Genomic DNA, 264,002 nt, shown 5'->3' with positions numbered 1-264,002 from the left:
ACCAAAAGGAAGGGGAGACCACTGGGGTCTTTTCCTCTTATAAGGACACCAGTCCTATTGGATTAGGGCCCCACTCTTATGATCTCATTTAGCCTAAATTACCTCCTTATGGTCCTGCCTTCAAATGCAGCCACATTGGGCTTTAGGGCTTCAATATATGATAACAGAGGGAGAAGGGAAGGAGGGCACTCAATTCAGTCCACTACACACACTGTCTGGATTTCGTTCATTGCATCCCCATGACGTCATTTAACATATTCTTCTGTCCTCTGTACTTTTGGTAGCTTTGTAACTAGGTCTAGATGCTTGATCAGATGAAGATGTCGTTTTTGATAAAAGATAATTTCATAATAGAACTTTGTATCTCCATCTATAATATTACTTTATATACACGAATCTCACATTTATTGGAAGTCTTATAGTTTAATTATCCAAACACAGAACTCAATTCCTCAAAGTAGCCAAAACACAGAGTATATTTTCTTGTATAACCCTGTCACATTTTTCAACAGTAAAATCACAAAATATGATACTGAGAGCTCGTGTTTAATGAGCATCATGCACCAGACACTTTGTCTTCAGAACAAGCCTGTCACGAAGGACTGTTGTTTCCTAATTTTGTCAATGGAGAAAATAAGATGTTCGGAAATCTTATTAAGCTGACTTTTAAAAACATCTCAATATTTCGTCAAACGCTAAGTGAAGTCAATTCTCTTTGGGAAGAGCTTTCGATGGGAATTGGGTGGGGCATTAAATCAGGAGATAATCTCCCTAGGAGAGAGAGAGCAGTTCCTCAATAAAGATTCACCCAACTTAGTGACATGAAGTTTCACCACAGCAGTTTGACTCCTGGTGAGACTGAAATACAAAATACATGCGGAGAGATACATTCCCCAAACCCTTTTATATGTTGAGTTCCTACTGCCTGCCTATGCCTCCTTTTACTTTTAAGTATTTCCACCAATTTTTGATAAAAATTCGTATTTGATTGGACACTAGCCCTTCATGGTTATTTAGTTTTAAATGGTGATTACTGTACATGGGATTCTAAAATCCACTTTGTGGATTAACCCCACTAATTCTCACAATAACCCTCACAGGTGGGTACCATTATTCTCCCCATTTTGTAGATGAGGAAAACGAGGTCAGAGAAGAGGACGAACTTGCCCAAGGTCAGCCAGCCAGAGAGTGCCGGCGTCTAGATTTGGATTCAAGCCGTGTGGCCCCCGAGTCTGCTCTCACAACCTCAGGGGCTTCACGAGCCGTTCGCACCCAGGGGCCTGGGGTGCGAAGCCCGAAGCCCACTGCTCTCAGGAGGCCCTGCAGCCATGAGGCCGCATCCGGCGTCCACAGCCCCCTCAGTCTGTAACTTCTCAGGCTCCATCACCCAGGGTGGTTCCCGGCCGGCTCCACACCAGAGCCACACACATTCTGGAAAGCCAGCTCACACACCCAGACGGTTGGCATCTCAGACATCCCGGGACCCTGCCATTGGCCAGTCTTCCGTATTCCTCATAGCAGGGAAGCCTCTTTGGAAAAAGTCCTTTGGGTCAGAAAACTCAGCCAAGGACATGAACGCAGGATCGGAGAATGCAGCCCGGGCGGGTGGACTGGAAGGCGGGGAGGGCGGGGGCGGGAGAACCAGCTAGAGATCCGCGCCGCCGGTGCCTCGGTGTCCGGCCCTCCTCTCCTGCACACGCTCCCCGCCTCCTCAGGCCCGCTCTGCGCTCAGGAGGCTGATCCCAGGGCACCGCATCAGCCGGCTCCCTGGCCAGCTGGCTTCTGAGCAGACCCAGCCATGAGAGGCGCAGACGGGAAACCGCAGGGCGGGAGGAGAGCGGAAACAGCGGTTCTTCCCCTCTCTCTTCCTCGCTGCTCCTTCACACCACAGTCCCTCCACGCCTGCCGCTCATAGCCTCTGCTCAGCCTCCCTTCCCCTGCCCCTTACTAGCCTAGAAGGGTGGGGACAGCTTCCTGCTGGCCTCCGGGTGCCTTAAGCCCTCACCTGTTCCCTTGACCCGATTCATCCTTCGACAAGCAATTCCTTCATTAAAGTCTTTTCGTTGTACCTTCTGATGCACGTGGGCTGAGTAAGGGGGAGTCAAAAGACCTAGGGAGGGGCCGACTGGGGTGGGTTGCTTTGGCAGCTGGCCCTGAATCGAAGTGTCAGCCTCAGATACCCTCCAGACGTGGAGCTGGCTGGGCTCCACAGATGATTTTAAGAGGCTTTATTTACCATCTACCCATTTGGGTAGCCTGGCAAATCCTTCCTCCTGTTTGAGAGTAATGTTTCCAAGCCTCTAAAGGTCTTCCCTGTGGCTGGCCAGGCCGCCGTTTACTCTAGGACAGGGGTGGAGAGTGCCTCACACACGGGTTTTGCTTCTGCCATGGCCCCAAACATTGCAATAGGTCCTTTCTGGTGTAGAAGTTAGAAGCCCCAATGCCTCATTTCTGACCCTGGTTCTTCCTCTTGCTAGCCATGTAACCTTGAATAAATAGGTAATACCGTGAGGCCTCAGTTGTTCTTAACTGTAAAATGGGGGAAATACTGGAGTTAGAGCAAGAACTAAGTGACCTACTACATACAAGGTTTAGATCAGTGCCTGACAGCAGCAAATATTCAAAACATGTTAGTGTCTCTACCCTTATGTAGCCACAGGACCTTAATGGCTTACTTCACCTTTCTGTACCTCCATTCATTTCTCCATAAACTGGGAAAACAATAGTGACATCCTGGGTCAGTGATCTCCTGTGTGGAGATAAGGAAGAAAATATCAAAGCATTCTAAAAACTGTAGCACATCATACGAATGCAAGGTCTTTTAAAAAATACATAACGATAATTATCACAACTTAAAAACTAGCAGAAGGTCCTAAGTAATGTTTCAAAAAGCTTTTGTACCAATATTCAGAATGATACAGAGGAGGAAATTTAATAATAAGGCCCACGAGAAGGTCTTAGATAAAGAAGAAACCATTTTTTCAAAGAAGATCAAGAGAACTTCTGAGAAGTGGATTCTGTTTCCTTCTGAAGCTAGCAACTTGAAACTTGCCCCTGAAAAGTAATTTCTACCATATTATCTTATCCAAATTAACTGACCATTAAACCAGCCATGAGCAGTGACTAAAGGACACCGGATCAGATGCACTGAAATGAGTAAGTCACCTCCGAGAACTGTCAGGAACCCCCCTCCAAGCATCCAGAGTAGGCCACTTCCCTCTTCAGGTCAGCACACCTCCCTGCCCACTCCTGTTCACACCCAGGAGGGCAGACAGCCACAGTCCAGAGTCCATGGCCATGACTCTGTTTGGAAGACTAGCCTCTCAAACTAGAATGCTTTTGTTTTCCTGCCATTCATTCCTTCCCTTCCCTTCATAATAATAAACGCATGGACTTTGTGGTGATGGTGTTAACCTCATGAAACTCAAAGGATGGGCGGTGGGCCAGCAAGATAAGCATTACCTGGAGCTGGTTAGAAATGCAGAACCTTGGGTCCACCCCAGACGCACTGAACCAGAGTCTGTATTTTAGCACAATCCCAGGTGATTCTTATGCTCGTTGAAATTTGAGAAGCACTGTTTTCATCTTTCTGAACCTCAATTGGCTTGGCCTAAAAGTTTGTCTGGGTTTTCCCAATAACATCTTATGGAAAAATCCAAATGAACTTTTTGGCCAACCCATGCCTGTCCTGCAAGGTTATTGTGAGGATTAAACGTATTCAAAGTGCTTGGCAAGTAGTAGGTGCTAAATATGTTATCGTCATCTTCCTTCACCCAGCGCCTGGCCCTGCCATGCCCCTGTGCTGACTGCCTCTCCTTGGCCCAGGCTTCTGAACACTGACCTTAACTTGCTTCCTCAGACACTGGCACTTGGCTAATGCCCCACACAGACCTCAGTTCTTTCCTTGGAATCCCTGGCAGGCTCACTGGGGGCTATTGCTATACTTCTCAGTGCTCCCCACTGACCCAGACTCTCCGCAAGTCCCACCTCTCTTGGCCTGTCCTTGCTTGAGGACACCAAATACCCTACAGCAGCACTTATTTTTAGTCACGTTGCCATTGCTCAAAATGGCCTTGGAACTGCTCCTTGGTATTTGCCTTCACAGACGCACACGGTGCTGGGCCCAGCATAAGCACTTAACTAAATCTGCCTTAGGAGAGTGAAGGAAGAACAGGGCTTTGCTTCACACTAAGCCACAGTATCAGGGTTTATATCTTTGGGTGGATTTGGTCTCTTTGCTTTTCCTTTTTCTCACTTTTCTTAATCATCCAAAAGTGTGATGCAGAAAGCTGAGATTGCATGTCGACCCAGGAAGAAAGGGCCAGAGAGAATGCCCGAACTATTAGGATTCTAGACACCAAGCCTCTTTGCATGGGAGCCCCTGTGGCTTCTCAGGGTCCAGCCCTGCTCACTGTGATTCCACATTGATGCTTGAGGCCAAAATACCAGATGGTATTTGGTATTGGCTGGTATTGATGGTATTGGTCCTGGCCTGGTCTTCTCTACTTAGGTCTTCATAGGTCTGTCCAACCTTCTCCACTAGGCAGTACTTCCTGCCTGCTGCAAGTCCTATGGATAAAAGCATCTGCCTATGACCTTCTCTGGATACCCTCTTTGGACAATTGCTGTTGGATGAGCTGTACCACCCAGATAATTTTGAGATGCATCACCCCCAATTCTCACCCCAAGCAGCCAATGACTGATGGATGCAGGGCCATAAACCCTGGTCCCCTAGTTTCAAGGTAGAACAACTCTGTAGTGCAACTTACATTTTAGAGTGCCTGTGGATCAGGCCAAGGCTCGAAGTTACCTGAGGTCATGTCTAGCTTCCCTTACTCCCTTACAGGCTTCTTTCCAGGGAATCCCTCAATAAACTATATGCATCTAAAACTGTTTCAGGTTCTGCTTCCAGGAAACTTGACCTAAGACAATGTTCTTGGGAAGCCCAATATATAAAACAAATAAAAGAACTGTTTCATTTGTACCTGGGTGGAGGGCAAGGAATGGTTACTGGCTGGTTCTCCTGAATTTATGGTGACCAGCGATGAAACTCTCCAGAGAACAGTCTAGAAATCATACAACAAATTGAAAGTGAAAGTCGCTCAGTCATGTCCGACTCTTTGTGACGCCATGGACTATACCATCCATGGAATTCTCCAGGTCAGAATACTGGAGTGGGTAGCCTTTCCCTTCTCCAGGGGATCTTCCCAACCCAGGGATCAAACCCAGGTCTCCTGCACTGCAAGCAGATTCTTGACCAACTGACCTATTGGGGAAGCCCACAACAAATTGAGGAGAGAACATAAGATTACTGGTCCAGATACACTCCTCAGGGAAGATTTATGTCATATTTTAGATTCCACATATAAGTGATATCATATGCTATGACTTATCTTATTCAGTATGATAATCTCTAGGCCCATACACGTTCTCTCAAATGGCATTACCTCATTTTTTTTTTAATGACTGAGTAATATATACATATATACACCACATCCTATTTATTCATTCATTCATCTGTCAATGGCCATTTAAGTTGCTTCCATGTCATGGCTATTGTAAATGGTATCCCTATTGGCAGATTGGGCTGCATGAAACTTTTTAAATTATAGTTTTCTCAAAGTATATGCCCAGAAATGAGACTGGTGGATCATATGGCAACTCCACTTTTAGTTTTTTGAGGAACCTTCAAACTGTTTTCCATAATGGCTGCACCAATTTATATTCCCATCAACAGTGTAGGAAGGTTCCATACTCTCTATGCTCTCACCAGCATTTGTTATTTGTAGACTTCTTAATAATGGTCATACTGACCAGTGTGAGGTAGGAGCTCATTGTAGTTTTGATTTGCATTTCTCTCATAATTAGCAATGTTGAACATCTTTTCATGTGCCTATTGGCCATCTGTATGCCTTCTTTGCAGAAATATATATTTAGGTATTCTACCCATTTTTTGATTGGCTTGTGTGTTTTTTTGTTATTGGTTGTATGAGCTGTTTGAATATTTTGTAAATTCAGCCCTTGTCAGTTGCATCATTTGCAAATATTTTCCCCCATTCTGTAAGCTGTCCTTTTTCTTTGTTATGGATTTCTTTGCAATAGAAAAGCTCATAAGTATGATTAGGTCCCATTGTTTATTTTTGCTTTTATTTCTATTGCCTTGGGAGACTGGCCTAAGAAAACATTGTTGTTGCTATTTAGTTGCTAAGTCATGTCTGACTCTGCAGCTTCATGGACCGCAGCAAGACAAGCTTCTCTGCCCTTCACTATCTCCCTGAGCTTGTTCAAACTCATGCCCATTGAGTCAGTGATGTCATCCAACCATCTCATCCTCTGTCGTCCCCTTCTCCTCTTGCCTTCAGTCTTCCGCAGCATCAGGGTCTTTTCCAATGAATTAGCTCTTCTCATCAGGTGGCCAAAGTATCATCAATATTGCTTCAGCATCAGTCCTTCCAATGAATGTTCAGGGTTGATTTCCTTTAGGATCAACTGGTTTGATCTCCCTGCAGTCCAAGGAACTCTCAAGAGTCTTCTCCAACATAACAGTTTGAAAGCATCAATTCTTTGGCACTCAGACTTCATTATGGTCCAACTCTTACATCCATACATGGCTACTGGAAAAACCATAGCTTTGACTATACTTGCCTTTGTTGGCAAACTGATGTCTCTGCTTTTTAATATGCTGTCCAGGTTTGTCATAGCTTTTCTTCTAAGGAGCAAGTATCTTTTAATTTTGTGGTTATAGTCACCATCCCCATTGATTTTGGAGCCCAAGAATATGAAATCTGACAGTTTCCACTTTTTCCTCATCTATTTGCCGTGAAGTGATAGGATTGGAGGCCATGATCTTCATTTTTTGAATGTGGAGTTTTAAGCCAGCTTTTTCATTCTCCTCTTTCACCTTCATCAAGAGGCTCTTTAGTTCCTCTTCACTTTCTGCCATTAAAGTGGTATCATCTGTATATCTGAGATTGTTGATATTTCTCCTGGCAATCTGATCCCTTTGTGAGTCACCCAACCCAGCATTTCATATGATGTACTCTGCATATGAGACATTACTTTGCCAGCAAAGGTTCGTCTAGTCAAGGCTATGGTTTTTCCAGTAGTCATGTATGGATGTGAGAGTTGGACTATAAAGAAAGCTAAGCGCCAAAGAATTGATGCTTTTGAACTGTCGTATTGGAGAAGACTCTTGAGAGTCCCTAGAACTGCAAGGAGGTCCAAACAGTCCATCCTAAAGGAAATTAGTCCTGAATATTCATTGGAAGGGCTGATGCTAAAGCTGAAACACCAATACTTTGGCCACCTGATGCAAAGAGCTGACTCATTTAAAAAGATCCTAGTGCTGGGAAAGATTGAAGGCAGGAGGAAAAGGAGATGACAGAGGATGAGATGGTTGGATGGCATCACAGACTCAATGGACATGAGTTTGAGTAAGCTATGGGAGTTGTTGATGGACAGGGAGGCCTGGCATGCTGCAGTCCATAGGGTTGCAAAGAGTCGGACATGACTGAGTGACTGAACTGAACTCTGCATATAAGTTAAGTAAGCAGGGTGACAATATACAGCCTTGATGTACTCCCTTCCCAATTTTGAACCAGTCAGTTGTTCTATGTCTGGCTCTAACTGTGGCTTCTTGTCCTGCATACAGGTTTCTCAGGGGGCAGGCAATGTGGCCTGGTATTCCCATCTGTTTAAGAACAGTCTACAGTTTGTTGTCAACTCCTGGGTGGCAGATCAGCTCCAGGGTGGCCAGCAGCACCAGTGAGGCCAGGGTGCCCTCCACTCTTGGGCACCTCCAATATTAACTCCAGCCTTCCTTGGACCCCCTTCCCAGCCAGTCAGGCCAGGCCTTTGCCTCGACCCCCAGCCACAGGTCAACCAACATCCGATGGTCAGTGAAGGTTTACATGCTCAAAGAGGATCAGCAGTGAGACAACCAGGGCACCAGGCATGCCATCCAGCTACAGTGAGTGGCTGAAGGGCATGTCCCTGCTAGTTAGGGCCTGACAAAACATGGCCCACTGGAGAAAGAATGGCAAATCACTTCAGTATTCTTGCTTTGAAAGCCCCATGAACAGTATGAAAGGCAAGAAATATGACACTGAAAGATGAACCCCCCTAGGTAGGAAGGTGTCCAAAATACAACTGGGGAAGAATAGAGAAATAGCTACAGAAAGAAGGAAGAGGATGAACCAGAGTGGAAATGATGCTCAGTTTTGGTTGTATCTAGCACTGAAAGTAAAGTTCAATGCAGAAGGAAATGGCAACCCACTCCAGTATTCTTCCCTGGAGAATCCCATGAGCGGAGGAGCCTGGTAGACTACAGTCTGTGGGGTCACAAGAGTTGGACATGACTGAGCGGGAAAAAAGAGAAAAAAAGAAAGTAAAGTTTAAGGTTATAAAGAACAATATTGAATAGGAGCCTGGAATGCAAGGTCCCTGAATCGAGGTAAATTGGGTGCAGTCAAACACGAAATGGCAAGAGTGAACATTGACATTTTAGGAATCAGTGAACTAAAATGGACAGGAGTGGGCGAATTTAATTCAAATGACCATTATATCTACTACTGTGGGCAAGAATCCCTTAGAAGGAATGGAGTAGCCTTCACATACAACAAAAGAAAACATTGGTACGATCTGTATCAGAGAATGTTTTGCCTATGTCCTTCTAGGAGTTTTATGTTGTCATGTCTTATATTTAAGTCTTTAAGCTGTTTTGAGTTTCTTTTTGAGTATGGTGTGAGGTTGTGTTCTGACTTCATTGGTTTACAGGTTGCTGTTCAACTTTCCCAACACCGCTTGCTGAAGAGATTGTCTTTTCTCCATTGTATGCTCTTGTCTCCTTTGTTGAAGATTAATTGTTCATAGTTGTGTGGGTTTATTTCTGGGCTCGCTGTTTTGTTCCATTGATCTATATGTCTGTGTTTGTGCCAAGACCATACTGTTTTGATTACTGTAGCTTTGCCGTATTGTCTAAAGTCTGAGAGGGTTATGCCTTCTGCTTTGTTCTTTTTCCAAAGGATTGCTTTGGCAGTTCTGGTTTTTTAAAAATTGTTTTTTAATATATAAACTTTAGGATTATTTATCCTAATTCTATGAAAAATGTCATGGGTAATTTGATAGGGATCACATTAAATCTGTTGACTGCTTTGGGTAGTATGGTCATTTTAATGATATTAATTATTGCAATCCAAGAGCATAGGATATCTTTCCATTTCTTTGAATCATCTTCAGTTTGCTTTAGTAATGTTTTATAGTTTTCAGCATATAAGTCTTTCACCTCTTTGGTGAGGTTTACTCCTAAGTATTTTATTTATTTATTTATTTATTGCTGCAATTTTAAAAGGGATTGTTTGTTTACATTCTCTTTCTGATATTTCATTGTTAGTATAAAGAAATGCAACTCATTTCTGTATGTTAATCTTATATCCTGCTACCTAGATAAATTTGCTTACCAGTTCTAGAAGCTTTTGTGTGGCATCTTTAAAGTTTTATATTTACAGCATAATGCCATCTCCATCTAATGACAATTTTACCTCTTTTCTTCCAATTTGGATACCTTTTATTTCCTTTTCTTGTGTGATGGCTGTAGCTAGGTCTTCCAATACTATGTTGAATAGAAGTGATGAGAGTGAGTATCCTTAGATTGTTCCAGATTTTAGCATGAAGGCTTTCAGTTTTTCACCATTGAATATTATATTGGCTGTGGGTTTGTCCCATATTATGCTGAGATATGGCCCCTCTATACCCACTTTGGTAAGAGACTTTTATCATGAAAGGATGCTGAATTTTAACAAATGCTTTCTCTGCATCTATTGAGATGATCTTGTGGTTTTTGTCTTTTGTTAATACGGTGTATCATATCGATTAATTTACATATGTTGAACCATCCTTATGACCCTGGAATGAATCCTACTTGATTGTGGTGTGTAATCTTTTTTATATGTTGTTGGATTCAGTTTGCTAATACTTTGTTGAGAACTTTCAGATCTAAATTCATCAAAGACATTGGCCTGTAATTTCCTTTTTGGTAGTGTCTTTGTCTGGTTTTGGTATCAGAGTGATGGTGGCTTCATAGTGTGACTTAAAAAAAACATAAGATACAAGTTTTAGGGAATTTGACTGGCATTGCTAAAAATTCAATCAGTTCAGTCACTCAGTTGTGTCTGACTCTTTGCGATCCCATGGACAGCAGCATGCCCACTTCCCTGTCCCTCACTATCTCCTGGAGCTTGCTCAGACTCATGTCTATTGAGTTGGTGAAGCCATCCAACCACCTCATCCTCTGTTGTTCCCTTCTCCTCCTGCCTTCAATCTTGCCCATCATCAGGGTCTTTTCCAACGAGCTGGCTCTTCTAATCAGGTGGCCAAAGTGTTGGAGCTTCAGCTTCAGCATCAGTCCTTCCAATGAATAATCAGCATTTATTTCCTCTAGGATCAACTGGTTTGATCTCCTTAGGGGACTGTCAAGAGTCTCCTCCAATAACACAGTTTGAAAGCATCAATTCTTCAGTGCTCAGCCTTCTTCATGGTTCAATTCTCACATCCATACATGACTACTAGAAAAGCCATAGCTTTCACTATACGGACCTTTGTTGGCAAAGTAATGTCTCTGCTTTTTAATACACAAACCTTTTTAAAGCTTTGTAATAGCTTCTTGTTTGTCTAGGTTTGCCTTCGCTTTTCTTCCAGGGAGCAAGTGTCTTTTAATTTCATGGCTGCAGTTATCATCTGCTGTGATTTTGGAGCCCCCAAAAATAAAATCTTTCACTGTTTCCATTGTTTTCCCATCTATTTGTCATGAAGTGATGGGACTGGATGCCATGATCTTAGTTTTTTGAATGTTGAGTTTTAAACCAAATTTTTCACTCCCTCTTTCACTTTCATCAAGAGGCTCTTTAGTTGTTCTTTGCTTTCTGCCATAAGGGTGGTGTCATCTGTGTACCTGAGGTTATTGGTATTTCTCCTAGCAATCTTGATTCCAGCATGTGTTTCATCCAGCATTTCGCATGATGTACTCGCAGAAGTTAAATAAGCAGGGTGACAATACACAGCCTTGACGTACTCCTTTCCCAATTTTGAACCAGTCTGTTGTTCCATGTCTGGTTCTAACTGTTGCTTGTTGACCTGAATATAGGTTTCTCAGGAGGCAGGTAAGGTGGTCTGGTATTCCCATCTCTTTAAGAATGTTCCACAATTTGTTGTGATCCACACAGTCTAAGGCTTTAGCATAGTCAATGAAGCAGATGTTTTTCTAAATCCAATAAAAGTTTGCTAACATTTTATTGGATTTAGAGCTCACATTTTATGTAAAGCTTGGAGACCTTGATGCTTAATAGCTCCAATTTATTATTTCTCTAAGGTTTTAAAGTGTCATTAAACTTTATTTCACCAATGGCAATAGTTAATAGTAACCATTAGGGTGTGAAGCAAAAATATGCTGTTCATCCAGCGTTATCAGAAGAAAAATCCATAAGTATTCACCAGAGAAACAAAAAGAATTTGAGAACTGAAGAGCTTTCCAGAAATTAGCTAATCAGAGTTGGCAAATATTTAGCACAGATGCTTCCGCTTCCCCAATCCGTACCCATAGCAGACATCGTCAATCAATCACTACATTCTTCTGTTGTGTCTGAATAGAGCTTTAGAGTTCTTCACAATTCTCAGAAACAACTCGTGATTTAGATAATAGATTCTTCAGTTACAGGTAATGGAAATCAACTTGAGCCAACCTGGAGCCAAATAGGGAGAAATTTTGTACAAAGATACAAAGATACCTCCCCAAACTCAAGTGCAAGAATGCAGCTGGGCCTGAGCAACCAGGAACTTGAAAGTCCTTGATCTCTGGGTTTTTGCATGCTTCCCTGTTTTCTGTCTGCAGTCAGGCTTTCTCTGCATTTCTAGCTGCTTGAGATCTTGTACTCAGACTCAATGTACTCATGAGATTATATCTGAATCTTAGCACCAAATTCCCAAGAGAGAGGATCTGAGTAACCGTGCTTGGGTCAGGTGACCACTGCTGGCCCAGTCAGCCATATTCTAAAAGAAGTGACAGCTTTCAAAGCATCTATGCTGTGCCCAGTCCTGTGGACCAGGGAGCAGTTCTCAGAGAGAGCCAGGATGGCTCACAACCTCAGCAGATAGCCTGGGACATTTTCCATTAATCATTATCCACCAACAGGCAGGGGCACAAGATATGAAACATAATTTACTTTCAGGATCTAAAGCAGGCAGACCAATAGAATTTTCAGTGATGATGGAAATGTTCTATATCTGCACTCTCCAATATGATGGCCACCCAACTCATGTAATAGGAAAGAAAACTAAAGAGGAGTCCCAGCTTTTATTTCCAGTTGTGCTATTAACTAGCTATGTGGTCTGGGAGCTCGGTTTTCATACCTTTAAACTAGAAAGTCCCTTAGACTGCAAGAAGATCACACCGGTCCATGCTAAAGGAGATCAGTTCTGAATATTCATTGGAAGGACTGATGCTGAAGCTGAAACTCCAATACTTTGACCACCTCATGTGAAGAGCTGACTCATTTGAAAAGACCCTGATGCTGGGAAAGATTGAAGGCAGGAGAAAAAGGGGATGACAGAGAATGAGATGGTTGGATGGCATCACTGACTTGATGGACATGAGTTTGAGTAAACTATGGGAGTTGGTAATGGACAGGGAGGCCTGGCGTGCTGCAGTCCATTGGGTTTCAAAGAGTCAGACATGACTGAGTGACTGAACTGAACTGAAACTGGAAAGGCCTAGATTTACACTGTCTAGTATGGTACACTTTTAATGTGTCTGGGGTACTCAATCTTTTTTTTAACGTTTTATTTATTTGGTTGCACTGGGTCTTAGTTGTAACCTGTGGAATCTTTAGTTGTGGCATGTGGGATCTTTCAGTTTCGGCATGCAAACTCTTAATTATGGCATATAAACTCTTAGTTGTGGCATGTGGGATCTAGTTTCTTGACTAAGGATCGAACCTGGGCCCTCTGCATTGGGAGCACAGAGTCTTCACCACTGGACCACCAGGGAAGTCCCAAAGGGAACTGAATTTTTCATCTTATTTTTAATTAACTTAAATTTAAATAATTGTATGTAGCACTATACTAGACAGTGTAAATCTAGGCCTTTCCAGTTTAAAGATATGAAAACCAGGCTCCTAGACCACAAAGCTAGTTAATAACACAACTGGAAATAAAAGCTGGGACTCTTTTTAATTTTCTATCCTATTAGTTGGAATTGGGAAACCTAGATTAGTGGTCTTACCAGATAATTCAAATTTGTCATTTTAAATGTCTAGACCTAACCATTCTTTGATGTAAGGTTTTCTGAAATGGATTAAGCACTTTCCTGCCTTGGGAGAAAAAAAAAGCCATGTGGCCATAATTGTAGACTTTTCTGAATGACACAAAACTGTAATTGTGAAGTGCATGTATCAGTCTGGTAATATAATGGGGCCCTGAAAACAGGGCCCAGTGAGGCTGCCAGGGCTGGCGTCTTCCCCACATGGCACATCTCTGCCGCCGGGAGTGAGTGGCAGCTTCTTCCCTCCTTGTCACATCCTGATGTGACGGCTTCTGACAGCATCCCACCTCCCTTCACTAACTCAACAATGAACCGAGTGTAGGCACTTAATCCATCAGTGGGTTTAATTTCACCCACAATTCTAAACCATGAGGCCTGGGGGAGCTTCACAATTGAGTCAGGTACACAGAGTTTTGTACAAAATTTTCCACAACACACATTTTTTTTCCCCTTAAAGGTCTATGACAATGCAAGTCTCATAAAAGCTGATTGTGGGATAAATGGTATGATGCTTTATTTTACTTTAGCTGTACAACAATAACGTCAATGCTGTCATGGCTAGGGTCCCGAGGCAGAGTAAGACTGTGCACAAAATAGTTTGAGAAATGAGCCTGAAGTTGGGTATGGATTATTTTAGATCCCTTTCCTGAGCTGTTTCTCCATTGTGTATGCTTAAGTCATGGGATAGGAACAGCTTTATGAGTCTTGTGAAGATGTTAAAAAAAACCAAAGTAAATGTTAAGAACATTAAAGGAAATAACAGTACATTCATCTCAGTATTCTGTATTTATACAAAGACCAGATTTGCAGTCATTGTATCTATTCAAAACATACCTGAGTGTTTGGAAGCCAGAAAGGGCTCAAAACAAGGAGAATAATTGTCATAAAGCCCGTGCACTAGAGTCCCTGGCTGGCACCCAGGGGAAACGAGCCACTCTGATGGCCTTCAGCCTGGGTTCCATGCTCCACTCCTGGGCCCCAGCATGAGACCACGTGAAAAGGGTGATTGTAGGGAAATCTGGGTTCTGCTTCCCGGATCCCAAGCCAGTGCATGACTATGCACTCTGTTCATCTCCTCTCGGGAGAAGATAATCCCTTTGAGAAAAAGTCCCCTTACACAATTAAAAGTTCAGGTTTCTTGGCATCAAGTGAGGGTAGCTTTCAGTTGTCTGGAAAAATTGTTCATATAGGCACCATCAGCAGATAGGCATTCTGGATTTTCCCTTGGCCTTCTGGAACAGGGTGAGGTTTTGCTCATGAGAAGCTCTCGTTTTGCCTATGCACTGCTTTAGAAATAACTTCACCAACATGTTCATCGTTCCATTATTATTTATAGGCAAGTTTTGATTATCCACCAGGCAGGTTCCTGGCACGGTTTTCAGTCCTCTATTTGTCGTTCTCACCTCCCACTGACACACGCTTGCTGCAGCTTGTAGCAACTTAGAATTTCCCCTGAGTCACGGCTCAGCCGTCCCCCACTCTGAAGAGGGCTACAAACCAAAACAGGCTACAAACCAAAACAACCCCGATCTACCTCTCCCCAGCCTTCCCCAAGAGAGTTAGGAGGTCCCCAGGGAGACCTGTGGTGCTGGGGAGGAGCTGTGATCAGGGACTGTAGTCACCAGGTAGCAGGAAGAGCCCCAAGTGCTCACATCCCCGCGGCGTGGAGGCTGGAGAGTGGGGCACTGACTTGGGCATCGTTTTGTTGTTTCAAGTATGCCGTGTGCCTGAGACACGGGACACTCCCTCCCTGCCTCAGATTCTAGAGGTGTACAAATTGCTAATTCCCATCGTAAGTCCTTCCTTCCTGTCTGACCATGAGCCTCCAGGGAAAAAGCAGCACTACAAGCGTTTCACAGTAAAGGGCCTCTTAAGGATATCTGACTGCAAGGGCAAAGGATAAAATATTGGAAGCTGAGCTAAACTTAGAAAGGTTTTGGCTGAGGGGTGTCTTCTGGGTCCCCCAGTCCCTGAGCCAGAGCAGCCTCCACGCCCTCCTGGAGCCACGGTTCTCACTGTCTGGGTTCCGATGCCTCGGTCTCGGCTCTGGAGAGTTCTGATTTCGGCTGGTCTAAGGTTCGAGTGTGAGCACTGGGATCTCCAAACATTACCAAGTGAGGCTCATGTGCAGCCTAGATGGAGAGTCGCTGGCTTAGAGCCTCCTCGTTTGGCTGGCTGTGTTTGCGAGTGAGGCTCTTCAATGGCACAGCTGTGGCTCCGCTGAGTTAGAATAAACGTTTCGCTAGGAAGGGAAGGAGTGCACACACACACAGAGGACAGTTCAGGAGCCACAGCGTGTCCTTAGGTCAACACTTCATCCGCTCATTCCCTCCACAAACATTTATGGAAGACTGCCGCGTGTGTGCTTGCTCAGTCTTGCCAACTCCCTGTGACCCTGCGGACGGTAACCCACCGGGCTGCCCAGGCGGTGGAATTTTCCAGGCCAGGCAAGAATACTGGAGCAGGCTGCTACTAGGATGCAAAAATTCACGATGACTTCACTGACCTCAAGGCCAAACCAGCTCTCTGGAAGAAGCATTTGGACACAGTCTGCAGGCCCCCCAGGGCCCCCCACAGGAGTGCTTCCTCTTCCTTGTTCATGCCCAGTTTGTGACTCATAAGGCGCCTATACTTGCACACGGTTTGACAGAACATACATTATCCTGCTGCCTAGAGTCTCCGGTTGCTATACAGAGTGCAGTTGCTTGAATTATGACAGTTATCTCTGCTAATAAAGTTCACTTTTTCACTGCAGAGTTATAAATACATATGCAGCTTGCATACCCAAGGAGGCCCGTGGGAGGAAACGCTGAGGCCCTTCTAGAACAGAAACCACTCCCTAGCACCTGCACATATATAACTTTCCTGATTCCTCTACCAAAAAGGTTCATTTTCCGGGCTTACTGATGGCAAGGATTTACTGTAAAGAGCCCTGGTAAGAAAATCAGCATCCTTGCCACACGCATTTTTTTTTCCCTCGGGCCCCGAGATAGACTCACAGCCATCCACTTTCCTTCTCCCAGGGGAAAACTGGTCCCACAGTCTCTGAGGAAACTGGGATGGCATTAACTGGGATGTTAAAAAAAAAAACAGCCAAATGTTGATCAGGAAGAGGCGCACAGGAAGGGGCATGGCCAATCTTGTAAATTTCAGCCACACAAATAAGTTCATTAAATCAAGGATGTGCTCAGGGTGCTGGCAAGGCATATAAAGCAGCAGCAGACAAATAAATCTGGCTGGTGATCTGAAGAAGAAAAGCTAGTGGAGGAATTTTCTAAGAGGAACTTTAACTTTTTACTGAATGCAGTAATACTATAAATTACCAGTCAGCTGGCTATAATTTTACCATTTAGCACAGGATTTGAGCGACTTGCAAGCGAGTGTACCATGTGGGTAATAACAGGTAAGGTGGTGAATGTTACAGAGCACATTTCTTTAAAATATATAGCTAGCTACTTTGGTAATAAATATGCTTATTTGCAAAGAAAATTACGATTATGGTGTGAACAGCATGTAGCAGGCCTGGCTGGTTGTCTCACCAACAGCTTTTTCCTCCCGGTTTCCTTTTTAGTCGAGCACTGGTTCAGGAGGGGGATGGGTGTCTAGCCTCCCCCATATGACACAGTGGAGAGTGACTTTTCCCTACTCCTGGGATCAAAGGGAAATCCTGCCTTCCTAAGCCAATCTCAGGGACCATTCCCTCGTGCTGGGGCTGGTGCAGGGACGGGTATGCTGGATGGTCTGTGGCCAGTGGCCATCACATTCCCTTCTAAGTCTAGGAAGCAAGCTTCCCTGGAGTCACTGTCTCTGCCTGTTCCAGAGGATTGCTCACAAGAGGAATTCAGGGCAAAAGGATGGTGTCAATCCTCTAGGGTTGGCTGCTTTATGCATGTGAGCAGGTGAGAGATTGTCAGCAGCTTCCTGGCACAGACTTGAGGAATCACACACTCAGGTGGTGCTTCAGGCTAAGATCATGCAGGCTCAAACTCCCTGATCATCAAGGATGGTTCCCAGCTCTCTCAGCAGTCATGTGCACCCCTAACTCTGTATCAAGCTTTTCTATCCAGAATGCAGAGAATGGCCTTCATTGTCCAACTGAACCCTGACTGACACAGCAGCTGTGTGGTCCAGTTCTGCCCAATAGGCTGGACGGCTTCTCCTCACTCCTGAGAAGGAGACGCTGGAAGAGACATCCTCTCTCTGCCTCTGTGATGATGTGGTGCCTGGGACAGCTGTCCTGACTTGCCGCCAGCCTGAAACAGAGCCAGTGTGCAACAAGTAGAAGGCAGAAATGCCCAGCAAGAGGAGCTGGAGCCCTGAGATTTTGCAGCCAGTGGCCTTGTAATTAATTGGTGCAAACTCATTCCTTAGAAAGCAAATGTAAAGATGGCTTGACGTGGACCACCATGTTTTCTGGGTGGTCCACGTTACACCCAGACATTACACAGACATTACACAGTGATTCACGCTTGCTCCCCATCTTTTCCTTTCCATATTCCCATCCTTTTGGCAAGGAATATCCAGGTCACCTGTGTCTCAGATACATCACACACCTCTGAAATAGCTATGTGAGTTATAGGCTTGCACTGGCAGATGTGACTACAATATTACTGCATTTTATCTTTTTTCTAACTCCAATTAGACTTTAAAATACACTTACATTGCCAAAGCATTAGCAGCACGATTCTATGATTTTGAATTTCTTCTTGTTTTATCAACATACGGCAGTGCTCACATTGCATGGTAGTTCAGGAGCATAAAAATGACCATGCAAGCTGAAACAGAGCAAAGTAATCTTAATAATAAATAGGACAAACGACAATTGTTTCATTAAATTTTTTTGCCAAAATATTAAAACCTTTTACTTTCATTTGTAGATGGACAGGAATAGTTTAAAAACAGCAACACTGTAAATCAACGAAGTTAGAACACACCGTCACACCATTCACAAAAATAAACTCAAGACAGCTTAAAGACTTAAATATAAGACATGACAACATAAAACTTCTAGAAGAGAACATAAGCAAAACATTTTCCGACATAACTCATACCAATGCTTTCCTAGGTCAGTCTCCCAAGGCAATAGGGGGAAAAAAAGTAAAAATAAATAAATGAGACCTAATTAAACTTAAAACCTTTTGCATGGCAAAGGGAACCATAAACAAATTAAAGACAACTTACGGACTGGGAAAAAATATTGCAAATGATGCAACTGACAAGGGTTGAATTTATAAAATGTACAAACAGCTCATACAACCAACAACAAAAAAACAAACACCACCATCAAAAAATAGGCAGAATACCTATATAGACATTTCTTCAAAGAAGACAGATGGCCAATAGCTCACGAAAAGATGTTCAATGTTGGTAAATATTAGAGAAATGCATATCAAAGCTACAATGAGGTAGCACCTCACCCCGGTCAGACATTAAAATGTCTACAAATAACAAGTGCTGGGGAGGGTGTGGAGAAAAGGAAACCCTCTTATACTTTTGATGGGAATGTAAATTGGTGCAGTCATTATGCAAAACAGTATGGAGTTTCCTCAAAAAAACTAAAAATAGAGTTGCCATATGATCCCGAAATCCCCCATGGAGGGCAAGGTGGGGGGAAAGGAGGTGTGGACTGGGAGTGGGCTTATATCCAAACAAAACTACAATTCAAAAATACACACGCTAAAATAATAAAAAATTTTAAGAATAGTATAAAATAAAAACGTTAAATTTTGAAAATTTTTAAAAAATAAATAAGAAAATTCACATCACCTTTATGTTCATAGCAGCACTATTTACAACAGCCAAGACATCTCTTAAATGTCCATCAACAAATGAGTAGACACAACAGAATATTACTCAGTCATAAAGAAGAATGAAATAATGCCATTTGCAGCTGCATGGATGGACCTGGAGATGATCATGCTCAGTAAAGCAAGTCAGAAAGAGAAAGACAAACACCATATGATATCACTTACATGGAGAATCTAAAATATAAAACAAATTAATATATCTTACGAAACAGATATGACTCACAGATATAGAGGGGAGGAGGGGTGGGGGGGGATGGATTGGGAGTTTGGGATTAGCAGATGCAACTTTATTGAGCTGGCCAAAACGTTCATCTTATGTAAAACCTTATGGAAAAACCCGAATGAACACTTAGGCCAACCCAATATTTTACACAGAATGGACAAATAACAAGGTCCTACTGTATAATGCAAGGAACTATTCAATATACGGTAATAAACCATGATGGAAAAGAATATAAGAAAGAGTGTATATAAAATTGAATCACTTTGCCGCACAGCAGAAATTGACACAACATTGTAAATCAATTATACTTCAATAAAATAAAAGTTTTTTAAAAATGGCAAAACTAACATTGAATAGATTATTATTTAAAACAGAAACACTGATAAAATGTTTTATCTCTTCGCAAAAAACTGCATCAAGTAGTTTGAATAGTGCTCCCCTTCAAGGCATCTTTCCTATGCCTTAGCAAATGTCACACCCTTTCTAACTTTAGATCAACTTTCAATATTTTATCCTCTGCACTTTCAGTCGAATATCCTTGAGAGTTCCTTTAACGTGAAATTTTTACAGTGTACTTCTTTTGGAACACCACCTTTGGCCACACCCTTTATTTACATTTATAAATTTGCCTTCTAGCTGTGTACACTTTCTTCCATTCTTTTTATTGGCTGCACCACATGGGATGTGAGATCTTCGTATACTTTCTTGAATAGCAGCAATGTCAACATTCTGAATATAGAAATATATTAGATATATTTCAGATATATAAAACATTAGATAATATCAGAACAATCCTGATACAGTAACAACTGTTACTATCATTGTTGTAAATTCCATTCCAAAACTACCTGCTGCTGCTGCTAAGTCGCTTCAGTCCTGTCTGACTCTGTGCGACTCCATAGACAGCAGCCCACCAGGCTCCGCCGTCCCTGGGATTCTTCAGGCAAGAACACTGGAGTGGGTTGCCATTTCCTTCTCCAAAGCATGAAGGTGAAAAGTGAAAGTGAAGTTGCTCAGTCGTGGCCGACTCTTCCCGACCCCATGGACTGCAGCCCACAGGCTCCTCTGTCCACGGGATTTTCCAGGCAAGGATACTGGAGTGGGGTGCCATTGCCTTCTCTGCCAAAACTACCTGGTAGGTTCTAAACCAGACACAGCAGGACTTCCCTGGTGGTCAGTGGTTAAGACTGAGCTTCCAATGCAGGGGGCTTGGGTTTGATCCCTGGTCAGGGAACTAAGATCCCAAACGCTGTAGCCAAAAAGTAAAAAACAGTAGCTTCATGGAGCACAGCGCTGAAGAGGACTTTGAGGCTATTGTCTAGTGCTGCAGTTGATGGGCAAGCTCTGTCAGACTTCAGGGAAAAGAGAGAAGAGAGGATACATGCTCTGTACTGGCCATTCCTGGTCTAGAACCTGGCTCTTAGTTGCCAGCACATTAAAAGATATTTGATCTCTCAAGGGTGGACTTGTGCCAACCAACCAAATTTATAAGACATTGATTTATTGACTTTAACTAGAAATACAAGTGTGCACCAGTTATGAAGTGGGACTCTGTATGGCATAAAGAAGAAATTCAGTCTTCGAAGTCAGCTTGACCTAACTTTGTACCATGGATGCACCTCTCACCAGCTGCAGAGCTCCTCAGACCACTCAGTTGATACAGACATTGACACTGTGTTTGAGATTGGAAGGGAAAAAAATGTCCTGATTAATGACCGATGTCTGAAGCAGTCAAGGGGGAGGAGTAGGGTGGCTATTTTGGTATATATTGCTGTATGTTCTAGTTTTTACAGATCGATGCATTATCTTCCAATGAGAAGTCCATTTTCTAGAATTTAAAAACTGCTTTTGAGTATGGATATAAAAGATGTTTGCTGCAGGATTTTTATGGCTGGTATCATCAAGCTATCTTCATGATACCAACACAAATGACACATGAATAAGAAATGATCATTTGTGGTTCTGGACAGCCACTCTCCTGCCCAGAGCCAGAGAAAAAAATAGTCAAATTTTGTATCCTGTCTACCCTCCATTTCATATATACCTTACATATCACATGTGCTAAGAGGAATATTATGCAAGCCATAAAGGAGAGCTACACAGGCTATTTAACATTTTCTAGTAGTCATGTGAAAAAAGTAAAACGTTTCTACATGTTTTCACAAAAAATTTATCATACAATTTTATTACTCATTGTACCAGAAACTCTCCCTCTCAGAGAATAACCTTCTAGTCTAGCATTGGGCCTCAGGACTGTTATCTCAGAGGAGGAGACTGGCAGTCTGGTCCCCTGGAGTCCCTGACCTCCCGAGTGTGCAGCTGCTCCTGGGGGGCTGACAGCGGCTGCCCAGTCCGGCACTCAGGGCTCTCTCTGTAGAACACTGGGGACTCCACAAGCACTGCTTGGGCAGGCTCTCAGCCACGCTAAATTATTTTCCATTTTTGGATTCACTCAAAATTTACCCTATAATCATGTATTTTTAAAAACTTGGACAAAAGGACAGGTTTCTTTCTTCTTCTTCAAGCTGCATTTATGGAAGTGAATCTATGGTTCTCAGACTCAGTAGGTCTGGGATGGAGCTCAAAGTCTGTACAGCTCAAAGTTCCCAATGGATGGCAATGCTGCTGGTCCAGGGACCACACTTTGAGGAAGACTGGTACATACTGGGCTGACCAAAAAGTTCATTTGGATCCTGGACAGATCTTTTGGCCAACCAATGTCATTTATTTAATTGGAAGAAGGAGATGAGGACACTTTGGTAATTGAAAGTAAAAGAATTTTGTAAAGTGGAAAGTTTCAGGTTACACCTTGCCTCCAAAAGAAGCTAATTCCAATTCTTATTCTTCTCCAGTGAAGCGAAGTGAAAGTCGCTCAGTCGTGTCCAACTCTTTGCGACCCAGGTCAGAATACTGGAGTGGATAGCCTTTCCCTTCTCCAGGGGATCTTCCCAACCCAGGGGTCGAACCCAGGTCTCCCTCATTGCAGGCGGATTCTTTACCAGCTGAGCCACCAGGGAAGCCCATTCTTCTCCAGAACCATGTCCCAGACACCGCCTCTTTGGAACTCCTCCCCCACTCCTACGAGAGCACCCAGGGTCTTCCTCTGTGCTTGCCCAGACCTCCGTCACAGCCCTGTTCTGTCCCACGGTGCAGTAAGCACTGGGCACATATGCTGACAGCCTTTTGGGTGGCAGCGCCCTGCCCCCAGCACCAGAGCCTCTCACACAGTCACTCGGCCAAGGAGCGCCGAATGACCGAGTGAATGAGAGACACGTGTCTGGAAGAGAAGAAGGGGGCTGTTTACATGTTAAACCTTCTCCTAAGTGTAAGAAATGACATGACACAGGAAATTCTTTTTCTAATTAAATTAAAAATTGTTTACTGTAGTTGATTTAAAATGTCACGCTACTTTCAGGTGTACCGCAAAGTTATTCACATATATGAATATGTACACACCACTTTTTCAGATTCTTTTCCCTTATAGGTTATTACAAAACATTGACTATAGTTCCCTGTCCTATATAGTAGGTCCCTGTTGCACAGGAAATTCTTAAAAAAAACAAACACACCTGGACTGCCTGAGAATTCATTATAACTTTATTTTTTTATTTATTTTTTTTCATTTATTTTTATTAGTTGGAGGCTAATTATTTTACAATATTGTAGTGGTTTTTGTCATACATTGACATGAATCAGCATGGATTTACATGTATTCCCCATCCCGATCCCCCCCTCTCACCTCCCTCTCTACCTGATCCCTCTGGGACTTCCCAGTGCACCAGGCCCGAGCACTTGTCTCATGCATCCAACCTGGGCTGGTGATCTGTTTCACCCTAGATAATATACATGTTTCAATTCATTGTAACTTTAAAATTACTGACATGGTGTCAGTCACTTACAGTTCTAAATACCCATTATGGTTCACAGACATGATTTCCATTTGATGTAGGTGCTGTGACTTGGGGATGATGGGTGTAAGCTGTGCTATTATGAAGAGAATGGATTCAGCACCCTTAAAACACCGGGGCTCAGGGCCTTTCTTTTTCTTAACTTTCTATTTTGGAAAATTTCAAATATACACAAAAGTAAAGATGACAACATAATGAACCTTCATGAACCAACTGTCCAGATTCACTAATTTTCAACTCACAACCAATTTGGTTTAATGTATAATTTCACTCACCTAACCAATCCATGTAATTCTTTTGAAGTGACTCCCAGTGTCACATGATTTCAACTATACAAAATATCGATGTGTATCTCAAATATAAGATGACTCTTTTAAGAAGATAACCACACTTTCATTATCACACTTACATAACAAATTCTTAATATTGTTGAATATTCAACCCATGTTTTCATTTTCCCATTGTTCCATAAACTTTTAGTTTAATTATTCAAATCAGAATACAAATAGGTTCATAAATTATAATTGGTTCATATGCTCTTAAGTTCCTCTTTTTAATCACCAGGTTCCCATTCTATCACCCTTTAAAAAAATCTTCAATTATTGACAATTGAAATGTTGTGAAGTGATTGGCCTCCAACTAATAAAATAATATTAAAAAAAAAAATCTTCAATTATTGAAGAAACTGGGTTGGCTATTTCATAATGTTTCCCACAATCTGGAGTTTGCAGATTATATTCCTGTGGTATCATTTACCCTATCTCCTCTCTCCCCTTATAGGCAATAATTTATTTGGAAAATGTTATTTTTTACCCTTCCATTAAAAAAATAATTAAACAGTAGCATAACATACCACACGCACATTTCTGCACAGTAGTTCAGAGGTGGTTCAGTGTCCTTTTTGACAGTTGCCTAGTACTCCATCACGTGGATGCTACATAGCTTATTCATTCAGTCCCCTACTGATAGATATTTGAGGTGTTTGAAGTTTGATGCTATTGCAAATAGTGCTGAAATTAATAGCAAATATATCTCTTTGTGTTTTTGCTAGGATATCTTTGGAACTGACTCCTAGAAGGGACACAGCTGAGACAAGAGATAATTGCATCTGTAGTTTTTCGAGAAATTGAAGGCACTCTGCTTTTAAATACAATGTGTTTCTAGAAGTTGTGCCATAAAATGGATCCTGGAACAGATTCTAGTTTAGCTATCTGTTGCTAAATAACAAATAACTCCCAAAAGCAGTGGCCTAAAACAGCCCCATTTATTATTTCTCATGATTGTGCAATTTGAGTGGGGTTCCTTTGCTGCATTTGGTTGGCTGGGACAGCTTGGCTGGACTGGAGAATCCAAGATGGCTTGATTCATGTTTCACACCTCAGCTGCAGAGGCTGGGATGGCTGGACGCTGGCTGGGCTTCTCTCTCTCCATGTGGTTTCACATCATTCAGCATTACAAGCTTCTTAAACCTTGTGTCTAGATCCCAAGGCATTAAAACTGGAAGTTGCAAGGGCTCTTAAGTCCCAGGCCCCAAAGTGATAGGATGTTATTTTGACTTCTATTGAGCATGTCTCAAGGCCACCAGATTCAAGGGGAAGGGGAACAAACTCTGTCTGTTGTTGGGCAGGGCAACATATGCACAGAGAAGAAAGAAAACTGTTTTTCGGATGAACTGATTTGGCTGGGTTGGATCTCGATTGTAGCACGCAGAAACTTCGTTATGTCGTGTAGGACCTTTCATCGCGGCGCACAGTCTCTCCAGTTGTGGCTCGTGGGCTTAGATGCTCCCCAGCATGTGGGATCTTAGTTCCCTGACCAGGGATCAAACCTGCTTCCTTTGCATTGCAAAGCAGATTCTTACCCACTGGACTACCAGGGATGTCCCAGCCATTTTGCAGACAGTTTACCACAGATCGTAACAGGATTATATGCTTTATACAGACCACAGACACATGCCCTGTTCTGGCCTACTTCAGCATCAGCTGACTCTGTGGAAAGGGTCCATTTAGGGCAGTGAAAAGTGAAACACCGTTTTATGCTGCAGTTCAGTGCGGATAGTGGTAAAATCCCAGCGGGCCCCACGTGGAGATAACATCTGTCAGGTAAAAGGGAGAAAGCCTTCTTTTGAGGCAGGGCACTTGACCTAGGCCTAGACCCTAACCCTATCAACAGCTACGGTATTCATTCATTCAATCTGTGCTTATTCAAGAACACAGTTTCAGGCTCCAAGAGCACGGTGGTGGGGTCCAGTGCAGGGGCTTTTGTCTTTCGACTCCTCTCTTTGTAACACCCCATATGCCATCAGTCAGCTTGCCCTGTTGTCCTGCCTTCAGAACAGATCTCAAATTCAACTTCTCCACACTCCTCCCGCGCACAGGGCCTCCATAACCTCTCAGCTTCTAACAGAGCTCCCGCTTCCCCTCACGCATCCCTGGGTCTACTCCGTATACAACTGCCAGAGTAAACTTCTAAAACGAAAAGTAAGGTCACAGAATGTCCCTCCTTAAAACCCTCCAATAGCTTACCACAGTAAAGAAATAAGAAGTCAAACTTTCACCCTCTGATCTGACTTACAAGGCCCGGATTATTCTAAGCCCCTGACTCAGGCTTCAGCCTCACCTTCTGTTACACTCTCCTGTCCTTGCAAAATTCCAGCCACAGTAGGCTTCTTTATATGTCTTGAACATGCTGCCTCCTTGGAACATTGCTCTTTCCCCTCCATCTCTGCGTGACTGAAATTTCATTTTTGAGGTCTCACTTTCCAGACAACCCCAGCTAAAGGAGCCCATGGTTAAAATTCACTAACTAGGGGAAGAGGCTTTTGTTCGTCATTGTACCCTTTTGCTCCGTTACCAGAACCTAGCAAGGCATGAGGAGAAGGCAATGGCACCCCACTCCAGTACTCTTGCCTGGAAACTCCCATGGACGGAGGAGCCTGGTGGACTGCAGTCCATGGGGTCGCTAAGAGTCGGACACGACTGAACGACTTCACTTTCACTTTTCACTTTCATGCATTGGAGAAGGAAATGGCAACCCACTCCAGTGTTCTTGCCTGGAGAATCCCCAGGGACGGGGGAGCCTGGTGGGCTTCCATCTGCGGGGTCACACAGAGTCGGACACGACTGAAGTGACTTAGCAGCAGCAGCAGCAGCAACAAGGCATGAACATAGGCTTACAGGCTTCACAGTATTGATCATTCCCTGAAAAATACCTTATTCATTTTTCTCTTATGTCCCTCTCCCCCATTCAGTATATACTGGCAAAGCGAGAAAGGACAGGGCTCTTAGCTATTTTGCTCTCTACAATACTTCTCGCCCTTACAATGGGGCCTAGCATACAACTGGATCTCAATGAACATCTGTTAACTGTATGAGTAAATGTGCTTACATGCATTAAAAAATATAGGAGTCACATTGAAGTTACACAGGAAGAATCTGTTTCAGAAGAAAAGCTGTTTCTATCCCCCTCACCTCAATTATATCCTTCTAAACCTTAACCTCCGATCCCACCTCAACGTTATCCTGATGTCAAGGGTTATCGAACCCGTTCATTACGTTTTCCATTAGGGAAGTGCATGTCAGCCTAATCACCCTAAAGTGACATACAGTTCCTAGAGGGCAACATACCTCTTTGCTTCCTATAAAAATGTATCCCTTCACGGTTGTGTGAAATGCAGATGTTCCAGTGATGGGTTCTAATGGTATTTTCTTTGGTCTTTGACATAAGCAATCATGACCTAGCCAGAACCGAATAGACGTAATGGGAAGAAAAACACAGCTCTGTGTAAATGGAGGGAAACAAGTGCAGATGAGGGTACCTTCTCTGCACCGTGTGTGTGTGTGTGTGTGTGTGTGTGTGTGCGCGCGCGCCCTTAGCCCCTCAGTCGTGTCTGACTCTTTGTGACCTCACAGACTGCAGCCCCCAGGCTACTCTGTCCACTGGATTTTCTGGGCAAGAATACTGGAGTGGGTGGCCATTGCTTCCTCCAAGGGATCTTCCCGACCCAGGAACTGAATCTGAATCTTCTGTGTCTCCTGCACTGCAGGTGGATTCTTTACCCGCTGAGCCATCCAGGAAGCCCCCTCTGCACTCCAAACGGACTAACAAACAATGAACCTGATTTAGCCTGCTGCCGGGCAATTTCTTCATGTTTCTACTTCCTCTTCCTGTGACATCTAAACAATCACACTTATTCCTCTAACTTCCTTAGGAAAGATGTATTACTTTATATCACAGAATGTTAGACCCTGAGGTCTCTTGGGAATAATTTAATCCATATCCAAGTGTAGAAACCAAGGCCAGGTTGAGCTCAAGTGATTGACACCTGTTCACAGCTAATTGGGCTTCCCTGGTGGCTCAGACAATAAAGAATCTGCCTGCAATACAGGAGACCCCGGTTCGATCCCTGGATCAGAAAGATCCCCTGGAGAAGGGAATGGCTACCCACTCCAGTATTCTTGTCTGGAGAATTGTATGGACAGAGGAGCCTGGCGGGCTACAGTTCACAAGGCCACAAAGAGTCGGACATGACTGAGTGACAAACACTTTCACTTTCACAGCTCATTATTGGCAGGGCTGGAACGAGAGCTCCAATCTCCAGAGCCTTGAGTCACTGTTCTTTCTACTTCCACATACTGCAACGCTTACCCTGTTGTTTAGCTTCTTATAGGTGTATGCATTATCATCGTGTTAGCTCATACACTTCTTGAGAACAGTGAAATAGTTTCTCTTCCACAATGTTAGTTAGTCATATACAAAGAAATACTTACTAAATGAAGGAATAGTCTGCCACCAGTCCAGAGCAGCTGCCACCCTCCCTGTCCTAATCCTCGGTAACTTCCCAGTTACCCTTCCCCCATCATTCCTTGAACAGTTTAGCACCTGCCTGTCTTTCTCTCCACCTGACTCCAGCTTCTCTTGGTGACTCCGACAAGCTCATAAATGATCCACCTGACACTCTGGTCACTCAGTTTCCTGAACACCTCTCCTCCAGTGATCTTTTCCTCCACCCTCAGCTACCCATTCCCATGTTTGCATAGCTCTAAAGCTTGACTTTCCTTTTAGAACTAACACCCAATAAAGACGTCCTTTTCATTATAGGGGACTGGAATGCAAAAGGAAGAAGTCAAGAAACACCTGGAGTAACAAGCAAATTTGGCCTTGGAGTATGGAATGAAGCAGGGCAAAGGCTAATAGAGTTTTGCCAGGAGAACACACTGGTCATAGCAAACACCCTCTTCCAACAACACAAGAGAAGACTCTACACATGAACATCACCAGATGGTCAACACTGAAATCAGATTGATTATATTCTTTGCAGACAGAGATGAAGAAGGTCTACATAGTCAGCAAAAGCAAGGCCAGGAGCTGACTGGGGTTCAGATCATGAACTGATCTGAATAAGGATATTGCCAAATTCAGACTTAAATTGAAGAAAGTAGAGAAAACCATTAGACCATTCAGGTATGACCTAAATCAAATCCCTTATGACTATACAGTGAAAGTGAGAAATAGATTTAAGGGACTAGATCTGATAGGTAGAGAGCCTGATGAACTATGGATGGAGGTTCATGACATTGTACAGGAGACAGGGATCAAGACCATCCCCATGGAAAAGAAATGCAAAAAGGCAAAATGGCTGTCTAAGGAGGCCTTACAAATAGCTGTGAAAAGAAGAGAAGCAAAAAGCAAAGGAGAAAAGGAAAGATATTCCCATTTGAATGCAGAGTTCCAAAGAATATCAAGGAAAGATCAAAAAGCCTTCTTCAGCAATCAATGCAAAGAAATAGAGGAAAACAACAGAATGGGAAAGACTAGAGATCTCTTCAAGAAAATTAGAGATACCAAGGGAACATTTCATGCAAAGATGGGTTTGATAAAGGACAGAAATGGTATGGACCTAACAGAAGAAGTAGATATTAAGAAGAGGTGGCAAGAATACACAGAAGGACTGTACAAAAAAGATCTTCATGACCCAGATAATCATGATGGTGTGATCACTCACCTAGAGCCAGACATCCTGGAATGTGAAGTCAGGTGGGCCTTAGGAAGCATCACTACAAACAAAGCTAGTGGAGGTGATGGTATCCCAGTTGAGATATTTCAAATCCTGAAAGATGATGCTGTGAAAGTGCTGCACTCAATATGCCAGCAAGTTTGGAAAACTGAGCAGTGGCCACAGAACTGGAAAAGGTCAGCTTTCATTCCAATCCCAAAGAAAGGAAATGCCAAAGAATGCTCAAACTGCTGCACAATTGCACTCATCTCACACACTAGAAAAGTAATGCTCAAAATTCTCCAAGCCAAGCTTCGAAAATACATGAACCGTGAACTTCCACATGTTCAAGCTGGTTTTAGAAAAGGCAGAGGAACCAGAGATCAAATTGCCAACATCTGCTGGATCATCGAAAAAGCAAGAGAGTTCCAGAAAAACATCTATTATTGACTATGCCAAAGTCTTTGACTGTGTGGATTACAATAAACTGTGGAAAATTCTGAAAGAGATGGGAATACCAGACCACCTGACCCACCTCTTGAGAAACCTATATGCAGGTCAGGAAGCAACAGTTAGAACTGGACATGGAACAACAGACTGGTTCCAAATAGGAAAAGGAGCATGGCAAGACTGTATATTGTCACCCTGCTTATTTAACTTATATGCAGAGTACATCATGAGAAACGCTGGGCTAGAAGAAGTACAAGCTGCAATCAAGATTGCCAGGAGAAATATCAATAACCTCAGATATGCAGAGGACACCACCTTATGGCACAAAGTGAAGAAGAACTAAAGAACCTCTTGATGAAAGTGAAAGAGGAGAGTGAAAAATTGGCTTAAAGCTCAACATTCAGGAAACTAAGATCATGGCATCTGGTCCCATTACTTCATGGGAAATAGATGGGGAAACCGTGAAAGTAGTGTCAGACTTTATTTTTGGGGGCTCCAAAATCACTGCAGATGGTGATTGCAGCCATGAAATTAAAAGATGCTTACTCCTTGAAAGGAAAGTTATGACCAACCTAGACAGCATATTAAAATGCAGAGACATTACTTTGCCAACAAATGTCCGTCTAGTCAAGGCTATGGTTTTTCCAGTGGTCATGTATGGATGTGAGAGTTGGACTGTGAAGAAAGCTGAGTGCCAAAGAATTGATGCTTTTGAACTGTGATGTTGGAGAAGACTCTTGAGAGTCCCTTGGACTGTAAGGAGATTCAACCAGTCCATCCTAAAGGAGATCAGTCCTGGGTGTTCCTTGGAATGACTGATGCTGAAGCTGAAACTCCAATACTTTGGCCACCTCATGCAAAGAATTGACTCATTGGAAAAGACCCTGATGCTGGGAGGGATTGGGGGCAGGAGAAGAAGGGGACAACAGAGGATGAGATGGCTGGATGGCATCACCGACTCTATGGACATGAGTTTGAGTAAACTCCAGGAGTTTGTGACGGACAGGGAGGCCTGGCATGCTGTGATTCAAGGGTTCGCAAAGCATCGGACACAACTGAGAGGTTGAACTGAACTGAAACCTCGACTTTAAGCACTTCATTACTTGACCATCACCTCCTGTCTCCTAGTTCACGTATTCTAATACCTGCACTCCAACCACCGTCCAGCCACATCAGCAGCTCTGGTCCTTTAGCCCCATTCATTTTCCACTGTCCTTCCTTTCCTCACTCTCTTCATTCAGCCTCCACCCCCTGGGCCACCACTGTCTTCTCTTCTCTGGGTGCATCTACTTTTTGTCTTCTCTTCTCTGGGTGCATCTATCAAGCTTGCCCAGAAAAACTATAATCCTGGTTAACACCAGTCCTCTGCCTACTTTGTCCTTACACCCAAGAAGTGGAACAGTTCAGTTTAGTTCAGTCACTCAGTCATGTCTGACTCTTTGCCACACCATGAACAGCAGCACACCAGGCCTCCCTGTCCATCACCAACTCCCAGAGTCTACCCAAACCCATGTCTATTGAGTCGGTGATGCCATCCAACCATCTCATCCTCTGTCATCCTCTTCTTCTCCTGCCTTCAATCTTTCCCAGCATCAGGGTCTTTTTAAATGAGTCAGCTCTTTGCATCAGGTGACCAAAGTATTGGAGTTTCAGCTTCAGCATCAGTCCTTCCAATCAACACTCAGGACTGATCTCCTTTAGGATGGACTGGTTGAATCTCCTTGCAGTCCAAGGGACTCTCAAGAGTCTTCTCCAACATCACAGTTCAAAAGCATCCATTCTTTGGCGCTCAGCTTTCTTTATAGTCCAACTCTCACATCCATACATGACTACTGAAAAAACCATAGCCTTGACTAGATGGACCTTTGCTGACAAAGTCATGTCTCTGCTTTTTAATATGCTGTCTAGATTGGTCATAACTTTCCTTTCAAGGAGTAAGTGTCTTTTAATTTCATGGCTGCAATCACCACCTGCAGTGATTTTGGAGTCCCCCCAAAAATAAAGTCTCTCACTGTTTCCCCATCTATTTGCCATGAAATGATGGGACCAGATGCCATGATTTTAGAAATGGATCAAATCTGGTTAAAACAGTCATAACTGTGAGTTTATTTAAATTTATGACCATCAATTACAGGAGGGCCCTGAGCAGTACCCAGTAACTCTATTTCCTTTGTCTACCCTCTCTCAGTCTTCCAGACTCCCTATGCCCAGTCCTCCCTCTTATCTGATACTCTCATCTACTGAGACACTGTGAAGAAAAAAAACTAAAAAGAGAGCTAACAACATCTTGTTCAATTATCTCATCTTCTCTACTCTCCCAACCTCCATGCTGCAAGATGGATGAAGTATCTGTGCTCTTAATTATGGTTACATTTTCTGTTTAGACCATTTTCCATGTGTCTCACATTGCCTTTGTTCCAGGCTATCTTATTAAGGATGTTTTGTAGAGTGGAAAGCTTTGGGGATAGGAACAGTGTCTTCCTTTGGAACCAGCATCAGGGAAGCTTCCTGGTCACTGTAATAAAGGTAAAGTCCCTCTCTGGAGCAAAGGACAGGCATGTTTGTGCGTGCGTGCTCAGTCACTTCAGCCATGACCTACTCTCCGAGACCTTGTGGACTGTAGCCTGTCAGGGTCCTCTGTCCATGGGATCCTCCAGGAAGAAATACTGGAGTGAGTTGCCATGGCCTCCTCCAGGGGATCTTCTTGACCCAGGGATAGAACCTGGGTCTCCTGCATTGCAGGCAGATTCTTTACTGCTGACCCATCAAGAAAGCTCACAGGCATGTTTACTGTCCCATAGAAAAGATTCAGGTTCACTGAGTTCATATTTCCTTACTTGCAGTGCATGTGCATGTGATTTTTGTCCTGTATTCTATTAATACAGTATATTACATTAATTGATTTTCAGATGTTAAACTAACTGGATTCCTGAAATAAGTCCAACTGACTCATGGTGTGTGTGTGTGTATGAGTGTGTGTGTGTGTATATATATATATGTGTGTGTGTGTGTGTGTGTGTGTGTGTGTATATATATATATATATATAAAGTATATTTTAATGTTGATGTTAAACTCTATTTGATATTATCAAAATAATTTTATATTTTCAGATGTTAAACTATTTGGTAATTTGATATTTCCAGATGTTAAGCTAACCTTGTATTCCTGAAGTAAATCCAACTTGGTCATGGTATATATCCCCTTCATGGATCACTGAGGCCCTGCTCTGCAGGGCCACCCAAGATGGATGGGTCATAGCAGAGAGTTCTGATGAAACATGATCCATTGCAGGAGGGAATGGCACATCACCCCAGTATACTTGCTGTGAGAACACTGTGAACTACATAAAAGGTGAAAAAGATAACACACTCAAAGACGAGTCCCCCAGGTCTAAAGGTATCCTGTATGCTACTGGGGAAGAGCGGAGGAGAGTTCACGTAAGAATAAACACTGACATCATAGGAATCAGCAAACGAAAACGGATGGGAATGGGTGAATTTAATTCAGAAAACCATTACATCTACTACTGCAGGCAAGAATCCCTTAGAAGAAATGGAGTAGCCCTCATAACCAACAGTCTGAAATACAAGACTTGGGTACAACCTCAAAAAGGACAGAATGATCTTGGTTCATTGACAAGGCAAGTCATTCAACATTACAGTAATCCGAGTCTAGGACCCTACCACCAGTGCTGAAGAAACTGAACTTGATCAATTCTATGAAGACCTAGAAGACCTCCTAGAACTAACACCAAAAAAGAGATGTTCTATTCATCATCCAGGACTGGAATGCAAAAGTAGGCAATCAAGACATCTCTGGAGTAACAGGCAAGTCTGGCCTTGGCTAACAAAATGAAGCAGGGCAAAGACTAACTGAATTCTGCCAAGAGAATGCACTAGTCATAGCAAATACTATTTTTAACAACACAAGAGACAATTTTACACATGGACATCACTAAATGGTCAATACCAAAATCAGATAGATTATATTCTTTGTAGCTGAAGATGGAGAAGTTGTATACACTCAGCAAAAACAAGACCTGGAGCTGACTGTGGCCCAGATCATCAGCTTCTTATAGCAAAATTCAGGCTTAAACTAAAGAGATCTGGGAAAAACACTAGGCTAGCCAGGTATGACTTAAATCAAATCCTGTATGAATTCATAGTAGGGGTAATGAATAGATTCAAGGGACTAGATCTAGATAACAGTGTGCCTAAAGAACTATGGACAGATGCCTGTAATACTTGTATAGGAGGTGGTGAACAAAACCATACCAAAGGAAAAGAAAAGCAAGAAGGCAAGATGGTTATCTGAGGAGGTTTTATGAATAGTGGAAGAGCAAAGAGAAGCAAAAAGCAAGGGAGAGAGGGAATTCAACTAAAGAGTTTCAAGGAATAGCTAGAAGAAATAAGAAGGCCTTCTTCAATGAAGTGTTTAATATGAGAAGAAAACGACAAAGGGGGAAATACCAGAGATCTCTTCAGGAAAATCGGAAACATCAAGGGAGCATTCTGCCCAAAGATGGCACAATAAAGGATAAATACGGTAGAGACCTAGTAGATGCTGAAGAGATCAAGAAGAGATGGAAAGAATACAATGAAGGACTGGATAAAAAAAGACTGTAATGAACTGGATTGCTCCAATGGTGTGGTTAGTCACCCAGAGCCAAATATTCTGGAGTGCGAAGTCAAGTGGGCCTTAGAAAGCACTGTTGTTAATAAAGCTAGTGGATGCAATGAAATTCCAGCAGAACTATTCAAATTCCTAAAGGATGATGCCATCAAGGTTTTGCATTCATTATGTCAGCAAATCTGGAAGACCCAGCAGTGGCCACAGGACTGGAAAAGGTCAATCCTCATCCCAATTCCCAAGAAGGGTAGTACCAAAGAATGTGCTAACCATCGGACAATTGCACTCATTTCCCATACTAGTAAGGTCATGCTTAAAATCTTGCATGCTAGGCTTCAGCATTATGTGAATGAAGAACTTCCAGATATCCAAGTTAGGTTCAGAAAAGTAATAGGAACTAGAGATCAAATTGCCAACATTTGCTAGATGATAGAGAAAGCAAGAGAATCACAGAAAGACATCTACTTCTGTTTCATCGACTATGGTAAAGCTTTAGAGTGAGATCATGACAAACTGTGGAAAGCTCTTAGAGAGATGGGAATATCAGACCATCTTACCTGTCTCCTGAGAAACCTGTATGCCAGTCTAGAAGCAACAGTTAGAACCCTGTATGGAACAACTGATTGGTTTGAGATCAAGAAAGGAGTATGGCAGGGCTGTCTGCTGTCACGCTGTTTGTTTAATCTATATGCTGAGCACATCATGAGGAACCCCAGACTGGATGAGTTACAAGCCGGAATCAAGACAGGGGGACAAACATCAATAACCTCAGATACGCAGATGATACCACTCTAATGGCAGAAAGCGAAGAGGATTTGAAGAGGCTATTGCTGAGGGTGGAGGAGGAGAGTTAAAGAGCCAGCTTAAGACTAAATAATAAAAAAACCAAGATCATGGCATCCAGCCCCATTACTACATGGCAAATGGAAGGGGAAAATGTGGAGGTAGTGACAGATTTCCTTTTCTTGGGCTCCAAAATCACTGTGGCTAGTGACTGCAGCCATGACATCAGAGGATGATTGCTTCTTGGCAGGAAAGCAATGACAAACCTAGACAGTGTTGAAAAGCAGAGACATTTCTCTGCTGACAAAGGTCTGTATAGTTAAGGCTACGGTCTTCCCAGTGGTCATGTATGGTTGTGAGAGCTGGGCAGTAAAGAAGGTAGAACGCCAAAGAATTGATGCCTTCTAACTGAGGTGCTGGAGAAGACTCCTAAAAGTCCCCTGGACAGCAAGGAGATCAAACCAGTCAATCTTAAGGGAGATCAACCCTGAATATTCAATGGAAGGACTGATACTGAAGCAGCAGCTCAGTATTTCGGTCATCTGATGTGAACAGACGACTCATTGGAAAAGTCCCTGATGCTGGGAAATATCTCCTGCTTCTGTTAGGTCGATAGCATTTCTATCCTTTATTGTGTCCATCTTTGCATGAAATATTTCCTTGTATCTCTAATTTTCCTGAAGAGATCTCTAGTCTTTCCCATTCTATCGTTTTTCTCTATTTCTTTGCATTGATCACTGAGGAAGGCTTTCTTATCTCTCTTAGCTATTCTTTGGAACTCTGCATTCACATGTGTATATCTTTCCTTTTCTCCTTTGCCTTTTGCCTCTCTTCTTTTCTCAGCTATTAGTAAGTCCTCCTCAGACAACCATTTTGCCTTTTTGCATTTCTTTTTCTTGGGAATGGTCTTGATCACTGCCTCCTGTATAATGTCATGAACCACTGTACGTAGTTCTTCAGGCATCTGTCTATCAGATCTAATCCCTTGAATCTACTTGTCTCTTCCATTGAATAATCATAAGGGATTTGATTTAGGTCAGACCTGAAAGGTCTAGTGGTTTTCCCTAGTTTCTTAAATTTAAGTCTGAATTTGGCAATGAGTTCATGATCTGAGCCACAGCCAGCTCCCGGTCTTGTTTTTGCTGACTGTATAGAGCTTCTTCATCTTTGGCTGCAAAGAATATAATCAATCTGATTTTGGTGTTGGCCATCTGGTGATATCCATGTGTAGAGTCTTCTCTTGTGTTGTTGGAAAAGGGTGTTTGCTATGACCAGTGAGTTCTCTTGACAAAACTCTGTTAGCCTTTGCCCTGCTTCATTCTGTACTCCAAGGCCAAATTTGCCTGTTACTCCTGGTATCTCTTCCTACTTTTGCCTTCCAGTCCCCTATGATGAAAAGGACATCTTTTTTGAGTGTTAGTTCTAGAATGTCTTGTAGGTCTTCATAGAACTGTTCAGCTTCTTCAGCATTGCTGGTTGGGGCATAGACTTGGATTACTGTAATATTGAACGTTTGCCTTGGAAACAAACATCATTCTGTCATTTTTGAGATTGCACCCAAGTACTGCATTTCAGACTGTTTTGTTGACTATGAGGGCTACTCCATTTCTTCTAATGGATTCTTGCCCACAATAGTAGATATAATGGTCATCTGAATTAAATTCACCGATTCCAGTTCATTTTTGTTCACTGATTCCTAAAATGTCAATGTTCACTCTTGCCATCTCCTGTTTGACCACATCCAATTTGTCTTGATTCATGGACCTAATATTCTGGGTTCCTATGCAATACTGTTCTTTACAGCATTGAACTTTAGTTCCATCACCAGTCACATCCACAATTGACATTGTTTCTGCTTTGACTTAGCCTCTTCATTCCTTCTGGAGCTATTTCTCCACTCTTCTGCAGTAGCATATTGGGCACTTATTGGCCTGGGGAGTTTATCTTTCAGTGTCCTATCTTTTTGCATTTTCATATTGTTCATGGGGTTCCCAAGGCAGGAATACTGAAGTCATTTGCCATTCCCTTCTCCAGGGGACCACATTTTTGTCAGAACTCTCCACCATGACCCGTCCATGACTCCACCCATCTTGGGTGGTTCATGGTCCACAGGGTTGCTAAGAGCTGGACACAGTTGGGTGAATGAATATAGATATATCGTGCTTAGTCGCCCAGTCATGTCTGACTGTTTGGGACCCTTTGGACTGTAGCCCACCAGGCTTCCCTGTCCCTAGGATTTTCCAGGCAAGAATACTACAGTGGGTTGCCATTTCCTCCTCCAAGGGATCTTCCTGACTCAGGGATCGAACCTGCATCTCCTGTGTCTCCTGAATTGCAGGTGGATTTTTTACCCTCTGAGCCATTAGGGAAACCATATACATATACATATATACATACATATATATATATATATACACACACACACATATATGGAATTATATATTATATATATAATTTTTATGTATTACACATACATATATATTTTTTAATGAACTTGATTTGATATTTTGTTAAGAATTTTTAAATATTTGTCCATGAAGAATTGTTCTGTAGCTTTTTTTTTCTTCTTGTGATGTCTTTGTCTGGCTATGGTATTGGGAGTAACACTGGTCTCATAAATTGGAAAGTGTTCTCTTTTTTGTCTTCTGAAAGAGTTTATGAAAGGCTGGAGTAAACTCTGGGAGTTGGTGATGGACAGGGAGGCCTGGCGTGCTGTGATTCATGGGGTCACAAAGAGTTGGACACGACTGAGCGACTGAACTGAACTGAACTGAACTAAGTACTATTCCTTCTTTAAACATTTGATAAAATTCATTGGCAAAGCCATCTAGGGGAGAGATTCTCTTTGTGAGATTTTAAATCACTAATTCAATATATTTCTGTTTTTGTTCAGTTGATTAGTCTTGTCTGATTCTGTAACCCCAAGGACTGCATCATGCCAGTCCTCCTTATCCTTCACTATCTCTCAAAGTTCACTTAAACCCACGTCCACTGGGTCGGTGATGCCATCCAACCATTTCATCCTCTGTTTCCCCCTACTCCTCCTGCCTCAATCTTTCCCAGCATCAGGGTCTTTTCCAGTGAGTTGGCTCTTCGCATCAGGTGGGCAAAGTATTGCAACTTCAGCATCAGCCCTTCCAATGAATAGTCAGGTCTGATTTCCCTTAGGATTGACTGGTTTGACCTCCTTGCTGTCCAAGGGACTTCAAAAGTCTTCTCTAGCACCACATTCAAAAGCAATTAAAATTTTTTACCTGTATGTTTAGTCAAATATTCTATTTCTTCTTGAGTTGGTTTTGTGTACTTCTAGAAATTTGTTCACTTAATCCAAGTTTTTTAATTTGTTGGTGTCAAGTTGTCAATAATATTCCCTTGTTTAATTGCTCAGTCAGGTCTGACTCTTTTGTGACCCCATGAACTGTAACTCTCTAGGCTCTTCTGTCCATGGGATTTCCCAGGTAAGAATACTAGAGTGAGTTGCCATTTCGTTTTCCAGATAATATGCCCTTGTAATACTTTTAATTTCTGTAGGGTTGGTAGCAATACCCTTTGTTATTCCTGATGTTGATAATTAGTGCCTTTTCTCTTGTTTCCTTAGTCAGTCTAGTTAAGGATTTGCCAATTTTGTTGATCTTTTCAAAGGACCAAATTAAAATTTTTTTGTCTGTTGTTTTTTCTTTTATAACAGTTATCATTTCACTCCCTCTCCTTGCTTTGGGTCTCTTTTTCTCTTTGTTTCCTAGTTTTTTTAGGGGGAAGTTTAGATTTTTAAGACTTTTTTTCTTTTCTGATATAGGTATCTAAAACTATATATTTCACTCTAAGGACTATTATAGATCCATCCCATAACTTTTGATATTTTGTGTTTTTGTTTTCATTTAGTCCAACTTATTCAATTTCCCTTGCAATTTCTTCTTTAACTCATTGGTTTTCTAGCAGGGTGTTGCTTCCAAATTTGTGGTGTTTTCTCAGATTCATTTGTTATGGATCTCTAACTTCATTGTGATCAGAGGATATGCTTTGTATAAGTTCAATATTCTTTACTTTATTGGAACTTATTTTGGACTCCAGTATATGGTCTATCCTATAATGTTCCATGTGCACTTGAAAAAAAATGTGTTTGTTGCGATTATTGAGTGGAGTATTCTATAAATACTAGTTAATACAAGTTGGTTGACAGTGTTGCTAAAATCTTCTAAAGTTGTACTATCAATTATTTAAAGTAGGTTGTTGAAATTTCTGTTATTGATTGTCTATTTCTCCTTTCATTTCTTCTGGGTTTTGTTTCATACATTTTGGGAGTTGGTTCTCAGATGTATATATATTTACAATTGCTACATCTTCTAGATATTTCAACCTTTTATCAAAATGTCTTCAGTCAGATCATACTGTTTATCCATTCCATAAATAATAGCTTACCTAGCTAAACTCAACCTCCCACTCCAACCATCCTCCAAAACCCTCCTCTGAGCAACCATAAGTCAGTTTTCCATGTCTATGAGTCTGTTTTTGTTCTGTAAAAAGGTTCATTTGTGTTATATATTAGATTCCACATATAAGTGATATCACATGGTATTTGTCTCTTTCTGACTCTCTAGGTCTATCCATGTTACTGCAGATGGCATTATTCGTTCTTTTTTATGCCTGAGTAGTATTCCATTGTATATATGTATCACAACTTCTTTATCCATTCATCTCTCGATGGACATTTAGATTGCTTCCATGTCTTGGCTATTGTGAAGAGTGCTTCTATGAACATAGGGGTGCATGTATCTTTTTGAATTACCATTTTGTCTGAATATATGCGCAGGAGTGGGGTTGCTGATCATACCGTAATTCTCTCTTCAGCTTTCTAAGGAACCTCCGTACTGTTTTCTGTAGTGGCTGTACCCATTACATTCTCTTGTGTCTGTTTCTTACACGCTGTATCTTTTCCATCCTTTACTTTATATCTACTTATATTTTTGAATTTCAGTGTGTCTCTTGCTGACCTTTGACACGGAGTCAGATCTTGCTTTTTTATTTACCCTGATAAAATCTGCCTTTTCGGTAGGGTGTTCAGTCCAATCACATTTAATGTGCTTATTGATACAGTCACACTTTCTGTTGCCATTTTCTACATCTCATGCCTTTTTTACTCCAATGAAGTAATGAAATCATGAAGCGCCAAAATATCTGTAAACTACTCAAACAATTCTCATCAAATAAAATATGCACAATACAGAAAAATAGAAGAAATGATTCATATTTCTGTCACTCAAATTTTATTTAATGTTGCAGTCTACTTTCCTCTAAGGTCTTCCCTGGTGGCTCAGTGGTAAAGAAACCCCCTGACAATGCAGGAGATGCAGGCTTGATCCCTGGGTCAGGAAGATCCCCTGGAGAAGAAATGGCAACACATTCCAGTATTCTTGCCTGGGAAATCCAATGGACAGAAGAGCCTGGCAGGCTACAGTTCATGGGGTCACAAAAGAGTCAGATATGACGAAGTGACTAAACAACAACAAATATTTCCTTTGAGAGTTAAAACATTTTTTGGGGGGGTCCAGATATTTGCTTACTTGGTTTTTAAGAGTTTATATCAAACTCTGTGGGCTCCAGGAGTTGGTGTTGGACAGGGAGGCCTGGTGTGCTGCAGTCCATGGGGTCGCAAAGAGCTGGACACGACTGAGTGACTGAACTGTATACAACTGTATATTTTTACCTCAGGCAGTCTATTATATGCATTTTCCATGTATTTCAACCATAGTGGAGCAATTACCAGCAGAGAGATAATTAAAGCAGTTAAGCAGAGACCCCCTCAGAAGAGCTTTTGATGCAATGAAATGGCTCCCAGGGCCCTGTTGTTGAAATAATTGTCCTTGTCAAAGAACTGGACAGGTCCAAGGTTGGTTTGGAAGACAAGATGACTGAGCAAGGACTTGGTCATCACTAATCTTGGTTATACTTGGTTCTCAGTTTCTTTCTTTGTGAAACATAACAAACAAAAGGCATTTTTTCCCCTGTATGTTGGTAAAGTCTACATGTAAAATGGCAATATTTAGTGTCTTGGAGCAGTAGCATGAACTATTTTTTTCCTGTAGATTATGTTATCTCACATGGTATGAAGCTTATTGATTTTATGATATTTTAATGCTTTGCCTGATTGTTAGTTTTTAAATGGTACATCTGCCAATTTCTCTATGAAGTCCCATTAAATTTTGCTTTATGTGGTTAACTGCACATGAGTTTATGAATATATCATGGGGGGTAGTTCCTTTTATGATTCCTATAAATCACCTCTTTATCTCAATTAACCCTCTTGCTTAAATTATAACTGGTATTAATGTTATTAGAAGAACAATTTTTTGGTTAGTACTTTCTTGGTATATAGGTTTCTTTAATTGCCTTTCCTCAAACTTCTTCTATGTTCTAACAATGTATCTTGCAAATAGCATATAGTTGGGTTTCTTTATTTAAAAATCCAGTCTGAATGATTTGTTGTGTTGTTGTTGCTTTTGGGGATCCAATTGGCACAGACAGTAAAGAAACTGCCTGCAATGCAGAAGACCTGGGTTTGATTCCTGGGTCGGGAAGATGCCCTGGAGAAGGGAATAGCAACCCACTTTAGTATTCCTGTCTGGAAAATCCCATGGACAGAGGAGCCTGGTGAGCTATAGTCCATGGGATCACAGAGTCGGACATGACTGAGCAACTTTTTCTTTTTGGTGTTGTTACTTTTTAAAAGACAGGCCTCAACCATATATATTTTTTGTGATTAATAATATACTTGGAGTTTCCTATTTATCATTAATTTTAGTTTGCTTTTTTTTCTTTCTTGTCTGCTAACCTGGACTTTTCTCTAGGTCATTTTATTTTCCTCTCTCTATAGGTTTAGAAGGTACACATTCTATTTCTCTTATTTTGGTGAATCTCCTCCTAGGTTTAGTAAGTATATCACTAGTGGATCCTGTCATATTCAAGGCTGCCATAACCTTTTAAATAGCCTTTTATATTTGGGATGATTCCCTGGTTATAGATACCTATTCCCCAGTATAAAATTGAGAACTCAAATTCCCTACCTCCCTTGCAGCTAGGATGCACTATGACACTGGACCTGCTAACCGGAAGCACCAGTGGAAATGGTAGGTTGTAAGGTTATAAGCTCTGCATGTGGCTCCCACTGTCCTGGTGTAGGAAGAGGCCAACATCCAGCTTGTGGAGGTGGCAGTGACTGCAAGACTAAGTTTCTGACACAGATCTGGCATTGATGCTGATGGCAGGAGCAGGTGAAGAGAAATTGAGCTCCTAGTATTTGGTGCTTGTTGGGAACAGCAGCAGTATTTTATCACACCAGCTCTATTACATGATTTAGAGCACTTTTCTAGAAGCTCAGCCCAAGCTTGTTTTTTCAGCTATCCCAGTGAGTCGGAGCTGCTGAAGGTCAATTTAAGAAATTCTTGCTTGGATTTCATTGTTTGAAACAAAAAACTTTTACTAATGTAGTAGCTTCTCAAAGTCTAAAATTTAAGACTACTTTACTCCTTCTGAATAAAAAAAAGTCATGTTTAACTCAGAAGTCCTTTCTGCCATCATCTACCACATTTTGGCTTCTCTAGTGGTTCAGCTGGGAAAGAATCTGCTTGCAGCACAGGAGACCCAGGTTTGATCCCTGGGTTGGGAAGATCTCCTGGAGAAGGGAATGGCAGCCCACTCCAGTGTTCCTGCTTGGAGAATTCCATGTACAAAGGAGCCAGGCTGGTTATAGCACATGGGATCACAAAGAGTTAGACAGTGGCACAGTGCGACTAACTTTTTTCACCACATTTTGAAGGGCTAATAACTTAATTTCATAGGGTTTTAAAATTCTCAAATACTAGTCTTTTAAAAAAATACTGTTGATTTAGATTAACCAAGATATTAGCTGATTTATTTGCTTCTTCTTTCTTCTCCCACTCACTTACTTATTCCTTTGGGTTCAGCTTTTTTCACGTTGGAGTGTATTCTTTTGTATTTTTTTCAATGACCATCTGTGAGTCCTAAATTTTAAAAATGTGTTTATTCTGTTCTTTCTCTTGAGAAAGATGGTTTAGCTAGGAATAGAGTTCTAGCTACTCAGTAATGGACTCTCAATACACTGAAGACACTTTCAATGTCTTCTGTAGCCAATTGTTGCTAATAAATTTGCTAACAGGATGGCTGTCATTCCTTTTAAATAAGTTCACTTTTCTCAGTGGTATCATTGCACATTTCTTACTTGGTAAGAAAGACCAAGTCTTTGGTATTCTCTAATTTCACTATTATGTATGGGTCTCAATTAAAAAAAAATTATGCCACTTGAGCCTAAGCATCTTCCTTTGATCATGCTTTATTTCTCCATCTCCAGAAATTCTTTCATATGTATATGAGGTCTTCCAATTCTATGCTCCAGGTCCCTGGACATACCTTTGCTGCTTTGGCAGTTTCTTTTATGCATTTTCCATATATTGCAGGTTCATCATAAAAATCCTTTTATAATATAAGGATTATCTGCTCAAAAGTTATCAGTAGTTGTCTATCTCCTACAACATAAACTAGGAAGCTTTTGGCTTTCCAGGTCCTTGTATATCCAGGCCTTGCTAAGGGCACACCCTATCTTTGGGCCCCAGTTTCCTAACCCTAAAAGGTTACTGAAAAATTTAAAGGACATAAGCCATGTAAAGTGCTGGTAAATACCCACCACACTATAGCACAGCAAGTAAACTTGGGTGTGGTTGCCTAGCTCACAGCCATTACCCAGGTGGTCACATCTATATGATATCTTTCCTTCCATCATTTTAGAGATGACTTCTGGATGTGGTCCACTGGAGAAGGGAATGGCAAACCACTTCAGCATTCTTGCCTTGAGAATTCCATAAACAATACGAAAATGCAAAAAGATATGACACTGAAAGATAAACTCCCTAGGCTGGTAGGTGCCCAATATGCTACTGCAGAAGAGTGGAGAACTAGCTCCAGGAGGAAGGAAGAGTTTAAGCCAAAGCAGAAACAATGCCCAGTTGTGGATGTGACTGGTAATGGAAGTAAAGTCTGATGCTATAAAGAACAATACTGCATATGAACCCAGAATGTTAGGTTCAAGAATAAATGCAAATTGGAAGTGGTCAAATAGGTGACCAAGACTGAACAATGACATATTAGGAATCTGAACAAAAATGGAACAGAATGAGTGAATTTAATTTAGATGACCATTACATCTACTACTGTGGGAAATAATCCATTAGAAGGAATGGAGTAGCCCTCACAGTCAACAAGAGAGTCTGAAATGCAGTACTTGGGTGCAGTCTCAAAAATGACAGAATCATCTGTTTGTTTCCAAGGCAAACCATTCAGTACTACAACAATCCAAGTCTATGCCCTGACCAGTAATGCTGAAGAAGCTGCAATTGAACAGTTCTATAAAGACGTAGAAGACCTTCTAGAACTAACACTCAAAAAAGATGTCCTTTTCATCATAGGGGACCGGAATGCAAAAGTTGGAAGTCAAACACAGGCAAGTTTGGCCTTGGAGTACAAAATGAAGCAGGGTACAGGCTAACAGTTGTGCCAAGAGAACATACTGGTCATAGCAAACACCCTCCTCCAAGAACAAAAGAAACAACTCTACACATGGACGCCACCAGATGGTCAATACCGAAATCAGATTGTTCATATTCTTTGCAGCCAAAGATGGAGAAGCTCTATACAGTCAGCATAAACAAGACTAGGAGCTGACTGTGGCACAGATCACGAACTCCTCATTGCCAAATTCAGACTTATATTTAAGAAAGTAGGGAAAACCACTAGACCTTTCAGGTATGACCTAAATCAAATCCCTTATTCAGTGAAGGTGACAAATGGATTCAAGGGATTAGATCTGGTAGACAAGAGTGCCTGAAAAACTATGGATAGAGGTTTGTAGCATTGTAAAAGAGGCAGTGATCAAGACCATCCCCAAGAAAAAGAAATGCAAAAAGGCAAAATGGCTGTCTGAGGAGGCCTTACAAATAGCTGAGAAAAGAAAAGAAGCTAAACGAAAAGGAGAAAAGGGAAGATATAACCATCTGAAGGCGGAGTTCCAAAGAATAGCAAGGAGAGATAAGAAAGCCTTCCTCAGTGATCAACGCAAAGAAATAGAGAAAAACAATAGAACGGGAGGGGCTTCTCTCATAGCTCAGTCAGTAAAGAATCTGCCTGCCAAGCAGGAGAGCTCGGTTCGATTCCTGAGTCAGGAAGATCCCCTGGAGAAGGAAATGGCAACCCACTCCAGTATTCTTGCCCGGATGATCCCATGGACAGAGGAGCCTGGGGCTACAGTCCATGGGGTCGCAAGAGTCGGACACGACTGAGCGACTAAAGAGAGAGAGAAAGAGAGAATACAATGGGAAGACTAGAGATCTCTTCAAGAAAATTAGAGATACCAAGGGAACATTTCATGCAAAGATGGACACAATAAAAGACAGAAATGGCATGGACCTAACAGAAGCAGAAGATAGTAAGAAAAGGTGGCAAGAATACACAGAAGAACTATACAAACAAAATCTTCACAACCCAGATAACCATGATGGTATGATCACTCACCTAGAGCCAGACATCCTGGAATGTGAAGTCAGGTGGGACTTAGCAAGCATCACTATGAACAAAGCCAGTAGAGATGATGGAATTCCAGTTGAGCTATTTCAAATCCTAAAAGATGATGTTGTGAAAGTACTGCAGTCAATATGCCAGCAAATTTGGAAAACTCAGCAGTGGCCATAGGATTGGAAAAGGTCAGTTTTCATTCCAATCCCAAAGAAAGGCAATGCCAAAGAATGTTCAAACTACCAGACAATTGCACTCATCTCACACGCTAGCAAAGTAATGCTCAAAATTCTCCAAGCCAGGCTTCAACAGTACGTGAACCATGAACTTCCAGATGTACAAGCTGGATTTAGAAAAGGCAGAGGAACCAGAGATCAAATTGCCAACATCCATTGGATCATCGACAAAGCAAGAGAGTTCCAGAAAACCATCTACCTCTACTTCATTGACTACGCCAAAGCCTTTCATTGTGTGGATCACAACAAACTGTGGGAAATCCTTAAAGAGATGGGAATATCAGACTATCTTACATGCCTCCTGAGAAATCTGTATGCAGGTCAAGAAGCAACAGTTAGAACTGGACATGGAATAACAGACTGGTTCCAAATTGGGAAAGGAGTCCATCAAGGCTGTATATTGTTACCTTGCTTATTTAACTTATATGCAGATTACATTATGTGAAATGCTGGGCTGGATGAAACACAAACTAGAACCAAGATTTCCTGGAGAAATATCAATAACCTCAGATATGCAGATGATACCACAGAAAGCGAAGAGGAACTAAAGAGCCTCTAGATGAAAGTGAAAGAGAATACTGAAAAAGCTGGCTTAAAACTCAACATTCAAAAACCTAAAATCATGGCATCTGGTCCCATCACTTCATGGCAAATAGATGGGGAAACATTGGAAACAGTGACAGACTTGATTTTCTTGGGCTCCAAGCCGTGACTGCAGCCATGAAATTAGGAGACACGTGCTTCTTGGAAGAAAAGCTATGACAAATTTAGACAGCATATTAAAAAAGAAAAGTTACTTTGCTAAGAAAGGTCCATACAGTCAAAACTATGGTTTTTCCAGTGGTCATGTATAGATGTCAGAGTTGGACCATAAAATAAAGAAGGCTGAGCACCAAAGAAATGATGCTTTTGAACTGTGGTGTTGGAGAAAACTCTTGAGTCCCTTGGACTGCAAGGAGATCCAACCAGTCAATACTAAAGGAGATCAGTCCTGAATATTCATTGGAAGGACTGATGCTGAAGCTGAAGCGCCAATACTTTGGCCACCTGACAGGAAGAGCCAACTCACTGGAAAAGATCCTTATGCTGGGAAAGATTGAACGCAGGAGGAGAAGGGGATGACAGAGGATGAGATGGTTCGGTGGCATTACCGACTCAATGAACATGAATTTGAGCAAACTCCGGGAGACTGTGAAGGACAGGGAAGCCTGGTATGCTGCAGTCCACGGGGTTGCAAAGAGTTGGTCACAACTGAGCAACTAAACAACTGTACGGAAGCTATCATCAATTCTCAGATCCTGCTGTTGTAGTAACTGGCTGAAGCATAGGCACAGGAGTCTAGCCTAACTTATTAGTTATTTCTTGATACTTTTAAAATTTGAGGTTTCCTTTATGACTGCAGAGTACTTAAGATGTGAGTTCAGAGGCTAGCTGCAGTAAAGGAGAATGAAAGTGACAGCTAGAAAAGGATGGGGAAATACGAGTTGGAGAGAGGTTACTGATACCATTCCAGCTCTTGGCCTCATCAGCTTTGATTACAGAAGACTTTTCAATAGTATACATACCTTTAATACACAAATATTTTATAAATATAGGCTGGAATAACCTTATAATAAAGATATAAAAATTAGTCAGAATTTGAATATAACCCTTATTTAATCCTATTGCTAAATTACATAATTTCTTATTCCTATTTTTCAGAATGACTGTTACTCTTTGTCCTGATAATGGAAATGCAGTTGCTACAATAACATTAAATTTGAATGGTTCTGCAGAGTTCCCACAGCCTTTCATATCATTATCTTATTTGATTGTATGAGATGTGTAGGCCAGATAATGTTATGCTTAGTTTTTACAAATGGTGAAATTAAGACACAAATTAAATGGTGGTTAGGGTGGAGGAGGGTTAGACCTGACGTGGATATTAAACATTATCTATAAGGAGAGTTTGGATCCTTCTATTTGCAAGGCCGTCAGGGATGGTGACTTATAAAATACTTTCATTAACTATTATTAATTAGAAAACTTCAGAAGAGCCTTGAAAAGTTTCATTAGCTCAAGCCTAAAATCTATTAAAATGCATTTTTGACCCATGATTTTTGTTCACCTTCCAAATGCATTTGTTTTCCCAAAACTGAATCTTTGCCTTGCTCCTAATCAAGTTCCTGTTGTGCTTTTAAATTCTAGAACTTAAACTTAGAAGAGAGATTATTGGGAGTGGGTTGCTGGGAGAGGGTGATGTATTAATTCTTGGCTAGACAGCCACAGGTCCTAATAGGCTTGTGTGTGAATGAGAGTAAATTCTTAACACTCCTGGACAAAGAACTCTGTAGTGGACACAGCACATGGGTAATTGTTTATAAAGGCATCTTGTGATCAAAAGTACTACAGTAATATTACCACAGCATATCTGTTTCGGAGAACTCAAGTGCTTTCACAATATTAACTCCTTCACCTTCACTGAACTGAAAGGAGAGACTGGGTGGCAAACAGTATCCCTATTTAATGTGCAGGAGTTGATGAAGGGGGGAGAGGTACTGAGGGTGCAAAGCAAGAGCTGTTTGGTTTCATCATGTTACCTCGCAGTTGTGCAAATCCCTCCATTTTAAGTAGGAAATATAATTTATGATGAGAAATGTCATTAGATAAGAAATTGTTTGTATAGAATCGAAGCTTTGGTATGTCAAAGAATACTGGAAGGATCAGGCTATTAATCAGCGGCGCTTTTCGTTTTGCACTCTGGTATTTTCCGTTTTTTATGGAGCTAAAAGAAGCTTTCTGTAACAAGACACTGACATTCCTGGCATAGGTTCCCTTTTCTCCTGATTGCCATTAGACCAAAATCGATCCTCTAAATAAGTCCGTCCCAAGAGACACAATTGATGCAGGGAAGCGAGAACTTTCAAAAACCAAGCCTGACGTCACACATTTGTGTTCTAACCATCTGTACCTTTCATTAACCGAGGGCTGGAGTCGCCCGGGAGGACAGACACAGGCGCACAGCAGTCTTCTCCCACACAAGCCTAGAATGGCAACAGAGTGCGGCTGCCGAAGAAAGAAAAGCCGTTTCAGAGCTGTGGGGTGGCGTGGGGGCGTGTGTGGCAGGGTGAGGGAGTCATTCCTCTCCTCCTCCATCCAAGGATGTATCCAGCACATCTTTCCTTTCCTTTTTTTTTTTTTTTAATTGATTTCTCTCGAGTGGGAGGCAAAACCCTTCAGATGAGAAAGAAGAAAGAGGGCGGAAAAAAAAAAAAAAAAAAAAGCAAGCCAGGCAGGATGCTTTGGGGGGAGAGAACCATCATCGCCTTGCTTCGGATTGGAACTGTGGGGTACAGAGAAAGACTCGGGCGACCACAGCCAGCGTGGCTGCAGAGATGCTGCCGTTCCGCCCAGAAGGCCGGCGGCGTCGTTCCCTCCCCCGCCCACGGGTGCTGCGCCCCCCGGGGAGGGCAGCCATCCCCGGACGCCCCCTTTTCTAACCTCCTCAGGTGCGGAGGGCCGGGGGTCGGAGAGAAGAGAGCTCCTTCTCCTTCGACGTGTCAGACTCGGCCAGTTCGCTCGGCCCCTTCCCTCCGGCCTCTGCCCTCCTCCGCGGGCCCCCGAGGAGGGACAGCCGCCTCCCGGGGACCACCTCTCAGCTCGCTCCATCGGGTTGTGCATCCTGAGGAAGCCCAGACGCAGAGACCTAAGAGCCGGCTTGGCCCCCGTGCCCTCGCCGCTCCCGGGAAGGCGGCAGTACCCGGGGGCCCCTCCACCCCTCACGCCCTTTCCGGCCCCTCACCCCGTCCCCGCCGCCTGCTCAGGCTTTGTGAGGGGGCGGGCGTCTGCCCGGCTCCCCTCACGCGCGAGCCCGGGGGCAGTCACTGAGGGATCCGGGACCCGCACCCCAGGCCGGGCTCCGCCCCCCGAGCCCCCAGGCGCGCGCCCCGGGCACCTGGCCGCCCCTCCCCCGGCTCCGCGCGGCTCTCTCACACCCGCCCCCCTCCCGGCGCTCGCGGCTCCGCGCCCACCCTCGCTGCTTCCTTCCCGGCCCCGCCCCGTCCGGGAGGCGGGGCCCCGGGCGAGCGCGGCGGCGTGGCCAATGGGCGCCCGGCTTACTCTGGCCTCTCCCCCGCGCGGCCGCCAATCGCGGCGGGCGGTGGTGGTAATATTGTGGAGTGGAGTTTGGATGCCGCGGCGGCCGCGGGCTGGAGCGGCGGGGCCGCGGGGGCCGCTCCGCTGTATCGGGAGAAGAGGGCGTGAGGCGGCGGCGGCTGCGGAGGCGGCGGACGGGGGAGAGGAAGAAAGGAAGCAAGAGGGCGGGGAGTCCTCGCGGAGGAGGCGGGACCCTCCGGTTCCTCACCTCTCGGCGGCGGCGGCGGCTGGAGGCGGGGAGGCGGCGCCGCCCCCCTGCCCGCGGACTCCTCAGCGCACGGCCGCCGACCTGCCGGCTCCGGGCGCTGGAGAGGCTCCTGAGGCGGCAGCGCCGGCCGGGCGGCGGCGACCGCCATGGCGTTCCTCAAACTCCGCGACCAGGTAGGCGAGGAGCGGCGGGCCCCGGGCGTATGAGGGAAAGGCTGCGGGGCGGGGGCGCCGGCAGGGCGGGCTGCGGGGCGCCCGCTGGGCTGGGCGGCGCGAGGCCGGCGGGGACGCCACGGGGGTCGCGGAGGCCCGCCTGTCAGAGCCGCCCGGCCCGGGGGAGCCCACGTGCCGCCGCCTCCGACCGCCACCGCCGCCGCCTGAGGGGCGGGTCCGCGCTCGCGCCGGGCGCCCGCGTCCGGGTCCGCGCCTTCGCTCCTCCAGGTGAGTGAGGCCGGGGCCTAACAGGTGGCTTCCCGCCGCCCGGCCCGGGCGCCGCCCGCGGCCGGGACCGTGGGTCACGACCTTGCTCGCCTGTTGGCGTCGCCGGGTAAGTTGGAGGCCGCCTCTCCGGGTCAAAGGAGGTTGATTTTTTTTTTCGCTCAAGGACTAAGTTATTCAGTGTGCAAGTTCCCAGACTCGTTTTCTTCTGACGTTTTGTGCACCATCTTGGTTACTTTTCTTGACTCAGGAAGAGCGGGTTCACGAACACCTGAAGTGCGGGAAAGAGTCGTGACACTCTTTGATGGGGGAGATACTTTTGTGTCTAGGGACGAAATAGCCACGATATCGGAATGGTTTGTCTACCTTAAAACGTTGAACGATGGGTAGCAAGACTCTAGGCAATGCAAGCATTTGAAATCTCCTCTGAAAGAAAGGGGAAATGAACGTGTGAAATACACCGAGTCGCAGTAGGCTTATTCGTGCTATTTGTTTTTTTCCCATTTGTTTTTCTGAACAGAAGCTATTGAGCAGGTTTAAAGGGAAGGTAGTTGAATGCATTGGGAAACTGTTTCAGAAGTGAATTCCCCTTTTGAGAAACGGTGGGGGAAAACTTGAGATGTATTTTTTAATATTGTCTCTTAGCAAATATTGTACCTTAAAAATTTGAATCTAAGTAGTGTCATGTCATTAGTGACTTTTCTCTGGAGGCCGATGGTTGAACTTGTGTATGTATCATTTGGTATCAGGAAGGTTTTAGTCGGTGTTAAGGTCGTCAGGACTTGATACTTTAAAAAACTTTAGCGTTTAGTCAAGTTTCTACATTGTATTTCAAATCGTTGAACCGAATTGTCCAACATGATAGCCAGTAGCCCATGTAGCAACAAATTTAAATTAACTTTGATTTTAAATAAAATAAATTCAGTTCTTCATTCCTGCTAGCCACATTTCAAGTGTCCCATACCTTGTGTGGTACTTGACTGGTGTTGCACAGCACGGATGTGGAGCATCTATATCATCACAAAGTTCTATGGGGCAGCACTATATAAGAATAACAGGTAAAGCATAAACCAATTCCTGCTAATAACTGTACAGTTAATTCACCTTATGCTTTTCACGGTGTGAAATCTAGGTACTCCACTAATCTTTACCGATCCAATGGTGCCTTGTGTTTCCATAACTTATAGTTGAGGTAACAGTTTTTGTTTCTGGCCCTACACTTTTGAAGAAAGTTATTTGGATCATTGTGTGCATAGAAATTTGTGAACTTTTAGTAAAGAGAGCACCTCATTTTACAGAAACGGTTGTATTTTCAGTTGCACATAAAAACCAGGTGCACTTCTGTTTTTGTGTATTTAGGAATTGCAGTTATGAAGCATTTGTGATGCTACTCCAGTTTTAGATAATATCCATGAGTACTCCATGGTAAGGATGATAAAGATTTTTCATTTGAACAGACCCTGATGCTGGGAAAGATTGAAGGCGGGAGGAGAAGGGGAAGACAGAGGATGAGATGGTTGGATGATATCACTGACTCGATGGACGTGAGTTTGAGATGGACGTGAGTTTGAGCTAGCTCCGGGAGTTGGTGATGGACTGGGAGGCCTGGCCTGCTGCAGTCCATGGGGTTGCAAAGGGTCGGACATGACTGAGTGACTGAACTGAACTAAGGATGATATGTAAAATGTCACCTGTAAACTTGATATTTGGGCAAGTTAATGAAGTGGCATGGTTCAGATGGGGGAAAGAGCATTAGGGTTTACCTCTAAACTACTAGTAGTTGGCTCATTTGGTCTGTCTTTTGGAAGACTTCTACAAGTGAGTTTGTTTTTGCCTGGTTTAAAGGGATTAACCACTTTTAGAAGTCATCTTGTATGTTGATATTTTATTAGCTATTGAAAGTGATGGTAAAAGTGAAGTGGAATGCAAATATATTTTTAAAAAATAATTTTATTTATTTTTGGCTGTGCTGGGTGTCTTTGTTGCCGCGCTGGCTTTAAGTGAGCGGGTGCATGCTTAGTCATGTCCAACTCTTTGCAACCCCCATGTACTGTAGCCCACCAGGTTCCTCTGTCCATGGAATTTTTCAGGCAAGAATACCTGAGTGAGTTGCCATTTCCTTCTCCCAAGGATCTTTCCCACCCAGGAGTCTAACCCCATCTTGAGTCCCCTGCATTGGCTTGCAAATTCTTGACCACTGAGCCCTGATACTCTATTTGTGGTGCACAGACTTTTCATTGCAGTGGTTTCTCTTGCTGTGGAGCACAGACTCTAGGGCCCGCAGGATTCAGTAATTGCAGCTCCCAAACTCGAGACCTCAGGCTCAGTAATTGTGGCCCACGGGCCTAGTTGATCCTCCGCATTTTGATCTTCCGGGATCAGAGATTGAACCACTGTCTCCTGCATTGGCAGGTGAATTCTTAACAACTGAGCCCCCAGGGAAGCCCGAAAATACCATTTTAACCTTTTCCATTTACGAACAGGCCATTCAGTTGGATGAATTATTTTACTTGGAGGAAAGGAGATCTGTTTAAGTACACAGAATTTTATAGCTGGAAGGTGTTTGACAGCATTTTACTCAGTCTTCATTTTCATTTGAGCTTTTCTCTGCTATTTCCATATTTACACTGTATTTTGCTTTTTTCCATTGTTAATACAGTCTGTTACATAGAAACTAAACATGGGTAGGGGTTATTTTTCTTTGTACACATAAGCATCAGGGGGGTTCTAGTTGATTTAAACATAGAATCCATGAATAAACACAGTAATCTGCTTTCCTCTCCAGTCAGTGAATGAGACAGTTCTCCCTCATTTTGTGCCAACCCCAGTATGGGGATAAGAAGTTATTATTGTATTATTTTGTATTAGTATGTGAAATAACTAAATGAAATACAAGGAATGTCTGCTGTTTATAGGAGTGGAAACATGAATTTTTTCTCTTGACTTTTTTCCCACTTTGATGTGTTTATACAGCATGAATCTGTAACAGTTGCAGGATTTTATTCAACAGGTGTCACTGTCAAGTTTTTTTCTCCTTGCATGGTTGCATTTAAAATTTATTAATTTTCCAACTTTTCAGTTCAGTTCAGTCGCTCAGTCGTGTCCGACTCTTTCCGACCCGATGAACCGCAGCACCCCAGGCCTCCTTATCCATCACCAACTGCCGGAGTCAACCCACAGCCATATCCATCCAGTTGGTGATGCCATCCAGCCACCTCATCCTCTGTTGTCCCCTTCTCCTCCTGCCCTCAATCCCTCCCAGTATCAGGGTCTTTTCCAATGAGTCAACTCTGCATCAGGTGGCCAAAATATTGGAGTTTCTGCTTCAACATCAGTCCTTCCAGTGAACACCCAGGACTGATCTCCTTTAGGATGGACTGGTTGGATCTCCTTGCAGTCCAAGGGACTCTCAGGAGTCTTCTCCAACACCACAGTTCAAAAGCATCAATTCTCCAGCGCTCAGCTTTCTTTATAGTCCAACTCTCACATCCATACATAACTACTGGAAAAACCATAGCCTTGACTGGGTGGACCTTTGTTGGCAAAGTAATGTCTCTGCTTTTTAATATGCTGTCTAGGTTGGTCATAACTTTCCTTCCGAGGAGTAAGCGTCTTTTAATTTCATGGCTGCATTCAAAATCAGTGATTTTGGAGCCCCCAAAAATAAAGTCAGCCACCGTTTTCCACTGTTTCCCCATCTGTTTGCCATGAAGTGATGGGACCAAAGGCCATGATCTTAGTTTTCTGAATGTTGAGCTTTAAGCCAACTTTTTCACTCTCCTCTTTCACTTTCATCAAGAGGCTCTTTAGTTCTTCACTTTCTGCCATAAGGGTGGTGTCATCTGCATATCTGAGGTTATTGATATTTTTCCTTGCAGTCTTAATTCCAGCTTGTGATTCTTCCAGCCCAGTGTTTCTCATGATCTACTCTGCATATAAGTTAAATAAGCAGGGTGACAATATACAGTCTTGACATGCTCCTTTTCCTATTTGGAACCAGATTGTTGTTCTATGTCCAGTTCTAACTGTTGCTTCCTGACCTGCATACAGGTTTCTCAAGAGGCAGGTCAGGTGGTCTGATATTCCCATCTCTTTCAGAACTTTCCACAGTTTGTTGTGATTCACACAGTCAAAGGCTTTGGCATAGTCAATAAAGCAGAAATAGATGTTTTTCTGGAACTCTCGTGCTTTTTTGATGATCCAAAGGAAGTTGGCAATTTGATCTCTGGTTCCTCTGCCTTTTCTAAAACCAGCTTGAACATCTGGAAGTCACGGTTCATGTATTGTTCACGGTTCACGTATTGCTGAAGCCTGGCTTGGAGAATTTTGAGCATTACTTTGCTAGCGTGTGAGATGAGTGAAATTATGTGGTGGTTTGCACATTCTTTGGCATTTCCTTTCTTTGGGATTGGAATTAAAACTGACCTTTTCCAATCCTGTGGCCACTGCTGAATTTTCCAAATTTGCTGACTTATTGAGTGCAGCACTTTCACAGCATCTTCTTTTAGAATTTGAAATAGCTCAACTGGAATTCCATCACCTCCACTAGCTTTGTTCGTAGTGATGCTTCCTAGGGCCCATTTGACTTCACATTCCAGGATGTTTGGCTCTACGTGAGTGTGAGTGGTCATACCATTGTGATTATCTGGGTAGTGAAGATCTTTTTTGTACATTTTCCAACTTTATTGAGACATTATTCATCCATAACATATGTGACTTTGAGGTGTACAACACTGCTCTGATACATGAATATATTGTGAAATGGGTTACTATGGTAAGTTAGTCAACACTTCCATGTTGTTGTTCAGTTGCTAAGTTGTGTCTCACTCTTTGCAACCCCACGGACTGCAGTATGCCAGGCTCCTTTGTCTTTCACTATCTTCTGGAGTTTGCTCAGTTTTGCATCCACTGAGTTGGTGATGCTATCTAACCATCTTATCCTCTGCCACCCACTTCTCCTTTTGCCCTCGATCTTTCCCAGCATCAGGGTCTTTTCCAGTGAATCAGCTCTTTGCATCTGGTGGCCAAAGTATGGAAGCTTTAGCTTTGGCATTAATCCTTTCAGTGAATATTCAGGGTTGATTTCCTTTAGGACTGACTGGTTAGATCTCCTTGCAATCCAAGGGACTCTCAAGAGTCTTTTTCAGCACCACAAATTCGAAAGCCTTCACCACCATAATTCGAAAGCATCCATTCTTCTGTGCTCAGCCTTCTTTATGGTCCAACTCTCACATCCATACATAACTACTGGAAAAACCATACTTTTGACTATCAGGACCTTTGTCGGCAAAGTGATGTCTCTGCTTTTTAATACGCTAAGTTTGTCATAACTCTCCTCTCAAGGAGCAAGCATCTTTTAATTTCATGGCTACAGTCACATCTGTCCCTTCATATAACTATCATTTTGTGTGTAAATAATATTTAAGATCTATGTCTTGTAACAACTTTCAGTATTTAAGGTCTATGTCTTATAGCAGCTTTCAATTATGTATATACAACAGAGCATTGTAAATTATACTCACTGCACTGTTCACTAGATCTCCAGAACTTTCTCATCTTATAGCTGGAAATTTGTACCCTTATGCCAATGACAGGGTTATATTTTATCAGCAGTGATTCGTAGTATATGTTAATAAGAAAGGTAGATGGTATTTGTTTGGATAAGGGATAAAAACTCACAAACAGGGAGCTGAATGACAGCTGATACTTGGCTTCAGTATCTAGGAGACAATAGGGAATGATGGAGATCATGGCAGATAACAGGTATGTTAGCTGCTAATCAGCTCCAGTCCATTGTTGCTGGGCAGGTGTGCCTAGTATTTGGAAAATTTCAATTTTTTTGTAGGAAGCCAGAAATACAGATTCTTATGAAAAATTTCTATTTATAAATGTTGGCAAGTTTGTAGTTACCACTGAGGAAATCTTAAAGCTGTGGTTTTAAAAGGGGGTTAGTAGGGAATGCAGAGTTCCAGAGAATAGCAAGGAGAGATAAGAATGCCTTCTCTGTGATCAGTGCAAAAAAATAGAGGAAAACAATAGAATGGGAAAGACTAGAGATCTCTTTAAGAAAATTAGAGATACCAAGGGAACATTTCATGCAAAGATGAGCACAATAAAGGACAAAAAAGGTATGGACCTAAAAGAAGCAGATGATATTAAGAAGAGGTGGCAAGAATATGCAGAACTATACAAAAAAGATCTTGTCCCAGATAACCACAATGGTATGATCACTCGCTTAGAGCCAGACATTCTGGAATGCAAAGTCAAGTGGGCCTTAGGAAGCATCACTACGAACAAAGTTAGTAGAGGTGGTGGAATTCCAACCGAGCTATTTTAAATTAAGTCCTAAAAGATGATGCTGTTAAAGTGCTGCATTCAATATGCCAGCAAATTTGGAAAACTCAGCAGTGGCCACAGGACTGGAAAAGGTCAGTTTTCATTCCAATCCCAAAGAAAGGCAATGCCAAGGAATGTTCAAACTACCGCACAGTTGCACTCATTTCACATGCTAACAAAATAATGCTCAAAGGTCTCCAAGCCAGACTTCAACAGTATGTGAACCAAGAACTTCCAGATGTTCAAGCTGTTCAACAGCAGAGAAACCAGAGATCAGATTGCCAATATTGCTCAGATCATCAAAAAAGCAAGAGAGTTCCAGAAAAGCATCTACTTCTGCTTTATTGACCATACCAAAGCCTTTGACTGTGTGGATCACAACAAACTGTGGAAAATTCTTCAAGAGATGGGATTACACCACCACCTGACCTGCCTCCTGAGCAATCTCTATGCAGGTCAGGAAGCAACAGTTAGAACTGGACATGGAACAACAGACTGGTTCCAAATTGGGAAAGGAGTACATCAAGGCTGTATATTGTCACCCTGCTTATTTAACTTGTATGCAGAACTTCTATGCAGAGTAAATCATGCTATATGCTGGGCTGGATGACACACAAGCTGCAATCAAGATTGCCGGGAGAAATATCAGTAACCTCAGTTATGGAGATGACACCATCCTTATGGCAGAAAGCAAAGAGAAATTAAAGAGCCTGTTGATGAAAGTGAAAGGAGTGAAAAACCTGGCTTAAAACTCAATATTCAAAAAACGAAGATGATGGCATCCAGTTCCATCACTTTATGGCAAATAGATGGGGAAACAATGGAAACAGTGAGTGGCTTTATTTTCTTGGGCTCCCAAATCACTGCAGTGGTGACTGCAACCATGAAACTTAAAGATGCTTGCTCCTTGGAAGAAAAGCTATGACCAGACTAGGCAGCATATTAGAAAGCAGAGACATTACTTTACAACAAAGGTTTGTCCAGTCAAAGCTATGGTTTTTCTGGTAGTCATGTATGGATGTGAGAGTTGGACCATTAAAGAAAGCTGAGCGCTGAAGAAGTGATGTTTTTGAACTGTGTGGTGTTGGAGAAGACTCTTGAGAGTCCCTTGGACTGCAAGATCAAACCTGTCAATCCTAAAGGTAATCAGTCCTGAATATTCATTGGAAGGACTGATGCTGAAGCTTCGATATTTTGGCCATCTACAAAGAGATGCAGAGAAACAACTCATTTGAAAAGACCCTAATGCTGGGAAAGATTGAAGGCAGGATGAGAAGGGGACGACAGAGGATGAGATGGTTGGATGGTATCACCGACTGCTGGACATGAGTTTCAGCAAGCTCCGGGAGTTGGTGAGGCACAAGGAAGCCTGGTGTGCTGCAGTTCATGGGATCATAAAAAGTTGGTCACAACTGAGTGATGAAGTGAACTGAGACGACCAGTTTATAGCCTCTAGTGTAGATCAGCTTGAAGAAGCAAACTATTATACAATAAGATTCCTATTAAGAAACAGTTTTCTTTGAGATAAAATAGCGAAAGTGGTCATAAATATTAAAAAATTGAGATATAATTTGCATACCATGAAATTCATCCTTTCAAAGTGTTCAGTGGTTTTTTATTCACAGAATTGTACAGCCATGACCTAATTCTAGAACATTTCATCACTCCAAAAAGCTGTTAGCAGTCACTCTTTGTTTTCCCCACCTCCTAACCCCTAGCAGTCACTAATCTACTTTCTGTCTCTATAAATTTGTCTATATTTCATATAAATGGAATCATACAGCATGTGTCCTTTTATGTCTGACTTCTGTCACTTAACATAGTATTTTTATGGTTCATCCATGTAGTAGCATGAATCATTTGGTCATAAACTTTTATAATATGTTTAAGAATTTTTTTTAAAAGTATATACTTTATGCTGTTTTACTGCCTCTGTGTACATATTTATAATTTGGATTGGATGTTTTTGTTTCCGTTTTCTGAGTTTGTTTCATATTGAATTAAATTTTGTTTGCAGTAATACTAAAGGATAATAGCTTTCACTTTGGGATTTGTGTGTGTGTGTAGGCACCATCTTTGTCTGCCTCCTTGGTTAATGTTCATTAGATAAGAATTCTTGATATATTATTTAGCTTATATGCAGAGTACATCATGAAAAATGCTGGGCTGGAAGAAACACAAGCTGGAATCAAGATTGCCGGGAAAAATATCAGTAACTTAGATATGTAGATGGCACCACCCTTGTGGCAGAAAGTGAAGAAGAACTAAAGAGCCTCTTGATGAAAGTGAAAGAGGAGAGTGAAAAAGTTGGCTTAAAGCTCAACATTCAGAGAACTAAGATCCGGTCTTGTCCCTTCATGGCAAATAGATGGGGAAACAGTGGAAACGGTGGCTGACTTTATTTTTGGGGGCTCCAGAATTACTGCAGATGGTGATTACAGCCATGAAATTAAAAGACGCTTACTCCTCGGAAGGAAAGTTATGACCAACCTAGACAGCATATTAAAAAGCAGAGACATTACTTTGCCAACAAAGGTCCGTCTAGTCAAGGCTATGGTTTTTCCAGTAGTCATGTATGGGTGTGAGAGTTGGACTATAAAGAAAGCTGAGCGCTGGAGAATTGATGCTTTTGAACTGTGGTGTTGGAGAAGACTCCTGAGAGTCCCTTGAACTGCAAGGAGATCCAACCAGTCCATCCTAAAGGAGATCAGTCCTGGGTGTTCATTGGAAGGACTGATGTTGAAGCTGAAACTCCAATACTTTGGCCACCTGATGTGAAGTGCTGACTCATTGGAAAAGACCCTGATGCTGGGAGGGATTGAAGGCAGGAGGAGAAGTGGATGACAGAGGATGAGATGGTTGGATGACATCACCGACTGAATGGACATGGGTTTGGGTTGACCCCGGCAGTTGGTGATGGACAGGGAGGCCTGGCGTGCTGCGGTTCATGGGGTCACAAAGAGTCAGACACAACTGAGTGAACTGAACTGAACTGAACTGAACCTAGTAAACTCTAAAGACATGAAATAAAAATTAACTATTATGTTAAGCCATCTGGATCAGATGGTAAAGAATCCATCTGCAATGCAGAGACCTGGGTTCAATCCCCAGGTCAGGAAGATACCCTGGAGGAGGGCATGGCAACCCACTCCAGGATTTTTGCCTGGAGAATCCCCATGGACAGAGGTGCCTGGCGGACTGCAGTCCATGGGGTTGCAGAGAGTCTGACGTGCCTGAACGACTAAGCACGCATATTATGATGCCACAGTTTGGGGATTTATTTATTAAAACACACACTGTAACTTTAATTGATATAACTCCTTAGATTATTATCCAAGTTATAATTTAGAAGCAGTTGCCCTGGTTTGTATTATTTGTATTTTTAAATTCATGTATCTGGTAGGTTGGGCTTTCCTGGCGGCTCAGTAGTAAAGAATCTGCCTGCCAGTGCAGGAGATGTGGGTTCTATCCCTGGGTCAGGAAGATCCCCTGGAGAAGGAAATGGCAACCCATTCCAGAATTCTTGTCTGGGAAATTCCATTGACAGAGGAACCTGGTGGGCTGCAGTCCATGGGGTCGCCGAAGAGTGATATGACTTAGCAACTAAAAGAACAGCAACAATAATTTGATAGGTTAGTCTTCAGTTGTTAACTTCCAGACCACCATATATGTGTGTGTGTGTGTGTGTATATATATATATATATATATATATACATACAAATATATATATATATGCTGTTTTCCTTGTAATTATTTTCATGGAAATCGTTATAATTAGCATTCTGGTTATATTATTAGATAACAAACTTCTGTATGCCTGCTACCTACTGGTCCTTGAAAATGGAGATATGTCTATGTATAAAACAGGGGCTCTGTTTTCTAGTATGGGAAAATCTGGAATTAGATAAGAAGAGTTATGCTACTTGTGCTTTGACACCATCAAAGGGACAAATGGCTAACTGAACTCAATTGTGGAGTTGGGGATCCTTAAAGTGTATTTTAATGAGATTTTGTTTACTCATGTTCCTCTTGTAATATTGTTTCTCTCATTCGTGGTGGACAAGAGCCATACATAGCCTGAGTAAAATATCCTTTTAGAGGAGCAAAAACTACAAGTATATTTTTGGTGAATTGGTGTTATATGGGGATATTTCATTTGAACATGTTTTTCCTTAATCTTTGCCACCAAAAAAGGGTCAAATATTTTATTTAGGAGAACTGCAAATCTTAGTGTTGATGCAGATTAAATCGTGAAACTTTTCCTGCAGTTAACTAAAGTTTTTTTTGTTTGTTTTTTAAGAAATAGCTTATTGATTGCATTTCCTCCTCTTTTTCGTTTGAGGAAACTCTCAGATTAGGAAGGATGAAAGTCAGAAAGGACCTACTTAGCTATCTTTAGTATTATGTTTTTATTAGTGTAGATTAATTAGGGTAAAATCTGATCATTCAAACAGCTTTTAAAGATTTTATATATGTATGTGGTGTGTGTGTAGATGGTAAACAAGAGCTTCTCTGTTAGTTCTCTGAGTGGTGGGTGGTTCCCCCCTTTTCGAAAGCTTGTATGCTAGGCCGTGTGTAGTTCCAGGGTGTCAGATTGGGTCACGCCAGGAGTGAGAAGAGAGTCTCTGGGAGAACTTCAGACAGCAAGGGAAGGCACAGTCACGTCCTGAAGAAATGGAGTTAGTTGGACTTCAGAGTTAGCAACAGCTGGCTGTTAAGGGATGTAGGAGCAAACTGCCGCCTGAAGGGTGGGCAGTGGCGTTGAAGCCAGCTGAGCAAATTGGAATAGCAAGTGTGGAATTACTCGTGTAGAGCCAGTAAGTAGCCTAATCCAAGGTATAGGCAGGTAAGTTAAAAACCAGCATGTCTGTTGGTTAAATGATTCAAACAGAGATGTCTGGAATCCAGAGACCTCAGTTGAGGAGACTGGGGGACTGTAGCCTGCAGACATTCTCAGCTGATACTGTAGCGGGTCAGAGAGGGAACCTAAAAGGAGTCTTTCCCAACTCAGAAACTGGTTAAAAGTTCTAAATGAAACACTGTATAGGTGTACTGTAGAAATGCTCTGGAAATTTGTGTATATGGTTAAACCACTTATTTAACAGTGAGTGACCTTGCTATTTTAAAGAAACTTATTTTAAATAGTCCCTTAATGAAACAAATCATCCTTCACTTTATCTTTTATTATAAAGCTGCATTTCTGTAAATCATCTTCACTTAAATTTAGATGTACTGACTCGATTGTTTAACTGTTAGAGATGGTCAGTAATATCCGGATTGTTTTGAATGTCCTGGTGCATTACTGGTTTAGAACCTCCTGTGTTTTGGCTACCGAATTATTGCTTTTGAGATGCTGCTTAATTAACTTTGATGTGTTTTCTTTCCTTACTAACAATGTTCCACCTACAAGATTCAGGTTCTGTTTATAAAGTCAAAAAACTCCCTACCCTTCACCTAGTTTCTAGGTGCTACATCCTAGCACCTAGGAGCCTCAGTTTTGAGCTTGGGATTCCTTTTCTCTGACCATAATGTCTTTCATCATCGGGTATCCTGTTTCTTCACCCACACCTGTGCTTTGTTGTGTTAGGACCTACTTCACCTAGTTGGCTAGGTTCAGTTTGGCCATACACATACCTCTTGAGAAACTTGACCTGCTGACTTGAGCAGTACTGGCTAGGGTTGTGTTTTCTGAGTCATGGGACAGCTTTTCCTATGGCGTCTGAGGGTCTCCCGGCTCTTCCATTGTACCCTTTTGTTCTAGTCATGCCTGGTCAGCTTTCGTCTCTGGTTTTCTACCTCAGTCTCCTTTCTGAGTCCTTTGGCACCTCGGGCCTCAACTCCTGACTTACGCCTCAGTCTCATCCCGTTCATCTTGGTCTGCTGCCTCTTGCAGTCTGTCCGTCAGGCTGTGCCCCCTTCTCAGCAGGCCTTGTCTCTCAGTGGGCACTTCATGTGCAGTTCCTCCCCTGGGTGCCAGTATGTCAGTCTTAAGTTCTCGTCAGCTACCTTTTCTACTCCTGTTTGTAGCCTCGGTTTTACCCTCTCAGGTTATAGCTTCATTCTTTTCCGTGGCTTTCTCAGGCAAGAGGAGCAAATCACTTAAATGCTAAGTAAATAATAATAGATGTCATTCATGGATATGGAGAACAAGTATGATGTCTTAACTGACTGGAATGCTGGAACATACACTTCTAGCTCATTAATTTATCTGCTCTGTGACTTGGGGCAAGTTATTTCACTTAAGTTTGTGTTTCCTCACCTAGAAATGGAAGGTAGTTGTGTCTTCCTCCCAGAATTATTGAATTAAGTGAGAGTGTGTAAAACCCCTACACATAGTTGGCACTTGGTAAATGGCAACTGCTACTGTATTAAAAGATGAGTTTGGAACTTAGCTCTGCCGCTTTCTGACTGTATGATCTTGGGCCAACAGACTAAAACTGGAGTTTGTTTTTAATATCTTTTTGAGCTCTAATTCAGAAAATCTACCTATTAAATAAAATCTACCTATTAAATAATTAATAGTTCAGTGTGTTGTTTTGTTTGTGTTTTTAGTAAATTCATAGGATTTTGCAACTATCAGTCTAATTTTGGAGCATTTTTATCACCTCAGAAAGAAACCTTGTGCCAGCGAGCAGTTACCTGCGTTTCTCCTGGCCTCCTCTCCTCTCTCAGCCTTTGCGCTGTGTGGGTGCTCAGTCATGTCTGAGTCTTTGTGACCCACATGGACTTTTTAGCCTGCCAGGCTCCTCTGTCCATGGGATTTTTCCAGCAAGAATACTAGAGTGGATTGCCGTTTCTTTCTCCAGGGGATCTTTCTGACCCAGGAATCAAGCTCCTGTCTCTTGCGTCTCCTGCATTGACAGGTAGTTCTTTAGCCCTGAGCCATGTGGGAAGCCCTCTCAGCCTTAGGCAACCGCTATAATTTGCAAGTATGGGGCTTGCTTGGTGACTCACTGGTAAAGAATCTGCCTGCCACTACAGGAGATGTGGGTTCAACCCCTGGATCAGGAATATTCCCTGGAGAAGGAAATGGCAACCCATTCCAGTATCCTTGCCTGGGAAATCCCATGGACAGAGGAGCTTGGCAGGCTACAGTCTATGGGGTCGCAAGAGAGTTGGACATGACCTGGTGACTAAACAAAAAACAACAAAAACAATTTGTAGGTACATCTTGAAGATATTGCAGGTTTGACTCCAGACCACTGCAGTAAAGCTAGTATTTCAAAAAAACAAGTCACACAATTGGTTGGTTTCCCAGTGCATGTATAAGTTATGTTTATACCATGCTGTAATGTATTAAGTGCGCAACAGCATTATGCCTGAAAAAACAATATACATATCTTAATTTAAAAATACTTTATTGCTAAAAAATGTGAACCATCATTTTACAGTGCAGGGTTGCCACAAACCTTCAATGTGTGTAGATGTGTGTTTTAATTTCTCTTGAGAAGATTCATATGAGTCAAGTTGCTGAATTACATGATTGTTGTTTGGTCACTAAGTGGTGTCTGCCTCTTTAAAACCCCATGGACAAAAAAAGTAAATAAAACCCATGGACTGCAGCACACCAGTCTCCCCTGTCCTTCACTATCTCCCTGAGTTTGCTCAGATTCACGTCTGTTGAGTTGGTGATGCTATCTAACCATCTCATCCTTTGCCTCCCTCTTCTTTTGCCTTCAGTCTTTCCGAGCATCAGGGTCTTTTCCAGTGAGTTGGCTCTTCGCATCTGGTGGCCAAATTATTGGCGCTTCAACTTCATTATCAGTCCTTCCAATCTATTCAGGGTTGATTTCCTTTAGGATTGGCTGGCTTTATTTCCTTGCTGTCCAAGGGACTCTCAAGAGTCCAGCACCACAATTTGATAGCATCAATTCTTCAGCGCTCAGCCTTTTTTATAGTCCAGTTCTCACATCCATACGTGACTACTGGAAAATACATAGCTAGGACTATCAGAGCTTTGTCAGCAAAGGGTTGTCTCTGCTTTTTAATACACTGTATTCATGATAATGTTATGTTTAATGTTTTAAGAACAACCAAACACATATAACCCCTTTTGTGTGCTGCTGGGTTTAGCTTGCTAATATTTTGTTTCTCTTTCTCTTGTGATGTCTTTTTCTTTGGTATAAGGGTGATGCTGGCCTCATAGAATGAACTGTGAAGTGTTCTCTGCTCTCTTCTAGAAGAGTTTGTGAAGGATTAAATGTTTGGTAGAATTCACCAGTGAAGCTATATGGGCCAGACCTTCTCTTTGTGGTAGTCTTTTAAGTTACTGATTCTATTTCTTCACTTGCTATAGGTCTGTTTAGACTTTCTGTTTCCTCTTGAGTCAGTTTTTGTTGGTTTGTGTCTTTGAGGGAATTTTTTTCATTTTATCTGTAATGTCTAACTTGTTGGCTTGACATTGTTAAAATATTCCCTCATAATCCTTTTAATTTCTCCAAAGTCAGTGATGTACACCTTTTCATTCCTGGATAATTTGTCTTCTTTTTTTTTTCTTGGTCAGTCTAGCTATAGATTTGTTAATATTATTGGTCTTTTCAGAGAACAAACTTTTGATTTTATTTTTTTCTGTTTTTTCCCTTTTCCATCATACTGATTTTCCTTCCTACATTTATAATTTCTTTTCTTCTGCTTGCTCTGGGTTTAGTTGGTTTCCATCGTAAGCAATCAGAAAAAAGCATACTTTTTTCCTTTTCTCATATTGGTGTGTACAGCTTTAAAGTTCCGTTTAAATACTTCTGTGTCTACTATCCTATGTTTTGATTCTGTTTCCAGTTAGTTGAAAATACATTCTAACTAAATTCCCTCATGATTTTGTGTTTGACCCAAGTGTTCTTTATAAATGTCTTGTTTAGTATCCAAACATTTGTCCAACCAACCCTTTGAGACCCCATGGACTGTAGTCTACCAGGATCCTCCATCCATGGGATTTTCTAGGCGAGAATACTGGAGTGGGTTGCCATTTTCTTCTCCAAGAGATCTTCCCAACTCAGGGATTGAACCCGGGTCTCCCACATTATAGGCAGACGCCTTACCGTCTGAGCCACCAGGTGGATTTCCCCAATTTTTTGTTTGTTTTCTAATTTAATTGCATTGTGATTGGGGAATATTATTTATATTCTTTGTCTCATTTCAGTTCTTTTAAATTTGAGACTTGTTATTTTGTCTGGGCTTCCCTGGTGGCTTAGACAGTAAAGAATCTACCTGCAATGCAGGAGACCTGGGTTGTATCCCTGGGACTGAAAGATCCCCTGGAGAAGAAAATGGCAATTCACTTCAGTACCCTTGCCTGGGAAATTCCCATGGACAGAGGAGCCTGATGGGCTGCAGTCCATGGGGTTGCAGAGAGTCTTAACATGGCTGAGTGACTAACATTTTGACTTTATTGTCTGTCATAGTCTGTCCTGGAGTTTACTCCATGCGTACTTGAGAAGAATGTGAATTCTGTTACTGGGTGGAGTCTTGAGTATGTGTCACGTAGATCACATTAGTTAGCAGTATTGTTCAGGTTATTCTTACTGATTTCCTGTTTACTTGTTCTATACGTTTAAGAGGGTAGGGTATTGAAGTCTGTTGCTGTTACTCATTGCCTATTTTTCCTTTCATTTCTCTCATTTTCTTGCTTCCCCTATTTTGGGCCTGCTTTTTAGGTGCATATGTTTATGTTCATTAATATCTTCTATTGAATTGGTACTTTTAATATTATAAAATATCTTTTTATTTCAAGTAACTTTTTTATGTAGTCATATTTTGTCAGATATTAATAGAGCTACTTCAGTTCTCTGATAGTTGTTTGCATGTTGTATCTTTTTTCCATCCTTTCAACCTGTTTGTAAGTTTCTCTTGTAGATGGCATATAGGTGGGCATTGCTTTTTTAAATCTAGTCTAGCCATCTGCCTTTTTAATGGAGTGTTTTTTAATCCTTTCCTACCTAATGCTATTTTTGAAATGGATTTGCATCTCCCATTTACTTTTCATTTTTTATATATGTCATGTCTTTTTTGTTCCTCTGTTCCTCTTTTTTTTACCTTTTGTATTTTCTTTTTACCATTTAAAATGTTTGATTTTTAAGAACTATATTTTTCTTAGTGTTTAGGGATTACACTGTGCATCTGAGTTTATCACAGCCTACTTCAAGTTTAATACTAATAATACTCCAGAACAGCTCCATTTCCTGCTCTGTTCTTTGGGTCATCATTATCATAGTATGTAAGGGCTAATTCCTGGATTATCTCGTGTTCTCAACAGTGGAATTTGAAACTGGGGAGCAGCCATTGGAAGATTTTATAGAGTTCTTGCCTCACATTAGAGCTTTGAGGAAAAAACAAAGCTTGTTCTGAATGTTTTAGAGGTGGCAGGGACAAACCTCAGGCTCTTAAGAGGAAGATGAATCTGCCTTTTTCTCTGCAGTTCCTTCTTTGTTTCTTTGAGCGATTAAAAGCTATTAAATGTAGCTCCTTCCTTGCAGGCATGAAATACTTACAAATTCATGAGTTACACACTTGTGGAATAGGATCCACGGGAGCTGTCTGTGAAGTTTGTGAAACATCCATTTGAGAATCACTGTTAGAGGGTGAACAGGTTGCTGCTGTTTGTGTGTATGGAATGGAGTGTGTATTGAAACATTAGATTAACATTTTCTGGCATCTGATCTTTTTTTCTGATTCCTAAAGGCTGAGTGTATTTAAGTGGTATCTTTAAGTAGTTTTGATATAACAGAGAAGTGTTTGATCTTTTTCTTATTTGATACTCACAACATTTATTTATTTATTTTTGACGTGTAGTTGACTTACAATGTGTTACTTTCTGGTATATAGCAAAGTGATACATATTTGTGCATGTATGTATACACACACACATATATTCTTTTTCATATTTTTCCATTATAGCTTATTATAGTATATTGAGTGCAGTTCCCTGTGCTATGCAGTAGGACCTTCTTGTTTATTTTATGTACAATAATGTGTGTGTGTTAATCCGAAACTCCTAATATATCCTTCTGCCATCTTCTTTTTCCTTTGGTAGCCATAGATTTGTTTTCTTTTTTTAAATTTATTTTATTGAAGTCAACTTGATTTACAATGTTAATTTCTGCTGTACAGCATATTAAGTTATGCCTAAATATACTTTCTTTTTCATATTCTTTTCTATTGTGTTTTATTATAGGATATTGTTCCCTGTTGTCTGTCTGCTTTATATATACGTATATAAGATAGCTGGCATCCATAAGTTTATTTTCTGTGTCTCTGACTCTTTCTGTTTCAGTGTTGTCATTGCTTAGTCACTAAGTTGTGTTCAACTCTCTGTGGCCCCGTGGACTGTATCCCGCCAGACTCCTCTGTCCATGGGATTTCCCAGGCAAGAGCACTGGAGTGGGTTGCCATTTCTTTCTCCAGGGGATCTTCCCAACTCAGGCATTGAACCCACATTTCCTGCTTGGCAAGCAGATTCTTTACCACTGAGCCACCTGGGAAGCCCTTCTGTTTCATAAATAAGTTCATTTGTGTCATATTTTAGATTCTACATGTACATGTAAGTAATATCATGTGGTGTTTGTTTTTCTGACTGCTTAGTCTGATAATATCTGGATCCATCCAGGTTGCTATAGATGGCATTATTTCATTCATTTTTATGACTGAGTAATATTTCATATCTTCTTTATCTGTTCATCTGTTGATTAACATTTGAGTTGCTTCCATGTCTTGGCTATTGTAAGTAGTGCTGCTATGAACTTAGGAGTGCATGTACCTTTTTGATTTATAGTTTTCTCCAGATAATATGCCCAGGAGAGGGATTCCTGGATCATATGGCAGCACTAGCTTTATTAGTTTTTTAAGGAGAACTTAAAGTTCTTTCCAGAACTTCCATAGTGTTCTCCATAGTGGCTGTACCAATTTACATTCCCACCAACAGTGTAGGAGGGCTCCCTTTTCTCCACACTCACAACTGTTTTTTAACCATAGAAAGGATATGCAAAAGTTTGTTGTTGTGTTTTCATTTTGGCGGGTGGGGGAGGGGTGTGTGTGATTTGTTTTGTTTTGCTTCTTAGGAAAATTTGAAGAGCAGAAAACTTATTTATTTCAGGTTTTTGGTACCAGTTTTTCACAGAAGTATAAAATGAAAGAGAAAAAAGTCCTCTTCCTCACTCTTACCAGATTTGTTGTGAACAATCCTTGACTGTCAGCTTGTCAGCAGATGTTTTTTCTTTTGAATAACTTCTGCAGGAGACAGCCTTGTTTCTGGACTACTCCCTCTTACAGCCTACAGTTGCCTTTAGAAGTGCAGGAACTCCCCCCTCTCCCCATTTATAAAATTGTTAAACTTTACCATTTTCAAGGGTTTAATGTAGTGTTTTCATTGAACTCATGGAAGTTAGAATTGAAACTATGAGAGAATGTAACTATTTAGTCTTGAGTTTATAATTTCCTGGAGAGTTTTTGCCCAGTATCAAATACCACAGTTTTGCCCAATACCAAACTCTTAACAAGAAATTCATTCAGTACTTTGATATTATCTACTGAATATTATTGGTGAGAATGCAAAAAATGGTCCCATAAACTTTTATTTCCCTGTAGTTCTATCTGAAATAATACTCTTTATCTGACTATATTTGTGGTCTATCTCTCTCTTTTGGAATGTGAATTCTAAGAGGGCCAGGACCAGGTCTGTTATTACTGCTGTATCCCCATCACCTACAATAATGTTTTGCATAGAGTGGACATTCAGATATTTCTGGATGAGTAAAGGTGTATCTGAGACAGGACCCTGGTGTGTGTGTGTGTGTGTGTGTGTGTGTGTGTGTGTGTGTGTGTGTGTGTGTGTGTGTGTGTGTGTATTTATATATATATATGTTTTTCTTTTTTTTGAAAAGGTTATTTTGATATGCACTCCCACGGTCGAGAAAAACTGGCCTGTCTTCTCCTTATGCAGTAATGTGCTCATGGTACAGAAAATACACACATACATGTGTGTGGACTCAGAATGGACAGTTGCTTTCCACCATCAAATAATTAAATTTAGAAGTGGTGAGAAGAAAGAGCTAGAATAGGATTTATTGCCCCCTTCCTCTTTTTAAAACAACAATAACAACAAAAGGTGAGGTCAGGCTTCCTAGATGAATTTTCTCCAAAATAGTGGTTCTCGGTGGGGGATAGGATTTCTCCAATGACAATTTTATTTGTTTGTGGCCCCTTTATTTATTTTTTTTTTTAACTGAAGGATAATTGCTCTACAGAGTTTGTGGTTTTCTGTGAAACCTCAACAAGAATCAGCCATGCCCCCTCCCGTCTCCCTCCCCATCCCGCCCCACAGAGCCCCTGAGTCATACAATGAATTCCCGTTGGCTGTCTATTTACAGGTGGTAATGAAGTTTCCATGTCGCTCTCCCCACACATCAACCCCTCTCCTCCCGCTCCCCGTGTCTGTAGGTCTGTTCTCTGTGTCTGTTTCTCCACTGCTGCCCTGAAAGTAAATCCATCAGTGCCATCTTTCCAGATTCCATATATATGCATTAGTATACGATATCATTTTTCTCTTTCTGACTTACTTCACTCTGTGTAACAGGTTCTAGGTTCATCCACCTCATTAGAACTGACTCAAACACATTCCTTTTTATGGCTGAGTAATATTCCATTGTGTATATGTACCACAGCTTCTTTATCCATTCACCTGTTGATGGACATCTAGGTTGCTTCCATGTTCTAGCTATTGTAAATAGTGCTGCAGTAAACATTGGGGTACATGTGTCTTTTTTCAATTCTGGTTTGCTCAGGGTATATGCTTAGTAGTGGGATTGCTGGGTCATATGGCGGTTTTATTCCTCATTTTTTAAGGAATCTCCATATCGTCTTCCATAGTGGCTGTATCAGTTTACATTCCCACCAGCAGTGCAAGAGGGTTCCCTTTTCTACACACCTTCTCCAGCATTTATTATTTGTTTGATGATGGCCGTTCTGACTGGTGTGAGGTGGTAGCTCTTCAGTGACATTTTTGATTGTCATAACTGAGGAAGGGGAAGGATGCTCCCGGCATCTATTGGATAGAGTCCAGGAGTGAAGCTGAAACATTGTACGGTAAACAGGACATCCACCCTCAGCAAAGAATCACCTGCTCTACAGTGTCATTATTGCAGAGGTTGAGAAAACCTGCTTTAAACAAGTCACTTGGAGAAAGCAGTAGTAGTTACTGTGAGTTTGGCACTTATAATCCATGGAGCCTGTGTGTGTGTGTGTGTGTGCGCGCGTGTGTGTAACCCTTGGCAAAACTGAACGTCTCATGTAGAGAAACCTGTATGTATGTACAGGCAAGCCTTGTTTTATTATCCTTTTCTTTGCTTCACACTCTGTTTTTTACAACTTGAAGATTTGTGGTAACCCTATGTCAGATAAGTCTGTTGGTGCCATTTTTCCAACGTCATTTGGTGTCTCTGAGTCATGTTTTGATAATTCTTGAAATATTTCAAGCTTTTTCATTATTTGTGACGGTGATCTGTCATCGGTGGTCTTTGATGTTATTATTGTAGTTGTTTTTGGGCATCATGAACTATGCCCCATGTCAGGTGGCAGACTTAATCCTGATCTATAAATGTGTGTTTTGACATCTCTCTCTCTCTCTCTCTCTCTCCCTCCCCTTGGGCCCCCTTATTCCCTGAGGCATGTTGAAATTTGGCCTGTTCATAAATAACCCTATTTATGGTCTTTAAGTACCTGTTGAAATGAAGAGTTATACATCTGTCACTTTAAGTCAGAAGTTAGAAACGATGAAGCCTAGTGAGGAAGGCATGTTAACAGCCCAGATAGGCCAAAAACTAAACCCTTTAAACCAAACAGTTAGCCAAGTTTTGAACGAATGCAAAGGAGCAGTTCTTAAAGGAAATTAAGAGTACTGCTCCAGTGAACACACGAAAGATAAAGAAAGTAAAACAGCCTTATTGCTGATATGGAGAAAAAAGTTTTTTTAATTGTGGTGTAACTGATAATATTATGTAAGTTTCAGGTGGTACAGGCTCTCGGGAACATGGGCTTCAGTCGTGATTCACAGTTTTTCAGGTTTCTACTCCATTTTATAGTTATTAAAGGGGCTTTTCCCTGGGGGCTCCTGGAAAGTGGGAGACCTGGGCTCGATCCCTAGGTCGGGAAGATCCCCTGGAGGAGGGCATGGCAACCCATTGCAGTCCTCTTGCCTGGAGAGCCCTATGGACAGAGGAGCCTGGCGGGCTACAGTCCATGGGGTCACAAAGAGTGGGATACGACTGAGCGACTAAGCACAGCTCATAGTTGTTATAAAGTATGGTTATAATCTCTGTGTTGTGTAATGTATCCTTGTAGCCTATTTATTTTATTTATAGTGGTTTGTTTGTCTTGATACAGAGAATGTTTTAGTTATCTGGATAGATTCAGCCAGCCACCACATTTCCTTAAACCAAAGCCTAGTCAAGAGCAAGACCCTAATTCTGTTCAATTTGGTTAAGGCTGAGAGAGGTGAGGAAGCTGCAGAAGAAAAGTTTGAAGCTTGCAGAGTTGGTTCATGAGGTTTAAGGCAGGAAGCCATCTCTGAAACCTAAAACTGCAAGGTGAAGCCATGAGTGCTCATATAGAAGCTGCAACAAATTATCCAGAAGATTTAGCTAAGATAATGAAAGTGGCTACACTAAATAGTAGATTTCTGACTTAGATGAGCAGCATTCTGTTGGAAGAAGATGCCATCTAGGACTTTCGTAACTGAAAGTGAAAAGTTGATGCCTGGCTTCAAAGGACAGGCTGGCTGTTGTTCGAGGCTAATGCAGCTAGTAACTAAGTTGAAACCAGTGCTCTGATCCTGAAAATCCTGGGAGCCTTAAGAATTGCACTGTGTCTGTGCTGCCTGTCTTCCATAAATGGAACAGCAAAGTCTGGATTTTAAATCTTGGCTTAATGAGTATTTTAAGCCTGCTGTTGAGACCTTTTACTCAGAAGTAAAGATTCCTTTCAGGATGACAGTGCAGCTGGTCATCCAAGAGCTGAGGGAAGTGTACACACAGATTCACATTTGGTTGTTTTCAAACTTGTTAACACAACATCCATTTTATAGCTCAAGGAGTAGTTTTGACTTCAAGTTATGTATTTATTTTTTTGCTGCGCTGAGTCTTCATTGCTCAGCAGACTTTTCTCCAGTTGGGGTGAGCGGGGGCCACTGTCTGTCTGTGGTGCGGGCTCCTCGTTGCGGTGGCCGCCCTGTGGGGCCCGGGCTCTCGGCACATGGCGTTGGCAGTTGTGGCTCCCCGGCTCCAGCGCACGGAGTCAGCAGTGGTGGAGCACAGACTTAGTTGCTCCATGGCATGTAGGATCTTCCCGGACCAGGGATCGAACCTGTGTCTCCTGCATTGGCAGGTGGATTCTTAATCACCGAGCTGCCAGGGAAACCTTCAAGTTTTATTTTTTAAGAAATACATTTTGTTAAGCTGTAGCTGACATAGGTAAGGATCCTTCTGGAAAGGATTCACTATTCTAGATGACATTAAGAACATTCATGATTCATGGGAAAAAGTCAAAACATTAACATAAATAGGAGTTTGGAAGAAGTTAATTCCAACCCTCATGGAGACTTTGAGGGGGTTCAAGACTTCAGTGGAGGAAACAACTGTAGATGTGGTGGAAACAGCAAGAGAACTAGAATTAGAAGTGGAGTCTGAAGATGTGACTGAACTGCTGCAGTCTCATGGTAAAACTTTAACAGATGAGGAGTTTCTTTTTATAGGTGAGCAGAGAAAAGTGGTTTTTGGAGATGAAATCTACTGGTGAAGAAGCGTGAAGCTTAAAATTTTGAAACTACATAAACAGTTTTTCATTTTGAATAATTAGATACCATCATAAATACCTGCCACTCCCCCCCCCCCCCCAATAAATAAAACTCTTTGGAGTCTTCAATAATTTAAGGTGTGAAGGGGTCTTGAGACCAAAATTTTTTTGAACAGATAGTATCCTGATATTGGTCCCTCAGATACTTTTAAACCTATATTTCTGTCTCTGGCTGGGTTAGGCTTCCATAGACAAGAAGGTTTAATTCCTTGGGCTTTGATGTAAAGTTTTGGCTTTTTATCTTGATTTGAGTATGTTTTTAATATATAAAATACATAGCAACATTTTTGAAAATTAAATTTTGACTTTATAGAACTACAAAAGCGTTATTTGTAGATTAGGTAAGTGGAGAATTGTATCTAGAAGAATGACGAAAAGAATCACAGGAAATGGTAAACTATTTTGTAAAGGTTACATCGGACAAATGATTGTGGAAAAAATGTTATGAGAATCTTACAGAAAAATTATGAATATGTTTAGCAAGCACCTTTGTAAGAGACTGCATACCCATAAAAAAAGAAATATGGTAGGAGCATTTAAATTATTGATTAGAGCTTTATCTAATCATAAAGAAATGATAGGCTTCCTGTTTCCTTAAACACTGAAAATAAACTGTAGGTTTGAGTGAATTGCTACTGCGTTACTATGTTTAAGGCAGCATTTAGGAGAACCATAGTGAAAGTGATTTAGAGGAAAAGAGACTCCGCAGATATTTTCTTATCTATATAAAATTCATTAGCATTACCCTGATTTGGAGTCCTAGTCTTGATCAAGCCTTTGTAAAAGTTGTTTGGCCTGTGACCTAAACACAGTATCTGTGGGTCAATAAGTAAGTGTTGTGTGCTGGGCAAAGCTGTGGAAGATCCAGAAGAAACCAGGGAGGAATGTCAAGAGTTGAGTTAAAAACTTAAAGGCCTTGATCTTTCCTCCTAGATATTAGTATCTTGGGTAAGCTGATTTTGTAAATGTAGTTTTTATGTATACCATTTTAATCACTAGGAGGCTTGGAACCTTTTGAAGTAACCCACAGTCATTTCATAGTGGGGGTTAGGAACTAAATTATTAAAAAAGACCACAATTTGTTTTTTCTCAAGTTCGAATACAAATAATATTTAGCATTGATACTTATATACTTGGATGTTTTTCACTAGTTTAATGTGAGGAACCTCTGTCTTTAAAACCTTGCCTTGAAAGATTTTTTTTCCTGATTACCAATTTTTTTTGGAAACATTTAAGTAGATACAGTTATCTTTTTAATTTTCATGTTAATTTTTTTCTCATTATATTGTTTTCCTTTTTATTTTCATTGTACAACGTGACTTGTGGGATCCCATGCACTCCGCAGTGGAAATGCAGAGTTTGAACCACTGGACTGCCAAGGAAGTCCCTATTTTCCTTTTTATTTAGATCAAATGATTTGAACATATCCCTCTGCTATCTGAACAATGACAGGAGATATTTAGGGGCATTGGTCATAATAAATATTTCTTGTGTGTGTGATAGAATTCATCAGAATATTATTTTACCTCTGATGTTAAAAAATTCTCATTCTAAAATGAATTAAAAAATACAAATTAGTCTAAACTATTCATTTATATAAAAGCAAAAAATTATTTTTCTATTTGTTTTTTGTTGTAAAATGAACATAATATTTATCACTTTAATCATCTTAAGATGTGCAATTAAGTGACATTAAATACATTCACATTGTTGTGCAACCATCACCACCAACCATCTCTATGACTTTTTTTATCTTCACAGTGAAACTATCCATTAAACATTAACTTCCTGTACCCTTCACCCCCCAGCCTCTGACAAACACCCTTCTGCTTTGTTTAAGGGTATCATACAATATTTATCCTTTTGCAGTTGACTTATTTCACCTAGCATAATGTCTTCAAGGCTCATCCATGTTGAAGCATGTGTCAAAATATTTTTTTTAAGGTTGACTAACATTCCATTGTATGTATATGCCACATTAAAAAATTTTGTTAATCCATCCATGGACAGTTGGATTGCTTTCTAAGTGTCCTTTAGGCTCTTGTTTGTAATGATGCTATGAATGTTGGTGTATACATACCTGTTCGAGTCACTACATTCATTCCTTCTGGATATATCACCAGAAGTGAAATCGTTGGATCATATGGTAATTCTGTGTTTAATTTTTTGAGGAAATGGCATATTGTAATTGTGTTCTACCATTGGCTGTACTATTTTCCATTCTCACCAGCAGTGCTTAAGAGTTTTAATTTCTATGCACTGCACCTACATTTATTATTTTCTGTTTCTTTATAATAGCCATTCTGATATTTGTTAAGTGGTATTTTGTGGTTTGGATTTGTATTTTCCCAGTGATTAATGATATTGAGTATCTTTTCATTTGTGTATTGCTATTTGTATGTCTTTGGGGGAAATAGTCATCTTTTAATTGAGCTGTTTTCATTTGTTACTGTTTTGTTGTCCTTTATATATTCTGGATATTAATCCCTCATCATGATTTGGAAGTACTTTCTCCCATTCTGTAGGTTGCCTTTTTATGCACAAAAGCTTTTAATTTTGATAAAGTTCACTTTATCTTTTTGTTGTTGTTGTTGCTGGTGATTTGGTCATATCCAAGAAGTCCTTGCCAAATTCAGTGCCATGAAGCTTTCCCCATTTTCTTCTGAGAGTTTTATAAATTTCAGCTTTTGCATTTAGGTCTTTAGTTCATTTTGAGCTGATTTTTGTATATGGTATATGGTAAGGGTCCAACTTTGTTTTTTGCACATGGATGTCCAGTTTTTCCAACACCATTTGTTGAAAAGACTGTCCTTTCTCCCGCTGAATGACCTTGGTGCCCTTGTTGAGGTCTGTGAACCGTGTGTACGCAAGGCTTTGTTTCTGGGCTTGGTTCTTTTGCAGTGGTCTGTGTGTCTGTCTTTACATGAGTTCCACACAGTTTTGATTTCTGTAACTTTGTAGTTTGAAATCAAGAAATGTGAAATCTCCAAGTTTCTTTTCCTGAAAGATTGTTTTGGTTATTCAGAATTCCATATGAATTTTAGGATGAATTTTTAACCTGTAAAAAGCCATTGGGATTTTGATAGGAGTTATGTTGAATCTGTAGATTACCCTATGTAGTATGAATGTTTTAATATTATTAAGTCTTCCATATCTTTCCATTTGTTTGTCTTTTTAAATTTCTTTCAGCAGTGTTTTATAGTTTTCAGTGTACAAGTCTTTTGCCTCCTTGGTTGAGTTTATTCCCAGGTATTTTATTCTTTATGCTACTGTAAATGGAATTGTCTTCTTAATTTCCTTTTCTGTTTCTTGTTAACTATTAAAAAAAAAAAAAAAACCTGATTTTTGTGTGTTGATTTTGTATCCTGCAACTTTGAATTCATTTATTAGTTCTAATATTCATTTTTGTTTGTGGACTTCTTAGGGTTTTCTACATATAAGATTATGTTGTCTGTGAACAAGGATATTTTTATTTCTTCCTTTCCAGTTTGGATGTGTTTTCTTTTTCTTGTCTATTAGTTTTAATATTAATAGATGGAAGAATGGTATTAGATGATTTGGAAATTTCTGAAGCTTCACTGTGGAAAGCTTATCTTGAAAGTTTTTAATGGTATTCCTTGAATTGGGAAATTTAAGTGATAGAGACAGTCTGCATACAAAGAAAATCTAACTCACAGTTTCTAGATTTATAATAGGTGGTTTTTTGGTGTTTTTTTTCTTTTTTCTTTTCCCTTTCTGAAAAAGTCTAATCACAGATACAGTTTTTTTCTAGCTCTTGACATGGTGCATGCTTTCTGTTTTTTCTGCTTGCTTTTGAAGGCGATTGTTAGCATTTAATTATGCTTTAGAGTTTTGGGGTTTTTGCTACAGATACTTGTATAAGAGATGCCTGTTACTGACATTATAGATATATAAACTATAAAAGTTGGAAAAACAGGTGAAAGTGTTTTGTGTCTCTTTGTGACCCCATGCACTATAGCCCACTAGGTTCCTCTGTCCATGAAATTCTCTAGGCAAGAAAACTGGAGTGGGTTGCCATGCCCTTCTCCAGGAGATCTTCCTGACCCAGGGTTCGAACCTGGGTCTCCACATTGCAGGCAGATTCTTTACTATCTGATCCACGAGGGAAATTTTTAGAGGGAAGTAAAAACAGGTAGTACTCTGGAAATAAACTTTGATCGTATAGGTTAAATCTATTGATGAGAGAACCGAGGCCTTGTGCAAGATTACGTAGTTATTATCAGAGCCAAGACTAAATGATAGTCTTGGCTGATGATAGTTATTATCAGCCAAAAATCTTTGCTGAGTTTTCTCTTGTTCTTTCTTTCTAACTGCACTGTCGATTAATGCAACAGCCTTTTAACCCTCTTAAAATCCCATGGACATAGCATAGTAGGCTGTAGTCCATGGGATTGCAAAGTCAGACACAGCAGAGCATGCATTCACACACCTCACCTGGACTTTAGACTTACTCTTTAGTCTATTCTTGCTACTGGGTCCAAAGCATAATACTCTAGAATATGATTATGATTAGTCATATCAGTGTGTCAGTTTTTTCAATTATTAACCATTCAGTTCAGTTCAGTCGCTCAGTCGTGTCTGACACTATGCGACCCCATGGACTGCAGCACGCCAGGCCTCCCTGTCCATCACCAACTCCCAGAGTTTACTCACACTCATGTCCATTGAGTCAGTGATGCCATCCAACCATCTCATCCGCTATCATCCCCTTCTCCTCCCGCCTTCAATCTTTCCCAGCATCAGGGCCTTTTTAAATGAGTCAGTTCTTTGCATCAGGTGGCTCAAGTATTGGAGTTTCAGCTTCAGCGTTAGTTCTTCCAATGAATATTCAGGCTTGATCTCCTTTAGGATGGACTGTTGGATCTCCTTGCAGTCCAAGGGACTCTCAAGAGTCTTCTCCAACACCACAGTTCAAAAACATCAGCTCTTCGGTGCTCAGCTTTCTTTATGGTCCAACACTCACATCCGTATATGACTACTGGAAAAACCATAGCTTTGACTAGATGGACCTTTGTTGGCAAAGTAATGTCTCTGCTTTTTAATATGCTGTCTAGATTGATCATAACTTTTCCTCCAAGGAGCAAACGTCTTTTAATTTCATGACTGCAGTCACCATTTGCAGTGATTTTGGAGCCCCCCAAAATAAAGTTTCTCACTGTTTCCATTGTTTCCTCATCTATTTGCCATGAAATGATGGAACTGGATGCCATGATCTTAGTTTTCTGAATGTTGAGTTTTATGTCAGCTTTTTCACTCTCCTCTTTCACTTTCATCAAGAGGCTCTTCAGTTCCTCTTTGCTTTTTGACATAAGGGTGGTGGTATCTGCATATCTGAGGTTATTGATATTTCTCCCGGCAATCTTGATTCCAGCTTGTGTTTCATCCAGCCCGGCATTTCTCAAGATATATATACAACCTTGGCGGACTCCTTTCTTGATTTGTAACCAGTCTGTTTTTTCATATCTGGTTCTAACTGTTGCTTTCTGACCTGCATACAGGTTCCTCAGGAGGCAGGTCAGGTGGTCTGACATTCCCATCTCTTGAAGAATTTTCCACAGTCTGTTGTGATCCACACAGTCAAAGGCTTTGACATAGTCAATAAAGCAGAAATAGATGTTTTTCTGGAACTCTCTTGCTTTTTCGGTGATCCAACGGATGTTTGCAATTTGATATTTGGTTCCTCTGCCTTTTCTAAATCCAGCTTGTACATCTGAAAGTTCTTGGTTCACATACTGTTGAAGCCTGGCTTGGAGAATTTTGAGCATTACTTTGCTAGCGTGTGAGATGAGTGCAATTGTATGGTAATTTGAACATTCTTTGGCATTGCCTTTCTTTGGGATTGGAATGAAAACTGACCTTTTTCCAGTCCTGTGGCCACTGCTGAGTTTTCCAAATTTGCTGGCATATTGAGTGCAGCACTTTCACAGCATTGTCTTCCAGGATTTGAAATAGCTCAACTGGAATTCCATCACCTCCACTAGCTTTGTTGGTAGTGATGCTTCCTAAGGCCCACTTGACTTTGCGTTCCAGGATATCTGCCTCTAGGTGTGTGATCACACCATCGTGATTATCTGGGAGTGAAGATCTTTTTTGTATAGTTTTTCTGTGTATTTTTGCCACCTTTTCTTAATATCTTTTGCTTCTGTTAGATTCATACCTTTCCTGTCCTTTATTGTGCCCGTCTTTGCATGAAATGTTCCCTTGGTATCTCTAGTTTTCTTGAAGAGATCTCTAGTCTTTCCCATTCTGTTGTTTTCCTCTATTTATTTGCACTGATCACTGAGGAAGTCTTTCTCATCGCTCCTTGATATTCTTTGGAACTCTGCATTCAGATGGGTATTTCTTTGCTTTTCTCCTCTGCCTTTCACTTCAGGGTAACATTAGCATTAAATATAGCTAAGCCCCTTACTTGTGTTGTCTGATTTAATTCTTTGAACAGTTCTTTGCTGTTAATTACCTCTGTCTTACAGGTGAGGAAATTGAGACCGGGACTGTCTGCTTTCAAAGTTTGTGTTCCTAGGCACTGTATTACACTACCTAAGTAAGGCATTCAAAATTCCTTGTGTTGTTGCTCTTACCCACTTCTGTTGTGTTCAGTTGACATTTTTAACCATAAATTCTTTGAAGACAGATATGTCCCAGACCAAGCTGTTGCCTAATACATAGTAAATATTTGGTAAATGTTGAATACATTTTAAGTAATGAGCTTATGAATAGTACAGGATAGTGAGACTAGCTGAATGTAGGAAGACATGAATATTATATCTGAAAAATAAGATTCCTCTGACTGGCCATGCTCAGAAAAGGTCAGTCTTTGGGTTAAAGCAGAGCGGCGAGAGGTTAACAGAATGAGGGAAATGAAGTCCAGAGAGATGACTAAAGATAGCAACTATTTGTTCTTGACTTAAATTAATTGTATCTTTGAATTGTAAGAACTTGAAAAGTGAAATTTTTAAATAGCTTTTTATATTTTCAGGTCTGGTGGGGTTCAGGAGAGTGTCACCTGATGATTTCAGACAGAAAAGATTTACCCACTTTTTAGAAAGGGAAAGAAGCAAGATTATAGAGTTTGATGTGGCCCTCAGGTGAGATTCTAGAGTAGATTATTTAAAAGAATTACTTGTTTCCAGGGGAGGTGAAGTACTTAGCATTAAGAATTAGCCTGAATTCATTAAGAACAAACTAAAACAGTCTAACTTCTCTTTTTGTGGGGGCAGCCTCCTGTCTTCAATGAGTTGCATGAGGTATACAGATCACTCAGCACATTCGCAGCTGGTGCAGATACAGGAGGGGTGGTGTGATGGGTGGAATGGGTTAGGTTTTGCTGTAGCGATAGTTTTCAAATCTTGGTGACTGACAAGGAGAGGAGATTTATTTGTTGCTTATATCGCGTGTCTGTTCTCAGGTAGCAGGGTTCTCTGCTTTGGGTTGTCCTCACAGAGGAACCTCTGGAGTTTCTGCCTTCTGGAATATTGATTTTACTTGTGGTACAGGAGATAGAACATGATGGATGGCACATCAACCTCCAGAGGCTCCATCCATCATTTCAGCTCACAGTTAACTGATCAAGGCAGGTTTTGTGACCACACCCAGCGGGGGTTTTTGTGGGGTAGGGAGGTATAATCCTTCCATAATTTGGAAGGAGGAGACCCAGAAATGTTACTGCACATCAGTGTTGACTCTGAGATAGTGAGGACTTTGTTTGACAAGTTAAAGGACCCAAGAGGTTTGAGCTTGATAGACGGATGTGATCCGCTGAATCCAACAAAGGGAAAATGAACAGAGAGGAGTGGAAAATCCTGTCCTTTCTTCCCAAAACTAATCCTTGATGAAAAAGGCTGAGGGGTGCAGCTTGCTAGCTTCATCAGTACATGTGACGCAAAGAAGTGTCTGGTTGGTGCGCGGAGATGACACGGGGGCCTCGACCCTGTCTTACTCCTCACCTGAAATTACCACGTTTCTGGCTATAGGTGCATTCTCAGGTGGGAGGTACATTTGAAATCGTGTGGTGTGGATGGCTGAGGCAAATAAGAATGTGTAGCTGGGAAACTAACCTGGGCAGGGGGGTGGGAGGCATCGTGGCTGCCTCTTATTTGGATGCCTGCCATCGGGGAGCAGGAGTGGACTTTCACCATATGTCACACTAATGGCTGGTGGATGAAAGCTTACAGGAAGTGACTTAAGCTCAGTGAAAGCAAGCTGCTAGTTTAGAGGTGGTGTGGTATACTTCCTGGAAATAATCAAGCATTGGGTTTATTCCCTTGAAATTCTGTGACTTTGAATGACGGAAAAGGCCTGTTACATGTTAACTTTCAGAAACAATCAAGTATTCAAACATTTATGTGATTATTTCTAACTTCACTGGTGAAAAAAGTGAGATGTAATGAATTAGTGATTTAATAAAACATTTCTGTCTTTATGCCTATTAGGTACTAGAATTTTGGGTAACTTTATGATTTTTTTTAAACCTTACTTTAATATCATTTTATACACGAGTAGACTGATTCAGAGATGATATATGACTTGCCCAAGGTTTATTCTGATTATCTGATGAAGTAGATTATAACCAAGGTCTGTTCAATTCCAGAAGCTGCTCTTTCTGCTTTCTCACTGCAGTAGTACCCTGCATTGCCTGCCTTCCGTGTTTTGTCTCCTGGGGGCAGTACCCTCTTATTTTGGGGTTCTGTCTGTCCGTCTCAGTCTCTCTTATCGCGTGGTTCTTTTGGGGCTTCCCAGAGGCCTCACTGCTTCGTCACTTGCCTGCCTTGCTTTACATGGGCCAGTCAGAGTTCCCTGGATGTTTTAAGGTGAAACCAGGAAGGAGACTCACCCCTCTGTGGATGTGGGTGTGGTCGAATGCAGCATGTAAGCTCAGCCTGTGTTTGGCACTCCTTGAAGGGAGCGGTCCGCTTTGACAGGAGTGATGCTGACTGTGAGTGCCTGGTTCCAGGGGCTCCTGGTGCTCAGCTCCACTCCTGCCGTTGCTGCGATTTGGCTAGTCTGCCCTTTCCTATGTGAGACTGCCTCCCCCATCCTGCTCCAGTATTTCACTTAATTCCCCTTTTTTTGGCAGAAGCTTGAAGTGATGGACTTTGAATGGTACTGGTCATTTTTGAGAGAGGAGATATAGGCTGGGCAAACCCCCTGACAGGGAAGAAATGAATCCCTAAAGAAGACAGTCACTTCACTGGCTTGGAAAGGTACAGTTTTTGTGTGTATATATTTGTACTGAGGGAAGATGGGACTGTCAACTCTGGTGATTTTTCAGAATTCGTTTTTTAAAAACCATTGGATCCATTTTACAGAATTGGCCTGTGGCATGTCTTATCTTATGACAAAGGCAGAGTAGTGTTTGGAGCTCTGACCCCTTCTTTGTACCCCCTTTCTGTCTCCTTCTTAGTTACTGTCTGAGGCACCCTGATGTGATGCAGACTTTTTTTCCCCTCCTCTCCTATATGAGGGCTTCCCTTGTGGCTCAGCTGGTAAAGAATCCACCTGCAGTGCAGGAGACCTGGGTTTGATCCCTGGGTTGGGAAGATCCCCTGAAGAAGGGCAAGGCTACCCACTCAGTATTCTGGCCTGGAGAGTTCCATGGACTGTATGGTCCATGGGGTCGCAAAGAGTCGGACACGACTGAGCGACTTTCATGTCAAATTATCTCCTATATGGGTCTGTAAAGACCAGAGACAGGACGGCTGCTCTGGGGGTGGATGGAGGGAAGGAGGAGAAAAATGGGCACGTGGCTTACATTCACTGCATCACTGAAGAACCCGGAGTACTTTTTTGAGTTTAAGGTAAGCAGCGTTGTTCTTATTAAAGTCAGGGAGGTTTAGACTCAGAGAAGTTAAGTGACTTTATTCAAGGTAACAGGTCTAACTCTAGAACATCATTTCATGTAACCGCTAGAGAGTGTGCAGTAGTTCATGTGTGTCGGTCAAAGATCAGAGCTAGTTGCATCTGACTTCATCTAATAAAAGAGGCAGGACAAAGGTTCAAAGAAGGAACAAAAGAAGAAAATGATTCAATAAAGGACTAAAAGGAGAAGAAACACAGAAACAATGACAGGTCATTAGTAATGGCCAAGTGAACTGTGTCGTGGTCCCAGTGCCCAGGAGGGTACCTTGGTCACACCACTGCATAGTGCTGCATCAAACAGCCCAAGTTACAGCACTTCTATCTTTGCCTCTAAAAATGAGTCTGAAAAGACAGGAGCATTTTGGTCTACTTCTGAGTTAACAGAAACAAATTATTTTTCCTTTTTGAAAGAGTAATAAGAATACCCCTGTGGAGTGCCTGAAGGGTGTTATGACCTTGGTGTTATAAGCTGAGAAACAGCTGTGTGAAAGGGAAAGAGTGCATCTCCCGTCCTGTCTCTCTTAGCAGGTCATGCTGATACGCAGACAGCCATGAAAGAAACTAGCGTTCAGTTCTAAAAGTTGCATTACCTCAATATTTAAACAAGAAAAACGACACACGATTGTTTCCAGGGCTTAGCATATTTTTTGGGAGTTGTCTGATAACAGTACCTTTCATAAGGGTCCTAGGGTCCTGCTGCAGTGGTTTGTGATAGGAGTGGTGACCTGGGGAACCTCTGGGCCTGCATTCTTCTTCACTGGAGCTGGGCCATTTGGGTCACCGTGTCACTGTCATGAATGTGTGAAAGTGCATACACACTCTGATGAGGTTATCTGAAATAGTAGTGTTGATCAAAGCGTGCTCTTAGTTTCAAACTGTACTTTTGAAGTAAAACATCAGTGGGGGCTGACTCATTATCTAGGTGTTCTTATGTGTCTTTTTGGAATTTTCAATGTCTTTGCCAATAATTCTGTTGGGATCTGATCTTAATGACTCTTGAGGCCTATATCTGTAGAATTATTTACAGGTGATGATTACAGATGATGAGTTTTAGATTTACTTTATAAGCTGTCATCTTTTATGTGATAAACAAATAGTGAAAGTGAAAAGTTTTGGTGCAGATTGACAGGGATGTGTCTTTGACATTGTGCTAGTAATACAGACGTGATGATAATACTGTGAATCAGATTAATAATAGTAGTGTAGAGTTTATGGATCCTCAAGCTTTGATTTTTGCTAAGTGATTCTGTGGAAAGGCAGTCGAAGTTCACTATCTAGAAGGTGATATAATTGAACTTGCATTTTATGACAGCCCCCAAATCAAGCTGACATTGGAGGACCTTTGGTTTTTTGAATTATCACGTATGCACAAATGTTTCAGCCATACAGGAGAGCCTAAAAGGAAATAGCTGACAGGTATCCAAGGCTCGTGTGAGTGTGGAGAGCTCTGTAGTCCTGACCAGTGTGTGGAAGCAGCAGATCTCCCCCTGGCCACGTGTGTACGCATCTTTATGCTGCTCTGTCTCCTGCTGGGGTCGGTGCAGCCTTTCCCCAGGCTTGCCCATTTCAGTTTGTCTTCTGTGCTGAAGTGAAGCAGAAGGATCTATTTTGAAAATATTTTAAAATCAGATTGAGATTTTCAGACACAGAGGATGAAATAAAATTTAATAGAAACCTCCTCACCCGTTACCAGGAGTAAACAGGTATCAGCACTTTGCCCTGTTTGTGCTGTCTCTTAGAAAGGAGTAAAATAGTTACACACAACTAGTGCCCTGTTCCCAGCCTCCCCAGCCTTGAAAGTTGGCTTGTGTCTTTCAGTTTTTTTGCACTGACACTGTGTTTATACATCCATAAATAATACTGTAAACCATACGTGCTATCATTTTTGTGTTTTCTAAACTTTGAAATGATATGTCTTTTGCACCATTGTTTTTAAATTTTATTTATCGTAGCACGTTTGTTACATTGCTATATATCTCATACAAATAAATGCAGTTTATTCCCCTAACATGCTGCACTTAGGTAGTTTCTAGTGTTGACCGATTACAAATAGTACTGTAGTTGATATCCTGACATGTCTCTTCGTGTACATGCACATGTTTCTCTGAGGTTGACATGTAGAAGTAGTCTCTCTGGGTCATAACATATATACACATTCACTTTTACAATGTAATTTTACTTTTCTCCAAAGTGGTTATACCAGCTTTATTGCCTCTTTACTCTCAAACCTGTTGGTAATTGTTTTCATTTGATTTCAGTTTTTACGTTCTGATAGGTATGAAGTAGTGTCTTGTTTTAATTTGTATTTCCCAGACTGTACTGACGTAGAATATATGTTCATGTGCTTTGACCAGTTGGAGCTTCTGGGTGAGTTGCCTGTTGTTTTCATCCTTCTTACAGTGCAGTTTTGAGACAGTTTGTGTGTGTGCATACATGCTATGTTTTCTTGTTGTTGGTTTTGTCATATACATCTCATTGTGTTACAGGTCTTTTCACTTTATTTATGAACATTTTAAATTGTAGTGTAATCAGACTTCCCAATCTTTTCTAGTTTTTTCCCTTCCTTGTCTTAGAAGTGGTCAAGGTCTTAAAAATATCCTGTTTGTTCTAAAAATTTGCAGTTTCTTTGCTTACTTAGTTTTTTGACCCATCTGGAATTTTATTTTTGTATATGCTGAGAAGTTCACACTTTTCTTCAAAATGGACTCTTCCTTGCCCTTTGATTTTTTTTTCTGTGTACATTATAAGTTTCAAATTGCCATGGAAACTTGAAGTTAACAATTATTCCATTGAAATTATGGGTTTAATTTAGAAAATTGACATTGTACAATATTGAGTCTGGGAAAAAACAGATGATTGTTGTGCAGTGGTCCTTTCAGATCTCATGCTTGTTGCCTGCCCATGTGTTTACTTACAGTTGCCTTCAGACAATAATAGCTCCTCCTTCTCTTAAAATCATGTTATCACCCTCATTGACAGAGAAATGCTATCTTTGAATCATTTGAGGAAAAGATTATGGGAAATGTACTTCCAGACTTCTGCCTATGAGGCAGAGGAAACTATAGAAGTGGGTATCAGTGATGCAGATTTTACAGTAGACAAGCCACGTCGATGCATATCTGTTCTTGTTTTCCTCCCTTTTAACGCACAAGATGGCTTACTTAAAAAAAAAAAAAAAAAGGCCTACTAGATTGTTGTGTACATTTTTCTCCCAGCTGATATAGTTTGGTAGTTTTTTCCAGTGGGATATACATGTATAATTTTGCTAGGTATCGTCAGTTGCCCTCCACAGAGGATACATTAATTTATGTTTCTACCTGTAGTATGTTGCTTTCTATTTTTGCATGCTGCCCTCTTTATTATAAATGCCTTTTTACCTTTATTTGGTCATCTTGTTTACAGTCCGAGTCATTCTGGCAGAAGTGATACCTGACACATGCGTGCACACACTCAGTTCTCCTGCTTCTCACAGTTGGGTTAGTTGCACCATCTGTGTGACTGTATAATGTATGTCATTAATTCAGTACATAACAAGCATTTTTTCCCGCCCCCTTTAGGCCTGGGCTCTCTTGGTTTTCAGTGTGTGTCCTTCTGTCGTAAGTGCATTGTGTGCGCTTGTCCCCTTTACTAGACTGACTCCTTCAGAACAGTACCGTGCTCTTTGTTACCAGCGCTTAGCACACAGTGACAGCTCAGGAACTGTTGGAATGAGTGAGTGATGCATAATTCTAAACAGGGAATATGCAGTTTTACAGCCTTTTCATTTAAATAAATACATTGCACTACATGCTATGTATATCATGGCAGCTCTGTTTTATTTCATGAAAAATGTTTTGTCAATAACATTAATTATGGGACTTTTATATTTAATTTAGGTTGACACCCAGCTTCATCTCATTTTAGTGTCACACTTCACCTAGTTGCTACATAATCTTCCTAATTATGACTTTTAATGGTTGCATCATATAGCATCAAGTTGATTTATCATTCTGCCCTTTAGATATTTAAATAATCTGAATTTTTCTTCAAAGGATAGATTGCATTTCCAGTATTGAACAAAATATTGTTCTAAATAATTCTTGCCGTTGGTATGCATCTGATTCATCTGCGAAGCTTTTAAAATTTAATTTTATCAGGCAGTTGTATGGTTCATCAGTTTAAAGAAATAGAATATAATGTAAAAATATTTTCTTGTTCAATCTACTCACCCATAAGTTGTCTATTTCCTCTTACTATAGCTAACCAATATTATTTTGTTGTTTATTCCTAGAGATTTTATTGTATAAACAAATACCTGTTACTGCTGCCCTTTACATGGTAGATAGTGTATCACACACTGTGGTACATCTTATCTCCTCTCTCTGCCTCCAGGGTCTTGAGTTCATTCCCTAGCAATACTTATTGCGTTTTATTATTATTATTAATACTCATGGCTGCTTAGTATTTTCTTGTTGTATGCGTGCACGCTCAGTCGCTTCAGCAGTGTCCGACTCTTTGCGATTCTATGGACTGTAGCCTGCCAAACTCCTCTGTCTATGGGATTATCCTGTCCAGAATACTGGAGTGGGTAACGATTGCCTTCTCCCAGGTATCTTCCCAACCCAGGGATCAAACTCAGGTCTCCAGCATTGCAGGTGGATTCTTTACTGTCTGGGCCACCAGGGAAGGCCAATTTTCTTATTACATATCACCATTTTCCTACTGATATCTAGGTTGTTCTTTTGCTAATGCAAACAAGGCTGCAATGAACACCCGCCTGCCACAGTGCAGTTCTGAAGATGTCACTGGTTAAGAATTTGGTCTCAGCAAGACTGCCCTCGGGCTTCCCAGGTGATGCAGTGGTAGAGAATCCACTTGCCAGTGCAGGAGACGAGGAGACGTGAGTTCAGTCCCTGGGTTGTGAAGATCCCCTAGAGAAGGAAATGGCAACCAACTCCAGTATTTTTGTCTGGAAAATCCCATGGACAGAAGAGCCTGGTGGGCTACAGTCCATAGGGCCGCAAAGAGCCAGACATGACCTACAAGACCTTCTAGAGCTAACACCAAGAAAAATGTCCTTTTCATCATAGGGGTGTTTGTGCTAAGTCGCTTCAGCTGTGTCCAACTCGAGTGGGTTGCCTTGCCCTCCAGGGGATCTTCCTGACCCAGGGATAGAACCCTTATCTCTTACGTCTCCTGCGTTGGCAGTCAGGTTCTTTACCACTAGCGCCACCTGGGAAGCCCCATCATAGGGGATTGGAATGCAAAAGTAGGAAGTCAAGACACACCTAGAGTAGCAGGCAAGTTTGGCCTTGGAGTAAACAATGAAGCAGAGAGAAGGCTAACAGTTTTGTCAAGAGAACACACTGGTCAGCAAACCCCCTCTCCCAACAACACAAGGATGACTCTACACGTGGACATCACCAGATGGTCAATACCAAAATCAGATTGATTGTATTCTTTGCAGCCAAAGACGGAGAAGCTCTACACCGTCAGCAGAAACAAGACCTGGAGCTGACTGTGGCTCAGATTATGAGCTCCTTATTGCAAAATTCAGAATTAAATTGAAGAAAGTAGGGAAAAACCACTAGTCCATTCAGTTATGACCTAAATCAAATCCCTTATGATTGATTATACAGTGGAAGTGGCACATAGATTCAAGGGATTAGATTTGGTAGACACAGAACCTGAAGAACTGTGGAAGGAGGCTTGTAACACTGTACAGGAAGCAGTGACCAAAATCATCCACAAGAAAAAGAAATGCAAGAAGGCAGTGTGGCTGTCTGAGGATGCCTTACAAATGGCTGAGGAAAGACGAGAAGCGAAAGACAAGGGAGAGAGGGAAAGATTATACCCAACTGAATGCAGAGTTCCAGAGAATAGCAAGGAGAGATTGGACCTTCTTCAACGAACAATGCAAAAATAGAAAGAAAAAAAAAAAAGAGGAAAACAAAATGGGAAAGAGTAGAAATCTTTTCAATAAAATTGGACATATCAAGGGAATGTTTCATGCAAGGGTGGGCACAATAAAGGATAGAAACAGTGAAGATCTAACAGAAGCAGACGATATTAAGAAGAGGTGGCAAGAATACACAGAACTGTACATGAAATGTCTTAATGACCTGAGATAACCACGATGAATGGTCACTCACCTAGAGCCAGACATTTTGGAGTGTGAAGTCAAGTGGGCCTTAGGAAGCATCACTACAAGCAAATCTAGTGGAGGTTATGGAACTCCAGCTGAGCTATTTCCAATCCTAAAAGATGGTGCTGCGAAAGTGCTGCACTCAATATGCCAGCAAATTTGGAAAACTCAGCAGTGGCCACAGGACTGGAAAAGGTCAGTTTTCATTCCAGTCTCAAAGAAAGGCAACGCCAAAGAATGTTCAGCACGATTCTACTCATCTCACATGTTGCAAAGTAATGCTCAAAATCCTTGCAAGCTAGGCTTCAGCAATATGTGAACCGAGAACTTCCAGATGTTTAAGCTGAATTTAGATAAGGCAGAGGAACCAGAGATCAAATTGCCAACACTCATTGGATCATGCAGAAAGCAAGGGGATTCCAGAAAAACATCTACTTCTGCTTCATTGATTACTCTAAAGCCTTTGGCTGTTGGATCACAGCAAACTGGAAAATCCTTAAAGAGACAGGAGTACCAGACCAGCTTACATGTCCCTTGAGAAACCTGTATGCAGGTTGAGAAGCAACAGTTTCCAGCAGACATGGAACAACTGACTGGTTCACAATTGGGAAAGGAGTACGTACGACAAGACTGTATATTGTCGCTCTGCTTATTTAATGTCTGTGCAGAGTACATCATGTGAAATGTCGGACTGGATGAATCACAAGATGGAATCAAGATTGCTGGAAGATATATCAACAAGCTCAGTTGCTCAGATGGTAACAAGTTTGCCTGCAATGCAAGAGACCCAGGTTCAATCCCAACTCACTCCAGTATTCTTGCCTGGGAAATCCTATGGACAGAGGAGCATGGTGGGCTACAGTCCATGGGTTGCAAAGAGTCAAATATGATTGAAGTAACTGACACTTTCACTTTTCAGATATGTAGATGGTACCATCCTAATGGCGGAAAGTGAAGAGGAACTAAAGAGCCTCTTGACAAGGGTGAAAGAGGAGAGTGAAAAGGCTGGCTTAAACTCAACATTCAAAAAACTAAGATCATGGCATCTAGTCCCGTCACTTCCTGGCAAAATAGAAGGGGAAAAAGTGGAAACAGTAAAACTTTATTTTCATGGGCTCCAGAATCACTGCGGATAGTGACTGTAGCCATGAAATTCAAAGATTCTTGCTCATTGGAAGGAAAGCTCTGACAAACCTGGGCAGCTTATTAAAAAGCAGAGATATTGCTTTGCCGACAAAAGCTGTGGTTTTTCCAGTAATGTACAGATATGAGAGTTGGACCATAAAGAGGGCTGAGCACCAAAAAACTGATGTTTTTGAATGGTGTGCTGGATAAGACTCTTTGAGAGTCCTTTGAACTGCAAGGAGAGCAAACTAGTGAATCCTAAAAGAAATCAACCTCGAGTATTCATTGGCAGGACTAACGATGAAGCCGAAGCCACTTGATGGGAAGATCCAACTCATTGGAAGAGAGCCTGATCCTGGAAAAGATTGAAGGCAAAAGGAGAAGCGTGCAGCTGAGGATGAGATGGTTAGATAGCAACACTGATTCAATGGATGTGAATTTGAGCAAACTCTGGGGGAGTCTGGCGTGCTGCGGCCCCTGAGGTTGCAAAAAGGTGGACAGGACTTAGCGACTGGACACAAACAGTCGGGGCAGGTGGGTAGGTAGGAACAGAGAGGTGATGTAGGTGGTCTGCCCCCCTCTTTGGTGGTGCCATGTACAGGCATCACGCATGCTACCCTGCTTTTTTTATCTGAACACCTCCGAAGTGGCAGTTGGATTTTCTGGTCTTTTTGTTCATAATTTGCCCCAACTGTGCATGCATGCAGTTACTCTAGTCCCTTATAGTTTTCTTTGTATTCTGTTGCCTGAGGAGATGTTTGTCCAAGTATAAGCATTGCAGCAAAGGGTCCCAGGTTCCAGCCTGTCTCAGATCACCCTTCTAGCATATTGATAGCTCAGTGTCAAGATTATTCAGTTTATAGGTATGATGGGTTGAATCATTGACTACATGATTGAATTCAGTCTCAAGCCTCATCCTCTCCCTGGAGTTCAGGAGGTCAAACTAATATCATGTGACTCACACACAGCCTCAGTGCTTTTATCACACAGTATTCCTTCAGCCTGATTAACCCCAGTCTGGAACAATCTAGGGACCTGCCTAGAATCACTTTATTAGCATAAACCAGTGCGTGGTCCTTGGAACTCCCCATGAATAACAAAGACACTTAATATCACTTGGGAAATTGCAAGGGCACCCATGCTCTCAGGTGCCCAGGACAAAGAAAGACCAAATTCTTTTTTTATTTTCAGTGTTAACACCTACATGTATCACTTTGCTTATGTGCAAATATGTCAGCTGTGGAGCAAGTTCCTCTCTCTCCTCTTTTTCCTACCTTCATGTGATACAATCATCAAAATCAGGTAGAGCTACACTTGAGAAGACTTTCTCCCATTTTGTGTCTCGTGTTAAACTTGTACAGCTCATTTTAAATGAATAGCCATGTTTGCTTCCCATGTATCTTTAGTGTTTCTGTATGCAGAGAAAAGCAAATACAGATACATCTTTTCCTCATTGAGTTAAAAACTCACAATGCAGAAACTGTGAGTCAGGTTTATTCAGACTGGGAGACTCCTTCGCAGAGAGCTCTGAGAAACTGTTCCAAGGAGGTGAGGGGAGAGGTCAGCATGTTTGTGGCTTTGGCCAAGTGGGTGTGTGCAGCCAGACACACATCTTGGTAGGAGGCGCTGTTGCCCATGAGGAGCGGGTGTCTTAGTTAATGGATTTAGTGCTTTTCTGTGTGTGGGGAGATGCAAGAGCTTGGGTTCAGAGAGTTTTCTCCTAAAAGACCTAACCATATGAAGGCCTGTTCTTCCAGTTTTTCCCAGAGCACAGAATGTCTCCCTACCCCCGCCCCCATCTCTGCATTGAGCTCCTTTCGGATTGTGTTAAATGTGTGTTAAAGGTCGACGACTGCAGTGATTTGGTCCTTAAAAACAGTCTTCAGTTGGCACTCTGTTACACACAAGGTATCACACTTTATATACCCCAGTGTAACTTGTTCTTTTCGCTTAAAAATGTCCTAGAAAGGTATTTCCATATCAGTTTAGAATGTGTTCAGAGTTTTGCTAGCTATTAATAAATCACTTTCCTACAGAGATTATATTAATACTTTTTTCACTGTAGGACCTCAGTAGTTTTAGGCTTCTTGATCTTTGCCAGTTTGAGAGATTAACAATGATACAGCCATATAATTTAATTTTATTTTCTTCTATGAGGTTGAGCATCTCTTTGTATGTTTGAGACATTTATGTTTCCTTTCCTATGAATTGTTCCTATTTTTTGCCTATTTTAGTAGTGGTTTCTCCCCACCATCCCCACCACCCCCTGCCAGTGTTTGTCATTCATTTCACCTTTTGGTTACATTTTTAAATGCAGAAATGTAATAATTTTAGCTGTTTAAATTTACAAATTTTTATGTCTTCTAAATTTTTTCTTCTCCTATTATGAGATTATTTTTTAAAACTGTTTTGTGACTTCTAGTATTTTTATGGTTTTTTCTATTTTTTACTAAGGTTGAATTTATAGTAAAATTTACCCTTCTAGTATACAATTTCGTGAGTTTCTACAAACACATAGTCATGTAATGACCATTGCAGTCAAGATATAGAACAAGTCCATCACCGCTAAAAATGCCTTTTTGCCTCTTTGTGTTCGTCCCTTCCCTAGGTCCCTAGCTCCTAGCAACTTTATTGTTTATTTGCTAAGTCATGTCCGACTTTCTTGCGACCAGTGGACTGTAGCCTACCAGTCTCCTCTGTCCATGGAATTTCCCAAGCCAGAGTACTTGACTACCAGAAGAGTTTCACAGGCGAGAAGGAAATTCCTTCTCCAGGGAATCTTCCTGACCCAGGGATCGAACACGTATCTCCTGCATTGACAGGCATATTCTTTACCACCAAGCCAACAGGGAAGCCTTTCTGTCGTTAAGGTTTTAGCTTTTGCAGAAGGTCATAAGAAATAGAATCATTCAGTATATAGCCTTTCACTTAGCATAATGCATTTGGTATTATCAGTTTTATACACACACAGAAAAGTCATTTTAGTAGGTGTGTAATAAGATTTCATGTTTTTATTTTGTAGTTTTCTAATTATTAATGTCTATATGTCTTCTTTGGTGAAGTGTCAAAATGTTTACATTTTAAAAATTGAGTTATAGAAGTTCTTCATTTATTTTGGATATAATTTGTTTATTATATATCTAATTTGCAAGTCTGTGACCTGTGTTTTCATTCTTTTAATGGTATCTTTCAAAGAGCAGAGATTCTTTGTTTTGGTGAATTTTAATCATTTTTGTTTATGGGCTGTATTTTTTATATCATCTCTAAGAAATCTCTGCTTTCATCATCATCACAAAGATTTCCTCCTCTGTTTTCTTTTAAAAATTTTGTAATTTCAGATTGTACATTTAGTTCTATGATGCACTGTAAATTAATTATATGTAGTATTAGATAGAAGTCTAAGGTTTTGCTGTTGTTGTTTTGGCAAATGAATTATCTGGTTATTCAAGACCATTTGTTGGAAAGACTTTTTTTTTTTCTGTTGAACTGCATTTTGCACTTTTGTCAAAAGTCAGTTGACCATGTATTGTATGGAATACAATACAAATATAACATTTCCATTCCATCCCATTAGATCTATATGACTGCAATTTCATTCTTCTTAAAAATAGTTTTGGCTCTTCTAGATCCATTGTCTTTACATATAAATTTTTGAATCTGCTTATTTATTTCTACAAATACTACTGGGACTTTGGTTGGGATTGGATTGAATTATAGATTAAATAAGGAAAAAGTGACACCTTAATAATGATGAGTCTTCCTGTATACAAATGTGATATCTTCACTTACTTGGTTTCCTCTATACCTTGTAGCTCAGCTGGTCAAGAATCCGCCTGCCATGCAGGAGACCTGGGTTTGATCCCTGGGTTGGGAAGATCACCTGGAGAAGGGAAAGACTATCCACTCCAGTATTCTGGCCCGGAGAATTCCGTGGACTGTATAGTCCATGGGGTCCAAAGAGTCAGACATGACTGAGCGACTTTCACTTTCATCAGTATTTTATAGTTTTAGCATACAGATTTTGTACATATCTTGTTAAATTATACCTTAGTACTTTAAGTTTGAGGTGCTGTTATAAATGGTACTGTTTAAAGTTTATTTTAAATTTCTAGTTAATTTGTAGTATGCAGAAATATAATTGTATTCTATGACTTTACTACAATTACTCCTTAGTTCTGGAAACTTTTTTGATATGTTCATGGGATTTTCTGCATAGACAGTCAAGTTTGTCTGCTAATATAGACAGTTTTATTCCTTTCTTTTTGAACTGTTTGCCCTTTATTTCTTCTTACAATCCTGTCATAGTGGCTAGGAGTTCTTTTTGATAAATTGAATAGGAGAGGTGAGAGCAGGCATCCCTGACTTGCTTCCCCTCTCAGAGATAAATCAGTCAGTAGTTCCCCAGTACTTTTACATTTCTATAAATATGTACAGCTCAGTATAGTGATCACATAGCAGTGGAGTCCTATTTTATTTTTCAGTTGGTTTCCATTTTTCCTGATAACCTTTCATTGACTAGTATGTCTCGTGATTCCTAATTCATTATATGTATGTATGTCTGTCTCACACACACACATGCACACACACTCACAGAGAAGTTTGAACTATCAAAGCACTTACTGCACTGCTGTGTAGTTTACTTTTTACTTATCTCTTGCCCTTACTAGAAGGTGAGCATTTTGAGGGGCATAAGAAATGGTGCCTACCCTCAAGGAACTTGTTGTGAATAATTGGTTAGCCCATATGAAATTGCCAATATTCATTTTTAACCTGTAAAATCTTGCATCTGCTTGGGACAAAAACAGAAAAATAAAAAAAAGGAATTTCTCTTCTGCTGACAAGACTCAATTGTCCGTATGAGAGATAAATGTCCATACATAGCAAATTGGTCATGGCTGTTGTATGCAGACCCAAAGAGCTGGTCATACTCATGTGAGCAGGGTACGGCCCTGCCTTGGAGGAGCTGCTGTGCTATGAGGGCGGGGGAATGAAACTGTGGTTCCTGTGTCCTTATGAGGCCTTCATGTGAGTCCACTCATGATTCCAGCATCGTGCTTCTCTGTCTTGGATCGTAAGACACTTCGGCAGTGATTTCTCCAAATCAGTTAATGCAAAGTGTGATATACTTTGCTGTGTGAGAATTTTATGTTAAAAGATGCTCTCCATACATTTTTCATTTGTTATGACCAACCTAGATAGCATATTAAAAAGCAGAGACATTACTTTGCCAGCAAAGGTCCATCTGGTCAAGGCTATGGTTTTTCCAATGATCATGTATGGATGTGAGAGTTGGACTGTGAAGAAAGCTGAGCGCTGAAAAATTGATGCTTTTGAACTATGGTGCTGGAGAAGACTCTTGAGAGTCCCTTGGACTGCAAGGAGATCCAACCAGTCCATCCTAAAGGAGATCAGTCCTTAATGTTCATTGGAAGGACTGATGCTGAAGCTGAAACTCCAATACTTTGACCACCTCATGAGAAGAGTTGACTCGTTGGAAAAGACCCTGATGCTGGGAGGGATTGGGGGCAGGAGGAGAAGGGGACGACAGAGGATGAGATGGCTGGATGATTTCACCGACTCGATGGACATGAGTTTGAGTAAACTCCAGGAGTTTCTGATGGACAGGGAGACCTGGCGTGCTGTGATTCATGGGGTTGCAAAGAGTTGGACATGACTGAGTGACTGAACTGAATTGAACTATTTCAATCACTTAGCATCTTGTGAGTTGAGTCCATAGAGTAGTAAATTAAGAGTGCTGTACATTTTGGATATAATTTGATATTTTAGAAGAGGAAACCATTAAGGGAATTGTAATACAAAATGTAAAACTATGTTGCATTTCCTTCCTGTAATTTTTTTGTGTACTGTTAAAATATATGTAGAGGGAGGGGGAGACAGTATTTTCTTATTTTATGTGTATTTGTGGGTTTCCCCGGTAGCTCTCCTGGTAAAGAACCCGCTTGCCGATGCAGGAGACGGACGTAGGAGCTGTGGGCTTGATCCCAGGGTTGGGGAGATTCTCTGGAAGAGGAAATGGCAACCCACTCCAGTATTCTTTCCTAGAGAATCCCATGGACACAGGAGCCTGACATGCTGTGGTCCATGGGGTTGCAAAGAGTCGGACATGCCTGAGGTGACTTAACACAGTCACACATGTGTATTTGTATATGATTTAAACTCTCAAGCTGGCCTTTTGCTACCTCATTTCACACGTCTTGGAGAAGACATATATGAGAGATTTTGTGTAAACTTCATGAAGCCAGAAATAATTTCTCCTTGTACTTAGCACATGTGAAGTTATTAATAAGTGATTATTTGGATGAGTATGATGATAGGAAGCTAACTGGATTTAGTTAGAGTAAAAAATGTAATTTTTACAGGAGATATATAAATATGAGTTAGTACAGATGAAAGTGATTGCAATTACTTGTTGCTTGATAAGCATCAAAAGATTCCCATAGTTTGTGAGGCAATTAAATTGTATTTGTAAGTGCTATAGTAACAGAAGGCTATTAATATTAATCACAGATTCACTTATAATACCGTTTTGAGCTTGACTGTCAACACAAAAGGATTCAAACATAACTATTAAAACCTGTAAAGCACCATCTTTCATTTGAAATTCTTGTTTAAAATTTGAGATTCTGGGAATTGAATTGGTAATAATACAGTAGATAATAGTATTCAGGAAAAGTACTTCCTTTTGTGTTCGCTGTCACCAAATGGCAAGTTAATAATATTACTGTCTGTTACATTAATATAATATGGTTGTTTGGTTGCTAAGCTGTGTCCTACTCTTTGCAACCCCGTGGACTGCAGCACACCAGGCTTCCCTGTCCTTCACTGTCTCCCAGAACTTGCTCAAATCATGTCCATTGAGTTGATAATACTATCTAACCATCGTATCCTCTGCCACCCTCTTCTCCTTTTGCCTTCAGTCTTTCCCAGCATCACGGTCTTTTCCAATGAGTCATCTCTTCCCATCCATTGACCAAAATACTGGAGCTTCAGCTTCAGCACCAGTACTTCTAATGAATTTACAGGGTTGATTTCCTTTAGGATTGATTGGTTTGATCTCTTTGCAGTCCACGGGACTCTTAAGAGTCTTCTCCAGCACAATAGTAAAAGTACTGCTCCTTGAATATTTTTTGACACAGTTAATTTGTTCATAAAAATTTTTGACTAGAGGAGACATAACAAATGTTGATCTGTTTAGAACTGTAGCTAACGTTTTCCTGCCAGGTGGATGGTTTCTGTCTCCTTCTAACATAACATGCTGGAAAGGCATATTAGAACATTAGCAATAATCACTATGACAACAATGATAAACATGGATGATTCAGACTAATAATAAATATGGTTGACAGAATACTTATATACAGAGAATTTAATTTCAACATTTGGTCTTTCTAAGTCATTGCACCTGAGAATTAAGGGTCCAGAATATTTTAGGCCTAATTTTATTTATTTGAAAACAAGCCATTTCACTGTAAATAACTGTTGAGATATGAACCTGGAAAAATTATTATATATGAGTAAAAGAAGAAGAGTAACCCAAATGTTCAATCTTAGGAAATTTGTTAAATACAATAAGATATTACATTTGAATGTAATGTTATATAGTTATTCAAGGTGCTATAGAGGAATATTCAAGAACTTGGGTAATGTTCACATTGTTAAGTGGAAGAAGATGGAGAGAGGCAAGTTCCTAGCCTGTATATTATCACAGATTTTTAATACGTATATAGAAAATAATTATCAGTATTTATCCTTGTTAATATTATTGTTATTTCTTAAGTTGATGTATTTTTTAAATGAACATATTTTCAATATTCAGAAAATATGTAGATTGAGTATTTTACACCTGATAGACAGTTTCTTAGATTAAGATATCCCCATGAAATTATTTGAGAAATGTTAAATACATTGGATAGTTTTAAATTTTTTTATTTAATGAGACTATCCTGTCGCTAGGATCCTAAGAATCTAACCCCACATTTTGAGTCTCTTCAGAGAATCCAGCAAGAATTGGTTCATATGTAAAGGAAACCTTTAAAAGACTCCTGTCTCGTTACACTGATTAATAATTTTCTTTCCCTCTTTTATTAAAAATAATTTTCTTTCTTGATAGAAGGGTAAAACTAAGTTCTGAACTACTTAAGATTTTTTAATATTATCTAACAGTTCAAAGTACTAGTTACTTTATAATGTAGCCCTTCATTTCTAGAGTCAGCATATCCTTGCTTTTGATCTTTGTTTTCTGCTACAGGCCTGGTATTGGAATTGAAACAATACCACTACTGCTTCCACCAGAGGAAATAGTGTGGGAATTCCTATTATGGTAGGTGGTTCTCCCCTAGTCTCTGTGCAGTAATAGAGGCAGCTCTTGTAATTTGTTAATTTGTTGCTGTTTATGCCTCCTACCTTAAATTTTTCTTTTATATATGAGTATATATGAATAAATACTTGGTGTCAGCCCAAATCATGTGTTGTAGGCCTTTTGTTTATAAGTGTGGTTGTCCCTGTATTTGTGGAAAACTAGTATAGCAGATCGATTTTCAGTGCAGGGGGCTTAAGAATCTAGTAAGCTTTTGCTGTTGGAGTTTGGGAAAGAGAATATTAAACATGATGATGCTGCAGTTAGTTTTGTTTTATCCTGAAACACTTAAATGCTGTACTGGAAGTGTTCTTCCTTCTTTTGTCTGACTGGTGTGTCTCCTTGCTCCTAGCACTTTTTCCTCTGTGTTCTGTGTTGTGATGCACCCTGTAGATAAGTCAGCCACTCAGCCATCCCTGGGCAGCCTCACATGCGCGAGACGCCCTTGCTGTTAGTACAGGCTTAGAAGTCTCCAGGTGTCAGACTGAAGGCTCTAGTGCACACAGTGTAAGCTGGTTTGCTATCGATCATTGGTTTGGCACGCTGCTTATTTGAAATTCAAGCATATTTCTGAGAGACTGTAGAAAGGAAGAAACTGAAGCCCAGTTACTGGCTTTACATCACCAAGCTGCAGCCTGCTGTACTTTTTGATAGTTAATGATCCAAACGGTAATACCATTTGATATTAAGTAGGCTTAATGCAACATCGTTTCAAAAACAAATCTGCCTTACTAGCTTTGGGGGTTTTTTTTTGTTGTTGTTACTAATTCTTTGTTAAACTTTATTTATTTATTTATTTAGTTTTTAGAAGAGGGTGATCCAGAGGTCTTAATGGAAGCTGAAAAATTGTATCCATCTGTACCCTGGTAGATGGGGAGCAGATTGTTGGCAAGCATTATTATGTTGTATTCGTCAACTTGAAGTAATTTTGATGACATTAATTATTCATATTCTCTTTAGGAATTCTGAATTCTGTAGGAATTAACCAATTGTGAATCTTTACCTGGCTTTTTAGATTATCACTTTAAAAACAAAAGTGAAACATAGGATGCCTCTCATTTGTTCCGGGAGTGGCCCTTGCTGAGTAAAATTTCATTGGAAATTCATCCCTCACATACCTTATTTCTGTTTTTTATAAATTTTTCTAACCTCTGGCTCAGTAAAGGCCCAGGGAAGTCTTGAAATACTCCTCCTTAATTTAGTCAAGCTTTTGGGTAACGGGTGGGCAAGTCAGAAAAAGGACAAATGTCAAACTTAAGATAGTAAGAATAAGATTTGATTAGGAAAATGGTAACAAATAGCAGACACCATCAATATCATTTAGCCCATTTATCTTTTTGTCTCCTGGTAATGTGTACTGGGGACAGTGTAGAATCACAAAAATGTGATCCCTGTATAAGTTGCAGTTTTCATTTTCTACCACTGGATGGTGCTTTTGCATTGGTTTCTGCAAATTTTCTGAATTTACATGAGGAACCATTTTAAAATTCCTCATAAAGAGCAGTAAAATTAAGATAGTGGTATGGCTGCTCATGGCTTCCCTGGTGGTGCAGATGGTAAAGACTGCCTGCCAATGCAGGAGCCACGGGTTCGATCCCTAGGTTGGGAAGATCCTTGGAGAAGGGAATGGCAACCCACTGCAGTATTCTTGCCTGAGAAATCCATGGACAGAGGAGCCTGGCGGGCTGCAGTCCGTGGGGTCGCAGAGTTGGGCACACCTGAGCACAGCACATGGTTGCTCACGTGGATCGGCAAGTTAAAGCTCGTGAAACAAAACCATCATTTGTGATCTGATATGCAGTTTAGTTTTTTTAAAAAACAGATATAAGTGTATGAACTGGTTAAGAGCTCTACTGGCTAGATTTTTTAACATAATCTTCAGTCTACCATTTAGATGTCGATTTTCCAGGTGGTCCTGTAATTTAAATGACATCTAAGTAAAACACAGTTCTTAATTTGTAATGTTAAAAAAATTCAGATAGCTCAGACTTTGAAAATTGTCCTTGATCATTTTGTCTTTTTCTACTATCCAGTAGCCATCCAAGCTTCTTTCATTGAAGCCTTTTATTTCACAAATATTATATTCAGATTTTTTTGAGAATCAAAGGTTATCAAAGAACTTTTCGATAATTATTTTACTTGAATAAATTGAATACTTGGATCTGTAGAGTTTGTTTGGGATTGTAGTAAGGTTGTGGCAGTCTCAAAGGTTATCAAAGGACTTTTTGATAATTATTTTACTTGAATAAGTTGAATAATTGGGTCTGTAGAGTTTATTTGGGATTGTAGTAAGGTTGTGGAAGTCTCACTTGAAGGAAATAATAGTTTCATGTTAAAAGCATTCCTGTGTTTTAAAAAGCAAAGTAAGTACAGACAATAAAACATCAGTGTCTCCAAACACTTTTCCTTGATGCTTTCGTTTTCCAGTTTAGTTTGTCATTGCCATTTCCTTTATCATTCTTTGAAAAGTTTTTTATATATAAAAGTAAAGTTATAAAAACAAGTATTTAAATTAAACCATCTTATAGTCTCCTTTTCACTAGTGATTTGATGCTTTTGAGGTTGGATTTAGAGGCAAGCTTCAGGCCTCAACAGCCTTGGTCTGTGCCCAGTGGTCCGCTATTGCAGGTTCTCTGGAAGTGCAAGTACGTGGCTCTGCCTTCATGAGTCTGCTGCTTAACAGAGAGCCTTCTAACCACATTCAGGTGTTGGTCCTAACTCTTACTAACATGAATTTTTGTCATTTAACCCCTCTAGGACTTATTTTTCTTTAGTCACTGAGTTTAGCAAATCATGATTAAGGAATAATGTTACTCAGAAAAAATTAAATTTATGAATATTTGAAGGAAAGAGCAAATTATCAATAATCCTACCACTCAACAATGAAAACAGTGACAGACTTTGTTTTCTTGGGTTCCAAAGTCACTGTGGATGGTGACTGCAGCCATGAAATTAAAGAATGCTTGCTCCTTGGAAAAAAAGCTATGAACAACCTAGACAGCATATTAAAAAGCAGAGACATTACTTTGCCAACAAAGGTCCATCTAGTCAAAGCTATGGTTTTTCCTGTAGTCATGTATGGATGTGAGAGTTGGACCAAAAAGAAAGCTGAGTGCTGAAGAATTGATGCTTTCAAACTGTGGTGTTGGAGAACACTGTTGAGAGTCCCTTGGACTGCAAGGAGATCCAACCAGTCCATCCTAAAAGAAATCAGTCCTTAATGTTCATTGGAAAGACTGATGCTAAAGCTGAAACTCCAGTACTTTGGCGACCTGATGTGAAGAACTGACTCACTGGAATAGACCCTGATGTGGGGAAAGATTGAAGGCAGGAAGAGAAGGGGATGACAGAGGATGAGATGGTTGGATGGCATCACTGATTCGATGCACTTGAGTTTGAGCAAGCTCTGGGAGTTGGTGATGGACAGGGAAGCCTGGTGTGCTGCAGTCCATAGGGTCGCAAAGAGTTGGACACAACTGAGTGACTGAATTGAACTGATTGTCCTTTTTCAAAAAATTTAAAAAAAAATTTAAAAACCAAATCAGAAGTTCTTCTGATCTTCATTAATATAATTAGACTCATATTGTGTATAGTGATGTGTTGCACATTTTTATGAGTATTGTCTCATGCTTTAAAGAATTCAGTTTTTAAGACATTTGTACAGAGAAGACATATAGATGATTAATAAACATATGAAAAGATGCTCAACATCGCTCATTATTAGAGAAATGCAAATCAAAACTACAATGAGAATCACCTCACACCAGTCATAATGGCCATCAAAAAAAAAATCTATGATCAATAAATGCTGTATAGGGTGTGGAGAAAAGGGAACCTTTTTGCACTGTTGGTGGCAATGTAAATTGATAGAGCCACTATGGAGATTCCTTAAAAAACTAGGAATAAAACCGTCATATGACCCAGCAGTTCCACTACTAGGCGTATACCTGAAGAACCCAAAACTGAAAAAGACACATGTACCCCAATTTCATTGCAGCACTGTTTGCAATAGCTAGGACCCAGGCAACCAAGATGCCCATCAACAGATGCATGGATAAAGAAGTTGTGGTACATATATACAGTGGAATACTACCAGCCATAAAAAGAAACACATTTGAGTCAGTTCTAATTAGGTGGATGAGCCTGTAGCCTATACAGAATGAAGGAAGGGGCGAGTGGGATGTATGGAGAGAGTAACATCGAAACAGACATTACTATATGTAAAATAGAATTCTTGCCGTGTGACCCAGGGAACTCAGACGGGGCTGTGTAAACCTAGAGGGGTGGGATGGGGCAGGAGGTGGGAGGGAGGGTCAAGAGGGCAGGGACATAGGTTTACCTATGACTGATTCATATTGATGTTTGGCAGAAACCAGCACAATACTATAAAGCAATTATTCTTCAATTAAAAATAAATTTAATTACAGAAGAAAAATTCAACTTCTAAATATCATTCAGTTTCACTGTATGATATCGTCTAAATTTTAAATCACTTTTATTTGTTTAACACTTAGGTTGTTGTTAATGTTTTGTTATCAGTGATCCTTCAGTAGATTCCCGATATGTCAATTTTTATGGACTTCACATTACTTGCTTATGTCTGTGCTGTGTCCCCTGCTCAGTCGCTTCAGCTGTGTCCAACTTTGCCCTGCGCTGTGGGCTGTAGCCCTCCGGGCTCCTCTGTCCATGGGATTCTCCAGGCAAGAATACTGGAGCGGGTTGCCATGCCCTCCTCCAGGAGATCTTCCCAATGTCTACATTCTTGCAACTAGAAATGCTAGTTTAAATACTTTGAAAGATTTATCAATGCTATTTGACAGCAGTTGGCAAAATTTATTTCCCCAGAAATGTCCTAGTTTATTCCTCTTTCCATTCCTGTGGCCCCTGGCTTAGACTATTGCAGTAGCCTGCTATTGTTTTCTTTGTTATTAGTATCACTTCATTTTTAAATTGTCCTCCATGTTACATCCATCCACAGTGAGGCTTCTAACGTGCAAATCCGATTATGTCATTTTTTTGGACTTAAAATTTTTTAGTAGTCTCCCCACCTTTCTGCAGTTAAAATGTATATATGTCAGTGTGGCATATAAGGCCCTATCTTGTTTGACCCCTGCCTAATTTTCCAGCCTTATTGTATGCAACCTTATTGTATATTTTGTGGCTAATTAGGTAGAAAGGGAGCATTCTAGGCAGAGGGAACACAGTATATGGTGGCCCAGCATGAAATGATGTGATATATTGGAATTGTTACAAGCTACGATGGTGGTGGGTATCTTCAGTGATGTGTTTTAGTAAAACTTATTTCACTAAATAAAAGCAGGCAAGTAACATTGTAGTTTAGAGAAGTGACTAGTGGTATAGAAAATTGTTAATCAGGACTGTTGGTTACAAATGTCAGAAATCCCAACTGAAAGTGGCTTAAATGCAAAAGAAAACTGATTAGCCAGACAGTAGGCATGGTCAGACAGAGCTAGTTCCAGGACTTGGAACTCACAGTGTGGAGTTCCCACATCCCTTGCCCTTTTAAAGCTCTATCCTCTTCTCTCCTGTAAGGCAGTTTAGCTTATGTTTCATTACAGTCCCAAAAGAAGAAGGGTGTTTTCCCTCATATCCTTGGCAGGAAACTAAAATCTTGAGGAAATTCCTGTCTGGCTTTGATTGTGTGTTCATCCTTGAGTTAAACTAAGGAATAGGCGGTACTCTAAGCAGTCCTGGGTCTTTTGTTTATCTTTGGATCAGATGCACTCCCTAAAGCAAGATATTCTTGTGAAAGGACCTGTCTGCTATGAGGATGGATAGAACTGGAGAATGGAGAGCCAATAGTTGAGAGACCAGTTAGGAGGTGGGTTTTGAGAGGACAGAAGTGGGTCTGAGCTAGGTCCCTGTGGGTGAAGAGAGTTCAGGGAGATTTTATGTAGAATGCTTAGAACTTGGCAACTAACTGAAAGTGGGGGATAAGTAAGGAAGGTCTTCCAGGTAATTCTTTTTGTGTTCTGGACTGCTGTGTATATGGCAGTGTCAGTACTGCTAACCCACCTGGGAGTTTCAGAAAAGAACCCTTTGAGGGAGTGGACTGGAGATGGTAAGTTGAATTTTGTATGAATTAAGTATGAAATAATATAGAATATGAAGGTAAAAGGGCCCATCGAGCATTAGGAAGTTGTCCTTGGAGATTAGGACAAGAAATAAAGTCTTGGAAGTCTCACATAACTGATGACTCATAGAAGTAGATGAGATTGTCCAAGAAGAGATTGAGGACCAGGAGGAAGCCAAGTGGGCCGAAAGGAAAACCGGTATTTAAGTCTAAAGGGGGGAAAGCCACATGAAAGGGACTTAAGAGGTTTAAAAAATGGATGAACGTCTTACAGAAGTAGCCAGAAGAGAGTTTAATAAGTATTACTGGTGTCCAGTATTGTACAATAAGTTGAGAAAAATAAAGATTTAGCAATTGGTTATCATTGGTGACCTTGGAGCAGTATCACTGGAGCAGTGGTTGGGGACGGAGTCTGGTTGCAGTAGGGAAAAACAAGTGAAAAGTGGTAGCTTGTTAGGGAGCCAGAGTTTTCTGTAGGCTAAGCAGAAGGAAGAGACTGCAGTGAGGAATAAACCAAAGTGATAGAAGAAAGGATTTGGAATTGATAAAGGAAAATCTGCCAAGGAGATGGAAATATTTTTGAAAAAAAAAATGTACCCTTTCCACCTTTGTGCCTACAGTTTCTTGCTTTCAGATGGTGAAGTCATTGAGGTTTGGTACCTGGCGTGTAAGAGGTGTTTAGTGAATGACTACTAACTGAATGAAAGATAAGAGGGGAAAAAGTGGAAAATAGGTATCTTAGGGGTAAACCAGAAGGACGTTGAAGGAATCTAACTTTGTTATCCTCTTCTCCGAGTAGAATGCCAAGAGAGAAAGCCTCCCCGGCTCCCTCAACCTGTGTCTCTGCTGTGAGGGACTCACACGAGAACGGGTGTGAAGTGCTGGTGCGCGTGGAAGGGAGGGGTTCTGGTTGTTTCTGGCATCTCGGTTTCAAAGGGACTTTAGTCAGATGACACTCAGTTCTCACCAACAGAGGAATCCCATTTGCTTCCTCAGCTGCGGATGTAACTTTTCTTAGGTGTGTGATGTGTGGGAAGAGCCAGGCGTTGGAGACAGATGGGCCTGGGTAAGAATCCAGTGTTCTCCACTTCTTAGCTGTATGATTTCCAGTTTTAACTTGTCTAGCTCAGAATTCATCTGAAATGGAGTGTATTTTGCAGGCATGCTGTTACAAATTAAGTACAGATTAAGTGCTTAGAACCATCATAAGGAGGTGTTCGGGTGACCTGGGATGCTCATCCCTGCCCCATGTGAGCAGACAGCCTCTTCCATTCTCAGATAAAATGCTAGATAAAAAAAAGTACAGTCTTATGTTGAACCAGATTTTATCTTCCTGCTTGTTGTTATTCATTGATGCTAGTTCTTATATCAAGACCTGTGCAATTTGGTGTCTCTTCTCAATGACAGAGATGTGTACTCTTCACAAAGATTAAAGCTGTCATATTCTCCGTGACTCCTTTTCAGATGAAACCCCTCAGCTTCACTGACACTTAGGACATGGTTCTTAGACCCATAAGCATCCTGGCTGCCCTTTTTGAATGTTTTCTGGTCTTCTTATTCTAGGTGCAGCTTGACGTGTGTCTGGTAGTTAGACTTACTTTTCCTAGAGGAGAAAAGTAAGAGTAACAGGAAACATTTTTTATATAAAACTTTGATTTTAATTGGTCAGAAGTAAAGTATAATTCTACAGTTCTATACTCTAAAGTATACTATTCTCTTTTCTCAATAGCATTCATAAAATGATCACCTTTAATCTTTCTCAAGATAAATTATTGACAAATGTTATTTTCCCCCTTTAAAAATAAATTTACAGAACTCTCAAAGCATCTCATAAAGGGAAGAAAACTAAACTATTGAAATAAAATGCCAAAATTTAATTTTCTATATAGTAAATAGCATGCTATTAGTTGCCTACTCACCAACCGTTACCCACTTACTTCTCTACAGGCCCCCAGTTTTGTGTGTTTGCCCACCTGTATCCCACACGACTTGGAGAAACCCCTAATCGTGTAAGCTAATCTTGGCAGTCCTGTTCTGCCTACTAGTGAGTCAGGTCTGGTCCCATATCAGGGACTATCTTTGTACCTAAAACAGGAGACAGAGAAGAAAACTCCCCCTCCTGGTGGACAACAATGTATTATTTTGTGGCTGTGAAGGGAATTATTCTGAGGTCCATGCTGAGTCTGGCATAAAAACTGGGAGGAGCCGAGGTGTCCTATGTGATAACATTGAGGAACCAAGTGATTCACCCTGTAGCCCCCTTCTTTGACTTCTCTTTGGTTGTGGTGATAAGACTCTATAGTTTAGTTTGGTGTAAGATGCTGTTTTATTTTAGAATAGCCCCAATATTAAAGAACAAGCATATTTAATAGTCTCTTGTGCAGAAAACTAGATACTTTGTGGAATACCCATTAAGATGTAATGGGCTGCATAATTTTAAGATAATATTACAACTGTATGGGGGTCACAGTTTCATAAATGTTCTTGCATTAATGAGTGTTCTAATTGTGAACAAGACAGACAAAAAGCTTCTATAAATATAATAACTGACAGTACATTTAACTACCAGTTATCCAAGAATGAGCTAGTCAGCAATTCTGATAGGAACGCCATTCTTCTCACTTAAGAAGTTAAAAATTGACTACATCTAAAAGAATTGACACTTATTCTTAAAAAAAAAAAAAAAGACACTTATTCTAAAGTAATACTAAGTTATAAGCATGACTTTTTACAGGTTTACCAAGAGCATGAATGTCTATTTATGAAAAAAAAAAAAATCCATGACTGAAACACATTAGAAACACCCTTTCCTCTTTTCAATAATTGAAGCTGCTTTATGCAATTCTAGATAGCACTCTTTACTAAAGGAAACGAAGGAATATGAAAAATGTCGAAAACTGTCTTGAGTCATCACTTGGATTTTAAAATAGTTCCTTTTAGTGTTTTTGTCTCCACCCTTGTATGGTTTAGAAAGATGTGAATCATCTTTAGCATTTCCCACTGATAGCTGCTTTGAAATGGAAGTGGTGTATGCAGCCCCAATTTGTGTGTGAAGTGATTAGTGTATACTTCAGCTACTGAGTCTCCTACACTAGTGGGAAATCCCTGAATGGCTCACGTAATTATTGCTTATAAAGGCAAACATTGGGTAACCATAGCAACTTCTTTTTAAACTGGGATTTTTTTCTTCCTTCAGACTGTAAAGTACAGTAACTTAGCACTGCATTTACCCCGGTGTCACCACATAGTAGAAACCAAAATGAATTGCAGATAAGTTTTCTTCAGTCTTTTCTTGAGAAAGGCAGAAATTCAGACTATTTAATGTAAAAATTTTATACTCTACTTCTTTGAAATATTGGGCCTCAGTTGTTTTTAGGCCCAGTATTTCTGACCCATATTCTCAACAGAGGATGAGATGATATGACATGAGTTTGAGCAAACTCTGGGAGATGGCAAAGGACAGGGCATGCAGCCTGGCATGCTGCAGTTCGTGGAGCCACAAAGAGTCGGACATGACGAGCAAGTGAACAACAACAAAGTTGTCTTTGACACAGTTGCTGAAAGATTATTAATTGTGCAAATAATGTTAATTATATTTTAGAGGATGTGTTTATCATGAATCTGGTAAACATAAGTCATACACGAGACATGCTGCTCGTTAACATATTCCAGCCAAATCTTGCACAAATAAGAGAAATAATAGGATATTTTTCCAAATAATATAATGTAAAAAACTTTAATTCAGTCTGGCCTTCAATCCAGTCTGAATGATAAGACTTTTGCTTAATTTTAAACTACTGGTTGAGGTCATCAAAATTATGAAGGAAATAATCCAACATTATTATTTTTAAAAAAATGCTACTTAAATACAGTAATATTTCTACTTTCTCCCTTCAGTTCAGTTCAGTTGCTCAGTCATGTCTGACTCTGTGACCCTGACTGCAGCTCACCAGGTCTCCCTGTCCATCACCAACTCCCAGAGTCTGCTCAAACTCATGTCCATTGAGTCGGTGATGCCATCCAACCATCTCATCCTCTGTCGTCCCCTTCTCCTCCTGCTTTCAGTCTTTTCCAGCATGGGGATCTTTTCCAATGAGTCAGTTCTTCGCATCATGTGGCCAAAGTATTGGAGTTTCAGCTTCAGCATCAGTCCTTCTAATGAATATTCGGAACTGATATTCTTTAGGACTGACTGGTTTGATTTCCTTGCAGTCCATGGGACTCTCAAAAGTCTTCTCCAACACCACAGTTCAGAAGCATCAATTCTTCAGCACTCCAAGTTTTTATAGTCCAGCTCTCGCATCCATACATGACTGCTGGAAAAACCATAGCTTTGACTAGATGGTCCTTTGTTGGCAAAGTAATGTCTCTGCTTTTTAATACGCTGTCTAGGTTGGTCATAGCTTTCCTTCCAAGGAGCAAGCGTCTTTTAATTTCATGGCTGCAGTCACTATCTGCAGTGATTTTGGATCCCCCAAAAATAGTCTGTCACTGTTTCCATTATTTCCCTATCTATTTGCCATGAAGTGATGGGACTGGATGCCATGATCTTAGTTTTCTGAATGTTGAGTTTTAAACAAACTTTTTCGCTCTTCTCTTTCACTTTCATCAAGAGGCTCTTTAGTAGTTCTTTGCTTTCTACCATAACGGTGGTGTCATCTGCATATCTGAGGTTATTTATATTTCTCCCAGCAATCTTGATTCCAGCGTGTGCTTCATCCATTTCGCATGATGTACTCTGCATATAAGTTAAAATAAGCAGGGTGACAGTATACAGCCTTGACGGACTCCTTTCCCGACTTGGAACCAGCCTGTTGTTCCATGTTCAGTTCTAACTGTTGCTTCCTGACCTGCATACAGATTTCTCAGGAGGCAGGTCAGGTGGTCCGGTATTCCCATCTCTTGAAGAATTTCCCACTGTTGAGGTGATCCACTCAAAGGCTTTGGCATAGTCAATAAAGCAGAAATAGATGTTTTTCTGGAACTCTTGCTTTTTGGATGACCCAACAGATGCTAGCAATTTGATCTCTGGTTCCTCTGCCTTTTCTAAAGCCAATTTGAACATCTGGAAGTTCATGGTTCATGTACTGTTGAAGCCTTTCTTGGAGAATTTTGAGCATTACTTTGCTAGTGTGTGACATTAATGCAATTGTGCAGTGATTCGAGCATTCTTTGGGATTGGAATGAAAACTGACCTTTTCCAGTCCTGTGGCCACTGTTGAGTTTTCCAGATTTGCTGGCATATTGCATGCATCACTTCCACAGCATCATCTTTCAGGATTTGAAATGGCTCAACTGGAATTCCATCACCTCCACTAGCTATGTTCGTAGTGATGCTTCCTCAGGCTCACTTGACTTTGCATTCCAGGATGTCTGGTTCTAGGTGAGTGATCATGCCATCTTGATTATCTTGGTCGTAAAGATCTTTTTTGTATAGTTCCTCTGTGTATTCTTGCCACCTCTTCTTAATATCGTCTGCTTCTCTTAGGTCCATACCATTTCTTTCCTTTATTGTGCCCATCTTTGCATGAAATACTCCCTTGGTATCTCTGATTTTCTTGAAGAGCTCTCTAGTCTTTCCCATTCTATTGTTTTTCTCTATTTCTTTGCATTTATCACTGAAGAAGCCTTTCTTATCTCTCCTTGCTCTTCTTTGGACCCTGCATTCAAATGGATGTATCTTTCCTTGTCTCCTTTGCCTTTTGCTTCTCTTCTTTTCTCAGCTATTTGTAAGGCCTCCTCAGACAACTATTTTGCCTTTTTTTTTCTTGGGGATGGTCTTGATCCCTGCCTCCTGTACAGTGTCACAAAGCTCCATGCATAATTCTTCGGGCACTCTGTTTATCAGATCTAATCCCTTGAATCTATTTGGCACTTCCACTGAATAATCATAAGGGATTTGATTTAGGTAATACCTGAATGGTCTAGTGTTTTTCCCTACTTTTTTCAATTTAAGTCTAAATTTGGCAATAAGAAGTTCATGATAAGCCACAGTCAGCTCTTGGTCTTGTTTTTGCTGACTCTGTAGAGTTTCTCCACTTTCAGCTGCAAAGAATGTAATCAGTCTGGTTTCCATATTGACCATCTGGTGATGTCCATGTGTAGAGTCGTCTCTTGTGTTTGCTATGACCAGTGCGTTCTCTTGGCAATATTCTGTTAGCCTTTTATCTGCTTCATTTTGTACTCCAAGGCCAAACTTGCCTGTTTTTCCAGGTATCTCTTGACTTCCAACTTTTGCATTCCAGTCCCCTTATAAAGAAAAGGACATTTTTTTTTTTTTTTTGAGTGTTAGTTCTAGAGTAGGTCTTCATAGAACTGTTCAACTTTAGCTTCTTTGGCATTAGTGGTTGGGACATAGACTAAGATTACTGTGAAGTTGAATGGTTTGCCTTGGAAACGAACAGAGACCATTCTGTCGTTTTTGAAATTACACCTAAGTACTGCGCTTTGAACTCCTTTGTTGCATATGAGGGCTACTCTATTTCTTCTAAGGGATTCTTGCCCACAGTAGTAGATTTAATGGTCATCTGAATGAAATTTGCCCATTCTGGTCCATTTTAGTTCACTGATTCCTAAAATGTCAGTGTTTACTCTTGCCATCTCCTGTTTGACCACTTCCAATTTACCTAACATTCCATGGACCAGCTTTCATGGACCTAACATTCCTGGTTCCTATGCAATATTGTTCTTTACGCAGTCAAACTTTAGTTCCATCACCAGTCACATCCACAGTTGGGTGTTGTTTTCACTGCAATTCAGCCCCTTCATTCCCTCTGAGCTATTTCTCCACTCTTCTGCAGTAGGATATTGGGCACCCACTGACCTGGGGAGTTAATGTTTCAGTGTCCTATCTTTTTGTGTTTTCATACTTTTCACGGGATTCTCAAGGCAAAAATATTGAAGTGATTTGCCATTCCCGTCTCCAGTGGACAGCATTTTGCCACAAAGAAGGTACCTGAAGAAATACTGTGCCAACTGATGACTAGCCAGTTTTTGTGAAGTTACACTTACGAACTCTATATGGAATAGTAATGTATGTGAAGAGGCCTCTGAATAAAGAAAATGGCACCTGTAAAGTTCATGTAGTTTGTTTCATAAGAAAGTATGTTATTGCCTTCAAGCCAAGATTTGTACCATGATAAAATTAGATGTTTTTATGTTTTAAGAGAAGAGACAAAGAAAGAACTGGTGAGCCATTCAAATTAAGACAGAAATATTTAGAAAATATCAGCTAAGGCAGTTATCTCCTGAGGTGTTTATTTTACTGTAGAACAGTGCATATTAGTATTACTGACTCTGAACTGCCATAAAAATCTCAACTATGTTCTTCTCCTTCAGACTGTAATGTAGATAGCATACTGAAGTTGGTTCTTACAGATTTAAGTCAGTGTTGTACATGATCGTCACCAGCCAAATGTCTGGCTACTGTAAGTGAGGAACTATATTCTTATTGTGTTTAATTGTCTTAGTTATTAGAAAACTTTTAAGTATGCTTGGAAGAACTTGAGCGCATGTATTGTTAACTTATGTGATCTGAATAGAGAGCAGTTATTTCCGGTGATAATTTACTCTTTTCATTGAGATAGGCTTTAACTCTAAACTCTGCAGGAAATTTTGAAGACAGTTTTAATAGTAAAGTATCTGATAACTATATTGACTACAAGTTAATGCAGTATTTTGGATATATTTGATAACACAGAGTATTATTATAATTAATTTTACCTGCCTCACCATTTTAGAATGTGTTTACTTGAAAATTTTAATTTACCTATGTGGCTCACTTTATATTTCTAGTAGGTGGCACTTATCTACATGTTGGGTAGCTGACTGCTGTTCTTGCATTATAAATAGTTTTAGTGTTTCAACATTTTTCTCCAAAATATGATGAAGAATGAGTTTTGATATTAAATGTTCTAGCTAGAAGACTGTTGGTTTCTTTCAGAAGGCACCTTTCTGGTAAATTAAAGGAGGAAAAATTATCAACAGTGAAATTTATTTAGATTGGTAAAAAAGTAATTGCTGTTTCAGACTGTGAATTTAAATCATCATAACCAGGTTCAAGTACATGTTTATTAATCAAAATAAGAACCACTACAATCAACACATTTTTGTCAATGATTTTTTTTTCCTTTAGCATAAAAATCGGTGCCTCAGGATTCAGCCAGCTCTTGGAAAGAATTACATGTCTCCTGCTGGCTGTGGAAGCATTTTCCCTGCAAAAAGTTGTTGAGATGCTGGAAGAAGTGGTGGTTAGTTGGCGAGAGGTCAGGTGAATATGGCAGATGAGGCAAACTTCGTAGCCCAGTTTGTTCAACTTTTGGAGTATTGGTATGCGACTTGCATCTGGCCGTTGTGGAGAAGAATTGAGCTGTTTCTGTTGACTGGTGTCGGCTGCAGCTGTTGCAGTTTTTGGTGCATCTCATTAATTTGCTGAGCATGCTTTTCAAATGTCATGGTTTTGCTGGGATTCAGAAAGCTGTAGTGGATCTGATGGGTAGCAGACCACCAAACAGTGACTGTGACCTCTTTTTGGTGCAGATTTGGCTTTGCACTGAGCTGGTCATCACAGGTTGTCATAACTGGTCACATGTCACAATCCGATCAAGAAATGGTTCACTGTTGTATAGAATAAGAGGAGGTGACGCTTCAAAACAACAGGTTTTTTTTTTTTTTTTCGTGCCTTGGCTCATGAGGCACGAATCCCACGAGGTGCCTGGTGGGCTAGTGTCCTTTGGATTTCAAAGAGTCAGACGCAACTGAAGTGACTTAGCACACAGCACGTGAGGCATTCACTTTTTGAGCTTTTTCACCTTTCCAGTTTGCTTCAAATACCGAACAACCATAGAATGGTCAGCGTTGAGTTCTTCAGGAGCTTCTCCTGTAGCTATAAGAGGATCAGCTTTGATGATCCTCTCAGCTGGTGGTTGTCAGCTTCTGATGGCTAGCCCCTGCACTGCTCATCTTCAAGGCTCTCATCTCCTTGGCAAAGCTGCTTGAACCACTGCTGCAGTGTACATCTGTTAGCGGTTCCTGGGCCAAATGCATTGTTGTGAGTTGTCTCCACTGCTTTACGACCGATTTTGAACTCCAGTAAGAAAATCGCTTAAACTTGCTTTTTGTGTAACATCATTGCCCTAGTCTAAAATAAATATAAACAGCAAGTAATCGGTCATGAGCAAACAAACGTAAAGTGAGAAATGTGCATTAAAATGACATATAACATAACCACATTTATTTATTTAAGAATGTATTCTGGTATCAAATGGCAAAGTTCAGCAGTGCAACACCAGTCACTTTTGCACTAACCTAATAGATAACTTTATAAAGGACATCAGTTTTTTTAGAAAGTGGGCAGTTAGAATGTATCTTTACATATCAATTACAGTTCATAAGTTCATATACTGTACTCTTACCAGTGACTGCATTAGTGACAGGTATAGTCTGTACCCCTTACTTAAGTCTTCTATATATATTGCTTTTTAGTATCTTGCATTCTTACCTTGTACATGTTAGTTTTTTTCATGTATGATGTAGTACCTCATTTAGGCCACATGAGGTCTTTTTTCCTCCAACTTTATTTAGGTATAATTGACAAGTAAAGATTGTGTTTGTTTAAGGTTTATGACATGACAATAAAATACACATATACATTATGAAATCGTTACTACAGTCAAGCTAAACATGTTAACTAGTAAGTCTATCATTTCATACAGTTATCTTTTTTTTTTTTTTGCTTTTGGGATAAGAACACAAGATCTACTCTCAGCAAATTCAAAGCTTACATGCAGTAGTTAACTATCATCACCGTGCTGTATGTTAGATCCGCAGAATTTATTCACCTTAAAACTGAAGATTTGTACCCTTCGACTACCAGCCTCATTTCCTCCATTCTGCCCTCGCCTCTATGAGTTCAGCTTTTTAAGATTTCACATATAAATGGAATCACAGTATTTTTCTGTGTCTGGCTTATTTCACTTATCATAATATCCTTCAGATTCATCCGTGTTGTTGGAAATGGCACAGTTTGCTTCATTTTTATAACTGAATAATGTTCCATTGCTTGTGCATATGCTACATTTTATTTATCCTTTCATCTGTCAGTACACACTTAGGTTGTTTTCATTTCTTGGCTTTGTGAATAATGGTGCATTGAGTACAGGAATACCATGTACTCTGAATTATATCTGCATTGAGTCCAGATAACTCTTTGAGATACTGGGCTTAATTTCCCTTGAATATATACCTAGAAGTGAGATTGTGGGATCTTGTGGTAGTTTTATATTTAATTTTTTCAGGAACCTCCCTCTGATTTTCATACTAGCTATAGCAGTCTACATTCCCACCAACAGTGTACACGGGTTTCCTTTTCCCCATGTTCTTACCAACACTTGTTGTCTCATCTTTATGGTACTAGCTGTCCTAACCGTGTGAAATGAAATCTCATTTTGGTTTCGCTTGGAATAACCCTAGTGATTAGTGAAGTTGAGAACCTTATGTCATGTACATGACAATACCATGTACCCATTGGTCATGTGTATGTTTTCTTTAGAAACATACCTACTTTAAAAAAAGAGAGAAAAAACCTACATAGGTTTTTTTTGCCCATTTTGAAAATCAGGTTATTTGTTTTTTGGTTTTTTGTTGGGTTTTGTTTGTTTGTTTGTTTGTTTTGCTGTTGAGTTGTATGAGTTCCTTATATATCTTGCATATTAATCCCTTATCAGATATATGAATTGCAAATATTTTCTCCCATTACATAGGTTGTCGTTTCAATTTGTTGGTGGTGTCCTTTGCTGTCTCATAGCTTCTTAGTTTGATGCAGTCCCACTTGTTTATATTTGGTTTTGTTGCCTGTGTTTTTGGTGTCATATCCAAAAAATCACTAGGTGGTTTGAGGTCTTTGAAGGTGGCGATGATATATGACATTTTGTGATCCTTTGATGTGGTATACATAGTGGGGTGGAAATATTAATATTTAGGTATTTGTTGAATTATTTGGTATTGTTATTTTGGTGAATGCATTAGGAATAAAGTATTCTTGCCAAAAGATTTTTAGATTATAATCTTAGCATTCTCTAGGAATATTTTTATACCTACCTAGAATTAGGCAGCTTTGGGATTGTTAACACTTCGTTTTCAAATCATGAAGGTGTATACTAAGATAGAGACTTTGGATTAACATTTGAAACCAACTGAGAGCTTGAAGGAACCATGGATAAGATAAAACAAATCATAGTCCCCATTTTATAAATTTAGAAACTGAAGAAGACCCAAATTGGTTGAACTCTAGTAAGCACCAGTTTCCTAAGTCAAAAACCACCTTATCCCTACTTCCTGCATCCAGTTTGTTAGCATGGCCAGTAAGTCCCATTTCTAAAATGTATCTGTCTCTGGGGCATTCACATGGGCATTCACATGCCCAGCACCCTAGATCAGATCACTCATCTTCTGGATTACTGCAGGGGTCTCCTAACTGGGCCTTTGACTTCCTTTCTTCTGCTTCAGTCCATTCTCTACACTGAAGCCATTTAATCTTTTTCAAGCAAACCATGATGATCTTTTTCAAGCAAACCTTGCTGTAAAAGTTTTAATAACTTTCCAGTCACTTAATCAGAACCACAAACTTCAGTTGTAAAGTGTGATAAAGAGTCCACCTGCTCAGTGATAAAGAATCCACCTGCTAATGCAGGAGGCGTGACTTGATCCCGATCTGGGAAGATCCCACATGCCTCTGAGCCCCTGAGCTGGTGTGCCACAGCTATTGAGCCTGTGCCCTGGGGCCTGGGAGCCACACCTGCTGAGCCCTTGTGCCTCAGCTTCTGAAGCTCGAGCTCCCTGCAGTCCATACTCTGCAACTGGAGAAAAGCCTGAGCAAACAAATAAAATTATTTTTTTTTTAAATACAGACTTTATAACTTGGTTTACAAAGCCCTGGGTAAGCTGAGTTTACTGTTTCTCCAGCTGTGTCTGCCCTTGTCCCTCATGATCGCTGCCCCAACCACATGGACCTTCCTTTAGATCTTTCCTTTCCAGAATTGTTTTCCTTTTACAGTTTGTCACAGTTTCTAGTTTTGTAATATTTATTTGTGGGTAAGCTTCATTAGAACACAGATTGACTTTTTATTCATAATTTTGTTTTCTTGACCTAGCAGAAAGCCCAGCACATAGTAGATGATGAATAAATACAGATGAATGGATGAGTCATTGACTGACTGGATGTTATTGAGCCTCCATTTACAACATATCAATTGTATATACAATTGTATATTCAATATATAAATTGTAAAATAGTACCCACCAATGGTAGTGGAGGATTCAACAAGAATATGTGAGATAAATACTTGTTTCATTTTCCCTCTGTTGATTTTCCTTTGCTTATACAATGTAATATAGTGGGTTGTTCTTCAAGCTATTTTCTGGTCAATTATTGTTTCTGCTCAATTATTTGTGGCTTGTGTTTATAAGTTATTGTATATAAGTGATTGTTTCTATTAAATTTGTTGTGGCTAATGTTTATAATGCATTTCATTTATTGAAAATTTAAGTGGCTATAACATGTACTAGAGTGTGAATGGTAGAAGAACAGGGTTGGACGGGTATGTGCCCACTGATTGATGATCAAAGAAAGAACAAGATTCTCTTTTGGAGTTAGGTTCAGCTCCGTGTGAAAAGAGACTGAGAATCATAGTGACTCAAAACAAGGCAGAACTATTTCTCTCTAACACAAAAGTCAGGAAGCAAGTGGACTTGCCTGGTGACTCAGGCAGTGAAGAATCTGTCTGCAGTGCAGAGCACCCAGGTGTGATCCCGCGTCAGGGAGATTCCCTGGAGAAGAACTGGATACCCACTCCAGTGTTCTTGCCTGGAGAATTTTGTGGAAAGAGGAACCTGGTGGACTACAGTCCATGGGGTTGCAAAGAGTGGGATATGACTGAGCGACTAACACTTCTACTTTTCAGAAAGTAGGCAGTCTCGGACTTTCATGGCAGTTCTGTCCCACGGAGTCCTCAGGGACCCAGAGCCCCTTCAGCCTGCTTTTCCACTCCGCTAGACTCTGGTCCTTATTTGGTTTAAGATGGTGGCCAATCTTTCATGTTCCAGGAAACAGGATGGATATGCCATTTGTTCTTCTAGAAAGTTTTCTGGAAGCCACATGACACCCCTACTTAAAATACTGGTTAGAAGTTTGTCTTGTGGCTGCTTGCTAAAGGGAAACTGGGAAGTATCGTCTTTGTTGTGTGAAAACTTGTATGTTCTAGTTTAATGGAAAATGGCAAAAATGGGTGCAAAATATAGGTCTTTGCAAAGAACACATTGGAAAAGAACCTGATTCAGGGAAAGATTGAAGGTAGGAGAAAAAGGGAACGAGAGAGGATGAGATGGTTGGATGGCATCACCGACTTGATGGACATGAGCTTGAGCAAGCTCCAGGAGTTGGTGATGGACAGGGAAGCATAGTGGGCTACAGTCCATGGGGTCGCAAAGAGTTGGACACAACTGAGCAACTGAACTAAATGTGTTAGCACTATGAAGTATACAGTAATATTAATGATGAAAGGGTTAATAGTTTATTATTTATCATTATACAGTACTGGTAGGTTGAAACCACTTGAGGTCTTCAGATAACATTGGCTATTTTAGAAGTATGATTGGGTAAACATTTAGAAAATTGGTTCAGTTCAGTCGCTCAGTCGTGTCCAACTCTGCAACCCCATGAACCACAGCACGCCAGGCCTCCCTGTCCATCACCAACTCTGGAGTTCACCCAAACCCACGTCCATTGAGTTGGTGATGCCATCCAACCATCTCATCCTCTGTCGTCCCCTTCTTCTCCTGCCCTCAGTGTTTCCTAGCATCAGAGTCTTTTCAAATGAGTCAGCTCTTCACATCAGGTGGCCAAAGTATTGGAGTTTCAGCTTCAGCATCAGTCCTTCCAATGAACACCCAGGACTGATCTCCTTTAGGATGGACTGGTTGGATCTCCTTGCAGTCCAATGGATTCTCAAGAGTCTTCTCCAACACCACTGTTCAAAAGCATCAATTCTTCGGCGCTCAGCTTGCTTTATTGTCCAACTCTCACATCCATACATAACTACTGGGAAAAACCATAGCCTTGACTAGTTAGATGTTTGTTGACAAAGTAATGTCTCTGCTTTTTAATTCGCTGTCTAGGTTGGTCATAACTTTCCTTCCAAGGAGTAAGCATCTTTTAAATTCATGGCTGCAGTCACCATCTGCAGTGATTTTGGAGCCCCAAAAAATAAAGTCAGCCACTGTTTCCACTGTTTCCCCATCTGTTTGCCATGAAGTGATGGGACCAGATGCCATGATTTTAGTTTTCTGAATGTTGAGCTTTAAGCCAACTTTTCACTCTCCTTTTTCACTTTCATCAAGAGGCTCTTTAGTTCCTCTTCACTTTCTGCCATAAGAGTGGTGTCATCTGCATATCTGAGGTTATTGATATTTTTCCTGGCAGTCTTGATTCCAGCTTGTGATTCTTCCAGCCCAGTGTTTCTCATGATCTACTCTGCATATAAGTTAAATAAGCAGGGTAACAACATATAGCCTTGACGTACTCCTTTTCCTATTTGAAACCAGATTGTTGTTCCATGTCCAGTTCTAACTGTTGCTTCCTGACCTGCATACAGGTTTCTCAAGAGGCAGGTCAGGTGGTCTGTTATTCCTATCTCCTTCAGAATTTTCCACAGCTTATTGCGATCCACACAATCAAAGGCTTTGGCATAGTCAATAAAGCAGAAATAGATGTTTTTCTAGAACTCTCTTGCTTTTTCAATGATCCAGCAGATGTTGGCAATTTGATCTCTGGTTCCTTTGCCTTTTCTAAAACCAGCTTGAACATCTGGAAGTTCAAGCCTGGCTTGGAGAATTTTGAGCATTACTTTACTAGCGTGTGAGATGAGTGCAATTGTGTGGTATTGCCTTTGGCAGTTCTTTGGCATTGCCTTTCTTTGATATTGGAATGAAAACTGACCTTTTCCTAGTTGGTAAGTACATTACACATGGAGAATTAAATTTGATCTCTTTCAGGGATTTTGAATTCATCATTAAAAAAATATATATAGTGCCATTTTTGCAGTGTCTGTGCTAATCACATGGAAATCTGACCAGTAGCCTAGAGAGCAATTGTTTCTTGATTCTCTGCACCTCACCCGCCCCCCCCCCCCCCCCCCCCCCCCGCTTCCTCGCACCCTGCTTCCTTTTAAACCTGTTCACAAGACTTTTTCCTAAGTATATGGACTGGGGAGGCATGTAACTCAAGAGGATTGTTCAGGATCCTTGAACTGTGAGAAGTGTTTCTGAAACAGTTTGAACCCACCATTTTTTACCACAAGCTTGTATTTTTTAATACTCAGACTAGTTTGGTGCAGAGTAATCATTTAGCATACCCTCAATAAAATATTTTACTCTGTAATAATCAATCTGGAGTTTATGAATTTGTAAGAGATAAGATGAGCTTTGGGTTGGCTGTTTAGAAAGGAAAAATCATTTGTGTCAAGAAAAGAAATTCTGTTGTAACAAAATGGGGAACCTAAAAATAATCTTCCAGGATGTTAAACTTTTTATCAGTAAAATGAGAATTTTGAGCCAGCTTTTCCATGAATTGACTCTGTGTGAAAAGTAGGAGTAAGCTTTTGAGAGGATATGTTTTAATCTAAAGAATGGAAGGATTATGAAGTTGTCATTGAAATTGTTCGCCTATTAAAAAGTTAATCTGATATGGCCTAAAAATTAAATGCCTCAAGAAAAAAAATACATTTTCTTGCATTATTCAACTGAAAATAGCAGAAAACCCAGTGTTGAGTTAAATTTGCATAGTTATTGTCAATTTTTCATCATAATTTTTTTCTCCATTCCTCATTTCTTCAGTGGCTTCCCTTGGTGGCTCAGTGATAAAGAATCCTCATGCAGGAGACTTGGGTTCAATCCCTGAGTCAGGAAGATGTCCTGGAAAAGGAAATGGCAACTCACTCCAGTATTCTTGTTCAGTACAGACAGAGGAGCCTAGTTGGGGTACAGTCCATGGGGTCGCTAAATGTCGGAACAGGACTTAGCGACTAAACCACGGCAGCTTTTTCAGTACTCACTTACCTGTGTCCTTTTCCTTTAAGATGTGAATTCCTTGAAATTAGGAGGCCTGTCATATTCAGTAGGAGATGTGAGACAGCGCTGTATGGCACTGTTAACATAATGTTTCAGTATTTTTTTAATAACTTAATGTATTATGGGCCAATACTTTTTATTCTTGCTCTTTCCCTAGGCTGTGAAATACAATGAATGTGGAGGAATACAAAAACCTCTTGCCTAAGTTTATTGCTCTCTCCCTCAATAACACTTGGTAAGCACTAGTCTGGTTACTGGAGTGTAAAGAGACGTTTCTAGCAGTCTCTAGAGGCCTGAAAAGGGTGGAAACTTAGTAACAGGATGGAATCTCTGACCCCAGAACGGAGTCACCTCCCTAGTAAGGGAAGGTTGTCAGTATCCAGGGTTTCACAAGGAATATCTTTTACCTATCCTAAGTATCTGTAGTAATACTATTATCTTCATTTTAAACTTTGCTCTTAATAACACCATGAATAGATTCTGTTCAGCTCTTTAATAGATACTGAAATGATTCACAGAAATGTTAAGTAACTTGTTCAAGGTCACACAGTTATGTTTCTTAGTAGGAAGCCAGATTAGATTAGTTTGGTTACAGAGCCTATCTTCTCAATCACTGTTCTGTTACAGTGTGTCTCCAAGGTAAAAATCTCTGGAGATTATCATTCTTAGAAGTCTAAGTCTTAGACTCAAGGACTAAAGCAGCTTGCTCAAAGACACAGCTTTGTCTTTGGAATCTGAGCTCCAGGTAGGCTGACTGCTGAGCCCATAGTTTTAACTGTCATTCACCATCATTGTTTTATATACTGTCAACTTACACGTTTAAGTTGCTCTCCCACTAGAGGCACAAAATTCATTGTGTTGCATTTTAATACCACCATGTTTACTGGTTAAAATACATGAATCCTACCCCCATTGTCTTTTCTATTTTTGCCACTCTATTCCAGAGTCTTATGACATAATAGAATTTATTTCAGTGAAATTATTTACAGATGGAAGATATTGGAGGAAACAATATGTATGTAACATATCCCCTGCCTTCAAGGAGCTTGCTTTCCGTTTGGGAAAAACCAAAGTATGGAATTTGACCTAGAGCAAGAAAACAGGGTGTACCTGCCTAGGTCTAAGTAGGTGAACTTATATACTGGAGACTTTACCAAGCTAAAATTGTCCATATAAAAAGAAATTTTGTTTGGGGGGTGAAGCCCCCTGACGGTGACAGTATATTGTTACTATAGTGGTTTCATGCATGTCAGAATACTTGCATGTCTTTAATTTGACTTAAAATCATTTATATATTTTAAAATAACTAAGTGAAATTTTAGCACATTTTAGTATTTTAATACAGTTATGTTAGGGTTATAGGTTTTTTCATAAATTGATAATGGAGTTTGTTGTTAAATTCTGGCTTTCTTGTTTATATTATGCTGGATTTTTTTTTTTTTTTTTTTTTTAAATGTTGTGATAAGTCAACTGACTTAAGTGTGTGAGGTAACTCTAGCCCTGAAGTACCTATTTAAAAACAACTTGTTTGGGACTGTTATTGCTGTAAATAGTATGCTCCTTTGTTACCTAAACTTTTCACAATCATTTAGATTATTTGTCTTCTAATATCACATTCGTAGTCTGGTATTACAGATTACGTAACTCTTAGATGAGAGTGTATGCGTACAGTCAGTGGAAGCAGAGTAGATTAGAAAGAGCATGTGTTTGCAATTAGGTACAACTTTACTAATTTGCCAACTATGGATATAATAATTTCTAAGCCTTTTTTTTCTCTCTACATATGGGAATGTAGCAAGGCCATTGTAAATATTAAATGAGAATGTAACATCTAGCACATCACAAATGTTCAAGAATAGCTATTATGTTTATTAATAAAAATGCTGGTTGACAGATGAAAGAACAAAGATTGAGGAGGAATCATAGTATTTTCTTTGTCATTTTTCTGTGGGAAAATAACCCCATCCCTTGAGTAAACCAGGAAACGGGGAGGAAACAGAGAAAACCAACTATAAATTGGTTGTTTTTGACACTTATTCGTAGCTTCAGGATAATTACTTTTATAGGGAGGCAGAAGATTCTTTACTTTGTGTTAACCCTTTACCTTTTTGACATGTAGATAATTCACTACCAAGGACTTGAAACAATAGATTTATGTAGCTGTTTAACAGGTTTTAAGGCTTTGTTCCACATCCAGATGGGAAGACAGTATTGTTTCTTTTGTGAAATTCAAGTGATTTAGTAGAATTTTACAATTAGAATTTCTCCAATATGGAATTTTCATTTTTCTCTTTTAAAATATGATTTGATTGACTAAATTTAACAACTCAGAAATTGTTAGTGAATCTTAAATTTCTTTTGTTTAAACTTCACATTCTTGAAAATAACATACATCTAGTAGATTAAAAATAAACTTTACATTCTTGAAAATAACATACATCTAGTAGATTAAAAATGGTCTTGAGAAAATAGGAAGAAAACCTTGGGTGTATGGTATTTATAGTCTTATAAAATACTTCTCCATCTCTAGTTCTCTTTTATGGGTTCACTGCAGACATTCTCACTGCAGCTGTCACTATAGGGTTAAACATTTGCTATATTGTAACATACGAAAGCAGTTAAACTGTTTGGAATTGTTTACTTGCTAAAACCAGTGTTAGTCAGCAGAGGCAGTACACCAGATTTCCTTGTGGCTTTTAGTGGAAAATGTTAAAAGCGCACTCATTTTTCAGTTATAGAATTTTTTGGTTTGATCTGGATTAGTCACAGAACTGGCATGAACCTTCTAATTGTGAAGGCTGTCCAAACGCACTATTTTTTTCTCCTGCTAGAGGAAGTTACATCCGGAGCAGTAGCTCAGCTCTCTGGTAAGTGTAACATGTGAGCATTACTAGGCATTTCATCCTGCGGTTCTGCAGTCCTTGCTCTACAGACTGTTGCTCAGTTGGAATGCTTCTGTGGGGCCGATCCTGAGGTTCTCTGGTTTTTAAGGACCTACTACTCATTTGGAGGTGTCACTGGCGGTTTGCAAGATCATATGAGGAACAGGAAAGCATCTGAAATCGACTGGAAAGGAAGACTGTAGCGGTTTTCACAGTGGAAGGAAACTATATTGGCACAGAGGTAGATGATTGAATAAAGTAGTTGGCTCAGAGAAGATGCACAGTCTGCTGTTTTTTCCTCTGAATGAAGAGTCTTTGATGGAAGCTGCATTCATGTGGAGATCAAAGAAAACACTGGAATGATAAACTACTGGAGTTCTCTCCCTCTCTTTTTTAAAAATGAAAAGCCTGAAGCCGTAATTTGAGCTCAAATGCCTTCTAATTCCTTCGCAGCCTGCCTGTTCCATTAGGATTCTCCGCTAACACCATTTCTGCTTGGTGCCTGTGCCCTTTTGCTGGAGCAGCCACAGACCACTGCCTGATGGAGGAAGAATGAACACTCTGCCTTTCCTGTGCTGTCGATGGGAATTAAGCTAACTGTTTCTTTTCTTATATGGAATATCTGGATTAATCAAGCTGTATTCTAGTACCAAGAGTCCTATTGTCTCTTGCGGTCTGACTCATTGCATGTAAATGTACTGCAGCTTTGCTATTAATGCAGAGTGTTGTTTTTTTTTTTTTTTTTTTCTTTCTCAAACACAGAAAGAATTGTCAACCTCTGAGCAACATTTTGAGAGCTCTAGCTGCATTTTTTTTTTTTTCTTTTTTCTGGATAGTATCTGTATTAAACCAGCGAAGCTGAAGAAGTGAAGACAAATTAGAAGTGGAAACCGAATAGTGAGATTTCATATTTTATTTTCAGTGATAAGCAAGCCAGCTGCTGGTAACTATGACCTTGCAGGCAGGAGTGGGTATAGCTGTGATCATCTGTCTCAGCACTTGTTTCTCATCTTATTCTGTTGTGTGTGGTGCTATCACCCAAACAGTGATCTTTTTATGCAAGTGAATTTCTGTAAAACAGAGTAGTAATATGACTATTTTGGTAGCAAAAAAATATTTTTAAATGAACTTGTTCCGGACTCAGTTTTAGTTCTTGACATGTTGATGTGAAATTTCTTTTAAGTTTTACAGTAACCGGACAGAAAATAATAGAATTTGGGATTTTATTTTATTTTTTTTAGGAAGTTATGTAGTTATAATTTTAAGCTTTAGTTTTTCTGATAGTACTTATTAACTTTTAAAAAAAACCAGTTGTGCTTTTCAAAGAATGATTCTGAGTGCTGTACAGAAGAGGAGGAAAAACTACTTGTGCTCTTCCAACTGTGACTTTTATCACATAGCTTAGAATTCAGTTTTTTAAAAGAACGAATGAGTCGAGTGTGTATTGTTGTTTTGGAGGAGGTAGAAGATGAGTCTCCTGCATTCGTTTCTAAATTGCCACAGGAAAATAAATCCCTACATTCTCCACCTTCGGAAAATGTATTGGTAAGATACAAGAGTTTATATGTTTACTATCTTTTACTGAACTAGCAGGGTAAATTTTATTTTTTAAGAATAAATGCAAGTTAATTTCCACTAGTTTCATTAAAAACCCAGTGAAAGCAATATAGGTGTGTGAGTATGATGCAATATTACTTGTGTATAAATACACACATTTCCTATTTTCACTTTTTCAGATGTTTAGATAACATTTCAGACTTTATCTCTTAATCTCATAAAATGAGTTTAAAAATTAATTTGAGGATAGTAGGCTACAGCACCCATATTTCAGTTTATACTTTGTGGTTTTAGAAACTGATGTAGCAAGTATGAGGAACTGTATGTTTTAGCAAAGTTGACTGTTGCCAGCAACACGGAGGCACAGCCTTCTCTGTAGTGAATTTTGTATATTTACATGCAGGGCTGTTACAGAAAAAGAATCAGACTTCATCTTTAATTTTATGTTTAAAACTTTGTCATTTAACTTTTTCTTAGAGTATAATGTGATACCTTATCAGCAAGGCTATATCGTTGATTAAGAACTTGTTATATTTAGACATGCATGTGTCTGCCTCTTCATGTTACTCAATTTGCAGTAATTTTTAGTCTTTGAATAGCAGTGATTTTCATCAACTGTCAGGTTTCCTTTGGATTTTTATCTTTACACATGTAATGCTAACTCATGCGAGATATTCGGGTGCCCAATACGGAGCCGTTCACAGAGGCCTTCCTCTGGGCTCCTTGTCACACTGCTGGTTTGACGAGTTGTGTCCTGCAAGGATGTGTTGAGATGTCTCACTTGTATTTATTTGGAAGATACTTTCTTTTTACCGTCTGTATAAACAAAAGGTTTCCACTCATGTAAAATCTAATTATGCTTATTATACTACCTAATTTTGGTCATAAGGAATTGATTTTTTTTTTTTTTTTAATTAGGCCTACTCTTTTTTCCAAGGAGGAATCTTGTACTTTCATACGATTTGACTTCATGAAACTTGGTTCATGTCAAAAGCCAAGTGATTATTGTTGTGATAGGGAAGAAAAATTTTAGATTTGAAAGTTATGTGGAAATAGCTTTAGAATCATCCATGTGGTGTGATTAATGTTTTTGTTACTCTCTTGTATTTTAGCCCTCACTGGTGCAAGCTATATTTAATGGAGATCCTGATGAAGTTCGAGCACTAATATTTAAGAAAGAAGATGTTAACTTTCAGGTAAAACAGTTTCACTAATACCAGCCTTGAAGCGTACTTTGCTAGAGTTGATGATTTTTGTTAAAAGACATAACACAATTCTGTAAGTTTTTTTAAGCAAAGGTAGAAAAGTCTTGAGGCAAAAAGGAAAGGACTGGACATGTATATTCAGGGTAATAACTAAAACCTAGGACAACTAGGAGTCAGTGAAGGATTTTTGTTCCCCCCACCTTTTAGTTTGAAATTTTTCACAGAAAAGTTGAAAAACTTCTTTGAATACCCATATAACCTCCAGCATTGATAACATTTGCCATGTTTGCTATCTCTCCAATAATTACACAAGTTATATTTATACTACACATTTATTCCTTTCTTTTTATGAATCCCATTTGAAAGTAAGTTATAGACATCATGACACTTCACTGTTAAATATTCAGATGAGGATTCTTTTTTGTGAACTTAAGAGACATGTCTTAATTTTATAATATATCTAACTTGGTTCTGAGGTCAAATTTGCTTTCTGTAAGTAATCATGGTAAACATTATACACAAAGATGTATCTGTTTGGGTATCACAGGAAATAAAAACATTGCTTGAAAGTTCTTCAGACTTTTAAAGATACAGTGGATTTAATATTCAGGACTGACGTGAGGGACAGTTTTGGAAAGAGTGGGTATGTAGATAATTCGGTGTATGTTTCTCCAGTGGCGAAACTTTTTAATTTACTAAGCTGAGGTGGGTGAAAATATATAATTAACTGTAATACAGTCAAATTTTTTACTGTATATATTTTTACTGGAAGTTAATGTTTTCAGTATCTTTTTCATATGTGATTCAGTTCTCTAAATGATGGAGAGTAGGGAGAAGTCGTGATTCATAAGGTCCCTATAGCAACAGCAAAACAGATGACCTGGAATTGATTGGCCAGTTCTAAGAAAGCCGTGTTCTGCCAGCTCATCTCCAGCTCTCATCTTTCCCCTGTTCTTTTGGACAGTGCTATCGTGACCACTTGATGTTAAGTAGATATAAGAAGTATCTTATTTTTAAAGATTGAGTTAACTGAGTAAATTTGAATCTTTAGCTAAAATGATTCATCCTCACATTCTAAAATGTAACCAAAATGCTGTCATTACATTTTTCCCTTAAACATTGTGTTTAAGTTTATATTTATTGGAAACATTTACCTCATTCAGGATTTATTTTAAATGAAGTGCTGGTTACTTTATATAATTGGGGTGTCCTGGAGAGTATACTCAAGACAAAATAATTGTAGGGGTATAGACTTAGGAGAAGGAGAAAAAGGCATTCTGTTCTATTTAACATACTATTTTTTGTTTGTTTAAAAAAACTAGTTCTGTTTAAGAACTAACAAATCTCATCTTGTTGAGGAAGTTTGGTCTATAATCCTACTAACCATGGTTAATATCTCTATAAAGCCTCGTTATAGCCAACTGCTTTTCTGTTATAGTAATCAAATTATCTTAAATTTGAAAAGTTTTATGCTCAAAAGATTGTTTTTGAGAATCAGTTTATTCCACTGTGAAGTCCTTAGAAACCGTTCTGTGGCTGTAACTAGTGTGTGACCTCTTAACTTTTATGAGTTTTAGTTTCTGCTTTTCTCCTTATAGATTCCTTTCTTTGCTTACTTTTAAAATTTTGTTTCTTAGCATCTGCTAGCTTGATTTCTTGTCTGAAACATAGAACCACGCTTAGAACTAAAAGCTTGGTTAGTGTTTCAAATCAGTAGACCCTTCTTGAGGGGGACTTTGTCTTTAATGATCCATGGGGTTTTGACAATTTTTTTATGGCCTTTTCTCCTGTGACTCTTGCTAGTTGACAGTATTGTCATCATCATATTTAAGTCTTTGGCCATTCTTCTAACTTAGGATGGCAATTTTTTCCCCTTATTTTTATCCTCCATGATAAGGAATTGCATAGGATTTTAAGAGGCGAGTGTGTATGTTTGTAATAAAACTTACACTGTTCTCTAATATAAAACCTACTCATTCTAGATAGGTAATAAAATATTTTTAAGCTTTATGTCAGTGCAACAGTAGTGTTTTCTAAAATAATTTATTCAAATGAGTATTTGGGAATGACATCTTTTTGAAACTTACATCTTTTAAAGTTGTTTTTGTACCTAGAGTGGGTTTAAGAGTTCAGATTTGTCTCTATACTGTTAAATAAACATTGTTATTAATTTAGGTTAGCTTCTTGAGTCATATCCTGAAGTACTGAATACTGTGGACCATTAAATAGCATCTTTCCTAGTAACGTATCTAATTAATTTTTTAAAAACTGATATAAAATATTATTCATTCATATAATTTGGTCTGAAAGGAAGTCTTTTATTGTAGAAGGTACCTGAGATGATTTCACTAGAAAATATGGGAGTTTTCTTTTTGGAGACTTTGGCCCACAAGTGGTTGACTATCTGAGTAAATACAGGTTTGTTGTTTATACAGGAATTTAATCCAGAATAGGGTGTTTGGGCATTGGTTAAGACAGTAATATCATGGCCCTGGGTGAGTTTCTCTGTGAGACTTTTGGCTTTCTCTTCCTGGTAAAGAGATAACTGCTGCATCCTGCACTCAAGACCCAAACAACCAGAGAAACTGGAAAGGAAACTCTCTGTAAATTTCCTTTTTTTCTTCTTGAATCAAGCAAAAGATCTTTTTCAGAATCCCTACAAAACTCCCCAAGATTCCGTGGTTACAAGCCCACTGTAGACTGATCCACCAGCAGAGGTAGAATGGGATTAGCTTTTTGCTTAGATCAGTCATTGTTAATCACCAGGTTCGTCCTGTGGCATGAGAACGGAAGCTCATCATCAGGGATTTATTGAGCTCTATCTGAAGGGAATCAGCCTTTTCAGGAAGGAATAAAGGGAAAGAGTTGTTTGAATAGGTAACCTAGTAGAAGATTTTTGATTGCCTAAAAACAGTTGAAATGGCAAACTTTTAGAAAAATAGGTCACTCAGATGTAGAAGAAGCACTGTCTGCCAAATAGGTGAAACAGTTAAAAAAATTCAAAGGCAGGTTAATAGTCATAATGTAAAGAATTTAAGAAGGCTTTCTTATCTCTCCTTGCTGTTCTTTGGAACTCTGCATTCAGATAGGTGTATCTTTCCTTGCCTCTATTGCCTTTTGCGTCTCTTCTTCAGTGAACATTCTGCAGTGAACAATGCAAAGAAAGAGGAAAACAATAGAATGGCAAAGACTAGAGAACTCTTCAAGAAAATTTGAGATACCAAGGGAACATTTCATGCAAAGATGGGTACACTAAAGGACAAAAGCAGTATGGACCTAACAGAAGCAGAAAATATTAAGAAGAGGTGGCAAGAATACACAGAAGCACTGTACAAAACAGATCTTAATGACCTGGATAACCAACATGGTGTGATCACTTGCCTAGAGCCAAACATCTTGGAGTGTGAAGTCTAGTGGGCCTTAGGAAGCTTATCTACGAACAAAGCTAGTGGAGGTGATGGAATTCCAGCTGAGCCATTTCCAGTCCTAAAAGATGATGCTGTGAAAGTGCTGCACTCAATATGCCAGCAAATTTGGAAAACTCAGCAGTGGCCACAGAACTGGAGAAGGTCAGTTTTCATTCCAGTCCCGAAGAAGGGCAATGCCAAAGAATGTTCAAACTACCACACAGTTGCACTTATCTCACATGCTGGCAAGGTAATGCTCAAAATCCTTCAAGCTAGGTTTCAACAGTATGTGAAAAAAAAAACTTCCAGATGTTCCAGCTGGTTCTAGAAAAGGCAAGGGAACCAGAGATCAAATTGCCGACATCCACTGGATCATAGAAAAAGCAAGAGAATTCTAGAAAAACATCTGTTTCATTGGCTATGCCAAAGCCTTTGACTGTGTGCATCACAACAAACTGTGGAAAAGTTTCTTAAAAGAGGGGAATATCAGACCACCTTACCTGCCTCCTGTGAAATCTGTATGCAGGTCAAGAAACAACAGTTAAAACTGGTCATGGAACAATGAACTGGTTCAAAATTCAGAAAAGAGTACATGAAGGCTGTATATTGTCCCCCTGCTCATTATATGCAAAGTGTGGGGCTGGATGAAATGCAAGCTGGAATCAAGATCACCAGGAGAAATACCAGTAACCTCAGATATGCAGATGACACCACCCTTAAGGCAGAAAGTGAAGAGAAAGTAAAGAGCCTCTTGAAGAAAGTGAAAGAGAAGAGTGAAAAGCGGACTTAAAACTCAGCACTCAAAAAATGAAGATCATTGCATCTGGTCCCATCCCTTCATGGCAAATAGATGAGGAAACAACGGAAGCAGTGACACATTTTATTTTCTTGGGCTCTAAAATCACTGCGGAAGGTGACTGCAGCCATGTAATTAAAAGACGCTTACTGCTTGGAAGAAAAACTGTGGCAAAACTAGACAGCATATTAAAAAGCAGAGTCATCATTTTGCTGACAAAGGTCAGTATAGTCAAGCTATGGTTCTTCCATTAGTGATGTACATATGTGAGAGTTAGACCATAAAGAAGGCTGAGCGCTGAAGAATTGATGCTTTTGAACTGTGGTGCTGGAGGAGACTCTTGAGAGTCCCTTGGACAGCAAGTAGATCCAACCAGTCCATCCTAAAGGAAATCAACCCTGAATATATTTACTGGAAGGACTTATGCTGAAGCTGAAGCTTCAGTACTCTGGCCAGGCCAGCTGATGCATTGGAAAAGACCTTGATGCTGGAAAGATTGAGGGTAGAAGGAGAAAGGGGTGGCAGGGGATGGGACGGTTGGATGGCATATTGACTCAATGGCTGTAAGTTTGAGCAAACTGGGAGACAGTGAAGGACAGGGAAGCCTGGTCTGCTGCCGCCCATGGGATCTCAAAGAGTTGAATAAGACTGAGTGACTGAACAGCAACAATGTAGAGAACAGTTTACAGGATGATCATTTGAACAGGAATGTAATTTGAAAGGCCTAAGTGCTTCCGTCTTCTTAACCTTATTGTGAAAGTGAAAGTCTCTCAGTTGTGTCCGACTCTTTGTGACCCCATGAACATGGAATTCTCCAGGCCAGAACATTGGCGTGTGTAGCCTTTCCTCTTCTCTAGGGGATCGTCCCAACCCAGGAATCGAACCCAGGTCTTCCACATTGCAGGCAGAGTCTTTACCAGCTGAGCCACAAATCCATTTTACTCTTTAGGACTCACTTTTCTTTTGTTGTAAAATGTGTAGGTTTGCATTAATGGCCTTCATGGTTTTTTTAACACCCCAAATTTGTGAGGCTCTAAAAATTCCAGATGAATGATCTCCTGCTTTTGTCCAGAAGTTTTCATTTGTGTTTTCAGATTTATATGGCAATAATAATAATACCTTTCCCTAGTATTAGCAGAATTTAATGCCATATTATGGAGCCCAAATAATTTGAAATATTAATTACACATTTCAGAGAAAAGGTATGGCCTTATTAGAAAATTTTCTACAAGCAGGAATTGTTTTTTCTATTCACAGTGATATATATTGGTGTTAAATATAGTTTGTAATTCAGAGGCAGTGATGTGCCTAAACCATTTTATGGTTACTTGCTGTAACTCACACAGTAATCTTGTCAAGTTGGTAGGTTGATATTTCCATCCCAGCAATAGGTGACCACACAAAAACTCAGGAAGTATTTAGCAGAGCTGGAATTTGGACCTATGTAGATTTGACAGAACCTGGGGAAATTAAAAAGTAAATTGGAGATATTTGTTTCTTTTGCCAAATAGTGCCATAAAACAATGATGGTTAAAAAAAATGGATTTTTTTCCCCTAAAAGTTATGTCATCATTCTGTATACAAATGTGATCCTAAATTTCATAATCAAATACTGTTAGATTTTAGCATTGCAAATGAGTGAATAAACAAGCCTCCCTTAGTGCCATAGTTTTTGGCTAGATAAAAATGTCATTCAAAGTCGTTTCAAACCAGGGGTAGTTAAAATCCAGCCAACAGTGCTTTTAGTGTTTAAATCAGAGGAAGTCTTAGATTATGAATTCTGTGACTGTGACCCTTTCTAAACTCAGAAGAGTTGATTTAAGAACTAGTCAGTAGATCTTGCTTATAAGCTTGATAATTTTGAAAATGCTACCTTGTATATTTTGCATACTGGTTTCTAAATTTAGATGTACTTTTTTATTGAAAATTTTTTGGGATTGATTTTGCCAAAGTAGTCTTAAAAATACTGACATCTGTTAAACTTTCAAAAATACTTTCTGGGATCGTGGAAATGATGTTGCTTTTACTCTTATCAGATGAAGTTGTTCGGCAAATACATACATGTACCTACATGTGTGTATGTACGTCACACAGGCTGATTATTTGTTTTCAGTGTTGTTGTTATAAGATTGCTGGCAGTTCACACAAAGCAGTGAGCATGAGTTTACACAGTTGCTGAACTCCACCCACCCGCATTCTTCAATGTTCTCTAGCCTTTCCTAGAAATTGCCCAGAAGTGCCCTGATCTTTAGTACGTCTTTCTGGTGAGCACCCGTTGCCTCTGCTGGCTGTCAGCCCACCAGACTGTTCGTGTTCTTGAGGCCGTCTTCACAGCCCCCTCTCTCAGTTACTGGAGGTTATCGTGTGTGCTCTCCGTCCCCACAACATGCTTGTGTGCCTAGTTGTTTGCAGCTCTTAACAGTAGTTAGTACTGGAGCCACAGACCCCTAGCCGCATCTCACGTGTGCCCACACGGTTCCCAGCTGGCTTCCACTGAGCGTGGGGTAAAGCGGGGAAGGACTGGAGACAGAACCAGCTTGGCATCCTCCCTGGAGAGGCTTGCCCTATAGTTTCTCCATCCCTGACTAGTGCACCTCTCCTCTCTTCTTGCTAGTGCTTCTAGGTTTCAACCTCAGACTTTCACATTTTCTTTACCAGTGTTCAGCTTTCCTCCAGGATCCATAAATGAGCATGTGTTCCATGTCGTTGTCTGTGAATGTCTTATTATGATAGTCCTAAAACAAAGGAGGTTTTGTCCAATGAAACCAGCTGTTTTCGCAGCTAGAAACTTATGGTGACTTACCTCTATATTCCACTAACTTTTTTATTTAACATATATGTTTCTCCATTTTTCCTTTTTTTTTATCCCCAGTGTATTTGGAGAATTCATCCATACTAGCCTGGAGAGAGCTTCCTTATTCCTTATATTCACATAGTTCTGCACTTATGTGTTTATAAGAATTTATTTAATCAGTCTTCCTCTTAGAGGACATTTGAGTTATTTTTAGTCTTGCTGATTGGTAATAAGATAAATTCACCAAGTAAAGAAAAATTCTGATGAGCAAGCAGAATTTTTATTTAATTAAATTTTTTTTTAAAGTGAAAGGTTTATTTAGGGAGATACATACTCCATAGATGGGGCTTCCCTGATGACTAAGTGGTAAAGAATCTGCCTGCAGTGCAGGAGATGTGGGTTCAGTCCCTGGGTCAGGAAGATCATCTGGAGGAGGAAATGACAACCCACTCCGTATCCTTGCCTAGAAAGTCCCATGGGCAGAGAAGCCTCGTGGACTACAGTCCATGGGGCTGCAGAGTTGGACACGACTGAGCCCACATGCACATACCCTTCATAGACAGATATACTGGCTGACGCAGACGGTGCGAGCGTGCTAACGAAACTTGTATAATGTTGGAGTTTATTATGAGTTATTATAAATATATTATCAGCTTCCCAAATAGACTAAATGTCCTGTAAGTTCTTTATTTGAATCTATTTTAATGGACGTGTTTATGTAAATTGGCGGTAGATAAATAATGATAATTGCATTATATAACAAAAATGTCATAGATTGTGTCCTGAATTTCAGACTGAGCTGAACTTGCTAATTGCTAAGTCTCAATTAGTGCCTCAGTGTATTTTTAAATTTTATTGAGATATTATTGACATGCAGTAAGTTACATATATTTGAAGTGTACAGTTTTATAAGTTTTGATATGGGTGTACGCCTGTGAAACCATCACCACAGTCAAGATAGTTAACATTTCCATCATTCTCAAAAGATTCTATTTGCCCCTGACCTCTGATCTACTTTGTGTCACTATAGATTAACTTGAATTTTCCAGAGCTTTATATGGTAGGTCCTTCTTTTATCTAGCTCTTCTAACTCAGCGTAACTATTCTGAGATTCATCCATCTTGAGGCATATGCTAATAGTTCATTACTTTCTGTTGCCGAATAGTATTGAGTTGTATTGATATACACAATTTGTTTATCCACTCACCTGTTGATAGAGTTTGAGGGATTTTTTTTTTTATTTGTTACAAATAAAGCTGCTTTGAAGGTATGTCTACAAGTCTTTGTATGAACATATGCTTTCCTTTCTCTTGGGTAAATAGCTGGTGGCAGAATGGTTGGACCATATGGTAGGTGTATGTTTCACTTTTTAAGAAACTGCCAACTGTTTCCAAACTGGTTCTACCATTATACGTTCCCACCAACAGGACCTGAGAATTCCAATTTTTTCCACATCCTACCAGTGTTTGATATGATTAGTGTTTTCTCATCTTAAACATTCTAATAGATAGTATCTCACTGTAGCTTTGATTTATGTTTCTGAGATAACTGATGATGTTGAGCATCTTTTCATTGCTCCTAGGGAGTCTTTATATCTTTTGGGAAATGCCTTTTCAAATGTTTTTGGTAGTATTCTTTCTTACTAGATAGTTTCTTACTCTTGAGTTTTGAGAGCTCTTTATATGTTCTGAACACAAATCCTCAATCTGTGGCTTTATTTTCACTCTTATGAGTGTTTTTAGAGAACAGAGGTTTAAAAATTTGATGATACCCAGTTTATCAATTTATTCTTTTATGGATTTTGGTTTTGGTGATATGTCAAAAAAATATATCTCAGTGTCACATAGATTTTCTCCTATCTTCTAAAAGTTTTGTTTTTCATTCACCGAGTCTTGTCCGGCTCTTTGTGATCCATGAACTGTAGCATGCCAGGTTCCTCTGTCCTTCACTGTCTCCCAGAGTTTGCTTAAGTTCCTGTCCACTGAGTAGGTGATACTAGCTAGCCGTCTTATCCTCTGTCTCCCCCTTCTCATTTTGCCTTCAGTCATTCCTAGTGTCAAAGTCTTTTCCAGTGAGTCAGCTCTTCGCATCAGGTGACCAGAGTATTGGATCTCCAGCTTCATCATCAGTCCTTCCAATGAATATTCAGGGTTGATTTCCTTTAAGATTGCCTAGGTTGATCTCCTTGCAGTCCAAGGGACTCTCAAGAGTATACTCCAGCACCAGAGTTTGAAAGCATCAATTCTTCAGCGTTCAGCCTTCTTTATGGGCCAGCTCTCAAACATCTGTACATGACTATTAGAAAAACCATAGCTTGACTTTATGAACCTTTGTTGGCAAAGGAATGTGTCTGCTTTTTCATATGCTGTCTAGTTTTGTCATAGCTTTCCTTCCAAGGAGCAGACATTTTTAATTTTATGGCTGCAGTCACCATCTGCAGTGATTTCGGAGCCCAAGAAAATAAAATCTGTCACTGTTTCCATTTTTTCACCTTCTGTTTGCCATGAAGTGATGGGACTCGATGCCATGATCTTCGTTTTTGAGTGTTGAGTTTTAAGCCAGCTTTTTCATCTCCTCTTTCACTTTCATCAAGAGGCTCTTGAGTTCCTCTTCACTTTCTGCCATGAGAGTGGTATCATGTGCGTATTTGAGGTTATTGATATTTTTCCCAGCAATCTTGATTCCAGTTTGTGCTTCATCCAGCCCAGCATTTTGTGTGATGTACTCTGCATATAAGTTAAATAAGCAGAGTGAAAATATACAGTCTTGTTGTACTCCTTTCCCAGTTTTGAACCAGTCAGTTGTTCTGTGTCTGCTTGTAACTGTTGCTTCTTCACCTGCGTACACGTTTCTCAGGAGACAGGTAAGGTGGTCTGATATTCTCATCTCTGTAAGCATTTTCCACGGTTTGTTGTGATCCACACAGTCAGAGTCTTTAGTGTAGTCAGTGAAGCAGAAGTAGATAAATTTTACTTTTAGATCTATAGTCTGAGTTGCATGTGGTACAGGGTATACGTCAAAGTTCATTTTTTAATATATGGATATATCCAGTTGTTAACATATTTGTTGAAAATGGGAGTTCGCTAGCGGCCTAGTGGTTTTGGATTCTGGACTTTCACTGACATGGCCTAGGTTCATTCAGTCCCTCATCGGGAACCACACAGCATGGGTTCCCTCCTCCCCCAAAAAATCTTGAAAATTCTATGCTCTCTTCACTGAATTGCCTTTGCATTTTTATCAAAAGTCAATTGTACCTATATGTGTGAATCTGGTTATGGACTCTGTTATGTTCCATTGATGTATTTGTCTAGCTTAACACCAATACCACACTGTTTGAAGAGTTATAACTGATAGAAGAATTATATGTCTTGAAATTACCAACTTTTTTCTCCTTCAAAATTATTTTGGCTATTCTAGGTCCATTGCATTTCTATGTGAATTTTAGAATCAGCTTGTCAGTTTCTTGAGGAAGAAAGAAATCAGGCTTTTGTTAATCTATAGAACAACTTCGCAAAAATTAAAATTTTAGCAGTACTGAGTCTCCTTACCTTTGAGCAAGTTATATATTTCTCTATTTAGGTCATTTTTAATTTCCCTCAGAAAATTTTTAAATTCTGCTTTTACTTTTTTTTTTTCAGATTTGTCCATATCTTACACATTTTGTTCCTACTATAAATGTTTAAATTTCAAAACAGGATAATTATTCCCCACTCCTGAGATAATTTTTCCTGAGTACTTTACCCAAGGCTCTGGGAGTGGTAGGTTTTTCCAGCCTGGCTGGTAGGAACAGTGCACAGTTCCCTGTGTGTGAACTGAGTACTGTTACCTCTGATTCATGCATTCGTTGGTGATGATATGCAGTGCTGTGCTAAGTCACCTCATCGTGTCCAACTCTGACCCCATGGACTGTAGCCCGCCAGCCTCCACTGTCCGTGGGGTTAAACCGAGAATACTGGAGTGGGTTGCCATTTCCTTATCACCTCCAAATTGTGTTTTTTGTTGGGATGCATGTGTGTATGTGAAAAATCTTTCGTATTACAATGATTCGTGGCCCTCCCAAGAGCCAAAGAACATAAATTAGGTACACAGTCATTAAAATTTCCTCAAGGCAATTAGGAAAGCGTAGTCTAAAAAGTCTCTTGGGTTCAAGTGATAAAGAAGAAAAGATTGAAAAGCACAGCTTTAATCATTTTGGGTGGTTCTTTTCACAAGTCTCCACTCGTGAAAAGTCCCTTGCACATGTGCTGCTCAGTTCTTAGCACAAAGGGATATTCTGCAGGTCTCTAGGCTTCTCTCTTTGTATCATCACTCCACTCTGACATTCTGCCCTGAGAACTCTTATCCTGGTTTTCTCCCCAGACTGCCAGCTCTGTCTCTTCAGCTCAGGGAAATATGCCTATTAAAATTATACTTAACTTTATAAAAGCCATTAAGAAAAATTTTATTGATTGAAACAGCTAACATTCCAATGAATGTTTTCACACTTGCATCTTACATATTTTGTGAAATGGCAATTTTCTATTATAGTCCAGCAATCTTTTTGAAAAAGAAATTCTCTACATTAGTTTTCAAAACAATTGTGTTGTATCTGATAATTTAAAAATTGCCCATTCATAGATGGCATCACCTTTGCTTCCTCTTACTCTTATTGATATGGAATTTTGGTGTTTTTATTTCTTTTTTTTTTTTTAATGAAAAGCAAGTAAGCTTTAGCCTAGGAATATCTGATTGCTGCTAAATGCGTACACCTGAGGGGAGTCAGTTCAGTGTTTAGGATGCTCTGTGGACTTGTTGTTTTAATATTACTACTAATAGAGCAATATGTAGATTACAACATGAATTAAAACTGGATTCAAAACTTCTTAAATAGAATTTGCTCCAGGGCAAGGATCAAGCCTTCCATTGTGTAAGATAGATAGTGCTGGAAAGGGATTTTGGAGGTATAGTAGTTATGTCATTCAGCTGAGACCCCTGGAGTTTATTTGATGTGGTCACTTCCATTTAGCAGAGATAGCTTAAGAGCCTCATTTTCTTAATGTCCAGTTCTGTTTTCTGTCCGTGTTGTCTCCCCTGGCTTGTCACCCCTGTTTCTGCCCAGTGACTTAGATTAGAGCAAATTTCTTAGTTTTTCTCTTGTAGCTGTAAGTATGTAAGCCCTTAGTAAATATTTGATAGTCTAACTTGATATAATTTGGTATATTGGTTCATTCTCTTAACAAAAACGTGCTATTAACTATGCTGGGCACTGGGGAGACCAGTCATACATACTTTTCCCCATGTCGTTAATGCTCTTTCTTGACTCTGGGTATCAGTTGTGCCCACATTGCTTCCAGCTCTCTTCATCTCGTCTTCCATTTCTGTTCATTCTACAAGTTGCAGTTTATGGCAGTCAGAGCTCTTCCAGTGGTCCACAAAGTCCTCACTTCCTGGTGTACATATCCTGTAGAATCCCCTGTACTGTAAATATGATAGGATGGCACTCCTGTGAGTTTATGACATCTAGCACAGTTCACTTTCCAAAAGTGGGAATAGCTGGAGGGGCCTGACCTGATGACATGAGCTGTTTAAACCTGAATCTAGAGTCAGAAACACAGGGAGTAAGGAATGGAATATGAGGCAGATTATCTGCTGTTAATTTAGAAGATGGAGGGGCCACAGGTCGACAATTGTCTATGGGAGCAAAAGGAAGGAATCTTCCAGTTGATAGTCAGAAAGGAATATTGGAACTTCAGTCTCACAACCACAGGAACCAGATTTTGCCTGCATGAGCCTTGGAAGTGAACTCTTCCTTAGTTGGGCTTCCTTTTGTAAGCACAGCCCACTGACACCTTGGTTCCAGCTTTACGAGCTACCCTGAGCAGAGAACCCAACCAACACCATACCTGGACTTCTACCCTACAGAACTCTAACTAACAGATGATTACTGCTTTAAGCTGCTGTACTTATGGGCATTTCATACACAGCTAAACAAAATTAATACAAAATTTAAGTATCTCTTTTTATGGAGCACCTTTCCTGGTCCCCTAGGTGGTGTTATATCACCCTAATTAGATGGCTATATTACTTCAAACTTCTTTGTAACTCTCATCTTAATTCAGTTGTGTCATGTTCAGTAACTCTCTGGAGATAGACATCCTTTTTGAATTCTCTGTATTTAGACCCATATAGCCATCCCTCATCGGTGGAGTATTGGTTCTAGGAACTCCCCACTGTTACCCTATCTCATCTGCCAGATAGCCAAAATCTGTGGATGCTCAACAAGACACTTGTATGAAACAGTATACCCATATATACAAAAATATACTTTTGTATAACTCATACACATTCTCCCATCCTCCCATATACTTTAAATCATCTCTAGATGACTTACAATATCTAATACAGCATAAATACTATGTAAATAGTTGTAAATACAATGTAAATGCTATATATAGCTGCTGACCTGGGACAAATTCAAATTTTGATTTGGGAAACTTTCTGAAATTTTTTTTCTCAAGTATTTATGATCCATGTATACAAAGGACTTACTATAAGTTCAGTTCTGTTCAGAAGCTCAGTCATGTCCGACTCTTTGTGACCCCATGGACTGCAGCACACCAGGCATCCCTGTCTATCACCAAGTCCTGGAGCTTGCTCAGACTCATGCCCATCGAGTCATTGATGCCATCCAACCATCTCATCCTCTGTCATCCCCTTCTCCCACCTTCAGTTTTTCCCAGCATCAGGGTCTTTTCAATTGAGTCAGTTCTTTGCATCAGGTGGCCAAAGTATTGGAGTTTCAGCTTTAGCATCAGTCCTTCTGATGAAAATTAAGGACTGATTTCCTTTAGGATTGACTGGTTTGAAATCCTTGCAGTCCAAGGGACTCTCAAGAGTCTTCTCCAACACCACAGTTCAAAAGCATCAGTTTTCTGATGCTTTCTTTATGGTCCAACTCTCATATCCATACATGACTACTGGAAAAGCCATAGCTTTGACTAGATGGACCTTTGTCGGCAAAGTAATGTCTCTGCTTTTTAATATGCTGTCTAGGTTGGTCATAGCTTTTCTTCCAAGGAGCAAGCGTCTTTTAATTTCATGGCTGCAGTTACCACCTGCAGTGATTTTGGAGCCCAAGAAAATAAAATCTGTCACTGTTTCCATTTTTTCACCTTCTATTTGTCATGAAGTGATGGGACTAGATGCCATGATCTTTGTTTTTTGAGTGTTGAGTTTTAAGCAAGCTTTTTCACTTTCCTCTTTTACTCTCCTCTTTCATTCTCATCAAGACACTCTTTAGTTCTTGTATTCCCGTCAGTTCTTGCTTAGACAATTCAAATCACTTTAACATAGGAAGGGTGAATTCTTTAAAAAAAAAAAAGGGGGGGAGGTTGGGACCAAGACCAAAAAATATGTGCACTTGAAATGCAAGCAAGCAAAGACTCTTACGAAAAATAATCTTATCGTATGCACCATTCTGCTAAAGGTCTGTCAAGAATACTGACTTTAAAAGGGACGGCTGGAGGTGGACTTGTTCTACCTTGTTCTCTGCCAAAGGTACTTAATCTGCTGTTCCCTCAATGCTGAGGAATGGACGTTGGTTCTTAAGGAAGGCATTTAATTAAGTTTTTAGCATTTGCATTTCCCTGACAATCCTCAAAAGCCAAACTTTACTATTGAATGACAAGTCTACCTCATAATCAGTAAATAAAAATAAAGTTTGCAAGATTGCTGAGCAAAGCTTAAAAGCAGCACAGGAAACAATAGAAAGGCCATAGGTGAAGAGGGGATTCAGGGATGTTATTCTCTGTTAAGAACTGCCTAATAAAGCCAAGAACTGTATGATAAAACCATTTTTTGATAACATGGGGTTCAGTTTTCATTCAAGTCATGCTGCCAGAACAGCACACAAAAACAAGTCTAGCTGCCTAATACATTGGTAATTTTGTATAAACCGAAGAACCTGTACTAGCCAGAGTCAGATTTGGGGTAGGAAACTTCTGATGTCACATCCCATCCCAAATCATGTTCACAAATGAAATATTTTAGCTGATAATTTTAGAATATTTACTGTGAAAGTGAGTGATTTGAGTCAATTAAACAAATACACATTTTCATTAAATTACAATGATAAAACCTTGAGTTTTTTTTCATATCTTAGTATAATTACTTTTTGAGGAAAACATGTAAATTACATAAATATTTTATTAATGTATCATTTTTTCCCTCAGTTTTTCTAGAGACTCAGTGATTTGAATATTTCTTACCCAAGTGATAATGAAGCATGTTCTCTTGTACAAGCTCAAAAAATAATTATTTATTCATTTTAGAATATATTTGTCTTTGTATATAAGAAAACAGTTACAAAATGCTGTATGTCAAGTTTTTATCATTAGTTTGGAAGATATGTACAGTGAGGATTTGGGGATTTTGTTTACATAGAAACTGTATTACATTAATTCGTTTATTTGAGTTTTTTCAGATGGCCTTGCACAAATTTCTGGTAATAAAATTTCTATTTTTATTCTTAATTCCCTTGTAGATCCAAATGATAGTTGGGGGAAAGGCATGGGTGTAAGGGTGAGTAGCTTTCTTTTCCAATACTCAGGTGACTTTCATTTTCATTTCAAACATTAGTTCAGGAGAATGAAACTTGACAAACCAACAAAGGAAGCTACTTTTCTTAAGCTGAAATATCATTTCAGAGTCTGTGTCTTCTGCCAATTTTTTGATGTACGTTTCATCTTAGTTCAAATGTGTTTTAATTGATGTTTTGAAAGAATGTTGAAGCACTCATATCTGAATTTTTCTCCTCCTTTTTATCTTTTTAAAATTATGAAATATAGCTCACTTAAAACATGTAAATAAGTAGAGAATATGATGAATCATTTAAATGTAACCTCTACTCAGATCAAAAAACAGAACATGCTGGCACCTCACAAGGGCCCTTTGTGCCCCCTTTGTGATTAGAACTGTTTCCTCCCACACCACAGTGTAACCAGTAGCCTGACTTTTATTATAGTCACTTTCTTAGTGTTCTTTTATAATTTTGCCACCTAATTATTCTTTCCTAAACAATATAATTTAATTTTGCATGTTTAATTAAATGAGTCATACAACATGTATTCTTCTGGATCTAGGTTCTTTTGCAGAAATTGTCTCATTTTAAAAGTTTGCCTGTAAAAAAAAATAAATAAAAGTTTGCCTGTGTTCTTTGTTACTAAAGATTGTTCATATATCCCACTGAGTGCTTGCCCCACAGTTGATCCGTTTTCTCCTGTTGGGGGATAGTTGGGTTACTTCCAGTTTTTGCCTTTTGTAAACAATGCAGCTTTCATAAGCTTGTCTTCTGTTGCCCATAACCATGCATTTCTATAAGGTATATATGTAGGTGTAGAATTCCTGATATTTAAGGCTATGCATATATTCACCTCAGTAGAGAATGCCATATTCTTAAACAGTCTACACTCCCATCAGCACTGTGTGGAATTCTTGTTGGTCCACATCGTTGAACTACATTCTTGGTTTTTGTCATACTTCCTTATTTAGCCATTCTATGGTATGTGGTAGTATCTTATTATTTACAAAGTTGGAGACGTGTGTTTTTTCTTTCTTTCTTTCTTTTTTTTTTTTTTTTTTTTTTTAGTAATAGTGTCAGGTACCTTTTTATATATGTTCATTGGACATTTGTATAGCCTCTTGGGGCTTCCCAGATGGCTCAGTGGTAAAGAACCCACCTGCCTATTATGCAGGGGATGGCGATTCAATCCCTGGCTCAGGAAGATGGCCTGGAGAAGGAAATGGCAACCCTCTGCAGTATTCCTGCCTGGGAAATCCCATGGACAGAGGAGCACACACACATAGATAAAGTGCCTGTTAAACACTTGGCTGTTCTTTTTACTTCTCTCTTTCCTTACTAATCTGTGGTAGTCCTTTATATATTCTGGATATGAACCCTTCATGAACCATGTGTTTTACAGATACCATCTCCCATTCCAGTGTGCCTTTTCATTCTTTATTGTGTCATTGAACATGAAGTCTTAATTTTAATGTAGTCAAGTTTTTCAGCATTTTCCGTTATTGTTAATGATTTTGAGTTTTTGTTTACTCAAGAAGTCTTTCCTTAACCTAAGTCACAAAGGTAATAATATATTTGTTTCTGATAGCTTTATCATTATACTCTTTAAATTTAGCTTTATGATACACTTGTAGTTAAATTAGGCATGTAACTTAAGTTAGTGGATTTTTTTCTTTTCCAAATGGATACTACATTGTCCCAACACAGTTTAATTACCCCTATTTTGTTGGACTCTTTTCTTATTTTTGAATTTTGAAAGTACTTTATATATTGCAAATGCAGGTTCTCTGTCAGATGTGTGATCTACAGATGTTTTCTGCCAGTGTATGTCTTGTCTTTTATCCTCTTAACTGATATCTTCCTTTAAACAAAAGTTTTTCATTTTGATCAAGTTTAATATGTCGGTGTCATGGACTGTGCTTTTGGTTTCATATCCAAGAACTCTTTGCCTAACCTACATGTTTTCTCATGTCTTTTTTCCTAGAAGTTTTAAAACATTGGATACGGCGGTTAGGTCTATGATGTTTTTGAGTTAATATTTGTGTTACGTATTAAGTATAGATTGATGTTAATGTTTTTGGCACACGAATATCCAGAAGCATTTGTTGAAAAGATTATATATCCATTCAATTGATTTTGTACTTTTGCCAAAAATCAGTTGATAATATTCATGTGAATTGATATCTGAACTCTTTATTCTGCTTATGGCTCTCCCTTTTTATACCATACTGCCTTGATTATTGCAGCTTTGTAGTAATCCTTGAAATCACACAGTGTGAGGCTCCCAGCTATGTTCTGTTCTATCAAAATTGCTTTGACTATTTTAACATCTTTGCCTTTCCTCATAAATTTGAGGTGGTTATATCTACTATAAGTCCTGCTGGGATTTTGATTAGGCTTGCATTGAATATTGATCAATAGATCAAATTAATATGTTAGCAATAATTAGTCTTCCAGTCTATGAACGTGGTTTCTTTCTCTATTTAGGTTGTCTGTATTTCTTTCATGTTTTGTAGTTTTCAGCATACAAATCTTAAAAAATTTTTGTCAGATTCATATCTAAGCATTTGTATTTTCTTTTTCTTTCATTCTTTCATATTGTAAATGTACAGTTTTTTAAAAATATTTTTTACTTGTAGTTGTTAATTGCTGGTATTTAGAAATACAGTTGCTTTTTGTGTGTTAACTTTGCATTCAGCAATTTTTCTAAACTCATTCTAGGATTTTTTTTTTTAAAGATTCCTTGGGATTTTCTCTATAGATAATACTCCCATCTGTGAATAGAGACAGTTTAATTTCTTCTTTCCTAATCTATATGCCTTTTATTTATTTTTCTTGACTTATTTTGCAAACTAGAACTTCAGTATGAGAATGAATGGAAGTGACAAAAGTAGACAAACTTGCCTTTTTCCTGATCTTAGAAGGAAAGCTTTCAGTCTTTTACCATTAAATAGGATATTAGCTGTAATTTTCATCGAAACTCGTTATCAAGTTATAGAAGTTCCTTTTTATTCCTAGTGTGCTGAGGGTTTTTTTAAATCATGAAAAAATACTTTTAAAAAAAATGTGATAATCATGATTTTTTTTTCTTATTTAGTCTAAAATATGTTGAATTATGTTGGTTCTGTTTGAATGAGACATGTGATCCCCAAATAAACCCCGCTTGTTTGTGTTGTAGTATTCCTCTAATGCACTGCAGGATTCAGTCTGCTATATATATTTAGTTGAGGGTACTTATGTCTATGTTGATAAGTGGTGTTAGTCTGTAGTTTTCTTGTAATATCTTTGCCTGTTTTGAGTATCAGGATAATAACATATTGGCTTCATAAATTGGAAAACGTTCCCTCCTCTTCTGCTTACTAGATGATGTTCAAATTTGTGTCATTTCTTCCTTAAATGTTTAGTAGAATTTGCCACTGAAACTGTCTGTGTTTCAAGTTTTCTTTCTTAGAATGTGTTTTTACCTATGAATTCCACTCTTTAAAATAAATGTAAGACTATTTGGGTTACTGTTTTTTTGTTTGTTTGTTTTCCTTTGAGTAATTTGTATGTCTCTTAGGAAGTGGTTCTTTTATTCAGATTGTGGGATTTTTTTTTTTTTAAGTTTATTTCTTTATTATTGGCTGTACTAGGTGTTTGTTGCTGTGTGGGCTTTTCTGTACTTGGGGATTGCCCCCTTACAGCCCGTGGCCTTCTCATTGCTGTGGCTTCTCTTACTGTCAGCCGGGCTTTGGGTGCATGGGCTTCAGCATTGTGGCTCTCTGGCTCTAGAGCTCAGGTCAGCAGCTGTGGCACATGAGCTTCTTTGCTCTGTGACATGTGGGGTCGTCCGCACTCAGGGGTCGAACCCTTGTCTCCTGCATTGGCAGGTGGATTCTTTACCACTGAGCCACCAAGGGCGCTCCCAAATTGTGGGATTTTTGTGCATAAAATTTTTCATAGTTTTCCTTTAATCTTTTTGATGTCTTAAGGTACTGATAATCCCCTCTTTGACTCCTGATGCAAGCTTCTGTCTTCTTTTGTAACTCTTGTTAGAGGATTATCAGTTTTAATGATTTTTTCCAAAGAAGCAGCCTTAGGATTCATTAAATTTCTCTATTTTTCTGTTTGCACCTTCATTAATTTCTATTCTTTATCATTTCTATTCTTCAGCTTGTTTGTGGTTATTTTATTCTTTTTCAGATTTAACTGTAACAGGTTATTACAGAGTCTTGAGTGTAGTACTCTGTGCTCTGTTAAGGGTCCTCGTTAGTTACCTGTTTTATATATGGTAACGTGGACCTGCTCACCCCAGACTCCTGATGTGTCCCTCTCTCCGTTTACCCTTTTGGTAACCATAGGTTGTGAGAACTTCTTTTGTGCAAGAAACATTTAATATTTAAATTGTCCTCTGAATACTGCTTTAATTTCCATATCACAATTTTGGTATATTTTCATTTTCATTCAATTCAAAATACTTTCTAATGTCCTTTGAGATTTCCTCTTTACATGGGATATTTAGAATTAGTTTTCTTCTTTTATTCAATATGCTTTACTATTAGAGAATATACTTTCATTTTCAAATACTTGGGGATTTTCCATGTCTTTCTGTTACTGATTTCTGGTTTAGTTCTGTCATGGCCAGAGTACATCCTTTGTATGATTTCATTTTATTTTATTGTGTTAAGTTACGAGTTTTGGCCCAGAATGTGATCTACATTGCTGAATGTGTTAAGTGCAGTTAAAAGTAATGTATATTCTTTTGTTCTTAGGTAGAATGTTCTGTAACATTCTGAAAATACTGGGTTTAATTGATTAATAGCATTGTTTAGATCATCTGTATTTTTGCTAATTTTTCTATTTACTTGTTCTTTTTGGTGCCTGTCCTTTTTGATACTATGAGAGACATGCTAAAGTTTTTCTCTAATTGTGGATTATCTGTCTTTCCCTTCCTGATAAAATCAGTTTTCACTTCCATGTACTTTGAAGCTGTTATTAGGTATAAATACATTAATGTTGTCAATAGCTTTTTGTTTTTGTTTTGTTTTTTCATGAATTGACCCTATTGTATTCAGATCATTACATTTTAATATATTTATTGATATGGCTGAATTCTGTTAGTTTTGTCCATCCCTTCTAATTTTTGCTCCTTTGTTCCCTCTTTTCTTCTTTTGGATTATTTGGATATACTATTTTTGCATACCTAATGGCATTTTGACCATATCTTTATTATTTTCTTAGTAGTTGTTCTAGGGATTGTAATGTAAATATATATCTTTTCACAGTCAATTTTACCACTTAAAGTTTAAAAAAATCCAAAAGTCCTTACTCTCCACTCTGTGTGTTAGATTTGCCATGTAATATATGTAGTACACTCAGTTCCTTCCCAGGTAACATTAAAATTTTTTGCTTTCAATAAATCCTGCTTCCTTCATATTTGAAGATCTGTTTCCCTTCTGGTAGTATTTCCCTTCAGCCTGAAAAAAACTTCCTTTAGCATTTCTTATAGAGCAAGTCAGCTGGGAATTAATTTCCTTTAGTTCTCTTTTATCTGAGAGTGTTTTTATTTTGCCTTCATTTCTAAAGGACACTTTCATGTCATACAGAATTCTTGTTTGACAGGTTTTTATGTTTTTGTTTTTTTTTCAGCCTTCTGGCCTCCCTGGTTTCTGATAAGAAATCCAAGTATTTGAGTATTTCTTTTATATGTAACTTGTCTTTAAAAGCAGCCTGAGAAAAACAATTTTTCTTTATCATTGGGTTTAACAGTTTGATAATGGTGTGTCTTGGCATGGCTTTCTTTCCATTTATCCTATTTGTTGTTCACTAAACGTATTGAATGTATAAATGTATGTCTTTACCAAAAATTGCAAAATATCCAACTGTTATTTCTTCAGAATTTTTTTCTTTTCTTAGTTTCTTTCTCCTCTCCTTCTAGGACTCCAGTGACACAAATGTTAATTTTTTTATATTGTCCCAAATTGATATTGTACTAAATACAGATAATTTATGCTGAATATCTTACTGAATACAAATATAATTTCTTTAAAGGTATTGACAACTTTGTTATGTAACTGGGGGAAGTCTTCCTTTTGGTTCAGCTGCCGAATGGAAAAAAATATTAATTATATAAATCACTTAAAGAATAACATAAAATCACTTAAAAAGTAAAATGCTGCTGCATAAACTTGACTAAAGTACATTTTCGTAAACCCATTTAATAAAGTTGATCATTTTATTTCCCACACCCAAAAGAGGTTTCTGTGTGTAATATATTTACAGAACCACATTGATTCCTGCCTACCACAGAAAGCCATGTTTGTATTTACTCACTGTGTTAGAGTTCAAGCATAGGATTTTAGAGATAAGATCAAATCTTTCTAGTGTATCTAATGATTTTAACTGGTATATTTCAAATCAGGATGAAGACCCCCCCCCCATAGTAGCTGTGAAATCTGATTCTTACTTGATTTTTTTAGCCCTGTTCTAAATTAATGTTTAAGGTTATATATAATACATGTAATTTGCTGGTGGAGCATATTTAGATTATCTATTAATTGAGAATATATGTGATTTAATAGTTAAATATCCTGACCTTAGGACATATTTGTGACTAGATTTCTTTTTCTCAAGCTGCTGATAATATAAAATGTTATCTTGTGCTGAAGATTAATATTTATAGTTGAGTGAGGGCATATTTGAGTAGCCTTATCTAAAGTATTTGTTTATAAATGGAGACTGTTCAAAATAAGCTTCACCAAGAAATATGAATTGTTGTGTGTAGCTTCCATGTTTGAAAGTGAAAGTCGCTCAGTCGTGTCTGACTCTTTGCCGTGCCATGGACTATACAGTCCGTGAAATTCTCCAGGCCAGGATGCTGGAGTGGGTAGCCATCCCCTTCTCCAGGGGATCTTCCCAACTGAGGGGTCGAATCCAGGTCTCCCACATTGCAGGCGGGTTTTCTACCAGCTGAGCCGCCAGGAGAGCCCCTTCCTTGTTTACTAACCATAAAAACTTAATAATTTTAATGAATGTCTTAATAAATGTTAATGTAACTTTCAGTTACATGTATTTTCTAGTAGGCAATCTGATATTTTGTGTTTAAATTATCTTAGGATTGAGTCTCCTCTTTCGTGTGATTCTTTTCTAAGAACTGAAAACGTCTCTTATTCCTGGACTATGTACTGTGAGTTTCACTTCATAATTGTAATTACCACAGATAGAGGGCTCTAAAAAGAAGGTTAAGGTTGTCATGCTATATGGAAATTTTTTCTAAAGTGGGGCCGTATTTCTACAGTAAATGGGATAGTAATGAGTCCTTTGTTACTGCTTTAAAAAATTATGTATTTATTTATTTTTGGCTCGCTGGGTCTTTGTTGCCATTTGGGCTTTTCTCCACTTGTGGTGAGCAGGGGCTACTCTTGGTTGTGGCGCATGAGCTTCTCATTGCGGTGGCTTCTCTTATTTCAGAGCACAGGCTCTAAGTGTTCACGCTTCAGTACTTGTGGCCCACGGGCTTAAGTTGCTCCATGTCAACTTCCTGGACCAGGAGTCAAGCCCATGTACCCTGCCTTCGCAGGCAGATTCTTTACTGCTGTACCACCAGGGAAGTCCACTGCTTTGATTTTTTAAATATATTATTTTCTAAAATCCAAATATGTGCAGATATTTACAGCTAAACACATGAATATAAAGAATGCTAGCTCCCACATTGGTGCTGTTAACTTATTAAACTGTAGGAAGGTAAAGAGATCCAAAATGTAATAGCGAGAGGAATCTTGGCTTCTAAGTCAGACAAACCAGATTCTAGCCTGTGTGCCCTTCCAAGGTTCAGCTTCTCTGAACCCTGTTTTTCTCATTTGTAAAATAAAGCAATTGAACTAGATGATCTCTGAGGCTATTTTTGTCCACAGTAGTGACAGCTCTGTAAACTATTCTGTTTGCCCTGTGAATTATAATATATCACTTAAGCCTGGATGATTTCACGGTGATTTTAGGGATGATGGGGGATGCTTCATCAGATTTTCTTTCATTACATTTTTCTTTTCAGTGGGTTGTAATAAAATTGCTTTGACTTTCTTCTCTAATAGGTGTCTTGCGTCTTCTGATATTTTCCTCATACCACATTGTCTTGCAAACTCAAAGTAGCAGAAACTTTGGCTTCATTAATTTTCCCCCTTCTTCTGATGGTCAGAGGTCTGATTTTGTGTGGGTGACAGTGATAATAAGGGACAGGACTGAAGAATCAGGGTTATTTTGTTTCTAAAAGAACTGACAGTATCTATGAAAGTAGATAGATCAGCTGTAAATGTGTACAGTAATCTCTAGTCCAACCATTAAATTTTTTTTAAAGTGCAACTGTAGGCTAAGAATGTAGAGAAAATGGATTTTTATTAAGTTTATGCTGAAGTAAAACTGCAAAAGGCAGAAAGAGAGTTGAAGATAAAAATAGGAATAAAGAATGAAGGAAACAAATAGAAAAGCGTAATGAATATAGTAACTATTAATCCAAGTGTATCAGTAGTCAGTGCTCTAAGTGAGCCAGTTGAAAGTTGCTTTCAAACTCTGGTACTGGAGAAGACTCTTAGTTCCTTGGACAGCAAGGAGATCAAACCATTCAATCCTAAAGGAAATCAACCCTGAATACTCGTTGAAAGGACTGATGCTGTAGATGAAGCTCCAATACTTTGGCCACCTGATGAGAAGATCCAGCTCATTCGAAAAGACCCTGATGCTGGGAAGGATTGAAGGCAGGAGGAGAAGGGGGCTACAGAGGATGAGATGGTTGGATGCCCTCACCAATTCATCAGACATGAGTTTGAGCAAACTCTGGGAGATAGTGAAGGACAGGGAAGCCTGGCATGCTGCAGTCTGTGGGGTCGCAAAGAGTTTGACATGACTGAGGATTGAAGAACAGCAAAATGTTGTGTATAGGAAACCCACTTTAAACAGAAAGACACATACAAATAATGGATGAAGAAAAAAAATCATGCTAACACTAATCAAAAGAAAGCAGGAGTATGGGAATGTAAGTTGGTACAGCCACTGTGGAAACATTATGCCGGTACCTCAAAAAACTAAAAACAGTTACCTCATATGATCCAGCAATCCCACTTCTGGGCATATACCCAGACAAAACTACAATTCATAAAGATAGATGCACCCCTATGTTCATAGCAGCATTACTCACAGTAACCAAGACATGGACACAACCTTGTTGTTCATCAGCATATAAATGAATAAAGAAAATGTGGCTCAAATATGCAATTGAATACCACTCAGCCATAAAAAAGAATGAAATAATGCCGTTTACAGCAACATAGTTGGATCTGGATATGATGATAATAAGTGAAGTAAGTCAGACAAATACCATATGATACCACTTATATATGGAATCTGAAACATGACATAAATTAACATATCCACAAAACATAAACAGACTCACAGGCATAGAGAAACAGACTTGTGGTTGTCAGGGAGGAGAGTGGATGGAAGAGGGACAGACTGGAAGTCTGGGGTTAACAGATGCAAACTATTATATAGAATGGATGAACAGCAAGGTCCTCCTGCATAGCACAGGGAGCTATGCTCAGTGTCCTGAGATACACCACAATGGAGAATAATACTGAAAAGAATGTGTGTGTATATATGTGCGTGTGTGTGTATAATATATACGTATGTGTGTGTATATATATATGTGCTGCTGCTGCTGCTGAGTCGCTTCAGTTGTGTCCGACTCTGTGCGACCCCATAGACGGCAGCCCACCAGGCTCCTCCATCCCTGGGATTCTCCAGGCAAGAATACTGGAGTGGATTGCGATTTCCTTCTTCAATGCATGCTTGCATGCTAAGTCGCGTCAGTCCGACTGTGCAACCCCATGGACAGCAGCCCACCAGGCTCCTTTGCCACGGAATTCTCCAGAAAGAGTACTGGAGTGGGTTGCCATTTCCTTCTCCTATATAGATAGAGAGAGAGAGAGGAAACCCTATATATATAGGGTTTCCCCAGTAGCTCAGATGGTAAAGAATCTGCCTACAACACAGGAAACCTGGGTTCAATTCCTGAATTGGGAATATCCCCTGGAGAGGGAAATGGCAACCCACTCCAGTGTTCTCGCGTGAAGAATCCCAGGGATGGAGGAGCCTGGTGGGCTGCCATCTATGGGGTCGCACAGAGTCGGACACGACTGAAGCGACTTAGCAGCAGCAGCAGCACACACACACACACACACACACACACACACACACACATACACGTGTATATTATACGTATTATATATATTATATATATTTTATATATATATAATTGAAATTACTTTGATGTGCAGCAGAAATTAACAGAACATTGTAAATCACTATATTTCAATTTTAAAAAAAAGGACAAAGCAGGAGTAGCCATATAAATTTCAGACACAATATACTTCAAAGCAGGGGAAGTTATCAGGGATAAAGAAGGGTCTTATATAGGGATCAAAGGGTCCTTTCTTTGGGAAGACATAACAATCCTTAATATGTATGCACCTAAGAACAGAGTATCAAACTATGTGAGAGAAAAACTGATTGAACTGCAGGGGAAAATAGATGTATCAACTGTTAGAGATGGAGACTCCAACACTCCTCTATCAGAAATAGATCAAGTAGTAAAAAATGAATAAGGACATAATCAATAGCGCTATCAAACAGCTGGACATAGTTGACATCTGTAGACTGCTAAAACAGCTTCAGAGTATACATTCTAAGTTCACATGAAATATTTACCATGATAGAGCACATTCTAGGCCATAAAACACACTTTAACAAATTCAAAAGAATAGAAATTATGTAATGTCTGCTCTCAGAACAAAATGGAGTTAAACTGGAAGTCACTAACAAAGTTAACTGGAAAATCCCAAATACATGCAGATTAAAGTAACAAACTTCTAAATAACAATGGGCCATGGAATAAATCTCAAGTGAAATATAAAAGATTTTGTACTGAAAATGAAAGCACAGTTTATCAAAATTTGGAGGATGCAGTGAAAGCATTGCTGTTTCTGGAAACGTACACCATTGAATGTATATATTGGAAGAGAAGATTAGTAATCTAAGCTTTTAGGAAACTAGGAAAGGAAGAGCAAGTTAAATCCAAAAAAAGCAGAAGAAGTAGAATTAGAGCAAAAGTCAATTAAATTGATTTTTCTCTATTGATTTTCTGTTTTCAGTGAAACCAAAAGCTAGTTTTTTAAAAAGATTGACAAAATAGATAAGTCTCCACCAGCTAAGAAAAAAGGAGAGGAGGCACAGATTACTATTATCAGAAATGAAAGAAGGGCTGTCACTGTGGAGCCTGTGGACCTGAAAAGGATTATAAAGGAGTAGCGCAAACAACTCCATGCCTGGAAATTGGGCAACCTAGATAAAATAGACAGTTCCTTTAAAAAATTCTTTTGCTGAGAGTCTCACAGGAAACAGACAGTCCAAATAGGCTATATCTATTAAGAAATTGAGTCAACAATTAATAACCTTCTAAAACAGCACCAGGCCCAGACAGATTCACTGATGAATTCTACCAAACACTTAAGAAATTATATCAGTTCTCTACAATCTCTTTCCAAAGGCTAGAAGCAGAGGGAATGTTTTCTAACTCATTCTTTGAGGTTGCTACTGCTGTTGCTAAATCACTTCAGTCGTGTCCGACTCTGTGCGACCCCATAGACGGCAGCCCACCAGGCTCCCCTGTCCCTGGGATTCTCCAGGCAAGAATACTGGAGTGGGTTGCCATTTCCTTCTCAACGCGTGAAAGTGAAGTCGCTCAGTCGTGTCCGACTGCTAGCAACTCCATGGACTGCAGCCCACCAGACCCCTCCGTCCATGGGATTTTCCAGGCTTTGAGGCTGGCGTTACCCTAATATGAAAATGAGACAAAAACAGTATAAGAAAAGAAAACTACAGACCAGTATCTTTCATTAACATAGATGTGAAAGTTTCTCAACAAAGTGTTAACAAATCAAATACAACGATGTGTAAGAAGAATTCTACAACATGGTCAGTTGGGATTTATGCCAGCTATGCAAGTCTGGTTCAACCTTTGAAAGTTAATTCATGTAAACTGTCATATCAACAGGCTAAAAAAGAAAATCACAAAATCATATCTATAGTGCAGAAAAAGTGTTTGACAAAATCCAAGACCTTCATGATAAAGTCTTTCCTTAAGCTTAGGAATAATGGGGGAACTACCTCAACTTGATAAAGCATGTCGACAAAAAAATCTACAACTAATGGTGAGAAACTCAAACCTTTCCCACTAAGATTGGGTGTAAGACAAAGAGTGTTCCCTTTTACAACTTCTTTTCAGCATCATCCTGAAAGTTCCAGCTAATGTGGAAATAACAAGGGAAAGGAACTAAATGGTATACAAATTGAAAAGGAAGATGTAAAACTTGGAAGCAACCAAGCAGGCTGAATGAAGCACAGACTGGAATCAGAATTGCTGGAGAAATATCAATAACCTCAGCTATGCAGATGACACTACCGTTTTGACAGGAAGTGAAGAGAACTAAAGAGCCTCTTGACGAGGGTGAGAGGAGAGTGAAAAGTCTGGCTTAAAACTCAACATTCAGAAATCAGGATCAAGACAGCCAGTCCCATCACTTCAAGGCAAATAGATGGGGAAATAATAGAAATAGTGACAGGCTTTAATTTCTTGGGCTCCAAAATCAATGCTGACAGTGACTGCAGTCATGAAATTAAAAGACGCTCATTCCTTGGAAAAAAAGCTGTGACAAACTCATTGTATTAGAAAGCAGAGACACTACTTTGCCGACGAAGGTACATACATTCAAAGCTATGGTTTTTCCAGTAGTGGTGTACAGATGTGAGAGTTGGACTATAAAGAAGGATGAAGGCCGAAGAATTGATGCTTTTAAACTGTGCTGTTGCAGAGGACTCTTCAGAGTCCCTTGGACAGCAAGGAGATCAAACCAGTCAATCCTAAAGGAAATCAGTCCTGAATATTCATTGGAAGGACTGGTGCCGAAGCTGAAACTCCAATACTTTGGGCACCTGATGTGAAGAGCCAACTCATTGTACAAGACCCTGATGCTGGGAAAGATTGAAGGCAGGAGGAGAAGGGGTGACAGAGGACAGGATGGTTAGATGGCATCACCAACCCAATGGACATGAGTTTGAGCAAACTCTGGGAGGTGGTAAAGGACAGGGAATCCTGGCGTGCTGCAGTTCATGGAATCGCAGTCGGACACGACTGAGCGACTCAACAGCAATGACAACAAAGATGTCCTTCAATAGGTAAATGGATAAATAATAGATTATTATTCAGCACTAAAAACAAATGAGCTATCAAGCCATGAAAAGACATGAAGAAACCTTAAATGCATACTATACTTAGTGGAAGAAACCAGTCTGAAAGGCTACATACTATATGATTCCAACTGTATGACTTTCTTTAAAAGTTAAAACTGTGGAGACAGTATAAACATGAGGGGTTGATAGCGGGTGGGAATGAATACGCAGGGCACATGGGATTTCTAGGGCAATGAAAATGCTCTGATACCATAATGATAGATACATAAGTTTCATTAAGCATTTGTCCAAACCCATAGAATTTGCAGCATCAAGAGTGAACCCTAAGGTTCTGACTTTGAGTGATTGTCATGTATTGATGTGTTTAAAACCTAAAACTGCTTTTGAAATTTCATTAAGTAATTAATTACAGTAGACACACAGGGAGTAAATGACTTCTGCTACTGGATAGTTGTTGGATGTTGTCTGGGGTGAACTAGCTTGAGATGAGCCTTTACACTGTGGTTGGAACGTATAGTTGTGGTTGGCAGCAAAGTGGACAGGTAGGATTTCTGAGAGAGACCTCATTGATGTCATTGAGCTGCTGATTGAACCAGTGTTGTCCCTACTCTTCTGAGAGGAGATCTTTTTATTTTAAAACCATTTTTAATTGGTGCTTTTCTGTACTTGAAAAAATAAGAGGTTACAATTAAAGAACTGTAAACATTTTCTGTCCTAAAAGATGGTGCTATTTTCAAAATCTCCTTAATAACACATTAAACCAAGAGAATAACTTTCACCCTCTTCTTTGCCTTCTTTTCCCCCTTCCCCAACTTCCCTAGAATATTTTTATAACTGCAACCTTTTACAAGGGTGATTGAGGGTCAGGTAAAATCTCCTTGTCTCTGTTATCCAGAATGATTGTTACTGTCAAAAGCTACACATTTCAAATTCCTTTAGGTTTTGAATTATGCTACTCATTGACTTTAATTTTTATCTGTCTTAGGAGATTTGCCTGTGAGTTTGATAAATTCAAGCCAGCAGATATTTATTGAGCATCCCTTTTATTGCTCTGAAGTTTTTAAAGTTTGGCTTGCATTCGTTGTACTGAGATTAGGATTTGTAAAGCATCTGTTGCTGTGTTTAAGGTACATTATTTGAGATGAATTGTTTTTGGTTTTGTGTTTTAGTTTAACCAGCACAACTAGGTCATTATATTAATTTTTAATATAGCTGACTTACTATGTATTCATTGGTGAACTGTTGGATATATACTTTCTTGTTAAGTGTTTTCAGAAGTGTGGAAGTATAGACATTCATACCTAGGTACTATCCCTGGTACTTAAATGCAGTGATCCTTGAACAGCATGGGAATAAAGGGCACCCACCCCTACTCTGCACCCAGCAGGTGCAGCTGAAAATTCATGTATGATTTTTGACTCACCTAAAACTTAATACTACTAGCTTACTGTTGACTAGATGCCTTGCCAATAAACAGTTGATTAACACAGATAAGGTATGTTATTTGTATTATATGGGCTTCCCAGGTGGCTCAGTGTTAAAGAATCCACCTATTAATGCAAGAGACTCAAGAGATGTAGGTTTGATCCCTGGGTCAGGAAGATCCCCTGGAGGAGGAAATGGCAATCCATTCTACTATTCTTGCCTGGAAAATCCCAAGGACAGAGGGCTACTGAGAGTAGGGGTCACGAAGAGTCAGACATGACTGACCATGCACGCACTATATTCTTAGAGTGAACTAGAACAAAGGAATATTATTAAGCAAATTATAGGAAGAGAAAATACATTTATAATACTTGACTGTATTTATCAGTACTGTAAGTTTACAACATCTGTTTATAAGATGAATCATCTCTCTCACCACCCCCATCAATATTGTCTCATAACGATACAAATCACTAGATGTTATATGTATTGCTAACACTAAACATCAAAAAAGAAAATATGAAAAAGAAACTCATGTTTATTTACAAGTACAACAATTCATGCAGTGATATTGAAGCAGCAACAATATGATTGCTCTGTGGTAGCCTGGTGTAATCAGTTGTTTCTCAGAAGCCTAGCCTGTACAAAAACCACTTAGTTATATTATTGATAGGCTGGTAACGCAGTTTCTCCAATTACAAGATGAGGGAGGAGGAGGAGGAGGGGATACCATATAGTAATATAATCCTTTGAAAGCAAAGTTATAAAACAGTAAGAAAACTAACATTAAATTTATTAAATATCACACACTTTATGCCTAAGTAAGGATAGACTAGTATCTACATGTATTTTATGCCTTCATGATATGCCTAACTTTTTCTTAGTTTTTTCAGTATATGTAGACTACATAGTTCACTTGTAAGTTTTCCAAATTGTCGTAGATCTCCAGAATTTTTCCTAATATATTTATTGAAAAAAACCGGCATATATATGGACCCACGCAGTTCAAACCCATGCTGTCCAAGGGTCAAATGTATAGGCAATCCTGGATTTCTGGCTAGTGCACTTTTCTAAAGAAATGGAAGGAGAAGTAGCCTGCCCAATTATTCCTTAGCCATTCCTTTTCCTCCTTGTGTGAATATAGAAAGAGAATGTTAGAGGGACATCGTTTACAGACTAATGATAGTTCTGCTCTGTGCATAGAAGGAATAAGCGAGATTTCACTGTCCCCAAGTGTGGGGAAGTTCCACCTCCAGCCCAAAGAGCTAAGCATTGTATTTGTAGCAATTTTGCTTTTTTCACAATTCCCGGGAGAAGCCACAGCTTGCCACACTTTGATAAATACTTCTAATTGGTCCGTTGTTAACAGTGTTTGGGTGAAGAGCCTGGGTTTAAAAGCAGTTTTCTCATCTCTTAAGAATAATGCATGCTAAACCATACAGTCATTTTGCAAAGTAAAGCAGATATGTGAAATGCCTTATGCAGTGCCTGCCACAAAATAAAGATCCACAGGTTGCACTCCTTTTCTGAGAAGCTTGTTGTCCCACATGGTTATTGCACTCTGTTGGTATACAGGTAAGCAACGTACCAAAGTGGAGTCTATCAGAGTACTGTTCTGAGGTTTAAAATTAAAGACTTCTCTTGGGGCTGCTGAATTTTTAAAAGTAAATCCCAGGATCTGTATTGGTTTTGTTTCCTAATGAGAGGGAACGTGTTGTTGGTAAAGGCAAAGAAAAGAAACTGATGCTGAAAAAACAAAAAGACAAGAGTCCTGAATGTTTCGTGTTCTCTTGTGGCCTTGCTGCGTGCCTTCCTTACCAAAACTGTAGTTGTTTGCTGCTCAGCTCCATGAGGTATTCCAGCATCCTTCTGATAGATTCATTTTACCTAAACAGATTCAATTTAGATTTCTTTCCCTTGCACCCAGTAATGCCATCTAAGGTATGTGTTCAATAAATTGTAGCTCTTAAGAATAGTGAGAGAAACACAGACTATTTACAGTTGAAAATGCTTTTTACTTAAAGTTATATCGTTCTGCTAAATACAGATGATTTTTCATGTTGTAATCTGAAACTTAAAGGTTCCACAGAGGTTCTCCAAGTATTCCTTGGAAAAGAATCATAACAAACATTATAGAGCTAGTTTTTAACTCATGTTTATAGTTGTGTGTTCCCAGAGATCTGGGTAGTTGTCTGTCAGAAGCTCTTCTAGAGCACACTGTGTTCTGGGACCCCCAGATCGACACACACTCCTCTCACACGCTGCGTCACATTAGTGTGTCCTTGATTCATGGTGAATCTTCTTCATTAATGTTTCACTTTGTTTAAACCTCTCTAGTGCTTGTGTGGTATGTAACTTTGAGCCAGGTGCTGTGTGGGTATAAAATTAGATAGTTTGCTTCCTCCAGATACTTATTACCTAATTATGAAACCATGACATAAACCAGAGTTGAACAATAACAAGAATGCCACCTGAATAGTACAAATGATAATGTCATAATAGAAACCTGGGGTAGAGCGATCCCAATGAATTGACATGGTCCTGAAGACTGAACTGGGCCATAAAGAGTAGGAAGGATTTGGGCAGGGAAAGTGCATTCTTGGTAAAGGAAACAAAGGTGAAAGATGAAAATGTGCCACTGTTCATTCTCTTAGTAGAGATTAACTGGTTTCAATAGACAGTGTTAAAAACCAGACACATTACTTTGCTGACAAAGGTCCGTATAGTCAAAGCTGTGGTTTTTCCAGTAGTCACATACGGATGTGAGAGTTGGACCATGAAGAAGGCTGAGTGCTAAAGAATTGATGCTTTTGAACTGTGGTGCTAGAGAAAACTCTTGAGGGTTCCTTGGACTGCAAAGACATCAAACCAGTCAACCCTGAAGGAAATCAATCCTGAATATTCATTGGAAGGACTGATGCTGAAGTTGAAGCTCCAATACTTTGGCCACCTGATGCGAAGAGCTGACTCATTGGACAAGACCTTGACGCTGGGAAAGATTGAAGGCGGGAGGAGAAGGGGATGACAGGATGAGATGGTTGGATGGCATCACCAACTCCATGAATGTGAGTTTGAGCAAGCTCCGGGAGCTGGTGAAGGATGGAAGCCTGGCGTACTGCAGTCCACAGGGTTGCAGAGAGTTGGAGATGACCGAGTGGCTTAACAACAACTGGTTTTAGCGATAGGTTAGTGCTTTCAAACATCAGGTTAAGGAGGGAGAGTGGAGATGATTGGTGCCACTAAAGGTGATTGAGCTTATGATTTAGTGAATGTGAAATTGCCTTCCAACTTTGATCTGCTGTCATGTAAAAATAAAAACTAACAATGCAGTCTGAGGATTTTTCCAGATGGTTCTTAAGTGTACAGAGTGTCACTTCCATATGGAAGAAAACTAGGGTTCTCTTATTTGAAGCATCTCAGACATCTACCAGCACCCTATAGAACGATATCCCCAAGGCAGAGGTTAACCGCAAGGCTTCTCTGAGTGCAGGATCTTGAGGACAACCAGCCATCATAACTTACTTTATGAAGAGGTGAAGACAAAGAGTAGATAAGACTCATTCCTAGGTAATTCCAGCTGAGTTATGTGGACCAGAAGCTGAGCCTTGAAAGATGATACCCAGATATTCAACAGGAAAGTTTCAGACTGATAGTAGTAGAAATAAAAGAAAAGTAAAAATGATAAGTGGCAACCAAGAAAGTGACCATTAGAGGAAAATAAATGAAAAATAGAGAAAAGAAAACTACTTAGAAAATTATGATAAGAAATTGATAAGAAAAAGTGAAGTCAGGCCACAGGTTTTGAGGGAGAGTGATTAGTTTTAAACAAACAATGGTTCAATATAGAATGGAGCCTTATAGAGTCTGTATAGTAAATTGAGATTCTCAGGTGGTGCTAGTGGTAAATCTCCTATCAGTGCAGGAGATGTAAGAGATGCAGGTTCGATCCCTTGGTCGGGAAGATCCCCTGGGAAATGCTGTGGCCAGAGGAGCCTGGCGGGCTAGGGTCCATTGGGTCGAATAAGTTAACAGCATGTACCCTGGAGCCCAGCTGCCGGTGCTTCTGTCCTGATTCTGCCAATTTCAGATGAGTAAATTCTTTAAACTTTTCTGTGACTTGATTTCCTTTTCTGTATGCATTTCCTTAACCTGTTGCTGCAAAGTGCTTAGAGCGGTCCTAGCATGTAAAGCAAGCTCTGTGATGCTAGGGTTATTGTTCTTCCTGGTCACAGCTAACATACATGAAAGCTTCAGCACCTGGAGCAGGGCTTGAGTCATTGCTGTGGGGGATGTGGTTGACTCCATATCAGTAGGTGAATTCTTAGACTCTATTTCTCCTTATACAGATGTTCTGTCTCTCAGTTTATCATTTCTATCTTTCACATACCTATTTTTATATAGTCCATGGGGTCGCAAAGAGTTGGATACAACTGAGTACTCACACAAACATTTCCTCCTATTCCAGCCAGGTCCCAAACTCTGCTTTAAGTTAAAATTCCCACAGAAAATTTTGAGAATGTAGAGGTGTAGTTTGAGTTCCCAGGTTTGACATAAGGCACTTCCTAGTGGATCTCACTCTTTTCCTGGCCTGTGCTTGGATGCACCATGGATTCCCTTCTTTCTCACAAGTTGTTTAACCTTGCTTGCCTGTGTTTGGGTGAGCATTTCAGAGTTCACAATAATACAGCATAAAAACTAAAGTATAATTCAGGATGTTTCTGAACATTTTTTAAAAACCTTATTTTGGAGAAATTATTTATGGACACTCCAGAATTTTAAAAAATGGTACAGAGAGGGTTTTGTGTTTCCATCTACCAGATTCCTCCTACTCCTGTTACTTAAGAGTACATTATCAGAAGCAGGAAGTTTTGTGGTTTTTTTTTTTTTTTGGCTGCACTGCAGCATGTGGGATCTCAGTTCCCCAACCAAGGATCGTACCCGTGCTCCCTGCATTGGAAGCATGGAGTCTTAACCACTGGACCACCAGGGAAACCCCCAAAGCAGGAAGTTGATACTGGCACAATACAACTAAATTAGACAACACACCTTTCTTGGGTTTCACCAGTTTTTGCATGCACTCATTTGGGGGAGGAGAGGCGGAGTAGTAGTAATGTCTTCGTATATAATTCTGGGACATTTTGTCACATGTGTAGATTTGTATAACCACCCACAGGTTCAATATGGAGACCTGTTGTACCAGCACAAAGGAGCTTCCTCATTGTCCAGTCACTGGTGTGTAGTGCACCAGCCCAGCATTTGCCTCTGGGGCTTCCCTGGTGGCTGAGACGCTAAAGACTCCGCCTGCAGTGTGGGGGACCTGGGCTCCATCCCTGGGTCGGGACGATCCCCTGCAGAAGGGAATGGCAGCTCACTCCAGTACTCTTGCCTGGAGAATCCCATGGGCAGAGGAGCTTGCCAGGCTGCAGTTCATGGCGCTGCAGAGAGTCACAGCTGAGCAACTTACACTGTCAGCTCAAAGTGGTTAGCAGTCACTACTCTCCATTAATATCTGTCCTTTTTCATCTTCAGGATAATCACTTATAAGAGCTAAAACTATTTTTTGTTTTGCTTTTATTGGGGGAGGGTAAATAATTTTTGTAATCCTGATCATATGCACAAAATATCTTTCCAGAGCACCACATGAGAACTATAAGAAAAGCATGTTTACCTCAGTGGATATAATCAAAAAGCTTTGTGATCAAATGAGTGAAATTTTTTATTTGAGTCTGTTTTGTGTATTTAATAATTCTAGTTAAATTTGTTTGAAATACAACATGGAGGTATGGTTTCTTTAAAAACTGATTATGAAGAAACATTTTTTTTTAATGGGCACTTGGACTTGTGAAAATGCCTGGTATGAGAAGTTATTGAAATGCTTTTCAGCTGATTGAAATGTTATTTTTAATTTGCTATTTTACTTTTTGAAACATGCACATGGTAGTAACTCCAGACAGTACCAAAGGCCACAGATGGTGTGGAATAACTCTCTCACCCTTCAGACTCTAGTGGGTCAGTGTTCTTCATCTAGAGGCAATCACTGTGTCTTAAATATACAGGATATCCTTGAGTATCCTTGCAGGATGTTTTATGCATATTCAAGTCTAGAAGAGTCTAGAAGTGTGTAGAACCTTTAACACAATTATTGCTAGGCTGCATTTTTCATTTAACACTTTGCTTTAGAGATGTTCCATTGATAAGGAACATTGGAGTCTTAGCATTGGGGTCTGCTTGTTATTTTAAATTGAAAACATAGTGTGATATTATGGTTTATAATAGGAAATATATATATTTAGTCTTAGTCTCTATTTCTAGCACAGAAAAAACCTTGACATTTCCTAGGAGGAAAGCCATGGTGCCTTATGTTAATGAGGTGACTTTTGGAAAGGTTCTAAGTGTGGGGTCCTTGCCTATGGAGCCAACCACGTGATTGGAACTTTTAGTCTCACCCTCTAATCTCTGAGGAGAGAAGGGCTGGAAATTGAGTTCAGTTGCCAGCAGTCAGTGGGAGCTCATAAAAACCCACAAGGTGAGGGGTTCAGAGAGTTTCCAGGCTGGTGAACCAGAAATGCTTACACGTGCCACTGGGCCAGGCCCCAGACTCTGAGGACGGAAGATCCTTTGTTTAGGATCTTGTCCTGTGTTTCTCTTCATCTGACTGTTTTAATTCCTGTCCTCCAGTATCTTGTGTAATAAACTGGTAATCTAGTTAATAAACTGCTTTTCTAAGTCCTATCAGCTGCTCCAGCAATTAATCACACCCAAGGAGGTCAGGGGAACCTGGATTTGTAGCCAGTCAGAGGTCTGATAACAACCTGAACTTGCTGTTGACCTCTCTGGTGGGGTGGGGACCCCCTCTTGTAGGACTGAGTCCTTAACCTGTGGCATCTGATGCTGTCCCCTGGCAGGTAGTGTCAGAATTGTGTTGAGTTGTAGGACAGCTGGCTGGTGTTGGAGCGTTGTGTGGATGTGTGGGGAAAACCCCCTACACTTCGGAATTGGACATAGTATTTCATTCCATGGATATACGGCTCCAAGACTCTCATCTAAAAATGTTCATAACTGGTAGTTGATACGCTAATCAAAGTCTGACAGAAGGAAGCATTTTAAATGATCTTTAATCATTTTACTGTAATAATGTGTAATATTCCAGCCAGTTTTTTAAAAATTGGGGCAAGGCTTTTGGTTGACAACGTGGAGTCCACTAACAGGAGTTCAGTGTTCCTTTCCTTGCACAGACCATTGCCCCAGGGTATTAGCTGTAATTCCTGTTTTGGGTTTCTTTAGGTGATGTAAGAATTGAGATACCGAAGAATCAAGCTCTGTATATGTTAACTGCTTTAGTGTATCAGTTGTCTTGGCTGCACCCAGTTCAACAGTACTTTTTTTAGCTTGCCTGTATTGAGTCTTTGTATGGTATTTCACCTAGTGATCATACAAACAATTTGCTTTTTCTTCACTCCTGTTTCATCAGTTTAAATAATAAATAAATAAATAAATCACATGTATGATTGCAGGTCCAGTTGGTACAAGCAGTTGTGTTAGCAAACCTATCTTACCCTTGGTACTCATACACCCAATGATAGGAATGAGCATGCAGGGTCTTGGTTGTGGTGGTCTGATACTCAAAACACATGCTGTGCCAACGTCACCGTTAGTTTCACTCAGGAAATAGAATGTGGTCTAACGTGAGTCAGTTAAATGAAGGTTGGTTAGGAACTGCTTGTGCTTCATAAATTTTTAATAACCATTTCCTTGTTGATGGTTAGCGTTTTGCTTCCAACTATGGAGCTGAACTGACTGAACTGATGGTCAATAAATATACTTAAAAGTTTTTCTCACACATAGCAGTATCTTTTGGAGAAGGAAATGGCAACCCACTCCAGCATTCTTGCCTGGAGAATCCCAGGGACGGCGGAGCCTGGTGGGCTGCTGTCTATGGGTCGCACAGAGTCGGACACGACTGAAGCAACTTAGCAGCAGCAGCAGCACTTAGCAGCAATATCTTTATCTAAAAAAAGAAAAAATCCTTGAAGTGAAATTCAGTGTGTGTAAGAGTATAGTAATTTTTTCATTCTAATAAATTTTGTTAAAAAGAACTTAAGTGTTTTATTGTATCATTTTCAGTATTTAATTGCAGCTAAATATGATAGGTAAAATTTTTTCTTTTAAAATTAATCAATTTGTTCCTTAGTTTTTCCTCTCTACAGATCAAAGGGAAAAAATGTTCATAGTCATGAAATACTTTAATAGGATTCAAGGCATTGAGTCATAGAATTCCAGACATCTCTCACTCATAAATGTGAGTGTGTGTGTGTGCTGTGAGTGCTGTGTATGTGGTTTATCCTGGGGAGGAGATGTTTTCCTTAGTTTGAGTGGGTTTAGTCATATTTAGATACCATAGGGGAGAGAAGGAAATCGCAGATCACTCCAGTATTCTTGCCTGGAGAATCCCCATGGACAGAGGAGTCTGGCAGATTACAATCCATGGAGTTGGGAGAGTTGTACACGACTTAGCGACTAAACCACTGACCACGAAATACCATAGGGAATTTTGATGTGTTAGTGATTAACACTGAAAAGCCTTCAGCCAAGGATCCTTTTATTAAAGTGACTAAGTTTAGGACTCAGCTTTGAATAAAGCCTTATATTTTAGTGGTTCTGTGTTAGCTTTCTCAATGACTATTTGTCCGATAATTTCTATGCAAACCATTTGTTTAATGGGGTATGTATTGGAATAAAAAATATGATCTTGTGGAAATTAACTGGGCTTTAGACAGACAAGACCTCTTAACTTATTAAAAAAAAACAGTAGCAACTGCTATATCAATCTCCTTTTTCTTTCTTACCTATTACTATTTTAAGGACACAAATATATTAACATTATATGAAGAAATGTATCTAGAGCGAGTTATAATTATGTATTATACACATTTTCTAATAATTTTATATAAATACATCTAAACCTTTTTAGAACTGCCTGTGAATATTTTTAACCCCAGTTTTCTCCCCTGGTTTATTCCCATTGGCCTAACAATCTTTTCTTAGTATAATTGGAGTATTGCCAAACTGGGAAATTACTGTGATGTGAAATTTTTCATTTTTTAAGTCTTGAAAGTTGCAATATTATCTATCATAACATGAGACCCCCCAAAATACTCATTTTATAATTTTTATTTATTTATTTGCGGCTGTACTGGGTCTTTGTTGCTGCCGCGTGGGTTTTCTCTAGCTGCACTCTTAACTGCGGTGCATGGGCTTCTGCATTGCTGTGACTTCTCTTTTTGTGGAGCACAGGCTCAGGAGTTGTGGCACACAGGCTTAGGTGCCCCTTGGCATGTGGAATCTTCCCAGATCAGGGATCAAACCCATGTCCCCTGCACTGGCAGGCAGACTTCCAACCCCTGAACCACCAGGGATCTCCACGATACCTATGTAATAATTTTATTTCTCTTAATCGTCCAGAAGTCAGTGGTTGAACTGTGTGTTTTGGGGGCAGCTTTGTTCCACAAGATCATTCAGTATGTTTTCCTTAAGTCTTGTCGGATATTAGCCTACCCCTGTGTGGTCAAAGTGGGCAGAGTTCACGCATGCTGTCCAGTGAGGGAGGTGGGAAGTGTTGGTCTTGGCTCTGGAGTAGTTTGTCTTCTAGGCTGAAGGTGTCGAAGCTGTGCCGTTCATTCCTCTCGCACATGATCGGTCCACACTAGCTAACAACGCTTCAAGGCATGCTAGGAGTCTGTTCTCTTGCTGGGTGGGTCAATAACCAGGTAAAACTTTATCCTCTGGACAAAGGGAAATGGGTAATGGAAAAAAACTTAATAATCTGGCTCAAAAGCCAGTATCTAAAAATTTGGTTGTAAATTTCAGAATAAATATTTGTAAATGAATAACTTTCTCAGATGCCATGACTTCAGCAACACTGTTGTAACTTTAGATGAGGTATACTTTGAACTGAGTCTCTAAGTGTGACATTAAGACCTTGCTTCTCACACTGCAGGACATTATTGTTTGAGGCAAGAAGTACACACAGCCGTGCACTTAGACACAGCTTCCATTTCTAGAGGAAGGTTTGGAAGACTGTGTATAGGGTAGGAATATATTTTAGAGCCAGAACCGAAATTGGCAGGAACTTTAAGAAAAACCTTAAGATTATTTTAAGATATAATTTCAGATCCCCAGGGATATTTTCTGCTTTTGCCACTGTAGTTTTATGGAAACATTTTGATAAGCAACCTTTTTGGTTTGTTAGGGTTTGTTTTATAAACTGTGTCAGATTGTGGAAATATAATTTGGGGAAGGTGGGCAAGTAGTATGAAGTAAAGGAAATTTTCCTGTAAATATAAGCAATATAGTCATCTTTACTCAAAGAAAGTCTAAGAACCTATTGCTTTGTCATCTTAGATTTATCTTTTATTCTTTGCTATATTTTATACTACTATTTTAAGGCCAAGATATATTTTTTAGGCTTTTCTTCTCCTAGCAAAGAAATACTCTGTTAATGGGACTTGAGTACTAGAGTTGTGGAAGTAGTAAGCTATAGTTTATAGTGGGTTTTCTTCATTTAAAGTATATTAAAATTAACTTTATATTAAAATTTATGTTCCACCTTTCCTTCTTATCACAGGACAATGAAAAGAGAACTCCACTGCATGCTGCTGCCTATCTTGGAGATGCAGAAATCATTGAATTGCTTATTTTATCTGGTATGGTCAGCTCTGTGTAAGAGCACATCATGTATATTTTTGTCATTAACATTTATTAAACCTCACTATTTCTTCATATTTGTTAGACAACCTGAAACTTATTTGTTTATTCTAGAAGTAATGATCTCATAACCTGTCCCAGGTACTCTTCTGGTACTTAGAGTACATTGGAAAACAAGTCACCTCCTTTGTGGAGCATATAACTCTAAAGAAAAACAGGCTACAAATACAAGTAAATTTTTATAGTATGTAGAATAAGGAGATAAATGCTATGGAAAAATGAAAAAAATAGATCAGAATGCAGTCAGCCATCTGTATTCATGAGTTGTGTATTCATGTATTGAACCAACCACAGATCAAAAATAGACTGAAAATATTCCAGAGTGTTCCAGAGGGAAAATTTGAATTTGCCGTTCAGTGGCAGCTATTTACATATCATTGTATTCTATTTACTGCTATGTATATAGTGTATTAGGTATTATAAGTAGTCTAGAGAGAATTTAAAATATTCAGAAGAATATGTATCAGTTATATGCAGATACTGTGACATTTTATATAAGAACTCTGAGCATCTGTGAATTTTGATATCCACAGGAAGTCTTCCAACCAGTTTCCTGCGAATGATGAGGGACAACTATAATGGAGTGGGATAAGCATTATATAGGGTTGGGTGTTACACGAAGTAGTCATACAAGGCCTCATTGACCACAGAATTACTAGAAGATGATTACAGTTCTCCAAGGAGGAGGTGATGGTAGCTTGGAGCTAGTATAGCATTGGAGGGATAAGAAATTATATGATAGTAGGTATATTTTGAAAATGATGGCAGCAAAATTTATGTCTTTAAATAGCGTGTATCTAATTCTTTTTGAGGGCTTGTAAAATTTATTTTAGGAAATTGTACTTTATTTTTAACTTTCTCCTAAACTGTTCAAAACCTTATAAAATGAAGAAATGGTATAACAGTCTCCTGTAAAATAGCTTCTATGGTGGTCAGACTTCTTGCAAACTTAAAATAGGCGATCAAAGAGAGCTTGGAAATATTTTTGTAGTACCAAGATTATTCTACAATAATCTGATATTTATTGAGAAAGGATGCTTATGTTCAAATTCAGCTTGTATTTTCAGATTGCACAGAGATATGCATAAAGCAGTTGGAGAGATAGTATCATTCCTTTGATATTTGGGAGAAGGAGCACTGAATAGAAATTCTGAGTAAAAATCCTGCTAAATAGTAGCCTGAACAGAATTTTTGCCATTATAAATTAGTAAATTTTTTTACTGTGATTTTTATAACAAGTTGCATGAGTGTATAGAGTTATATTAGGTTGGTGCAAACGTAATTGTGGTTTCAGACCATGAATTTTAAATCATTATAACTAGGCTCAAACATATCTTTGTTAATCAAAATATGAACCATTATAATCAGCACATTTTTGCCAATGAGAAATAAGTTTGTGTATTCCTATAGCATAAAAATCTGTGCTTCAGGATTTGACAAACTCTTGGAAAGCATTTTCTGCCTCCAGCTGGTTGTGGAAGCGTTTTCCCTGCAAAAAGTTGTTGAGATGCTTCAGGAAGTGGTAGTCAGTTGGCAGAAGGTGTCAGGTGAATATGGCAGATGTGGCAGGACTTTTTAGCCCAGTTCAATGGCGGTCAGGCGTTGTTGTGGAAAAGAATGCAGGCATTTCAGTTTCCAGTGCATCTCATTGATTTGTTGAGCAGACTTTGCAGATGTAATGGTTTTGTCAGGATTCAGAAAGCTGTAGTGGATGGGCAACAGATAACCGAACAGTGACCATGACCCTTTTTGGTGCAAGTTTGGCTTTGGGAAGTGCTTTGGAGCTTCTTGGTCCAACTATGAACACTGGTTTTCATCGTTTAAAATCCACTTTTTGTTGCACATCACAATCTAATCGAGAGATGGCTCATTGTTGCATAGAGTAAGAGAAGACGACACTTCAAAATGACTATTTTTTTTATTTTTGGTCAGCGCATGAGGCACCCGTTTATCAAGCTTTCTCACCTTTCCAGTTTGCTTCACGTGTCGGATAACCATAAAACGGTCAGCACTGAGTTCTTTGGTAATGCCTTGTGTAGTTTTAAGAGGATCAGAGCTGTAAAAACAGCATAGTATTGGCATAAAAGGAGGCACATTGATCAGTGGAACAAAAAGAGAGCCCAAAAATAAACTTGTGCATATCATGGTCAGTTAATTTATGACAAAGGAGGCAAGGAAAATTAATGGGGAAAGGACCATCTCTTCAGTAAATGGTTTTGGGAAAACTGGACAACTGTCTTACACTATACACAAAAATCCACTTAAAATGGGTTAAAGACTTGAGCATAAGAATCATACTTGTAGAACTCATACTCGTAGAAGAATACATAGATGGTGAGACTGATCCTTGGCGTCAGTCTTGGTGATGATATTCTAGATTTGACACCAGAAACAAAGGAAACCAAAGCAGATGTTACAAGTGAGACTCCATCAAACTGCAAAGTTTCTGCATAGGCAAAGGAAACCAACAAGATGAGAAGGCAACCTACAGGGTAGGTGAAAGTAATTTGCCAGTCACAACTCACTCCAGTATTCTTGTCAGGAAAATCCCATGGACAGTCCATGGGGTTGCAAAGAGTTGGATACCACTGAGCAACTGAACACACACACACAATTTGCAAGTCCTATAATAAAGGATTAATATCTAAAATATGTAAAGTGTAGTCACTCAGTCATGTCTGACTCTTTGCGACCCCATGGACTGTAGCAGCCTACCACGCTCCTCTGTCCATGGGATTTTCCAGGCAAGAGTACTGGAGTGGGCTGCCATTTCCTTCTCCAGATGATCTTCCCGACCCAGGGATCAAACCTGGGTCTCCTGCATTGTAGGCAGATGCTTTACCGTCTGAGCCACCAAAGAGATCATACAATTCAATAGCAAAAAGCAGACAAACCAATCTGGTTAAAAGTCAAGCAGAGGAACTGAAGACACATTTTTCCAAAGACGAAAGAGATATGACTAATAGGTACATGAAATAGTGCTCAACATCACTAATCATCAAGGAAGTGCAAAGCAAAACTACAATGAGATACCTTCTCACACTTTTTAAATGGCTTCCTTTAAAAAAAAAAAACAGGGACAATAACAAGTATTGGTAAGGATATGGAGAAAAGGAAAACCCTTGTTGGCGAGAAAGTAAATTGATAGAACTATGATGGAAAACATTATGAAGGTTCCTCAAAAAATTAAAAATAGAACTGTCATTTCTATGACAGTATATCCAGTAAAGCCACTTCTGTGTGTATATCCAAAGGAAACAAAGTCATCATCTCAAAGACATATACACACACTTGTATGTTCGTTGCAGCATTATTTATAATAGCCAAAACATGGAAACAACCTAGGATGAATACAGATGAGGTAGTAATACACATGATGAAATATTATTTGGCCATAAAAAAGAAGCAAACCCTGCCATTTGCAGCAATATAGATGGGCCTTGAGGGCATTATGCTAAATGAAATAAGTCAGATAGGAAAAGACAAATAATTCATGATCTCACTTATATGTGGAATCTATAAAAATCAAATTGATAGAAACAGAATAGATTGGTTGTTGCCAGAGATGGACTGTATAAGGTAGAAGAAATGAGTAAAAGTGGTCAAGTGATACAAACTTCTAGTTACAAGGTGATTTTAAGATAGTTCTGAGGATGCAATCTTCAAAGTTCTCATCACAAGAAAAAAAGAAATGTCACTGTGTAAGGTGACCCTTATTGTGGTAATCATTTCTATATGTCAGATCATTTTATTCTGTGCTTTAAAATCATGTTCTGTGTCGGTTATGATAAAACTGAAGGACAAATAACTATTACCCAGAATGATGGTCTTCAAACAGTGTATGTAGACTCAAGATTCTCTGGTGGTGCTTCATGAGTTCCACTTAAATTTGTTTTCAATGCACTGATTTACATATCCCTAATTTCAAAACAGCCTTATAATTGTACGGAATGGGTTTTTAAAATACATTATAAATTAGAATTGAAACTAGGTGTTGGGCCCTATCAATTTCTTAGATAAAGAACAATATTAAATACACTAAGGGGAAAGTAGACAACCAGATTAGGCTAATTTGTTTGTAATTGGTAATGAAAATTGTTACTCTAAAGTTTAGGGTAGACTCTTATTGCCCTTCATGTTAATTACCAATGACATATTGCAGTCGTAATTAGGTTCACTGTAACTGATGTAATCTGAAAAAAAAAATTTAGCAATGTGGAATAATCCCCATTTAGCTCATGCATTTTACAAAAATCATGGTATAATTCCATAAGAACACATTATAAAGTAAATTCCTATAATTTCATGTTATAAAAGCTACTTTGGTATCCATAGTAAGGTTATTTGTTCCTAAAATACTTCTCTCAAATGAAAAGTGAAGAATATGAAGAAGTTGATCATCCCTTAGAGACATGGACTCCCATGTTTGTGTTGCAGGTTTTGGTTGTTTTCTGATTTACTATCATGAAAAATTCAGGCTTCCCAGGTGACTCAGTGGTGAAGAATCCACCTGCTAAGCAAGAGACACAGACTGGATCCCTGGGTTGGGAAGATTCTCTGGAGGAGGAAATGGCAACCCACTCCAGTATTCTTTCCTGAAAAAATCCCATGGACAGAGGAGCCTGGTGGGCTACAGTCCATGGGGCCGCATGAGTACTCATGACGAAAAATTAGGAAATAATGTTTTCTAATTTGTTTCTTTTCACTCTTATGTTTTCATTGTCAAGAATTATGACTTTTCATTCTATTTTGTAATCATAATTCCCACTGTTTTATCTCAGCACACACAGTGTCCTTGTTCATAGCTTCTCTATTCCCAAGTTTTAAATTTTGATGTTTCTTGGTTGAACAGCATCATCAAATAATTTTCGTTTTTATATGTTCTGTCCAAGAGCTCACGGACATTGTATTCCCTGGTATCTTATTTATTTTGAACCATTGCCTTTTTTACTTAGCTGATTGGTAGATTAGCTAGTTATAAAATTCTCAGTTTATGCTTTTTCTTTTCAGTGTTATATATGTTATTCCACTGTCTTCTAGTGTTGAATGAAAGTCATGGATCGAGCTCTTTTTGTTTACATTCCATCCCCCCATCACACTTTGCACCACCATAGTCCATTCTCTTCTGCCTGGATGCCTATAGGATTCAGTTCTCTATTACTGAAATTCATGCTAACTTTCCTAGGCTAAATCTGCTGAGTCTTTGTCCTAAGTTACACTTAGTCCTGAAATTCAGATTTTCATTTCATTTATATCTTCCATTGCATCTTTGGATATTTTATTTCCGTGTGTTTTTCTGTCAGTAAATTTTTTTATTGTGTGTTTTGCTACTAAAATAGATATCCTTTATCTGTCTTTATCAGCTTTTCTCTGAGTATAATTTTGTCTTTACGTTTGCATGTGTACAAGCTAAATTGTTCACTTGTGTCCAACTCTTTGCAACCCCTGATGGACTGTAGCCCACCAGGCTCCTCTGTCCATGGAATTTTCCAGGCAAGAGTGCTGGAGTGGGTTGCCATCTCCTACTCCGGAGGATCTTCCTGACCCAGGGATCAAACCCTCATCTCTTGTGTCTCTGTGTTGGCAGGGAAATTCTTTACCACTGTGCCATCTGGGAAGCCCATTTTTACATTTAGTTTTAGATTATTTCATTTTACCTATTCTTCATTCATTCAACTAATAATAAGCATAGCTACATAGCAGGTACTATTCTAAGTGCTGTGGGCAGAACCCTAAATAATATACATGAAGTCCTAGCCTTTATAGAGTTTATGTTTTAATGGAGGACATAATTGCAAATTAATATATATAGTTTGTCATGTGATGATAATTGCTATGGATAAGGTAAAGGAATAGTATATTGGGTGGGAATCAGTTGCTATTTGTGTTGGATTACCAGGAAAGAATTCAGGGACATACAAGGAGATAACTGAAGCAAATAAGGAAGAGAGCCTTGTGTATGGTGCAGTTACCAGGTGGAAATTAAGAGATTAGCACGAACAGATACCACAAAGTGTAGCATGTATGAAGGCAAGTGAAAAAAGCAGTAGGGAATAAAGCAGAGGTGGGAGGATTCCAATTAAAGACTTGCTTTGGCCCTTAAAGTGATGTGGAAAACCAGTGGAGGGACAGAGCCTGACCTGGGTTTTTAAGAGTTCGTTCTAGCTATGGCTTCAGATTCTTGACTATGTTTTAAGACATATCTATTTTGTTTTTTTGTTGTTTCTAGGCTTTCATCTTTAATCGCTTTTATCCTTTTCTCGATCTTGGTCTGCCAGCTCTCATCTTTTTGCATTGTCTTACCTCTTTCTTGGAGCTCTTCTTTGAGCTGTCTGTTCAGAGCTTAATTTCTCTGAAGTGTATAAAGCACTCTGAAGTTGTGTATAAAGTGTGCATGCTAAGTTGCTTCAGTGCTGTCTGACTCTTTGCAACCCTATGGACTGTAACCTGCCAGATTCTCTGTCCATGGGCTTCTCCAGGCATTAATACTGAAGTGGGTTGCCATACTCTCCTGCAGGGGATCTTCCCAACCCAGGGATCGAACACATGTCTCTAGTGTCTCCTGCATTGGGGGGCAGGTCCTTTACTACTGTCACCACCTGGGAAGCCCCTGTGTGTAACAGGTGATTGACAAATTCTTCCTCTCCTTTCCTGGGATTACTTTCAAATGTATTTACCTATTAACTATCTTTTGCTCCGTTTTCTCTGCCTTTGTATATTTTTGCTCTAGTCCCATGCTGAATCCTTTAAGATTTTTGGTTGGTGGAGTTTGGCCTGACCAGGGATTGAACCTGAGCCCTCGACATGAAAGCACAGAGTCCTCACCATTGGACCTCTGTTATATATCACTGAGGAATATGTTTTCCCAGAGCATCTGTTAGTAAAGAACAGAGTAAGGAGGGGAAAAAGTGAGCGTCACTTGTGTGTATTTCTTTACCTAGCTCTCAGACGGAATGTGTTTTCTGTTAGTCCTGGTAGCATAGTTTCCCTTATTCTTGATGTACTACAGATAGTTGGGGTGACTGGCAGCAACTCACATCATAGAGTCTTACTTAGGTTGTGATTGATGATGAATGATTCTTACCCTCCATTTCCAGCAGCTCTGTCAAAAATAATGAGGGTGCTTACTTGGTCTCTCATGCAGTGTCCTTAACTTGTTCTTCTGTGTTATGAAGGGAGATTCTCCTGTGGATGACCTCTAGATCATCTAAAAGGGTGTTAGATAGGGATTCTGGGACACAGACAGTGGAGAGAATGGGGCAGAAGGGCATGCACATCAGTATGATTTAGACGACTTTGTAGCTGTCCCAAGAATTGAAGAAGCTTCACCTGACACCTTCATTTTGGTACATATTTCACTGTATTTGGTAGAAATTCTTCATACTTTTGTCTGTGATTGTAACTGTTTTCTTCTATTGAAGGTGGTGTTTCCTCCCCTTTTCTTTTATATTTTGGCCAGTTAGGTTTGTTTTGCTTTTTCTGAGTAAAACTACTTACTCCCTTTAACCTGCAGTCCAGAATAAATTCACTAGAAATCAAATATTTATACATGATGCATCTTCAAGATTTGTGAATGAGGGGTATAACTTTTGACATGATATATGTAATCAAACAAGTATATTCATCTGTAGAATCTATATTAACACTAGAGGCTAGTAGAATTAATTTTACGATTATTATTGATTGGGGTGAAGTAATAGGAAACAGAGAGTGTACTCTCAAGGACTATGTTAAATTTAGCTTTTTCATGTATGATCTCATTACACTGCTCTTATCTCTTATTATTATCAATAAATGAAACTAAAGCATTTAGCAACAGTTAGAACCAGACATGGGACAAAAGACTGGTTCCAAATTGGGAAAGGAGTATCTCAAGGCTGTATATTGTCACCCTGCTTATTTAACTTATATGCAGAGTACATCATGAGAAACGCTAGGCTGGATGAGCACAAGCTGGAATCAAGATTGCCGGGAGAAATATCAATAACTTCAGATATGCAGATGACACCACCCTTATGGCAGAAAAGGAACAGGAACTAAAGGGCCTTTTGATAAAAGTGAAAGAGGAGAGTGAAAAAGTTGGCTTAAAGCTCAACATTCAGAAAACTAAGATCATGGCATTTGGTCCCATCACTTCATGGCAAATAGATGGGGAAACAGTGGAAACAGTGGCAGACTTAAATATTTCCTTGAGCTCCAAAATCACTGCAGATGGTGACTGCAGCCATGAAATTAAAAGATGCTTCCTCCTTGGAAGAAAAACTATTACCAACCTAGACAGCATATTAAAAGGCAAAGACATTACTTTGCCAACAAGGTCCATGTAGTCAAAGTTATGGTTTTTCCAGTAGTCATGTATGGATGTGAGAGTTGGACCATAAAGAGTTTTGAGTGTCGAAGAATTGATGCTTTTGAACTGTGGTGTTGGAGAAGACTCTTGAGAGTCCCTTGGACTGTGAGGAGATCCAACCAGTCCATCCTAAAGGAAATCATTCCTGAATGTTCATTGTAAGAATTGATGCTGAAGCTGAAACTCCAATACTTTGACCACCTGATGCAAAGAACTGACTCATTTGAAAAGACCCTGATGCTGGGAAAGATTGAAGGCAGCAGGAGAAGGGGATGACAGAGGATGAGATGGTTGGATGGCATCACCGACTCAATGAACATGAGTGTGAGCAAGCTCTGGGAATTGCTGATGGACAGAGAAGCCTGGCGTGCTGCAGTCCATGGGGTCGCAAAGAGTTGGACATGACTGAGCAACTGAATTGAACTGAAAACATTTAGAGATGTAATAACTGGCTGAAAATTATATTGCTAATAAAAGCTAGAGCCAGCTTTCAAACCCAGGCTATGTGACTACGGCATTTATATTCTTAACTCTGCTACAATCTGAACGACTCTTCCTCTTCTCTACACCCTACCCACCCCCATCTACTTAGCATTTAGTAGAATTTGTGTAGGCAGTGACTTGTTGAAGAACTTCTGTTTTAAGAACTTAATTTTCTGGTCTCCTACTATAGATATTTTCTTGGGAGCTATTCATTTAGTGCATGTATTTTTGAAACTGTCCCCAGGAAAAATAAATGCAAAATGGTTGTCTGAAGAGGCCTTACAAATAGCTGAGAAAAGAGAAGTGAAAGGCAAAGGAGAAAAGGAAAGATATACCATCTGAATGTAGAGTTCCAGAGAAAAGCAAGGAGAGATAAGAAAGCCTCCTAAGAAAACAATGTGAAGAAATAGAGGAAAACAATAGAATGGGAAAAGAGATCTCTTCAAGAAAACTAGAGATACCTAGGGAATATCTCATGCAAAGATGGACACCATAAAGGACAGAAAAGGTATGGACCTGACAGAAGCGGAAGGTATTAAGAAGAGGTGGCAAGAATACACAGAAGAACTGTACAAAAAAGATCTTCATGACTTGGATAGCTACCATGGTGTGATCACTCAGCTAGAGCCAGACATCCTGGAGTGTGAAGTCAAGTGGGCCTTAGGAAGCATCACTGTGAACACAGCTAGTGGAGGTGATGGGATTCCAGCTGAGCCATTTCAGTTCCTGAAAGACGATGCTGTGAAAGTGCTGCACTCAGTGTGCGAGCACATTGGGGAAGCTCAGCAGGGGCCACAGGACTGGGAAGTGAAGTTTCCGTTCCAGTCCCAAAGAAAGGCAATGCCAAAGAATGCTCAACTACTGCACAATTGCACTCGTCTCACACACTAGCAGAATAATGCTCAAAATCCTCCAAGCTAGACTTCAACAGTACATGAACTAAGAACTCCCAGATGTTCAAGCTGGATTTAGAAAAGGCAGAAGAAACCAGAGATCAAATTGCCAACATACACTGGATCATCAAAAAAAGCAAGAGAATTCCAAAAAAACATCTATTTCTGCTTCACTGAGTATTCTAAAGCCTTTGATCATGTGGATCACAACAAACTGTGAAAAATTATTAAAAGATGGGAATAACAGACCACTTTACCTGCCTCCTGAGAAACATGTATGCAGGTAAAGAAGCAACAGTTAGAACCGGATATGGAACAAAGGACTGGTTCAAAATTGGAAAAGGAGTCCATCAATGCTGTATATTTTCACCCCGTTTATTTAACTTCTATGCAAAGTACATTGTGTGAAATGCCATGCTGGTTGAAGCTAAAGCTCGAATCAAGAATGTGGGGAGAAATACTGATAACCTCAGATGTGCAGATGACACCACGCTAGTGGCAGAAAGCAAAGAGGAGCTAAAGAGCCTCTTGATGAAGGTGAAAGAGGAGAGTGAAAAAGCTGGCTTAAGACTCAACTTTCAAAACAGGAAGGTCATGGCATCTGGCCCCATCACTTCACCATCACTTCACAGCAAATAGATGGGGAAACAATGGGAACAGTGACAGACTTTATTTTCTTGAAAATCGTTTGGTTATGTCTGACCTCTTGGACTGTACAGTCCATGGAATTCTCCAGGCCAGAATACTGGAGTGGGTAGCTATTCACTTCTCCAGGGTATTCTTTCCAACTCAGGGATTGAACCCAGGTCTCCTACATTGCAGGGGGAGTCTTTACCAGCTGAGCCACAAGGGAAGCCCAAGAATACTGGAGTGGGTAGCCTATCTCTTTTCTAGCAGGTTTTCTGACCCAGGAATCAGGGTCTTCTGCTTTGCAGGCAAATTCTTTACCAACTGAGCTATCAGGGAAGCCCCCTAGTGTCAATAATGCCCTCTTAAATGGTGAAGTGCACCAGCTTGGGGTGGTGGGGTGGTGATGGTCCAGCATCACAGGTGGAAAAGTGGAAATGTACTTGCTTTTTGCTCATTCTACTCCCAACCTCAAAACCTCAAAACCTCCCAATCTGAAGCTTTGACCCTAGCTTTGGTAGTCAGCCAAAGGAAAGCATTATTTCCAGTTTGGGAAGAGTGCTAAAATACTTGGTTCCTGGCCCAGCTCACTGGATATGGACTGTCTCCTCTGTGACTTAGGAGCAAAGAAGAAAACTATGCTCTGCAAACAGGAGTTTTAGAAAATTATTAGTGAGACTGTAATTATTACAGACATGTAGGAAAAGCGAAATAACTTTAATAGTATCGACTCTCAAGTTCTTTGCCTGGATCAGAGGTTGATAACTTCATGTGACGGGCCATCCAGACAGTGGCAGCTACTTATCTGCACTCCTGTAAGGTGGTAAAACTGTTTACAAAATAGGTGGCTGGCAACCTGTGGGCTGAATTTGAAGATCCCTGACATTGATTATAATGATACTTCCTTATTAAAGTAGGGTAGGGTATTTAATAAGCATGAAATAATTTATTATGAATATTTCAAAGTAGAATAGAATATCATCTCTGGAAATGAATCGTAGAGATCATTTGCCATAGCCCTTATTTTACCCATTCCAGTATTCTTGCCTGGAAAATTCCATGGACAGAGGACCCTGGCAGGCTCTAGTCCATATGATCGCAAGGAGTCAGACAAGACTGAGCAATTAAATACTTTCACCTATTTTACCAGTAACAGGTTCAGAAATCAAAGAATTGGCAGGTCTTGGTGAGTGAACAGATCAGGGAGAGAGCATATGAATTGGTCTTGCAGAGAAGCCCTGAGAGACCTAGAGTCAGCTGGGACACTGGTGATTTGAATGTATGAGTTTATAGAACTCAGTTTGCAAAAACAGGTGCTCCCTATGTTGTTTTAACCTGGGGCCTAGCCTCCCTTGAGAGAGACAGAGACGTGTGTGTGCGTGTACATGCACATGTACACACACACACACACACACACATTACTTTTCACAACATGAAGCTCCAGGGGCAATGGGGCATAGCCCCAGGTCACAGCCTGCTTATTACAGAGCCATTATTAGATCACAGGTCTTCCTCCTGGGCCCCTCCAACCACCAACCTGCCTGGCTCCTCATCTATGCAGACCTCTCTTTGGCTGCACTGCTGGCAAGAGCCCGTGATAGACTGATATAGGTGAACCAGAATTTTTATTTTTTAAAATTAATTTCTGCTTTATCTCCAAATAAAGTAGACATTTATCTAATTCTGAAAGGACTCTTACCTTAAGTATCTTTAAAAAGCTGTTGTTTCTGAGTGTATTTTATATATATGAATTAGTAAAAGGAAAGGTTGGTGAAAAGGAAGATTACGTGGGTTTTTCTAATATAACTGTGCTACCAAGTGGATACAGGCAACCTGTTTGCATGACCCTGCAGTTGATTTTTGCTGTCTTGTTTTCTTTTTGCTTTTAACATAAATCTAATCACATCTCTACTCTGAAATGGTAAATCCAAATTCAGATATTTTATGTGGTGTAGGTTCTGGCTGCTTATTTTTCTTAAAGGAAAGCTCAGCTGATCTACTAGGAAAAAGGGGATTCTAGTAAAGACCATCTTTGATTTACGCAGTTGAGCATAACCTTGGGTTTAGGGAGGTATGCTCCTGGTGCTCAGGAGGCTTTCTGTGGGTGTCGGTTTGCAGTGGTCGTTGAAGATGCCTCCTCAGATTGCTGTGTGGTCTTGTTTCTGAGCCTTGCTTCCTACCACATGGCCTCCCAGTAGCCTGATTTCAGCAGTTGAGACGGTGCTACTGTGTTCTGTTCTGTTCTATTTTAGTGGTTGGGAAGTAGTAAGGAAAGGAATGTTTTCTTAATGACTTACAGTCATCCTTTTACATCACAGATACTATGTACTCTGCCAGGTAGAGAGCCTGTGACGGAGCCCCCAGAGCTGTTACCTTTGGTTTCATTGCTCTGTAGGAAGACTGTTCTGTGTTATAAGTGGATAGGATTTCCTTCTCTTTCCCTCCCTTCCCCCTCCCCCTTTCCTGCCTCCCTCCTCCAGTCCCCTCTCTCCTCCTCTCCCTCCCTCCCCCCTCCCCCTGCCCCTCCTCCCCTCTCCCTCCCCATCCTTCCCTCTCCTCCATCCCCCCTTCACCCCTCCTCCTGTTTTCCTTTTCCTGCTCCCTCTCCCTCCTCTCTGCTTCTCTTTTGCCTGTCTTCATCTTCTCTGTGGCTAGTCTTCAGCTGTTGGATTAGTTGCTTTCCTTTGGAAATGTCTTTTCCATTACTGGAATTACTTTGTAATTTGCTGTATGAATATGTAACTAATTTGGGCACTCTGTGTGGAACAGACATCTGGTTACCTTCAGAGAGCTCACAGGAGATGAGCTCTGGTAGCCTGGACGTCTAATGTGCCCTGCCATGTTTATTACTCTTAAGCCATATTTCACTGGGCACCCAGCTGCTGCTCTTATAATGCACATAGCCTTGTTTGTCTGTTAATATATAAAGCGCGTGCTAATTAACCCATGTGGGCAGGGGAATTTGTTGTACTGTGCCCTTAGAGGTAGCCCAACCATTTCTCATATACTTGACCTTATAATTTCCAAGGGATTAAAATATCTAATTAGTGTTATTAAAAGAAATATGATTTAATGGAATATAAGTGTCTTCTGAGAAAGGATATGATCAGATGTCTAAAATGCCACTGTGTTGATCTTCCCTGAAGTATCTTTAGAGTCTCCAAAAAGAGCAAGCCGAATTTTTTATCAGGTTGTCTACTAATTGCTAATGGCAGCATGATGTATCCTCATTAAGCCACTAGTGGATTATTTGTTACAATCACTAATGTTTTGATAAAATTAACTTTGACTTTGTTATTAAAAGAGAAAGATGATTTAATTAATTATTGTAACTTAAAATGGAAGAATGAAGCCAGCAGGATTTTTTACTTTGGGCTGCCAAAGGCACCGTAAAAATTAGATTTTCTTTGTTCACTTGTCTATCTGATAACCCATTTCCAAAAGAAAGACTATTTTTACCTTTTCCTACTTTGCAACTTTTTTCTTTGTACTTGAAGTCAAATTCTTGGAGTGTTTTTTATTCCATCATCAGTACATTTCACTTTCTAAATATGTAGTATTTCTGTTTCATTTCCAAATTAAAATGGGACTCACCTTTAAAGGTACATAGCGTAGGGCAGCTGCTTTTGCTCCCTAGTTTCCCTCACATCATCCAGTTCTCAGCGTCCCTACCACCCATACTGACAGATCGGCAGCCGCCTATCTGTTTTTGATGGCTTAGCTTTCCTCCAGGGTTTCCTTATGTAAATATAGATATTTAAATCTTCCTTTTTCTATGTAAAAGCAAAGAACATTATTTATACAGTTCTTATTGCTGTTTTCACTTTTTGTTTCTCAGATCTTTATCAGCACGTAGAGGTCATCCTCATTTTTTGTGACAGCCACTTTCTGTTTCTTTGTCAGTTAATACCTTGAGTCAGACTTAGGACCCTTCCCATTTGTGGAGACTCATACGTTTTCAGGCCTCTAGAAATTCTCTGCCTCTGTCTTTCCAGGGTATTTGTGTCTTCTGAGTGTCTGTGTCACTACCCTTCGGGCCTAAAATGCCAGGACCTGCCCATCTCCTGTGCACTTAAATATAAAGTCATAGAAAGAGGTGCGGGGATTATAGAGAACCAAGTGGTGAATGGGGAGAAGGAAGGCGCCCCTTCACTGTCTAGACAGGGCTCCGCCTTCGGGTGTTGTGTTCTTACCCAAAGCAAACGCTGGCTTTATTGCTGTCAGGAAAGTCTGTTTTCACCATTTTGGCCTCCAAAGAACCTGGCTGGTAGTTGCTCAGATGTTTATTTCATGGATATACCACTGTCTCTGGCTGTTTTATTTTGCTGACTCCCCTTCTTTCTCCCACAGCCTTAAGCAGTCTTGAAAGCTCTCCTGCTGGTTCAGGATTCTTTTAAGTGTCCTGCCGGTTGGCCCTGCCCACACTGAGTTCAGCTTCAGCTGCTGCATTTGTGGATGACTTCCTACACCTGCTTTTCATTCATTTTCTTTCACATTCAGACTTGTAAAAATCTACCTCTACTGTATTTGTGCCCTGTGTGTACTAGATACAGTGGTCATATGTCAGTTTATTTACTTTTTTGCTGCACTGCACGGCATGTGAGATCTTAGTGCCCCAACCAGGCCTGGAACTGTGCCCTCTGCAGTGGAAGCACAGAGTGCCAACCAGTGGGCCGCCAGGGAACTCCATTTGTTAATCTCTGTAACAGGGTATTAGGAGATCTGTCTTATAGATGAAAATGTAGGTTCAGAGGGATCACAAAACTCATTAGGGCTGTAACTTGGAGTCGCTGCACTTGATTATTACCTAGAAGCTCATACTCAACTAGTTAGGGACCTATAGCTAGAAGTTATTCAGTCTGTAACTTGGAGTCACTGCACTTGATTGTTACCTAGAATTCTCACACTCAAAACATAGAATGTAAACATTAGAACCTTAGGATGTCTGAGTTCTATCCTAGGTTCTGCTGCAGTTGATGGCATTGAGCCACTTCCTTGTACCAGCGTTTCATCATCTGGAAAGTTTGGGGGTTGGACAAGGTACCTAAAGCCTCTTCTCACTAGCTAGTTATGATTCTAGATGTAAATCTAGGATTGCTTGTCGTGCTGGACCTGTTTGCTAGTTCCTCTGCACTCCTGAGAGCCAAGGCTGTCTCTGCTTAGAGTGATCCTGTGCTGTGCTGCTTCTGCTTTGGAGGCATTTAAGCACCAAGTCAGCAGGTTTTACGTAGGTGATAAATCTTCCTCCCCACATATGTAATACACTTACTGTCTTACTCGATGGTATTTCCATTCTATTAAAGAAAATTTGTGTCTGTTGACTTAATAATTTTTAAGCAAAATAATTTTTAAGCAAAAAATACATAGTTGATTTGTTTTAATGATTACTTCTTCAGAACTTCAGGTATAACCTAGAAAGACATGTGGGTTGGTTCATTTATTTCTTAATTTTTTTCCCCTAAGTTTAAAGCCATTGTATCCATTTATAAAATAACTATAGTATTAGAGCATTTTAAATAATCACTGGAGAACTATTTCAATATTACTGTATTGCATTATAACATGATACATTCATTAGTAAAGAAATGAAGACTTTGTATTGAATGGTCGTATGTTTTATATTTATATTAGTAAAGAATATAAGGAATATTTTATGTTTATATTTTATATATTTATAAATTATACATTTGCAAATATTTTGTATTTATATAATTATATACATTATATTTATATATAAATGTATAATAATGTATATAATATACATAATAATGTATATAAATATACATTTATAATTTTTATATATTTATAAATGTATATTAATAAAGAAATATAATGAAGATTTTGTTATGATCTGTATTTTATGTCTGAGTATTCTTATTTATTTATTTAAGTATCAGGCTTTTAACACACACACTGCAGTAGGGTCTGATTTTCACTTTGGATATGCTCTGTATAAAGGTGGCTTTTCTAGCCTACATATAAAATATTTCTTTGATTTTTAATAAAAAGAGCTAATACCTTCCTGGATATCAATTAAAAAGATTTTGTTTTGTAATTTAAGGATAATTTATTAGCAGAAAGTAAAAAATGAACTTCTACATTTTCAATTGTTATCTATCCAGTTTGGACTGTATGTAACTAGTTATTTATTTTAAATTATTTTATGCAAAATATTTCAATTAATTTTTTTCTTCTTGTTGCAGGAGCTAGAGTTAATGCCAAAGACAGCAAATGGTTGACACCTTTACACAGAGCAGTTGCGTCTTGTAGTGAGGTATGAAATTTCTCTTAGTAAATATATTGTGTGTAAAATCTTTAAGTAGGCCTGCCTGTGAGCCCATGTGCAGATCCTGTATTTTCAAAAAAGGAACAAGCAACTGAAACTACCTAGACTGGTCACTTTACTTTGCAATTTGTACAAACCAAGTTAATTGTTCCATTTTCCTTTTGTGACGAAGACCTCTTGGAGAGTCTGAAGTGGCAGAGAATAGAAAACTCTCCTTTTGTACTTCCTACAGGACAGCAGTTATTTTTCTATCTTAGAAATCCCTCATCAGGGCTTTTCTCTCCTGACTGGTTCACAATAGCCTGATAGACTTGTTTCAGAGGTTCTGCTGGTTGTGATCAGGAAGTAATCTCTGCAGTGTATAATGGATAAATGAAATATTGTTTAGGTAAACTGTAAAATTCATTTTGGAAACATTACTAGTTCTCCTGTGTTGCCAGTTCTAAATATAATCTTAAAATATGTTAAGTGTCTTATGAAGAAGAACAATTCCTTTTTAATAATCCTGTGCTTTGTTTGATCTTCAAGATAACTGACATTTTGTGAGAATTCGTTTTTATATTTGTCATCTTCTAGCCCTCATAAAATCCTTGAAGAATAAAATATTTCGAAGAAACTGTGTAGTTAACAACTTGCCAGAAACCAGTCAGCTGTTGGGCAGCAAAGATGACAATAAATACCCGGACCCTCTTTTTTCCTGTCATTTTACTGCCTTTCTAAAATGGATGGGGTGTGTTTTACAAATCCATTGTGCTCAGAGCACACCTTTTACCCATCTTAATATATTTGATTCTGGTTGAAAACATTTTTTAAAATAATTTAAAATATAAAATTAAAATATAAAAGGGTGTGTGACGGTGTAAAGTAGCATTTTCTTCAGTTGCTGAGATTGTGAAAAATGGAGAGGGTCACTCCTGCTCCTTCTGCCCATCATGGGACCAGGTCCTTCTTAAGTCTGTTCATTCTCTGTACTAATCGCGAACTACGTCTTGAACGCAAAACAAGCGCTGGGCAAGTGAAGAGGAGTGGAGGACAGAGTGACTGGAAAGAACTGTGAATGCTGTGGTGTGACAGAGGCGGTCTGTTGGCCTTTGGCCTTTGAGTTGGGAGGAGGAGGTAGGGAACAGTGTCCTTGGCTGCAACTGATGAACTGCGGGGCTGGACTGGGGGAAACTGGCTTCAGGTGTCACCTGCCACATTCTAGCTGGGTAATCTAAGGCAAATCTGGGAATTCTGGAAACTAAGACATATTCACCAAGATACTTTGAACTCTGAAATTCATGGTAATATCTTGTAAAGAAGTTTCTTTCGATAAAGGCAATTAAGGAAGATAAGCGTTACCATCATTGCAACTTTTTGGTAAGTTAATCATATTTACCTATTTTTTTGGCATGACTCTTGGGAATGTGACTTAAATTTAGTGGAGTTTTGCCAGATTAAATTATCAGGAAGAACACTTTGATTATCTGTAGGGATAACAGGCCAGAACTTCTTAAAATAATTAACATTAGAGGCAGATTGCAGGTTCCACCCAGAGACCTAACTGCTGTTTTTTTTAAATTATGTATATAGCTTGAACTTAAGGGCAAGCTGTGGGTTAGAAAGCTAATCCTAATAAGTTTAAACTTTTCAACCTAAAATTAAGTTTAGTCTTTCATAGAAGTTAACTCTTCATGGACAGTGGATGTCTTAAGGGTTAATTTCCTCGCTGAACTTGGGTTGAGAAAGACTGCTTCTGGTGAAGTACCCCCATTCCAACTCCCCCTCCATGACATACCTCCTATTGCCTGGCTGCCTCATCTTTTCTCCACCACTGGTTTGTGACTGTCCTTCTTCAAGTGTCATATACAATTCAGCTCTCTGTAAATGAGGGGTATTCTGAATAGATCGATTTCTGAATGTTAGGGCTGTGTATGTGTATTTATTTATTTATTTATTTTAAAAAAGCCATATCACACTGGATCCTCTGAAGGATATGTGTTTATTGTTTTTTAATATAACCCCAAGAATTATCATTTTAGTTCTGTCAAGATAACTGAGTTTAAAATAGATCACCGTGTGAAGTATTACTGGTTCACCCAAACATTGTATTTATTCGCAAATGTGTTAGCCCTTCTTTTCGCTGTGCCTGACCCCAAGCTATGAATAAATACTCTTCAGATATTATTTAAACTTTTGTTATCACCCCATCCCCATATTTCATAATCATATTTAAATCAGTGTTCTAGGGTTTAACTTGTTTGTTTGAAGTCAAGGCCACCTGCAGTGTTTCTTACACATATGTACATATGTGTACCTCTGGTGGTAGTTTAGTCGCTAAGTCGTGTCCCACTCTTGTGACCCCATGGACTATGTAACCCACCAGGCTCCTCTGTCCATGGAGTTGTCCAGGCAAGAATACTGGAGTAGGTTCCCATTCCCTTCTCCAGGGGATCTTCCTAACCCAGAGATCGAACCCTAGGGTCTTGTGCATTGCAGGCAGATTCTTTACTATCCAAGCCATCAGGGAAGCCAGTTTTCTCTAAATTGTCAAAGGTCACTGCTGTTGTGATATGACACTTGCCTATATTGTTCTGAATTGTAAATGGTGTCAATATTAGCTCACCTGCCATAACAGAATACCACAGGCTGGGTGGCTTATACAACAGAAATGTATTTTCTCACACTCTGGAGGCTAACCGTTCCACAGGAAGGTTCAGCGGGGTCAGTTTCAACGAGGCCTCTCTTCCTGGCCTGCGATGTCTGCCTTCTCTCTGCATCCTCATGTTTGGTGAGACAGAGGGAGAGGGGAGACTCTCTTCCTGGCCTTAAAATGCGGTCAGTCTATCAGTTTAGGGCCTCTCCCTTACCGTCTCATCTTTCTTTCCCTCCTAAATACACTTTGGTGGCGGGAGGCAGGACTTCACTGTGTGAACATGGGGGTACACCGTTAAGTCCCTGGCAGTGGACTCAGGATTCAGACTAGTCTGTCCTGATTCTAGAGTCTGAGCCGTTGTGGTGGATGCCATCTTACCCACCGTCAACTGTAAACTGGGTTTATTCTTGCTTTTCTGTGAAACAGAAGTATAGCTTTGATTGTACTCATGGAACATAAATATTCCACACACTTTTCAGAAACTTAAAGGTATGCATTGTACATTCTAGTTGGAAGTAATTAAGGCAAACCTATCATCTATAGTATGCTGTATTTGCCCAATTTACCCAATTATAAATTATTCACGTTGCTTTTAATTATCTCCCATGAGAATGTTATAGAGAGTCCTGACAGTGCTTGTACCCTCTTCTCCATGATTCTGAGTACATCTTCCTCTATATGTATGTTTTCCCTGTGTTCCCTTTTTTAAATTGAAATATGAGTTACAGTAAAATGCACAGACTTTAAGTGTGTAGTCTTGAGTTTTGGCAGATGTGTACACCTATGCAGCGTTTTTCCGAGACTAGATTTTGACGATTCCGTCACTCCAGCCGGTGCCTTCATGGCCCTTTTCAGTCGGTCCCGCCTGTCCCCAGAGGCGAACACTGTTCTAATTTCTCTCACCATGGAGTAATTTTGCCTGTTCTAGAATTTTGTAAGAATGGAATCATACAGTGTGTACTCTTACATCTTGACTTCTTTTGCAGTTTGTCCTTTTTGTTGTGTACATTGGTGGTTCATTTCTTTTTATTGCGAAGTAGTGTTTCCCTGTATGTATATGCAACAGTTTTATCTATTTTCCTATAGGTGGACATTTACATTTCTTTTTTGACTTATGAGTAAACAAAAGATTGCTATGACATTTTCAGATAGATCTTTTAAATTTTCTCTTGGGTAGAATAGTTGGAGTGGAATTGTGAGGTCACAGGGCAGGCCTCTGCATGCCCTTGATTAACTACTTGGCAGATTGATTGATTGATGGGCATCTCTCCAGCCTTTTGCCGTTTCCCAGATTTCAGACCGTCCCGATTACTTTTTATTTCAAAGGCTATATGCGAATCATGAAAAATAGTATTTTGTTTGGTGTTCCTTGCTGTGTTGCATGGTTATAGTAATTCTAATCTTTTGAGCACTGTGTATGTTAGCTTTTTTTGCCTGATAGCAGTCTTGAAAGGAGTGGTGGGCAGGTGCTACCCCTTTACTGATAAGAAGACCAGGGGTCAGTTTTACTAGACTTGAATAGTTATACCTTGTAAATGACAGAACTGAGATAATTTGCTTCTGGTCTTTTTCATTTTGTATATAGTTTGTTGCTCCTCTGCCAAAAATAGGATTGTCCCTGCAAGGAGAAGATTTTTGCTATGTTTAGTTCTGATTATATTGCTTAATACTGATGGCTTACTGAATTCCTTTTGATTTGGCCTTGAGTCCAGTTTATGGATGTGTTGTGACATTTTCCTTGTGTTCTGGGAGACCAGCCACTTTGAATAGTAAACCGTTAGTTGGCCTTGTTAACACAACTTTCCCACAAGGCAGAATCACAGCAAAGACTTCCTTTCTTCCCTCCCCGCCTCACTCACTCTCTCACTCTAATGAACTAGATCCTAGTGATTTTTCATTTTGTAAAATACAGCGTGTGTAATACCTTGGGAAATCGTATGTTTTAAATTTTTTTGTATTTAATGGCAAAGTGATAAATGTAATTTTTAAAGCTTTGAAATTATAAATTAATTGTATCTCACCATCGAGAAAAGCAAGAGTAGTGATGAATGTTTTTGAAGAATATTCATCAGTATTTCTTCTTGTACATTTTGATGGAGATTGATGGCTATGCCTCAGTTGGAGGATGGACAAAGGGAATATTTTATCTTGCTGTATCTTGCATGGCTCTGAGTACTGCCTTTAGTTCAAGGTATTTTGTTTTCTGGCTTGTTTATAGCAGGTTCTACCAAACTTTTTATTTCCTCAAGAAACTGTTTTTCCATCTTGCATGTACAATTTCTAAAGCCTTTAAGTCATTTGTCTTATGTAACTTATATCTTCATGTGTTTCAGGAAGCAGTTCAGGTACTGTTGAAGCATTCTGCAGATGTTAATGCTCGAGACAAAAACTGGCAAACCCCGTTACACATAGCAGCTGCTAACAAAGCTGTCAAGTGCGCAGAAGCCTTAGTTCCTCTTCTGAGTAATGTAAACGTGTCCGATCGGGCAGGAAGAACTGCACTGCATCATGCAGCTTTCAGTGGCCATGGGGAGGTAGGTGTGCTCCTCCCTCAGTGATTCTCTCTGCGCCCCCAACCCCGTTAATAAATTAATGAACTTGGCTGTCTCACTCCTTTTTATTTATGTTTACCTTCTTCAAACCCTCAGACTTTATTTCATCATAATTCATGATCTACCTTTCTCACATTTAGAAATTTATCAGATACAGCCCCAACCAATGCTACTAACTGTAAAACAATGTGAAAAGTTTTTTCTGTCATTGAAGGAAAAAATATCTAGGGAGTCAGCGCTGTTTCATTGTTCTCTCAGAAAGGTGGTTGCAGAGGGAGTTTAGAGTGTAGAAAACATTTTCTTACAGTTTATTTTGAACATTTGTCAAAATTTCATTAATGAGAGGCCATCAAAAGAAAACAGTTTAAAAAAATAGTAGTTATATTATACAACAAGCATTGACTAATGTTAGGTGTGTTATAGCAGAGAGTGGGGCTCACGTATGTACATGGAAGACGAGACTCGGTTAGAAGACCTTTTGAGGCCAGCTTGTTCAGTCCTTCATTTTTTTTGCAGACGCAGAAACTCAAGTAAATATAAATGGTTCTGCTGTGCAGCAGAGGGAACTACATTTAATATCTTATAATAACCTATAATGGAGAAGAGTTTGAAAAATATATATGTGTATATTTAACTGAATCACTTTGCTGTCTACCTGACGCATTGTAAATCAACTATACCTTGATTTAAAAAGGAAAAGTAAAGTGACATTCCCAGGGTTCACTGGCTGAGAAACAGTTGCTGCAGTGCTCTTTTCACTCTTCTTCCCGGTTTTTGCCACATAAAGAGTTTTTGCCCCCACTGCAGTTCCGGTCACTAGATGAGTCCCTTTTTGACATCTGCAATGCCCTTTCCAGCAGGGAAAGTATTGTAAATATGTTTAGATATAATGGAAATAATTACTCTTGGTATGTTTTGAGATAAGTAGACTGCAGTGGCCTTCAGGTCTAATCATATTATGGACACTTCATTTGTGTTTGAATTAAATTTAAGACATTTCTGGAATCAGAAGCACTTTGAATTTAAAGAATACTTGAACTATAAAAAAAGGAATAAAACATATTGTTAAATACTCTCCCTTTATACTTCCCAGATTTGTGCTTAGTTCATAAAATAAAAGGACACAGAGTGGCATCCTTAAAAGATATTGATGCCTGACTTCAATAACAACCACAGTAAAACCTTTTGTTGTATTTTGTCCTGTTTATTAAATTATGTTAAAGCATTCAGTATATAATCTAGTGTTTCTGCAAGTGCAGAAATTCAGTGCCAGAGAGATTTGAGATGAGTCTTCATGATAGATATTCATAAACAGTTCTCCTTCTCAATTTTGATGAAATTATGTTTATTTTCATTCCAGATGGTCAAATTACTCTTGTCTAGAGGTGCCAATATTAACGCTTTTGACAAGAAAGATAGACGTGCTATCCACTGGGCAGCATATATGGGTATGTGTTTTATTTATTTATTTTTTGATATTAAGTGTTAAGGAAAAGTTGAACGTTGTCATTCTTGCATTTGTATAGTATATCTTTTAGGATAGTGAGAAGTTATATCTCAGTTTGCTGCTCAAGTGAAACCAGCTTTGTGGTGGGGGAGGCTGGCAAGGACAGGGGTACCTTGGGTCCAGTTCTCTTGCCACCGCTGCTGCCGCCAAGTCGTGTGAGTCGTGTCCGACTCTGTGCGACCCCATAGACGGCAGCCCACCAGGCTCCCCCGTCCCTGGGATTCTCGAGACAAGGACACTGGAGTGGGTTGCCATTTCCTTCTCCAATGCATGAAGTGAAAAATGACTGTGAAGTTGTTCAGTCGTGTCCGACTCTTAGCGACCCCATGGACTGCAGCCTACCAGGCTCCTCCATCCATGGGATTTTCCAGGCAAGAGTACTGGAGTGGGTTGCCATTGCCTTCTCCCCAGTTCTCCTGAAAGCTGTTTAAAATTAATTCTGTTTACCTTTGAAGGGAGAGACATCCTAGATAGAAGCCTGGGATACAGAGTTTAGATTGGTGTTTACTGAAAGCTCATTCTTATAGCCATCCTGATCACATCTTTGTATGGGGATATTAAGGTAGAAGTTGTGAAGATGTATTAGAAAGCCTGTTACTGGACTTCCCTGGTGGTGCAGTGGATAAGCGCCTGCCTGCCTGCCAGTGCAGGGGATGTAGATTCCAGCCTTGGTCCAGGAAGATCCCACGTGCTGCAGGGCAACTAAGCCCGTGCACCCCAGCTCCCGAGCCCATGAACTGTGACTCCTGGAGCCCGTGCTCGGCAGCAAGAGAAGCTGCCACAGTGGGAAGCCCAGGCACCGCAGCTCGAGTCGCCCCTGCTCACCGCAGCTAGAAAAAAGCCTGAGCAAGCAGTGAAGACCTAGCGCAGCCAAAATAAACAAATAATTTTTTTTGAAAACCAGTGGGCCAAGCACTGGATTAAGTAGGTGTATCATGTTTGATTTCTGCCACAGTAATTGCACAGAAAGAGACTGAGGTGCAGATACCAGTTTTTCTGCTTTTAACATTCTTGGGGGAATTCCGTGGTGGTCCAGTGGTTAGGACTGCATTTTCACTGCCAAGAGCATATTTTCAGTCCCAGGTCGGGGAACTAGGATCCCACAAACTATGCCACACAGCCAGAAAGGGGCGGGCGGGAGGGGGAGGAATTCTTGAGAAGTCTTAGGATCCCCAAAATCTGCTGTCTGAAACAGAGTTCATGGGGAAATGGTTCTGGGGCAGACCGCTTAAGACCTGGGCCACTCCATGAGCAGAGCACTGCCAAGCATTAATGGATTCTTGAGGTGACTTGGACAGCCAGGGAAGAGATGTGTCAGCCTTCCTCGGATACTTATGAAAGAACAGAAAAGATGCTGGCTTGTGGGTGCCGAAACCACGCAGGCTAAAGTGAACCTCAACGTGCCCCTAACTTTGCAGGTCCTGCAGGGCTCGGCTCTGCCTCAGGAAGGAAGCCGTGGATGGAGACATCTTAAAGTAGAGTTAAGGAACTCCTCTCTTTGCAGCCATTCCCATTACTTCCTGCATTCACTTTTGTCTTTTCTTAGCTCTCTCTTAAAACTAGAAGATTGATGGAAGATTATTGATTTAAAATTACTGTATAAAATTGTAAAATAGAAAAATGTAAGAAACCAAATGAACTCAAAGTAATTTGTCAGTAACCCCAAGTCCAGGAAGATCCTTTGCCTATCATGGAAGTAACTCTGGGGTTGTTGGTGTTTCTCTCACACCAAAGGTTTGTGCCTCTAGTTATGTCATGGGCAGTTTTCTTCTGTTAATTGAAGGTAAAATATCCAGAAGCAAGTCTCCTGCGGTGTCCTCCTGCTGTCTCCTCACAGCCTATAGATTTTCTGTATTAAAGCCTTGAGGATTTTTCTGAATACTCTAGCATAGCTTATTCTTGAAGACAGTTTAGGAACAACTATTCTGATTTTAAACTATATAACTTATAGTAAAAGTTTCACACATTAAGAAGAGAGTATTAGGCTTTTTATCTTCAAAGAGTTAGGCTTGGCTAAACAACAGTTTTCATAAAATCGAAGGCCACAGAATTTTGTGGGTTGTCTCTAATTGGGTGTGTGTGTATCTCAGGGTCCTTGGATGGCTTTGTTTTCCTTGATCTGCTAAATGTCATTTTTTTAGACTGATTGCGGATTGTAGAAGATATTCTGTATTTTTTGTGCCTCACAGTCCATTTAATTTTTGAGCGTAAACATTCAGAGGTTAATATTGTTTCTTTCCTTGTCTCTTCCTTTCTTTAAGCTTGGAGAAAGAAGAGTATTTACACCCAATTTCAAAAGTTGTTCAGTTGTTTTAGGTGTTCAGAATTAAAAGGAGCTAAATATGTGAAAGTACGGAGCTATTTATTACCTAGTCTATTAGACAGGCCTGAAGTCCAGATCACTGTCACCTCTAGAGACTCTGTCAGTATTAGGCCAGGAAACATTAGAATCCCATGTATTCTTGTAGTTTATTTCCTTCTTTGCCTGCTGTTTCCTGGCTGAGACTGCTTTTCCCTTTAGGCTCTACTTCTCATCCTTATGCTGTGACTAAATACTCTTGAGTTCTCAGTTCCATTCTCACCCCAGATGAATTGATCATTTTCCCCTCCCTCCCCTGTATTTGCTCCTACTATGAACCTTCATTAAGATCCCGTTTACTCACTCATCTTTTCTGTTGCACAGTGTTTTTAACAAAATCCAGTCACCTTGCTGTGATGACTCTGAGATAGAGGGTACTAAATAAAGGTTAATAACTTTAGTAAGCAATTCATTACATTATTTCTTCTAAAAGCAGTTCATAATTTGAGTTGATATGAAATGGTGTTTGGTTTTGGTTTTTTTTTTTCTGCTCCTTTTCTTTCCATAAAAATAAGCAGACCTAATGTATAGCACAGGGAACCCCACTCAGTACTCTGTGATGACCTGTGCGGGGAGGGGTCTAAAAAAGAGTGGGTATATGTATGTGTGTAGCTAATTCACTTTGGTGTGTAGTAGAAACTAACACTTTTTAAACCAACTGCACTCCTGTAAAAATTGAAAGAAAAAAAAAGAAACAAACATAGCTTGTTTTATTTATACATTCATGAACAAAAGAAAAATACAGAGAATTTTCCAGATTCTTAAAGGATAATGATTATATTTATCAAGCTTACATTGCTTGGATATAATTATTTTTAAAGAATGTTGTTACTGATTACAGAATTAAGTATGCCGTGCTTATCTACTGAATGCTATCTTCTGAAAATACACTCAGATAAATTGAATGAAATTTAGTCCCCTTGGGTACCATCATTTTATATATTGATAAGGAAAACACATACATATTCTGGCTAGGGTCTGCCTAGCTAAAACAATATATTTATTTCACTCTACAACTCTCTTGCCTTTTTTCTTTTAAATAAGTCACACCAAACTGACTATGGAAAGACCTCTTCTTAATGTTTTCAGTGATCCATTAAAGAAATTTGTGCATATTTCAGAAATGTGCTTAAATAAATATTTGTCAGTTTTAAGATAGTAAATTTGCTTACGCATGGCACCTTTTAAAAATAGGTTTTTTATCAATGTCAGGAAAAGTTCACACTTCCTGGAATCTACACAGTTAATATGATCTGCGTCATTTACTTAGAGTGATATATTAATTTTGAACAGTTTTTCCAGTATGTTTGTGTTATGGCCCTTCTAGTCTTAAAAATCAGAATTTGTTTCTTTTTGGCCTGTTAGTGAATAATGTGCATTTGACTGGTTTAAATAAGCTCCATTTATGTGTGACCCTCCCAGGTATTATAGGTCCTGATTTTTAATACGTTATGACAAACCCAAGTAGTAGTTTTTTCTAGAGCCGTAGGTCAGAGAAGTAACATGTCTGTCTTGAGAGATCTCTGTACCAGCTACTGCTCTTATATGATAGTCACATTTACTTTGACATCTAATGATTTAATAGATATTCTTTTGATTTTTCCTTTCCTAAAAATATAGTAGATATTTTTCATATTAAGATGGGAAAAAGTACCTGAAAGTATACACTTTAATTGATAATTTACATATATTAACAACCAAATATACTTGATTCTTTATACATCTTATAGTATCCTTTTTTCAGGAGAGTGGGGTGCTGTGTTTGAAAATCTCATAGTTACTAACTTTATATATTCCTTTCCTATAAAGGGGTATTAAAAATGACATCATGAACAACTTGTTTAAGGCAACAAATGTTTATTGGGTGTCTGTTTTGTTTGAAGTATACCGTGAAGGAGAACGTTAAGAACCTATGACATTTTCCTTTAAAGATCCGTATTTGGGAACCTAATACATAAAAGTAATTAAAGTGTTAGTTAAATAATGATTCAAGTATAAGAAACATCACAAGGTATTATATGCTTATTAGATCGTATTTGCAGGTAGAGTGTGCTTTTGGCCATGTAATTCTAGGGAACTGGAAGACTTATAAGAAGGCTTATTTATAAGACTTCTAGGGAAGATAGGAACTGACATGGCCTTCTTCACGGATTAATAGCAGTGATTTGAAAGAAACATCCAAGCAGAACATTCTGTACAATGAAGAAATCAGTTTCATGAACAAAGGCACAGTGGTGGGAAAGCTTTGGGGAGGAGGAGAAAGCACTGTATAACCTAGTCTGATAAGATGTGAGGAGAGGAAAGGAGACTAGTGGTTCTCTCACCTTTCAGATACAGGTCCTCCTTCCTGGCCTCCTTGCATGGTTGCAGGGAGCCTGAGACTAGTTCTGACTAATGAAAGCAGCATGGCCTCTGGACCAGAGCATTTGATTGATGGTGTGAAGCTCTGTAGTCCCCTTTCTTGGCACAGTGACCAGCTGCCTTCAAGACTGTGTCAGCTCCATGTGTCTGGATCCTTAAGTGACTGAGCAGAGCCCTCTTGACAAGCTATCATAATGCTAATGAGAAAACACTAATGGTTTAGACCACTGAGATTTGAGAATCAGCATGGGTGAGTAACAAACGAAGGTTGTTAAGGACAGCTGGAAATAGAGAGAAGTTTTTAGCTTAGTGTTCCAAAGACTTGACATTTTTAAGAAATATGCCAAATTCACTCCCAGATTTCTGAATAGAAGATTCCACTAAAGCATGCAAACATAAACTAATGTCTCATATTAGACATAAAAAGCTAGCTTAGTAACTTGAGAGTGTATTTAAAACAACCTTGGAAACATGATCTAGGTGAAAGGAGGATTGCAGGATCATCATCAGATAAGAAAATTAAATGTATTATTTTCAGCTCTTTGTGGCATCTGTCAACATTTATCAAAATTATCCTGAGTTCTTATTTTTTCCTTGTGCCCACTCTCTGGTTATAGTATGATTAAGTGGTGACTTGTTGAGCTTTGTCTTGTATTTCTACCTATCTTTAAAAATTTTCAGAATCGTATTGTATTTCATATTTTCCATATGTTCTCTGCTTGTTTTTTTCTTCATAAACACATTTTCAGGTCACATTGAAGTAGTGAAGTTACTTGTGGCGCACGGAGCTGAGGTGACATGCAAGGACAAGAAGTCTTACACGCCTCTCCACGCAGCAGCCTCCAGCGGGATGATCAGCGTGGTCAAGTACCTTCTCGATCTTGGGGTTGATGTAGGTGTACTAAGCAGGATGAAGAATGGAGCGTTTTGTGTGTTTGTGATTTCATTGTCAGTGGAAGTTTTTTCAAATTTAAAAGATGTTTTCTTACAGTAACATTTTTGTCTTTTAATAGTGTTGTGTTTATACTCCTTTATGTAATATACAGTCTGCTGATGTCTGACCAAGACGTGAAGTTAGTCAAATGTGTTAAGAGGTAGAATACTTTCCAAAGATGAATGATTGACAGAAGTTTCCCTTTTCCATCACATTCTAGCCCCCTGTAGCTTCATTTCAACTGTGGAAACCAGCAGATCAGGCATACTTGGATTATTTTCCTAGGTGGCTTGGTTATTGTCAGTAGTATTTGCCCAGTTTGTCTAACATTTCCTTTAAATGACTGTAACTGTTCATATTACAGTGTATTGGTCAGAAGTAGGCAGGGAAACTAGAGGCTTCTGGCCCATCGGCTGCAAGTGTTCCTTACTATATGAATCTGTTTGGTTAGGGAGGGGTTGCTTGCTTCATCTGAATATATTTGGTAATAGAACTGGGGTAGCTAAGAATACCTGGAGCTCCCACAGTCCATCCTTGAGGCACATGCATGTTACACCCCACCCTTGGTAGATTCAGGGCTTCCCTGTGGCTCAGCTGGTACAGAATCTGCCTGCAGTGCAGGAGACCTGGCTTCAACCCCTGTGTTGGGAAGATCCCCTGGAGAAGGGAATGGTTACCCACTCCAGTATTCTGGCCTGGAGAATTCCATGGACTATATATATAGTCCATAGGGTTGCAAAGAGTTGGACACAACTGAGCAACTTTCAGTTAGCAGATTTACTCTTATTTTAGGTACAGGTCTGACAGACTCATCTGGTTCTTTAAAACACAGATTATTTGTTGTTGTTTAGTTGCTAAGTCGTGTCCGACTCTTTCACGACCCCATAGATTGTAGACCACCAGGGTCCTCTGTCCATGGGATTTCCCCAGGATTACTGAAGTGGGTTGCCATTTCCTTCTCCAGGAGATCATCCCAATCCATGGATTGAACCTATTGTCTCCTGCATTGGCAGGCAGATTCTTTACCCCTGAGCCATTGATTTAAAACAACCAGGAGAAAGGGAGGTAGTTTAGATCAGCTGGAAAGACAGAAAGATAGTTGATGATCTGGTTGAACTATTTACTAATTTAAGGACTGTGTGAAGCACGTAATTTTTGAAAGATGGGGATCAGAAAGGCAAACACAGGTAGAATCTTGTAGAGTGCAAACAGATGAAAGGTTTTGTTTTTTTTTTCAACTCAGCACTTCTATAGCTCTGTTTCAGCACAGAGATTATAATGCCCAAGAGACCCTTGATCTAGATAAATGAGACAGCCTACTTCTGGTCACTGTTTCAAGTCCGTTCTGGGACAATTTTTAAAGCATATTTTATTGGCAGCAAAATAAACTCTGAGAGCGTTCTTCCAAAAAAGTGTCAGACTTGGAGCCACTTAGTGACCCACGGCCTCTGATTGTATGACTCAGCTTCTAAGAGCTGCCATAACAAATGGCCATGAAGTGGGTGACTGAAGGCAGTAAACGTAATCTCTCAAAGTTCTGGGAGCTCCAAGGGAGAATCTATTCTAGGTTGCCAGCTTTTGGTGATGAAATCTAGATGATTTGACTAAAGTTATATGTGGCTTTTTCAGTTCCTCTAATTTCTGTTACTGGAGATCTGAGAAAGGAAAATGTTAAAGTTGTGATAAGTTGGGCCCAACCACAAGGTTAGAGGGCACAGAACTACCTTCAGCTTTGATGATTCACTAGAAGGACTCCAGAAACTCACTAAGCACTCTTATACTCACAGTTATGATTTATTACGCAGAAAATGACAAATTAAGATCAGCCAAAAGAAGAGACGCGCAAGTGTTCTAAACACAAAGCTCCCGCTTGCCTCTCCCTGCAGTTAGTTAGGACTCTGATCTCCCAGCATCAGAGTGTGGTGCACGCACGCAGTATTGCCAGCCTGAGCTTTGTTATCAGTTTTGTTGAGATTCCACTACATAGGCATGGTTGATCAAAATTGCTCATGTGATTGATTTCAGTCCACAGAGACCAAGCGATCCAAAGCCCTTCCCCCAAATCACATGGCTGTTCTTTGTGGCCCTGCCCGCCGCCCCCAAAGACCACCCACTGTGCTAACTCTACTCTGGGGCAGGGTGGCCAGCTCCCAGCCTAGATAAGGACATGTCTATCAGGCGTGCCATGGGTTACCTCCCAGAGCACGGAGGCAAAGGTAAAATTCTTCATTACCTGAAAGCTGTGTAAACTTGAAAATATTAATCCAATATATTTTTTAAGGAATAGAAAGATTACATGAATTATTTCTCAGTATTGATTATGTTGTTTAGAGCATATTCGTTTTGGTAACATATCAGTATATCAGTATATAGGCTGGAAAATATCTAGAGCCTAAGTTTGTTGAAAAAATGAGTTAAATAAATAGGAAAGGATACTACTCATTTTTAAAAAATCTTGCTGTCTACTAAAAACCAACTTTCATCTTTGGTCACTGTAAACGAACCAGGAGAAAATATGTGTGTTTTTCAGTATATACTGAAATTTTCAGTTTGTGTTCATTTTTCATGACTCTTAGAATTAATTCTATAATTGTGTATTATGTAGAATGCTTTTTAAAATATGTTTTTATTTTCCTAAAATATCCCTTGGAATCATTCAGTTTTATCTTGAAGTAGACATTGTATATATGAATTATATTCCCTGATGGTACAAAATCTATTTGACACCAAAATGCTGTAGTTATGTTCATTTTTTTAAAATAAGTTTAAAATTATGAGCCTTATCTGTATTATTTTTCCCTGTCTCTCACTTTAATAATTTGATTTCAATCATAATGTTGTTAAGGTAGCTCACAACACTAATAATTAGGAAGACTGCATTAACATTGACATTTTTGTCTTCCAATAGATGAATGAACCAAACGCCTATGGAAATACACCTCTTCACGTAGCCTGCTACAATGGACAGGATGTTGTCGTGAATGAACTGATAGATTCTGGTGCTAATGTAAATCAAAAGAATGAAAAAGGGTTTACTCCTTTGCACTTTGCTGCTGCATCTACACATGGAGCATTGTGTTTAGAGCTTCTAGTAGGCAATGGGGCCGATGTCAATATGAAGGTAGGAAGTCAAATCAGAATCCCTTCTAGTATTTCGGTTTCACTGTATTAATACTGTTGGTAGCACACACCATTTAGCAATAAAAAGGAATGAGTTACTGGTACATACACAGATAAGACTTGAAAAGTACTATGCTGAATAAAAGTGTTACACAAGAATTTGTTCACTGTTCCCACTTACATAAGATTTTAGAACAGACAAAATAGTAATGGGGTGCCAGACTATCTATAGTTGTGGGTAGAAAACAGGACAGTTATTGTCACTGGGAGGAGGGATTGATAAAAAGGCATGGGGGAACTTTCTGGTATGGTGGTAATGTCCTGTATTTTGACAACTTTGGGTTATATGAATGAAGGTCAAAACTCATCAAGTGGTACATTTAAGATTTCATAGGCCTCATTGCATGTAAATGTTTCCTTAGAAGGTTACAAACCAAGCTAATATTGAACCTTAGTTAATGATACACATACCAAAGTGTTTTAGAGGTAATAAGTAGCGTTATCTGTAGCTAATTTTGAAAAATATCATTTAGGGACTTCCCTGGCAGTCCAGTGGTTAACATTCTGAGCTGGCATGGGTTTCATCCCTTGTTCTATATACCACACAGCTTGGTTAAAAAGAAAAAAAAAATCAATAGCGTGGGTTGGGAGGAGAGACTAATGTATGATAATGTTCATATAGTAAAATGTTAGCAGTAGACTCTAGGTGGTATGCATATGGGTGTTCACAGTAATATTATTTCAACTTTCCTGTTTTGAAATTTTTCACAATGTTAGAAAAGTTAAAAGATGAATATCAGTGTTTTACATACAAGGAATAGTTGATTTTTGGTCAGTCGCTTTGAAGAGTGAGCATTTGAGTTTTAGAAATACATAAAAGCTCTGGAGCCACAATAAATGTACTTTTACTGCATAAGTCTTTGGAAATGCACATGTAACCACAATTTTGAGCATAACTACTTTATAATGTGTAATGGTCATTTATATTTTCCAAGTTGCTTTCACTGATTGTGTCTGTATTAATTTATTAATTCATTCTTTGAACACTTGCCAAACCTTGTGGTATGGCTTGTGGTATGAAAAAAAGGAACCATTAAAAAAAAAAAATAGAACCATTTAGGATTAGTAAAAACATTTAAGCTTGGAATGTTTTCAAAGCTTAATTACATAAAATTCCAGCTCCCTTTGTAGGTGTGATGAGCTGGTGTCTTTCAGAGGGTCGGGAAAGGAGTCTGTTTTCTCACCTCTAACTTGGAAACCTCTTTTAACAATGCCTCTGACCCACGCTGACAGCTGTAGTGGCAGCAGGCCCGTCTGTATTTAGGTCATGGCTCTAAGTTGCCCCTGCCAGCTAAAGGACAGAAGTTACACGTACCAAACCATGGAAGCAAAGAGCATGATGTATTTTTTAAAAAAACTTCTCTGGTATGAGTGTCTCTTTTAAGAAAAGACGTTTACAGCTTTCAGTTCTCAGTCAGATCACCTACGGAAGTTTTATTTTTAATAACTTAAATAACTTCTAAAAATTTCCTAATAACAAATTTGAACTGCCTATTTTGATTTGAAGAATTCCTGCTGTTTGGATAATCAGTGCTCAGGAAAAAAATTCTTACAGGAGTGGAAAATTCATTACTTGTTTCCTCAAAAGCCTAGTAATATTTTTTTAGTGAAGAGTATTTCAAAATAAAAATATTTGAAATTATCTAACATTTTTCAAATGAAAAGACCTCATCAGATATTTTTAGTCTAGATTTATTGATAAAATGACTATAGTTAAAATTATCTTTGTTAAATATTAAGTATCTTGGAGTAAGAGAGACTTACTTACATCATTAACTGTTACGCATTTTTTAGTTTATCAGTTGCTCAGTAAAAATTAAGCTTTCTGTTTATCTTATACAGTGCCGTTTAGACAAGCAGTTACTATAGTTTGAAGATAATTGATTATTTGGTTCATGTGTCATTGCCTACGTAGCTGACTACCTGTGGTTATTTTTAAGTCTGTGCTTTCTTTTGAAATGTAGAGATGAGAATTATTTCTACAAGGGGGTTACTTGCTCTTATCAATGGTTCTATTTGATGTTACTTCCTTAATGATTTAGAAAATTCAATGGTGGATTTTACACATGACAAGGGAATATTTTAGCAAAGCAGTTAAGATGTGGTGGTGAAGTAGATTTGAAGACAACAGGTCATGACATTGATTTAAAACTGATTTCATAAAAGTTGCTTTGGTCTTGTCTGAGGATGTCTGACTTCCTGCTGATGTGCAGCTGTCCAGTTACCTTAGCACCAAGCTTACTGAAACACTCTCTCCAGGGTGTTGATTTCTGGGTACCGTCCAACCCTGACATTATATAAAAACTGTTGATAGTAGTGAGTTTTTGAGTAATAAGAATGTGTTTTCATTCAAGAATATATCTTCATTCCTGACACCAGTGTTTCCTATATTTGTCAAATGGTTATTTGGAAGTGAAAAGTGAAAGTGAAGTTGCTCAGTCGTGTCCAACTCTTTGCAACCACATGAACTGTAGCCTACTAGGCTTTTCCGTCCATGGGATTTTCCAGGCTATTTGCCTTATAAGAAAGAAAATCATACTTGCTGACCCTCAAGTCCTCCTTATCAAGTCACCTTTCTCCTTCATCTTTTCTCCCATTTCATCCTCTATTTTAATGTTTCTAACCTGATCAAATTGTGGATGACTTATATTTGGAATGTAAATTTAGGTTCGTAATTATTTTCAATTTGTAAGTTTTTAAATTGATTGTCCTACAAAATACTATTTAGATGTAAGTGAATGTTTTTATAAAAAGAGCAATATAGGTCTGGTTTTTCATAACCTTGCTTATCATGAACCCAGCCACACTGACGATATCACTTACTGCCTTTTTTCCCTCCATTCTTCAAGTGCTTATTCTGTAATCAGTTACTTTAGAGGATAGAAACTCTATAGTATGTGTGTTGAAAGTAAAAAAAAAACACAATTTCATGCAATATATCCAGTTGTCAAGCCAGATAGCTATTATACCTTTTCTCACCCCCACCCTATACTTTAAATTTTGGTTAGATAACCAGAGTACCCCAAATACTTCTTCCTTTGTGACAATCACATGTATGTTTTGATTAACAAAATAATTGAGGGAAGAAAAGACTTTATCTAAGTCACAGTAAAAGATATCACGTAATTCAAGCATTGTTTTTCTTCATATTTGGAATTCCTCTGAAATTTCAGAATTTCTATGTTGAATACACATGCATGACCAGTCTGGTTTATTATCTTAAGTAATTTGAGAAAATAGTTAACAATGTTGATGACATGTAATTATAAACTAAATAATGTATAAAGTTTCTAAAGTGAATTATAGTGGCTGAAGTTAATTCTGACATTCACTTTTCCTTGGTCAGGGAAGGATTCAGCATTTCTTTTAGGACAAAAGAATTGTAGCAATGTGAAAATTTTGAACCTTGGGCAGCAAATCCTGGGTGTACCACTTCCAATGACGTGACCTTGGTCAAATCATTAGTATCCTTGTTCTTCAGTTCCCCCACCTGTGAAATAGGAGTGATATTAAGATTATAACACACCTACCACTTGGGACCGTCTATAAACTGTAGGCATTGTGTATTTGTGCTTTATGGTATACATGCTAAAACATTAGTTCATAATTTCAGATAGCTGTTTTACTGCCATAGACATTTATTAAACCTAACACTTGAGTAATAGTCATACAAAATAAAGTTGCAAGAGGATATTCAAAATAAAATGAACATTTACGTGTTACGAATATAACCAGAATTTTAAAACTTCTTTGTGTCTATTTCAGAGCAAAGATGGAAAAACTCCACTGCACATGACTGCCCTCCATGGTAGATTCTCCAGATCACAAACCATTATCCAGAGTGGTAAAAAGTATTTCTGTTTGTTTTTTTTCTAAAGTATAGTAAAAGCATCCACATAGTGAATGGTATTGAGGAATTGTCATAGCAGTATACATATTTTTGACATTTGATATCATATCTCATGAAAATCAGATAATGAAGAATTTTATATGCCATGTGCAAGTATCTTTTATAGTCATTTTTCATTTATTTCTGTATTGTTTCACTTATATTATTTATATAATATCACTAGCAGTTAGTACTGGCTTTTAAAAAAACATGCTAAATAGAAAAATAACTGCCTTTCCACTGCAGTTTTGTATTATATATTGACAAAACTCAGTTGCGTTTCTCTTTCCCTTTTTGAATATTTTGAACTTTTTAGCATTTTCATTTCTTAGCTTGTATTATTTTGTATTTGAATTAGTACTAGGCAAGCTAAACTTCTAAATAAAAAGAACTTTTGGGTACATTACTTTAAGGCAGTGTTTCCCAAGCCATGTTCCAAAGAACTGTTTGTAAGTAGTATTGATACTTAAGACAATAGCTGTTCTCATTTGGCAAGGAAAGGGTAGGAATAAACTCATGATCAAATAATTCATGAGGCATTGCAGACTGTCTTCTGATTTTTAAATCTATTAAAATCTCATGCTCAGTTCACAAACTTGCTTTAAGTATAAAATCTGTAGTCCCAGTGCCTGACCCAGTAACTGTGCTGTGGATGAAATCTATGGATTTTATTCCTCCTTTACTGCAGGAGCTGTAATTGACTGTGAAGATAAGAATGGCAACACTCCTTTGCACATAGCGGCAAGGTATGGCCACGAGCTGCTCATCAACACCCTCATCACGAGTGGGGCCGACACCGCCAAGTAAGTGCATGCCAGGCGTTGATGGCTTGCCAGGGAGCGCGTGGCTTTTCTCAGTGTGGTTCTCTCTTGCGTGAGCTTTTTCCTCTTTGTGTTGATGATGTAATAGAATGTTTAATACGACATCATTGGGTCTTTTTATGTTTTTTATCCCAATTGTTTATGGATTATGACTAATATATTAAAGTTTCCATGTAAAATTTTGTTTGAAAGATGGATTCTCTTGCATGCTCTGCAGAAATACACACCCTACTTAAATTGATGCTTATCATTCTTATGTGTATTTTTAAATTTTTATTATACTTTTATATGTTCATAAATATGTTTTAAATTTTCTTTTAAGCTTTCTAAAAATGGTATGCTACTGTACGCTTCATAACTTTTTTTCACACGCAGTTGTTGATTTAGCCATGTAAATATAAATTGCGGCTTTTTTTTCTTTCCTCATCTCTGTAAGTAACTCTAGTTGATTTGTTTTATAAAATTTAATTCTTGTGTAAAGATTTCACAGTTTATTCATTCTCCTCATTTACAAACACAACTTACTTCTGGTTTTTTACTGCTGGGAAAAATTACTGTAGTGAACAGTCTTAAGCAAAACATTTTGCCTTGTGATAATGATCCTTGATGGCAAACCAGGTGGGATGATTTTTGCTCCTGAGACAAATGTCTGGAGTCATTTTTGGTTGTCCTGATTTGGGGAGAGAGCTAATGTCATCCAGTGTGGGTCGAGCCCAGGGGCACTGGGGATGTCCTGCTGTCTCCCCAACACACACAGACCCACAGGAGGTCCACAGTGACAGTAGTCTGAGCTCGAAAAACCCTACTCTAAGAGGAGAGTTGCTGGAGAGGTTAAGTAGTTTCTTTTTACTTAAGTGATTGCCTTTTTCTCGCATTGTGGTAAAGATACTGTCCTCTTTGCTTTAGACGTGGCATACATGGAATGTTCCCCCTCCATTTGGCAGCCTTAAGTGGTTTTTCAGATTGCTGTAGGAAACTTCTTTCTTCTGGTGAGTGGAACCTTCACAGACAAATTATCCTCTTTTATGCTTCCCCCAAACTCCCCTCCATCTTGCTTTTGCAAAATTATATACAAATACATCCAAGTATGGATCATTTATTAACCCCTCTTAGAAGATGTTGGGCCCTTTAAGATTTGATATTCTCTTCAACTCTGGGAAAGATTTTATTCTAGTGATTTCTTCCTCTCTCTTAGTTGGGGAATGGCATGTGGAATATTTCTGAAGTAGTCCCTTTATGTCTGGAAGCAAAATATCTTTTGCATGGTTCCTTTTTGAGAGCCAGTGACCAGTTCACAGTATCTTCTAGGTCTGAAATTCATACCATATTTAATTACTGTTTTAAAATGCCACATAGTTTGAAACAAAACAGGATCAGTAGCTTTCTGTTAATATAAATATTACTATAAAGATCTTTATTAAAATGCATAGAAGTACTAAATATATAAGATTTTACTTTAAATGATATTCTATTAGCATGTTATAAAAGTTGAACAGATTTTATATATTATTAATACTTATGAGTGCTGAAAGGATTATGGGAAAGTTTCTGGGAAAAATTAGCGTATTGTGAGACAGACCCTTCTGAGTTTTTCTTAATGATACCTTTTTTCCTCCCCTTGGCTTTGTTGGGTCGTTGCTGCGGCGAGGGCTCTTTCCTAGTTGGGGAGAGCAGGGGCTGCTCTGTAGTTGTGCTGAGGAGCGTCCCATTACACTGGCCTGTCGGTGCAGAACTCGGGCTCTAGGCATGCCGGCTTCAGGAGCCAGGGCTCCCAGGCTCCAGGGAGCAGGCTGCGCAGCCGTGGTGCACGGGCTCAGTTGCACTGCGGCGTGTGGGATCTCCCCGAATCAGGGATTGAACCTGCGTCTTCTGCATCTGCAGGTGCGTTCTTTACCACTGAGCCACCAGGGAAGCCCTCAGTGATACCTTTTAAGTGAGGTGATTGTGTTTTGAGTGTTTTAGTGTATGTGTGCCACAAGTAATCACATAGCCATTTATCTATGAAAGAGAATTATAAAACTCTCTTCTCAGTATTAGTAGTAATCCATCAGTAGCAAAGGAAAAAGTTTTACCAAGAAACCATTCATGGGGCTTCCCTGGCAGTCCAGTGGTTAAGATTCCACACTTGTCAAGGCAGGGGGTGCAGTTTCTGTGCCCGTGTGGGAACTGAGATCCCACACGCAGTGCAGCGTGGCACACTGCACCCCCCCCAAAATGTTCATGTATCTTACAATTTAGTATATTCTCAGAGATACATGACCATGACTACACTGGGTTTTAAAACATTTTCGCTACCGCCTGCACCCAGATAAATTTCATTTGGCATCAGTTCCCCATTTCTTCCCTCCCCCAGCCCTTACTAATCAGTAATCTACTTTCTATCTCTAAAGTTACCTATCCTAGATAGGTTGTAGAGGTGGAATCACCTAACGTGGTTTTTTGACTGATTTTTTTTTTTCACTTAGAAATGTTCTGAAGGGTCATCCAGTGTTATAAGTATGTATCAGTAGTACTTCATTTCTTTCTATTGCTGAATAATATTCCATTGTATCCTATGACTTTTAAACAAGTACTCTAGCATGTTTTTAAAAAACCCCAGGCTTTTAGTGGTAATTAAAAAAAAATACATTACTAATCTGTTATAAATTAATTTGTACCTATTTGTAAGTCATAGTTTTGTGTATGATGGGGTATGATTTTTTAATTGTTAATGTAATGCTTTAATATAAAGTAACATGCATATAGTATTATGTAAGATGTATTCATTCTTGTAGGATTTGATATAGATACCCCAGATGATTTTGGCAGGACCTGTCTACATGCAGCTGCAGCTGGAGGGTATGTTAACACAATTTTTACTTTTTTTAAGAAAAAGATAGCTGATCATGGCAGGTTTTTCTGTTGTTGTTTTGTAAAATATAAATCATAGTATTTTATTCACTCTGCCCTCATTTGAAAATGTACTTTTATACTTACTTAAACCTATCCATTTCATCATAAAATTATTGACAGTTGCATCTTCTCATTGTATTTTTCCTGGGTAGTAATTTGGAGTGCCTAAACCTTCTGCTGAATACTGGTGCAGACTTCAACAAAAAAGACAAGTTTGGAAGGTGAGCTGTGGTACAGTTCCTCTGTAGCTCCTGCTTAATGTTATTTACTTAATGACTTTCTTAATATTATAGTTTGACTTCTGTGTGTTAGTCACTCAGTCATGTCCGACTCTGCAGCTCCATGGACTGTAGGCCGCCAGGCTTCTCTGTCCATGGGATTTCCCGGACAAGAATACTGGTGAGGGTTGCCATTCCCTTTTCCAGGGAATCTTCCTGACCTGAGGCTCGAGCCCATGTCTCCTGCATTGCAGGCGGATTTTTTACTGTCTGAGCCACGAGGGAAGTCCTTAATGACTTCCTTAATCTTGTTATTTGGCTTCTGTGAGTTAACTAAAAAATTTCACATCTTTTATGTTGTGATCATGATTTGTTGAAAAATTCCAATAGGTAGATAACTTCTGAATATTCATTCTTACCCACAACCTTCTTCCAACTGGGCCCCTGCCATAGCCCCAGCCTACCAGCCACAGCTTTACTTTATAAGCACTACATACCTTTTATGATGTCATTCCCCCTCTTCCTTTATAGCTATGAATATTTAAAACCACGTGGTACTTGTGCTCCCTAAACAAAAACTTTCAAGAGCAGTGGTAGTTCTCCATTCCCTCAAGTCATTCTTTGTTAGAGACTCTGTGGCCTAGTTTTGGTTCCAGAGCACAGAAGGAGGGAGGAAGCAGGTTACTAATGTGAATGCAGAGCAGAGTCCCTGTGTGTCACTCAGCCAGGCTGCATCCTCACTGTTCAGCCCCAGACCTCACTGTTGCTTGCATCTGTGACTGTAGTGATTAAAGCCGCCGGGGTCTGCTAAGTTACTTAGAGTGGGAATCAACCCAATGTCTGTTAGAACCATATAGGAGAGGGTGGGAGGCAGTTTGAAAAACAGAGGTGAGCGTGTTACAGTGTGTACAGAAGTCTAATGTTGGACGCATGCAACTTGTGCAGTGTTATAAACCAGTGTTACCTCAGTAGAAAAAGAGAAAGAAAGGTGGCAATATGAGCAAAATGTGTGTCAACAGTTTGCGAGTTAATCAGAGTATACAATAAGAGAGGGTATGTGTTGGAAGGAAATGTGTGGATATGTATCAGTGCCTGGAATGGTATAGTGCAGAGGTCAATAGAATCACATGTGGTAGGGAATCAGAAGTGTGTGAAAGAAAAGTGAAACCAACTGTCTGACCGCGTCATTCCTTTGAGGAACAGAGTGTTCTCATAAGCCTTCTGACTGAAGGAGCCAGTGACCCAGGAAATCAAAAAATCACTGTCTTTGGTGTGCAATATTTTTATAGCTAATTTATTTTTGTAAGCGTGGTTTTTTTTTCCTTTCAAAAATTATTTATTGTATGTGTTTGGCTGTGCTGGATCTTCATTGCTGTGTAGGCTCTTCTCTAGTTGTGGTGAGCGGGGGCTCCTCTCTAGTTGCAGTGAGCGAGCGTCTCGTTGCAGTGGCTCATTGTGGAGCACAGGCTCTAGGGCATGCAGGTGTAAGCAGACTTTAATCCAGTTTATATTAGTTAGTTTGTAGTACATGAAGCATTGTATGCTACAGATAGGGCTTCTGAGTTTACAGGCTTGAAAATAATTCAGGAGTAATTGCATTTTCAAAACTACTATTACTATATTGTACTGTTATCCAATAAAGTAAAATAATGCTTCACTGTCATTTTACCAGGTAAATATTTTAGAAAACAATATGCCATGACGATTCTGGACTAAATTTACCTTCACTTTTCTGTTTTCTTTCTTCTTCCTCTTTTTTTAAATGAAAAGTCATGAATCATTATAGTTTTATAATCTAAATACAGAAACTCCTAAATTTAATGGCATTCTTTTTCATGTCAGTAACTGGAAAGAAGTAATCTACAAATATTCTGTCTCTAGTAATTAACACAGTACCCTAGCTCTTCAAAGTGATGAAAAATCTTCAAAACTATGCATTTTTTGCTTGAGAAATCTGATATTACTGTGCAGCTCTCCCATACAGTTGATACAACAGCATTCTTTTTAATACTTCTGTATTTTTCTTACCATTTATTCCTCTATTGAGACGTAACAGAAGCTGCTACCTCTGTACCGTGAAACATTTGTATTAGTATAGGGTAAGCTTTCTTAAAATGAAAACTCTTTTCAGATTGCTGATGGTATTAGGGAGGAAGGAAAATACAAGTTTTGGAGCAGAATATGAAGTGTATCCATAATTCACTCAAAAAACTGTAATTGTTACTGTCTGAGCTATGAAATACTTTTAACTGTGTTTGTCTTATTTTACATTCTTTTCCTTTTAACTGTGTTTCTGTCTTATTTTGTTTTCTTAGAGGCTGTCAGGCATCTTGGTTTCTCCTCCTAGCTTTCTGTCTGACCCTTTGAAAGACTTAGTGTATGGCAAAAATCAACCTCCAACTTACTATAAATACAGTGTTTATAACCGGGTAGATCAACTGCGCTCATACTTCCTGGGCTGTGTCCCTGACTTTTTTTTTTTTTTTTTTAATTAATTTGGGCAAAAAGATCTCCACTGCATTATGCTGCTGCCAACTGCAACTACCAGTGCCTGTTTGCTCTCGTGGGCTCCGGAGCAAGTGTGAATGACCTTGATGAAAGAGGATGCACACCCCTGCACTATGCAGCGACGTCAGACACAGATGGCAAGTGAGTACCACGTGGTGAGAATGAAGGATTATTGTTTCTATAGACCAGCATCTTCCATACAGATGGCGACTTTTATAGCAAATTTGTATTTTCTTTTTGTACTCTTTATTATTTCTTTCCCTGAGTGTCTAGTGTGGAAAAGAAGTTGTTTTTATAGTTACTCTTAATCATAGTTATTACTGCCTGCTGCTACTCAGCAACCTGCCTTATGAACTAATGAGGTGGTAGAAGAAAGATGAAAGTTCCCTTTTTGTCCTCCCTTCCAAAAGCAAATCTTAGTATCTATTACTTCCAAGCTTCTTCCACCTGACTTCTCAGAGGCAGCAGTGTTGAGTGTATCATAGGGAAAGGGAGAGGCAAGAGGTAGACGGACAGTGCCTTCAGAAGATAGGGCAGAGATTGGAATGCCAGTATCCTTCAGAGGTAGAGCATTCATATTCCCAAGGGATCCCTGCAAGTTAGTATTTAAATAGGGAGTAAACTGAACTAGCAGAATTGGTCACATAGTTGATACTAAAGATTAAGTAAATTATGTACACAGTGAGTGCGTAAATGTTGCCCAAGGATGACTTAATAAAAATGAATGAGAGATTTATAAATTCTTTCATAATTAATATTCAGCTGAAGTTGGTCAGATGTCAGTACCTTAATGTATATTGCCTTCTTGGAAGAAAATGAGCTCTTTAAGAGACAGAGAAGATACCTTCAGTATCTGTGGTATTCCCCATGAGTCTGAGTCAGTAAAGGGTAGAAAATAAAAATAATGGTTTTGAGGGAAAGATTTTATAAAGTAAACTTCAAGAAAGTTGCATTTAACAGAGATCTGTTTCCTTATAAAAAGCATAATTTAATGATATTATTCACTAATATTAATTTATTATAAATTCTGTGACTGTAATTGCAAATCCCTTTTGTTATGTTGGATTTGTGGTTATAATTCTAATCTTGAAAGCTCTAGTAAATATGCTATCAGTGAATTGTGTCTGCTGGTTTTGCATCTGCAGATTTGGGGAGCCGACTATATTCATTGTAGGTTTATGTTCATTTTTTTATAAGGGACTTGAAGGTTCATGGTCTTTGGGATCCACAAGCATTCTTGGAACCAATCCCCCTTGGATACTGAAGAATGACTATATTTTCTCTTTGAAGAAATATATCATTTTTATAGTTTCATGTATATCAGAATAGTTAAACATAGATAGTTTTCGAGAGAAGCTATAAATTATTTGAATTATGTTTTTGGATAGTATAGCTTTAAAGAAAATCTATGATAAACATTTTGCAAATCAGAAAGTATTTTGGTATACTTAGGTAAGTAGATTATTCTCTATTTTATAAACTTTGTAATTTCAAGATTTGATTTATAGCTTTTCCTAAAATAGATTATAGCTAAAATTATATCATTCTAAATGATATAATCATTTAAAGGATAAAGATAAAGGGTCAGTAGTCCTTTACCACTGTTCCCATCAACTTCTTATTGGATATTGCCCAGCATGATGCTCATAAATTCCACTGAGGTCACATAGACACAGAGATTATCCCGTTGTCCTCCGGCCCTTAGACAGTTAAACCTGAATTCCTACACAAAAACATAAACATGACAATGCTCCATCTATACTGTTGGAGATTTGTGGTTTTATTTTAAGCCAGTCTACTTTTTCTTTAGAACTGTACTTAGTAGTGAAGTGATTTAAATTGTTAGTTTTCTTAACTAATATAAGCTGTTTTGAGCAGTAGGCTAGAGATATTTATTACTTAGACACTTAATTCTCAGTATCTTTACAAGCAGCCTGATGTACTAGAAAGAACATGAGCTTGATCCAAAAGACCCAGTTTAAGTGTTGAGGTCTTCATATTATCCTTTTTGAGCCTAAGCAAGTAACTGTTAGGCAAAAACTTACTTATCTATAAAATTAGAATGAAGCCTGAAAAAGTGAAAGTGTTAGTCACTGAATTGTGTCCAACTCTTTGCAACCCCATGGACTATAACCCTCCAGGCTCTTCTGTCCATGGAATTCTGCAGGCAAGACTGGCGTGGGTTGCCATTCCCTTCTCCGAGGGATCTTCCCAACCCAGGGATCAAATGCAGGTCTCCTGCATTGCAGTCAGATTCTTTACCGTCTGAGCTACCAGAGAAGCTAGATGGGTGACCTCAGTTTTCCCCACAATTCTAAGAAGTAGGCTTCATTCTCAGAATTGTGGGGAAAACTGAGGTCATGCGTGTTAAAGACTCTAGCACTGCTTTTGGAGCCTCTTTTTTACTTTTAAAGTATCAGAATCCCTGAGGTCTTGTCTGACACCATCATTTACTAACTCTGACTTGTTCCCTGGGAACCTCTGGTAGCTCTACGCCACAGTAACCACAGAGTACCAGAGGCATTCTCTCAGCACGTTTTGGAGACTTACATAGTAGAATTAAAGCATTGGTTTATTTTTTTGGACTCCAAGGCTATAAATCCTAGGAATAGGTTAGGTAATAATAAGAGAATCTGGAATAATTCATTCTGCTGCCAAACCCAGAGTGAAATGTTTTCTAAAAGGAGAAACTAATTCCCCTTGGCTTCAAATACTGTTACTCAGTAATGTGTGTCTGCTGGTTTCCTTCTTTAACGGTTGGTTGGTGATGTCCTGTTACCCTCCCCAGGGAAGGCTGTATACACTGTGGGATTTCTGACACGCTGCCATTGGCTCTCTGTTTTCACAGTGACAGATACTAACTTATTATAACTAACATACAGTTAGTAGCACAGTTCTCCTCTCCATGTGTCCCTCTGTCTTCAGTTTCCGTAGATGTGGGGAAAACACATGACATCGTTTCCACTCACCCTGCTCGTTGTCCCTGTCATCCTGATGCCTGCAGTCACTGTAGGCAGTCCTGACTCGGGAAACAAAAACATTAAATGTATGCAGTATTTATAAACAAAACTCTCTTTGCCATTTGAACAAAAATAGGGCTGGCTATGAGCACAAGGGTGAGGACCTGGGACTGGGGTTGCTTATTCTGATTACATATAAGGAAGAAATCCTCCTCACGCCTTTTCTTCTGTGATAGGCACCACTAACACAAGTATTTCCATAAATTTATGCAGATCGTTTCATGTCTCTCATACTGTCAGATGGTTATAGATACATGTGTTTATTAATACATAGATATACTTCACTAAGATACACTTTAGTGGAGATAGATTTTCGCAAAAATGAAATCATATTTTGACTTCTAATAGCATTGTGTATTTTTGTCTGTTTTGAGCCTTATATAAGTGGAATCATACATTCTTCTTGGAACTTTTGTAATCCTTAGGTTTATTTCTAAGTATTTCATATTTTTACTGCCAAAATAAATCTTACCTTTAAATTCCCTTGTGCTATGAAATAGAGAAATACATATGGCTATTGTATACAACTTTGCATTCAGCAGCCTTCTTAGCTGTTTTGTGTATGCATGTAGGACAACATTAGGTTTGATACTGGTACTGTCATTGCTGTGAGACCTTGGTTAGATTACTTAAACTCTCTGCATTTCATCTGTGAACTGGGAGTGGCAGTCTGACCTAACACATGGCCACATGAGGTTCAGCTCACTGCAGTCTCTCAGTCGCGTCCACTTCTGTGACCCCGTGGACTGCAGCACGCCAGGCCTCCCTGTCCATCACCAGCTCTCGGAGTCTACTCAAAACTTGCGTTCATTGAGTCAGTGATGCCATCAAACCATCTCATCCTCTGTCGTCCCTTTCTCCTCCCGCCTTAATCTTTCCCAGCCTCGGAGTCTTTTCAAATGAGTCAGTTCTTCACATCACGTGGCCAGCGTCAACATCAGTCCTTCCAATGAATATTCAGGACTGATTTTCTTTAGGATGGACTGGTTGGATCTCCTTGCAGTCCAAGGGACTCTCAAGAGTCTTCTCCAACACCACAGTTCAAAAGCATCCATTCTTCGGTGCTCAGCTTTCTTTATAGTCCAACTCACATCCATACATGACTGCTGGAAAAACCGTAGCTTTGACTAGACAAGACCTTTGTTGACAAAGTAATGTCTCTGCTTTTTAATATGCTGTCTAGGTTGGTCATAACTTTTCTTCCAAGAAGCAAGCATCTTTTAATTTTGTGGTTGCAGTCACCATCTACAGTGATTTTGGAGCCCAAGAAAATAAAGTCTGTTAGCATTTCCACTGTTTTCCCATCTATTTGCCATGAAGTGATGGGACCATATGCCATGATCTTAGTTGTCTGAATGTTGAGCTTTAAGCCAACTTTTTCACTCTCCTCTTTCACTTTCATCAAGAGGCTCTTTAGTTCTTCTTCACTTTTCTGCCGTAAGGGTGGTGTCATCTGCGTATCTGAGGTTATTGATATTTCTTCCAGCAATCTTGATTACAGCTTGTGCTTCATCCAGCCCAGTGTTTCTCATGATGTACTCTGCATATAAGTTAAATAAGCAGGATGACGATATATAGCCTTGACGGACTCTTTCCCCTATTCAAAAACAATCTGTTGTTCCATATCCAGTTCTAACTATTTCTTCCTCACCTGCATACAGATTTCTCAAGAGGGAGGTCAGGTGGTCTGATATTCCCATCTCTTTAAGAATTTTCCACAGTTTATTGTGATCCGCACAGTCAAAGGCTTTGGTAAAGAAGTAAAGAAGAAGTACACGTTTTTCTGGAACTCTGTTGCTTTTTCGGTGAGCCGATAGATGTTGGAAATTTATCTCTGGTTCTTCTGCCTTTTCTAAATCCAGCTTGACCATCTGGAAGTTTACGGTTCACATACTGTTGAAGCCTGGCTTGGAGAATTTTGAGCTAGAATTTTGCTAGAGTGTGACATGAGTGCAATTGTGCGGTAGTTCAAGCATTCTTTAGCATTGCCTTTCTTTGGAATTGGAATGAAACCTAGCCTTTTCCAATCCTGTGACTGCTGCTGAGTTTTCCAAATTTGCTGGCATATTGAGTGTAGCACTTTCGCAGCATCATCTTTTAGGATTCAAATTAGTTCAGCTGGAGTTCCATCACCTCCATGAGCATTGTTTGTAGTGATGCTTCCTAAGGCCTACTTGACTTCGCATTCCAAGATGTCTGGCTCTAAGTGAATGATCATACCATCATGATTATTTGGGTCATGAAGGATCTTTTTTGTGTAGTTCGTCTGTGTATTCTTGCCACCTCTTCTTAATATCTCCTGTTGCTATTAGGTCCATACCATTTCTGTCCTTTATTGTGCTATCTTTGCATGAAATGTTCCATTGGTATCTCTAATTTTCTTGAAGAGATCTTTAGTCTTTCCCATTCGATTGTTTTCCTCTACTTCTTTGCACTGATCACTGAGGAAGGCTTTCTTATCTCTCTTTGCCATTCTTTGGATCTATGCATTGAAATGGGAATATCTATCCTTTTCTTCTTTACTTCTCTTCTCTTCTTTTCACAGCTATTTGCAAGGCCTCCTCAGACAACCATTTTGCCTTTTTGCATTTCTTTTTCTTGGAGATGTTCTTGATCCCTGCCTCCCGTACAGTGTCACGATCCTCTATCCATAGTTCTTCAGGCACTCTGTCTATCTGATCTAATCCCTTGAATCTGTTTGTCACTCCACTGTATAGTCATAAGGGATTTGATTTAGGTCATACCTGAATGGTCTAGTGGTTTTCCCCGGTTTCTTCAATTTAAGTCTGAATTTGGCAATAAGGAGTTCATGATCTGAGCCATAGTCATCTCTTGGTCTTGTTTTTGCTGACTGTATAGAGTTTCTCCATCTTTGGCTACAAAAAATATAATCATTATAATTTCAGTGCTGACCATCTGGTGATGTCCATGTGTAGAGTCTTCTCTTGTGTTGTTGGAAGAGGGTGTTTGCTATGACCAGTGCGTTCTCTTGGCAGAACTCTTATTAGCCTTTGCCCTGCTTCATTCTGTACTCCAAGGCCAAATTTGCCTATTACTCCAGGTGTTTCTTGACTTCCTACTTTTGCATTCCAGTCCCCTATAATGAAAAGGACATCTTTTTTGGGTATTAGTTCTAAAAGGTCTTATAGGTCTTCATAGAACCGTTCCACTTCAGCTTCTTCAGCATTACTGGTCAGGGCATAGACTTGAATTATTGTGATATTGAATGGTTTGCCTTGGAAACGAACAGAGATCATTCTGTCGTTTTTGAGATTGCTCCCAAGTACTGCATTTCGGACTCTTTTGTTGACTAAGATGGCTACTCCATTTCTTCTAAGGGATTCTTGCCCATTTTAGTTGATATAAGGGTCATCTGAGTTAAATTCATCCATTCCAGTCCCTCTTAGTTTGCTGATTCCTAAAGTGTCGATGTTCACCTTGGCCATCTCCTGTTCGACCACTTGCCATTTGCTTTGATTCATGGACTTAACATTCCAGGTTTCTATGCAATATTGCTCTTTACAGCATTGGATTTTACTTCTATCACCAGTCACATCCACAACTGGGTGGTGGTCTTGCTTTGGCTCCATCCCTTCATTCTTTCTGGAGTTATTTCTCCACTGATCTCTTGTAGCATATTGAGGTAGTGTCATATGAGATAGAGTATCAAAATTGCTTAAACAGTACCTGATACGTTATAATCGTCCTTTGAGGATGAGCTATAGTCTTTAAACTGCGTAGTATCTGTTTCACGTAAGAACTGACTGCTGTGTGTACCCTGTGGTCAGGGAGCGTTCCGAGGCCTCTGGTGACAGTGCCATGTTTCCCTGCCCTCGGGTGAGTGCTCCTTTCCCAGGGCTCTGACCAGCCAGGGAGCACGCGGGGTGCATTCAGTCTGAACTTGTGCCAGAAAAAGTGGTGGGAGTTCATGGTGGTGGAGGAAGAATAGGAGAACTTTCAATAGTTTGAACATCTCCCCTGTTTAAATTACATGCTTAATTGGGATGAAGATATTTAATTTGTCTAACAGATGAAGAAAACAAAGTATTAAACAGTGAGTATGCTTTATTACTTAGATACTTAGTATTACTTAGATACTTAGATTACTTAGCCATAAATATTCCTCCAGATTTTGCATATATAGTTAATTTTAGGAGAAGGAGGGTTTCATAGAAAATTTTTCTTTCTTAATTTTCTGAGTTTTATAAAATGAGCATGTGTTAACTTACAGTGAGAAAGAAAGTGAGGATCAACTCTTTGCCTTCTCATTTGCAAGTCAAAAGTGAGGTCTAGATTTTCAAGATTAAGAAGTTTTGTGGTTCAGTATTTTATAAATACCCGGGTTAAAGTGTCACTAACTCATTAACCCATGTGCTGAAGCATTTCTAGCAAGGAAAGAACACTTGAAGAAAAGATACAAGGTCTAGTCCTTGCTTTTCCATATTGTAACCAAAAGATTGGGAGGAAGTGATTTAATTTTCCTGAATGTCAGTAATTTTTTCATTTGTTAAAGATAATGCTGGAATTGAGCTGCAGGAGTTGCTTATATATTTTTGAGATTAATCCTTTGTCTGTTACTTTGTTCGCTATTATTTTCTCCCAGTCTGAGGGCTGTCTTTTCACCTTGCTTATAGTTTCCTTTGTTGTGCAAAAGCTTTTAAGTTTAATTAGGTCCCATTTGTTTATTTTTGCTTTTATTTTCAATATTCTGGGAGGTGAGTCATGGAGGATCCTGCTGTGATTTATGTCGGAGAGTGTTTTGGCTATGTTCTCCTCTAGGAGTTTTATAGTTTCTGGTCTTACATTTAGATCTTTAATCCATTTTGAGTTTATTTTTGTGTATGGTGTTAGAAAGTGTTCTAGTTTCATTCTTTTACAAGTGCTTGACCAGTTTTCCCAGCACCACTTGTTAAAAATAAATGACCCAATCAAAAAATGGGCCAAAGAACTAAACAGACATTTCTCCAAAGAAGACATACAGATGGCTAACAAACACATGAAAAGATGCTCAATATCACTCATCATCAGAGAAATGCAAATCAAAACCACAATGAGGTACCATTACACGCCAGTCAGGATGGCTGCTATCCAAAAGTCTACAAGCAATAAATGCTGGAGAGGGTGTGGAGAAAAGGGAACCCTCTTACACTGTTGGTGGGAATGCAAACTAGTACAGCCACTATGGAAAACAGTGTGGAGATTTCTTAAAAAACTGGAAATAGAACTGCCATATGACCCAGCAATCCCACTTCTGGGCATACACACTGAGGAAACCAGATCTGAAAGAGACACGTGCACCCCAATGTTCATTGCAGCACTGTTTATAATAGCCAGGAAATGGAAGCAACCTAGATGTCCATCAGCAGACGAATGGATAAGGAAGCTGTGGTACACATGCGCCATGGAATATTACTCAGCCATTAAAAAGAATTCATTTGAATCAGTTCTAATGAGATGGATGAAACTGGAGCCCATTATACAGAGTGAAGTAAGCCAGAAAGATAAAGAACATTACAGCATACTAACACATACATATGGAATTTAGAAAGATGGTAATGATAACCCTATATGCAAAACAGAAAAAGAGACACAGATGTACAGAACAGACTTTTGGACCCTGTGGGAGAAGGCGAGGGTGGGATGTTTTGAGAGAACAGCATCGAAACATGTATATCATCTAGGGTGAAACAGATCACCAGCCCAGGTTGGATGCATGAGACAAGTGCTCAGGCCTGGTGCACTGGGAGGACCCAGAGGAGTCGGGTGGAGAGGGAGGTGGACGGGGGGATCGGGATGGGGAATACATGTAAATCCATGGCTGATTCATGTCAATGTATGACAAAACCCACTACAATATTGTAAAGTAATTAGCCTCCAACTAATAAAAATAAATGAAAATAAATAAATAAAAAATAAAAAAATAAAGATAATGCTTATAAAGTAGTTATGAAAATTCATACTGCTTAGCAAAATTTGAAAGGCATGACAATAGAAGTAATTTTATAGATGTAAATCAAGTTTTAGTCTTTGTTTTGCTGTAGGAGACAAATCATCTAATAATGTGAAGGTAAACTATTTAACACTATGATTGATAGGAACTTCTGCATGTATTATGGTTGAATTATTTCAGACCATTTAATGCTGCATACTTGCAACTAGTCACGGTAAGTAGTGCTTTGAGACTTGCCCTCCTACTTCACAAAGCAAGCATGAACTAACCTACTTGTTTTGCTTTCCTTAAATCTTTTTTTCCCCCCGTACTCATATATCAGCAAGTTATCTTAAAATAGTTTGTTCCACTGATAGAATCTGTCTTGTATTCAAGTCTTGGTAAGGAGAACTATTTCTGATTTGTCATTCACATCTAGAAAACTTGATTAAAGATGGAAAGATATGCCCTTGAGTGAAATGTTTGTGCTTTTAAAACAGACTTAATAAAAAACATGAATGGTGTTTAGATTATTTAGTTGAATTTGTACCTCCATCTGTAAGATGAATAAACAGAAGCCATTTTACTATGAAGGTGAATAAACTGTTTGTCCAAGGTGGATGGTATCAAACTAACTCTAGAGATAAATCTTTTAATTTCTAACAGTACTCTTTCATTGACTGTAGTAGCAATAACATTTATCACAATTATAACAAATTGTGAATCATAAAGTCCTTTTAAAACTGCTTCCTTCATTGTTTAATAGCACAGGAATAAAGTGTATTTCCTGTGGAAAGGTCTTTCTTGTTACCTGTATACCAGTTGTGCATTGTCCGCACACTGCTCAGATCTCTAAAGTAAGATCTGTGAATTCCGATCTTGGTTTTGGGAGATAGTTTTACATCCTTTCTTGAGCTTCCTAATGAGATATCATACTTACTGTGTGGTCCAGATAGATTAGATGCTCCCCACCACTAGGAGTCTAATCCTATCAAACACGGAGCAGGCTGACTGGCACCATAGACAGACAAGCTGTGGATAAAGGAGATTCTCTTATGAACGTTTAATTTGTAGTTTTGTGACACTTAGAGTCAGTGTCATTTAAATGATAAATCTATGTAGTGTAGACGTGTTTGTGATTTTTTACATTATTCGAGTGTAAGAAAAATTGCCAGTTTTGAGTTTGTCTTTGTTTTTGTCATTGATTAAAATGCAGGATTTAGAATTTTGAAAATGGCTTATTGTAATAGGTGCCTGGAATACTTACTAAGAAATGATGCAAATCCGGGGATCCGGGACAAGCAAGGATACAATGCCGTTCATTATTCAGCTGCATATGGTCACCGTCTGTGTCTTCAGCTGGTAAGAATCCTGAGTTCTTGTGGAAGGACCAGTGTGAGTTTATGTTCTAATAATGCAGTGACAATGAGAATAAATGAATCAAGAAATAAATGCCTTGTAATATCTTTAGAATCTGTTTCCATCTTAAATTCACACTTACCTCATTAAGCTTTCTTTCATTCCCTTTTCCCTTTCACGGCAAAAGGGGACAGAAAGAAATCAGATCTCTGGAGAGGTCTCCTTGTGTCCTTCCCGTAGAAACCCCCATGCCCACCTAGCGTTCACTGCCCCTGCCTCTTGAAAGGTTTTCTGGAAGGCATTAAAGAACTGTAACTTTGTCACATGTGAGAAATACATGTCCCTGTGAGAAGATTCCCCTGTATATTTAGGGATTCTGAAAGGCCTAGTCTACTAGCAGTCTGTCCTGAAAGGGGAGACTCATCTGCTGCAGTGGAGCTTTTTATTTCAAATGTGGTCTCATTCCTGAGTGTATACACCATTCACCCAACTCAGCCAAACCAAAAGGCAAGTTAAATGATTCTCAAGTGTGTGGTACATGCCTCATGTCACAGGTTTCTTCATTTAAGTTTATTTATAAATTAACATTGCTTGCTTTAAAGTGGGAGTAAAATTCAAGGAGGATGGGTATAAAAAAGAAAATGGAGGTTGTCATACTTAATATAGCATTTAGAACCCTGCTTCAGAAATACTGTTTTCTTAGGTTACTATAGTATTTCTAGACTAAAGTCTGAGACCCATGTATATAGATTTTTGGTCTGCTGTACAGTTGTTTACTTAAAAGACTATAAATTTTTGGAGGCAAAGAAAGCACAAGTTCAGAAGAGAATTTAACAAAGCCATAGGTAAATAGAGACATGTAGTTTGCATTATCTCTTTACTACATAGACTGCTTCTTCAACTCAATGTTTTTATTTTAAACTTTATTTCAGATTGCAAGTGAAACTCCTTTAGATGTTGTAAGTATTAATCCGTTTTCCCGTTACTCTTCAGAGTATTTAAGTATTTGCTTTCAGTCGAACTGGAGCCTGTCTGACACATTCCTGGGAACAAAGATGGTGACAGAAATCATGTTTATGAGGGAGGAAGAGGAAGGAGGTTCTTACTTAGTGGCAGTTAAATAGCATTTCTTTCCAAGTCAGAGTTTATAGCCATTCCCTCAAAACTCTTAGAGTGTGTTCCAGATTTTCAGGATAATCCATTCTGTAAGGTTTCTGAGTTTAGTTTTCATAATATAATGTTCTGGGACTTTTAAATTCATGTTCAAGTATCCACCTCTACTCTAAAAATGGATTTGAACTAGGGGGAGGGGGACCAGGAATACCTGCTATGGTATGTCTTAAAGTGCCATTTCTGACATTTAAAATTCTTTTCCTTTTCAGTTAATGGAAACATCGGGAACAGACATGCTGAATGATTCAGACAATAGAGCAACAATAAGCCCTTTACACTTGGCTGTAAGTACTGCCTTCACAGCCAACTTGATGGCTGGTTTACTGAAAATATCTCATCCCTGTTTTTGTTGACTCAAACTAGGACCGAGAACTTTGGGTCCTGATAATGATGATCATAGAAATTAAAGCTGTAAGAACTTGCTTAATAGAGAATTCTTGAATGTGCTTTTGTTTGTTTGTCTTTAAAAAGACAGGGGGGGGGGATGGGTTTAATTTCCCCCAGACCTGCTCTAAGGAGATAATATGCCGGAGATGTAAACTTTAAAATGACCCACTCTAGTGGAATGACTTCTGCATTCTTAAGCAGATTATACAAGAACAATAATTTCTGTGGCATTTCTACAACATTTTGCTTACTTTGTGATTTTGGGGGTGGTAAGTGTGTCTTCACTGGTCCTTCGGTTGTTCATGCTATAGGATTTAATTTCATGATTTTCTAGCTTCACTAATGTCCATCACTAAGAGAAGGTTAGGAGAGAGTGTGACAGTTAAGTCATATACAGGAATGAATTACCTTACGGATTTCAAGCAGGGCTCAATCTCACTCCTTCTGTGCTAAAAGAAGAATTATCTTTGAAACATAGCATGTTGTGGGATGTGGGGGGACTTTGAGAGTCAGGAGAATTGGGTGTGGTCACTGTTGTGAGACCTCTGGTTTCAAGTGCAGTAAAATGTTTTAAGGGTCTATACTTAATGTGTGTCATTAAAAGTTCAGTGACCTGTTTGTTTCTTCTCTCAAATGCTATTATTTTTTGTCTTAATATTCTTCTGGCATATTTTCTGACACTGACACATGTACACTGAATTTTCTGCCTTATCTTTCTGCCCCTTTCTCCCCAGCAGTACTTCTTACCATGGTCTAAATAACTGAGACGTGCTGAAGCTCCTTGCTTCCTTGCCCTTTGGGTCTTTGGAAATACTATGTACTCTTCCAGACCTGCATAGTAAATAAGTCATCTGGAAGTGCAAAACCAGCATGGAGAAAATAGCCATTTTACTATGGGTGGCAAGAAATGATGTCTGAGAGGGTGTAGACAGTTCTTCCTGCATCATTATCGTCACTCTTACAATAATAGCACCTCATCTCTTAAACACTTACTAGGTGCCAGACTAAGCACTTTGTCAAGTTTTTGAATACATTATCTCAAAAGTTTAGTTCTTTTAACTAGTTCTTTTACTCCATGGCTATTGTGAATAGTGCTGTTATGAACAGGAGTGTGCCAAATAGTATTTTTAAGCTGAAATGGAAACAGTTTTGTGATTTTTATAATCAGGTTCAGTGAAATGTGGTTATACCACAACTTTGGCATTTTGTGTCTGTCCCAAGGTGGTTCAGAAATTAGCTAAGTGATTTTTTTAATTTCCAAACTCCCAATCCGGGACAACTTGCTGCAGTGAAAACACACTGACCTGAGGCCTAAGGAAACCGGCCTTGGTCCTGCCTTCGCACATGCTAGACAGCCCAGTCCCTTGTCCTAACCCAGTCAGAGACATCATGAGGACAAGAGCCCTGTGCACATCATCCTGGCTTCTAGTTCCCCTTCTTTTAGTGGCATAATTTTATTGAACTGGTACTGAAGAGCAAGCCTAGAGGTTTGTTCAACTCTCTTCAGACAGAGAGTTGAGCTCAGTGATCTCAAGAGATCAGTAAGGCCCAGAGCAGCTTTATCTCCTGCTGGTCCTTTCTGACATTTCCCACAAGAAGTAGCTTAACAGCCCTTTGATACAGTGTGGGGCCCTCTTTCTAGCTAAATACCTCTTTTTAGAAGCAAGTGATACTTAGCACAAGCATGGTAGGATTTTATATTTTTCAGTTCTGAATGAAAAGTTCACATGGGATCATTTACAGTTTTGCCTGTATATGGTAAGCTGCAGGTCTGAACAGTATCAGAAAATCACTCATTCCTTATCTAAAAGGGGTGATGTGAGTGAACAGAGAAGACATTGCTTCCCCACCAAGAACTGTGTCTTTGTTGCCTTTACGTCCTGCTCAGCGTCCAGTCCAATAAGCGTAATAGATGTTCAGTTGACATGTTGGTTTTGAAATGAGTTCTCTGGAAAGCCCCTTTATCAATCAGATTGTGTAAAGAGGGGGTTTCAGACAAATCGTAAAATCTCCTTGCTCTGCTGTACATGAGGACAGTGCCTAGCGCATGGCAGTTACTCCAGCAGGGCACAGTTTAAATATTTTTGAAAAGAAATTTTTTTTGAGATACAGCACATTGTAGGATAGGGTGGTCATTTTACTTTGAGAAACCAGAGGACACAAGAACCAGCTGAACTTCAGTTGCTACCGTCTCTTGTGATCAAAGCGCAGTAACATTCTGTCGGTGAAGCGGGACGCTGAATTCTGATGAAGAACCTGGGCTTTGGAATCACAGATTCAGAGTGAAATCTTCCTTAGAACCCGCATCACACATTACAGACTGTCTGCCATAAACCAGACATTATATACCTGTGAAAAGATTGCCTGTCATTTGAACTTGTATTATTTGTGGAATACTCATCCCTAACACTGCAGCCTACTAATTGATTATTAGAAAAGTTATAGTTAACTTTCTGAGTTACCAATACAGAAGTTTTGGATCATCTTAAATACAATGACGTGAAGACAAGTTTGCTTACTCCTTTATGTTATAGGGTTTCTAAGAAGTCAGTCTAAACATATGTATTATTTTAATTTCTATTTTTGTTTGTTCCTAGGCCTATCATGGTCACCATCAAGCCCTGGAAGTGTTAGTACAGTCTTTGTTAGATCTTGACGTGAGAAATAGTAGTGGAAGAACACCCTTGGACCTTGCAGCATTTAAGGGCCATGTAGAATGTGTGGATGTTCTCATTAATCAGGGAGCCTCAATCTTAGTCAAAGATTATATTTTGAAGAGAACACCTATTCATGCAGCAGGTATGCCAAAGACTATGAATGATTTTATTTACCACTTTCCATCTAATACTCTCTTCTTTTTCACTTTCTTGTATATTATACTCCTGGTAATTATTTTAAAGACTTTGATTGTAAAAATTCTAATGATTCTACTCTCAGGGAAAAGACAACAGCAAGATTATAATCACTTTTTAAAAAATATTATCTACTTTAGAAATTGGATTTATATAATAGCCTAACTTTTGAAGTACTTTATCAGAAGCACCAAAAAGTACAATATGTTTTTACTTCATTTTGATGGAAATTATCTTGGATTGGTACGTGCTTTCATTTAACATCTGGTAAATATTTTACTTACTGTACCAGGGTACTACATTAAACATTTAATCAGACAGGAGTTACAAAGTGTCTGTGTGAGACCTACTTCATGGGGTGTTCTGTGATGTTGTGGACTTGTGAAAATGGAAAGCCACATAACCCTGCCACTGTGATGACTCGGTACTCTGTGTATCACTACAGATAAGGAGTCACCACTCTCTACAGGAATTACTACAAGCAGTGTTCATTTTAAATAACGAATTCAAGACTGATATAGGTGAAGAAGTCCTAGTCAGGTATTTTTCTCATCCCCAGTATGCTATACAAACACTCATCAGTAGCCTGCTGCTATGTACTGAGTGTCAGTGAGTCAGTTTAAAAAAAAGAAAAAAAAAAAAAGATGGGACTAAACAGAATTTCCTTGAAGCATCCACAAGGATCACATCTAAAATCAGGAAAGGAGGATAACTTTCACTATCAGGGATAAAAATATTTCCCAGATGCCCTTCAGACTTCTGAACATCTCAGTGGCCAAGCTTGAAACCAGCCATTGGGAAAGGAGAATGTGACTGACCTGTCTAATCGCGGTGTGACCGCGTGGCTGGAGGCAGGCTGCCCTTCCAAAGTGCACTGCCACCCCCAGAGAGCGGAATCCCATGAGCAGTTTCTTTCTTGTTAAATTCGATGAATATTCTGAAATTATATCAAGAAAATGTGGTTTAAGATGAACATTTTCTGTTTTATCATTTTATATGTATATATAATTGCTGAAATTTTTAAATATCCCTTACAGCAACAAATGGTCATTCAGAATGCTTACGGCTACTAATAGGAAATGCCGAACCACAGAATGCAGTAGATATTCAAGATGGAAATGGACAGTAAGTTTTCCCTGTTCTTTAATTAGTCTTGGGATCTAAGACAGATCTTCAGTCTTCATACTTTTGCCCCTGTTTTGGTAAGTCTGGCATAGTGTGTAACTGAGTGACGTCCAGTGCAGCTTTTTAAGTGTGCTTTAAAGCTGAGTCACAGAAAGAAGGGCTTGTTCTGAAAGCCGCCAGCCCAGTGTGCTTTCCGGGTGAGGTCTCGGTGGTGACGGGGCTGCTCCTGTTGTTGCCCAGGACTCCTCTGATGCTGTCTGTGCTCAACGGGCACACGGATTGTGTGTACTCACTGCTCAACAAAGGCGCAAGCGTCGACGCCAGAGACCGATGGGGAAGGACAGCCCTGCACAGAGGGGTGAGCAGAAGCCTTCTTTTCTGAAGGTTTTTATGACCTCGTTCTACCTAAAACTGAACAAGGCTGTGTTTATATTTTTCTTCATGAAGTTTTTACCAAATCATCTTTATTGTTTCTTTCACTGTCTCAGTTTTTGAACTCTGATTTTAAGCAACCACAAAGCACAACTTAATCCAGAGAAAGATAATATTGAAACAAAATTTTAAAACCCTAAAATCTTGAATAGTCTTATACATTTTTTCTTTTCTTTCTTACACATTTTTGTCTTAACTTTTTCACCTTCGAAATATTTTCATTCAATTGAAAGGCCCTTTTTCCTAGTTTTCATATTACTCTTATTTTTAAAAATTACTGCTTTAACTAAATTCTCAAGCCACTTTCAATAAATATACTCAAAATATGATAAATGCCTTGACTGGTGGGAGGACATGGGGAATACAGACTTTAAAATTCCTAATTAGCTATCATTGGCATGTAGTGCTCAACACAGCGTCTTCAGTGACATGCAGGAATTTTCTTTTCAGGCAGTCACAGGCCATGAAGAGTGTGTGGATGCATTACTTCAACATGGTGCTAACTGCTTATTTCGAGATAGCAGGGGCCGGACACCAATACACTTGTCAGCTGCCTGTGGACACATCGGTGTTCTTGGAGCCCTTTTGCAGTCAGCAGCCTCTATGGATGCGAATCCAGCCATGGTGGACAATCACGGATACACAGCACTTCACTGGGCCTGCTACAACGGTTAAGTACACAGACCCAGTCCCGCATCCCCTGCCTGCTGTGTGTATGCCCCAGAGAGACAGGCGACTGTAACACGTTCTGACTTCCCTGAGAGTGTATCATATTCTAGACTGGAATGTGTTTCCTGAGCACTCTGCAAGTTAAGATCCTTATATCAACAGTAACATGTATGTTCAACATTTTAAGAGAGTGAAGTGCTAGTAGAATAGATCGTAGAAGTAGGAACTAGAAACTTTTGGACACTTTCACAGTTAAGTGAACTTGGCTGCACGGTTGTAACAGACTTACTTTTGGCTTCCGGGAGAGTAATTGTCACCATTAGTCCTTTTGCAGGTAATCTCACCAAAGGTCAGAGAGAGAAGTATAAAGCTATTTTTAAAGGATAGATGTTAAAAACAGGGTCTGGCTTTTGAAATGTCACTAAAATAATTTAACAGCACATTGAGAGATTTGCTCATCTTCGGTAACAGTTGACTATATTATGTATAGTGTAAAACATCAGTTCTGTCCAAGTGTGTACTTAGGGTATTATCAAAGATATAAGGGATTTTTTATTTGTTGTTTCAAATTTCAGTGTAGCATTCAGGTTATTGTTAGTCGTAAGAACATATCTACAAAACTAGCTGACAGTTCTAACAACTTTCCCTCAAAATGTACAGAAAATAGAAATTACCTCTTTGTATAAGATCCACTTGCTTAAAAAAAATTAGTGACTGTTCTAAACCTCAGCTAACTGCCTTGCCGCAGAGGAGGCTTCTGTTTTTTTGTAATACCCTGTTTCATGTGATTCTTTTACTGGGAACCATTTTGAGAAATAATCGTTGAGTTGTAGTAAAAGAGGAGAAATATGAATCTTGCAAATTTATATTAATAATGGAATCAAAAATTTTCATGAGCATTTTCTAGATACACTTTTAATTTTCATATTAGTCCTTGTATCAGAATTGAGAGGTCTTTTCTTTTGTTCTGAGAAAGCATTGCTCTCTTCTTGAGGATTGACCACATTTGGTCATTTTGCAACTCTGAATATTGATTGTTGTTGTTCAGCCGCTCAGTCGTGTCTGACTCTGCCACCGCATGGATGGCAGCACATCAGGCTTCCCTGTCCATCACCATCTCCCAGAGCTGGCTCAAACTCATGTCCATCAATTCAGTGATGCCATCCTACCATCTTGTCCTCTGTCATCCCCTTCTCCTCCTGCCTTCAATCTTTCCCAGCATCAGGGTCTTTTCCAATAAGTCAGCTCTTCGCATCAGGTGGCCAAAGTATTTGAGCTTCAACTTCAGCATCAGTCCTTCCAGTGAATATTCAGGATTGATTTCTTTAAGGATTAACTGGTTTGATCTCTTTGCAGCCCAAGGGACTCTCAAGAGTCTTCTCCAACACCACAGTTCAAAGCATCAGTTCTTTGGCGCTCAGCCTTCTTTATGGTCCAACTCTCACATCCATACATGACTACTGGAAAAACCATAGCTCTGACTAGACAGATCTTTGTCGGCAGCGTAATGTCTCTGCTTTTAAATACGCTATCTAGGTTTGTCATAGCTTTTCTTCCAAGGAGCAAGCATCTTTTAATTTCATGGCTGCAGCCACCATCAGCAGTAATTTTGGAGCCTCCCAAAATAAAGTCTGTCACTGTTTCCATTGTTTCCCCATCTATTTGTCATGAAGCGATGGTAGCAGATACCATGATCTTCCTTTTTTGAACATTGAGTTTTAAGCCAGCTTTTTCAGTCTCCTCTTTTAACTTCATCAAGAGGCTCTTAGTTCCTCTTTGCTTTCAGTGATATGGGTGGTATTATTTGCATATCTGAGGTTATTGATATTTCTCTTGGCAATCTTGATTCCAGCTTAAGCTTCATCCCAGCAATTCACGTGATATATTCTGCACAGAAGTTAAATAAGCAGAGTGACAATATACAGCCTTGACGGACTCCTTTTCCCAATTTTGAACTAGGCCTTTGTTCCATGTCTGGTTCTAACTGTTGCTTCTTGACCTGCATATAGGTTTCTCAGGAGGGAGGTAAGGTGGTCTGGTATTCCCGTCTCTTTAAGAATTTTCCACAGTTTGTTGTAATACACACAGTCAAAGTCTTTAAGCATAGTCAGTGAAGCAGAAGTAGATGTTTTTCTGGAATTATCTTGCTTTTTCTGTGATCCAGCAGATGATGGCAATAAGATCTCTGGTTCCTCTGCCTTTTCTAAATCTATCTTGAACATCAGGGATTTCTCGGTTCAAGTACTGTTGAAGCCTTACTTAGAGAATTTTGAGCATTATTTTACTAGTGTGTGAGAGGAGTGCAATTGTGTGGTAGTTTGAGCATTCTTTGGCCTTGCCTTTCTCTGGGATTGGAATGAAAACTGACCTTTTCCAGTCCTATGGCCACTGCTGAGTTTTCCAAATTTGCTGGCATATTGAGTGTAGCACTTTGGCAGCATCATCTTTAGGATTTGAAATAGCTCAGCTGGAATTCCAACACCTCCACTAATGTTCGTAGTGATGCTTCCTAAGGCCCACGACTTCGCATTCCAGGATGTCTGGCTCTAGGTGAGTGATCACACCATCACTATATTGATGGTACCATGGAAAATTTGAATAGTTAAACATATTGCTAATTCAAAAGCTTAGTCAGTTTCATTTTTTTTTACTATCCCAGATCTTTAGCCAGAGCAGGTTTAAAACTATAAAAACCTTTGGATTTCAACTCTTCCTTTGCATTACAATGTAATTTGACATCTTATAAGTATAGGGAAAATGAAATAGTAGTAAGACATCTAGAGATGTGAGATTTATTTAAGAAATCAGTGAGATAAAACTATTTTGAAGCAGACTTTTATTGCTTTTTTTTTAAATCAGTGAGAATTAGCTCTTAGAAACATCATACAGTAAGGTATTTTTCCTCAGGTGGAGCATTTAGTTGTGAAAATACTGCTATAACTGTCCTTTGGAGAGTTGGTGTTTATTATTATAACATTCCTACGAAGTCCTTCTGGAGAACATGGTTTTCTTTAAGTGAGTTCCCTACTCTATCACTGCTGAATTTAGACTCTCTGAGCACATTGTGTGCAAGACACAAAATTTTGCCCAAACTACATGCCAGGTTCCCATTTAAAGATCATAACAGATGTGTCTAATTTCCAGGTTCTAGTAGAATTGGTAATGATTCTGAATTGAGCTGGAAGGAATTAGATGTATGTTTCCTCTATGTACAGAGAATGTAAAGGTATTGTAAAATTAATACCATATTTACAGCCAAAAGGCTATTTTATAATTTTGGCCTTCTGAGAGTAGAATATGTAAATAGTTTTACTTTGACTAGTAATTGTACAGCTGAAAAGAAAATTGGAAGCACTCCAACAGAACAGAAAACAGCCTCTCAAAATGGAATAATGGCGACACTTTAGAAGAGAACTGGTTATACATACATACTCAGCTTTAACGTTCAGATTTTTGGTTTGTGGAGTCATTCAGTCACAGAACCAAGGATATTTACATGATCTCATGTGTTCCTTTTAAAAATGTATCAAATTTTTTTGATGCTTGTAAGCATCTTCAAAATATCCCTCTAAAACATGAGGAGACCAGTTTCCTCCTTCTTTTATAAACCAGGACACAAAGTGAAGTTTTTCATCTTAAGATGACGCAGCAATGCCTGCAGGCCGCAGGACTCCCTTTTCACTGTCTACAGTCTGCTTAGGCAATGACTCTCACATCTTCCCATTCAGGGCTTGTGGCTTCTAGCTATTCATATTTACTGTGTGGTAAATTAGGACTGAGAAATTTAAGGATATTTATTTTAAAATAGTAATAAATCCATTACATGTTAATAAAAATAGCATTTTTATGAAAAATAAGTATTTTTTTTTTAAAAAAGAGAAGCAGGTTTCTCTGATGGCTTGTTTTAAGAAAAGAATAGTTTGCCAGTACTACCCTGGAGCTCCCAGACCACACCTTGAGAACTGCTATCCCCACACTTTGAGAACTGCTATCTCAGGAAAATAGGAAACCCTCGAGTCAATACTGGACCATTGTCCTTCTCTACTTCTTGGCCATGAGTTAACATTTGGAGAGGGAGAGTTAAAGCAGGGTTTCTCAGCACTGTTGACATTTGGGGCCAGATAATGTTTAATCCTTTGTTGTGACTGTCCTGTGCCTGCAAGAGTTTAAGCAGCAGCCCTGCCTTTTAACCACTAGATGCCACAGCACTTCCCTACCCCATCTCCAATGTCATAAACAGAAATGTCTCTAGATGTGGCCAGATGTTCTCTGAGGGCTAAAATTGCTCCAGTTGAGAACCACTAAATGAAAGAACTCACAGGTAATGGAACATAACCACAGACTTCCTAAAACATACTTTCTTTTCCTGGTAGAAACAATTATAGTGTAACAATTAAGTTGAACTGTTGTTTGAGAATGCTAGGATAATTAGAAAAGAAATATAGCATCACCTTGTTAACCAAATATTAAGCCATGGAAATAAATCAAAAGGCTCTTTAAGAATCTACTTTATTCCTAATGCGGATCCCAAATGACTTAACAAGGTAGAAGCAACATTTAATTTTTCATCATTAATACAGCAGTGGGGGATACTTTTACAAAAACCCTGGCTTTGAAAATTGGGTTTAAGAAAATCTGAGGTTTGGGTTTTCCCTTGTTTTTAAAGTTGCTACTAAAAACTGTGGGCCTGGACTTCTCTGGTGGCTCAGTGGTGAAGAATCTGCCTGCCAGTGCAGGAGACACGGGTTCAGTCCCTGATGGAAAATACTGCTGAGCCTGTGCTCTAGAGCCTGGAGCCGCCTAAAGCCCGTGCTCTGCAACAAGAGAAGCCACCGCAGTGAGAAGCCTTAACACCACAACTGGAGAGTAGCCCCTGGTCTCTGCAGCTAGAGAAAAGCCTGCCCAGCAGTGAAGACCCAGCACAGCCAAGAATAAACAGATAAAACTGTTTAGAAAAAGAAAAGTTGTGGACCTGATACTTATTAGTATTCAGTAATTGTCCTTTAACCCAGCAATATAATTTCCAGAAAATTGTTCTTGGAAATATAAAAGAAATAAATACTTTTCTCTTAAGACCTGAAATATTTCATTTACAACATTGATGATGATATCACAAAGACAAACTAGCAGTCACCTTGAACTCCGTAATTAGAGATTAAATCATTTATGATACTTTCTGATACTGTGACGTTCTCCCAGTCAGCAATAGGATGTCTACATATACTATTATGAAAAGACATATAGTTTTTTAAGTAAAAAACAAGTTGCAGAATGTCCCAGTTGCATAAAAATGAAAAAGTATGTGTTTCTGTACATGCAGTTGTATATGCCTCAAAATGTTCTGGAACTATAAGGCAATAGGTCTAGAGAGTAGTACTGGGAGTGGGGACAGGGACATGTACTTTTTTCCTCTAAACACTTCTGTAAAATAATACCATTAGCTCATTCCTATAACCAGAAAATATTTCAGTCTGCATAAGTAGGAGTTCCCTGGTTGCTTACTAGTAAAGAACCTGCATGCCAATGCAGGAGCACAGGTTTAATCCCTGGATCGGTAAGATCCCCTGGAGAAGGAAAGGGCAACCCACGCCAATATTGTTGTTGCTTGGAAAATCCCATGACAGAGAAGCCTGGTGGGCTATAATCCATGGGCTCACAAAGAGTCAGACATGACTTAGCTACTAAAACAACAATGTTACGTAAATATATATTATTTTGAAAGTTACACTATTATATGCAAATAGATCATTTCAAGAAATAATGCCCAAATAATTCTAATTGGTCACCATGGAAAAAGTGAGACTAATTTTTGTCCCCCACAAAAGAAATACTTGTCAATAATAAACTGCTGAAGTTGTACTTTGGATTTCAAAGTGCCTAAAACTGATGTTTAATGGCTTCAGGGAACTGACTACTTGTAATCCGTGTTTAAGCCCTTTTTTTAATCTATTGGGATATGTGGATATGTATGGACACCTCAGTATCTTCTTTGGATCTTAATATCTGGTTCCCATTTACTTATCTAGGTCATGAGACATGTGTAGAACTCCTTTTAGAACAAGACGTTTTCCAGAAAACGGAAGGAAATGCTTTCAGTCCGTTGCATTGTGCTGTGTAAGTAAAGGCAGAATGAATCGGATTTGATTTGAGTATTTAAGAAATAAAGCATCACTTTGAGAGTGATCACCTTGTTACCTTCACAGAATAAATGACAACGAGGGTGCTGCTGAGATGTTAATTGATACCTTAGGCTCCAGCATTGTGAACGCCACAGATTCAAAAGGAAGGTAGGAATTCAACCATGTAGAAAATTTCATTAGTTATTAGATTAATATGGGAGAATTTAAAGAAACTCCTTTATTACTTAAAGGTTGGTTTTATATTTACAAGTTGTTACAAAATCTTAATTATATTCTCATTATAAAAGGCGTTTCTACCTTGACCAGGGAAACTGGGAAAAAGATTTCCCTTTGTTAAAAACACACGTTCTTGTTGGGCTTCCCCGGTGGCACACATGATTAAGAGCCCGCCTGCCAGTGCAGGAGCTGGAAAAGACTCAGGCTCAGTCTCGGGGTCAGGAAGATCCCCTGGAACAGGAAATGGTAACCCCCTCCAGGATTCTTGCCTGGAGACTCCCATGGATAGCGGAGCCTGGTGGGCCACAGTCCGTAGAGTTGCAGAGTCGGACACGACTGAAGCAACTTAGCACATGCTTGTTACCCGAAGACTGTCTGTTGTTGTTTATTTTTTTGTTTGGCTGTGTTGAGTCTTAATCGTGGCACACGGGATTTTTCATTGTGGCTCAACGATTCTAGTTGTACGCAGCTGCTGCAGTGTGTGGACTCAGAAATTGTGGCACACAGGCTCAGTGGGATCTTAAGTTCCTCCACCAGGGGTCGAACTCTCACCCCCTGCATTGCAAGGCAGATTCTTTCTTTTATGTGTTTGGTTACGTCGGGTCTCAGCACACAGGCCCTGCGGCAGGTGGGATCTTAGTTCGTGAACCAGGAATTGAACCCGTGTTGTCTGCATTGCAAGGTGGATGCTTAACCACTGGACCACCAGGGAGTCCCCCTAAAGACTCTTTAATAAAGTTAACAGATTTCTAATTACAAAGAGTCTAACAGTTGTAATAGATGACATTATTTGGGGCTGGATTTGTTTCTTTCGAAGTTTCCTTTAATGATTTTTTTTTTTTTTTCTTTGGCAGTTTCATAATTTACCCTTACTTATATTAGTTTACCTAAATAATAGTTATCAAAAATACAAATTTTTATGGCAGGAATTAGTAAGCCTATTTGTATCCAGGCAATAGTTTTATAGCTGGTATTTAAATCCTTGAAAGCTGCTAGTGATAAATGAAGAATGCACACTCACAGACTTAGCCCTGTCCTTGCATTCCTCTGTGGGCAGGACTCCTCTCCACGCAGCCGCCTTCACAGACCACGTGGAGTGTCTGCAGCTTCTGCTCAGCCACAATGCTCATGTGAACTCCGTGGACTCCTCTGGGAAGACACCCCTCATGATGGCTGCAGAAAACGGACAGACAAACACAGTCGGTAAGGAAACGCTGGAGGCTTTCATTGTTCTAAGTGTGAATATTGCCTGTGTATAATATAGCTCCCATCTGACTCTGATTCATTGAATTTTCCATTAGTTATCTCACCATTCCTCAGATTTAAAACCTTTTACCTGCCTACACTCGTGTTTTCTTTTAGGTCCACAGTATTTTCAGTTGGCCTCATGTTAGCAGGCAGTGTTAGGATGGTCAAGAAACCTGACTCTGGAGTCAGACTGAATGTGAGTCCTAGATCTGCCAACTGAGTGACCTCATGCCTCAGTCTTTCCATCTGTACAGTGACAAAAATAACAGTACCTACTTCATAGGGTTGTTTTGAGAGGTAAATAAGTTACTATAAATCTAGAGTACTTAAAACAGTCTGAAATTTAGTAAGCACTCACAGAATGAATGTCAGTTGCTGTTGTTCTTGTCTGTTCCTTATACAACACAGACACACACACACACGAGAATATAATATAGACCTTTGTATTGCAATGTGTTTTTGCACTTATGTTTTTGCCAGAGGGATATTTTTCCTTTCTGTCTTCATTTCTCTGCAGTGAGTTATTAGTAATCTGAGGTGTATGTTCATATACAAAAGAGTTGATACAATTTTTCCTCCCAGAGATGCTGGTTAGCAGTGCTAGTGCAGATCTGACTTTACAAGATAACAGTAAAAACACCGCCCTCCATTTGGCTTGCAGTAAGGTAGGTACACATCTTAACAATATTTTTTGATTGTTAATATCGGCAGTGGCATTTAAGGTTTTTCCACTTAACTAAAATGAACAGAGCTAGGGGCCAAACCTGTCTAATAATCACTGGCATCAGATTTCTTGGAAAAAAAGATTACTTATGTGTGAAACATCATGGTATATGAAATTTCCAGTAAGCCAAGTAAGTTTTGGGCCACAGGCTTAAATGTATTTATTGTCTTTTTCTAATCTCTCTAATCTTAAATATTCTTGTCCTCTCCTGTAACCCCATTACACCAATTCATGTTTGGACGTATATTTAAGACATTAGCCAAGAAAATGCATAGTATATGAATGGTGATATATGGACGAAGATTGGGGTGTATTGAGTGTATAAAGTTATCTTTGATGGTGCCGAAGTTTTTAAGAGTTATTTGTCATAATTTTAGGGTCATGAAACTAGTGCCTTGTTAATACTGGAAAAGATAACAGATAGAAACCTCATCAATGCAACCAATGCAGCTTTGCAAACGTGAGTACTTCCAGTGTCTAGTGTAAACCTTGTGACCTTTAATTATAAAAATGATTAATGGAATTCTTTTCTGTGATTGGAATCAGTCTGTCACAGAAGCAATTAAAAAGTAAAAAACAGTTCTTAAAATTGACAAAACTCATTTCTAAAATCATCATAATTAAAAGACATTATTTTAAAAGTTTTTGAATTGAAACCCTTATTCTTGAAAATTATAGGTTGTTTGTCAATCCAGTTTTATGGTGGAAAGTAATACTATTCTGTGTGTTTTATGGCAACCAACTGAAATAATACACTTAACAACAAATGAGGCAAAAAGTTTTATACATGTCTGTAGCTAGAGAGATTTCAGAAATAATCAGGTCTTTAATGTGAACCGCCAGTTCTGGGTGACTGCCTAAATCCTGGCCCAGCGTCTTCCATTATTCCTCACTATTTTCATTTGCTGTTCTGCTTTGAGACTTAGTGAAGAGAAGAATCTTACAATAATGGTTCCCATTCAGGTCTCAGTCTCATCCCTTAAGGGTCCAGAATGAGTCATGGAACCTGTAAACTGTTTTAAAAACCTATTGGAACTTGTGCTGTTGCAGTTTACAGTTTTATTGTTTAATACATGTGTTTGCCAACTACATTTCTTAACGCAACTTAAGAATGCAGTTTAGTTAGTAAATCTTTTTAAACATTGGTCTTGAGGGAAACTGGCACGAGGGTCTGGAGGAGGTGGGAGCTGCTGCTGGCTGGTGCTGGGTGCAGCGCTGATAGGTGCTCCGAGTCCTGGGTCTTCCGGGCCTCTCTCCCCTCCTCACTGCCGTCGGGACCAGCGGCCCCCGGTCTGCGTCTGTGGGTCTCCATGGCCTAGCGTAAATGGTCTTCAACAACCAGGGTAGAGAGTGAGCACACGCATGCGTGGGCCTGCACACATGGACGTGTACACATATTGTTTTCTCTCCAGACCTCTGCATGTTGCTGCCCGAAACGGGCTGACAATGGTGGTTCAAGAACTCTTGGGGAAAGGGGCAAGCGTGCTTGCAGTCGATGAGAACGGTGAGTAGTGTCTGCTTCTTCTTTCCCTAACCTGCTAGAGGCGTTGGCCTTTCAGTGATCCACACTTGAAGGAAGGGAGACTTGGGGACTTTTCACTGGTCAGAGAGGAGAGCTGGAGTTAATACTGATGAGGGCTTACACTTTGTGGCAAAAGGAACGAGGGCAGGAGAAACAGGGAAAGTCCATCTAACAGGTGAGCTCCCGAGTTTCATGCATCTCTTAAATCAGAGTTGTGTTTGCCTGCTCAGGCACTCAGTCGAGTCTGACTCTTTGCAACCCCATGGACTGTAACCCGCCAGGTTCCTCTGTCCATGGGATTTTCCAGGGGTTGCCATTTCCTCCTCCAGGGGATCTTCCTCAACCCAGGGATCGAACCTGAGTCTCCTGCATTGGCAGGCAAATTCTCTTTACCAGCTGCAGCAGCTGGGAAGCCCAAATCAGAGTTAGGATTTATTAACTTTGGTTTAGTGATATCACCTTTGTTATCTTAGTATTCAAAGAATTTGTTCTTTCAGCAAACATTTATCAAGACCCTTACTTGAATGCCAGGTTTTATCAGAATCTAGTCTTCCCATCCGGGGCCTATCCTCTTTGCCCGCCTGAGGCGGTCTCTGTAGCGTCTCTTTGCTTTGTGTCCTATAATAATGGCTTTTGTAGGATCTCTCTGCAAAAAGAACATCATTTCTCTCATCATAACACACCTCTCATTACTCCTACTGCTCCTGCTGTGGCCGTATGTCTCTGTCCCCCTTTGCAGCACAGTTACTCAGGAGTCGTTTCTCCCTCTGTCTCCAGTTCTCATCTTTCTTCTCCCTTCAGTGCCCTCTGGTCAGACCTTCACCCCACCACACTACAGCACTGTGCTCAGCAAGACCACCAGTGACCTCCACAGTGTTAGGAATCAACTCTGCTTTGACTTGACATACAGAATTCAACACAACTGATTATTCCTTCCTTCCTTAGGAATAGGCTTTTATTGTGGAATTTTAAATGTATATGAAATACCAGATGTGAAGGTTGCAGTCTGCCATAGCTAGTGTCTGATATTCCCCCAAGTAGTCTCCATACTTTGCATTTGCAGCACGCTGTCCCCTGGACCAGTAGATGCAGATCACTTATGGCAGGATAAGGGGGAGGGTCAGAGAGAATGCATATGATTTTTATTATAGTATCCTTCTTAGGGATGTTCTTCATTCACAAATATCTGATTCCTTGAATTAGTAACTGGATAAGGGTTTGTAACTTCTTGTTTTGTTGTTAAATAATTATATTTACTAGAACTGAATATTTTTTATTTTACTGATTTTTTATTGAAGTATAAGTGACATACAACATTCTGTTAGTTTCAGGTATACCCATTTTTTTTTGCATAAACTTTCTTTACGTGGCTTTCTGGACTCCACATTTTCTTAGTTTTCCTCCTACAGTACTATCTTCAGTTTCTTTCACTAAGTTTCTCTCTCTTCTCCTCAACTTGTTGCTATTGGAGGTCTCTCAAGTTCAGTACTTCATTCTTTTTGCTTTCTCTACACATCTACTTCTGCTTCATTGATGACACTAAAGCCTTTTGACTGTGTGGTTCACAACAGACTGGAAAATTCTTAAAGAGATGGGAGTATTAGACCACCTTACCTGTTTCCTGAGAAATCTGTATTCAAGGTCAAGAAGCAACAGTTAGAACCAGACATGAAACAACAAACTGGTTCAAAACTGCGAAAGGAGTACATCACGGCTGTGTATTGTCACCCTGCTTATTTAACTTCTGTGCTGAATATGTCATGCAAAATGCTGGGCTGGATGAATCACAAGCTGGAATCAAGATTGCCAGGAGAAATATCAACAACTTGAGACACACAGATGATACCACTCTATTGGCAGAAAGCGAAGAGGAACTAAAGAGCCTCTTGATGAGGGCAAAAGAGGAGAGTGAAAAAGCTGGCTTAAAACTCAACATTCAAAAAACTTAAGATCATGGCATCCAGTCCCATCACTTCATGGCAAATAGACGGGGGAAAAGTGGGAACAGTGACAGACTTTATTTGCTTGGGCTCCAGAATCACCGCAGATGGTGACTGCAGCTATGAAATTAAAAGACACTTGCGCCTTGGAAGGAGAAAGCTATGACATACCTGGAGAATGTATTAGAAAGCAGAGACATCACTTTGCCAACAAAGGTCTATATAGTTAAAGGTATGGGTTTTTTCCAGTAATCATGTACAGATGTGAGAGTCAGACCATGAAGAAGGTTGAACACCCAAGAACTGATACTTTCAAACTGTGGTGCTGAAAAAGATTCTTGAGAGTCCCTTGGACAGCATGGAGATCAAACCAGTCAATCCTAAGGGAAATCAACCCTGAATATTCATTGGAAGGACTGATGCTGAAGCTCCAATACTTTGGCCACCTGATGCAAAGAACTAACTCATTGGAAAAGACCCTGATGCTGGGAAAGATTGAAGGCAGGAGGAGAAGGGGATGACAGAGGGTGAGATGGTTGGATGGCATCACTGACTGAATGGACACGAGTTTGAGTATGCTCAGGGAGATAGTGAAGGAGTGGGGAGCCTGGTGTGCTGCCGTCCACGGGGTCACAAAGAGTTGGCCACAGCTTAGTGACTGAACAGCACCACTGCCTACATTCACTCTCTGGGTGACCTCATCCAGTTCTGGGGTCCCAAACACTGCATCTGTGCTGAGAATGTGTGAATTTATGTCTCCAACTGCCTGACTGGTAGCATACCCTGTGAATGTCTGATGCACAGGTCCAGAACTGGACTGCTGACCCTCTCTCCCCCTGCCAAGCCTGCTCTCTGCACAGCCATCCTTGGCTCAGCTGATGACCATTCCCATCCTTGCAATTGCTCCTTGATGCCTCTCATACCCAGGGCACAGTTCACAAACATGTACTATTGATCTGCCTCCAAAGTATATTCAGATATGCCCACTTTTCCCCCTCTACCACCACCCTTGGCCAGGATCCTTTTAAAATACGTGGGAGGGGCTTCCCTAGTGCCTCAGTGGTAAAGAACCTGCCTGCCAGTGCAGGAGACACGGGTTCCATCCCTGGTCCGAGAAGATCCCACACGCCATGAAGCCCATGTGCCCACAACTGCTGAGCCTGTGCTGCAGCTGCTGAGGCCTGAGTGCTGTAGGCCCCCTGCTCCGCAGTGAGAGCAAGCACCACAGTGAGAAGCCAGCACTGAGGCCAGAGAAACGTGTGGGGAGCTGCTGCTCATCCGCATCTCAGTTTACCGATGGTCCTTAGAGGATCTCTCGGGGCTGACCAAATCTCAGTTTACCGATGGTCCTTAGACGATCTCTTGGGGCCGATTGTCAGCTCTTTCTGTTACCACACCCGCTTGTCTCCTCGTCGTCCCACCTTGTCCTGTTCTGCCACGCCAGCTCCTCACACCGTGTATGTGATGGTGTACGTGCATCATGATCTTTCTTCCAGCTTCAAACACTCTGTTCCCAATAGTCTTTGACTAAACCCTTCACCTGTTTCCAGTCTTAGCTCAAATGTCATCTATTCAGTGAATCCCATCCCAACTACCCTTATAACACAGCCTGCTGATCACCCCCATCGCATTCTCAGTTCTTTTTACCCTGCTGTATTCCTTCCTTTTCCTTCTTTCCACGGAGCGTATCTTCTCACATACGAGGCAAGAGTCTGTGCTCACAGATCTGTGCTGAGTCGCTAGAAGAGCCCTTGGCCACATCAGGCTCAGCGGGTGTGTGTAGATGATGATGCGGTGAGCAGTGTGCTGAGTCCCGCAGACGCACGGTAGGGTCCAGGTCAGCCCACTGCCTAGAGTGGCAGTGAGAATAAACAGGCTGTCCCAAGGCCTGTGAAGCAGTTCAGTTAGAATAAACCTGGAATGCTGCAAGAGATATCAGAGAAGGTATCCCCCCAAAGTGCCTTCTGAGCCAGAATCCAAAGGACAAGTAAAAACACAGGAGAAAACTCTTAAGCTGAGAGAGTGGCATATTTAACAGAGATACAACGCAGGGCACTGTGACTACTGAGTTACACCACACCTGAGTCTCTTAGGTCAAGTGGCAAAGGATCTTTGTGTCAGGGAGAACAAAGCTAGTCTGAAAGGGAGCAAGTCTAGACTAGGTAACAAGTTCACAGTCACGGTGGAAGGAGGGAGTGGGCAGAAATACGGCAGAGATGTTGGAGGTGAAAGGACATTGATGTTTCTTCCCTCCCCAAGCTCCGATGAATCCCGGATTCATCGGAGCCTGGGGAGGGAAGACATGGCCTGCTGTCTGGCATGGAGCGATATGGGCAGGGGAGGGGAGGCCATTGTTTAAGATGAGAATGTAGGAGGAAGAGCTGGGTTCACTTAGGAACATGAGAAAAGCTCACTGGCAACTCCAAGTGGCTAATTGAACATCGACATATGGATCTGGAGCCCAAAGTCAGCAGGATCTAGGTTGAACGTAGAAATTTGGGAATCGTTAGTTTAATATAATCATGAAATCCATAGAAGTGAGTGGTACCACCCACTAAGATAAGTTCAGTCTCACCTAATTTAAAAGAAACTTTCAGTGTCAGCAAATTATAGTTCTGGAAATAAGAAGCAATATAGATTAAAATGCAGAGCCTAAATTGCTAACCTGTATAGGATATTTGGTCACATTGTGAGGCTGTAAATCAAATAGCCAGTAGACAATCTTTGTTGGTCATTTTCAAGGTTTTATATTGCTTTTGCATATGAAAAGGATAATAAACAGATGACAATGAAGGTCGCCTGTGACCTAATGTCTTCTTACATACTTTGCAATATGAGATTGTAATCAGGGTCCAAAGTTGGTAAGTCATAGTAAGTACCCATCTTATTTTGTAATCAATTCTAACCTTCAGATTAATGATCCAATTATAAATTGTTCCAGTAACAAGAGAGGTTGACAATTTAATTAGACTCTGTGTTTTTACTGTCTTCTTTCCTGACCCAACCAAGTGTTGCCAGTTTGTTGCACGGATACTTGGTTGCGGTGGTATTGTTCAGTTGCTAGGACACTTTGTGACCTCATGAACTGCAGCACAGTAGACTCCTCTGTCCACCACTGTCTCCCAGAGTTTGCGCAAATTCATGTCCATCCTCTGCCACCCCTTCTACTTTTGCCTTCAGTCTTTCTCAGCATCAGGGTCTTTTCTAGCAAATCAGCTCTTCACATCAGGTAGCCAAAGTACTGGGGCTTCAACTTTAGCATCAGCCCATCCAATGAATATTCAGAGTTGGTTTCCTTTAGGATTGACTGGTTTGATGTCCTTGCTGCCCAAAGGGCTCTCAAGAGTCTTCTCCAGCACCACAGTTTGAAAGCATCAATTCTTCAGCACTCAACCTTCTTTATGATTCAACTCTCTTTATGGTACATGACATGGAAAAACCATAACTTTGACTAGATGGACCTTGTCAGCAAAATGATGTCTCTGCTTTTCAATACACTGTCTAGGTTTGTCATAGCTTTCCTTCCAAGGCACAAACGTCTTTGACTTTCATGGCCGCCGTTACCATTCTCAGTGATTTTGGAGCCCAAGAAGATAGTCTGTCACTGTTCCCACTTTTCCCCCATCTATTTGCCATGAAGTGATGGGACTGGAGGCCATGATCTTAGTTTTTTGAATGTTGAGTTTTAAACCAGCTTTTTCACTCTCCTCTTTCACTCTCATCAAGAAACTCTTTAGTTCTTCTTCACTTTCTGCCATTAGGTTGGTGTCATCTGCATATCTGAGGTTGTTGATATTTCTCACGCAATCTTGATTCCAGCTTGTGATTCATCCAGCCCAGTATTTAGAGTTAAAGTCAGTCTTCTGCTAAAGAAGGGAACATATGCAAAGGAAACATTTGTTTGATTTAGGAGCTTTAAACCTGTTTATGTTTTTCTCAATGGACTATGACTCCAAAAGAAGTTAAATGGTGGCCATGTGTTTTCATTGAACATGCATATTTTGAGCACCAGCTCAGAGCCTCATTCACAAATTAGTGCACATTTAGGCTTCTCAGTATGTAATCCCTTCCTTACAGAGCTTCAAATTAACAGTAAAACTCCCCCAGCATTCTGAATGAAGTTTTACCAGACTTTTTTCCCCCTTATTCTAGCCTTATACCATCCGGGACCTCGGTTTCCTCTGTAGTCTGTTAGGTCTCCTCCCACCCTAGGTTTCTATGACCTCCCTCTTTTACTATTCATTACAAAGTTCTGAATCATTTTAATTAAGCCAGCTTATTACATAAGCCAAGTAATTTAAAATATGTCTAAGGTTGAAGACCAGGGTAGGTTTACTACCTTTCTTTAGTGAAGTAAGTCTCAGGATGAGTGTTTTTAACCTTGTCTTTAATTCCAGGCTATACCCCAGCTTTGGCCTGTGCCCCCAACAAGGACGTGGCGGACTGCCTCGCGCTCATTCTGGCCACCATGATGCCTATCTCATCAAGTAGCCCTTTATCATCCCTGACATTCAATGCCATTAACCGCTACACCAACACCTCGAAAACTGTCAGCTTTGAAGCCTTGCCCATCATGAGAAATGAACCCAGCTCTTACTGTAGCTTCAACAACATCGGTGGGGAGCAGGAGTACTTATACACCGATGTGGATGAGCTCAATGACTCCGATTCAGAGACCTACTGACAGGCTGAGCCAGAGACCTGGAGAGGTGTTCTGACACTGATGCTTCAAACTGTGCTTTTTCAGGAAAAAGGCACTTTCTTACTCACATACAAACGCAACCTAAGAGAGTGCAAACAGAAGTATGATGACATTAGGAAGAACAGTTTTACAGGAACATTTTACAAAAGGAACTGCTGGAATCTTGAAGCAGACTTGACCAGAGGAGAACACTTGATGGCACATAGCCTCGTCATTGTGGACTTTGGGTTTGCAGTGCCTGGAATTATCTGGGACACTGCACCCTGATCTGCTCACACAAGCAACACTATCATGAAAGAAAAGATAAGGACACTAGATTTCAATTTTATCAATAAAACTACAACTAAATTTAAGGGCAATAAAAGTTTGGTACAATAGGCATGATGTGCACAGCAAATTGCCAAAGGACCAAATAACTCGGGTTTTAACAGAGCACCGCTTTGTGGAAACTGGAGCGGGTGAAACTAGACATTATCTAAACCAAACTTCAATATTTCTGAAAATGAAGCTGAGATTTGGTTTTCAATGTTGATTTTTTTTTTTTAAAAGAAAACATCTGAAAGCCTTCTAATATGTATTAAACCATGAGAGAAAGCAGATGTATTTTTACATTTTTTTTCTTTTACATAAAAATTTTAAAATTCCAACTTTTATAATAGAATTGAAAACCAGCTGACTGGGTGCAGTCAGGGTGAAAATATTTGTGATGTAGACATGTAATAGATTGGGGTCAGGCTGTTGGTTGCCGGGTTTTGAATGGTTTAGGTTTAAAACTGAACTATTTTTGTTTGAAAATGTAAAGAATTTCCTCAAAGAAGGAAATTTCGTAAAATCAGGAAGTGGATGATTTTCACCCTGTTGCAGCCCAGTGGTCCTGGGGAGTGGCGTTTCAGCCTCACTGCTTTGGGTGGTACACTTTGGTCACCTTTGTGTCTCCCCTGTGCCTCCACAGTGGACTAGGGTATTTTTGTTGTCATTGTTTAGTGAAGAATCAAAAAGAAAAACTCCCTTGCTACTCATAAGTTAACATCATCAGGTCTCTTGGAAGGCATTTCTATACTGGGCAAGGTTTAAAATACTAAAGCCTTTAGGTCTTATTCACATTTAAAGTAGCGTGTTTATAACATGCTAGATTGGAAGACTGCCTTCCAAATAACAAAAAGAGGGGGGGGAAGGCTGATGTTTAGGCTTTTAAATGACAATTTATATGGGTCTGCTTTTACTGTAACTGTCACCTTCCCAGTGAAAATGATTTCACTTACGTAGGGGGGTCTTCCAAGTCGGGATAGAGTTCCATAAATTTTCACAAAGTAATTCCCAATTTCATTTTATTCTTTTTGTATCGTGAAACTGGAAACTTTATGACATTGTAAATTATCAGCTGGTTTTTCTGAATATAAAGTGTGAAAACACAGAACAGTATTTTGATCTATTTGATAATTTTGTGGGTTTTTGAAGAATTAATGAGCATGTAAATAGAAATAGTGACTGCTTGAATACTGTATTTACTTGCACTCTTTCAGTACATCAAGATTCCTGTATATTTTAGAGTATAATAAAACACAGATGTGAGTTGTATTTAATGCATAATGTATTTGTATCTGTGCATATTACTTAAAAATCTATAAAGTTTCTAGGGCATTGACTACTAGATTTTAAGCATTTTTTCTAAAATATTTACAGAAATTATAAATGTAATTGTCCATCTTTTCTTTATAATATAAAGAAGTCATAATGGGCCCTTCCTAATTATTAGTGGTAGGAAAGTGTATATGCATTTTAAAGACAGCAGACTACATTTTCTTTTGTACCTTTTGGAAAAAAAAGAAAAAACTCAAGAGGATTCTAAAAGTATACATATGTGTACTTTCTCTTTCCTTTTAGGATTTCTCTTCTGAATTCCCTGAGGGAATTTCCTAGAGTCTCAGAATTGAAAGAGACCTGAGGTTCATCCAGTCCAGCATCTTAACAAATGCAGGAGCCCCTTCTACCAGTGTGACCCTTCCACCTTGAACACTTGCAGTGACTCTACCTCATCAGGCAGCCCACTCAGTTGCTGAGCAGCTTCAGCTGTTATAAAGGTCTTCCTTAGGTGGAGCTGAAGCCTCCCTCCCTCCCAGGAACTTAGGCCCTTGGGCCCCGGGTCCGTCCTCCAAGAGAACATGGAGAACCTCAGCAGGATGACACATGCCCTCTTCTCTTTTGCAGGCTGTTGGATTCATCTGCTGAAGCGATTTCCAGAAGGACTCAGACACACTGTTAGATTTACTGCCTCTGATGAAACTCAAGGTGTGGCTATAAAGTAACAAGCTGTTCTTAATTTATCCTCAGACGCACCAGAACTCAGAGCTTGCATCATTTTACGTACATGATGCCATGACTAGAAATACTTGTGAAGTGGGTCTTCCGATCACTTGCCCACTAGGGAACTATTCCATTGCTTTATGATCTCATTTTGTGATAGGCTGTCCCCTGGCTTGATCAGCCGCTTCCTTTGGTTAGCACCAGATGAGGGGAAATCCCAAAGTATCGTCCTGAGCAGTGTTGGAACACCACTGGTATTGTTGGAGGAAATCAGCAGATTCCTTGAATGAAGGGACACAGCACCCTTTATAGTTAAACCTTGTGCGTCAAAGGCGTTCAGGCCCTATTCTGTAATGGTTTTTATACTTGTACAGAATAGAAAAACCTGTTTGTTTTTTTAACTTCTGCTTGGAAGATGGCATCTGAAGTATCTGATGTGTATTATAGTACCAGCTTTGCTCTGGAACTACTTTTAGGGCAGTGGTGATAATAGCAAATAACCTCCTTTAACAAGACACACAACTCAAACCATACCGTTTAGGTCAGGAGCTGTCGATTTGGGGTTTAATTTGGCTTAAATGAGACCTTTTAAATAAAGTTTTTTAATGCAATAAATCAAGTGTCTTTTCTTTTTCACGTGCAACCTTCTTTTCCCTTAAAATATATGACTGATGTTGAATTGTAACTGGTTTTTACCTTTCTTTAGTAACTTATTGAATTTTCAATAAAGCTGTTTCAGAATTTAGATGAACCTTTCTAAACAAACATTTTAAATACAGTTATTCAACAGATACTTATTGCTTGACTGTTACATGCTTGGGAATGGGAATGGGCAGAAAGTGAGCCTCCAAACTGGGGTCTTGTCCTCTTGGAGCTTATAGTTTCATCATGGGAAGGTATGTACCTAAAAGTGGAAAGTGAAAGTGTAATTGATGAGCTGCTAACTGAAGCAAGTCAAGACTACAAGATCCCTGTGGGAAGGGTAGGTACCTAAAAGTGGAAAGTGAAAGTGTAATCGATGAACTGCTAACTGAAGCAAGTGAAAACTACCACAGGATCCCTCTGGGAAGGGTGATCAGAAGACTTCTTGGAAGAGGTGGTATTTGGGCAGAACACTGAGGAACAAATCTGATTTGAGCAGGTGGAGAAGGGGCAAAGGAGAGCCTGACTGAGAATAGAATCTGCCGCTCTTAAAACGCTTGGTGGAGGGGGGTGGGTGGAGCGGATATCAGCACTTGGTGTGTAAGCCTACTGAAGTATGTATTATGCACAGAGATTAGATGGAAGTGAGAGCAAGTAGATATAAATAAGTGATGGGAGGAGCAGGCCAAGAAGACTTGAATAACTTGGCCAAATCGTCTTAATGCTGATAATAGTAACAGAAAGTGCATATACAGTGTTTGTCATGTACCAGGCAAGGTTGTAAGTACTTGAAATCCATCTCTTAATCTGCACAACTGTCCTATGAGGTGGCGCCTATTCATAGCACCATTTAACACAGGAGGAATGAGGCAGAAAGGTGAGCTGACTTCTGCCTGAGCCGGTTTGGCCAGTAATTCATAAGGCCCAGAGTCACATCCAGGCAGTCGTTCCCACCTTTGGTGCTCGGTCACCTGATGACCTCTGATAACGCTTTCTAGTCCTTGTTGAGATTGGCCATTTTGAAACTGGACCATATGCTTGACGACTAAACAAGGTAAGTTCCTTTCAGTTTTATTATCCCAGGTCACAAGTTTGAGAAGAAACACAGGTAACCGCACCAGATGTTTACTGAACACCTGCCGTGTCCCAAGAACTGCACTAGGCTCTGGGCATAGTGCAGAGAAGGCAGAGCGTTTACCAGACTCTGCCCTCCCGTTGGAACCTCAGAATGACAGCTGCTCGTGTTTCTGCTGCTGTTGCTGCTTCAGGTCTTGTCAAGCTAACATCCTCACTTCTGCCTCTGCAGGTGGCCGGCGTGCTTGGCTGGGTGATGCTAGAGCTGCAGCCTGGCTGGACCTGACCACGTTGTGAACTGGGCTCCGTCTGCCCCCTCCGTGTTCCTGTGACCCGAGCACAAGAAGGCAAACCCGCCCTCCGCGCACACAGGTCATGCCTCTGCGTCACAGTGGTTGATAACGCCGCTGCCGAGCCAGTTGGTGCTGCTTGTTGGAGAAGAAGAATTTGAGTTTAGTTCACAATGACTTTAGTCCTGAAGCAATGAGCCACAGTGTTTTGTCATCGTTGTAGGTTTATCCGTGGACGTGCCTGGCAGTCTTTTCTCTCTGCCTGCCCCTTCCCTTCTTGTGGTCCTCCTTCTGCTGTAGGGGGTTCAGATATAAAAGGGGGCTCCAGAACTGAATTTGGAGTTGGAATTTCTTCCCTGGTAGTGTTGAACTGATAGGGTAGGTGTTTGATTTCAATGTAGTGCCATTCCTCTCTCGTGTCTGATCTTATTGAGACTCAGTGGTCCTTGCTGTCTTCACTGACATCACTTGGCAAAAGCTTTTGGACCATCTGCAACGTCCTAGGTCCTACTCCTGTTCCTCACCTAACTGTAGGCAACCAGTGGCATTTCTTCCCATGCCCCTACACTTACAAACACCTAGAATGAGGAGAGACACAAAGCCCTTCTCCAGATGTCCCCTTTCCTTGAACGCTCTTCGTTCACACTCTGTCATTTCATACCATGAATATCAGAACCCCAAGAAAGAGCATTCACTCCAGCTGGAGCATTCACTCCAGCTCTCTACCAGCTAGATCGTGTCCTCACCTCATCTCCAGCACTTGTGTAAGTCCCCGTTTCTCTGCCTGCCTCCGTCTGGGTTATTTCTCGTTTCCTTGAGGGTGTTGTACCCCTCTTGCCTGCCTATGAGTCTTACCTGCCTTCTTTCTTGATTAGGTTTGAAATAAGGCTGAGGTGTGGCACTTCCTTAATTTGAAAAGGCAGTGACTTGATCTTAAAAGTATTTCTTCCTCCTTGCCCTTCTCTTAACTTAAAGAAAAATCGCATTTTCGATTTTAAGGCCTTCAGCAAACATTTTTTGAGCCCATACTGTGCAGCACGCACTGTCTTAAAGCCTGGAGCTGTGCCAGGGATAAACTTCGTGCCATCAAGAAGCGTACATTTTAGTCGGAGAAGCAAGAGGGATGCCAGCGGTGATTATTCTACAGAGAAAAATATGTGGTATTTGGTAGTTGGGGAAAATCCTTGATTTAAAAGACCCCCATTTATGCACTCAAGAATCATACAAATTTTGATGTGAGATGCCGTAAGATTTTGCTGAGAAGTGGAAGAATGTTGAAGTAAGAAATTAATAAAAGCAGAAGAAGGATAGACAAAGATGGCAAGCTAATCCCCAAAAGCAAACCTGAGGTTTAACCCCAAATCATGTGAAAGTATCAGTTGCTGAATCATGTCTTATTCTTCATGACCCCATGGACTGTAGGCCCTCAGGCTCCTCTGTCCATTCTCCAGGCAAGAATACTAGAGTGGATAGCCATTCCCTTCTCCAGGGGATGCTCCCAACCCAGGGATTGAACCACGGTCTCCTGCATTGCAGGCAGATTCCATGCCATCTGAGCCACCAGGGAAGCCCAAAGCATGTCATAGCTTAACCCAAGCATCAGTTGTCATTTAAAGAGAGGGGATCTGGATTAAGAGAAGTGTTTCTAAGATGCCTGTTGGCTCCACCACTCCTAGTCCATGGCATGTAACTTGCTTAAATCTTTAGCTAGAAATGCACATGGCCCAATGATTGAGGTTAGGTGAGTGAGCACTAAGCTCTAAAACAGGCTTTACGGTAATGTTGACCACCCCTGACCCGAAAATGGAAAGGTGGTTCACTTCTGGTAACAGCAGAGTACTGTGAGTTACAATGCCTCGGACCTAGTAGAAACAATGCATTTTCACGTTCACAGGAAATTTTGCACTCGACATGGTCTTGTGTAGCCTGGTTTGAACCCTCATTGTGCCTGCCACAAAGATGGTCGGATCCAGTATGCTAGAGAGCAAAGTTTCTTGGGGTTCTGATATTCATGGTATGAAATGACAGAGTGTGAACGAAGAGCGTTCAAGGAAAGGGGACATCTGGAGAAGGGCTTTGTGTCTCTCCTCATTCTAGGTGTTTGTAAGTGTAGGGGCATGGGAAGAAATGCCACTGGTTGCCTACAGTTAGGTGAGGAACAGGAGTAGGACCTAGGACGTTGCAGATGGTCCAAAAGCTTTTGCCAAGTGATGTCAGTGAAGACAGCAAGGACCACTGAGTCTCAATAAGATCAGTGACCTTCATGGTGTTACAGCTTGCTCTAGTTGCATTTCTCATTCCAGCTCTGAGGGAGCCTGGACAACCAAGCCCACGTTCCTGGTGCAGCCAGGCAGCCACGGGAAGGAGCACAACACCATGAGAGCCCTTTCAAAGCCTCACTCCCGAGAACTCTCATCATTTTGCCTGCCTAATGGTTCCCTGGAAGATCCTACTTACCGTGTTGTCTGTAGCTGAGCAAGCTCAAAGTTGACCCACTGTGAAAGTTGTTTTCCTGAAGAGATATTTGTTGAACACAATTATAGGAAAGAGTTTTGGGGGGATTTTTTAAAATTGAAATACATTTGATTTACAATATTGTGTTAGTCTCAGGCATATAGCAAATTGATCAGTTACACATACACACATATATAGATACCCTTTTTCAGATTCTTCTCTCTTACAGGTTATTATCAAATATTGAGTATACTTTCCTGTGCTATACCATAGCTCCTTGTTGGTTATCTATTTTATGTTTACTAGTGTGTATGTGTTCATCTCAAGCTCCTAACTGATCCCTCCCTTCCCCTCTCCCGTTTGGTAACCATAAGCTTCTTTTCTACGTCTGTGAGTCTCTTTCTGTTTGTAAATTCATTTGTATCTTTTTTTTTTTTTAGTTTCCATATGATAAGTGATATCATATGATATTTTTCTTTCTCTGTCTGGTTTACTTCACTTACTATGATAATCTCTAGGTCCATCCATGTTGATGTTGCTGCAAGTGGCATTATTTCATCATTTTTATGGCTGAGTAAAAACTCCATTGTATGTATGTCTATGTATGTATGTGTATACACACACCCACCCCACATCTTTATCCATTCATCTATCAAGGGATAGGTTGCTTCCATGTCTTTATTCCGTGTCTTGGTTGCATAGGTTCCTCCCATGTCTTGGGAATTGTAAATAGTGCTGCAATGAACTTCAGAGTGCATGTATCTTTTCAAATTAAGGTTTTCTCTGGATATATGCCCAGGAGTGGGATTGCAGGATCATATGGTAGCTCTATTTTTAGTTTTTTAAGGAACCTCTATGTTGTTCTCTGTAGTGGCCACATCAATTTACATTCCCACCGACACTGCAGGACAGTTCTCTTTCCTCCACACCCCCTCCAGCATTTATTATCTGTAGACTTTTTAATGATGACCATTCTGGCTGGCATGAGGTAATGACCTCATTATAGTTTTGATTTTCATTTCTCTAATAATTAGTGATGCTGAGCATCTTTTCATGTGCCCATCGGTCATCTGTATGTCTTCTTTGGAAAAATATCTGTTTAGATCTTGTGCACATTTTTATTAGGTTGGTTGGTTTTTGACATTGAACTCCATGAGCTGTACCTTTTAGAAAGTAAGCCCTTGTTGCTTGCATTGTTTGCAGATATTTTCTCCCCATCCATAGATTCTCTTTTCATTTTGTTTACAGTTTCCTTTGCTGTGTAAAAACTTTTTAATTCAGTCAGTCCCATTTGTTTATTTTTGTTTGTATTCCATTGCTGCAGGTGACAGATCCAAAAAGATTTTGCTGTGATTTATGTCAGAGTGTCCTGCCTGCTTTCCTCTAGGAGTTTTATAGTATTCTTTAGGTCTTTAATTCATTTTGAGCTTATTTTTGTGTATGGAGTTAGAGAATGTTCTAGTTTCATTCTTTTACATGTAGCTCTCCTGTTTTCCCAGCACCAGGCAAGAGTTTTAATGTTGCCCTTACCTTCGGAGGTGGATAAGAGCTGAGGCAATCAACAGATAACCAAAAGCTTAAAAAGAAAAGCTACGGGAAGAATGTCCTTAATAGTTTTGAAAAGAAATCTAGAATGCCACACACACACGTGAACCTGTGTGCCTTCTTGTATGAGACCGAGGCTACCCTAAATTCTTACCTGTGCCTAGTTTTGAGGCTCTGCACAAACAGGAAGGGAAAGCCAATTTTCAACTGCCAAGCTGTGTTTCGAAGATGTGCCCTTATATACACAGCCCTTTGGCAAAGACCAGGGAATTCTTTTGGTCCCGGATGTTTAATGAAACCTCTGTCCAATTATTAGCTGACTGCTAAGCTAAATGAGTAGAGACTTCACTGGCCACAATGGCAAAAAACACAGACTCTACAGAATATGTCCAGAAAAGTCACTAAACAGCTATAACAAGCTGCAGTAACAACAAACTCTGGGGAGGGGGTGAATCTGACTTCCAGAATTGCCATGTTATTTTAAAAGCACAATTTTCAACAAAAGATTGAGATATGCCAAGAAACAATGTAATACCCCTACACAGGAAAAACAATCAATAGAAACAATCCTTGAAGCTGAGACATTGGGTCTACTTGACAAAGAAGCTAAATCATTTATTTTAAACATGTTCAAGGAGCTAGAGAAAACCATGTCTAAAGAATTAAAAGAAAGTTTTTTAAAAAACCCTCACTAAAGAGAGAATAGAGATAATATTTTTAAAAGTAGATAGAAAGAAGAGTGGAACTGGAGGAATCAACCTGCCTGACTTCAGACTCTACTACAAAGCCACAGTCATCAAGACAGTATGGTACTGGCACAAAGACAGAAATATAGATCAATGGAACAGAATAGAAAGCCCAGAGATAAATCCACGAACCTATGGACACCTTATCTTTGACAAAGGAGGCAAGGATATACAATGGAAAAAAGACAACCTCTTTAACAAATGGTGCTGGGAAAACTGGTCAACCACTTGTAAAAGAATGAAACTCGAACACTTTCTAACACCATACACAAAAATAAACTCAAAATGAATTAAAGATCTAAATGTAAGACCAGAAACTATAAAACTCTTAGAGGAGAACATAGGCAAAACACTCTCTGACATAAATCTCAGCAAGATCCTCTATGACCCACCTCCCAGAATATTGGAAATAAAAGCAAAACTAAACAAATGGGACCTAATGAAACTTAAAAGCTTCTGCACTACAAAGGAAACTATAAGTAAGGTGAAAAGACAGCCCTCAGATTGGGAGAAAATAATAGCAAATGAAGAAACAGATAAAGGATTAATCTCAAAAATATACAAGCAACTCCTGAAGCTCAATTCCAGAAAAATAAATGACCCAATCAAAAAATGGGCCAAAGAACTAAACAGACATTTCTCCAAAGAAGACATACAGATGGCTAACAAACACATGAAAAGATGCTCAATATCACTCATTATCAGAGAAATGCAAATCAAAACCACAATGAGGTACCATTACACACCAGTCAGGATGGCTGCTATCCAAAAGTCTACAGGCAATAAATGCTGGAGAGGGTGTGGAGAAAAGGGAACCCTCTTACATTGTTGGTGGGAATGCAAACTAGTACAGCCACAATGGAAAACAGTGTGGAGATTTCTTTAAAAAACTGGAAGTAGAACTGCCATATGACCCAGCAATCCCACTTCTGGGCATACACACTGAGGAAACCAGATCTGAAAGAGACACGTGCACCCCAATGTTCATTGCAGCACTGTTTATAATAGCCAGGACATGGAAGCAACCTAGATGCCCATCAGCAAATGAATGGATAAGCTGTGGTGCATATACACCATGGAATATTACCAGCTGTTAAAAAGAATTCATTTGAATCAGTTCTAATGAGATGGATGAAACTGGAGCCCATTATACAGAGAGAAGTAAGCCAGAAAGATAAAGAACATTACAGCATACTAACACATACATATGGAATTTAGAAAGATGGTAATGGTAACCCTATATGCAAAACAGAAAAAGAGACACAGAAGTACAGAACAGACTTTTGAACTCTGTGGGAGAAGGTGAGGGTGGGATGTTTCAAGAGAACAGCATGTATATTATCTATGGTGAAACAGATCACCAACCCAGGTTGGATGCATGAGACAAGTGCTCGGGCCTGGTGCACTGGGAGGACCCAGAGGAGTCGGGTGGAGAGGGAGGTGGGAGGGGGGATCGGGATGGGGAATACGTGTAACTCTATGGCTGATTCATGTCAATGTATGACAAAATCCACTGAAATGTTGTGAAGTAATTAGCCTCCAACTAATAAAAAAAAATTAATTAAAAAAAATAAAATAAAAAATAAAAACCTAAAAAAAAAGTAGATGGAAGTTCTGTATTTGGAAATTATAGTAACTTGAATGGAGGGACTCAATGTTAGATTTCAACAGAAGAATCAGTGAGTGTGAAGATAGGTCAATTCCTAGTCTTGAGGAGAAAGGGGAGAAAAATGAAAAGTGATCATAGCCTCAGAGACCTGTGAGATCCCAATAAACATAGCAACATGCACACAAGCAAAGTCCCAGAAAGAGAAGAGAAAGAAAAGGAGGCAGAATATTTGAAGAAACAATGGCTGAAACTTAATTTCAAAAATGCCAATCTACAAACTCAAAAAGCTCAAAGAACCCCAAGAAGAATATAAACTCAAAGAGATCCAACCTACACACATTATAATCAAACTGTCTAAAGACAAAACAAGAATCTTGAAAGCAGAAAGAGAGAAGCAATCCATCATGTACAAGAAATCCTAACTAATAACATTAACAGTTGGTTTCTCATCAGAGCTGATGGAGTCAGAAGGTAGGGATGTGGTAGTCAAGGTGCTGAAAGAAAAATACTGTCCATCAAGAGCATTATATCCAGCACAACTATCTTTCAAAAACGAAGGACAGATTAAGATGTTCTATTTATTATTACCCATTTGTTATTAAGAAAAATGAAAACAAAGAGCAACAATAATGATAACAGCAAACTAAACTTTAAAAACAGTAAAAATCTATTTTTTGTGAGTTTTTATTTCTCATTTAAAAGTCAACTATATAAAGCTATAATTATAAATCTCTGTTGATGGGCACATAATGTATGAAAATGTGAATTTGTGACAATAACACAAAGGAATAGGGGGAAAGGAGCTCACAAGAGGAAAGATTTTGCATAATACAGGCAGACCTTGTTTTATTGGGATCTGCTTTATTGTACTTCACAGATACTGCATTTTTTACAAATTGAAAGTTTGTGGCAACCCTGAATTGGGTAAGTCTATAGGCAGCATATTTCTAACAACATATCCTCACTTTGTATCTGTCACATTTTGGTAATTGTTGCAAAAATTTATAATTTTATTCTTATGATATTTGTTATGGTGATCAGTGATCACTGATGTTACTATTGTAATTATTTGGGAGTGCCACAAACCACACCTATTTAAGATGGCAAATTTAATATGTGTGTGTTCTGACTGTCCACCACTTATTTCCTCATCTTTTTTCCCTCAGGCCTCCCTCTTCCTGGAAACACAACAATATTGAAATTAGACCAGGTACTAGCCCTAAAATGGCCTATAAGTGTTCAAGTGAAAGGAAGAGTCACACATCTCTTGCTTTAAATCTAAAGTTAGAAAAAATAAATAAATAAATAAATAAATCTAAAGTTAGAAATGATTCCTCTCAGTGAGGAGGGCATAACAATAGCCCAGACAGGCCCCAAAGCTAGGTCCATTGACCGAACAGCCAAGTTGTAAATGAATGCAAAAGGAAAGTTTTTGAAGGAAATGAAAAGTGCTGCCCCAGTGAACACATGAATGGTAAGAAAGCAAAAGAGCCTTATTGCTGATATAAAGTCTGAGTGGTCCAGACAGAAGACGAAACCAGCCACCACATTCCCTTAAGGCAAAGCCCAATCCAGAGCAAGTCCCTAGCTCTCTTCAGTTCTCTGAAGGCTGAGAGAGGCGAGGAAGCTGCAGAAGAAAAAGCTGAAGCCAGCAGAGATTGCTTCCTGAGGTTTTAAGGAAAGAAACCGTCTCTAAGACTCCAAGTGCATGGCGAAGTATGTGCAGATGTAGAAACCGCAGCAGGTTATCCAGACAGTCTAGCTAAGATGTAGTCAGCTATGCTAAGCAACAGATTTTCAGTGTAGCTGGGACTGCCTTCTGTTGGAAGATGATGCCACCTAGGACTTTCATAGCTAGAGAGAAGAACTCAATGCCTGGCTTCAAATCTTCATAAACAGGCTGACTCTAATGTTGGGGGCTAATGCAGCCATGACATAAAAAGACACTTACTCCATGGAAGAAAAAATATGACCAACCTAGACAGCATATTAAAAAGCAGAGACATTACTTTGCCAGCAAAGTTTCGTCTAGTAAAGGCTATGGTTTTTCCAGTAGTCATGGATGTCAGAATTGAACTATACATAAAGCTGAGTGCCAAAGAATTGATGCTTTTGAACTGTGGTATTGGAAAAGACCCTTGAGAGTCCCTTGGACTACGAGGAGATCCAACCAGTCCATCCTAAAGGAAATGAGCCCTGAATGTTCATTTGAAGGACTTGATCCTGAAGCTGAAGTTCCAATACTTTGGCCACCTGATGAGAAGAACTGATTCATTTGAAAAGACCCTGATGCTGGGAAAAGATTGAGGGCAGAAGGAGAAGGGGACAACAGAGGATGAGATGGTTGGATGGCATCACCGACTCGATGGACATGAGTTTGAGTAAACTCTGGGAGTTGGTGATGGACAGGGAGGCCTGGCGTGCTGCGGTCCATGGAGTTGCAAAGAGTCGGACACGACTGAGCGACTGAACTAACTGACTGAACGCAGCTAATATTGAAGCCAATACTCAGATTCTAAAAACCCTGGGGCCTTTAAAAATACATTATCTACTCTGCCTTTCCTACATAAATAGAACAAGAAAGTCTGGATGACAGCACATTTGTTGATAACGTGGCTTACTGAATATTTTAAGCCAAATGTTGAAACCCACTGCTCAGAAGAAAAGATTCCTTTTGAGATGACTGCTCATTGACAGTAGACATGGTTGCCCAAGAGCTCAGAGGGAAACGTACCCTGAGATTCATGTTGTTCCACACTTGCCGACACAACATCCCTACTTCCTCTTAGCACATGGACTAAGGAATAATCTCAACTTCCGAGACATTATTTAAGAAATATATTTCCTATGGCTATCACTCCCACCAGGAAGCTTCCACGAGCCTCTTATCTTTCTCCATTAGAGGGCAGACAGAATGAAAATCACAATCACAGAAAAATTAACCAATCTGATCACATGGTCCACAGCCTTGTCTAACTCAGTGAAACTATGAGCCATGCCATGTAGGGCCACCCAAGATGGACGGGTCATGGCAGAGAGTTCTGACAATATGTGATCCATTGGAGAAGGGAATGGCAAACCACTTCAGTATTCTTGCCTTGAGAACCCCATGACCAGCATGAAAAGGCAAAAAGATAGGACACTGAAAGATGGACTCCTCAGGTTGGTAAGTGCCCAATATGCTACTGGAGAAGAGTGGAGAAATAACTCCAGAAAGAATGAAGGGATGGAGCCAAAATGAAAGCAACGCCAGTTATGGATGTGACTGGTGATGGGAGTACAGTCTGAAGCTGTAAAGAACAATACTGCATAGGAACCTGGAATGTTAGGTCCATGAACCAAGGTAAATTGGAAGTGGTCAAAACAGGAGATGGCAAGAGTGAACATTGACATTTTAGGAATCAATGAACTAAAATGGACTGGAATGGATGAATGTAAGTCAGATGACCATTGTATCTACTTCTGTAGGTAAGAACCCATTAGAAGAAATAGAGTAGCCATCATAGTCAACAAAAGAGCCCAAAATGCAGTACTTGGGTGTAGTCTCAAACACAACAGAATGATCTCTGCTTGTTTCCAAGGAAACCCATTCAATATCACAGTAATCCAAGTCTATGCCCCAACCACTAATGACGAAGTTGAAGTTCAGTGGTTCTATGAAGACCTACAAGACCTGCTAGAACTAACACCAAAAAAAGACGTCCTTTTCATCGTAGGGGACTAGAATGCAAAAGTAGGTAGTCAAGAGATACCTGGAGTAACAGTCAAGTTTGGCCTTGAAATACAAAATAAAGCAGGGCAAAGTCTAACAGAGTTTTGCCAAGAGAAGGCACTGGTCATAGCAAATACCCTCTTCCAACAACACAACAGACAACTCCACACATGGACACCACCAAATGGACAACACCAAAATCAGATTGATTATATCTTTTGCAGCCAAAGATGGAGAAGCTCTGTACAGTCAACGAAAACAAGACCGGGAGCTGACTGTGGCTCAGATCATGAACGCCTTATTGCCAAATTCAGACTTAAATGAAGAAAGTAGGGAAAACCACTAGACCATTCAGGTATGACCTAAATCAAATCCCTTATGATTACACAGTGGAAGTGAGAAATAGATTTAAGGGATTAGACCTGACAGACAGAGTGCCTGATGAACTATGGATGGAGGTTTGTGACATTGTACAGGAGACAGGGATCAAGACCATCCCCATGGAAAAGAAATGCAATGAGGCAAAATGGTTAGCTGAGGAGGCCTTACAAATAGCTGTGAAAAGAAGAGAAGCAAAAAGCAAAGGAGAAAAGGAAAGATATTCCCATTTGAATGCAGAGTTCCAAAGAATAGCCAGAAGAGATAAGAAAGTCTTCCTCAGTGATCAGGGCAAAGAAATTGAGGAAAACAACAGAATGAGAAAGACTAGAAATCTCTTCAAGAAAATTAGAGATACCAAGGGAATATTTCATGCAAAGATGGGCTCGATAAAGGACAGAAATGGTATGGACCTAACAGAAGCAGAAGATATTAAGAAGAGGTGGCAAGAATACACAGAAGAACTGTACAAAGAAGATCTTAATGAGCCAGATAACCACAATACTGTGACCACTCACCTAGAGCCAGTCATCCTGGAATGTGAAGTCAAATGGGCCTTAGGAAGCATCATACAAACAAAACTAGTGGAAGTGATAGAATTCCAGTTGAGCTATTTCAAATTCTAAAAGATGATGCTGTGAAAGTGCTGCACTCAATATGCCAGCAAACTTGGAAAACTCAGCAGTGGCCACAGGATTGGGAAAGGTCAATTTTCATTCCAATCCCAAAGAAAGGCAATGCCAAAGAATGCTCAAACTACTGCACAATTGCACTCATCTCACATGCTAGTAAGGTAATGTTCAAAATTCTCCAAGCTAGGCTCCAACAGTATGTGAACCGAGAACTTCCAGATGTTCAAGCTGAATTTAGAAGAGGCAGAGGAGCCAGAGATCAAATTGCCAACATCTGTTGGACCACAGAAAAAGCAAGAGAGTTCCAGAAAAACATCTCCTTCTGCTTTATTGACTATGCCAAAGCCTTTGGGTGGATCACAACAAACTGTGGAAAATTCTTAAAGAGATGGGAATACCAGACCACCTTCTGAGAAATCTGTGTGCAGGTCAAGAAGCAACAGTTAGAACCGGACATGAAACAATGGACTGGTTCCAAATTGGGAAAGGAGCACGTCAGGTCTGCATACTGTCACCCTGATATTTAACTTATATGCAGAGTACATCATGCAAAACGCCAGGCTGGAGGAAGCACAAGTTGGAATCAAGATTGCCAGGAGAAATAGCAATAACCTCAGATATGCAAATGACACCACCCTTATGGCAGAAAGTGAAGAGGAGCTAAAGAGCCTCCTGATGAAAGTGAAAGAGGAGAGTGAAAAATTTGGCTTAAAACTCAACATTCAAAAAACTAAGTGCCAACATTCATGGCATCTGGTCCCATCACTTAATGGCAAATGGATGGGGAAACAATGGAAACAGTGACATACTAAAATCATGGTCCCTTCAGTGTTGGGACCGGATGGGTGCCATGATTTTAGTCTTTTGAATGCTGAGTGGACATGTAGACACTGCTGAATTTAAAACTGACCATCACCAGGACCTCCGTACAGCACGGGGACTCTGCCCAGTGTTACGTGGCAGCCTGGATGGGAGGGGAGTCTGGGGGAGAATGGAGGCATACGATTTTAATCATTTCTTCAAAGAAGATATATAAGTGGCTGATAAGCACTTGGAAAAATATTCAGGGCTTCCCTGGTGGCTCAGTGGTGAAGAGTCCGCCTGCCGGAGCAGGAGACACACGTTGGACCCCGGGGCCGGGAGGATCCCACGGGCTGCAGAGTAATGGGGCCTGTGCGCCACCCGGAATGGCGGCTACTGAGCCCTGCGCTGCAGCTCCTGAGGGCAGAGAGCTCCCGGCTCTGCAACGAGAGGGGCCCTGCAACAGAAGCTCACACACCGCAACTGGAGAAAAGCCCAGGCAACATCGAAGACCCGGCACAGCCACAAATCAATACATAACATTATTCATTAAGAAGAGAAAGGTACGTATCATTATTTGCTGAGAAAGAAATGAAATCACAACCACAATGAGAAACCACAACCATTGAGATGGCTGTGATTTTAACAGACAATAACAAGCACTGGCAAGAATCTGAAAATAATTGAATGCTTAAGAGGAGAGTGAAAAAGTTGCCTTAAAGCTCAACATTCAGAAAACTAAGATCATGGCATCCGGTCCCATCACTTCATGGCAAACAGATGGGGAGACAGTGGAAACAGTGGCTGACTATTTTTCTGGGCTCCAAAATCACTGCAGATGGTGATTGCAGCCATGAAATTAAAAGATGCTTACTCCTTGAAAGGAAAGCTATGACCAACCTAGACAGCACATTAAAAAGCAGAGACATTACTTTTGTCAACAAAGGTCCATCTAGTCAAGGCTATGGTTTTTCCAGTGGTCATGTATGGATGTGAGAGTTGGACTATAAAGAAAGCTGAGCACTAAAGAATTGATGCTTTTGAACTGTGGTGTTGGAGAAGACTCTTGAGAGTCCCTTGGACTGCAAGGAGATCCAACCAGTCCATTGTAAAGGAAATCAGTCCTGGGTGTTCATTGGAAGGACTGATGCTGAAGCTGAAACTCCAATACTTTGGCCACCTGATGCGAAGTGCTGACTCATTGGAAAAGACTCTGATTCTGGGAAAGATTGAAGGCAGGAGGAGAAGGGGATGACAGAGGATGAGATGGTTGGATGGCATCACCGACTCAATGGACATGGGTTTGGGTGGACTCCGGGAGTTGGTGATGGACAGGGAGGCCTGGCGTGCTGCAGTCCATGGGGTGGCAAAGAGTCGGACACGACTGAGCGACTGAACTGAACTGAATATTGCTAATAGTGCTGTAAAATGATGTAGTCCCTTTGGAAAACAGTCTTGCTGCTGCTGCTGCTGCTAAGTCACTTCAGTCATGTCCAACTGTGCGCGATCACATAGACGGCAGCCCACCAGGCTCTCCTATCCCTGGGATTCTCCAGGCAAGAATACTGGAGTGGGTTGCCATGTCCTTCTTCAAAACAGTCTTGACAGTTCCTCAAATAATTAAACACTGACTACCATATGACCCAGCAATTACTCTCCTAGGTGTATACACAAGGAGCTGAAAACACATGTTCACATATATAAACTTGTACATGAATATTCATAGGAGCCCAAAGTGGAAGCAACCTGAAGTCCACTTAGTTATGAATGGATAAACAAATGTGATGTGTCTATACAGTGACATGTTATTCAACCATAGAAAGGAAGAATTTGGATGTGGTACACAAGCATAAACCTTGAAAACAGTACACCAGGTGGAAGAAGGCAGGAACAAAAGGCCACCTAGTGTACGATTCCATTTAAAGAAAATGTTCAGAACGGGCAAATCCGCAGAGATAGCAAGTGTGTTAGTGACTGCCATGGGGGGTTGGGCATGACTGCTTGTGGGCACAGCGTCTCTTTTGGGGGTGAGAGTGCTGAGTGGGCTGCCTGTGGGGCCCAGGTGGGGCTCTCTCAGTGGGGCGGTGGGCAGGCCCTCCTCTTGAGAGGCCGCAGCGGGCACTGAGACAGACAGGCTGCCAGCAGGCTGTGGCTTTGCCTTCCCTAAGAACGGGACTTCTTCAGCTCATTGCTGCCTCTCACTTCCTCTTGGAGGAAAACGGCAGACAGGCCCAGCTGCACCTCCATCAGAAACCGCACAGTCCGGCCACTTCCCCCAAGCCCGATTCTGCCAAAAGTACACGGGGCGTCCCGCCTCTCTGCTGTGGTCCAGATCACCGTTTGCTTCCTGAGTTTCAGGATCGCAGCTGACAAAAGCACGTCACGGGCATGAGTCATGAGTGCATTTTTTTCTTTTTTATCTTGAACATGATTTATTCTGCTTGTTTCCGCTACCCTCCACTCCGCTCTGCCATCTGGCAACTACTTTTCATCGTGGAAGTCCCCCCTCGTTTCTGCTTTGTTTGCAGTTAGTTCTGAATCCTCAGCAGATAGCAGCTTGGGGAAAGTTCTTGGTGCTCTGCTCACGGGAGCAGAAGGTGCATCCAGCAGGTGCCTCAGAAACGTCTACTGGTGAAGGAGCTGCACCACGCCTGCTGGCCTCTCTCTCGGGCTGATCTGAATCATCTTGGCAGGAAGCAAGATGTGCATTTCTGAGATGATTTCTGCTTCCCTGGGGCGGCGGCCGTGGCCACATCCGGAGCCACGTGGCGCCACCAGCTCACCCCTCCCGGGTCTGCACCCGCATCTGGTGGGAGAGGTCCCTGTTCCATTCCAGGGGGACCTCCCGGGTTTCCTCAGGAATCCTGACTTGCGTCTGCAAATTCCCTGAAGGCCGGCCTGACTCATTCCAGGCCTTTGCAAGCAGGCAGTGAGTCAGTGGATCTTCGCTTCTTTCCCATGTGAATGATTCAACACACATTCCACGAATAAGAAAAGGGGCACAACAGGGGTCAAATAAATAGGCGAGGTCTGTGTGGGGAAGCGTAAACCAGGAGGCCAAGGAAGCAACCGTCAGCCTGACTCCTGGATCTGTGCCCTTTATTATCCTGCCTGAGAGCCAGAGAAGGGTCCGGAAGGCCACACTGTGGGAGTCAGGGAAAGAATCTCATTTTTTACTTTGCATAATTATAATAACAATTAATTATATATTATATATATATATATGCACATACTGCTTTAAAACACCTAATTTATAACGGAGATGAAACTAGCTATACTTTGAAGAGGCAAATCACAGACAGCTAACTATCCATTTTCTTTAAAAAAAAAAGAAAGCTATCCATTTTCTGCTTTAAAAGTGATCTGAGATAATACTAGGCACAGAGTCAAAACAACTTGGAAATGTTGGACACAAGGAATAGTGACACCAAGGGCCTGAAAACTGTCTTCACTGAGTACGATCTTGCATCTGCAGTTAACTCCGTGGGAGGTCCTGCTCCGTCTGTGGTGGGCTCTCCAAAGACACCTGTCCGGTGAGTGGATAGAGTCTGCGTGCGCCAGCCCCAGGCCGCTCCGGCCACCTGTCTGCAAGGAGAAGCCCCTGCCGTGGACCAGGGGTGAGTTCA

At 39.8% G+C, this 264,002-nt stretch overlaps 1 protein-coding gene across 5 annotated transcripts; it reads left to right on the top strand.

The window, feature by feature from the left end:
- Positions 1–50,281: 50,281 nt before the first annotated feature.
- On the top strand, positions 50,282–245,779 carry ANKRD28 (ankyrin repeat domain 28). Of its 5 annotated transcripts, none has more exons than XM_065943352.1 (29): positions 124,441–124,458; positions 127,143–127,226; positions 142,754–142,791; positions 168,117–168,195; positions 184,813–184,883; positions 189,864–190,064; positions 191,443–191,530; positions 197,059–197,201; positions 200,152–200,364; positions 204,189–204,267; positions 205,001–205,115; positions 206,040–206,122; positions 207,908–207,971; positions 208,178–208,246; positions 210,752–210,892; positions 220,951–221,062; positions 221,992–222,018; positions 222,442–222,516; positions 225,217–225,418; positions 226,509–226,596; positions 226,837–226,954; positions 227,479–227,698; positions 233,724–233,811; positions 233,901–233,984; positions 235,111–235,256; positions 235,884–235,966; positions 236,403–236,485; positions 237,438–237,529; positions 243,885–245,779. In XM_065943352.1, the coding sequence occupies exons 3-29, from the start codon at positions 142,780–142,782 to the stop codon at positions 244,169–244,171; spliced, it is 3,063 nt and encodes a 1,020-aa protein (XP_065799424.1). In that variant the 5' UTR covers positions 124,441–124,458; positions 127,143–127,226; positions 142,754–142,779; the 3' UTR covers positions 244,172–245,779. The 5 variants fall into 5 exon arrangements, with proteins under 5 accessions (XP_065799420.1, XP_065799424.1, XP_065799421.1 ...); XM_065943349.1 differs by lacking the exon at positions 124,441–124,458 and adding an exon at positions 124,470–125,370; XM_065943351.1 differs by lacking the exon at positions 124,441–124,458 and adding an exon at positions 125,968–126,018.
- The last annotated feature ends 18,223 nt before the right edge of the window (positions 245,780–264,002 follow it).

Source organism: Muntiacus reevesi, chromosome 8, assembly GCF_963930625.1.
Source record: "Muntiacus reevesi chromosome 8, mMunRee1.1, whole genome shotgun sequence".
Lineage (NCBI taxonomy): Eukaryota > Metazoa > Chordata > Mammalia > Artiodactyla > Cervidae > Muntiacus > Muntiacus reevesi.
The sequence above is the reverse complement of the archived record's forward strand: the minus strand, read 5'-3'. Positions and strand labels throughout refer to the sequence as shown.

What these genes read in the sequence shown, in the direction of transcription:
- ANKRD28 (XM_065943347.1), top strand. Translation starts at nt 125,902, where the DNA reads ATGAGTCGAGTGTGTATTGTTGTTTTGGAGGAGGTAGAAGATGAGTCT. An exon ending in AAGAAGATGTTAACTTTCAG is followed by an intron (nt 127,227 to 168,116) that starts GTAAAACAGTTT and finishes TTCTTATCACAG; the next exon opens with GACAATGAAAAGAGAACTCC. An exon ending in ACGTCAGACACAGATGGCAA is followed by an intron (nt 210,893 to 220,950) that starts GTGAGTACCACG and finishes TTATTGTAATAG; the next exon opens with GTGCCTGGAATACTTACTAA.